The 243,682-nt window shown below is 42.3% G+C and overlaps 8 protein-coding genes and 1 long non-coding RNA gene across 20 annotated transcripts; 4 read left to right on the top strand and 5 right to left on the bottom strand.

Annotated features, from left to right (window-relative positions):
* Nucleotides 1–914: 914 nt before the first annotated feature.
* Nucleotides 915–8,978, bottom strand: slc25a33 (solute carrier family 25 member 33). The gene is made up of 7 exons (XM_044351685.1): nt 8,767–8,978; nt 6,709–6,882; nt 5,224–5,301; nt 3,920–4,020; nt 3,511–3,577; nt 2,482–2,762; nt 915–2,377 (listed from the first exon to the last, which is right to left on the bottom strand). Exons 1-7 carry the CDS (start codon nt 8,805–8,807, stop codon nt 2,178–2,180), a joined length of 942 nt encoding a protein of 313 aa, XP_044207620.1. The 5' UTR covers nt 8,808–8,978; the 3' UTR covers nt 915–2,177.
* Nucleotides 8,979–15,743: 6,765 nt separating this feature from the next.
* spsb1 (splA/ryanodine receptor domain and SOCS box containing 1) lies at nt 15,744–24,654 on the bottom strand. Of its 2 annotated transcripts, none has more exons than XM_044352897.1 (3): nt 24,435–24,654; nt 19,289–20,208; nt 15,744–17,310 (listed from the first exon to the last, which is right to left on the bottom strand). In XM_044352897.1, the coding sequence occupies exons 2-3, from the start codon at nt 19,980–19,982 to the stop codon at nt 17,183–17,185; spliced, it is 822 nt and encodes a 273-aa protein (XP_044208832.1). In that variant the 5' UTR covers nt 19,983–20,208; nt 24,435–24,654; the 3' UTR covers nt 15,744–17,182. The 2 variants fall into 2 exon arrangements, with proteins under 2 accessions (XP_044208832.1, XP_044208833.1); XM_044352898.1 differs by having other exon boundaries at nt 19,289–20,204.
* Nucleotides 24,655–27,065: 2,411 nt separating this feature from the next.
* LOC122982269 (glycine N-acyltransferase-like protein 2) lies at nt 27,066–31,962 on the bottom strand. The gene is made up of 2 exons (XM_044351456.1): nt 31,913–31,962; nt 27,066–29,057 (listed from the first exon to the last, which is right to left on the bottom strand). The coding sequence occupies exons 1-2, from the start codon at nt 31,960–31,962 to the stop codon at nt 28,643–28,645; spliced, it is 465 nt and encodes a 154-aa protein (XP_044207391.1). The 3' UTR covers nt 27,066–28,642.
* A 6,041-nt stretch (nt 31,963–38,003) lies between these two features.
* On the top strand, nt 38,004–53,368 carry gpr157 (G protein-coupled receptor 157). Its single transcript, XM_044352896.1, has 5 exons — nt 38,004–38,196; nt 41,978–45,440; nt 50,289–50,502; nt 51,534–51,728; nt 52,223–53,368. Exons 2-5 carry the CDS (start codon nt 45,064–45,066, stop codon nt 52,430–52,432), a joined length of 996 nt encoding a protein of 331 aa, XP_044208831.1. The 5' UTR covers nt 38,004–38,196; nt 41,978–45,063; the 3' UTR covers nt 52,433–53,368.
* A 4,340-nt stretch (nt 53,369–57,708) lies between these two features.
* slc2a1a (solute carrier family 2 member 1a) lies at nt 57,709–63,884 on the top strand. Its single transcript, XM_044352895.1, has 12 exons — nt 57,709–57,979; nt 58,120–58,218; nt 58,326–58,486; nt 58,601–58,725; nt 58,811–58,963; nt 59,081–59,206; nt 59,329–59,516; nt 59,705–59,815; nt 59,956–60,057; nt 61,655–61,730; nt 61,933–62,060; nt 63,377–63,884. Exons 1-12 carry the CDS (start codon nt 57,941–57,943, stop codon nt 63,599–63,601), a joined length of 1,533 nt encoding a protein of 510 aa, XP_044208830.1. The 5' UTR covers nt 57,709–57,940; the 3' UTR covers nt 63,602–63,884.
* ca6 (carbonic anhydrase VI) lies at nt 63,821–71,518 on the bottom strand. The gene is made up of 11 exons (XM_044352893.1): nt 71,451–71,518; nt 69,834–69,971; nt 69,092–69,271; nt 68,308–68,456; nt 67,543–67,638; nt 65,682–65,748; nt 65,444–65,601; nt 65,118–65,244; nt 64,904–64,987; nt 64,780–64,809; nt 63,821–64,677 (listed from the first exon to the last, which is right to left on the bottom strand). The coding sequence occupies exons 1-11, from the start codon at nt 71,467–71,469 to the stop codon at nt 64,043–64,045; spliced, it is 1,683 nt and encodes a 560-aa protein (XP_044208828.1). The 5' UTR covers nt 71,470–71,518; the 3' UTR covers nt 63,821–64,042.
* A 6,548-nt stretch (nt 71,519–78,066) lies between these two features.
* Nucleotides 78,067–87,192, top strand: eno1a (enolase 1a, (alpha)). 4 transcript variants are annotated; one of them, XM_044351890.1, is made up of 12 exons: nt 78,067–78,190; nt 80,440–80,534; nt 82,908–83,003; nt 83,534–83,592; nt 83,984–84,053; nt 84,414–84,547; nt 84,703–84,925; nt 85,369–85,566; nt 85,927–86,128; nt 86,237–86,345; nt 86,497–86,555; nt 86,679–87,192. In XM_044351890.1, the coding sequence occupies exons 2-12, from the start codon at nt 80,450–80,452 to the stop codon at nt 86,740–86,742; spliced, it is 1,299 nt and encodes a 432-aa protein (XP_044207825.1). In that variant the 5' UTR covers nt 78,067–78,190; nt 80,440–80,449; the 3' UTR covers nt 86,743–87,192. The 4 variants fall into 4 exon arrangements, with proteins under 4 accessions (XP_044207825.1, XP_044207826.1, XP_044207827.1 ...); XM_044351891.1 differs by lacking the exon at nt 83,534–83,592 and adding an exon at nt 83,154–83,212; XM_044351892.1 differs by lacking the exon at nt 78,067–78,190 and adding an exon at nt 80,195–80,354.
* On the bottom strand, nt 82,923–90,761 carry LOC122982536. Its single transcript, XR_006403486.1, has 2 exons — nt 90,676–90,761; nt 82,923–83,146 (listed from the first exon to the last, which is right to left on the bottom strand). It is a non-coding gene; the product is annotated as an uncharacterized LOC122982536 (long non-coding RNA).
* rerea (arginine-glutamic acid dipeptide (RE) repeats a) lies at nt 90,724–223,314 on the top strand. 8 transcript variants are annotated; one of them, XM_044351887.1, is made up of 24 exons: nt 90,724–90,983; nt 109,581–109,670; nt 120,242–120,314; nt 147,198–147,702; nt 155,736–155,806; nt 181,234–181,339; nt 183,340–183,436; nt 187,976–188,080; nt 193,477–193,525; nt 194,225–194,349; nt 195,395–195,494; nt 196,256–196,354; nt 204,080–204,160; nt 214,253–214,415; nt 214,531–214,623; nt 215,187–215,386; nt 215,661–215,822; nt 215,915–216,028; nt 216,130–217,508; nt 218,192–218,414; nt 218,516–219,236; nt 220,584–220,727; nt 220,838–221,018; nt 221,122–223,314. In XM_044351887.1, the coding sequence occupies exons 4-24, from the start codon at nt 147,342–147,344 to the stop codon at nt 221,153–221,155; spliced, it is 4,608 nt and encodes a 1,535-aa protein (XP_044207822.1). In that variant the 5' UTR covers nt 90,724–90,983; nt 109,581–109,670; nt 120,242–120,314; nt 147,198–147,341; the 3' UTR covers nt 221,156–223,314. The 8 variants fall into 8 exon arrangements, with proteins under 8 accessions (XP_044207822.1, XP_044207816.1, XP_044207817.1 ...); XM_044351881.1 differs by having other exon boundaries at nt 220,554–220,727; XM_044351882.1 differs by lacking the exon at nt 109,581–109,670 and having other exon boundaries at nt 220,554–220,727.
* The last annotated feature ends 20,368 nt before the right edge of the window (nt 223,315–243,682 follow it).

Below are 243,682 nucleotides of genomic sequence, written 5' to 3'. Positions count from 1 at the left end.
AACCTTTTGTTGAGTCTGTTTTTCCCAGTTAGAGAGCACAATGCGGATAAGTCAACCCAAACCACAACAGGAAGGAAACATTTTTTGATGATTCATGTCTTGAGCTGTACAACAGTTTCATACTGGTCTGAGTGACTTACCCAATGGATGGCCCCGGGGTATTTTTTCCATTTCGTTATTTTCCTGTCATGGATGACTGGGCTCTTTTGTGACCCTGGGTGGCTTTTTTCTTTTTATAACCAAATGTCTGCATAGAAACTCACAATAGTGCCTCATTTGTGTTCAAGGTAGACGACTACTCATCATGAAGAGAGAAGCTTCCCTGAAGCAGGCCCAGGTCCTGAAGGCTCGTGATGGCAGTGAGTAAGATAAATTCAGTAAAATACAGAACAATCCTGAAAACCTGCTTCGGTTTGAAAGAGAACTGTGACTGGGAAGACTTTTCTTTTTCCATACAAAACTCTTAAACATAAAGCCAAAGCCACACAGGAATGTCTCCCAAGCAACAACGTTAGAGACCTGAAAAAGGCCGAATCAGAGTCTAGACCTCACTCCAGAATGCAAATCCACAATTTGTGGTAGGATTGAGGTCCCCATGCAGTGTGACAGGCAGTTTTGCAAAGACAAATGGGGAGATACTGCTGTGTCCAGAAAGGTTTTTGTAGATAACACTTCTGTATCAGTTTTACACAGACATATTACCCACAAAAACCCACGGCTATGATGGTTCCTCTACTAAATACTGATTTCATTGTGCTCAATGACTTTGCATTTTGTATTTGCATTCAAGTGAGGTTCACGTGTGCAGCTTTTTTTCCTTTTGGTATTATTCATGTTTATCATCAGGGTCATAAAATCCTGATTACCTCAACTGTAATTAAACGTTGTAAAACAAAGCATAAAAAAAAACTCTGTAGGGTTGAATACTTTTTATAGCCATGATATACGGAGACAGTGGAAGACTCGTTTCCAGATCTGTGACTATAGGTGAAGCAGACATTACTGAAAAAAAACAAACGAACAGCAACTTACAGTACATGGAAAAATAACGGTAAGACAACACATCTCAACGTTCAGTCATAACATGAACTTCACTACCTTATCTTCTACTTTCCTTATGTAGAGAGTTAAGGAGAGCGATTACTGTGCATTTCAGGCACTGAGCTTACACCTTTCCATGGTGAAATTGAGAATAGTCCCAAAAGAAGAATGAGTTTGAGTTCCTTTAAAAAAAAAAAAAAAAAAAGGCTGTCCATTTTCAGCCACATCTATAGGGGATCATCAGGTACAAAGTCTTAATGAAACAAATTCATCAGAATATTTGGACTTAATAGAACCAGTCAACTAGTCACTGACATATTCTGATGTGATTTCTCAACTATTTAGCCATGTTTGTACAGTGCAACATCCCTTATCTAATCTCAAGCTTCCTATAACATTAAAGGCAGATTTTCTGTATTAACAGAATCATCACGTCAGTGTCAACCACCAACTGATGTCTTTTCTTGATGCATTTTTGTTGAGCCACTGGTCAAATAAGCATCAAAGTTCTTATCTTAATGTAAAAGGTGACTATCTTTTCCACAAAGAAAACATACAGATAAGCCTGTGCATATATATTTATATTTATGTATATATTAATGAAAAATATGATAAATTTCTCTGTAATTCAAACTTCAAAACCAGCACATGGTATTTGTGAAAGTATACCAGAAATCTCAAAATGGTCTGTGTGGTCATTACGATGCAACAGCACTATCACTAGCACTTGACCTGAATGACTTCCCTTCATTAACTAAATGAGTCACGTGTCTTGGTACATTTACCACTGATAAAAAGGAAACAAACACTGTCATAAAATAACAAAACATAAAATAATTTAGTTAACTTAACACTAGTCCTCTAAGAAGATGACCTTTTTTCACAGGTTTGGAGTTTTAATAAGAACCACGACTTCTTGCGTTATTTTTTATAAACTCCTAACGACAAGCTTTCAGTAAAATAATGTGTTTAGCTCTTTGGATAACAGTAAAACTTGTATCAGTTCCACCATAAAAGTCTCTTTAGCACCACACTGAAAAATGTATGCGTTGCATTTTCAAAAGTCTCTTGCCCATCGTGCCTCAGGCTTCATGTGGCGTCCATCTGTCAGGAAAACCCAACTTTCGAACACGTCTTCACTTGGAGTCTCCCAGCAGATGGACAATGAGTTCATACGTAGAGAGGACGATGGCTGTGTTAGGGATTTGTCTAATTAGCTGTGGAATGAGTCCTCTATAAAAAGCTGCGTAGCCTTCCTCCACTGCTATTAACCTCCCTGTCTGGAAGAAATACTTGTACTTGCTGCCTTCCTCGCGCAGCCTTGTCCGAATGACCTCTGTGGAGACAAGACAATGTTGAAGTTAGTTTTTAATTTATTTCTCCTCAACATTCGGTTATTGTGTTGCAAGGAAAAAAACAACATCTGGTGCAAGTGTTTACCATGTGGGTAGGCTATGCAGGATGCACAACCCTTTGAAAAAGCAGCTGCCATCATCAGACGCAGGAAGTCCGATGCTCCTTTCTCCTTTTCACTGTTCGGAGAGGTGAACTGGCTCTTGGCGAGGTTTTTCTTCAATGTCTCGTAGATGAGGAAGCAGATCATGGTCTCCGAGATGCCGGCGTAGGATGCGGTAAGGCCTCGGTAGAAGCCCCTGATCCCTTCCGTTCTGTAAACATAGCGGGCGCACTGCAGTGCGTTCATCTTCTTTTCTCCTCTGGCTCTGAAAAGTTAAACAAGTGATGTTCATTAGTGTCAAAATCACAGTATGAGAAGGACTGCAACTAACAACGATGTTACTTGATGATTCTCTATTAAAAAAAAAAATCCATTAGTCATACAAACTACAAAATGCCAAAATGATGAATGCCCCACACCAGTTACCATAGCTCCAAAAAACAGTCTGACAGTAAATAATTAATTCATAATATTTATCTTTCAAGTGATTAGTCAACTTTTAACCATTTATGGAAGTTTGGGACATCCTAAGATTTCCTTGTTGGGTCGAGTGAGTGACTAGAATAACCTTAACTGAACTTTGTTTAATGTTATTTGATCCTTTTCCTTCCTCAATCATGAGGCCACCATTTTGTGCTGCAGGACAGGTGTTTTTTTGAAGACAGGGTGAACAGACTTGTTCCTGTGAACTCTTATGATACTACTGCCCCGTACTTGGTAATGTAAATATAGACTCTTCTTCTGCACGCAGTTCACTACGTCAGCACTGTGTATTTATGGAGCGAAGTCACAAGCTCAGTCTCACACACTGCATAACCCAAGGACAGTGCCATGAAGGCAGGCTCTGTTAAAATTTCTGTTAAAAGGTCACATTATATGCGCTGCCTTCCCACCTGCAAAGACCCTAAAATAAGTCAGATTGTTTTACACAGAACTAAAACAGAGCATTAGAGTCAGACCAGAGCTGAGACTTTACATGCACACAGGGAAAATTAAATTAAGAGTATACACACTTTCTCTCCAGCTGCATCCTGGTCTTGACCATCCAGATGGGGTTCATCAGAGAATTAGTGACGAAAGCTGAGGACAATAGACAAAACACATTCAGTTTTATCCTGTGGAGCGACATCATAATAAAGTTTGTTGCACTCATACTCATTGAAGGGAATTAAAGTGGGAGACCATAGCAACAGCATTAGCATCTGCAAAATCTCATGTAGTCAGGCAATAAATATGACCTTTTTAAAGCTTATGATGGTCATTTCACAGGCTAAGAGTTTCATATTGGCTTTGTGTTATTTATCCACAGAGTAGACAAAAATATAGAAGGTCTAAAAAAAACTGGATTGCATATTTTACAGCTGTTCATGTAGTTATGTCAATTACATGTATGTAACAAAGGCCAACATGCAGACTGCTCACCTGCAACACCAGCAGAGGACATGTGCACCACTCCACTATTAGGAACGAACAGCCCATTGAATATCTCTTTAGATTTCGAGTAGGCAGCAAAGTAAATGGCTCTGAAACACAGAGAACAAACTGGTGAGAACTCTACACACACGCAGCTGTAAAGATTAACACACACTGCTTAAATATGAATGCATTTTCAATATGTGAATGTGGTTTTTATGACTGCTGTGCAATTATGTAAATGATTCCATTTGGGCCAGTGTGGGTCTTTCACAGAGAGTATGTATCCAGAGCAGTCTGTTCTCCAGTGCCTGCGCTCTCTGCTCGGCTTCTGGAACAGACCGTCACTGCACCAGAATGGGCTGAATAAGCACTGGGCACCACAGATGCCCACAGCGCTGCTCTGAATGTGAGCCTGTCCAAGTTGGCCATTGGAATTACTGAGCAAAGGATCATGCTGCGGCTATTCATTAACCATGGGGAGAGTATATGTAACCAATGGCCCTTTTCAGCTTAACAGAGACTCAAAGTCCAGTTAATGTTTTTTTGGCAAATTTGATAGGATTATACATTTTACAGTTATATTACCATGTTATATTACCATGAGCAAAGTACTGAACATTTGTTGACACTAAAAATAGAACAAAGGGTGTAACTGAAACTTAACACAGTGTACCATTTAAGACTGAACTTTTGTCAGTGTTGAAGTCACATGTCCCTCAAAAACTTAAACAAGAGCAAATATTACTCAGCTATTATCAGTATCTTTAAACCATTAAGCACATCTATTAAACTCTGTGTCATAGTTTTTTTGTTCCTGGTCTTATTTGTCTCGAGTTAAGAAAAGTTTAAATGTCATGTAGACAGATGCTGTGCCTTACACAAACAGAACAGCTAACTCACGAAACTCTCTGTGGCTGGGAGGACTCGGAAGTTGTTGCCGTGACAACAGCTTCCTGTTTATATGGCCAGTTAATGCTTCTAACCATTAAAGTGCAAAATATAAACACAGCCCTTTTCCTTTTTGTTTTCCTTGGTTAGTGGCCACGGTATAATAAACTCTGAGGTCTCCTGATACACGAAAACAACAGACTGCTGAGAGATCGCCATTCTGCTTCTTTGCCTCTGCTTTGTTTATTGTTTTTGAATACAAGGACACCACATTGTGTTTCATCACTAACTTGTAAACCAACAGGCAAGTATGATTAACACTGAGATGACCTCATAGTTTCAGGACATCGTTAAAGAAAACGTGATGAGGAAATACATTTTAACATAAACAATGTGAAATGTAGACATAGATTTCACTGTACCTTGAGGGAGCCACACCAACAAGGTTTGGCCCCAGACCACGGAAGAGTGATCTTGGTCCCTCTTTTTCTAGAATTGATCTGAAACAAAAGCAAAGAGCCATCAAGCACCCTAAAATATATGATAGAGTGTTAATCATACACATCAATGTTCATATTAAACTGTCTCTACGCCTGTGTAGGATTAACATCAGCTCTGTTTAGGGAAGTGAATATCAAAGCTCACTCCTGAAATCATTCCAAGTGTTACACCAGTCCTGTTCACTTGAGCTGGTTTCCCAGTTACTATACTGAACTCAGTCCCCTCTGCAGGGCTCGGCTTGTCACGTCGGCCACATCCCCACTCAGTTTTTTTAACTGTTTGTTGGCAGTGACCTTCAGACCTTCATTCTCTACATGACGGTCAGCTCTGTCCCTCTGGGGGAAGAGTACAACTGCAATTTGTGTTGGTTTCTGTAATGCACACCTCCTCTCTCAAGCAGTGTTCACACATTAAATCGCTCTTTCACTGATACCCAACACCTCTTCTCAAACAATGATGAGTTTAGAAACACAAGAACGACCTCTTTTCAGGTCAAAGTAGTGTCCAATCAGTAATTGAAGGTTTCAATGGTTGGAGGACGGGTTTAAGGTTGATAATGGTTTTGTTTTTGTTTTTTTCCTTGAACACAATGTAGAGAATGAAAACATTCGCCTGTAAATGCAAAAGACAACACTCTACCAGCTCTGAAAATTCATTTGAATGATCAGTGAAGGTAAACTGAAAAACCTAAAATCTGAACTGAAAGTATTTGTTCTCTCAAGGAAATAAAACTGTAATCGTCACTTTTACAGCTCCAGTTGACACCAGTTCAGACCTTGGTCCTCTGACTATAATATAACACAGATGCAGCGCCCTGGTTAAAACCTCTCCTCGTCAGCCCTCTGGGGATGTTTCTACTCTGCCCAACCCAAGCTGTCTCATAAATAGGACTACTTCATAGAAACCACAAAAACTTGTTATATACCTATCTCGAGGCCTGGTGGAAAAGCAGGTTTTGTGTCATCCCAAATGGCTGTTTAAGGACACTAGATACGAGCAGGAAACTGCGTACTTAATCCTCCCTTTATGTAGGACAGGATTAGTGGCCTTCGTTTTAAGACTATGAAGGCAGAAAACAAATGACAGGCTTTCTAAACTATTTTACTTCATACAACTATTTCAAACATAACCAGTTATTTTGAAAAACGCATTTCATCAACACATCAGACATAACTAAACAACGGTATTCCCAGGGACGCCACCATGTAACTAAAAAAGTCAGCAGCTAACAATTATGCCCGTCCTTATATGGCAGCTTTGATAAACAGTAGTGTGCACCGGCTGTGAAGAGGGAACACTTTGTCCTGATGTTTGCGAGTAAAAAAATACAAACCCCTCAGGGGACAGTCCCACCCAGTATTTCTGCAGCACTGTTTGCCTAACAACGAGATAAACAAACACCTTACCTCAGGACCTGCAGCAGCCCAGGTGTAACAGTCCCCGGTCGGATGACACCGGTGCCGCTCAGGGTGCCTAGCTGGACCTGGAAGACGGGCCGGAGGGTGAGGCCAGAGGACTGCAACCGTGTCTTCAACACCTCCAGGGGGCAGGTCATGATGGCTCCCACCGTACCACTACATCTGCAAATTGACATTGGCATGAAAATTAGGGTAACAGATCTTGAGATGTTTCAAATCCTGCAAACAAAGTAGACAATCCCCCACTGCTTAATTCGTGTACATTCAGATTATTGTAATACAATGGATAACCTGCTTAGAGTAATGTGGTCCAATTATTTGCAAGGTTAATCATATCAGCTTTGACAAAAGATTGTTTTTCCCCCCATCATAACACAGCTGAAGAGCTGCTTACCAAGTGCAATGAACAATTATGGTCAAAGACCAAACTCTTGCTCTGCAGTGGAAATACTCAGTTATCCAACCACATGTGGTGCACAGGGTTTTCTGTCTCAGACGCTCTAATTGTACTTGGGAAGAGTGGTTTGCTTGAGTTAAAACTTTTTAGACATCACTTTTGCAATTTCAGCATGAATAATACCCTCATTTAATTCTTCACAACTCTCACTGGTACATCGTTTATTACCCATGTCTATGACCTTGTCGGGGACAAGCTTTAAAAGTCTGGAACAGATTAGACTAAGCCTGTCTCATGTCTGGAGGACAGAGTCAAAAACCTTAGCAGCAGTAACACCTGACCTAACTGTCCATTCACTGATCAGTAGTCAACTATCCAACCCTATACAATTGTTAGAAATCATGCAAAAAAGAAATTACGCTCTGGATTAAATTTTCCATATTACATAACCTAATGTGACAAACACATGTAGCCATGTTGAGATAATGTGGCGTGGATGAGCTGTTCTAGCCATGAATACTGATCCCAAAGATAAGAAATCTATGGAAAATGACAAGCAGGTCTGTTGCTCTGAAAATGAGAAGAATGTCTGTTAAATTACATATTGTTCATTGAGAATTGGTTGTTAAACATGTTCTGTCAGTGTGTCATACAAGCTCAGCTGGCTTGTAATGTTATAATTAACCCTGCTACATTTACTTAAAACAAAGTGGCCAACATCACCACCCTCATATTATCATTCGACACTACATTTTAAAATCGTGGTCGCACATGAGGAGCTAAAAATGTCTTAGTTACCTAAATGGTCGTCAGAACGTTTCAAGGGTAAAATGGCGTCATTTTTTACTAAGCCAATGTTGTTAAAATGTGACCTTAACATCAGGTGAGTGCACTCCAGCTCTCTATTATATCACAGCCCTGCTTATTTTTACCAAAAACATTCCTCCATGCCGATCAGTGGTTAGCATGGAGCTATGGTTGTTGGCAAACTACAGCTTCCGTTACGCAACAGTAACTAAAGGACATCATAATTATAGCAAAAGGCTAACTTAACGACTCTCGGGACTGCGACACGTCCGACCACTAACTTATTGTTTTGAGATACAATTTACAGCTTCAGTTTTAACACAGTGTATCGTCTAAAACATCACGTTGTCAGCCGCAATAAGAATACAACCTTCCAGGGACAAATTACTAACCGTGACTATCGTTAGCTGGCTAACACAAATTAGCAAACTTCCGCACAGATACGAAAGATGTTGCCGGTGGTGGTTCATTGTCCACGACATCGTTAGCTTGAGTATTAGTCTGAGAACTATACAGTTAAAACTGACGCTAGTTATTATTTTCAGTTAGCTATTCAACATAATAAATGAGTAAGCTAACTTAGTGAAGAAAGCAGCGAAACGTTATATTGGAAATAGTCGTGCTAATACGAGCTAAGTTAGCTTGCGTTTATGGATCCGTTAGCAAGTTGGCTAGCGGCTCTGTCCTGCTTAAATGCGTTGGATTAGCGACTAAATGTTATTTACAGGCTTATGCTGCAAAGAACATGTACCTAAGCTCAAGTAAAATCTTCATGTAACGTTAACAGTTTGAGAGTTATTAATAAGTTACTCCGGTTGGAAGCAGCAGCTTTAATGTCTTACCCTCCAGCGAAGAGATGTAGCAGCGTATCTTTCTGTGCCATCTTTGTTCCTTTTTCAAACAGCCACCATACTCTTCTTATGTGTGCCTGATAAAATCGGGTTTGAATCAAAGAGAAGGGACAGAGAGACGGTTTATGTGTCTGTGCACCGGCTTGTCGGAGCTGTCAGCAGGGCCGAGCGGCGGGCGGACCTGAAGAGCTGCTCACATTTACGTCAGAGGGCCGGACGGGGGTGTTGTCCATGACGTAGGCACACGTGCTCAGCACCTCGTGCCTTTTGGCCTTTCTACGAGGTTACATAATCATTTGCCTGCAACAAAGCTCCAAAAACAACAGCAGGACAACACTTTGAACACTTTGAACTTTCCTTCCTGACCTTCATTTGTTTCATTATTTAAAATAAATTTTACTTCTGTATAATTTACAGAACCAACAGACTTCTGAAAATGCAGTGAAAATATGATTCCTATAATATTCTTGCACAGGAGTGGATTTAGTGATTTGTGGGCCCCAGGCAAACTGTCTTGCTTTATTTTCACCGTTTCTCTAAATGGGAATGTTGGTAAAAGAAGTACTCAAAACCTTTTTCTTAAGTAAAACTACCACCTAGAAAATATACGGTAAAGTCCTGGATTCAAGAGTGAAAGAGAGGCATTATTTGCACAATGTACTTAAATTTACTTAACTTGTGTTGAATGTGGAGCTTCTAATTCACTTATAATTCTGGATAGTTTAATCAATTATAATGCATCATATTTTATTTGTTATATCTTGTGAGTAAAATCTGAATCTGCAACATAACCAGTAATATTTATCTGGCAGGTAAATGTGGTGCAATGTTTTCCTCTGAGGTAGAAGTATAAAGTTGCTTTTTTTTTTTTTAATCATTGCCTTTATTGGACAGTCAGCAGTGAAGTGGCAGACATGGAAACATGCAGAGAGAGATGGGCATGACATGGAACAAACGTCCCTGGCTGGAGTCAAACCCGTGATGCTGCTGTTATGTAGCATGCGCAGCAACCAGTTGCATATTTTATATGTAGTCATACTGAGTTATATATTGTATCAAGGGTGGACGGGAGTTCTAATTGAAATAATGTGTTCTTGCTTTCTATCAAACTTTCAGAGTATGCTGAATCAAAACGTTTACTGTTAAATGAGCCATTTTCTGGCTTTTTCAGGTTTCACAGTCAAGGTCTGGTATGAGAGGAGTGTAAGTGCAAACTGTGCTCACACACTGACGAGCTTGTTTTTCATGTCTGAAAATGTTCAGAACGTAAAATGTTCTGCAGAGACCCTCACATGTCACCATGACACATTTTGATCTGTATGCATATCTCAACCCAGTTACCTAATCTTTATGATCTCTTCCTGCTATGGAAGTTTCTGCAAACTTTCCATCAAATTATATGTTTACCTGTAATTAGTCTGGTCCTACTCTGATAAGAAATGGAAATAGAGAGATAAAACATCAAGCAAAACATCTTCCTCATCAGCAACAACTAAAGACCTTGATTTTAATTGGAGCTGAAATATGACACCGTGCCCATTCAGTGTGGCCATAATGAGCATGTGATGTTATGGTATGTGCCATCCACCAATCAGCGGTGTGCAATAAATGTTGGAATGTAACTCCAGCTGCCACCCTGAACATATTATCTAAGCTGTAAACCTATGGAAATCTACAAGGTTATTCCAGCAACTTGATAACACCTTGTTTTTGTGTACATTGTGCAATAACATCTGTGCTGTTGAGTCTCAGTCTCCTCAACTGCACTTGCTTTTTGCCCTTTTGGGAATCATAACAATATTGTTGTCATTTTGTATTGTCAGTGTAATTTTTTTCAGTGAATGACATGTAAACAGGTCTCACCTTATTTTGATCTTTGACACAGATGTGGGTATAAGCTGTCCCTGTGGATTTGAAGCTTTTTTTTTTTTTATCCAACTCACCAACAGTTTAATAGATAAACTGAGCATTGTCTGCATGTTTTACATTTAATCACACAAGTCCTTTATATTGAAATATCCTTATATTTGACATATATACTGACATGTACAGTATGCACTAATTCAAAGTTTCTAAATGTCAAATATTGTATAATAAGGTTTGTGTCTCCTTTGTATCAGTCTCGTCAACATGAGTTGTCTAATTTATCTTTTTTTAAATGAACAGACCTCTGAGGTGTTTCAATTAAAACACTGTTATTTGCAATATTTTACTATTGTCATGACCAGTTTGTCATGACCAGTCTTTGTGGTTATATAGAGGTTGGAAATGCTGACACCAAGTGACTGAATGTGAAACAAGCAGCGTCATGTACTGAGATGCGACAGTTCCTCCCAGCTTAGCCTGTGGTCTAGGGAGAAGTGAAATACAGAAATCATATGATTTATTCTCTACATCAGCTGTATCTTCTCACTTCTTTTAGCTTCCATGTGTTGTCTTGTTTTTAATTGTAACAGTATTGATGTCAGTAAGTTGCAGGTGCAGTTTGGCTCCCATTAGGGTTGTTTGGTTCTTTCAAACATCTCTCGGGGTTTCTTTGAATCAGCTCCAGTACACAGTGTGTGTGTGTGTGTGTGTGTACGTGCACATAAACTTTGCTGAACTTAATCCTGTGCCTTATGTAAAAAGCTAAACCATCACAGGGATTAAAGTGTCCCAGTGTCTGTATCAGTGACAGTGTTAAAGTAATTGGAGGCTGATGCAACAGTGAGAGAGGCTCAAATTCTCCCTCCCTCCCTCCCTGCTGCCACTCCCAACACTCCCTACTCGCTTCAATATTGGTTTCCCTCAGTACTTGGCCTACATGCATTTAATGAACTTTATTTCAAGTGCACATATCAGTAACTTGTTTACCTTACGTTTTATAGTATTTCAGTGCAAACCTGCTTGTTTAACATTCAGCTTGCACCAAAATCTACTTTTTAAGTAGCATCATTCACTGATATTAAATTTTTGCATCTTTGAATACACAAATGAGATCATCTTAAATTCTTCATTCGTGAGACCAAGTTCTTTCCTTACAATTCAGCATGTGCCATAATATCCCCGATTAATTATTATTGACCTAAAACTGTCAGCTGTAGTTTGGTAACATTTTCCACCCTACATTTCCTTCCTTCATGCAATAGACATGATAAATGGTTAAAAATAAATTGAATATATGCACAAAAATTCCACTACAAATAAAATAGATTCTGCAAGTAAGAAGGAAACATTTTGCAAGGAAACATAAGTAATTTACACAATTCAGAAGACTAAACAGGTCTAAACATGGACTATATTACTACAGTTACTATACTGTGTGTGTCACATCACTCACTTCCATATTTTACTTCCCAGGAGATGTTATAGGGAACAGGACATTTCCCAGCAGTCTGAAAATGTCCAAAGGGAAGGAGTCGCCTTCTGGAAACAACATTTAAAAGAAGATTCAGTACTATTTATGGACAGGAAGTTCGGGGTCAAAGGATTCAGTTTCCTAGAACTAATGTTCCATATAATCTAGTGTGATGTGGATAAAATCTGCTTGCTTGGTTTTGTTAAATAGTCTCATTCTGCTCAGATAACTGGCCTGAAATGCAAAGTTTCAGAGTGGCTGAAGACTTTTACATGGTAAATACTGTGTATGTAGCCTGTCTGGGTGTTTATGTGCAAATTCGCTACCTATCCTAATGTTTTGTCTCAGTTTCTGTGTGCAGTGAAACCTACCACTGCTGGTAGATTCCTGTTTACCATTCAGAAGTTAAAGGTCCTGCACATTCACACCAGTGTTTTCAGGTATCTTGCCTCATTAGACCTTTGATCAGGCTGAAACAAAACATCATGTACTGAACGTTAGAGTCACACACAGGTGTTTTCATTTATTTTTCTTGATTAGACTTCTTCTCAGGACTCTGCATGCAAGTACATGTTGTGATTTATTGACATCTCATTCACTCTGCTCTTAGTTTTGACACACCCATGAACCTTTTTCATGAAAGTCATTTTGATATGTCACAGTAAGAAAATCACAGGTGTACATGATAATAAATAACGACAGCTGAATGCCATCGTGAATGCCGGCTCACTGTCACACTATCATGACTCACTAGGACCCTTGAATAGAACAGAGACAGCATTAATGTTATTAGTAACACCTTTGCTTTCCCTGCTATGACAAGTCATAGCTGTGAAAAGGTCTATTAAGGGAGAACAATTTTAAATACATTATATTATATATTAAATACATTAAATTACTTCTAGTGCACAGGACACACTTGATATTATATTTCAGTGTTAAACTGTTGTTTCATATTCAGCCCTTGTAAGAATATTGTTAAATATTTAGACAATTCTAACTTATTTCTGAACTGTGAGCATGTTTGTTTTCATAGACATGACTTTAAAATCACTGGAATGAAATATTTGCATCTCAGAATAGCAACAAGGGACCATGAATCACAACATCCCTGGTTTGTGTCCAGCTGGAAATCTTTCTTACTTGTCATTATATAAATTTATATACAAGTGGGGTCCAAAAATCTGAGAGCACTAGTTAAGATTCTTCTATTTTGCATGTTTCTAGAGTTTTTTTTTTTTTCATTACAAATAATACCTTAGTATTTGGTTTGTCCCCCTTTTGCTTTAATGGCAGCATGCACTTGAGCTGGCAGGAACTGCACAAGTTTGTGCAAAACCTGATGAGCCCTGTTATCCCAGCATGACTTGACAATGTTCCAAAGAGCTTCTTGTGATGTCTTGTGCAAGTGTCCCCATAAATGTTCACTGGGGTTGAGGTCAGGTGACTGTGGAGGAAAGCCCATGGCAGTCAGGACTCCTTGGTCTTCTTTGGTCTTAAAGTAGTTCTTGCAATGGTTTGAGGTGTATTTGGGGTCATTATCCTCCTGCGGTATGTATCCTTCTAACCCGCACGTGCGTCTCATGCGGTCTGTGCGCGCATCATCTAGAGATTTGGGGTCTTGTCTAGTTTTTTCCGCGTCACGCGCGCGGTTCTCAGCAAAAATAGACAGTGAAAATGATCTGTTGATATTCATATTGACAAAATACCAGCAACGTTACACCTTTTCCACAATAGTTTCAGTGACTACTGCACTACAAAAAGCAGGAGTGACAGAAATTATTAAAAAAAACAAAAACAAAACGTGATTGTATTGAGAAAATTTTCCTGCAGGTGCATGCTACAAATAATCACAGTGACATTATCCTTTCGTTAAAATTTCTGCTGACTATATCTGTAGAGTATGTCATAAACATGAAAAAAATATAGAGTCACAACTGCGGGTCAGCCTGCGCGGTGCACGCCGGGGCAGGGATCCCCTCTGGCGGGGAACTCCAGCGCGGAGAGTCGGTGACACATTGAGCTTATTTCCTGCAAACCTGGACTCCTGCTTGTTGTTTTACCTGCTTCCAGACGGAGATTTGGCGTTGTTATGCCCCTTATTTGTTGTCAGTTTCCCTCCTGACAGTTAGCCTATAGTTTGGAGGTTTGTTTGTCGGAGTGTGTTTGGCTCGTTTGCTGTCGTCTGGAGGGATTTCCTTCACTTGGAGCGGTGACCGCGGAGGTTTAACTGGCAGAATAATCAATATAATCAATAAAAAAAAAACCCCGTCTTGTGTGAGGAGTATATGTGGCTGACACAAAAGTAGCCCCAACCAGATCCCATCATGCCCATCAGAAAAGAAATCCACTTTCACCCCACATATTATTATTTTTCACAATTGAGCACACGCTTCTTAACCTTTTACTGTCTAAATATAAATAAAATTTATGACAAAATGTTATGAAACATCCTATTATCGATGGCCATTATTAAAGTCAGACTCTATGTAGAGAGACAGGGTTGTAGCAGCATGTCTGCGTGGACACCGCGCACGCGCGAGCCGCAGCAGTTTAGCGACGCACGCGCGCTGCTCAGGTAGAGGTAGACTGTGTCCCAGATGTTAGACCACCCCAAGCGTTTGGCCTCGTTTCCCCTCCTGAGAAGTGGTTTAGAAACTGCTGCTCGTCCTCTGAGACTCTACAACACAGCCCTCTTCTGCTGATTGGAGTCTTGTGTTCTTGATCTAGCAAATTATGCATCTGTGATTAAGTTGCTTTTCTATCTGTCAGGGAACTAAGCTCGATGTATTGATCTTCTGATGGTGTGATCACTTTTGGTCTGCCTGATCGTGCTTTGGATGCAACTGATCCAGTTTCTGCAAAGTGTTTTAGACTTCCATGCATGCCCACTTTGAAACCTTTAGTCTACCCATGATTTGATGCTGAGAAAGCCCGTCTTTGTTTAGAATAACAATTTGACTTCACTTAGTTTTGATGCCATGTTTCCCACTACTACAATGGTACTTAGTAAGCGATGATCTGCTGCAAACTGGAGTCACAGCTATATTTATAACAGGTGAACACTGGCTGCAAGTTGAGTGACTTAAATCCTCTGATGAGTCGATCAAATCCGCCTGAGTGTCATCTGAACGCTTCAATGGAAGAGATACAACACAAGGAAACCTGACCTGATTGCCAACCTAGAAATAGTGCAGAATCTTAAATAGTCCTTCATATTACATATTATAACTGTGTTTTTAAACATTTCTGAATCCTCAAACTATGATTATTTCCAGGTTTACGTGAAATTAGAGATTTTCAATGTGGTCTCAAACTTTTGGACCCTACTGTGTGTGTGTGTGTGTGTGTATATATATATATATATATATATAAATATAAATACACATATACTGTAACAGACTTAAGTAGTAGCTTAACAAAATACATATACAGAGTTGATTTACAGGGGACGGATGAGGTAACAATCACCTTATACTGTATTAACTCCACCTAATGTTTATGTATATACAGTTTACAGCATTTAATTGGATGCCTTAAGCAGCAATGACTACTTTGTTAATTTCCTGCAGCTTGATGTTTCACAACAGTTTCATAATAGTTTCCCATGCAATGCACAATACACAATAGATACTTTGAAATAAACTTTAATATATACTTACAAACAAATCTACAACAAGGAATACAAATAAAATGGAAGCTGCAAGCATGGAAAAGTAAGGTGTGGCACAGTGTGTCCACATCCAGCTGAGTGCTGAATAAGGACCACATCAGCACATTTAAAAATCCTAGTACAGGTCTGTGATATGGCATCTGACAATATGTTGGCAGTCTGACTTTCTTCTATCACATTTGTACAGCACTTTGTGGATTGTCTTTTTTTTGTCATTATGGTGCCTTAAATATGTAGTTAACCAACATAGTCTGGTTCCCAAACCCCTTTTCCCCCTTTACATGTCATAAAACACAAACACAACATCAATGGTTCCCAGCTATGTGCCAGTGAGACCAAAGAGTGGCGAGTTTTCAATCCAACCAACTGCCACATTACAGCAGCTGTTTCACTGGCTGGTTTCCACTTTCTGGTGCAAACCAGTGAAATCAGCTGATGAAGCAATTGGTTGAATTTAAGAGACAAACACTCTTGGGCCTCGACAGTATGTGGTTGAAAACTACTGCACTACAAAAAGCAGGAGTGACAGAAATTATTTAAAAAAAAAAAACAAAAACGTGATTGTATTGAGAAAATTTTCCTGCAGATGCATGCTACAAATAATCACAGTGACATTATCCTTTCGTTAAAATTTCTGCTGATTATGTTCCTGTCGGATGCCTCAATGGTAAGCAAGAGAAACCTGATAGTGCTGCCTGCGAGTGGTCAGAGCTGATCATCAGCTGCTTCACACTGCAGTGCAGACTCACTGGAGTGGTCAGCATCTTCTGCCTGTGTTGTGAAAACCGTATTTTTTATTCATTATCCATTTAAACATCATAATTTCTAATAATAAAAAAAAAAACAAAAAAAAAAACACAGTAAGATTTCATTTTATAATTCTCAATTTGAGAGGACGTATTGGTCGATATGTGTATATGCTGCCACCTTGTGGTCAGATAGTGGAACTGCACCTATGCTTAAAGTCCAATCTCCACAGTTTTGTTTTAGTACGACCAACCTTTAAATTTAAAAGCCTAAGAGATAGAAATTCATAATCACAGCAGAGATACCGACCACTTATGCCACATCATCTTACAAACTGGAGGAGGTACACCAAAATGGTGACTGTCAGGGCATCGTCCGGATCAGCATGTGCATAGTGCTCAGTGATTCCTGATTTTTTTTTTTTAAAGTTAGAGAATACATTTGCAAAGAGTCATTAAAACAGGATAAGAAACTCAAAAAAAAAGAGTCCAGCCACTGACAAAGAAGTATACTTGTTGAATCATCCATAAGGCTGAGTCAGTCTTAGAGGCTTGAGCAATGTTGTCAAACGGGTTCAACCCCAAGACGGATCCCAGAGAAACATGAGAAAGACGGGGAGTGTGTACGGTGTGTTGTGACTGTCAGCGCCGTCATTGGTAGAGCAGGTAGTTCTTGAGAGAAGCCGGCAGGGGCAGTCTATGGATTTCACTCAGACGGTCTCTTCCTAACGCCACTCTCACCGAACGCCTACACAGGTCCATCAGAGAGAGGGGTTCAGCTGGAGGGAGACAAGAGGGGGGAGAGGAGTGAGTGAGGGGTTTACAATAGCTGAATTTCATTACAAGAGACTGTAAACTTATAAACTTCCACCCTTGACTCCTCTCAGAGATGTGATGATTTGACATAAAGTGACCACATAGAGGGAGTCCCTTTTGTGTATAATAACTAAGCAAAATATTCACTCACAAAACAAAATTTGCCTCCAGTCCTGCTGCCATTAGTTAATATAATATTCATAATATGAGCTGTTCTATCATTTTAAATATGGGAATATAGGAAATGGAAAATCTAAATCAGGATGTCAGCCTAAAGAAGTCTACGCAGGCTCCATCAGAGGGAAGATATTCAACGAGGAGGTTCAAACTGATACCTTATCTGCTCTGAGGTAATGAAATGGACGAACATTCCCAGAGGTGGTATTAACACATCTGGGTGCTGCAGTGGATCTCTCCCCCATTCTGAGAGTGGACAAGGAAGAACTTCATATTCAACCAATGTCTGTACTGCAACATATTATCGCGTTGCAAAAGATCCCCAGTGTGCAAAAGATAAAAAATATCTTTTGGGACTTTGGAGGCTCTGTAATAATCTATTAATCATTTATTAAGTAAAATATCTTAGGTTGTTTTTTTGGACTGCTTGTCAGAAAAAAGCGCAGTTTTGAGGCATTAGTTTGAACTCTCTTAATGTGAAAAGACATTTTGGGTTGAGTATCTTTTTATCCAGAGTTTCTGTATTTTTGGGACCTTACTTTTACATTTTTTTCTACACTCCTTTGTTGGTAAATGTAACAAACTAAGACAAACTTTGTCCAAATAAATTGCAGCCTAAAATTCTTTAAATTGGGTATTAAGTAAGTTTAATATCTGGCCAAAGAATAAATATACAAGACAAAGAATCTGACCATACATTAAATGCCAGATTTCCTTATTTGAAAATGTTCCAAACACAATCTGATGGGCCATCAAGCAGTACTGAAGTTCAATATGTAACCATGAAGGCATTTGCCAATAGGTTTGACTTTTTATAGCCATAGAAACTGTTCCAAAAAGATAATAAAACACTGTATTCTGGATCCAAATCAGTCTGAACATTAGCCATTGCATACTGTGAGACTAACTGCCTTCAACATCAGCGTATAAGATCAGTGATTTCCCTTCTCTACATCGCACAGTAAGAGGAATGTCATTAAACTGAAACTGGCTTTTATGCATATCACTGCATCTGCAGCGCTACTTTTCCACAGACCTAAAGTAGGCCGAGTGATCTGAACTGAACATAAAAATCTAATGAGCACAGAGCACTTGGGACATGTGGGGAGTACAAACACGTTTTGATAAGCACCTGTTTTTCCTCATTGAAAGCTCATGACCCTTTCACCATGGAATAATTGAGATTAATCCAATTGGCATAATTTTACATTTGTCTGGGGGGAAAAACAAGCAGCTTGTTTCTTTTCTGTACACGAACATTAAGGACCACCGGATGTTTTAGACCAATATACAATAACATCTATAATGGAGGCCTAGTTTCAAAACATAAAAGGCTAAGTACAGTTTATAAAAGGTTATAATGACATCATATTTTTACTCTGTTACATCCTCACTAAGATCGGGACACAAAGACATTCTCATGAGAGAAGATGATTCAGGGATACAGTTAAGTTAATTTATATGTAATCTGGACTTCACGACAAGGATACAAATAACGTCACGTTATCACATGTGCAGCTTTACATAAGAGCTCAGTCAGACAATACCTCTGCCCTGCAGTAACCCCATCTGTGGTAATGTGAGTGTCCTGCCTACAGTGTGACCAACCCTTCACTGTCACACCTATGTTTATTGCATCAATAAATTCTGCCACTGCCTTTTTAAGAGCTGTACTCATGACATCATCACAGATGGCGAAACAATGTCGCTCATGAGAGAAAAGAATAACAGATGTATTTTTTAAAATTCAAACCTTATACTTACGATCGAGTCCATTTATGTACCGGATTCGTATTTCACAGTGTCCCCACACGGCGCTCACCACCGGGTATAGCTTCCTGCCCTTAAGTCCTCTAAACGCCACTCCTAGATAATGTCCATCCACTATGTAACCCAGAGTCCCCTCGTCCATGTCCAAGACTACTAAGAGGGAGTCTGGGATTATGAAGGTGTCATCTGGCTCGAGGAAGGCCGGGTAGGTTTTTCCTGTGTGGTTCTTGCCGTCGTGGTAGAGTTTACTCCTGCACAGGTCCCAACCCCAGGACTCGGCGTTGCTTCCTACCAATGCTGTGTAGCCCACTGAATGTAGCGGGGCATCGCTTGTGGCCACTCCGACCACAGCGTGCGTACCCCTCTGACGCATGGCCCAGCTGATTTCCCACACATGCAGTCCCCGTGTGTAGCCAACACGGCCCCGGATGGCGTCCGTGCTCTGCGCCACGGGGTGCCTGTGAAACACCAGCTTGTTGTCGTCCTTGACGAAGATGTTGAGGGAGCGGTCGTCGTTGTTCCACGAGTGCTGGACCTGCACGTCCAGGCTGGCGGGTGGCATGTCCAGCAGCAGATCCAGCCGAGACGGCTTGGTGTGACTCAGGGCCTGTAGCTCCAGCTTCAGGGGGCTGAACGCCGGATCCCGCATATCAATGGTTTTAATGCCACCTGGGACCTTTTGCCCCATGCTCTGGTCGGTTATAGAGCAGCTCCTTCTTCCTCCCCCTCCTCCTCCTCCTCCTCCCCCTCTCCTCCTCCTCCTCCTCCTCCTCCTCCTCCCCCCTCCTCAAAGTCTAATGGGGGGAGTAATCAGCCTCGGACCCTGTCCTCCACTGTGCTCATGCAATCCAAGACGCAGGTTTGAGCTCCTGTGTCACTAGCTGCACACAGTCAAGGTTTTGTTTGAAGCCTACCTGTAGAGATTAAATGAGATGGAAGCAGAAAAGACAAACAAGTTAACGATTAACTAATCTTATTAGCTACCTTTCTGTTTGGATCAGGAAACATTAGCATCAAATACTACAAAACAGAAAGCTAAACATAAGGCACATTGTTAGCAGTGCGAATAAGCGAAGTCCATGCTTATCATGCCATCATGCCTTTTACTGATGACAAAAATGGTACATCAGCTGTAATACAATATTCATTGAAAATGCAGAGAAACCCAAGAAATCTGAGATGTAAAACTACTTATTACTGATAACGTTATCATTACACAACAGCAGGAAACATGTGTCTGCTGATCGTGGCCTTATTTCCTAGAGCCTTAGTAAAGATAGTAAAGATTTACTATCATTGTGACGTGTTTGCCCACAACCATTTGAACCTAATCTAAAGTCTGGAGCAGTCACAGTAGATCAGGAGTGAATGGCCTTGTTCTCTCCAAACCAGTTCACTTTAAGTTGAGCCGACCAAGAAAGACAAGACCAACAAGTTTCTGCCACATAACAGTCATCAACAGTGTTTACTAGATTGAAAAGAATATGTATGACTGATTGGACTATTTACAAAGAATAGACTGACCTAGTTACATGTCAGATTGAAGAGCTGCAGTTCAACAGTTTAATAACCGACAGGCTCAAGTTGCTGTGAACCGTCTTTGCCTGTGTATGTTAAAAAAATGTCTTATTAATTTGTCAATCGTCAGAGATTTTGCCATACTGCTACCACGGTAGCTATCACTTTAATATCTGTGGCTGTATTGTACCATTGTAGGTAATATTATATCAATGAACAGGACTGATTTCAGCGATATTGGATTACATATACATTTTTGGATCAATGTGGTGAAGCACTATGATTTGTAAGGTATTGAATTTGGTAGATTAGCCAGAAAATAAGAAAATAGAAGGTCATGTCTCGGTATTTTACTCATTAAGAGGTTCTCAACTAATTTTCCTGAAAATGTAGCATGTAACAAAACTGCAATATCAAGTTACATATACACTGATAGAGGCCTAAAAATATCAGAAAACACAATTTGAGACAACATCCAATGTGCAACTGATGAGATTTGACTCTTAATTTATACTTTAAAGCATTACATGTGGACTAATTCTGTTTTTGAGACACCCAACTCTTTACCCTGAAAATGATCAAAATGTCATATCTGATTTTTTAGCTGTGACTTGCACATTCAAATTCAATTTGCATGACTAGAAATTCTAACATGCACTTGCACAGACACAAGACGTGAAGTTATCAACTAAAAATAGTTGTGACCACTTTTTCCTGTGTAGCCTAATCTCAAGAGAACTGTAGACTACAAAAGATCATAAAACATGCCAGCGATACACTGAAGAACAGCCTGCATCATCTTGATCCTAATATTCTTATCATTTCCTCCACAGCTGATAAAACACTGTGTGTTTAGAGCTTTATGTGCATATCTGGTAAACACCTATTTTATTATGTGCTCCTTCTGACTCATTTGTAATTATGGCACACAACATGAAAAGACATTCAAAATTTGATTCGACTAGTTGTCCTCAATTTTACGCACTACTCCTCCAACTTTTCTTGATAAAGTGGAGTCAATCCGAGAATTTGTGATAACATTTACCAATTTCTTCCACTTATCAGGCAAATGCAGGACAAAGCGCTCGACAGCCTTACAGAGAGGACAACTTTGGACTTTTCGCTGCCTCAGAGTCTTCAGCAAAAAACACTGAATCATGTAATTTTTCTGATATGCTGCCACACAACCATTATTAAAACATATTGGGTCAAGTGCCTCAAATACTGAATTACAATAAAATAAAAACAGGAAACTTGAGTTCTGTGACATTATGATATTTAAAACAAGAGTTTTGGTTCTGCAAAAGCAACACCAAGGCAGCAGAAAAAGCGGATCAGGCCTGTGGGCTGACATGTTACTCAGCTACTCTGAAAGTGAAATATTCCCACAATCTCCAAAAATAGGGAAAAAAAAAAAAAAAAAAAGAGGGGGGAAAAACTCCAGCCATTTCCTATTATATGGTTGTCTAGTCAGAGGGCAACAGGAAAAGCAGTAATAAAACGTCTGGCTTAAAAAAATAAAAAGCCTTTCTGTCGTGTTTGAGGGAGACGCTGCTAGACCACAGCTCTTCTGCAGCAGGAACAGCTTTTAGGAATGTAGAAACTTGACAATAAAAGCCTGATGAATACCTGCTGTGCTTCACCAACTCCATTACAACAGACCACAGCTGTGATGGGCACTTATACACTTATATTACAGAGGAGCCCTGATTTTTACATTTGAAACTTTAAACACATCTGAATACCAACTTAAGCCTACTTCTGATTAATAATCAAGCCATTAATTAAGTATCAATATCTAAAAGACATAATGTGACATTTTTGGGCGCAGGTGTGCCCTCTTTGGTCTTCGTATTTCTGCCTGTGTTGCAGCGAGGCCGCAGAGAGCATTGTGTAATGTAGGAAACTGCGCTGCTGGGAAGGCCACTCTAATTGAATTGTAGACAAGAGTTCATTGAGAAGTGCCTTGGCTCTTCTTCTAATGCAAGTAAACAACCATTTAAATGGGTCATGTCTCTTCAGTGATTGGAAAACAGGAGGGATGAAAAAGCAAGCAGCGGGTGGCCCGCATCCGAATGTAAACAATCTCTTTTTCAATGCCTGTCCAGCATTCAGGCAGAGCGAAACATGTTAATTTGCACACTCTTTGAGCCAGGACTTTACCGTTCCCTCCCCCCATGGCAAAGGGCCACTGTACAACGCACACAACATGCACAAGCAAAATCAAAACTAAAAGAACAATAAAAAGGTCTTCCCACATTTACCTTGGACTTCTAAACAAACATACCCCATTAGTAGAATAAAAGGTGGCTTGTGGAGGGATGTATTCGGGCTGGGATCCTGGCCTGGGCTGGTTGGGGGTTCCTGGGCCCCTGGACTGGTTTGAAGCTGATTAAAATGCAAGAGGACGGGCTCGCTGGATTTGCTGAGCCAAGGAAACACTTGTCTCAATTGTAAGGCCTAATTTAGACCAGGCCCACCTAAACTTAAGCGCTAGCTTGTTTGTTGACCTGTTGAGTACATAAAGCTCAAGGTTTACCAAAGACAAAGTCACCCATTGTGTGTGGATACAAAGCTTGAATAGCCTATACTATGTAGAAACATGTCACTGAATAGTCTATGACGTGTAAAAACTGAAGCGAATGTAAAGACTGAAGCAGTGTTGTAGCCTTGAACAAGGATTTAGTATACATTTCTTGTAGTTTTATCTGTCCAGTTGCTTTTTTGTTGGTAAATTTCAGTAGGTTACACTTACTGTAGATACAACTATAGCTAAAAAATAATGCAGTTTAATACAACAGCCCTGCATTAAATTCTATAAGGATAATGTGGAGTTCTAGTTGATTAAACTTTGTCATTTAGGGGGCTGTTTTGGTTTGTTCTCCATTATATAAATGGGGAGGATAAAATATTAGAACCACACCTCAGTATAACGTAATACAAGTAAATAGTACCTTTAACTACATCCCCCAGAATGCCCACAAAGTTAAATCAACACCCCTTTATAACAGTTTAAACAAAAACTGAACTTATTGTAATGTTTATGGAAGTAAAACGTTGTGCTGTTGTATTGGAGTACATTAGTTCAGGGGAGTTGAACCTAACAAACTGGCTAAAGAAGTGTAGGCCTTACTGGACAGTTAACCCACAATAGCCTGTCATGCTAGCTAATGTAAAAGCAGCCTAATCTCCACATAAGCTGTGGCGGGCCGGGCGGCCGTGTGCTCCCGGGCTCGATGACCCGTCCGCGCGCTGCCTCACACACAGAGAGGGAGGCAGCGCGTGAAACAAGCTGCAAGAACCCGACAGTTTGTTTGTATTCACGTGAAGCTCGATCGCGTTCGAAACGTTTGTTACACAACGAGCTGCTCAAAACCGTGTTAGCACCCAGCAGCAGCAGCAGCAGCGACACACGGCTAATGTCGGTTAATGAGGGGCGAAGACAGACACACAACAACAACAACTCTCTGCTCCTGTTGAGCCGGACGTTTGGGAAGCGACAACCTTTAAAATAAGTGTTGTTTTAGATAACAGATGTGTAAACGTGACACCGAAACAAGCGCTTCGGCAGCAAACATATGAACAGTAAAACAAGGGGGGATGAAAAACATATCAAACACACCTGGGTGAAGTTGTGAGGCGGTGAAGCAGCTGAGCGGATGTGACCGGGTTTAGGCTCCCAAGTCTTCGCCTACTTCATCGCTGTTTTCAGTTTCCGTGTCGGCTTACCTTTTACCATTTCGGGCTGAACATGAATTAGGTGAAAATGATGATGGCTGCTCTCTAACATCTCTCGCGTCACGTGGTAAAATGCTCCCAGCTGCTGTGTTAGATTAGGACCTCCCTACTGACGAGCTGCAGCCCGAGTGAAGCAAGCCTCACGTTGGTTTCAAGCGCCTGTGGTTGTAAATGTGTTCATTAAATATGTACACGTGCAGTCACGCAAACAAATTTTTAAAAAACTTTTTACAATTTCCTTTTGAAAATGATTTTTACTATAAATATAGCTTCAACATTTCTTGTGCTTCCCTTACAAACAAACTTTACTATGATTACACATTCATTTATTTTATATTTTAGCCACTTCTGATTAGAGTGTTTTTTCTTTTCATTGTATGTTTCAATATTTTATTCATTATGCTAAACCCCGTATAGTGGCAACGAGAGTTGATAATTGTAATGAATTATTAATCATTGAATTACTAAAAAAAATTGCAATATACATTTTAATATGTACTTCCCTGAATAAGGCCATTTTATAGATATTCTATCAATCAGAGGGAGAGAGATAAATTTGGTTTCACAGCTCTAATTCATTGTGGAAAAGATCCTATTACTTTCTGAAGATGTAGTTATAGTAACATAAAAATATCAAATTAAATACTGAAATATCAAGTAGGCTATTAGATTAATATAGATTGACTTAATTATTAACAATATTAAAGTTGAATACAAATATGCTAACGCTTACAGTCAATTAAAATGGTCGAGAATAAAAATAAAAAATAGAGCTAAAATCATATGTCCATTGTGGTTCTATTGTCGTATTGAAATAAACACTCATCAGCTCATCCATGACTGAGATTTTAACATGTTTACATGGTTATTGAGGAGGAAGAACCAATATGAAGCTAACTTCTGTCCAGGGTATCACCACCAGGATCCTAATGTGGAGCCTAAACTGCAGGCTACACTAGCCTGACCCTCATATGCTGTTCAAGTGAGGTAAGACATCGCACAACCGCCTTTCACTTCCTTGTTAGTTTGACATAAAGACAAGAAGTTAATTCATAGTGGACATATGAAACTCTGCTTTGAGCTTATATCTCTGTAATGCTTGTTATGTAATGGCTAAAAAAATAAGCATTATTCTTGGTTATGTACTTGTGTCCTGCCAAAATGTATGTCAGGATGGGATTATGCCATTGTGGTCTGTCCTAAGGGCATGCATGTGATGTGTGATGATGAAAGTCACTATAATTGATCGTTCATGCTCCAGCCTGTTAAGCACACATTCACCCCATATGACCAGCTCCAGCAGGAGCACAGTGTTACCAAGAGGACCGGTGAACCGTGAACGCTCACACACTGAAACACTGGCACACTTTGTTGTTCGTCTTGACCCTCAGGCCACCCAGTCCCCTGGCTGACACGCTTTAAGAGGCAGCGAATGACGTTAAGACAGGTGGAGATCCTCAACATCATTCAGTGATGCTCAGTAAATCAGAATCATAGTCCACTGACTGACACCCTGACCCCAGGGGAACGTCAAGTATGGACACTGACAGGAGATTTGGACTGACAAGGATGATGCACCCCACACATGACCTTCATGTGCAGGACATCTAAGGTGGTCACTTCCAATCTTTCAGACAAATTTCTTCAAAACCAGAGCTCCTTTACAGTAACATCTATTCATAAAAAGAATGGGGGGGGAAAGCACAGTTTTTCCCACAATTTGACCCCCGTAAATGACTATTAACCCCTATTTTGTTAAAATCCTGTTCAGACTTTCCTCCAAATCTGCAGCTCTGCCTGAGTCAGAGCATACACATGCACCAAATTTCACTAGTTTGTGAAATACTAGGACACTGTTGCCATCTAGTGGCTCCTCTGGTGTAGACACCCGCTGCTCCAGGTTCAAGCTTCACATTAGGTCAGGTCTGCATTAAACTCTACTTCATTAATTTATCACTCCTTCAGAAAACCATGTAATCCCTTGAAAAATCACGCAACATCTGTGGCGCATGTGCTCACACAGAACAAGAGCTAAAAGCCGCAACAAACATCCTCCTCCTCTTTACTTGCTTCTTAACTTCAGCACTTGAGCATATTTTCACATTTGGCATTTGGTTTCTCTGTGATTAGGACAGGAATTAATAGGACATTTGAAATGACCTTATTTGTCCACTGTGTGAGGCGTCTGAAGGTAATACAGCTCATTTTACATCCTTGGTGGGGAACATAGCTCGGCGACTTGAATTACCTTCCCCTCAGCTCGTCTCCCAGTGAAAATCCCATTTTCCCATGCGCTGATGGTGCAATGTGCTGAGCTTGGTGATATCTCAGGGCCCCTCCACGATGGAGGAGGGGAGAGCAGACATGCTTACTGCCTCCCTTTTAGAAACCATCATTTCAGCAGGATCGATAGTACGTCCCACTCCATGGCTGGCAGAGTGCACTGCCTCTATGGATGGGGGATGGTGGGGTGGGGTGGGGGAGATGGGGGTGAAGGGGGGCATGTGTGGACAGCTGCACCAAGGCAAGTCCAAGCAGCACGCGCAGCCAAGGTGAATGATCGCATGCTGCGTCAGACACCCGGCTCTTCGCTTGCTCCGAGATGCAGTTTCTGGGGAGGACTGGTGGGTGGATGCTGTCCTCAAGTGGCGGTTGCAGTTGCAGGCAACACACTGATAAAATCCACTGAACTAGTTCAGCCGTGAGGTACTTCATGTTCTGAGTTTTCACATCTCTCAGCTGACTCACAAACATGCCTGCAGATGAGTAAAGATCTGCAACCGATGCAGCTTCCATAAAACTCTCCTCCCTGCCTTTTTTTGAATCGTCCTACACCTCTTTGTATCGGAGGTTGAGCACTCAAATAGATTCACGCTGTAGGTGAGAAGACAGCTCATATTTCAGTAGATGGCTTGCAATATAAGACCCATACAGCCCAGCTTTGTACAGCAGTAATCCTTCAGAGTGATAACAATACCAGTTATTAGAGTAGAGAGCATGGACACTGGTTTTGAAAATCATTGACTCTGGGACCTCTGGCTAGTTATTTATAATAAAACAGCACTGCACAGTGTTGGCAGGGCCCAGTGAGAAAATATTTTACACCATGTTTTCAATTTCTGTTTCATTTTTGTAATGTTTCTGGGGGTTTTTGCCAGGATGCTATTTTTTAAGAAACCATTACCGCTAAGTTTATGGGAATGCAGTTGTGATAACTTATAATATCCCTAAATGAAACCCCATAAAATCAGATATTATTTTAAGCCTTAAAATGCCACAATTCTGTAATTTGTACAACTTGGTCTAAAGTTACAATAAAGATCATCGTTTCTGTAAAAGAAGCTGCACTAGAATTGTACAGGCTTGTGTTGAGTTCACTTACTCTTTTGTCTTTGTATGTACATGTGTCAGCAGGTGTGTATTTAGCGTGTACTGTACTCGTGTGACCTTGGGAAGAGCTCTCGCTGGTTTAGAGTGAGGAAAGGGCATCAGTTAAGAGAGGTGCACCACTGCGGGACAGGGGATGTGGATGGGACAGGATGTGTGGTGCAGCATCCCCTCCGCTCAGATCGCTGCTCATTTGTCAAGTTGCCTGCAGACTTGAATGGTGCATTGCTGCTAAAACACAGAGAGGCAATCAGCAGTGGAACAGCACACCTCCAGGGAGGGGTCCCAGGTGGATGAGAGCCTATTTGGGTGATCCGCAGATTAAGGGGTCTTTTCCTCAAGAAAGAGGACATGCCAGAGGGTTGAACTGAAGACAGATTTGTGTTGTCTTTACATAATTATTTCACATCGAGGGACATTTGTACAATTTTCACTGTGAATAAAACAAAGCAGCCCAACTAGCATATTCATCAAATCCACCCTGAAGCCAAAGAAAATGTTATTTTTAAGTTTGTTCTACTTGCAGTTTGCTGTCAGAAATGGACTAAACCGTCTAAAGCGCTGCATCCTCTGAGTTATGTAAGGTAACAGAAATGATAGAAAGAGGAGACGAATTGTTATATTTTCCACTTTTACAATAAAACTTAATTTTTCCAGTGTGGTTTCAATCATCCAACATACTTTATTGTCATTAGTTTCGCTTACTCAGACTTTGTCCTTGCATATGAGCAGCACTGACATCTTCTCCATACTGGGACAAGCAAGGAAGCCGAGTGCGGTCACAGAGTTGATGGTGGCCTGGTTCTGACGGTTGACGTGACAGTAGACGGGCAGACCCGCGGAGCTCATCCTGCGCATCAGAGCCAGCGATAGAGCCAGGAGGTGACCGGTCCGTCTGTACTCCGGGAGGGTGTAAGCCATCCTCAGCTCACACAGCTCATCAGACAGCATCCAGGACACGGGCCGGCCCTTCTCATCCGTCACACAGTGGTTTGGCAGATGGCGGATACAGGCTCTCACGTGGTTGAGGCTCTCCTGGCTTCCTCCGTAAGCCAAGTGTCTGTCCACGAGCTCAGCATGGGACTCATCCAGAGTGGAAATTGGCAGCTGTAACAGCTTCCTGGTCAGCAGAGAAAATGTGAACAGCAATTATGAACATAAATCAATGAAATATAAATTATATTTTCTAATCAGACTAATACGTTGCAAAAAAAAAAACAATGTAACTGCTTCGGTTTGAAGTTGTGAATATATTTCAGAAACTCACTGATGCCAGTCCACATTTTTGGGCTGTGGTGGATGAAGGTATTATAACCCCCATATTCCTTGATATTGAGTCCACTGAGAGAGGCGAGTTCTTTAATGACATGACAGTGTGAGCCTGGTACACCTTGCAGAGACACAAAAGCAACATTTCATTAGCAAACAAAATGACATATTACAGAACTGCCTGAATAGCAAAAATGACATCCTGTAGTTGCTTAAAAGTGCAAGTGCAAGACTTATAGTAGACAATAATTGCTTAGAATATATCATTGTATTGGCACTGATATTAAAACTATGCCTAATGTGTTACATTCACTTGACGCATACAGTAAATTAAGCCATTATTGGAGAGACAGACTAGAAAAAATGTCTGCACGTGGACGTTTTTTATAAGTGACGATACATCTATCATTAGCAAGCTCAAATATGTCTGGAAAATGCATGATTAAATATAAGAATTCAGTATTTTCCACATTTTAGTTCAAGTATTTTGCTCATCACTTCAGTGAATGAAAGATGTTAAATTTCCAAATACTTATAATCAGGCACTAATAATAAATGATACTTGGCAGTTACATTCATAGAAATGGACATATAACTAGACATGCACTGTAAAAAAAAAAAAAAAAAAAAAAAAAAAGAAAAAGAAAAAAATATGAGAAAATCAGAAATTATAGGCAACACATTACTGGTAAAATATCTGCATGGTGCATCTGAACAAATACTCTAATACATCTGTTAAGAAAAGGAAGTCACCTCTGAATATGAGTCCCTTCCTCCAGTTTACGACTCTCTCATCAACCTGCAGACGTCTCAGAGTTTCCGGGTTCCTGGTAAAGACAGTGCACATGTCAGGAATCACCCCCGAGCTGCTGCTGCTGCTGCTGCTGCTGCTGCTGCTGAAATGCTTCACAGGCAGATACAGACATCAACAGGACACGCTGGAGAGAAGCCTATAAGTTATCCATGCCCCTGTGTGCTATACCTGGTTTTGACGGTAACAAATGGCAGTGCTGAATGTAGGCCAGGAGTCAACACACATCTCCAGATGACACCAGTTGTTGTGGAGGATATGCAACACTCCTCCAAGAACCTGGAATGCAGAACACAATGCAACAGGGAAAAAGACCAAAATAACAAGCAGCTTGCCGTCTCTGCAGATGAAAATGGCACACAAACAACACCGGAGACTATATTCACTGGACTAGAATCCCTTTTAAACAGATATTCTATTCAACCTGCCCTTCTACCACACAAATATTAATATTTGATTAGTTAGTTTTCATAAAAAAACAGAGCAGCATTACAGTGATGGACTGTGGTAGCTCTCTGTAAAGCATATTTTTCATCAAAGTGAGGTCTTTGAGTGTTTTCAAGATGATCATTTTGTTTTTTCTCAGTGTAAACTGCCCGCTGCCTTCAATTTGTTCTGAGTAAAGAAGTGCAATTTAACTGTGAAGCCTACTATTTTCATCTGGCTGGTTTACAGTTTAATGGACATCTACATACACTACAGCCACAGATAAGATAAAACATATAGTCTAAAGTCGTTTTTTCTTTATACAAGGAAATATGTACTTTACTGGCTATAGACTATACACATTTAATGCAGATATTTTAAATACACAAAATGCTGAAGAGAAATCCAGACCAAAACATAATGTATAGATCTATATTTTACTGTTTATATTCGTATATTACATACAAATGCTTGAAACTGATATTACAGGTTTGTGAAGGCCTAATTAAGGCTGCAGTCTCCTCACGTTCAGGCTGATGTGTGCATTACGTTATGCTTTGCTACAACACCGCCGCTGCTGACACTGACAGCTGACAGAGCTGCTGCTCATTCACCACAACCGAGCAGCCAGGTGTCAGAAGTTCAGCCATTCACCGTAATGGCAATGCATCATAATCCATTTACTATGATCTCTCTCCTACTGAGGGAGAAACTGATGACTGCTCGCGCTTCATATGTTTCACATATCGAGCCCTGCCTTTCAAAGCAGCATCTTTAATATCACGGTTAATAATGTCATAAAAGATTCTTAAATAAAATGGAAAACAGTGTTTCTGTGTTCTCCAGCACAGCCACATTTGACCTGTTTTGTCATTGACAGTGGGTCTTTTTCACTCCACTTGGCCTTAGGAGAAATCTGCTTAGCTTTACAAAAATGAGGTCAGCAAGGAAGCACTGGTGCAGTGAAATACACCACGCACCTTCTTCTTCAAAGTCAGGATCCCATCACTCAGTCTATCTCTTTGCCATACTGACTGAACTGAGGAGGGGAAGACAGATTTTTGTGAAGTTAATTTATTGCTGGCTAGCCTCAATTATCTCCCTTCTGACTCTATTTTTCACATGAAATGTCAGGTTATGCTCGCTGAAAACTGTTTTTGTTTTACATCTGTCAGATTCTCAAAAAATAAATGGTGCTATGTTCGCCCAAAAGAGACAGAAAATCTTCACAGCATGGCTTTTAAATCTACAGTTTCAAAGACCCAGGAGTCAGTCGTCAGTCAAGGCAATTCTCCTCCTTGACTGAGGACTATTGAGAATTAGTCTGAATTGATGTGTAAACCAAGCAAGCTGCTGAGCTTGTGAATCAATGTGTCTATTATCTTTTCCAGACAAATCGATGTAGGAGAGGAATGGGCTGTGAATGGCAAAAAGTAAAAGAAAAAAAAAAAAGACACACGCAAACTCACCAGCTGATGGTTAGACTGGACTCCATTATCTGCGTGTCAAGACTGTCCATACTTGACAGATAACCCCCCACCCTCAGATGAACATTGCCTTAGTTTTGTTACATCTCATGCTTGATAAGAAATAAGTCAATGACGATGGCCTGCTGTGACACCAGGCCCAAAAAACAAACTCCTACTTGGTTAAACATTTCCTGTCAACAGCAAAAACGCAAATAGTGACGCAGTCCTTCCAGACATTAATGCGAATCATAAACATGAGCGAGAGCCACGTATGCACACATTCACTGAACTGCAGAGATGACTCAATTCCAAATCTTTACGCTCATATGATCTACGAGCCTTTACACACATTTACACATTCTGCCCTTGACTGGGCTAACAAGAGAGAATATTAAGGAGTGTGGAGAGCCAGAGTCGACAAGATGACAGTAGCCAGGTAAAGCAGAGCGAGGTAATCTAATAGGACATGTAAAAGGGCCCCTCTTCATGGCTTATTCATCACTGGGGATGCCATTACTGAGAATGGCATGGGCTATGTGAGGGATATGCTGGCGGGGGCATTTTCCCTGGTGTCACAGAGTACAGAGGAGAGGACAGATGCTGCGAGGAGGCTCGGCAGACTGATGCAGTAGCAGCACTGCATGCAGGGAAGGATGCTTCGCTCTCAGCTGATGAGAGGCACAGTTTTTTGCATGATGCGTACCTATGATTCATGCTGACACTGATTGATATGGACAACCTCACATAGCTGATCCCCAAATAGTCCGAGATGCTCCATTATGCAGGTTTCGCTGATTCAGCAATCTGTACCAGCAGCGTCGTATCTTATAAGGGCAGCGGTATGAGCTTATTAGAGAGAAAAGCCTTCATATCATAATAAAATACCAATGCAGGTGAGTGTAGACCTTGACTTGATGGATGCAGGGTTAATATGAGATGCATGCAGCTCCTAGTTTTGCTACAAGGGATGGAGGTTCACAGGGTTCAACTGGGGGCCAGGGCAGAACAAAGTCATGTAAAAAAAAAAAAAAAAAAAAACAGAAAAACAAACGCCTTGCTCCTGCAGTGAGAAGCAGAGAGCGCTGCACTGCTGCAGATAGCAGCCAAGACGCTGATGCCTGAAACACACAGAATTTATAATGGAGGCACCATTATCCATGCAAAGCCCATGCAGCGCACTGCGAACGTCAACAAAGAACGCTGGGACCACCAAGTGCGTTCTTGTAAAGATATTGCAGAGTTCAACCTTATTGGCTGACTAAATGATGGATGATCTCACTCTTACAGAGTTGTGCAACGCGTAAAAGACAAATTTGGTTGGTCAAGATATTTCTATCTTTTAGCGCACTGCAGAATAGCACCAGTACAGCAATGCATCTTGGGTAATGAAAGGCAGGTAACAGGGTTTGCAGATTAAGGACATCCTACTTTACTGAAGGGGATTTTGCACCTACAGGAACTGTTGAACTTTGAGGGAGTTTTGAAGCTGGCAGCTCTTTGACAGTGACATTCACTTCCTGATTGCATGATTATTGCTCATTTGTCACGCTATGTGGTGACACTGTGTGCAATAATCCTGTGGTGTGCCTTGTGTTTTGTGCTTTATTGATGTACTTGGTTGAAATCTTCTAACAATTGCTTAACGGTATAATAAATCAACCACTTTTTTACTGTATCACCAGGTGACAAATGATCACTTTGATTTTAAAGTGGTGACAAATTTTGTGATTTTCTTAATTTAGCTCGACACGGTGTTACAATTCCTGGTCTTGCGTGTAAATTTTTTTATTTAAATTGTCTTAAATATGTCTTTCTGCGCCTCCTCATACCTGGAGACTTCCTATGAAGCACTATCAGATGAAAATTACTATTATGACGAGTTTCAAAGCACTCCAGAGGTGATGGCCTCTCAGTGGAGCAAACTGTTCCTCATTGAGGTTTGAGCACACTCATATCTCAAAGCAGCTTTTGCTGTAGTGTGAAAATGAATAAAAAAGGGGGGGATGGAGAGTCGTGTGCGTGGTGGGGGTCTCTCTTGTGAGGAGTCCTTTACACTGATGATTCTCGGGGGTGTTAGCAGAGCAAGGGGGGGGGGGGGGGGAGGTGCTGAGGAGGACAGGGAGGAGAGGAGGGCGGACTGAGGATGTGCACACACACTGACCCTGGAGGTTGCGTTCCCCTTTAAAAGTCCCATCCCACTCAGATACGCAGAGCTCATGCAGGATCTGCTGCGGCAGTGGGGGAACACTGCTGAGCTGTGCAGTTTGTGCTGCCAGCAAGCGTGCAAAGAAGAGGAGGGGGAGCGAGCGCGTACAGGAGGAGGAGGAGGAGTGAGGGAGAGAGAGAGTGCAAACAATGTCATTCTGTTCAGGAGGCAATGCTGCAGTCAACTTTGCCGCGCCATGAAAGCACATCACCAGCAAGCAAGAGGCTCAGAGTGAGTGCAGAGAAGTTTTCCTCCTCACCTCCCTGCGTGTGATGCGGTCCAAGACTCGTCTGTAGGTATACCTTTCTTTCCTCTCTTGTCTTCTTTACCTTTTAATATTGTCTACTTACATGTCTTCTTCTTTGCAAAGACTAGTATAGTTCTTTAAATCAGCCTTTCAGTAGTTGATATATGTATGTCGGTGTGCATGCCTGCAGTGCTGAAGCTCCTGGCTGCTTCTGTCTCATCAGTTTCAGCCTCCTCTGCACCAGTAATAACCAGGCAGCAGCCAGCCAGACAGTCAGTCAGTTAACAGTCAGGCTCCACTGCTCCCTCATCCATGTTTAACAAATGGTACAGGCTGGAAATAGCAGCCGGCGTGTCAGATAGCGGCCGGTTGAGAGGACTCGCCATTTGACACAAGGACAAAAAAGCTAAGAAGGATGCACAGAGTTCCCTCCACCGGAGGAGACTTTTATCTTTGCTGACTTTGCTTTTTAGGAGAGTATATATAGTCCCAGCTCTCTACTTTTCTGTTAGTTGTGGCTTTATATTTAACAGCATGTGTTAGTTGCAGAGGATGCAGGACAAGGTAAGGAGAATCTATTGTATCGGTGGTTTTGGGTTGTCAGTGTCTGAGTGCTGAAACTGGGAAATGAGAATGAGGCTACAGTGGCCTGCATGGGACAGGGGAGCTTTGGTGCAGTCATGAAGTTGTGCACTAGCTTCTGGGACTTTTCTGCCCTCTTTAAAGAGGATACCAGGACAGAGTGCAGCTTGCAAGATTCTTTTTTGGAGACTTTGGCACAAACTGTGTGAGAGAAAGATGTAGAAAAAGAAGTCTGTGCATGCATTTAGATATGTTTTCATTTGTCTCAAGAAAGAAGAAAAGGTCTCTCAGAGCAGAATCGCTTTTACATTTGGTAATATCCCTGCGGCAGCACTATCTCAGCAACTCTCTTGCTCTAAAAGTCAATGTTGCTACTTTTGTTCCATATTGCATTGTCTATGTTCAACTCCAAGCCTTTTCAAAGGCCATGTAAAAATAGTTTATGGGGGTGGGGGGCTGGGAGCTTCATATGAAGGTGAGTCAGTATTCAAAATTTACTCTGAAACTTCTCTGGGAGGTCTGGATGATGAATCCAGCTGGGTCAGTTCGCCTGTGTGAGGTCAGCTCTGAGTTCACCTCAGGTAACTGTGCTAAGACCTTGAAAAAGCCAGCCCTGCGTCGTCAGCTGGCGCTTTGTGAGGCAGACATCCAGAGTGTCGCTCTGGCCTTTGGATTTCTCCCTACCGCAGGAAGGCGAAGCGAGAGGGAACAGAGTGATAGCAAACTGTACTAAAGGTCCGCGCCACATCCGGAGCCTGACATCATCTTGGAACATCTGCAGTTCTGCTCACACTTTCCCTGAGGGTGGGTGCTGCACTGCCAGCAAAGGAAATTGCCGCACTCACCTGATGTTCCTTGCACCTCACTTCTGCCCTCCCCCCCGCCTCCCATCTCTCCCCTCCTCCTCCTCCTCCTTCCTCGTCTCCAATTTCTCTACTGTAGTCTCTCTCAGAGGTACAGTTGCCCAGCACAGCGCCTCACCGGCATGCTTTGCACCTCTATGATTCCCCCCCCCCCCTCCTCCTCCTCCTCCTTTCTCTCCTCCACCCCCCCTCCCCCCCTTCCCCTGCTGAAAAAGTATGCAGCACATGCTCTTACCATCCTCCTTGAGCAATTTGCCTGAGTGAATAGAGAGAGGAGAGAGAGAGAGAGAGAAAGCAAGAGCCAGTGAGCCAGCAGCAGAGCAGCAATCCTGCAGTGTCCTGCAGCAGCTGAGTTCCTGCAGTGCTGGCCTCTCACAGCACACACACACACACACACACACACACACACACAGAAACACAGCGATGCACATCAAGACTATCATTCTCCCTCAGACACAGACAGTCCTTCAGTCACGTGACACAGCAGTGGTGAATGTGAGGGAGAGCAGGCCGTCTTGCTGTGGACTGGACTAAGCTGAGTTTAGAGACAGAAGAGAAAGAGAAAGAGAAAGAGACACACACACACACACACACACACACACACACACACACACACACACAGCTCATGGAGCTCCACAGGGAAGCAATGGTGAGATTAGCCGGTTGTCCCCCCCCACCCTCCCCCTCCCCCCACCTCTGATGGTGCATTGTCCCATTCCAGCACTCCAGTTTCGATGATGTAATCAATGCAGCAAGCTTTGAACTTGCTGGGCTAGGGGTTCCTCCCCCCCCCCCCCTCCTCCGCTCCCCCCAGATTGACACAGATGCAAGTGTGAGGCCTCAGCTGCAATTTGTGTCCAAGGTAGGAAGACGAATAAATTAACAGTTTTTCTGTGGTGATTTAACTGAGGTGCAAAGGAGAATTTCCTGTGAGCGGGCCGGCTCAATGGTTGTCCATATTTCACTCTTGTGCAAACAGATAGCTCATGCTTCCATAAATTAAGAAGCTACTCAGTTGGTGAAACTACTCCTGGCACTTTGTCAAAACGCTGCTGTGCAGTGCAGTGCCGCATCACTACTTCCAATAAATTAAATCTGCAGGCAAATACGTCTGTTCTGCTCTTTTACAAAGTTGCTCTGCTTGTCTGTTTTCTGTCAGCGGGGGGAAAGACAAACCTCCAAGCAGAGCTAAGAGTGCTTTGAGTTCTTTCTAGGCGTAACATCATAGTGACTTTGCTCTTTCACTGATAAGGTCATCAGTGTGTTGACTGATGCAGTGGAGAGCGGCACCAGTGATGTACAGTACAGTACGGCGTTTTAGAGATAGATGCTCAGGCAGCCAGACAGAAACCATATTGTAGCAGGTGAGTTTTGCTGAGCTGGTTCCTGCCGCTGCACCCAGAATCTGCCTAGTGATCAACTTCCACTACAGCAGTGATGAACTGGCGTCACCCCTCCTCTAGTAAAAAAAAAAAAAAAAAAAAAAATCCCAGCTAGCATCAGAGCAGCTCTGCATAATTAGCAGCTCACGGATGGTGATGAATCTGCACATTTAATGCGGTTTAATGTGTTAGTAGCTAAATAGCGTGCAAGGCACATTTGTATATGAGCATCTCTCTGATCTGAAAAAAAAGATTCTTTCTTTGCTGTATGAATAAATAGCTTTTAAATTCATATTCGACATTAAACATCACTGCTCCAGGAAAATGTTAATATTTCAGTGTTTCATATCTTTGCACATGCATTCCCTCAGGTTTCCTCAGTCTTATAATTCATACTAAAGCTACTGTGGGTCGCCGCCTGCAGGCAAACTGGACTCCAGTTTTATGATCTGACATGTCAGTCCAATTCAAAAAAATCTTCTCTTTAACACTGCTTCAGTCAGTTTGCCGTCATCCATCACATCATCTCTGCTTTAGTGAGGAAATCGATGTAGCCTTTTCATACAGATAAATCGATCTTAATGTACCTTTAAACAATAACTCACTCATGTGTAAAAGTGCTACAACTGAAGGCTGTGTATGCTAACCGATTGAAGCAGCAGGCTGAGTCATGCTGGGTCCTTTCTGGGTTTCCCCCCCTCTCTGATCCTCTGCTCCTCCCCCTCTGGTCTAGGAGCAGGCTCATACACCCGTCCGGCTGTTGGTGGTGTGTTGGAACATGCCTTGACTTGTTGTGCTGCCTGACTGAAGCAGAGAGAGACAGCCAGTGAAAGCGAGAGGGAGAGAGAGAGAGAGAGAGAGAGAGAGAGAAGAGGCTTGTGGTCAACAGTTTGCCAGTGTGAAGTGACCCACACAATGGACAAGATCCTGTTGATGTCAACACCAGTGTGCACTCGCTGGAGACGAGCATGGATGGAGGAGCTCCACTACTGCCACATTGCCTGGTGAGTGTCAAAACTGTGTGTGTGTGTGTGTGTGAATAAAAGCCTCTGACATATAATATTATAGCTGAGCCCTCCTGTGAATGACGGTTCATTTTTATTGCAAAGAGGAACTCAGCACACATCTACTTTGAATAAAACTTCAGAGTAATTAGTGTGTGGGGGGGAATTGAAACACGTCACATCGAGGCCCTCATATCTGCTTAACCGGGCCTGTAAGTTGATTGATGTAGAAATGAGAGAAGCTCTGAGTGTTGTGAAAGCATCCGAGCCGAGTCCTGATGCTAAGATGACGCCATGGTAACTATACAAAAGGTTACTGAATGCAGATAACTGTGATACACCCAGACGCACGACCACACAGCGGCACAGTAACCTCCACACACACAGAGAGAGCACCGCCACCCTTTCACAAGTCCACAAGGACTCGACTGGTCATCGTCTAACCAGATTTTGGGTCCAGCTGTTTGTTTGTTGTTGTTTTCTCCTCCGTTCAGAATGACAGCCGGTTTCCATCAGGAGACCCAGCAGGCCACCTCTCATTCCTGAAAAGCCAAGAACAATGAGATAAAGAGTTCAGAGTTCCTCGTTTTTCTCGTTAGCTGCTCACAAAATGACAATCACGTTCTGATTCGAATAGGCTTCTTATTTCAGAGGAGAAGCAGGATCAGTGTGTGAGTCAGGAAGCGTCACAAGAGTAAATATACCGCACACAGAAAAGCAGGAAAAGACACCCAGACTGTCCATGTTGTCAAGATATAATCGGAATATGTTACTGATTAGCTCCACAGTAAAAAAAAAAAACTTGTGGTCACATGGGTCTGTCAAAACTCAAATACACTAATCACTCAAGTGACTCAAATGATAATCATTTAGTGTCGTGTGTACTATGATCTGTGTATTTTACCTGTGTGTGTGTGGTCCGGCACACAGATAGTAACTGGGGCAACTCTTGTTTTCTGGTAACCAGGGGTGGTGCGCGCTGTGAGAAAGACTCAAAACCATTGAATTATTAACACACTGCAGTTTGACATACAAGGCTGATAGGAGAGAATACTGATGAAACCAATTCACACCCATTAAAAAAAGATTTCAGCTCATAGAAAAGTTCAAAAACTAATAAGAAAGGTCGAGACTAAATTTTACGATCAGGCTTTTATCACCTCTGATCATTTTTATATCGACTTGCTTCAAATGGTGGGTTTGAATTGTTAATTTGAACATTATATCTTCAATATAAGCTGAATCAATCTACCTGCTTGTGCCACAAAAACCCTCACGAGAGGCTAAGCTCGCCAGGCATGCCGTCAGTACGCGTGTCATGTGTAGCATTGTTCAGAAACATGGCTCTACAGTAAAATACTAATGTCATTGTTAGCCATAAGGTGATTAGGTTTGTGGAATGGGACCAGAGCAGGGAAGCATGACTGTTAAAGCGTGGTTAGCTGACACCGGAGCAACCGAGAAATGCACAGCACAGAGAAGCGAGCAGAGAGCAGAGATGTGAAGTGAAGTGCGCAGGGTTGGAGGTGATTCGTTAGCTGAGTGTGTGAGTTTTTAGAAGCCGAGGCCTTGACAGCAAAGGGATCCTGCAGATCCAGAAAGCGTAGGTGGGCCCGAGGTTGGATTGTGTATGTGTGCGTGTGTTTGGGGAGATGTGATGGGAAATCTTACAGTGCTGCTAAGGAGAATTGTTGCCTGTAGGTTGAACATGTCATGAACTGCAGACTTATTAAGGGCGCATGGTTACTCAGAGACAAACATTGTGTGCACATTTGACACTGTACACTTATGATACTCCAATACATGAAAAAATACTGATTTTTCTATTTTTTTCAATTAAGATTTGGACACTTAATACCTGATTTGACAAGGCATAAAGTTCGGTTCAATGTTTAATACTGATACCAATAAGATACTTAAGATGATCGGTACAAATACTAAAATCATACCTTTTTCATCTATAATCTGGAAATATAAGCAAAACTTACTTAAATAAACATCTGAATAACTTATTATGAATAAAATATTTGGTACCACTTTTGACAAAGTAAACAAGGTTTATCACCGTCTATTATTCATTCAGAATCTTTAAAACGTAACTCCAAAAAATCAAATATAGCTCTGATAATGTTGCGTGACAAAATGTTCCTGAGCTTTTTGATGATGTAGCTTCATCTGGACATCTCTCTAGCTCTCATTCATCTTTGTTCCATCCTGCTCCTGCGTCAGCACCCTTTATATGACCTATAGGACGTATAAATAATAGAAGGCGAGCTACTTTTACATTAATATTTATAAGTTAAGCCTATATCCATGTCATATCAGTATAGCTGGTCAAAAATATTCTAAATTAAGAAGTGTTTAACATGAACCTGAAAATCATTTAACTTCGAGTCAATCTAAATATTCTTGTCAGTCACCTACTACGATAATCACAGTAATATTTGAAGAACAGTTTCCCACAACCTTTGTTTGTTTGTCCAACAGCAGAGAAACAGGAAGACAAAAAATCTGTCAGGGAAGCTAAAACCCAGCCTGAGGCCTGACACATATTTGCGGACAGGTTTATGAGTCGAGGCTCGTTACTGCTCCTGCTGCCGCTGCTGTTTGCAGTGTGAAGCAGCGAGGCAGCCAGTCATTCATTTAGCGAGCAGGGTGTTGTTTTCACTGGCATTCCTCAATCCTGTATTAGGGATTACATCAAGCCATGGGCAGGAAGGAATTCCTGTCATCATGTGCTCGGTGAAGGCAGCGTCTGGCTCGCCACAATGAGACACGGATGCAGCCGTTTTGGCAACTGACAGTAGGTCACAAAGTGTCTCTATGTTTGTCTGCGGACATCACTTGTATCTGTGTGTAAGATGAGGACGGGTCAGACAAATAAATAGGAAGTGTTAGTATCAGCGGGCATGTTGTGACAAAAGTTGCATCAGAGCATCACAAACATCTTTCTTAGAAGAATCTAAATTCTTTCTTTGACATCAGATAAGGTCAAAATGCCCTAACCACCAATCAGCAAGGAATTTCCAGTTATACAACCAGAAATGCGTCATAAAATACACCAAAAGCAGACATGAAGAGCTACAAATAGCCTTGCGGATTTCAACAGAGGACATTCATCCAACTGTATATTTTCCATCCCACCGAGACCTCTCTTTCTCCTTCATAATTCCCTCCGTCTTCGCTCATTTGCTCGCGAGTGCAGATCGCTCACTAGTATCCATGTTGTCCTGTCAGCAAGGCAGAGTCCACGGGGAGAGGACAGTATGGAATGGTCAGCTGGCCCAAAATAGCACTGCAGCGAGCAAACGCGACTGATAGCAAGGGGATTTTACTTGATCTCCCCTAGGTAAACACACGCACACACAGGCATTTGCATTATATGGCACTCATGTGAACAGATAGACACACACACACATAGAAGTAGATGAGAGGTAAATCAAACTGAGCTTTTTGTTGCAAAATCATGAGTCATGGCAAGTCTATTCTTAGTTCGGGGGTGTTTGTGTTTGCCCAAGTTGTGTGCACTTAAAGTGATGCTGCACAAAAGGCTAGGAGAGTATCAAGAATGTGTTCGGGAGCAAGCTTTGGGTCACTTTTGGACTCATCAATAGATCGCAGTTATATAAAAGCGAGGTGGGCAGAGGAGGATGTGTCTTTTATTATTAATTCAAGATTTCTAAAAAGAAAGTGAATCCATCCAGATATTCATTTTTAATTCTAAGAGGAAATTTAGGCCAAATACAGTTTATTCAACCATTATTTCCTGCTTCTCTTATAGAGCTTCCGGCTGCTGGCGCAGGACCACACCAACCCCCCCCCCCCCCCCCGAGGGGCTTTTAGTGTGAGGCCGTCTGCTTCCAAGCAACCACCACCGCAAACCTGGCTGTGAGAAGTGAGAGCATCCGTAGTGCCAGACTCACAGGTGGAGGTGCCCGGCAAAGACCCGGTCGGGATCCTGTCAGGGACGGGCGGATACATACGGCTGCTGTGGGTGTTTCTCTGGCAGTGTCTTAGCTGGTTGTTGTGAGGAGTGAGAACGAAGCAATCAGCAAGTATACTGCCGCAGAAATTCTTCGCAATAAGAGGCCCCACGGGATCACAGCCGTCACAGGGAGAAAAACGAGATGAGGAGGAGAAAACGCTTATCAGCATTGTAGCAAACATGGATCCTGCTGCTTCTGTAAGTTTTTTTTTTTTTTTAACACGTGTGCTGACACAATAGAAATTAATGTCAGGTTAACAAGAGCTGAGGACTTGATACACAATTAATTGGAGATAGATCAACTGAGAGCATTGCCTGTGTGTTGACAGCCTCTATAATGTTGTAGTTGGATCAAAGCATCAAACTTAAGCAGTGTGTTTTGTACTTTTATGATCCTCTGCTGCCATCTTGTGACTGAAAACAACCTCCCAGGATGCTTTTTGTTCATCAAACATTGCAGCAATTTGCAACTTACATTGTAATTTTTTTTTTCATTAAGACAGCCGAGAATCCTTTTCCATTTCATTAACAGTGAATATGGTAATTTTTTGCAGTTTAATAATTTCTTCATGTCATAAATTATAATTATAAATAAAAAAAAAAAGAAGTAACTAAAAGTTAATGGAAGACTGATTCATTCATTTGCCTTCTTTGTTTTCACATTACTTGTGTTGTATGAACCACTTTGCAGTGTGTAAAAGCAGTTTGAGACCATTGAAAAAGTGACGATGCCGTGCGAACGCAGCAGACCTAATGAGTGCAGATGAGCCACAATATCCTGGATGGCAGCTGCACACTAATTTAGGTTTTCACAGACACAAACAAACACGATGCAGCTGCATGTATGGTGAGCTCCTGATTTAAGAGCTTAAAAAAAAAAAACGGCTTTTGTTTGACAGAATAACAGAATCTTTAGCTGATTTATTGTGATGACTGAGTGGAAAATATTGTGTGTCGTAAAACTGATCGCTGGTCATCTGTGATTGCGATGCAGATGTGTTTTTACTGCGGACTGCAGGAAAAAGCAACGTGCCACTGCATTGCTGCAAACACAAAAAAGAGGTTGCAGATTTTCTTGGCTGCAGCAATGCAGGAGCAGTAAAATCCTGCTCTCACACAAGGTCACTGCTTTATGGCTTCATATCTTCCTGCTCTTAAAACTCTCTGGTGAACCGCAATTACAAGACCAGCAAAGAATTAATGGGATTTTATTTCTTACTCCAAATTGTCACAAACGTTTACGTTATTAATGGCAGCCTGTGAGCCCAATAAGGGAATATACTTTGTGGTAAAAGCTGGCCATCAGAAGCCAATTTTAATTAAATTTATATTTTCATTTGCTGCAGAATACCGAGACGCTGCCGGCTCACTGAAGGTGTCTCAGGTTTTCCAACATGGGAAAGCTTCAATGCATGTTCGATGTGTAAAATTTAAACGTGTGTGAACTGTGTTTTAAAAATTAAACATATATACTCTTGATCTGCAGTGTTTCCCCCGACTATTTAAATCAGATGTCTCACCAGTATGTTCACTGGGTAGCAATACAACGCACGGCTGGAGAATATTTACACAGTGTTTGCTTGAAGACTTTGATATAGCGTTGGAACAATTTATCAATCAACAAAACAATTAATCTACAAAGATTTTGATCATTATCATCTGATAAATCATTTGATGTGAGTATCAAAATCACATCTCAAATGTGACAATTTGCTGATTTTTAAAAATGCTTTTGAGGTTTTAGGAGTATCTGACAAAGAAATTTAAAGACTTTACCTCGGGAGCAGTTGTGATGGACATTTTCACTATTTTTACACAATGATAATATTTTGGGGATGCCCTGTTCACTGACATTAGTAAACATTTTCTTTCTCCTCCTTCTAAATTCTGCAGCTAGGATTTTAACTGGAACATCACATCGTTTCACTGGTCCTTGCATCCCTGCACTGTGTTCCACTTGTCTTTATGAATTATTTCTAAAGCTTTATTGATAATTTCAAGCTCTAATGGGCTCTAATGGGGCAAATGTGCATTGCTGCTATCATTCAGCTGATTTTACCTCATCTGGCGAGGTTTTTATGTACCCCTTTATTCTCCTATTATTCATTTATTATTATTATTATTACCTTCTTATTATTTTTGGCCTGTTATTACATTGTGTTTTGTAAAGCACTTGGTAAATTTGTTTTTAAAAAGTGCTACATACAGTTCAAACGTTTGGATACACCTTCCCATTCACTTGAATGAGAAAGTGTGTTTGACTGGTACTGTTAAGCTTATTATTATGATCACTATAATGATGATAATTTTTTTTTTAAAGAAAGCATCTTAAACACAATATTGATATTGAGCTAATATTGATATATTACCAAACTTTTAACAAGGAGTGGGAAAGCTATTATAATGGTTTACATTTTTTACGTGAGAATCAAATTAAATTGAAATCAGATGTAATATTTTCTCACAGGAAAACAGTAATAAAAGATTGTTTGTTCTTGTGTGACAATCTCTGGGGACATAGCGAGGGTCACAGCACCAGTTAAGACCATTAGAGCCAAAAATAGAGTCTGCCCGTAGCAGCAGCTGACTCTGACTGCAGCTTTAGGTTCCGGTTGGTGCAACGACAGAGAGAAGTGAGGAGGCGGGGAGGGAGGGGTTAAACACTGGAGGAAAAGTTTTCAGAGGCTTCATAGGACGCAGTTTGTTAGGTCAAACTTCTCCAGACGACTCTGCGCTAAATGTCGCTCGACTAGAGAAGAAAATAACGCGGAGAGACTTCAATTATGTCTAAAATTTGGCGGACAAGCCCGCTCGAAGTGTTTGAAACATAGTCGTATCTCTGGAGTGATACTGTAGTGTCTCGTGTGCAGTCACAGTGAACGATGGCGATTGGAAATGAGACAGTTGTGTACCTGTCGGAGCAGGTGATCGTTTTGTGCTCGTGCGCGCTGTCGTTCGTGGGCTCCTCGCTCATCATCCTCACCTACATTTGTTGGTCAGATCTGAGGACAACTCCGCGGAAACTGCTGGTGTTCCTCTCGATGTCTGACTGGCTCTCCGCCGTCTCCTACGCTTTCGGAGTCTGGAGAGTTTTTCACACAAATTCAGTGGACTGCGTCGTTCAAGGAGCGATATCCACTTTCGCCAACACCAGCTCTTTCTTCTGGACTGTGGCCATCGCTGTTTACCTGTACGTCTTCATAGTGAGGTCCAGCCAGAGAGTCGCTGACAGCTTAGTGTTGTTTTTCCACCTCGTCAGGTGAGTTGTACTCTGTGGTTGCACTTCTGTTTTTGGATGCTGACTGTAATGTTAAAGGTACAGTGTGTAGGATTGTGATAGGACCGCATCTAGCGGTGAGGTTGCAGATTGCAACAACTGAATACTTCCCACCCTACGGTGGCCGCGAAACTCGCGAAAAACGCGAAAGTCCTTCTCTGGAGTTTTTGGTTTGTCTGTAGAAACATGGCGACCTCCATGGAAGAGGACCGGCTCCCTGTGTAGATGTAAAGTGCTCATTCTAAGATAATCAAACACAATCATTCTTATTTTCAGGTGATTATACACTAATTAAAACATAATTATATATATTATATATATATTATATTCCATTTCTGCCAATATTTGGATCCCCCTAACTCTAACACACTGGTCCTTTAAAAGTTCAATGTGTAAATATTGGCCACCTGATGTGCTGATATGCTACGTTGCCACTACGTTGCTACATTGCCATATGGCCAGTTTACACATAGCTGGTTCAACCCAGTGCAGTTCATCAGATCAGCTGACATGACCAGCTGATGTCTCCCCCGGCCAGCATCTGCAGCAACCGGCTGCTCTGACGGCATCAGTGAAACTTTCCAAATAGACATTATTTTGATAAACTGCCCACATATTGGGAATCTACATGTTTACTTTCTCGCCTGAGAAAATATTAAACCTCAATAAAGTGACATATTAATAGTCCTACAGAAAAAAATTCAGCAGCATTCAGCCCGGCTCCACCATTACTGGGGGGGGGGGGGGGTGCTACTTCTTCCTCTGATATTGGACTGAGGGCAGACTGGATGCTACAGTGACTCACTATCGCCCCTCAGGTACAAAGTGGTATAATGAGACAGGGTGGACCAGAGCTAGCTGGTTTAGCATGATAATTTCAGTACATATCTCTGCAATACAATACAAATACGTCTTTGACATAACGTCAAAACTGTTAATTCTTCACATTCTTTTAATAATTTTAGTTAATTTTGGAATGTTTTAAACTAAAATCCAATTCTTACATGTTGAACCTTTAAACCTATTGGTGTGAATTCTGCACCAGCAGTTAAACAAATCAAGTTTATGTAGATTAGCTTTTAAGTACCGCCAAAAGTATCTTGGGATCAGAGGTGGAAAGTAACTACGTACATTTACTCAAGTACTGTACTTAAGTACAATTTTGAGATACTTATACTTTACTTGAGTATTTCCATTTTATGCTACTTTATACTTACACTCCACTACATTTCAGAGGGAAATATTGTACTTTCTACTCCACTACATTCAGGGTGGGAACTTAACTCTTTGAAATGTGAACATCTACCAGCCACTGACAGTTAATGTTAAAATTCACCAGCTACTCAATAGTAAATCATTATTTTATGTATGAAATCTAGCAGCTACTGTAATATTTTATCAACATGTGGCTGGTGCTAATTTCCCGCCCTGACTATGTTTATTTGACAGCTTTAGTTACTTTTCAGATGCAGATTTGACACAATGGACAATATAACAAGCTTTTAAAATACAGCACATTGTTAGAGGTTCAATGTGTAAGAATTGGTCACATGATCCAAACAAATAGGGGGCAGCATATCTACCCCCCCCCCCCCCGACATGTATCACCCCACCATCATTATCACTCACCGAATATAGCAGAAAGCTTACTGTTTACAGTGAATTAGGACTATGGTGTTATCAAAATGCTACAGACATTAGAGCCAGTGGTATACAAAAGAGCAAAAGAGCTTCACAGATCAGAAAGCAATTGCACCACAGAGATAAATTACAACATAACTAAGTAACAACTAAATAGTTACACACATGCCCCGAGGGTAGGTTTAAGTCATGAAATGACTGAATGATTTCTGCCACACAGCATAATTTTTTCATTTATTGCTGCCATTTTGCAACACAGTAATCCAGTAGAGACCTAATTTATAGATATGATATTTCAATGTCAATCCAGCTTACTACCATGTACTATGATGCCAAATGGCTCATGCCAGCTTTCACATAGCTGGTTCAACCCAGTGCAGTTCATCAGATCAGCTGACATGACCAGCTGATGTCTCCCCAGCAGCATCTGCAGCAGCCGGCTGCTCCGACAACGTTGGTGCAACTTTCCAAATAGGTGTTATTTGGATAAACTGCCCACATATTGGGAATCTACATGCTCACTTTCTCACCTGAGAGAATATTAAAACTCAACAAAGTGACGTATTAATAGTTCTACAGAAAAAAATTCAGCAGCATTCAGCCCGGCTCCACCATTACTGCCGGGGCTACTTCTTCTTCCTCTGATGTTGGACTGAGGGCAGACTGGATGCTACAGTGACTCACTATCGCCCCTCAGGTACAAAGTGGTATTATGAGACAGGGTGGGCCAGACGGGGCCGGAGCTAGCTGGTTAGCATGCTAACTTCAGTAGATATCTCTGCAATACAATACATATACGTTTTTGACCTAACTTCAAAACTGTTATTTCTTCACATTCTGTTGATAATTTAAGTTAATTTTTGAATGTTTTAAACTAAAATTCTGGCCAATTCTTACACGTTGAACCTTTAAAGATGAAACCAGTGGTTTCCAACCTTTTTGGCTTTTGCCGTCTTACAAAAAGCAGTGTGTAGTCAGGGTCACATTTCAGATGTCCATGACTTATTAACAGCTTCACCGAATAGTGATTTTTCCATCTAAACTTCTAACATGGTTTCATCTCAATAAATGTTCAAATGATCCAATATTTCACAAACTGAAAACACCTTTGTGTATCAGAACTTTGTTTGCCTGGCACAGGACTGCCTGCTCTGCTGCCAACTGTTGAAGAAAAAACTGAATTTAAATTGTGTTGTTATCATCTGCCACCTGCCTCAAACTGTAAAACAGGTTATTTTCCGCTTATGTTATGTTGGTCTAGTTTGCTTCATAGAAAAACACAAAGACTAATCTTAAGTCTTAAGTTAGCCTCACTAGCTACTCCAGGGCAGGCTATCAACAGCGCTAACAGCTGTGTTTCCATGGCAACAAGTCATCAGGGATTTTTCCAGATAAGCCAGTTATTGGTCTATCCAACTGATATTCAGGGAAATCCTGGCATTTATTTATTTACAGAAAAGAAACTCCTGAGCCTCAGTATGTTTTTATAAAGCAACTGATGCCTCAGATTTCTTTTTAATTTTTTTTTATTTCATTTTATTTATTTTATTTTATTTGCACACATAAGACTGCATAAAATCCAGGTCAAGAAGCCACAAGCTTATACAACAGACCTCTCCTCAATTTAAGGAGAAAAACAAACAATAATAAAAAAGGAAGAAAAAAAAACCTCCATTATGGCAGGTGACCTTATAACCTCTGGTCCCAGACCAGCTTCTGGACTACAACTCTCAGAGGGTCAACTGATGTTCATTGGTCCACAGAGTTTAGTTTGAGACACTATATTCATCCTAATGAGTCATATTTGATTGTATAGCTGTGAATCACATCATATTACCACATCAATCACTCAGCACTGGGCTGCTGTCAGTGTCCTCTGAGCTGTTCCAGTCTGGAGGGGAACCTCCATCTACAGGATTTGTGTCTAGAAAACATAATCATCACTCGTCTGTTCTTCTGATGTTCATCTTGGGGGGACTGGAGATGAGCACACATTACCCAACTCATGCAGAGAGAACATGTAACATTTATTTTTGGCATCACATATTCAAACATGTTTGTTCCGCAGCAGGTGGATTCTTGAAAGCATCTCTGTAAGATGCCGACTGTGACACTGTTGGCTTCAGAGAAGGTTTTTAACATCAAAATGGGGTAGATCAATTCCCCTCAGTTATCACAAATGTTTTTCAATGTGCAGACATTTAAACTGTAACAATATCAACTCAATTTTAGTTTAGATTATCCAAAAATCATCCAAAAAGTTTTAGATTTGATCATTGAAATTATGCCTAATGTAGAGCAGAATTTTGATACTAGTCTCGAAACAATTACGTAATATATTATTTTTTTAGTATTTATCATTCAATACTGATGAGCTGAACAATTATATCACATATGTCTTTGAGCTACAATTTTGTTAAGGTAGCCCAACTACAAAAAGCTGTTAAAAATCACAACTACAAAACCATTTTGGAGTTCATTAAATGCGGTAACATTATAGTTTAATGAGTATCTGAGCATCTTGTTTTATTAACTCTAGACTTTACCTTGAAAGCTCTGAATCGACACACGTTTCACCCTTTGTGTCAGTTTTCCTTCATTACATTAATGAGCTGTGCGTGTTGATTGTGAAGATGTAAAGAGGGAGTCAGTTCCCTCTGGTGTAGCACTGTATAATTGAGCTATTTTTGGACACAAGAACATTCTCACCCCTGGGTGCGCCTCACTGCAGTGTCTGCGGTTGTCCTTCTAATTTCACTTCTCTGAATTCTTAAATAGCTCCATTGAGTTGAAGATGGCACAACAGAGCCATTCATCGAAGCTTGTATACATAACATACACACAACTAGGCCTTAAGCTTAGTGTTATTTATAATGACCAGCCATGAATTGAGAGGTGATGCTTCAGGGGGGAAACATGGTGAACGTTGTTGCTCAAAGTGCTGAAACCGTTTTGTGGTTTTATGATTTGCAGAGCTAAAGCAACACAAGTGTGACTCTGCAGTGTGTACTACGTAACCCTCACAAGCCCTAAGCACAAGATAATCACGAATCACATGGTGTCACATGTCTTTGCAATAGTTGTGAGTGTTGAACCCACCAAACATACACAGTTGGTGGAGATATTTTAAAGATAAGATGTTGACCTTTTGAGGAAGTTATGTTAATTCCTCTAAACCCTCTGTTCTAGCTGGGGTGTTCCTCTGGCTATCACTATTGCAGCCGTGTGCCTCAACAAGATTGGCTACGATGCATCAGAGGTGTCGGTGGGCTGGTGCTGGGTCAGCATCAATGCTAAAGACCGTGTCCTGTGGATGCTCCTGACAGGAAAGATCTGGGAGTTCCTGGCTTACCTCACCCTCCCCATCCTCTACATCCTGATTAAGAGGCACATCCACACAGCGGTGAGGACCGAACCAGGTTTTTTAGCAGCCACATGCTGCCTCCTCTGACACCACTGGCAAAGGCATCAATAGGGGAAACATGTATAATAAAGATTTCCTCTCCCCAAAAACATTATTCACAACATTATTTAACACATAGATAATACATTAATATATTAAACACAGTTTGAACTAGAAAACACTCAGACAACTCTCCACATTTGTTGTTCTAAGAGACAGAAATATAAAATGTTAAGAATTTTTAAATCCCCATCTGGGTTTGGATCTCCATCAAAATACACAAACTGATAGATAATATTGGGATACGCACGTGTGTATGCATATGTTCATTCAAGTAGTTATTGCCCTTCACAAAAAAAAAAAATCTCATATTAAAAAATCCTCTAAAAAAAAAAAGTCCTGAATCTCCATCAAAAAGTTGTTTGTTGGCCCACAGCCTCTAAATCTGATCAAATTCATATAGAAGTTTCTGAACATTTTTAAGGCATCCAGCTAACAAATAGAGCATTAAAACAAAAGGGACCCTAAAAACAACCTTTTTGGCAGGGGCAATTATTTATTTTTATGGCATTTGTCATCCTCCAGTATCATGTCTGGTTTAGGAATGCAACTAACGATTATTTGCATTACTGATTCATCTGCAGATTATTTTCTCAATTGATAAATTGTTTTGTCTATAAAATGACAGAAAAGTGCCTGTTATAATGTGTTAGAGCTCAAGATGATGTATTCAAACGTCTTGTTTTGTTTGATCAATAGTCTAAAATCCAAAGATATTCAGTCTACTATCATGAATGACTCATAATGACTCTAATCCTCACGTTTGAGAAGCTGCAGCCAGTAAATATTTGGCATTTTTCCTTAAAAAAAAGACAAAAACAATTATTTGATTATCATGAATTGACTAAGCATTGCAGCTCTAGTCCGGTCTGCTATCATAGCTGACACACCTCATTCTCTTTATTCAGAGATTTTGCTTTAGTGCTTCATGTTTTGATGAATAAAATATTTATGTCCTCTGCCTGACGCAGCATGCTGCCCTGTCGGAGTACCGTCCCATCTTGGCCAACAGGCCTCCAACACACTCCTTCTCCTCCATGGCTGATATAAAGATGACACTCATCCCTGTTATCTTCATCACTCTGCGCATTTGGAGCACAGTGCGCTTCATATTGCTGCTAGTCAACTCTCCAGCCAGACTGAACCCGGTGCTGATGACTCTACATGTGAGTGTAGATTAAGTTTATTTTATTTAGGATGTCCATCCACTGTAATCCACAATTTACCTCTTTTTATAAACACAGCCTTTATCCTTTAGATTTTGCATGTGTGTGCATGTGTGACAGCACATAGGTTTGGTTGTATATGTGTGCTATCATTAGTTCATGTCAAACTTGTGATGCATGCTGTTAAGTATGTGAAACAACACTCATTCATCATGGAAAGTTCCTGTATTAAACTGTATTTTGGAGAGTATTCTCCATTTTTACTGAGAGTGTGTTTATTTTTCTATTTGATGATAGAATAATGCAACAATTCATAAAAAAGTAAAATTTTAAATAAAAATATTAAGTGTCAGCTGGTTCCTATCACTACTTCCTACATTCTGAACACACTAAGAGGCATTTTAATCCAGCATAATAATCTGTTTCATTATCTGTTACTTATTACTGTATCCGTCGCTACTTTTCCCTTAAAGGCTTTTGTTTTGGTCCAACAGGGAATTGGCAACACGTCGCAGGGAGCTGCCAACTGCATCATGTTTGTATTGTTTACTCAGCCAATCCGCACACGCCTCTGCACCACGCTCTGCTGCTGCTCCAAGTGTCGAGAAGAGGCGCAGCGCTCACCTGACGCCCCTCATGGGCTGCTGCCGGGACACGACGCCTCCACCCTGAGAGAGGAAATCAGCACCCGGACTGATAGATGACGATGCTCGATTCTGTGGATAAGAAAACAGAGGTTGACAGGAGGGGAGTGGTGGTTGGCCTCCGCTTCACATTGAACCTCATCACAGCAAGTGCCTGCGGAGAGGGTCGGAGATTCTGCAGGTGGGGGCACATCTGTGTCACACGCCTGCACTCTGGGTGATAAGGATGATGCTGCCTGATCACACACCAGCATTAAGTGAAGCATTTTGTGGATTCCCTGATATGCTATATATCAAACTTCAAATGCCAAATGACTTTATACTTTAAATATGTCCTCTGGTACACTCCGCTAATTGCAGATAAGCAGCTTTATTTATCATGTACTGTGTGCACTTATTCACATTCTGAGTTCATCGCTTTGAAATGAGTATTCAGTATTCATATTGTTCCACTATGCAAGTATTGTGTTTATGGGGAAAAATACCTCCATGTACATATTAGTTCTTTATGCGTTCTAGAAAGTTAAAAACCCACTTTGGGTAATAAATGTACTGTAAATCTGTTTGAGCTTTTTTTAGTCATTGTTCCGTTCAGACTCACGATCTGAAGGATTGAAAGGTGGTAAAATGTCTGCTCTTTGTCTCACATAAAACAGTTGTGGTCACTGTGAGTTGTGATGTTACAGTGAAACTTGTCAAGCTTCAAACTTCTCCTTCACAATGATCTTTAACACTGTACTTGCACTCTGCAGCCCATCTGCGTGCTCATTGTTCTGCTAAAATACCGCTGCATACACCGCTGCTGACAGAGACACAGCACCCCGAGGAGGGTTGTAGCACAACAGTGAATTTAAACATGTTTGTTGTTTGAAATATACTGAACATACTATATCCAGTATGAGTTTGGATGTATTCAAAACCTTTTGTGTGAAAGAAACTTGTTTACATGGGACCATCTATTTTAAATATGGTAAATAAAATGACAGTCTTGACACAGTTTTCTGTCAGTGCTCGATTCACTTGAATACTTACACCACCATATAATCCTCATATCAGGTGTTCATTCTCCTTGATATCTTTGTCTTGTATTTCTCAAAGCCTTCTAGTTCTTGCCTAACCTCACAGTTGCAACATTTTTCAGTTAGTATTGTTAGTCACTCTAATTTACTCGACATCATCTCTGTCATCGTGGTCAGGATGCATGAAGCATCATCACATGTCATCCTTCCTCCTTGAAACCCGAGCCTCACTTCTCCTTTGACCCCTGCTGTTTTTGGCTCCCGTTTGCCCGACTTAGCTACCGGCTGAATGCATACCAACAAAGGGTATGAACCCACTGAACCCCGTGAGGCTCCTGGGACAAGCTGCCTTACATTGCCACTACTTAGGTCATTTAGTTGTTTACAATATTGTTGCAAGATCCATTGAGTCTTAATGCGCTTGCCTCAGAATGATGAGCTATGTCCAAATAAGATTAATTACTGTGGTTGTGGTGGGAAAGGTGAGGAAGGAGAAATTTCACTACGCTGACAGTCAATTTTCTCTTATCCATAAGTGATTATTGTTAGTTTGACTCTCACAGAGGGCAAGTGCTTATTTAGGAAGTCTTGTTCAGGTGGTATTATGTTGAATTTATGGATCTTGAATGGTCTCTGTTGGTCTGGGTGATGAATTAGGCAATGCAAAAGTGTAAAATGTTGTAATATCAGGTCAGACAGGCTTTTTGTTACACTGCAACAACACTGTACTCTTATGAGAGGAGTTAGTTCTCATACATTATTTACAGAACATGAGGGACTTTATACTGTTTAGACTGAAAATATTAAACACATAAATACACAGTTTTATGAGGTAAAGAGTTTTCCTTAAATCTAATTTTATCTGCAGCCTAAAGTAATGGGACACAGTGTAGAGGTTGTTCTCCCAGGACCATCAGTAACACTGGAAACCATGTCTGGGAAAATAGAGGAAGTGACGACTGTTTATGCTGATGAAATCCAAAACGGCCAGTTAACAGTTTTTTGTCCTTGAGGACCAGCACACAGATGACCGACACTGTATTTCCTGCAGGAATTAATTCATTGTATTAGTTTTGAGATTTGGCTGACATTGATGCGACTCGAGCGTGTGGAAACACTTAAGGAAGGGGGTTTCTGCTCTCTCCTCTGCTGGCTCCCTGCCCACTTAATTCATTAAGTTGAAGAGCAGCGCAGGGCCGCACTACGCAGCATGATCTGACCATTCACCAGTCAAGTTAATGGAGGCCATTATTTCACAACACGGGCTGTTCATTTGGCTGTGTCAGTAGTTCTCGGAGCCAATTCTCAAACACATTGTCCACCAAAGGTAATGGGCAGTAGGTCAAAGCTGCAGCGGGATGTTGAAATTAGAGGTGACAGAACCATTTTTATGCCTCCACGCCAGCGACAGCCGTGGCCAGAGGCATTATGTTTTCAGGTTGTCTGTCCGTCCTATTCTCATGAACGTGATATCTCAGGAATGCCTTGAGGGAATTTCTTCAAATTTGGCACAAACGTCCACTTGGACTCAAGGATAAACTGATTAGAATTTGGTGGTCAAAGGTCAAAGGTCACTGTGACCTCACAAAACACAATTTTGGCCGTAACTCAAGAATTCATATTCTAATTATGACAAAGTTTCACATAAATGTCTAATAGGATAAAATGATGAAATGATGACATTTTATATCCAAAAGGTCAAAGGTCGACTTCACTGTGACATCATAATGTTCTGCAAAAACACTTTTCTGGCCATTATTTAACACCATAACTCTCGCCATATTTCACATTTGGTCAGATACTTGGTAATACTAATCTCAGTGCTCACTTTAAAACTGCAGTGGTTTTATTAAATTCCTTCAAAGTCCTTCACTACAGATATTATATAAGTCTGGACAGACATTAATGTAAACTGCAAGTTGACTGAGCGGTGGAGAAATAAAATAAAATTTCTAGTTTACATGTGTATTAGAAGACATCAGAGACACTACATTAAGAGAGTGGTTACTTGTTGGTTCCAGAGTTGTTTAGTATGTGAATAATTAGACATTAAAACTGTTAAAGTCGCACTGAAAATACACTTTGTTTTCGCACTTTACATGTGACATTTTTCTTCTTCTTTTCTCGGTATGGTGACACATTACCAAGCAAAACGTCAGCTCTTCTAACTGTTTACTTCCTTAGATTTTTTATCATTAGCTAAAAAAAAGGATGAGAGCGTTTTCTTTTTTTTCTTCTTTCATTTCCTTAATTTAACCTGGTAAATGAATTTTTAGCAATGTTATTGATATAGATCTCGATATGGCGATGTAGGTCGGACAGTCAGACCATCACTTTGGTCCAGACTGAAATATCTCAACAACTGTTGCTCTGAAATATGGTGCAGATCTCCATGATGGCCAGAGGATGAATCCTCATGACTTGGTGATCCCTGACCTTTCATCTAGCGTCACCAGCAGGTCAAATTTTTCACTTCCCTTAAATATTTCAAAATCTAAAAGATGGATTGGCCCAACATTTTGTACAGACATTTATGGCTTCATGATGACTAATGCTAATGACCTTTGCGATCCTCTGACTTTTCCTCTGGCACCACCATGAGGTTCACATTTGAAGTTTTTGATCTTTCAAAAACTATTGGATGGATTTCCACGATCCCTTATTTTTCCTCTAGCGCCATCATCAAGTAAAACTTTTAATTGACCACATACCTTCACAATTAATGACTTTCCCATTAGTCTCAGTTGTACTCCGTGTATAGTGCCAAACTAAGATGGTGAACATGATCAACATTGTACCTCCATGCATTAGCATGCAAATGAGAGCATTTAGCTCTCATCAGCATGCAAGTTCAGCCTCACAGAGGCGCTAGCGTGGCTGTAGACTCTTGGTCTTGTTGAATAATTCAGCAGTAACAGTAAGTAGTGAACCACAGTTTACATGTAACATCTTTTTTTCTTATTCTTGGAATGGTGAGATGCCACTGTCAACAACATCAGCTTTATCGACTGTTACTTCCTCAAATTTTATTTAAAGATCCCATTATGTAGGATAAAAAAACGTCATCTTTTGCTGTAATTAAGAAGATTTAAAACACTGTAATGATGTCTGTTTCTGAATTAATGTCATCCTATTGATGGTTAAAGTCTGAGATCATTTTTTGATGCTTTCCTATGAGATGTAATGTTATTATATATATGCATAATGTTTTATGGCCCAGTCTTATTAAACCAATCACTCTTATTTTTTCTTATTTTCTAGGCACACATTTCCAAAACAAATTGTGGGTGTGACAGGATGTGCAAAAAGGGAAAAAATATCTCTCTATGTTAATGTGACCTTAGGTGCATTGTCCTAATGAGGGATCCTGCAAACTGGCTCCCTCATTTGGACCAAATGTCACAAAGTTTCACTCCTCTGAGCAGTTGAGGTTCATTTCAGCCAAATCCAGCCTGAGCCAACACTGCCAGCTGTGACTTTACTATCACCCCGCTCTGTGTATTCAACTGGATTAAAGACGTCTTTTTTTGCATATTTCAGATGTCACTGCATATTTTTTTTGTCGATGGAGATATTTATTTGTAGCAAGCTTATATAAGCACAAGCTATACACAGAAAACATCTATAGGGTCTTAACTTTAAAAAAACAAATCAAAACTTGTGTTAAGTTCACTCAATGTAACAAAACTTTAAAAACAAACAAAACAAAAACTTTAGTTTTGATGAAATTCTTACAGCTTACCCTGCTTTACTTAATGCTATATCTCATGATATTTTAATCCGAGTTTAGTTCTGAATACTAACTAGGCTATTCATTTTTCCCTTCAGCATTTTCTGTTCTCAGATATACTGTATATATATAGCCTTGTTTTTGCGGTGAAGTATCCCTGAAGCAAATAACATCCAGCTTTAAGAGCAATCAGTGCCGTCATATTGACAAAGCTTTAGTCAAGATTAGCGGCATTGCAGCACATGACAAATTGAAGACAAAGCAAACATTAAAAAAAGATTTGTATCTGTGGTGTTGAAGCAGACAATGAGCCTGTTCAGTAATCAGCGTGAGATTAATTGTCTTCAATGTGAAAACAGATAAATCCTTGAAATTGTACAAGGATCAGCACTGAGCTCTCTGCTGACTTTGGCATCATTCTGTCGTCATTCTGTCATAAAACCTTTATGTAATCCAGCCTGCAGGTTGATAAGCAATACACACTCACACCTGGCTTCATTATTTGATGATAAGTTAACTTTACAACATTTATTGACAGCTGTACATCTCATCAATTGAGTCAATTTAGGTGCAGTGCAATAAAAGAACCAGATATCCACAATCAGCCCAGGGCCACATTTAATATCTCTTGTGCATTGCATACAAAACTTCCTGAATCCAAGAGCACAGTCAGCAACATGAAAAAGATAAACAAAGCCGAGCCGTAAACTACCGCTACGTTCTCTGCTCTCATGTCCAAAGGGCAAGAAGAATCCACTGGTGCAGTAATAACAAAGTGCACGATTATCATTGCTGAAAGTGACAGGTCCAAACACAGCAATGGCGGAGTATAAGGAAAAGCTTGTGGAGAGGAGAGGGGTGAGTTGTACACCAGGTGTAATTATCACCACAGTCACATTTCAAGTCTTGTTTCATCTGTGTACAAATAGTGTAATCATTATGGATGGTCTTTGAGTTATAAAAGGAGGATTCACACAGTGCGCTGTTGTTCCCGGCAGAGACTAACTGCGGTCCTGGCATTGGCAACACTCATATCTGCATTTGGTTCATCCTTCCAGTATGGATATAATGTGGCTGTGGTCAACTCTCCATCAACGGTAACACAAGCAAACAAACAAAAGCTTTACAGTAACACACAGTGACACTAAGGCTGGTTCATTGATATGATGATGTGTTTCTATCAGTATTGTCCTGCTCTCTTCAGTTCATGCAGCAGTTTTATAATGCCACCTACCTGGAGCGTTACGGAAGACCGATGGAGGAGAACTTCCAGACTCTGCTGTGGTCTCTGTCTGTGTCCATGTATCCTCTGGGAGGCTTCTTCGGCTCTCTGATGGTGGCCCCGCTGGTCAACAAACTCGGGAGGTAATACTGCCTGTTATGCCCCTTCTATGAATGGATATGTCACATTTACCATGCTCCGTAAAAACTGTGTACTTTGTGTTTGTTTGCTTTTAAATGTGTCAACACCTACAACAGGAAGGGCACCCTCCTCTTCAACAACATCTTCTCCATCGTCCCAGCTGTCATGATGGGAGTCAGTGAGATTGCCAAGTCCTATGAGATTATTATAGTGGCCAGGTTTATAGTGGGAATCTGTGCAGGTCAGATACGTTCAACTATTCAAGTAATCAAGATTGATAAGATGTGATTTAAATGTATCTTAAGTTTTCTGTCCTTTTCCCGCAGGGCTCTCATCCAACGTGGTGCCCATGTATCTGGGCGAACTCTCTCCTAAGAACCTGAGAGGAGCGATTGGCATCGTACCTCAGCTCTTCATCACCATTGGCATCCTCAGCGCTCAAGTGCTGGGTATCAGACACATACTGGGGAACAGCACAGGTTCTGATTGACATACTGGATTCTGGCAAATGTTTGACACACTTTATTGGTTAGATGAGAGAGTTTTTCATTTGATCAATTGATTTTAAGAGGTGTCTCTGTTCCCTGTATGTTCAGGCTGGACCCTCATGCTGGGTTTAACTGGTATCCCTGCCGTGATAGAGCTCCTGCTGCTGCCCTTCTTCCCAGAGAGTCCCAGGTACACGCTCATCCAGAAGGGAGATGAGAAGACAGCAAAGAAAGGTAAGAAAACACAAAAATGGCCTTACATTGCCAAGAGACAAAGGGAAAGGCTAGTTACAGTTACAGTGGCAAGATAAATTGCATATTATGGTATGTAAGACTTTATGTTCTGCCTCCCGTAGCGCTACAGCGTCTGCGTGGCTGGGACGATGTGGATGGAGAGATATCAGAGATGCATCTGGAGGACCAGTCGGAGAAGGCCGAGGGCCGCCTGTCTGTGCTCTCCCTGCTGTCCCAGCGCTCCCTTCGCTGGCAGCTGATCTCCATCATCATCATGAACATGGGCCAACAGCTGTCGGGGGTCAACGCGGTGAGTCGTGCCCGTCCAGTTGTCCTTGTCTCTGACCCACCAAAAGACTGTTTCACATATAACAGCAGATCAGATTTCGTCATTTAAACAGTAACTTGTCCTGTTCAAACAGCAGATCCTGTATTCCTTTTACTTCATTCCTCCAACTTGTGTCTAATTCTTAACAGTAATGTATTTCTCTCTTCTAGATTTACTACTATGCAGACAGCATTTATGCCAGTGCAGGAGTCAAGGAGAATGACATCCAGTATGTGACTGTGGGAACAGGTGCAGTGAATGTCTTCATGACCATAGCTGCTGTAGGTGCCCTCATTAAAAATATTTTTAAAAAAACCTCTGTGAGTGAAACATTTGAGGAGAGGAGCTGAAGTCTGAAGGATATTGTTTGATCACATCTCAAGGAAAGAACAGTTATTATCAGGGATTTTTTTAACTCCAGGTCTTCATTGTGGAGGCCTCAGGACGACGGCTGCTCCTCCTCTGTGGTTTTGGGATCTGCTGTGGAGCCTGTGTGCTGCTCACCGTTGCTCTCACCTTCCAGGTACAGTATGAAAGCTTCAGTGTAACTCAAACTCTCAGCATGTTGTTCTGCTGCCCTCTAGTGGTTCATCATGCAAAAATAGTTTGCTGCTGTATGTCAAAGTTTCTCAATGTTGAGGTCATGAGATTTTTTTGTGAAGACTGAATCACAGGGGATTTGAGAGACAGATTTATCACCTGTTTCTTTATTTTTAATAATAGAATTTTGTTCAATACAGTAAATAGGTTGGAAATTAAACTATGACTATGAGGTCAAAGCGCTGACTTTTATCTCTAATGTGTTTGAGGATAATTACATCCACATCTGGTGAACAGTGTTGGAGTAATCATATTTAATCAGCAGTCCAGTTATATTTTCTCTGGTGATGCTCTTCAACGCCTAGACTGCAGCCATCTTGCTGCTTTCTGCTGATTTTTGCCTTCAGTCTGGTTTTCAAACCAACCTGTTCAGCTGACTGATTCAGCCAGTTAACAACTTTTTACTATTAGACCATAAATATCCTTGACTGCTTTCTCTGTTTTGGATAATTGTCCAGCTACAAGACCCACATGAGTCCTAAAGTGTTCACCCAATATGGACATGAATCATCTCAAGCACCATTAAAGGTTCGGTCCGCCCAAACTACAAAAACATTCTCTCATTTGCCCCCAGTGTTTTCAAGCCATGCTGATAGTTTTAGTTTGATTTGGCCAGGGCCTGAGATGTCAAATCACATTTTATAACTGGTATTCTTCTATGATCTGATTACTTTTTACATGTTTTGGGTGTGTAAAAGCTCAGTAACACATAGTATGGACTGAAAAGCACGACTCAGAGGCAGAAAAATCAAACCAAAGTTTGTTGTATTGAGGCAGAAGTCTGCACCAGGCAGGAAGGCACAACAGGCCAAAAAGGCAGAAAAGAGGGGGAAAAAAAGGTGGAGATCAGGTGATGGTGAAAGGCGGGAACATACTGAGGACTGCTACTGGGCAAGGAGGGAATAGCACGCTGTGAAATGTCACTGAGATCAGCAACTGGCAGGAAAAAAAATGCTGGAAAAAATGTTTTAAATTTGCCATGAAAGAACCAACCCTTTAAAGCTGCACTTTAACATTGTGGTCACTGTTTCATTCACTTTCAGTAGACTGGACAACAAAACCAAAAACATCACAAAAAGCATCACTGTGCTGCAATTTCCTACTAAAACTGTCAGTTTACTGTACATTTGGAGTTCCTATCATGGTCTGGAAGATAAAATGATGACTTGACATTTCTGTTTGTCAAGTTCATGAGAACTTTGAGACTTAGAAACAGAGTCATCCACTATGAGAAACACTGACTATTAGAGAAACACTACTATAGACAGGACCACAAAGCACTCCTGCAACCCTGTAATCTCACCTGGATTTTCAGACAGACATCACTTTAAACAGCACAGTGGCTTTCAGTGGTTGCAAATTTAAGGAGCAAAGGCACAATTTAAAGACAAGAATAGAGAATAGACACATAAATAATCCACAAGGCCACAAGGCAGCCATTACGGAGTGGTTTTTACATGTTTATTCTTGTTTCAAAACATCAGCTAATCATAACAGCAGCTGCTGGTTTGTGTCGACAGGAGAGCGTGACGTGGATGCCCTACGTCAGCATCACCTGTGTCATCATCTACGTCATCGGACATGCAATAGGACCAAGTGAGTCTGACATCCACTGATTACAACAGGGTGCTCCATTAACTGAAGTGTTGTTTGGATGTGGCCAGACATGTAATGGTATATGTTGTAAACTGCACTTAGTTGTTTGAGACATGAGCAGCTTCATTGTGACCATGAAGAATGATGATACGTCTCACATGTTTTGGTTGCGGTTGAGGTTGACCACATGTGTGCTCTGCAGGTCCCATTCCGTACGTGGTGACCACTGAGATGTTCAGGCAGTCAGCCAGACCCGCTGCTTTCATGGTCGCAGGCTCCGTGCACTGGCTGTCCAACTTCACTGTTGGCCTGGTCTTCCCTTTTCTAGAGGTCAGTTGCAAGATTTCCAAGTAATCCTACAATGGGGAAGCGAAAGTTTATTAGTTTTGTAATTGATTACAGATTTTTTTTTTTAGATTAAACAGGAAGGCAAATCACTCCACATCTTGACTTTAATCATTTTATTTCAATATGTGCTGTGTGTCTTTCTTTGCAAAATGCAGCATCTTTGTCATCTTTGCCAGGCGTCAAACTCACAATATGATACAACTTCTTCATACCAGAGTGCTACAGCTGGAACAACCAATAAAAAATCAAATCACAATCACCTAAGACAACTAAACCATCAATAACTGATAAAATTTTTTTTTTAAAAAACATGTTAAAAACAATGTATCTTAAGACTCATAGAACACAATAGAAAATGGAAATGGAAAATACTAATTAGGCAATGCAAACTGGCCAGCAACCAGTCCAAGTTTCATATCTGAACTGGAAATAATCTTCATAACCAAACTTCACTGTTTTGGGTCCGTCTCTCATCTCCAGGTTGTTTCCAGCTGAAGCAGGTGGCTGTTTTCAGCCCACTGTACACTACCTGTTCAGTACCAAACACTAGACAGACCATTTAGCAGCTATTATAGCCAGATGTTTTCCTCTGGAGTTGGTGGAGACCAAAACAGAGCTAAAATAAGAATGAATATTGGACTTACATACACCAGAAACTCCAAATTAATGCTAATGTTGGTCTGTGTGTGCCAAATGTATATATAAGCAATTGTTTTCTGACTCCTCATATCAATTTATGTCAGATTGTGTTTACAGCTCATCACGCTGCCCCCAAGTGGTTAAAAAACATCATTTAATGCAGGTTGCATGCTGTGACAACACTTAACATACAATAATATTTTTTGATTCCACATTTTCAGTGTTATTATCTTTGTAAACACGTCATAAAGATTGGGATTTACTCTCCAGTTTTCTGATGTGAGAATCTTATATTCTTTCATTTTAACTTTTTCTCTTATAGCAGAAGTGGTGTTAGTCCCTGTTAGTTAGGAGCCCTGTTTTGTCATTTTGTCTATTCCAATGGACAAAGTGACATCATCTTATTGATAAACATAAACATGATGCACTTCTCATGTTTACTTCCTCTCTCGTGCATTTTTTATCTTTGAACCAAAAAGCAAACAAGGGAGGAATGTGTTTGTGTAACAGAAACCAAAAAAGAGCATCCGACTCAAAGGACATTTCAACTCACCTTTGCTGCTGTTTATGTCCCCAGTCTGTTTTTGTGTAACTATATTCACAACATGTCATCTTGAGGACATGTTGATCGCATTTCTTTCCTCTTCATCTCCCCCCAGAGAGGCCTGGGCTCCTACAGTTTTATCATTTTTTCCTTCATCTGCCTGGCAACGCTGTTGTACATCTGGCTGGTGGTCCCCGAGACCAAGAGCAAGACATTCCTGGAGATCAGCCAGATGTTCGCCAAGAGGAACAAAGTGGAAATCAAGCTGGGTGATGGGGATCAGCCACTGAAAGAGAGCAAAGAAAGCCTGGAGGATGCAGTGAGGGTCACGGCCTTCTGAAGACAAGTGAGAGCATTCAGAGAGGAAGTCTTCACTCCGGGGGTAGTTTTAATGGACTGGAATTTATTTGAATTTGCCTCTATCTTTTATTTTACAATGAATCTTTGTGCAATCACTTTTTTATAGTTTGTTTGTGCCTGCAAGAAAAAAAATCTAATATCTTACTGTGAACATACAGCTTTATAGAGGTGTGAATGAGTCATCAAACAAACCAACAAGTCACTTGTAAGCCTTTATTGATGATGCAAAGATATGAATACAATATATGGCTTAAGCTTTGAGATATAGTTTGCCTTTGATATTGATTTACAGGTGCCTGATAGACATTTTTATCCTTCATTACATAGCAATACACTTTTCACATCCCCACAATCAGGCATTGATATTTTTGGTTTGTTGTAGCATATTAAAGCTCATACAAACAGAAGCAGCTGTGCCTTTTCAGGAGCATCTGTACTGACTGTCCAGCTGCACCCCTCCATACAGGCTGAGTTTGGTGGATCCCCAGCTGAGCACATTTCCCACTGTGGTGCCGTTCCTCTCACATGACATCTGGTCTCGGATATCTGCCGTGCTCAGGACGTAGTCCCACAAGTTGACATCAGTCATCTTACCCACGAAGGCGTCTGCGTTGGAGATGCCCAGTAATCCGTCCTGGTCTTTGCCCAGGATGAACACACCACTGGGGCTGATTGTGTAGCCACTTTTCAGGTACCGCTGCTCGCCCACCATGCCGTTGATCCACAGCTCCGCGCCGCCGGTGTGGGATGACCAGGTGATGCAGTAGTTGGCCCAGTCCATGGACCTGAAGTTGTGCGGCAAGTTGACGAACTCGTTGCCAATCCAGAGCCCCACTTCTCTGCCCTCTCTGTCCTCACCGATGGTGATCATCAGCTCGTTGTCGTTGCCACTGCTGGAGTAGGAGACGACGGTGTGGACCCCCTCTGCCTGAGGCAGGACATGCATGCAGACGGTGAAGGAGTCGAGGTCCATAGGGTGGCTGAGGCGGGCCAAGGCATAGCTACCAGAATTCTTCTCCTGGAAGTCGAGCACCAGAGGAAACAAACCACGAGGCTCTGAGGATGACAGAAAAGCAGAACAATAAATATCCATCTACTTTTATCATCATCCACAGTCACAAATCACAGATTCAATCAGATTGGAAATAAAGCACTCACCATATCTGGGCCTTGCGTTGAGAAGTCCACCTTAAGAGAGTGAGACATAGACAAACATAGCAGAGTAAATATGAGCACATTCTCGCCATCCACAGCAGTTTTTTATGACTAAGAGCTCACTCACCTGAATGCATGTTCTTTCCAAGAGAAGTTATCAGACCCTCGATCTTCAAGAGTTTGGATTCAATTTCATCTTGCCGACAAAATGCTGGAAAAACAAAAGGTGAAAGAAAACAACATGAATTAAGACTCAGGCCTTTTTTCTGTCCCTACGTCAATTCAAGAAATAAATGATGTTGCTATGTTGTGTAATCATAAAGTCACAGAAAGCCACACACTTCCTTTCCCAAGGCGCGGCAGGAAAGAAGATTCCACCACACGGTCATTGAGAGGCTGGGCGATGCGGTAGTCATTCCACAGTGTCTTGTTGTAAATGTCCATCAGAGTACTCTCCAGTTTCCTGATCTGAACACGACAGAGACGAGGAGAAAGTAATGACACATCGCCACATAAATTCAAAATTAGCCTGTTTCCCATCTGATTGTCTGTATATTAATAAAAAAGTTTAAGGTTTCCCCTTTTAATTGTTGTAATTTGACAAACAAATGCTTTTTTATTTCAAATGTTCTTCATTTTGGAGTAAAGGCCTTCCTGTCTGCTGTACCTGGTTATGTGAGAGAGTGATGGGCGTATCAAACACAGTCCAGAGGATGCTCTCGTAGCAGGGTGGGGTGGTGAGGGAGCCCTGGTACCTGAAGAAATGGTTGAGGTTCTCGGGGAGCATGGAACGCACGTCGAGGTTCGATACGTTCATGGACTGACCTGTCGGGGTCAAAATCACAAGAGACTCAAACAATCAATTCAAGGACAGTTATTTCCACCGTTGTCCAGCAGTAACTCACCCGCATACTTGATTTTGTCCAGGTTGGAGATGAAATCACTGTAGTAGGTGTTCTCAAAATGCCCGTCCTGAAAATACACCAAAACTGTGTCAAACCTGATCGAGTAAATAACTTTATTTATGTAGCACCTTTTGAGAGCAGAGACGTCACAAAGTGCTTCACAGAGGAAATAAAGCATAGACATACATACAGACATGAAACACAATAAAGAACAGAAATAAACAGAAAATAGAAAAATTACACAAAGGCAAGTCTGAACAAATGGGTCTTGAGCTGCTTTTTAAAGGCGTCCACAGAGTCCACAGATCTTAAATCCAAAGGGATAAAGTTCCAAAGTTTAGGAGCCACAACCTCAAAAGCACCATCTTCTTTTGTTTTGAGCCTAAATCGAGGAACAACCAGCAAACCCTGATCAGAAGACTTATAGAGACCTGCTGGTGACATACAGTAGGACTGCAGCAGATCTCTAATGCAGCAGGTATCTGATCATGAACTTTGAACTTTGACTTGGATTCTGAATTTTATGGGGGGCCAGTCTCACGAGACCTTTTGGAGGATCTGGTCAAGAGTTTAGTTGCAGCATTTGGGACCACTTGTAAATGATCCAGGGATGTTTTGCTGAAAAGAGAGTTACAATATTCAAGAGGTTTAAATGTTTAGCCAAAACAGAGAAGCTCAGCTTTTAACTTTAAATAATTAATTCTGTTTTTTACAACTTGGGTTTTAAGTTTGTTTTATCAGTTACCATAACACACTCATGATCTGGGAACATGTTGACATGTTGACCAAACAGGTTATAAATCGGCCAAAAGTTTAGCCAGATTGTCTAAACGACTTTGTTTGGAAGTGAAACCAAAAGTGAGCATGCACGGGAAAACGTAATAATTCCTCATTTCAAAAGAAATGACAGTTGACATGTTTATTTTCTCTTCCAAATAAATTGGGCTAACCTGGAGGTTTATTTAAAACCTGTACGATCCTGTATCTGACTGCTCGTGTTTCGTGCCCCGTCTGACTCCCGGATCTCAGAGCTTAGCTTAATGAATACTATGTTTTTTTTTCACCTTTATTTATTCAGGGGGAAGTTTCACTGAGAGCAATGCTCTCTTTTTCAGGAACGCCCTGATCACATCCACACAGTTACACATTCACACCTGGAAGCTGCCCAGTACAACCACAGTCTGCTCCACTGGAGCAGCTGGGGTTAAGGGCTTTGCTCAAGAGCACCTCAGTGGTGGTAATGAGGGAGGGGCCAGATTTACCCTGATGGTCTGGGGGATTGAACCGACCACTGTCGGGTCATAAGCTTGCTTCTCTAACCTTTAAGGCCACCACTGCCCCCAAATGTTAATTTTACCACCAGGACTGATAACCAAAACCATGAAATGTTGTAATAACCAGAATTATCCTTCAAACTACGTCAAGGAATTCTTTGTTTTTTAATGAGTTTGTCTGAATCACCACTGACTCTCAGCCTGAGCCACTCTGAGTTGTTATCACGGCGGATGCCAGCCGTGGCGTTGCTGCAGCGATGACCTCTCACAGCTGAGAGCCGCTGACTGTCTGAGGTCCAGAGCATTCCTCTGGAAACAAGCACTCATTCAACATGTCAGCAGGCAGTTCAACACTCAATAGAGACTTTTACTCCCCAGGATGACCGAAACAAAGTATCATGCACTTCAAAGGGCATTTGGCCGTTCTGCAGTTTTTCACATCAAAGATTTTTGTTTTACATTGTAAACTTCCTACAGCAGAACTGAGGGTCATATATTTGAAATAGTGCTGCCGTCTTGTTATGAATAACTTGGACAAAGCACAGCATAGAGGACAGGGAACAAAAGTGTTAGTGTGGCTTACTTACATCATAGAAAAAGGCAAGTACTGCCAGCCCGTCTGGCTTATCTCTGGCTTCAGTGAAACTCTCGTACTTGTCAGAATTGTAGTGGACAACATGGAGCTGAAAGACAGAGTAGAAATACAGAACAGGTTATTCCAAAATTTACCTAAAGACCTGCTTTTCAAATGGAAAAGTCTTTATTAAGAGGCAGATCATTTAGCATCAAAACAAATGTAGATTGAATTTAAATTCTGTTCACATCTTAACTCAAAGAACAAGAAAATTAAGGCCGGTTCAACAGTAGCAAAGACATTTATGAGCAGGAAAACATACAGAAGAAAACAAACACTTCTGGCATATTCATTTGCATTTATGTGTTTTAAGTCACAGAGGGGGATGCGGAGTGGTTTTCAAATTAGAAACATAGTTCTGGTATCCCTATTAACATAGCAACCCAAGCAATACATATTTTCATGATCTGTTATGATAATTTGTTGTGCTACATCGTGAGAGGGAACTGAATTAGTGTGATCACTTCAATAATTGCAGAGTTTTCTTGCAAGTCATGTTCACTGTAGTATCTGATAGCTGCACAGATCTGTATATAGAAACTGTGTGAATGTGGTTTTCAATGTAAAGAGGATGTTTGCATTTCATATTAAAGGCGTGTCATCACAACAGTGATGCGTCTGCGTGTGTAACCTAGTTGTTTTCTATCCTTTCTTTCGTTCTCAAGGCAAACTTTTGTTTCAAATTGATCAAATTCAGTCTTTTCTTTTTTAAGTCAACCTCTGCCATGTAGCGGATGCCATCAATGGTGTGTTCTGCTCCGCTGGTCTCCAGGTCCCAGCCGCCCCAGTGTAGGTGCATCTGGACAGCTGTGTATTTTCCTGGGAGTCCCTTGCTGATGATCATAGTAGGAGGCAGGTCGATTTGAACTGATGAAAACATAAAAACATAAAAAGATTAATATATTTTATGTTCAAAAATAACACATTAAGAGGTTATTTTGCTGCTTTAGCCCATTTCCCACAAATTTCAAACACTATGCAGAACTAGTGTAGTGTTTCAGATTTTTTTAAATACATTTTCCTATCTTCCAAACGGCTGCTAGCTTCCATTTATTTCCATATAACATTAACATCAAATATCAGAGTCTGGAAACTTGTTTTAATTTGTGTATTACCACAGTAAACATAAAGTCTGCATTAATTTTGGTCAGATTTGTATCATCTGTTGTGAAATGATGTAGTTCAGACTTTTCAAAGCAGATCATTATCATGCAGCAGTAATGAACTTTAAAGAAAAACTGAGCTGACCAGATGTTCACTGTGATGAATTACACAACTCAAGAAAGTTCAAGGAATCTGCTAATTGAATTTTACACCAAACAGAAATCAATATAAACTAATGGCTGCATGAAAACCAGAAGCAGAACTTTCAAAGATTCTTCACTTGGAATCAGCAGTAACAAAATCTGGCAAAACTTTGTCATAGTCCTTTAATTCAATGGTAACTTTACGCTGTTGTTGAGTAATTTATAAATTTTCATCATCTTGCTGGCTTTTCTCACCGGAGTGCCCGTTGTTGGACATGAGGAAATTCCCTTTCTGAGCATCATATCCGTTGAGCTCCAGCTGCAGTATGTCGGGATTGTGTCTCACACTGCGCCGCTGGATGTCGATTGGAGACTGCTTCTTACCGCCACATGAAGGGTACTTGGTTGGCCAGTGCATCTGGTCCAAAGCTCCCTCTGTATTAAGAGAATCAAGGAACAAAGCGATCATCATACGGTAAATTCAACCAGTGAGTCAGATCTCAACCTCTTAAATCCAATTAAAATGCCACTGAACTGAGATGTTTAGTGGAGGATTAGGTCACAGGTACGCGCAGGACTCACCCAGCTGTAGCTATATTGTCGCTGCTGTTCATTATTTCCCCCAAAGTACTCACGTTTTAGTTATTTACTACATATATACACATCTTATTTACTGCACTGTATACATCCAATATTTTGTGTCATCCGAAGTGTTTGGTCAAGGCAGAAAAAAACCCAGCAGCCAATTGACTCGACTGAATTATAATTATAATAGCCTGATAATATTTTAAACAACTCGGAAAAAGAGCAGTTTTATTTAATGCTTATTTGTCTTATACCAAAACAAATACGCATTGGATAAGTTGCCGCGCAAGTTTTACGCACCAAACACCTTTCGCTTCAATTCAATTTGGTCATTTTTGGCACAACAATTTTCATCACTAGAAAAAAGGTTTTTTTTAAACATTACATGAACTTCTGAAATCAGAAGGCCTACCTGTGTATGTCCAGTGTATTCCGTCATGAGGGATCCCGGCACTGACAACACAAACCAGAACAGCGGAGACAAACACTGAGAGAAACTCCATCGTTGCGTCTCTGTTGCTTCGCTGCAGGACACTGAGGATTTCTGTCCCTGGAGTTGAAGTGAGAGTGAAAGGGAGGCGCTGAAACTTCTGCTGACAACGCCCACAGCTCTTCTTAGAAACCCCAGAGTGACAGGACAGCAGCTCATACCGACTTTCCCACTGTCTGAAGTGTGTTTTTAAATCAGGCTTGTGTTGAAATTGAATCTCAGGAAGAAGAAAAAAAAGATTATTGTGTGCAGGTTATTGTATTCTTATTTCCAAATTAAGACTACAGGTAAACATGTCAGGTAATAACCCAAAAGAAATCATTTGTTTCCTCTTTGAGGATAAAAGTTAGAATCTAATTTTTGACACTAGACGACTAAAACTTCTAGGTTTCGTTGTAGGTTTATCTTTAAGTTGCCCTTCATCACAGTTACTCTTCTTTATCTCACATCTTCTAATTCTTCTGCTTTACTTGTGGTAACCTGTACTCAAGCACTTCCTCACAGCCTTAAAAGGAATTGCTGACTAACTTGTCATTTGGGAATTTCAAGTAAATCAGTGTTCACAGAAAACCGGTGCAAGCACAATCATGCCACTGTCACTTTATTGGTAAAGCTGTCAGTCATTCTGAAAAAAATGAAGATGGAATAAAAACATGAGAGTCAGTGGTGATAAATAATAGGACGACGTGTATCACCTGTTGGTGCTCACTAGTCGCAACATGTCCAACATCTCAACTTGAAATGCTGGAGCTGTCAACCTCTGGGGTGTGTGAGTGTGAGTGTGCCTGAGAGGAACAAATGTCCTCACAAGGACGTAACAATGAAAGACAGTGACGACATTTTGTTGGTCATCAGGAGGTTATTTTAGGGTCAGGACAAAATCTTGGTTCATATTTTAAAGGGATAATTCGACATTTTGGTCAATGTGCTCATTTGTTTTCTTGCAGAGATCTAGATGAGAAGATTGACACCACTCTCATGTGTGTAACGTGGCCTAAATATGAAGCAGCTAGCAGCCAGTTAGCTTAGCTTAGCATGAAGACTGAAAAAGAGCTTACTAATTAGCACATTATACGTATTTTCTTTTATCTTTAGCTGCCTACACTGGAGTGTAAAAATGACACAGTTACAGTTTTACTATTGGTTATGTTCTTGGTGTGACTTCCTGGACTTGTGAAACTCCAGGAAGTTTCTGCACCCAGCCAAGAAATAGTCTGGCACATAGCCCCCCTGAAAACTACAACTTTTTTTGTTTTACTTACACAGATTACTTAGCTACGCTAATCAGCTGCTGGCTCCAGCTTCATATTTAACGTACAGACATGAGAGTGGTATCAATCTTTTTTATCTAACTCTCAGCAATAAGGTGAAGATTAAGTATTAAGGAGGAGTAAATGTGGAATTAGAGAATACATTAAGTCAAAGAGAGTCCTCAAAAATATCGTAATACAAACCTCTGTGTGAGTTTTTGTGTGTCTCTGTGTGCAAAGAACTGATTCAATTACAAAGTGATCAAAGGACTTGATTTAAGACACTTACCTTGATTTAAGACTTTCATTGTTCCACTAACATCCTTCCTCTCTGGACTGAAGTTTACGGCCTTTCTATGGCCTGCATTTGATTGATACCAGTTGTTTTCCTGTTTGGCGATCAACACTTACAAGCTGATAAAAACACTTTTAAACAAGCACAGGTGGAGAAAACAGTATTTACCTTAATGGGTGAAGTGACAGGCAAGTGTTTTCTACAGTTGAGATCATTAAGAGGCCACAGATTTGATGCCTCTCGGCGCTCATCTTGCATACACCAGCACTTAGAAATGTCTTCTTCCTCAGTAAATCACTAGGTTTGTCTTTGCCTCGAGGACAATCATAGTTTTTAAGGTCTTGGGGACTTTAATGGTGTAACTGTGCCAGACAAGAGCAAGCCTGGTAATTTAAAGCCTGCATATTGTGAGCATGACATATATGATTCAGCTGCAGACTGTATGTACAGAGTCCTGTGAAGATGAGACAGTTTAACAAATAAACCAAACAAAAGCTGGATTCTGTGATTGTAAGTTATTAAAACCTGATGTTTCATGGGTGCCACCATCATCACAGGGATGCTGGATTTGACCTTTAACTGGCTTCTTCCTTGTTTTAATGAGACAGATGAGGATATATTTCACTGAGGATCTCTTTTTCCAGTTTCCATAAGTGCACCATTAGGATAAAAGCACAAGAATCTGCTTAACTTAGTTGAGATGATGTATGACGGCAGAACAGTTAACAGGCCAACTTAAACCACATAACTGCTGTAACCTTGACTTTTCATCTTTGACTGCCGGTTGTGGTAATAAAATCAGGAAGTCTGTTTTTCTGTGTAGAAAATAACAGAAAACATCAAATCAAGAGAAGCAAAAAACACATGTTACAATATTAAAAAAACAAGAAAAGTGTTCAAACTTACATGCATGCACATATAAATGTTTGCATGCACACAACACATGTAGATACTCATAGTGTAGATATTCATGTAGACATCAGACATTTCTTTCAATTGCAACACATCATTATCTTTCACAATCAGCTGTGAATTCGGTTTTGTTATTTTTTAGTTACCAGCTGCCATGACACTTTATCTCATGACACTCTTTTGTGTGAGCTGTTTGTGTTTACTATGTGTATATAGTATAAATATATTAAGTATAAAGGATTAATGTTACCTCTGTCTACTGCTTCACTTTGTATATGTTTTTTACTTTACTATTCAACCTCTTGCCAACTTTTTTAAATTTCTCTTTTATTTCAAAATTTGATTAATAAATCTTATCCAAATGTGATCAAAATGTAAAGAACTGAACCAGGTTCTTTAACTCACATTAAAGAGATAATAGTAATAAACATCAATGAACTGATAGAGTATTTGTTAATCTTTTTAAATTACTTTTGATGTGTCTGTGCATGTCAGTGTCTCTTTCTGTATTCTGCATTCAAAATGTGAGAAAACAAACCACAAACTTATGTGTGTGACAGTCAAATGGCTTTAATCTTACAATTGAAACTGTGAGTAGAATAGTTTGATATATTAGTCAGTGTGAAAAACAATAAACGCTGTAAGTCCATACAATTTCCTCTTCTTTGTGGCGATAATTTCCTGCAGACTGCCACACATCCTTTTAGGCATTAACCTGACTATCGTACAAATCATGCAAACTCATAATTGGAGAAGTTACTTTGAACCATTTAAATGTGTCTGGTTATTCACAATGACCCACGTTATTCTATATGCATGAAAGCATCCTGGTTGGTGGTCGAGCCGGTTGGATGCAGGAAAGACCGCGGTATAGAAAGAATCGATGGGTTTTAAGTCTTTATTTACCTTTTTTTTTAACCAGGGTCCACTGCGTATGAATACTCTTTTCCCGGAATGCCTTCCTCACACAGCTGCACACGTTCACACCTGGAAGCTGCCCAGTATAACCACAGTCTGAGTCACTGAGCAGCTCCACTGGTGCAAATTAATCTCACATTTTAGGCAGTGTGGCAGACATTTTTTATAAGGGCATACTGCATGAAAAAGGCTTTCACTGAAGGATTAAGATTGTCAGCTGATGTGTATGGTCTGAATACTGTACATGGAGAGGATTTATATGCTTGACTTGCACTTTCTGAAATCATCGCTGCAGGTGTAGACTGCTGGAGCCAGAGGGCATAGAGGGAGGAGCTCATATTTAGCCAATTCCTCAAAAATCAGCAAACCAGCTTTCACTGTGACGAAGAAGAATCTCTGAGGTCACATTAAAACTGCGTCAGAGAAGGTTGGCTCCTTGGTTATGGGAAAATAGTTTTAATTGTCAGACAACAACAACGTGATACATATCACCTCTCTTGTCACGATTCTTCACGTTCTGGTGCAGCTTTCTAATGGTGACCCACGGATCAGCAGAGTGCCAGTGGAGCTGCCAACAACCGTTTCACAGGTGGATGACAGGAGTTTAGGCCCAGACACACAGGTGGTGGACACTTCAGCTGCCACCAGGCTGATTCAGAAAAGTTAACGTGTGACTTAAAATCTGATTAGAAGACGTAAACTGACTAATGACCACAATTAAATAAAACAATACCGTAATAAGTTGTATCTAATAGCTTTATTCATGATTAATAAAACATTTATTGAGTGCTTGCTGCTGACTTTCCTTCTCACTGATAAAGGTCAATGGGTTTAAAACTTTCCGTAACAAATCCCCAACAAAGTCATTAATAAAGGGTCACGTTATAATAAGTCTTCACGTTTACAGTTATGGTCTAAATGTTAGATATTAATAAAGTCTGAGTCAAGTCAAGTCAGTTTTATTTGTACAGCCCAGTACCACAAATAACAAACCCAGGTGCATCACATTAATTTCAATCAACAGATCTCAACCTGTCCAAAACTGTTAATTAATAAACATTGTATGTTTATTCTTAGCTATTTCCATTATAAATTTTCAATATGAGTACATTTAGATCATGTCAGCTATATCTTTGGTTACCTTAAAGATCAAACCAGAAGACCTCAGAGATGAGCACAAGTTAGGAACTTTGGTTGAAGTGTATAAAAATACAGACCAATTTTATTTGGTTTTTACAAAAATGAGTATTACAAAATGAAAAAAGTAACATACAAAAATTTGAATACAAAAGTTGAAAAGGAGAAAAACCCTCTCTAGGATTTAAAGGAATCAAAAAGCCAAAAAGGACCGTAGACCAGAGCTCACAAGGCCATCCTGGCCTTCACTTTTATGTCGATCCATTTCTGACTTATTACATTTCAATACCTATATATGGTCATCTGCCAGAACATCAACAAGCTATTGGCTAACATTTGCTTTCGTTACACAATACAATGATACTTGTTTGTCAGTCACAACACAATACATAGAACTCTAGTATGTACGATACTTCTACATTTTCCAAACCCTTAACAGTTGAGGTTAAGCGTATAGAGGTGCCAGCGAGGTGCAGGAAACCACAGCTTCTTCTTGGGCCACAGACTCTCTACCAGTTCGTCTGTTTCCATGGTGACGGTTTGCATGAAAGTTGAACTTTAGTTCAGCACAAACAATATGAGACATGTTTTCATGTATTCATTTATCACCAATTATAATTAAATCATTTTAGATAATGTTAGAAGTAGGTTTGAGTGGAGTTTGTCTCGGCCACTTATAGTGGAGCTTTCAACATATTAATTGCTTAAACTGATCAATAAAGCGTTAATAGATGATTTATCAATCATTACAACCATTATTATAGAGTGGTGGGACCAGAGCTTGATCTGGGTATCAGATGCATGTTAGATTTCTGTCCATTTTCATATTACTCAGTACTGCCACTTCCTGATGGATGTAGGTACTCACTGTGTAGTTGTAAATGTTCCACAGAAGCCTGTTTCCTGCTCCAAGAGGCAAAAATATGCAGCTATGAGAGGTTCAATTTATGGTCTGGAAAGCTGCTGAATAAGGGCTGAGCCTTCAAAATCTTCACTCCATCGAAGGTTTGTACAGAGCGCAGCAGGTACTGGAGGTAATTTTTGAAAAGAAATTTGTACACATGAATTACTGTCAGTATTTCATGTTATCAATTAGTAATTGTTCCCTCAGACTAATGATTATAGCCCGCAATTGTTGCCCTCAAGTGCTGCATGTACATGACTGCTGGCTTTCCATTCAAGCATTTAGGCCTTTTTCACAGGAGATATTTTGACTTGTCACATATGAAAACCACAAGTGCAAATAATAAAACTAATTACGGCTGAATTCCATTTAGCTGCTTCAGTTTCAGTGTACTGGTATTATACATGTTGGCTCACTGTCACACTGTCACACTTACTGGGACACTTGAATATAACCGAGGCGTTGTTAATGTTATGAGTAACACCTGTAAAAAAAGGCCTATTGTCTAGGACTGACAGTTAACTAACAGTTCTGACAGTTAACTAATTGTTTAATTGTTGTTTAATTGTTTAATTAAAAAGTAATTAGTACATTTGCTCAAGTACTGTACTGAGCTATACTTGTACTTTGTTTGACTATTTCCATCTTGTGTTACTTTATACTTCAATTCCACCAGCAGCTTTAGTTACTGGTTATTTAACAGATTTTGATTTTACAAACAAAATATAAAAACAGTTTACAAAACATGATGCGTTGCTATAGATTAAACTACAGTATATGAAGTAGTTAAGATTAGCTCCACCTCAACCAACAACAGCATTAAAGTATTGCTTACATGTGATACGTCAACAATAAGGGAGATTGTGTTTGTTTACAGCTTCAGAGACCTTGGTGTCAATTTACACGGCAAAATACTTTGAGTTTTCACTTATTAAGTCTCAAATTACCACCACTGAAGTACACATTCTATGTATTGTATTTTCACTTTATCTTTTTATTAATGTTATCAAGTGTGTTTTATTTTCCATCTTATGTTACATTGTTTGTTTGTTTGTTTTTTACATGCTTTTATATCATTTTCATGTGAAGCACTTGGTGCTTGTAATTTCTTTTGTTGTAAAGTATTTTCAGCTGTATTTCTTGTATGAAAGGTGCTATACAAATAAAGTTGTTATTATTATTAATGATGATTCAAATGTATAGTGAAATACCGCTGACAGGGAGTATTCTACATGAGTACTTTTATTTTTGATACTTTATGTGCATTTCGTTGTAAATACTACAGTAATGTGAACTTTTACTGGTAAAAGAATATTTTTATAGTGTGGCATTTCTACTTTTACGTAAGTAAATGATTTGAATACTTTGTCCTAAATCTTCTGAGCTCAGAATAGACCACTTGATGTTTATTTTCTGCCTGTATACAGTATCTGTGCTTTAATTAACCAGCTCATTCAGAAAATATATTTACTGTTGAGTACTGCAGGATTAATCATGTGTGTCATCACCTCAGCAAAATACTAGAGATGAGTCTTTGAGGATATTTCTTGTGTTTGAGAATTTGGATAATTTGGAGCCAATAAATTCCTTTATCCATACACTAATGAACTCCCTCCACACATGGAAATGTCTGCTTGTTGCTGAGACAGTTTGTAGAGTATCTGAGCAGCAGATGGCGCAGTTGGATCTACGTGAGCCCAACACTGAGAGAGTCAAGGTCACTGCAGCAGGCTGTCATCTCAGCTCTGATCCGTCGTGGATGCTGCACTCACTGCAGCGCGCAGCTGCACGAGATCCATGTCCTGTCATGATGAAACGTCAAATGTCTGAGGGGAAATCCACTATTCACTCACGCCGTGATTCATCACCGCACTCTTCACATGTATAACCGTGGCAGTATCCATTTTGAATGCATGTGTGTGCACCAATTCATTAAAACACAAGTTGTTCGACATTTTCTTACTCCGACAGGAAAAAACAAATATGGAGGATAAAACACTAATAATGCAAAACATCTGGATCATAGCATTTTTAAACAGAAGCTTCCCATTAAGCACTGACATCGCTTGTCAAAAGACTTCCAGATTTAAGATAAACTGGTTGAAAACTGTAAGGTCTCCATACATATAATCATAGTTTCAGATGGCTATATGTTTCCTGAAGCAGGTCCTAACTACATATTTAAATATAAGTATATAAATGCTGAGAAACAGTTATGCACCCAGACGTCTAAAACAAATTCCTCTGCCAGTTTTCAGACGTCTAGCCTGCAAATAACCGCATTAATGCTTTTACTGGGGTTGATCCTGTAAGACATCACACTCTAGTCCACAGCCATTATTTAATTCATGATGGGAAAAGAAATGTCAGTGCCAGAAAACGTGACCACAGGAGCCATGTGACCACAACGCACCACTGCGACGGATTTTCCTGCCTGCTTCTCTGCACGTACACATTCTGCGTCATCTTTCCGCATACTGAGTCTCTTTTCCTCCTCATACCAATTAAAAAAAAGAGAAGACCACATTTCCCATAATTCAGCTGAAACACAACATTTCTGCTCTCTTTAGACTTTTAAAGTGTCTTTAAACACAGCGGTGCTCCTGCTGAGAGATAAACCCCTGCATCCTCCTCCTCCTCATCATATAAGATGTAAAGTCTGTTTCGACTCATGGTGATGGTGTGAACGTGCGTCCCTCCTCGCACTCGCTCGTCTGCCTCGTGAGACGGTCCCAGCCAATAGCGTTGCACCTTCCTGGTTGCGTCCACTTTATCATCGAGCCCGGAGCGTCACGAGCGCCTTCTCTGCCTGCCCGCACGAGAGAGAGACAGCACCGTCCTTGCACACAGTTAGGCCGGAAAGGTAACTTCAACTCCTGTTTTCTGCTTTTTATCTTCAGTTTCTGGATTGAATAAGAAGTATTAATATTAGAAGAGGTGATTATAAGACAGTGTGCTTGCATTCAAACTACTTTTCTTCTTTTTATAAATGTGTACATGGTGTTCTTCATCCTCGACCACAACCTCAAAGTCTTGTCCTTGTGTTGGCACAGACTTTGATTGTTCATTTCCTGATTTTTTTTTTTACACACGTCAGCTAATCCCTCCGTTGATGGTTTTGAGGCTTGCAGGATGGAGTAGTTTGTAGCCCTCCGTCTATTTTTAAACCAGGCCGTCAGCTGGCGAGAAGTCACTCCATTTAAGAACTGCAGTGTGTGTGTGAGAGAGAGAAAAGGGCGTCAAGTTGCAAACCCAACTTCCAGCGGTCTCTTCAATTTGTTAAAGAACCACTATCAGTGTCCATTTTGTTCATTCAAAGTCTTGAAGGGTGTGACAAGTCCAGCACTGTCACACGCTGGTTCAGACTGGGAGTGAGCTACCAGTTGCTTGCAGCAGACATGGGGGTGTGTCGACGAACCATAGGAAAATTACTGTAGGTAGTAAAGCCACACAGGCTTCAATGTGGCTCTTTCATTGATTGTCTGTCATTTCTCTGCCATAAAGACATCCAGAAGACACCTGTACTTCAAATAAGTCATTCAAATGTTAGATTTTCAGTATATTACTGCAGTTTTAAAGGTATTGTTTTCATGAATAATGAATGAACTAATTAGCAACACAGATGTGGCTTACTGGTAAACTCTTGTGCAGAAGATTAGTTCAAATGTACAAGCATGCTGCATAAAAACATATCAGGTATCCATCCTTATTTATTTATTTATATGTGGGTGCCATTTTGTGCTGCCATCTTAACTTCCTGCTCTCCAGTGGTAGTGCAGTAACCTGTCAGGAAAAGCAAAAAAGGATTAGAAATTGAATGGAGTGTGCGTAAATTCATGACAGAAAACAGAAAATATAGTTTATTGTAAGCTTATGTTTTGTCTGCCACCATTTTTTATGACTGTACTGAACTGAAAACAGTAGGATTGAACATTGTTTGGATTTTTTTTTTTTGATACTCACACAAGACCAAACATGATACCTTACTCAGAGAAATTTAAACATGTTTTTCTGCAAAACCCTTTTTTTCTTTTAACAAAAGAAGCCATCTTAACTGTTCTCTAAACACTTGCAGCCTTACAAGAGCTTTGCCTAAAAATAGTCTGAAAACTAAACAAGATAACCGCTCTGAGCAGACATTCAGTGTCAGCTTTGCCAACTTCACATTTTTCAATATTCCACAGACACATATTAGTAATTAAAAGAAAGGTATTGAGGTTCGATACCAGCCTCAGTAAACAGTGAAAGATTGTTGAGAGCTAAAAACCAGTGTATATGAGTGTTTTGGTGTAACCGGTGCCAAGTTTCCACATTGTTTTAAGGACAGAGCATTTTCCATTGGTTCTGTAGGGGTTGCTGTAGTCACACTCTAGCATAGCACTCAGAGTTCACTCATGCATTCAGAGTGGGTAGATGAGCAAGTTAGTGCATGTATTCGGGGCAGGTTAGATAAAATGAATGAAAATCAATACAGCAGCAGGCGTCAGGGCCAGACAGTCTGCTCTAAAACCTTGTCTGACCTCTGCTGATGGAATTTGGAGAGATAACGAAGGATTCGTGAGATTAGACCACTACTCAGGCCTTTAACGTATCAGTAAAGTGATACTTTGACAAAAAAGTAGCCAAACATGTATTGTGTGAAGCCACTCCCTCATTTTTTCTTATGGTGACTTTTCACTGTTGTTATCAAGAGTTCTTACTTCACTGTTTGACCGTAGCAGCTCCGTTTTGCAAGCATTTTGAAATGCTGTTTTGTAATCTGATATATTAAGTAAACTCAGTGGACCTGCAGAGATTTTTTTTTTTGCTGCAGAAGCCACGCCTTACTGTGACTAATACCTCTGCCTTCCTGACCAGCCTTCAACAGTTGGTTCAGTCGGTTGGTGTGCACAGCTAGTATATGTTTAATTAGAGAAGAGGCGGTTTATTGCTCTCTAACTCCATCTATAAATCACATTTTATTGCTTTTTTCCTGAGTGTGTCATTGGACATTGCAGTTTTTGCCAACTCATTGCTGCTTTAATTCAGTAAGTGACAGTGCAGGAGGACCGGCGTCTGTGTGCTCGGCCTGTGGGACAACACCGTACTGACGTCTCGTCTGTGTCGTTTCAGATCTAGAACCATGTCCATCCTGAAGATCCACGCTCGTGAGATTTTTGACTCCCGTGGCAACCCCACCGTGGAGGTCGACCTGTACACCAAGAAAGGTACAGTATGGATGAGATCAATTATTTCATATTTAGAAGTTTAGAAATGACGGTCAAGAATTTAGGAGGAATTTAGGAATTTGGGAAGAACATTTCACTCAACTTATGCTAACCAACTACATACTATTACTTAGTTACAAATAGGAGTGTAACTAATGATTATTTTGATTATTATTATTATTCTGTTGCATTGGTAACATATCACACAAGACAAATAAAAAGCAAATCCTTACAATTTCGAAGCTGGAATAAAGACCTTTTTGGCAATTTTTGCTTGAAAAATAACTTAAATGATGAATAAAAAAAATCAAATTATTAATTTTACAAACTCACATATAGCAATGGACAATTATATAAACAAAGCATTACTAATAAAAAAACACAGCACAGACAGATGGAGAAACAAGATAATCAATTATCAAAATAATTACCGGTTAGTTTTCTAGTCGATTGACTAATTGATCAACTAATTATTTCAGCTCTAGTTACAAATCAAACTTCACTGCTTACAAAACCTGTACAACTTAAAACATGTAGTTATATTACCAGCATGTGTAATGCTGCTGTATTACATTGAAAGCAAAGTTTCATACTTTTTCTTGGGTCTTGCCCAGTTAATCAACTTGTGAAAACCAGCTAAGTTGTGGATCAGGATGGTGAAGCCAGTGTGGCTGCACCGCTGCCAGCTGCAGGCTGGATCAGGTCAGATGATGAATGAGAGAAAATAGCTCCTGTAATATCACACGGCCTCTACAGCACTGTGTTACTGTAATGATTCCTGTAAGAGAGCACAGATACCAAGTACAGTACTTCTAGCAAACATATGAGTTGAATCTTTGCTGTTCCATGCAAGGCAGAGGTGTCAGGTAAATTTAATCTATGTCTACCTAATTGCATGCAACATTACAAAATAAAGCTGCTGGACATAAAACATCTAAACGCTTCACTGTTTGACACTTTTGCCAAAGCTTGAGATCAAGTTATTCAATTAACTAATGGCCAGACTTTGAAAGTTTTTGTTGGCTTGTTCAGTTCTGAGAGCTAAAACAAAGGACTAGTTCAACCCGATGAAATGTCCTGAGAATGTTAATGAAGCAACCTGAATGACCAATGACATGGAAGTGAGTCGAATAGGCTACATGGCCTTGAATACATTGGCTGGAAATCGACTGCTCTGTTCTGCAGCCCTGCTGTCTCTTCATTAATTTGGGATGGTTGCTTAGTGCTCCACTTTACTGTAAATAGCACCTTTATTCTTTTTTTTGACAAGATTCCCTTTTAAGTCAGTCAGGCTTATTTTGGCATCATTACAGCAAAGACCAGAGCCAGAGTGCTGCACCCAGAGCGCGTCTGTCATAGTTACTGTAACGTGTTTTGCTCTGTTACATAACCAGCTTGCCTCTCAGTCACAGATATACTAGAAAACCTTTCAGTACCTCTGGTAATGTAGTGAGACATTTATAGTCACTGATACTGTTATATCCTCATGGTGGGGTTATTAGCACAAAATAAAAACTGAACTATATACTCATAAATCTCTCTGTAAAGACCATCACAGTAAAGCTAGTGAATTCAGACTACTTTGGATTGTATTTGGGCTCTAGATTTCTTGTCAAGTATGTATAAATAAGGCTGATATGATGTGATAGCTCGACATCTCAGTTTATAGCCTGATGGATTGTTGCCAGCATCCCCCAGCTGCAGCCAGATGATGTCTTGATGCAGATGATTTGCTAAGCTTGAAAGCACGTCCCAGACAGCGGCTGTGTCCTCCTGTCCTAAGCCCTAAATCCCCTCAGACTCTTCCCCATCACTGCCGGTCCACTGAGCAAACCTAATAGATTTTTGCTCATCCCCAATTTCTCTTCCCTTGGGTGAATCCAAAATGGCCATTCTCTTATTTATGGGTGTGGCTTGGCATCTTTCCACAGATACACTGCACATGCTCAGTTGGCAGACTGTTACATCACAACCTTCTGCAGCACAGCCAGTACAACTTCCTCCCACATGCTTTATTTCTCTCTGTGGACAGAAAACCGATGGACAACAGTCCTGTGACGAGGGAGGCTTTAACTGATTGGATGGCATCTCATAGTGCCTTTTTATTGGCTGTTGCTCCTTTAATACTAAACAGTTCCTCCTGCACACATACAGATTAGATATATATATGCAGATTCTGTGCTGGAAAAAATATCACTTCATAATCATATATGACATGATCCAAATGATGACATTTGAAGTCAGAAAAGTCGGTTGATGACATATAATTACATTAAAACATTACTCAAACTGCATTCAGTCCTTGCAGTCTTTCTTGGACATGACACAGCACTTTAGGAAATGACATTCACAATCCTCCTCTCTGTCTTCAAGGTCTTTTCAGAGCTGCAGTGCCCAGCGGTGCTTCCACAGGTATCTATGAGGCTCTTGAGCTCCGTGACAATGACAAGACACGCTACATGGGCAAAGGTAAGACATGTTAATTGATTCTCTCTCTAAACTCCCTGGTTGTCACTTTTCTGCTGTTATTCTCATGTCAACACAACTTTACATTCAGCTGTCTGTCTTCATCTCTTACTTCTTCTTTTCCGTTTCCTCCGTCTGTCTTCCTCCTGTTAGGAGTCAAAAGAGCAGTTAAATATATAAATGAATTCTTGGCCCCTGCATTGTGTAACCAGGTAAATAAAGTGTGGAATAACAGGATGACTCTCTGACATATTGCTGTGCACAGCAGCATGAAGAATGGGTTTGCCTTTGGAAACTAACCTTGGCAGGCACTAACAGATGTTCACAGATCTCAGAAGAAAAACCCAATAAAGGGCGCAATAATAGATCGGACCAGATCCCCTCATTTAACACAGTCTTCGTCATGATTGTTGAATGATATTTTACTTTACTTCCACATAAGATTGGATAAGTTACTCTGTGGTCATCTGTCTCGCCTGCTCTGCATGGTCTTCCTCTGCCTGGGTCAGTTATAGTCTGCTTGTCCTTTGCAGGTGTCTCAAAAGCTGTTGAGCATATCAATAAAACAATTGCACCTGCACTGGTTAGCAAGGTAGGACCATTTACTGTTTGACTAATATGTGACTAATAAAAGTGTCAGAAGCCTCAAAAATGAGCCCATATTTGCATTGACAAATTAACTTGTCAATTTCTTGTATTTATTCTGTATGCAGTTTTAAGAGGAGTAAGATAAAACATTGACACGAGCTGTTGTTGTTCCTCTCTGAGTATTGTATGTTAATATTGCATTTATAAAAAATATATATATTACAGTATCCATAAACTGTTGCATTACCAGGGCTTTGATGGTATAATTCTGGGATGCTTTGATTACTTTAACATCATTGGAGTGTGTTTTTCTGAACTAACTAGTAAGAATTAAACCAAGTTAATCTTTTATTTTCAAATGTACAGTATAAATGATCTTGTTCTGTCAAATCCAGGACGTGACTGTCATCGAGCAGGAGAAGATCGACAAGCTGATGCTGGACATGGATGGCACAGAAAACAAGTGTAAGATGCTACTTTATGTACTAAAACTCGCTCGGCAGTATCAGTGCAGTTTGTATTTCAAAATTAATTGAATTAGATAAAGATGAGGCTTGTTATTTTATTTAAGATAATGACAAAAACTATTCTTTAGAAAAATAATATCACACATACAATATCAGTGAACACTCATGCAGTGTGCAGGTGACAAAAAGTCAGGTAGAAACTTTAAGTTTCAAGGACATGCATTATTGATTTTGGCCTAATTAGCCTGGAAAATACAGAATACAGAGCAAAATGTTTCAAAAATGTTTCTTAAATGTAGTCTTGAAGGAATTAGATGCAATATACACAATATATTGACATATTTGTATCTGTCCTCAGCTAAGTTTGGTGCTAATGCCATCCTGGGCGTCTCCCTGGCTGTGTGCAAGGCTGGTGCAGCAGAGAAGGGCGTACCCCTCTACCGCCACATTGCTGACCTCGCTGGCAACCCTGAAGTCATCCTCCCTGTGCCTGTAAGCATAATAGTGCTATTATCTAAGCCATGTACCAAAGGCCTTTGCCAAAAATAGACCTTTAATGCAACAGACATGTACCATTAATGTTTGATCCAAACAATCATTATATTCAGTCATGATTCCATTAATGGATCCTCTCTGCTTCCCTTCAGGCTTTCAATGTCATCAACGGTGGCTCACATGCAGGCAACAAGCTGGCCATGCAGGAGTTCATGATCCTGCCTGTGGGAGCCAGCAGCTTCAAGGACGCCATGCGTATTGGTGCTGAGGTTTACCACAACCTGAAGAATGTCATCAAGGAGAAATATGGCAAGGATGCCACCAACGTCGGAGATGAGGGAGGCTTCGCACCCAACATCCTGGAGAACAAGGAAGGTGAGAGGAAACAGTCGGAAAAACCATAACCACTATATACTCATATGACTGTTTATGAGTTTCATTACAAGTCAACAGAGCTGGGATCTAGCTGAATATATTACTTGTTATTCTAGGAAACGTTAAGGGAGTGAAAGTTGTTAATGTGCCTTGACCATTTAAAAGAGAGTGTGTTGAAAGCATTCGTTCTTAGACCTCCCAGGGAAGGACCTCACTTATCATGTCACTCTCAGGCTGACATATGGTTTCTAAATTAGGGCCTCATCTCAGTACCGAATGCTTTGACTGCCAGCCACTGATACCATTGTCAGGTGCTGATATGGATGGTGCCCCAGTGGAGTAGAGTACTAAGTGGTGCCTCATTCTTGAAAAGTGAATGTTTTGTTTTTATTAACAACATCTTTGGTCACGATTCTTACTGTAGCGTTTTGTTTTTGTCTCAGCTCTGGAGCTGCTGAAGAATGCCATTGGCAAGGCCGGCTACACCGACAAGATTGTCATCGGCATGGATGTGGCCGCCTCTGAGTTCTACAAGGGTGGAAAGTACGACCTGGACTTCAAATCACCCGACGACCCTAGCCGCTACATCTCCTCTGACAAGCTGGCTGACCTCTACAAGGGCTTTGTCAAAGATTACCCAGGTGTGTTTTTTAACACTCACTATCCCTGTTTTTAACTGCACGATACTCTCTTTTAGTCCAATGCTTACTGATCCCCAATAAGTTTTTAAGACATTATAGAGATTAATTTCGTACAACAGGAAAAAGGCAAATAATTGAGAATCTGTAAGTTATTGAATCTTACTTACATCTTACTGTTTCCAATGAGTTTTCTTTCAGCAGCTTGTTTCCACTGCCCTCAAGTGGTTAAAAAAATCAGTTATTGTATGTTTTCTGTAGAAATGGACAAATAGTAATGTCTTATAAATGTGCTTCTTAACAGTACTGATGTGTTGGTTTTATGAATGGCCCTAACATTCTCTCTTATCTTTTTATCCACAGTGGTGTCCATTGAGGATCCCTTTGACCAGGATGACTGGGAGGCGTGGAGCAAATTCACAGCCAGCACCAGCATCCAGGTGGTCGGCGATGACCTCACTGTCACCAACCCCAAACGTATTGCCAAGGGTGTGGCCGAGAAGTCCTGCAACTGCCTGCTGCTCAAAGTCAACCAGATCGGCTCCGTTACAGAGTCCCTGCAGGCGTGAGTGTCCACAACACAGCAGTGTGATCACATGTGTTGCCAAAATCTAAAGTAGTAAACAAAGTATTGCCTGACTAACGGGGCTTTCATGCGTCTTTCCTTTTTTAGCTGCAAGATGGCCCAGAGCAGCGGCTGGGGTGTGATGGTCAGCCATCGCTCTGGAGAGACAGAGGACACCTTCATCGCTGACCTTGTGGTCGGTCTCTGCACTGGACAGGTAAAGCTTTTCAGATGAATAAAGAGCACATTTTCATTCTTATGTCATCAGCTTGGTGTCAGTTAGTTTGTTGAGACTTTGAAACTGTACCTCAAGTGTCGCCTTCGGATTACAGATTTGGTCTTTTAATGTCATTTAATTTGTTTTCCAGATCAAGACAGGTGCACCTTGCCGATCTGAGCGCTTGGCCAAGTACAACCAGCTGCTCAGGTAAGTCCAGTCCTAAAATATATGCATACTTTTAATGGTTAAATACATTTTTTTCAGGTGCACTAAGAGTTTAAGGCTATAGATCCACCCATCTTAACAAACTGTCATCGCTCTCTCACTCAGGATTGAAGAGGAGCTCGGCGACAAGGCCCGTTTTGCCGGCCAGAACTTCAGGCACCCCATCTGAGCTGGCCTTACTCCCTGGGCCTCTGTGTGTTCATTGCTCATAAATAATCCCCACACATATACGCCACGCTAGGTCGCCTGCTGTGTCTGGAGAGAAGATGGAGAGAACAAGACAACGCTGAAATCCAAGGTCCAAGTCTGTGGTCTGTGGCGTGGAGAAGCTACAGTACGTCCTAGAACGACCACAGTTCAGCTCATCCTCAATCTATGCTTTAGATCCTGAATAGTGTTGGTCCCTATGTCTGTGTCCGTGTAACTGTGTGAGAGATTTACGTTTTGCTTCTTGTGAGTTGTAGTGATTCTTGGTCCTCAACAGAGCTACTGTAACTTTAGTACGACTCTGCCTCGAGCAGTGGTAAGAGTACTGTATGTGCAATGTGTCGCATCTGACAAGGTCTTTTGTTGCTGTAAGCGTTGGCAAAAAATATGAAATAAACAATATAGTTTGAAATGTTTGTGACTTCTTCTTTTTATCCACATGTACAGATGCTGACTAGAATTGTGGGATTACTGTAGAATTTATAATACAATTTACATATAAATTCAAAACTTTATAATTAAATCGTTAACAGATCCCCAGGGGAGGAAATTTTGAAGAAGTTCAAAGAGAGAGAAGTTATTTTTAAATCTCTAAATTAATCATTTGTTGCTTATTGCAGCTCATAATGATTACCTGCAAGTTCAACCTGGTTATTATCACAAATCATTCAGAGTTCATAGATTTCCTGCAGATAAAGTGAGTGTCCACAGTGAAGAGTCTCCTCTTCAGTAAATGCTCCTGTCTGTGTGAGCTGTGTGATGTAATCTGAGTGTCACTGAGAGGCGGAAACATGAGCTCTGTGCTCTGGGACGCCATTTCTGTCCCCCTGGGTAAAAGAATCCGGAGGCTCTGTGTGAGCTCTTTTTGTACGGAGCCTTGCCAAGATAAATGGAGGTCTATTCACCAGTGGTATGGTACCACACAGGGGGATTGCCAGCTGGGGCTGTGCCACACCAATTCACTTAGTGAGAGACCTGCCTCCATTGTTCAGCCGTCACCAAGGAGATGTAGTACAAATCACAGGTACAAAGACACCACCAATCAAAAATGATAGAATCCATAAATGTCCTGCAGATTTCATTAGGCAACAAAAAGTGAACTAAATCCTCTTTCCAATGTTTTTTTTTGGGTTTGTTTTACAGAAAGTTAATACAGTGAGAGGTGGGGGAGGTGATTTGTAATGGATTACAGTCTGATATACATGGGTTTTTATAACATTTACAGTACTTCATTTCTTGTCTTTGAGACCGGCGCCATCTAGTGGTCAAATTTATGCAGTACATTTCACTGACGTTATAGAAAAGGGCTCTGCTCTGTAAACAGTGTTTTCCCTCCAACCACAATGGACATAGTTTGCTTTATTGGGCTTCATCTAAACGTTTAGGAATGTTTTGTAAATTTAATGTAGATATAACAAAAGAAACATGCAGCACATTAAACTGACACGAATTTGCCACTTAAAAGTCAGGCATCAGAACAGCTCCTGGTGCTGAAATAAGCTCTAATAAATGTACCAGATAAATAAAAAGTGACAAATTAAACAATTTCATCTCAACTACACTGTCTGTATTTAATTCTAACACAAAAATAAAAACGTAACGTACCTCAGTATTTTCCCTCCCTATTTTTAACCAAAAGAGATTTGCCAGCCTCACAATAATGATGATGAGATTACCCAACATTTACTAATAGCAATGATTTAAGATGCAGATAGAAAAAAACCCACTATATGACAAGATGTTATTCAAACATGAACACTTTTATATAAACAAACCATTCAAAACATACACACCAGTGTTTTCACTACACCAGTATGGCCCTTCCCTGTCAACAGCACTGAAAAACACAGCTGAAGTCAAACCGCCGACCTTTCTGATTCCCCTAAATACATAATTCACATGTCATCAAACAGCAAACAGCAGTTTCTACTGCTATAAAACATGTTTGTAGCCTATGATCAGTCATGAAAGGAGGCTGCTGCTGCTTTCTCATAAAAACACTATTCTGTTATATTCTTTCTGTGACTGTATCTTTTTTTGTGGAGCCTATTATGTAACAGTGTTTTTCTTTTATTTACTGTATATTCAATGCTGCAATTTACTGAAATGTGATGAAACTGTGTCACACGTTGTCATATTGTTTTCTTCTAATTCTGTTATTCTTTTACGGTGTGGCCTTAATTTCTATTCCATTAAATTCAGCTGTGCTCTGTTTCTTCAGATGATAAAATCTTTCTCTTGCATTCGTACACAAACCTGTTTAATTAGCCATTAAGAAATGACATTATATTTCATTTTATTCTATTGTATTCTGTGATGAAATGGTTTTGTCACATGGGATGGGAACCATGTGAGGCTTGTTGGGAGATATGTCTAACTCAGTTATGGAATCAGTTACTTAATATGGAAGATAACAGGTTGACAAGACAGATATTCATCTGGGATAAACAAATGATTGGTTCTTGGTCAAAAGACATGTGCACATTATTCTGCTACTCTGGGTTTTGTGAGGTTTTTTTTTTATAAACGAAAAGCTCAACATTTGTTTGTTCAGAGAGTTTGTGTTTGCTCAGAAGGACAGTGGTCTGATGATATATGGAGGACTAAACCAAAACTACATATATTTACGATGATAAAACTAAATATGGTACTAAGAATTATGTTGTATATAATTGGTCTAAAAAGCAAAGATCTCTATGTGCCCAGCTGAGATCTGGTATTTTACTTCTGACTGTAGAAACTGGACGGTTTGTTAATCTAGAAGAAGAAAAGCGGATTTGGTCAATGTGTCTAAATGATCTAGAAGATGAGTTTCATTTCCTTTTTATTTGGAGACGCAAAATGCTTTGTTTAGTAAGATGAAAATAGATATTGACTGTGAACAGTTCATCTGGGATTTTTGTTTCGTATTGTTTCACTTTTATTTTTGTTTGTGTTTCTTTTCTTTTTCCCACATGCTTCTGTATATCCTTTGTATACAGTGTATTACTGGGAGATGCATGTTTTGTAAAATAGTGGTGTCTTTTAATGCCATGTGGGATGAGCCAAATGTTTGGCATGATGACAGAAATAAAAACAACAACAACAACAAAAACATATTGCTCTCATCCAATTCTGTTAACTATTATCGAGTAGTTAGCCTACTGTTCTGTATATTCAATGCTGCAGTTCACTGAAATTACTGAGGGTTTCTATTCTCTTCTATTTTTCTGAGCTCTCTGACAGTCCAAATATTGACTGACAGTGTCACAGATTTATAAGGATAAAGATAAAGTGTTACTACAGAATAATACACCTTGAGGACTCTCACACCACCACCTCTCTCTCGCTTTGTCAAATTCAAATTCAAATTCAAATTTGCTCGACTGGCGTGAATGTCACAACAACAATATAGCCAAAGCACCAAGAGTCAATGAAACAAAATAACATTAACATAAGATTAAGATTGACATATATTAATTATATATAGTATATCTATGTATACATATACAGTATATCCTATGTATATATTTGTGTGTGTGTGTGTGTGTGTGTGTGTGTGTGTGTGTGTGTGTGTGTGTGTGTGTGTGTGTGTGTGTCCCTCGGGTTGTGGCATGTTAAGATATACTCAGTCTCCGTCTCCTAGGAGTATTTTTAATATTGAGAGATCATTAAGCTCTTTGAAATCTGAAATTTTAAAGTTGAACCTGTTAAATGCTCCTTAATTCATTGAATATTTTACATTGTAAAACATTTTGTATGTGTGTGTGTGTGTGTGTGTGTGTGTGTGTGTGTGTGTGTGTGTGTGTGTGTGTGTGTGTGTGTGTGTGTATGTATGTGTGGATATTCCCAGTTTCGGCCAGTGGGTGACGATATTTTACCGGTTGAACTTTGAGAGCCCCCCAACTGTTCTCACCCCAAGATGAAGAAGGATGCTGTCATGCTGAGTGCCTCTCACACACACTAGTCTGAGCATCCCGGCAACGATTACTCCCTCTTTATCCTCAAGTCCATCATTTATGACAGCATTATATCCAACGTGGTCCGCTCCGTTATACGTTAGCTACACCAGAAAAGATACACAGGTGGCACTGCAGCTACTCTCTGTGGTGGCGACACTTGGCTAACTAACGTTGGCTAATTGGCCCTACTGCTGCTGCTATTGTTTGTTGTTGCAGTCTCTCATCAAACAAATCACAGATGTTGTAGATCAAGCTCTTTAAGGTAAGTGCTGTGAGCTGCAACCAGCTGTCTTCTTTGCATTTGACGTTCACCAGCAAACGAGGAGGAAAATTGCAAAAAAATAATAATGAGGGAATAGTTTGTAAACGTTGGACTGTTAACGTCAACCAGTGCTTGCTAGCCATTTGGCTAATTTGCCTATTAGCATCAGCTAGCTGGTTAGCCGGTAGACTTGTTTGCCCCTTGCTGTCGCTGGTTAAAACATGAACTAACGTTAGCTGCTAGCGCCAGTGACTAGCACTGATTGGGAATGCCAGTTAGGAGCAGTGTAATGTCTGGATACGAGCAGCTCGTTGACACCGGTTAGCACGGAGCACATGCAACACAAACAACATGACTTCATTTTTATTAAAAGGTTTTGTCATTTTTAACGTGCACGTAACGTTGCAATACCTCATAGTGAGCGTGTTTCCATTATGAATAACCCAGTGTGGTGCACCTGGTCCAGGGAGTAGTCTGAGCCCACTCGGCTATTGTCATTAGCTCATGGAAACGTTAGCTGCCAAAGCTAACTTGCTGCCTTTGTGTGCTTGACTTCTGCTCTGTTATTATTATCTAGCTTACAGTTTGGGACTATTTGCGAGGCTGGTTTTAAACAAAGCAAACATTAGATAATGGCACACTCATGTTGACTCTTGAAAGCGATGCAGGGCTTGTAAAAGGTTAATTGGAGAAATTTGTCAACAAATAGTAGTAGCAGAATTGGCATGAACACTTTTCCTCCTCTGGAAAGCTGAGTAGTTCAAAACATCTGAGCAGTAGTGACTACATAACGTGCAAGGATAGTAACATTTGCTTTCATCGGGGAAGTGGTTAGACCTTATTGTGAAGAAGTTATTGTGAGTTGTAAGTTTTTTTTAAATAGTAAAAGAGAAGTTACTGGCATACTTGAGCAGAGGAATTGTACATAATCTGTCCTTTAGATCAGATTCCAAAGATGTTTTCTGTCCATTTTAATATCTGCAATTTGAAAAGGCATTTCAAAGGTCATTAAAAGTTAGTGATTCATTCTGATTGAGAGTCTGTGACTCACTCCTGACATGTACACTTTCTTGTGCCTTACAGGCTACATAGACACGCACAATTGTGGACTTCACCATAACTAATGAATAAACACTATGCTCAGTGATCAAAGGACTGAGAAACATTTTTTTTGCTCCATAAATGCCAACCTATTTTCAGTGCACTGAAAGAATGTAATGTAATGTAATGGACAACAACAAAGCCTGCATTTTCTTACTTGTCAAAGTGCTGCAATATTAGACTGTGTATAAAGAAGTCTTTAATGAATTATCTGAGATCTTTGCTGCGTTGCATTGTAAAACATGGATATGCTCAACACCACATTATGTTAAACGATTGTAAAGAACCTAATATGGACATGTTTTGGCACATTAAAGTTTACACTCAGCTACACCAATACTCTTTCTATCTATCCAGCCATTGCCACCTGTTCAGGCCTCCTGATAATGATATGTGGAGAGAGAGGTCACTGAACTGAAAAACAAAGTTCATGTACACATGACTTCCTTCTTTAATGTCTGTTACACACTATGGTTTAGTAACAGAGGGTTAGGGAAGAAAACGCACACATACACCCATATGGTCATAGAATATTTTGTGAGGAATACTGCAAAAAATATTTTAGTCAGTGAGTTTATTAATACAATTAAAAGATTAACTCTGGTAATGTATATTTCTGTCTGTAAAATACACTTGTTAAACCAAAACCTGCAGTTTTTCTGTGCCTCTGATCAAACCTTTTAGCTCCATACATCTAATGTTTGTGTGGCTTTTCCTGCTGCCAGTTGCTTAGCTGTCGTGATTTTGATTTTCGTTAACCACCACTTAGACTGAAGCCTTGCTAGGTTAGGTCTGCCATTACAGGCTATATGTTGATTACTACTGTAGCACAGCTCTTGACAGAAAAGCACCTTAATGTTTGGTGTATGGTTTTTGTAGAAGTACACTTGGCTTAAAACAGACTGAACTGTAGTGATCATTTTTTTCATTTTTTAATAGCGCCCATCTTTCTTTTCTGTATAAATGTGCAGAGTCCTTTTTAATCCACATTATGTGGTTAGTGCAGGGGTCAGAGTAGGTCAGTGTGTTTTATAGTGTTTCAATTTGAATGGGATCTCCAGAGCAGCAGTGGATAAAATTACTTTGAGTCACATATCAAATGGCACACCCCGTCCATTGAGTGTTAATCTAGCTGGGTGTCTGTAGTAGCAGCAGAGTAATGATAAGAGAAGTGTAATAACCCTGCCATTTTCCTTAAATGACTAATGTGTTTTTGACTAACGGCAGCTCCCTGTGAGTAATATGTAGCAAAAGGAGAGCCAGACAATGTTAAAGGGGGGAAAAAAATCCCTTCTCACTGCATTCTGACACCTCTTTGTTGGATGATTTGTCAATACACATGCTCGGGAATTCAATGTTGACATGCTGCGCTCGAATGGCATCTTGCTGTTTTTCACCTAGACGCCTTCGCTAGATCTTTCCCTCACCATGAATTGTCATGAAAGATGATTCCCCTGTATAATGCCCGGGTCTAGTCTCAGAGCTACTTCAGGTTGTAGACTGAGGCGGTGTGTAGCAGTGCGAGGTAGTGCTATAACCTGTTATTGGTGTGGCTGGCTTGTATTTTAAAAGAGGCATTTTACTTTCAGCAAGGCTATTGTGTTTCAAAGAAAGGTGATAAGGCTGATTTAATGTTTTTGTGCGAGACTGCTCTGCTCAGGGATTTCATATACAGTATGAAATTCTGTTGGCAGCCTGGCAGGACAGCTAGGTAAACAGTGAAATGTCCGCTTGCCAGAACCTGCACAGGAAATGATGTGTAATCAGGCATCTTTTAGACATCAAGTTTGTAATCAAAAAGTGTGTTTTGCCTTGTATTTATATTCAAATCACTATGCATAGTGGACAATAAGGAAGCAAGTGGATAAACGGATTTGGCTTTTTCCTTTTACAGTGCTTGATATCAATTTTGTTGCAAGGTATCTGGCTGTTACATAGAAAATTAATGCTCTGAACAAAGGAGCAGTGTTTGCTCAAAGACCTCTTGATGGGCCATTCAAGTGCTGTATATTCATTAAAAATAACAATCTGTCAGCACTTACTGACAGCACGCACAACAAGCCAAGCTCTCTTTATTGTTCTCCGAAGATGTTTTTCAGTTCCCGTGCCAAGAGCTGGGTAATTGGCTGTAGCAAAGCCTTGCATGTGTTGTTTTAAGATATTGGACTGACACGCACAGGGCACACTGGCAGAAATGAGGCTAGCACCCCCACCCTCCACCCCTTCTACCCCTTCCCCACCGTCCCCACCTTTCTCCTCCTCTTCCTCCTCCTGGCTTATACCAGAAAAAAAGTCAGAGGAGGCAAGATGCTGGATATGTTTTGTGTTCTTTGACAGCCTCCCTTCACCTCTCATAAGAGGAGATCTAAGCATGCTGCATCATATCCCATCTTTGTTTGATTTAGGCCTAGCTCTGCAGCTCCGCAATTGTGCCAAGGAGATGGTATCGGCAAACGCCATCCGTGTTAACAATTGTGAGCTGTCTCGCTACATACTGCTGGTGGCATTTTATGTACTAGATGTGATCAAATCTGCTTTCTCTGTGAGCTCAGCTTCTCGGTGAAGTCTGTCTCACTCCATCCTGCAAATGCCGTCTGTGTCTTATTGGGTCGGCTTGGCATGGATTCACATCTTAACTAATCAGACACATTGTGTTCTGTGTTGTTGCCAGCCTCTCGGCAGGTCCTAGGTACAACCCAAAAAAAAAAAAAGTTTTTTTCATATTTGCCTTGTTCAGTTTTGTATGCGGCTTTGAGACTGCAAAGTGTTGCAACTCACCAAATCTGTGTCTTCTGTGGTTTATGTACATTAGCGATTGTACAACCGAGTGTGTGGAAACTGGAAATGACGGCCAGGGGAACATTTGTAAGAATTGTGAAGCAACAGTAAATATTGGTCAATGAATGCATGAATTAGTCACAGTAGTAGTAGGTCTTACACGTGGTTACATTTCTGATGCGTCTCATAATTATTAGTTAAAACACATCATAGCATGCAGATGATAGCTTATTTTTTCAGTATTTGGGCAAGATACGCTAATAATAGCACTTGGTCAATTACAGTGCCAATAGCATGATTTGAAAGTCTTCAAAAATAACAGTCAGCCATTTGCCATCTCAGTGAAAGAGGAAAATGAAATGGTGTAGGATCAGCTGGCTGGCCCCTGAGGAGAGGGAAAGAAAGGGGGGAGAGGGATGAGGAGGAGGAGGAAGAGGAGTGCTTTGCCGCTGTGTGTGTCAGTGCTGATTAGGTAAGAGATTGCCTCATGTAATGACACGGCATGGCGCTAGTGGTGCAGAAACACAAACAATGCATACCAGTGTTTTACCGCGCACACCCCCTGCAGCTGTCTGCCTGAGGATGTTTATATAGACATATACACTACTCCCTAGAACATTTCAACGTCTTTTAGATGATGCCCTTTCTCAGCGATACACACATTTACTCCGTCCGGAAGCCAATAGCCTTTTTCTCCATGTGCTCTTTTTCTTCTGTAGCGCAGATGAAAGATGGAGGTGATTAAAGGAAAGGAGCACAATAGAGTCTGTGCAGTTTTCTGTCAGCGCTCATTGTTACTATTGACAGCAGTATTTTTTTTTTAGCACAAATGTATATTGTTAAATAGGCTACATAACCTGCCAAACACTGCTCTGTTAGCTGAACAGAAGCGTGAGGGAACTTGTCATTCTGTTCTGCTTTTTTATGACAGTTCAGGTTTTTCCATCGACGTATTGGACCCATGATAAACGGTAATGTTAGCAGAGTTCTCACTTGGCTAATAATAGACCCGCTTCAGGCTGAGCTCCATAGTGTTGTATGTTGGACAAGATGTTAGGAAAGTGTAAAATACTGTGTTTTCCTGGCGCAGTGATTAAGATAAACAGTCAGTTTGTTATAATTATCAGGGAACCACCTTGATTAGCGAGTCTGAATGATGCAGTTGATTTAATTGATTGTTTCATAGAGAGATTTGTCAATAACAGCTGTCTATTGTCCAGACAAACAAATGTCTTTGTCATTCATTAAAGGGGCTATAATGGCTCGTTGTTTTCTTCCTGTACAATATTGAGTTTGCAGAACATTTTGATTTTCAACGCTGTGGACGAGACAAATCATACATGCGTCTTTTTTTACAAAGCGCTGGTCGTGCTCTGTGTCCTCTGTGACTAATGTGTGTATTGCACCGATGTTGTGACTGTGCACATGAGGCACAGTTTGTTTGCAGAGCTGCTGAGCCCAGACCTGTGACTGATGTTTTAATGGAGACGGCACGCAAGCCAGCGGTGAGCTCAGGGTTCATGCATCCGTAAGGAAATGACCCCAGTGACATTGTGGCACTCTCCGCTCTCCTGTTCACGAGGTGCCTCCGGTTTACTGTGTCCTTGCTCGCCCTTGCACCTATTGAGCCTGCTGAGCCTTCAGTTTAGGTGCCGGGACTTACGGCTGGATCGACTAGGTTTAAGGATGGACATCTTGTCTCTGTACCCCCAGTTCTAGCAGCCGGCACTGAGAAAATGACTTCTGAGGATTGGATTTAGATTTGCCACTGTAGCACTTCCACTCTGATACACTCTAGCTACCATCAGGGGAAGGCTGTCAGAGAGAGGGAGAGAGAGAGAGAAAGAGAGTCAGAGAGAGAGAGAGAAAACATCGAAGCACAGCAGTGCTATCTAATAGATCAATTTGTAATAAATCTGTTGCCTCAAGCTGTTGTTGTTCGCCTCTACTCAGTAAAAGGTGTCTGCGTTTCTCAGGCAAGAAAATGCTTGTCAGGCTGGGCATACAGAGCTATCAGTGAATGAGACGCGCCTAAAGCACAGTAAATCATTTTCTCTGTGCTCAGTTTACATAGGTCGAACACATTGCTCTCTTATCAGCACATTCCATTGGTCAAAAAGGGGGGTTATAACCGATCGATAAGGCTGAGCGCTGAAATGAGGAAGTAACGCTCCCCTCACATTAAATTTCCCCCATTATCCAATATGAGCCATTAATCATGATGAAGTAGCTATTGATTAGGCTATCAGCCAAGGTTGGTCAATTTATTTGCCAAGAGTCAGTTCCACAATGTAAGGATCTGTTGAAGTAGCCGCTTTAGGAAAACCGAGCGGCAGAGTCTGAACGGGCCCATTATTATGACAACAGTTTGATCTTTTAAGGTAACAAAAGAAACGGGCCTCTGTAGGGACCACACGGGGACCTCGCCGCTCCTCCTCCACTAGCAGCCATATGGACCGTACTAATTGTGTTTTACGCCAACCATTTTCACCGACCCATTGGGGACTTGTGGAAAGTGCTGTAGCTATAATGTCACCAGCAGTGGGCTGTTCTCATGAAAGAAACATTAGCAAGCAAGATGAGAAGACAGGAAGGCAATACACTGCAAGTCAACACAATTATTGATTTTATTCAAATGAAATCTGGTTCTCTGCTCTGAATCTGTTGTCGGTTGCCTTTGATTTCTGTTTTTTTTGCCCCAGTCATTGGTATTGTCTGAGACCAGCGTTCAGTTCGGTCTCACAAATGCTCTTTGTCAGCTGATAAAATCTAATTCCAGGCATGGTGCCAGTCTGTAAAGATATAGCTAATAAGAGGGGCTGTTCTTGTAATCCCATATATCTCCAAAGATTTTTTTTATCCTATTAACTCACGTGATGATTTTTCAGGGTGATAACTGTTCGCTCTGATTCTGACCAGTACTACATTTAGCCGGCTGTAATTGCTCCACAGAGAAAACATCTCTCATCCGTTTTGTTTTGTGACAACACAAATGCTGAGGTCTGAGTGTTGAATGTAAATGTGACATTCACAGTATTTGCGGTGCCCTTCAGGGCAGGGATTTCTTGTTAAAGTGTTTGAATTGCTAAGTGTGACTGAGGCAAATCCGTGTACGTTTTAACATGTTTATAATATGCAATCATGAAAAGGGCACATCTATGGAAATTAGATCCTGTGAAGGAGGAGCGTTGGAGTGCTGACGATAGAGGGGGGGAGAAAAAAAAGTGTGTGTGCGTGTGTTTCATTGTGTCCCCGCTAACAGTTTTCTTGTAATTATTGAAATTGATGTTTGCCGCGGAGCTGTAAATCTGCAAGATCTCCCGTTAATAAAGCGGCAGAGGCAGCCGAGCCGTTAGGCTGGGAAATAAAAGGCAATCAAGCCTCCAACATCCTGTCCCTCGCCCCAAAATGAAGCAGCAGAAATCCTAATTAACTGAGAGGATGAGCAGCTCTTACTACAGTGCTTGGCTATTCGGTGCCAGAGCTAGCTGCTATACTCTAATGAAGACGCTCTGCTAGCCGCCTGCAACCTTTTTCTCTCTCTCTTCCTTCCTTCCAGCCCTCTCTATCTGGCTTTGGCTTGCCTGAGGTATTTTCTCCCCCTCAGCTCCTCTCCTTCTCTACCTCCTCCTATTCCTTCCCTGTGTGTGAAGTAGTGGATGTGACCGTTGCACTGATGGAGTGAGAGAAGCTTTGTTGCCTGGAGGTGTCTGGGAGTCCTGCACAGGAAATCGGTGAGCTAGATGATGGCCTCTCTGATGGTTATTGCTGCTTATGTAAAGTGCTGTGTGAGAGAGAGAGAGAGAGAGAAAGAGAGAGAGGGAGAGACAGCATTGATCTCCTCCCATTGATTTCATAGATCCTCTTTAAGATGACAATAAAGTTGTCTGTGTCATCTTCAAGTGCTCCTTTTCAAATCGGCGATGTGGCAAATTACTCCTGTCATCAGCCGCCCATATTCGCAGAGCATTGTGTGATCATTTGTGGAGTTGAAAGTCAGGTTAAGTCTTGATTTGCACACTTGATATTTGTTTGTGCTTGTGACATCGCAAGTCTTTGAACTTGACATTCAGCAGCACATTGGTTATATATTACTGCCTAGCTCTTAGAAAGCTCTTAGAATTTATAGGCCTGCAAAGTAGCTCTAATAGAAAATAAGATGCTTTGTGAGGTGAACGCTGTGCTATAAGCCACGTCTTTGTTGTTGTGGAGGAGTGAGTGATGATTGCTTGTTTGAAACCTGAGCTCGCCTCAGCTCCCAGCCAGCTGCTTCTCTCTATTTACCTGTAAACTTGTCCTCTCTGCTTTTGCTTTGTCTGTGGATGGCCACAGAGTTCTTTCTCTGTCACCCCCCCCAATTGTTGTACCAAGCAGCCCGAAAGCCTCCAGGGACCAACAGACAAATAGAAGACAGCGAGAGGTGAGGCTCGCCCCCCCCCCCTCCTTCCACCACCCCCCATTCTCCCATCTATCTTTCTCCCTTGCGAGCACTCTGCCAGACAAGTTTCCAGGCACTCAAAAGCAGCAAATCGACTCACTGTAGGATTCACTGTCACTTAGCCGAGCTGGGGCATAGCAGCACACTAGGAGGCCGAATCCTCCTCCTCCTCCTCTTCCCGTTCCACCGCCTTCTCAGATGAAGAAAATGCTATTTGGCATGACATTGCTGAGGCCTGGTTCTCTGTATAGAAGAGCTTATTCCAGTCAAGCCTGCCCCCCCCCCAAAAAACCTCTTTTTTTCCCCTCTTCAGTTATACATTAGTGGGGTCCTACTGATGACGACTTGATTAAGTGCTTGTCACATTTCAAATAATTCCAACTAGATGAGTCTAGTCAGCGGCGTTCCATCTTGATTTGCCGTGGTTAATTTTAAACAACGCGACTGGCAGGCAAGATTGGCCGACGCTATTGCATGAATCTCTCATCAAGGTTGGGGATGTTTTTATTTGCGCACAGATTTAACGATTGTGATTGAGCTCTCAGAGTTTTCAGTCTCTTCCTTTTTTTTTTATTCTTGGCACAAAGCAAACGATCTGCTCGGCACAAAGCCAGCGCTCACCGCAAAAACACCAAATGTAAGTAGGGAAAAGGCGGCGTCTGGCTTCGTATCGCGCTCGAGCACATGCACAAGCGCGTAGACACATGAGCTCGGTGTAATGAAAGCCAAAGAATTCTTGTGACAGCAGGAGTTTAGATTTCACTCCTCCAGTGCGACAGCTTTGTCACAGGGAACAGATTCACCACCACCTCTGGCAGCCCTTGGAGGACACCCCTCTTTGGAGATCCAGCAGTCCTGCTTTTTATTCTCCTCGTTTCCCTCTGTATTTAGCACTCAGCCTTTTCCTCTAATCAACGACAGGCTTATGAAAATCTGTATAAAACAATGTACAATGCTGCTTTATTTCTTTTTTTTCCCTCTTCCCCTTTGCCTGACTCTTCCCCAGAGTTTTTTGTCTTGCCTGTGCAGCTGCTGCTGTGAAGAGGATGACAACAGGCAGAGAAAACTAAAAGGACACGTCGTCTTTACCCCCCCCACTCACACACCCACCCACCCACCCCTCTTTTCTTTTTTCCCTTCTCTCTCTCTCTATCACTCCACCTTGCTAACGCAGCTGCTTACATTACACAGGGCTCGTCCACCTTGTATTTGCTGTCGCAGAGAGATAAAGACGATGAAAGTGAGAAATATGTGCGGCGTTCTCTGGGAATTTAGCTTAGGAAATATGGATGTATGTGGGTGTGTGAGGGGTGGAGATCATGATTTTTCTTTTTTTCTTAAATTTCAGTGCATTTTGTTAGTAAACTAATTGAGAGTAAGGGAGCTCATGGGGGATAGGAATCGACAGGCGTGTTTTAATTGCGTGTGACACGTGAAATGAGAAACAATAATGTGTGAATAGTGGGCCCAGGAGATTACAATTTGGTCGGCCGCTTATAGGAGTGTCAGAGAGATGCTTTACCACATCTCTGTCTCCCTCTCTGTCCCTCTGAGCCATAAACCACTCACAAGCATTTAGCCAGCAGTGATTTCGCCTCTGTTCACCTCCTTGCCCTGTTCGTGATCCTGTGGAGCTGCCGGTGGAAAACCTCCCAGGCTTCTTGAATGAACCCTCTAACGTGTGTGTGTGTGTGTGAGTGCGTGCGTTTGCAGACCTGGTTCATGGCAAATTTCTGCAGCACCACCTGATTTGACTTGGTAATGGGGCACTGATGAGTCTTGGGGGAAATCGGAAAAGGAGCAGAAAACCGTACAGCAACCTGCTACGGTGAGACGGCAGTAAAGACAGCGTCAGGTTTCTCAATGGCAGAGAGGATGAGGAGGATGCCTATGGCTTGCCTGCTATTTCTACACAGGGGGAGAGAGAAGCCAAGAGGTTGAGATTGGCTTCAACACCCAGGCTTCACCTCCATTTGTATTTTTACTCCACTGCACTGAAAAAGCTGCTTCTCTCCCCAGGACAGCAGATTATTTACATCTGTAGCAGAGCTCATTGCTCACAGAATATTGAGTTCAGTGTAGAGGACATAAAAGGTAGCCAAGCCAGGGGTAGTAGGGGAGATAAAAGCAGGATCACTTAAGCACTCTGTGTTATTTGAAGCACTTTTCTACTGCTGTTGATGTAGCCAGTAGACTAATAATTCATCTTGCCTAGTTTTTTTTATCACTCATAGCCAGAATACACCTGATGTGGCACGTCTTTCACAGCATGGCCACAGCAGAGCGTGTGCATTATAATCAACTGAAGCTGCTACACTGACTGCGGAAGCCGCATGGCTCATCTGTACTTTTGCGCAACTGGACTATTTGTTTTTTTTTTTCTCTACGTGCGGCTATGCAGCCCTCCAACAAGTCAAAACTACATAGAATGGTGTTAAAACGAGTACAAACTGTTTAAAAATGATTAAGATAAATATCTCATTGTACTAATGTGATGCAGCAGTGCAACCCTGTGAGTTTTTTTTTTTTTTAATTGCACATTAAAATCAATCAATCAATCAAATCAACGTGTATCCATGATCCTAGTTAAAACAATCTAGGTAATTAATTCAGTACCAGTTAATATAGCTTATGCTTTCAAACCCTGAATAACCAGCTGCACTATCACCTGGCAAAACTTAATATGCACACAATGACTGAGACAGAGACGGAAAACCCCACTCTGACCTGCCTACGTGACGCGTCTCAACTGTGCCTGGTGTATGTCAGCGCAAGCCCACGCTCACGCTCATGCACATACAGGGTCTGATATTAACACCTGCCAAGCGCCAAATGCGGGTAGATTTTCAGTTTGGCGAGTAAATCTTGGAAGGCTCATTGCCACACTGGCGAATAAAAGTTTGCACCAAAATAGTCATATATCTGGCACGATGGCTCGGAGGAATTTACTCATGTTTGTCACTATACAGTGAAGACACACACTCCATGTTTTTTACGCAGGTCTAAACTGTGCCGCGAAACTGTAGGAGCGCTTGAGATGGTTTGAGGTGAAGGAGCGGCAGACACAGACTGTCTCGAATGCTCCCTCTTTCACGGCACTGTTTACCATACTGAATATCAGCTACTTGACATCGCAGCTCTCTGCTAAACTGTATATGTAACACAAAAAAGCAATTTATTATTTTGGCCGGTAAAAAATATGCTTGACTGGTGGATTTTTTCATCTACCAGTCCCTTTGGCAAAAATTAAATTTGGACTCTGTGCTGTCAATCTTCCTCTATAATCCAATTCAAATTTCATTCCTCATTATTTTTCAAATTATCTTTGAATTTTTAATGCTCAAATTTAGCCTATTATTAATATTTACTATGTACCTACACACTGTATACACAGGCGTATGCATTGCCAATCAGCATGTGGTTCTGTTCACTAGAGGGCATGACAGCATTACCAATAAAGAGGTGATAGCTTTCTTGCTAAGTAATAATTAAGCTTAAACACAAAATGAAGAATGTTAAGTAAAATATAAATATTAAATAAGCTTTCATCGTACTGGATCGTAGTAATTAAACTGTACATTTAACTGAAATATAAATAAATCCACGTCAGTATGCATTTGTTTACATCAGTACGTTATTTGGGTCATACTGCAGGCTGCAGCACTGGTCACACAGCCTCAAGTCTTTTACTGTGGGCCTGTTTTCTTTCATTTTTCCATTTGTTGACAGAAATCCAAAAACTTTATACACATCGCTTCTTAAATGGTCAGGAGTGATGATCTCTGTGGGTGCTTCACTTTCTGCCATTTCTGATATTGTAACGTTAGCAGTTAATGTTTGCACATTGAACGTGAGATTGTGATTCAGTCAGACTCAGAAAATTTATTGTTCATCACACAAAAGCATTTTGTTTTCGCATGCGAGTAGGCCAAGGCCAGACGGTCGAGATTTGCTAACGTAAGCCAACGCATTTATAAAAGAGAAAAAAAAAATACACATTTGAACACTAATTTCAGCAATCAATTGGTATAATTTTTTTTTTTTTACTATTCGCATAATATTTGACTCCCGAAATTCGTTCCAACAACCCTAGTGCACACACGCACACACACACACACACACACACAGTAACTACTCACAAACACAATTTCCCCTGAACGGCGAGGGTAGGCCCCTGCTGATATAAAACAAGCGATTCAAAGATGAAATACTCATCATTCTGCCGTCTCACCACGCCATCCAACAGATGAGTGTTGCTGCTAACAAAAAGCAGGGGCTGCCTGCGCCCAGCTCCCTCACAGGGGCATCTTGTCTGTGTTATCACTCCAGCTAGTGCCGCAATTAATATTAATGTGCTTTAAAGCACGCTCCAGCAGCCCTCCTTCCCTCTCTCTCTCTCTTTTGCTTTGTGTGTGTGTGTGTGTGTGTGTGTCTGCGTGTTTGTGTGTTTGTGACTCAGGAGGAAGAGAGCAATAAACCCAGCGGGGGATAAGAATCTAGGCAGGATATGACAGTCCTCATGTCAGCTGTCTTAGAGCCGGAGGGATATGTGGATAAAGACAAGGGATGAAGCCTGAAATCCCAACCAGCCAGACAGGAAGGTAGTACGGCGTGTAGGTAGAGACTTGAAGCATCCACGGCGGCTGGGCTGGAGGCTGTGCGCAGCCTGTTTATTTAGTCATGTTGTAATAATGCTTGACCTTTTCTTTCAAGTCCACGGCCTGACCTTTAGCACCTTATTCCTCTGCAAATCAGTGTGTGTGTATGTGTCTCACACAAACGCACACATGCACATGCAGGGAGAGAAACAAGCACCTCCTTTGCAGGGAGCTTCATGGTCTGCCAACTCCAGGAGTGGATTGTTCCAAATTAGTATGCATTAGGTGGTTAGTGCAAAGCATTTAATTATGCGAGATGGCACTAAACTGTCTATGTTATGATTAGCCCAACACGTTACAACCTTAATCTCTTCATTTTTCCCCCTCTGTCTTTTCCATGGGTGAGGAGGAGGTACAGAGTGAGGGGGGGGGGGTGATAGGCTGGTGAAGGGGGGACGACGGGGGTCGGCTTAAGATATGCTCCCTATTAGATGTTACAAGTATCCCCAGTATCTCTGCAGCCAATGTTTTCTCTCTAGAAGGATTTTGATATTTTCTTGTCTCTCCTCCTTCACTCCCCCCCCCCCCCCCCCCCGCATGCCCCCAGACACTTTGTCAGACGATATTGAATCAAGTCGCTTCCTTTTATGTGTATGTGCACGTCCCCGCTCTCTGTTTTCACTGAGCCGCTTTTCATGGTAGGCAAGGCTTTTTAATCTTGGGCAGCAGCCAGCGGTGGCAGAAGCAGCCTGGGCAGAGCCAGAGCGAGCCAGGCAGTCATCCAGCCAGGCAGTCATTCGCTGCAGTGGAGCCCCAGCAGCTCCCCGGAGAAGCCCATTATACAGGAGAGATATCAAACCATGAATCATTTACGCCAGTCCTCCCCTCCCTTCTCCTACCCTCGCACGCAGCCCTGACGCCCGGCCGGCCGCCTGCTTGCTGCTGTCTGCATCTTTAATGAATGATTATTGCATTTCATAAACATGGGCTACAGTAATTAAAGTAATATTGATCCTTTCCATGTTGGCTCCAAGGTGGACAAAAATGGGTGTTTTTTTTTTTTTGTTTTATTTTTTGCCCTCCACTTCACACAACATCTTTTTTTGTCAGTGTGCTGGGTAGAAAAAGTCCCTCTAGGAAGAGCAGACAGTGATTTATAAAGCCTGACGGTGTGATTTTTTTCCCCCCCTCCTCCTGTTTAGGCATTTTAAGAATAGCTTTCATTCAGGGAGGAGGGTGATAATACACCAGGGTGGGGTTTGTGGGTTGTTCTCATTGTGCAGTCAGGTTTGTGTTGGAGTGTTTCCCTATGTTGTTGTGTTGTGTTTTTGCGTAAAAGGTGTAGGGACACGGGGGTTAATGTGCTGGAAAAGAGTGATGTAGGTCAGCGGTCGTGTCTGCATCTGTCACTCTGACAAGCCGGGCGCTTTAGGAGGCTGTGCGGCGTTGAATAAAGGAGAGAGTGAGAGACACGTGAGGGGAGAGCTGGCTCTTTCAAATGGAAAACAAGGAAAACCTGACTTGACTGTGATTTGTGCTCTCAGCGACAGGCACAGTGTTACAAGCAGCCGTTTGATATAAACCTAATCAGTTTCACCTCTTTATTGAGGATCAAGACAGTTAACGCCTCTGCAAATAAGTGAACGTCTCCCTGCCTTCCTCCATCTGGTTTTTCCTTCTCTCCCACCCTCCTCGGCTCTGCCTGCTGTCATTTCTCGTTGTCATTTCTCCTTCTCTCTCCTCTCTTCTCACTTTCACTACACTTCTCTCTCTCTCTCTCTCTTTCTCTCTCGACATCTCTCCTGTGTTTCCTCATCCGCCCTCTCCCCTCGTTTCAATCAGGAGTGCACTTGAGTTTCTGTGTAAATATCACAATCACTGATGAGGAAAAAGTGCTGCCATCTCCGCAAGGGGATTAGAGAAGCCATTTTGTGTATCACTTATTAATGTGTCTATCTGGTCTTTGCGCTGTCTTCCCATGAGCTATATGGATCATTTCCTGTCACACAGGCAAACATGCACATTTTTACAACCGCAATTCGGTTTCACAATTTTCAGTGTTCAGCAGAAAAAATAGTCATGTAGTGATAAATGTCTGCACACAATTAATTTCTCTCCTGCAATGATTTTTTTTTTCAAAGGGTTCTGTTTTGACAGTAAATTATTGGTGAAATTGGATTATTTTTATTCACAGCTGTCATTTTTCCTCGCATGATAAAGCTAAATAACATCACCACAGACACAATGTTTATAAACATGTGAAAATCAGATTGATCCAGCCGTTTAAAGTCTGGGATAGCATCTTTCAGCTAGTCTTTCTCTGTTGCTTGTCCCTTTTGTTAGCGAGCCACATGGCTCTTTGCAGGGCTTAGTCTAATCAGTGCTAAATATTCAGTGGTAGCCCATAGCCTAATCAGCCAGAGCATAATCATTGTCAACCAATTGCATTCCTCTTGACCTCCCAGATGGAGGTAAACTGCATAGCCTCTCCACAGCGCCGCCTCAATTACTGCAGCAGTAATAGTGATAAAGAAGACCACAGGCTCAAATGAAAATGGCTGATTGATGTGGACACACATGGCTCATAATTGGATTATAAGGAAGGACGTTAATGGTGTTAGGGTGCCATGGCGGAGCGGGATTCTAAACACTGACCAGGTATTTAGTGATTTACACTTCCTGCATCTTTATCTAATGCAGTTGTGCATCTCAACAGAATCCTCAGGGGCACTGAAAGCACAACCCTGTTGTTCCACCCCTGCTGCAGTGTCAGCGGGTGTGTGTGTAAAAAATGCTCATGTGAGCTGCCAGTGACTGGCTCTCTTTTGCTAGTGACAGCTGTGGGGTCAGAACAAAAAGCTGTCTATAAGCAGCAGCCCTAACACACACACACACACACGCACACACACACACACACTGAATGAGTCAGTGGTAGACTTTAAGGAGATGGGACCTGTCTGTTTTTGCTACATCAGGGCAGCAAATAAAGCTTATTTTCAGTATTAATTCAATTATGTTTTATAATTTCTCATCTAGTCTTCCCTTCACAACGTATCACAGTTAAAAATAATGTTTTGAAAAATCTTATTTTATCAGATTGACAGTAAAAGCAAACAAATGTGATTTAAATTTATATGAAATGGAGAAAAGCAGCAAATGCTCACGTTTGAGACGCTGTAACTGAAATGTTCAGTATTTTTATTTGATTAGTGAATTATCGTCCTCAACACATTGTTTCAGCAGCTGCCTAGTCAGCGAGAGGCAGAAGGAGGAGTCTCAGTCATGTTGCTGGGGGGCAGTTCAGAACTCCCCTTGTTGTCAGACCGCTCTTCATTTATTTCTGTTCATCCTAATGGAGAGCGTTAAGAGAGGGATGTAATTAATTGACCCTGGCAGCTCAAAGGAGCTGGTCGAGTCAGAGAGCAGGTGCTGACTGGGCTGCCCACCATCTCTTACACTTGTCCTCATCTCAGTCTGCATATATCTGCCAAGGATCCAACTAGAGCTGCAACGATTTGTCGATAAATCGATTAGTTGTCAACTATTAAAATAATTGCCAATTATTTTGATAATTGATTAATCATTTGGAGTCATTCTTTAAGAAAAAAATGTCCAAATTCTCTGATTTCAGCTTCTCAAATGTGAATATTTTCTGGTTTCAGTAAACTGAATATCTTGTCACTTTGGACTTTGGGAAACAGTGATTGCCATTTTTCATCATTTTCTGACATTTTATTGACCAAACAACTAATTGATTAATTGAGAAAACACTCAACAGATTAATCGATAATGAAAATAATCATTAATTGCAGCCCTAGATTCAACACTCCCCATCGGCCAATCAGACAGCTCTTGGTAGGCACAATGATGCCGGATGCCTGAGCCTGCGTGAGCAGCATAATACCAGCTAATGCCTGAAGGAGCGCTCTCCCCTCAGCTGCTGCTTAGCCAAGCTCGGCCAGTGCACAGCAGAGCTGAGTGCCTCCTTTTCTACTCTCACTCTGCTCTCCCTGGCAGTTTATTAAAGGGAATACTAGCTTTTTCCTCGCGCCCAGGCGTTTGATTTCGACAGCAGCAGAAGCTGTCACGGCAGATAAAAGGCAGCAGGCCCCAGAATTACGGTGCACACAGCATCTGTATTTACTGCGTCATTCTCCCTGCCTCTGACAAGGGAGGAGGAGGAGAGGAGGAGAAAATGGAGGACAGGCTGCTGCATTCATGTGTCTTTACATTGACATGTCTCATCAGGGAGAGAGATGGACAGACAGTCTACAGTGAAGCCATCAATCAGCCCTTTTCAATACGCTTGTCCAGCACACTGTAATACTCACACATAAAGACTGACAAAGGACGGCATTATTGCTGCTGTTGACATATTTTTATAAACCCCTTTTTCAGTTGGCTGTGTCAGACAGAGTAAAGTAGTGGGGTGATTGTGGTTGTGTGGGCCAAAAATGTCAAGAAAGTAGTTTTATTATTTTTTATGAGACAAAATGGATTGGTTTAAATGTTGCTTTGACTTAATGTATACACAATACATGCATTAATAACACAATTATCACCTGCTTTGTTCTCATTATGGGTGTAATTGATTCCTCAGATGTTTGTCTCTTTTAATCCAATAATTGGTTAGAATTATTTTCTCTCTTTTCCAAAAAAAAAAAAAAAAAAAAAAGCGTCTCCACTCTTAAGCCTCGCTGTGAAAACAACTTAAGAGAGAGATCCATTTTCTTGGCAGTGTCCCCTCACTGAGGCTGTGGGTCATGCTAATTTTTCATCGGCATCATTTCATTGAGCTTTAATTAACACAAGGATTCAGTGTCCTCCAGTGTCATCCACTCAGACAGCTAATACAACCTCATTAGCCTAACTCCCAGTAACTTTAAAACAAAATTATATTACACTGTTTACTGTTTTGGTGTTAGAATTAGGGCTGCACAATACATTGTTTCAGCATCGACATCACGATGTGAGCACGTGCAATATTCACATTTCAGGACGTGCTACAACTTTTTTGCTGCTTGATACAAAAGGAAAACTTGCAAGGTTCTCATTTTCCATGACTAATCTACATGAAAGTACAGCTGATATTACATAATTTACTGATTTAATGGTTCTTGGTTACACAGAGTTTGATCAGTTCCTAGTGTGCTCTGGTGAAGGGGTGCACTTCATCAATGTATCAAACAACCAAAGCAGACTGCACTAGTCGCCTACCACAACCTGAAAATAAGCACTGCCTGTTGTGGTTGTTTGATAAACTGATCAAGTGCAACCCGTCACCAGAGTCCCGGTGCTGGTTAAAAGTTAAACAGCTACTGTCAGGGGGTTGGCCTGTGCCCTAAAGTAAGAAACGCTTAACACACACACACACACACACACACACACACACACACACACACACACAAAACTTGCAGTATCCAGATCTATCTGTACTTGCATCTTGCCGGCATATAGATAAATCTGTTTGTTGCTTGAGTTTGAGAGTTTTACCATCCTCCGCCGCGCCTGTTTATCTTCCACCACACAGATTTAGCAAACATTTGAACATCGTTAGAAATGGTAGATTAAATGTAAATAACACAACTGTGACACAGAGGTCCATCTGTAAAGTTTATTAAGAAACGTGTTGTTTATCCCAAATCCCTCTCCACCTGTTCTCTCTCCACTTGTCCATGTCAGTGTCAAGAGTCGCATACGTGAAACCGAAGGTGGAGGAGTCCAAGCTGATGTCTGGAGGGGTGGCAGAGGGCTGAACCAAGTGTGGTGGAAGTAGGAGGCTAGGTTTTGTTTTGTTAGGAGACAATAGACTTTTAAAGTAGCCAAATGATGAATATTATGGTTGTTAATTGTATATCTGTACATGAATAACACATTGCATGTAAAATTTCCTGTATTGTTCATATAGCAATATATATGTCACAGATTTGCAATGTCAGTTTTTTCCAGTATCGTGCAGCTCTAATTAGAATTGATTATATTGATGTATTCATCCACATAAATTAAGGTTTTCAGTTCGTAGCCGATTTCATCTGCTTAGTGTAAGAGGTGAAACAAGCCTTTTTTTTAACACCATACAATCCTTATGCTGGTTTGCTTAACCTGCTTCAGCGGCGTTTGAAGCAACCAGCTGTCTGTCTTCTTCGTGTCTCGATGCTGTAGCCCATGGTGACAGCAAGACTAATGTATTCACGGCGCCGCCACAGTGAGAGGCATTACTTTACCTTTGCTTAATTGAGGGGAAACTCCCCTGACACCTGCTTAGCACAGCACTAGCCTAGCTGAGCGTCCAAACTCAACCCTAGGAGCCGAGGCCACTGAACCCTGACTGAGAAATAACACAACCCAAGACCACCCAGGGACTGCCGAGGGGAGAAATGATTTAATAATGTTGATGAGATATTACACCAAACCCTTCCTCCACTGTCTACCTCTTTCTCTCTCTCTCTCTCTCTGTCTCGTTACCTCTTACCTGAGTAGGGAGACAGCTCTGACTCGGTGCCTGAAGGTGTATTTAGATGGAGCTGCTAAATATTTCAGACCCTAAAGACGGAGACTCTGAGTAAAAAGAAGAAGAAGCAAAAAAAAAAAGGGGAGCAAGAGAGGCAAAAAAAAAAAAAAAAATCAGTGCAGAGGGTTTTGACATGGATTGTGGAGGGAGGTTAGGGAGTGTAGTCAAGGGCAGTCCGGGCAGGCTTGTAATTGGCTGACACCAGAATGTAGTGGTGGAGTTGTGTGTGTGTGTGTGTGTGTCTGAATTCTGTAAGGCCAAATATATCGCTCCAGCCAGATTGCATTGCTTTCAGGGTGTTGATATGCTGCCATCACATTGCACTAGAGTGAACGTTGATCTCAAGCACAACAGACATGGTATATTATTTTCTTTGGGCATCAATACCAAACTCACCCACCCCACCACTACCTCTGCAGCGATACAGACAAGGTCCCATCTGACACTCAGCATGACCACTCGACTGAGCTCCTGCCTCGTTTTTAATTGTCCCGTGCCCCAGGGGCTAGCTGGGAGCTAGCTGGGCGGGGCTGAACATTTACTCCAAGGGGGATGAGGAGAGGTGGGTGACAAAACGCTCGCAGTGTCAGGTGCAGGTGCGGAGAAAAGAGATTTGAGAGGGGGGGGCGGGCGGCTGACAAGCTAACCGTGGGGAGCCAAGTAGTGGGAAGCCATTCACTCAGATGGGGAGAGGAGAGAGCTTTATGTAAGTGGAGAGCACACACAGGAGGCGTCCATCTCCCTGCTCCAGCACCAATGCACTTACTGATACATATTACCCAGCCGTTATCAGTTGGTCTATTACACTGACACCACCGCTAGAAATTTATGTAAAGAGCACAGTGTGCCCTTACAACGGCAATAGATTTTTGGCACTATGGCTGACAGTCTGTGCCTATTTTTTTGTCATTCCAAGACTCTGAGACTTCCTAGTGTGTTGCTTCCCTTTAGTCCAGTTAATTCATGTCCCAACACTTTCCTAAAGGTAACATCTGCTGGTCAAAACATCATCCTCACACATTTAAAAGTCTAATCCCCTCTGGGTCTCCAGCTTTCTGTCTGTTGCAGCTTGATTGATTGAGTGATGGTGTTATTGACATTTACATAGACTGCAACAATCTCACAGTTTACCTTATTATGCCTTATTCTGCATACGTTTTTTTAGAGTTGATCAACAGAAAATTAATCTGTAACTATTTTGATAATGTATTCATTGTTTTGATTCTTTTTTTAAAGAAAAATAATGCTAAATTTGTTGATTCCAGCTTCTCAAATGTACATTTATAGTTTCTTTAGTCTTCTATGATAGTAAACGGAATATTGTTGGGCTGCGGTATTTGTGTTACTGACATTTTATAGACCCAACAATTAATCGAGAAAATAATCATCAGCTTAATCGATAACGAAAATAATTGTGAATTGCAGCTGTAGTATTTTTATTAGCTGTTTCTGTGGGTTACTTGTTGAATGGATTCCCATTTATATTCTTCACCACAGAGCTCAATTCATATCCGTAGACGCCTCCACATTATGTGACAACATTGGTTTCCTTCCAGTATTCAACCTCATATACCATCATATCTCTGTTGCTACTGTGTTATACCCTTTGTACAGATTCTGCAATCACACTGCTTTGTGCTGTTCATCTTGCAGCGACATGAAAGCTGAGTCAGATGGTGGAGCCTGTTTTTATCAAGCTGTTTGATACAGTAGCTACAAAAAACTGTCACTCCGCTCGTGATTCATCATTCCATTAAGATGCACATAGATCTGAATTCTGTTCAATAAGGCAATCAGGATACATGTCTTAATGTGATTACACTATGACTATATACGGGTTATGGTAATTGGAATATTCTGTTTGGCAATGGCAATGGGAAATATGGCAATTTATTTATTATTATTTAATAGGATTGTCTCAATTGGACAAATTATCAATAAATTGCAGTCCTTGTAAACATATCATTGAGCAGCCAAACTATGTCAGCTAGAAGTGTCTTCTTTTTTTTTCTTTTGTAGTGAAACATCAGAACAATAGCAGAGCTGTTCAAGCTGCTGGAATGAGATGTGCAGACGAGAGGAAGCAGCGGCGTGGTTTTTGTGTTTTTGCTTTTCCTGTGTTGCTGGCACAGAGACGTCACCCAGCCAGTCACGCTGGGGTCAGAGGCTCTGAAAATAGCCCTAAGGGGATTGGGGCTGCACTGATAGCATACCTGCTGTTACCCTGAGATGTTATCTAACTGCAAGCCAGCCCATGCTCCCTCCCAGCTGCGGTGCTCTGCTTTGGATTGTTCTGCAATACCTCACACAAAGATGGAGTGAGGCCATTATACCTCTGGCTCTGTAACACTCCCTGTAGACACGCACTAATATACCAATGCATGCTTACTTACACCTGCACAAACACGCATGCACATACCTGCAGCCGTGCACACCGTCACCGGATCTAAGTCTGTATATTGTTTGTCTTTTCAAGTACAGATCATCACACACACCCACATGCGACCACACACACACACACACACACACACACACACACACACATCAAACCAGATTGCGCTGTCACCGCAAAAAGCTTCGTAGCAGAGAGCACAGGCAGGCCGGGCTTTTCACAAAGGGGTCAGAGTTGACGGCAAATTACAGCTGGTGGCCGACCAAGGCCGGTGATGGATCTCAATGCACTCTGTGTTTACCCACACACCTGCACCCCCCACGGATGGGAGAGATGGCAGCACAGCCGAGAGCGCACAGCCATTTTGTAACACCTCAAGGAACTCTCCCTCTCTCTTTCTCTCTCCTCCTCCTCCTCCTCCTCCTCTCCCTGTATGAGGAATAGATGAGGTGGTGCCATTAAGTGAATTTGCTGTTATTTCCCCAGGCTCTTAGCTGAAGGTGTCAAACCTCAGCCAGCGAGGCAGCCAAGGATGACTGCCGACTCAGGCAGAGACACACACACACACACACACATGCACCACACTCTTCTGCCATGCACATGATCAGCTTTCATGCTTCTGTGTAATTTATCAAATTGCTTGGGCATGTGATGAATGGGCCCAGATCTCAAAAGGAAAAAAAAAAAGCATTAGGGTTGCATTAGGTCGCTGTTATGCCCATGTAACAGCTTACAATTTAATTACAGTAAATGGTAAACATCGTATTCACATTTTCTGAAACAAGTATTCAGTAGGTCTAATTGCTTTGTAGTTTCACAGACTACACTTGAGCGATTATACAAGCGGAATCGGCTTGTTGAACAAAAAAATGTTCAATCCCATTACTTATACCACCGACTACTATATTCTTTTAGAGTGTGGAATGAGCAAGTAGGCTTAATGTTCTCTACATTTTCTCACAAATGCCCGCACTCACACATCTTTACTGTAGAAGAGGCTGGTTCTCTCCTGGTGATTTGTCACAGTTCCCCATTGTATTACACACCGCCTCTCCTTCACACTCCAAATCCCCCCACCCCCTTTCCTTTCCTTTCTCTCTCTCTCTCTCCCTCCTTTTCTCCCTCTCTCCCTAAATCATTTCTTTACATGTGTGTGGGTGCCCCCTCTCGCTGTGATTCTGATACTTCATAACGGCAGGAGGAAATTGAGCTGACCTTGAGGCTGCCGAGCTCCTTTATAATGCTGATGTATGGGACTGTGGGCGCAGGCAGCCAGTAAGTGAGAGGCATGTTTTTATTTGCTGGGGAGCAGGGCCCAGTGTCAGGACACATAACAAGGTTCATTTCTCGCCCACTCGAGCTAGCTAGTGTGCCGGGAAGCTTAGTGTCAAGCATTCAAGTTCAATAGGTTTGATTTACCTGCATTAGCCTTTGTATACTGGAATAAGTTGCATGATGGCGCCTAAAGGATGCTGATAGGGGAAAGCGACAGATAGAGTTAACCCTGTAGATAGATTGGCCTCACTAAAGTGTGATTTAGATGCTGCTGCTGCGTTGCTAAAGTGTTACTGTTGGCGACGTTATTAGTTAAAGGCTGCAGTAGAGATAAAGTCATACAGGATTGTTTTTTGGCCAGTTGGCATCTCGCAGGGTGGCTGACAGGGCAATCATTTAAACACGAGTACAGTCTCTCTGACAACCTTACATCACCCCGGCTGTTATTGATGTCATTATTTGTTCAGTCTGTATGGCCCAATTTCTTCTCTTCAGCAGCGCTCTGCTCATCAGCGCAATCAGCTACCTCCTAACACAATCAGGCTGCTCTCAAATTACAGTCATGATTGAGACCAAGTCAGTGGAAGGAATAGACGAGAGGAGGCTTATTATTCAAGCATGAACGCCGTACAGGAGGTGGATGCGATAAATTGATATCCATAAAATGTAATGCAGTCCAATGTAATAGCTCTGCAATAAATGGTACCTTTTGTGATGATAGGAAGATGCATTTTTGGTGAGACTTTAAGAGAGATGCTGATTCAACGCTGTGGTCATTTTGAGGCTGTTTTCTCTTGTTTTGCTACATTGATTTGTATTATGTTGTCGTCTGTTTCTGTTGTTTTGTCCACAACCAATAAACATCCGTGATACAGCCAAAATTGAACATTAGGCTTTACAGTTAATTAATTTATTGGATTGTATTCATTCTTAGTGATCCAAATGCCAAGAACCGAGTACCCGATAACGCTTTATTATTGCAAACAAAGGCTACACATCTGCAAGGACATGGTTATCTGCCAGGATTGTCTATGTCATTCATCAACGCAACAGCTTGTCGATTTGTTTAGATATGAGCATGCATGGCTAATGTCACTACAGTAATGAAAGATGGATCGCGGTAAACACTCAAAAGTGTGGCTTCACTTTATTAAAGAAAGCAACAAGGCAAAGTTCAACGCATGTAGGAATCTAATTAGCTGTAAGTCAGGTTGCGCATCAAATTTTATGTGCTTTTACCACTTTTTTCAATTTTATGTGCTTTTACCACTTTAATTTAATGATCCTGATCAAGCCTACTCTTTAGAGCACCAGTCAAAAGTTTGGACACACCTTCCCATTCCCTTGAATGAGAACGTGCATCCAAACTTCTGACTGATACTGGTCACTGATAGCATAAATCAGAACACATAGTTCAAAATCAAATCTCAACCTTTGCTACTGAAGACAAGAAGAAAGGGAAATGCCCCACCACCTCAGGAGACAGAAACTTTGTCACAACATCTACTTGTTCACTTTGGTCTTTATGTCTGTCCACAACCTGGTCGCATGCTTCAACATTAGTGTCAAAAAATGTATATCATTCTACTTTATATTGTCCTACAATCTTAATGCTATATTGATGCAATGCCACTGGAAGAGTCTAATGTACCATGATATGATATTCTTCCAACCTCTGGTGTTTTGTAGTCAAATGTTCAATCATGCATATTTAACAAAACCGCTCTGGCTTTGCACAGTGTGTAAGTGAAAACACTCGCTGCTTGTTAGGTGGTTTTTCAAATAAAACCACTTAGACATGATGGTGGCGTGACTATTCACAGTGACAAAGGGACAACAGAAATATTGTACACATTTTCATTTGTTTTGACTTAGTCAGGAATGTTAAAATATAGTTTTAGCCCTTAATTTGAAGCTTGCTGTGTGGTAGTGGTTGTGGTTGACGTGAAGATGAGAGATGGAGGCTCATCAGCCCTGCCAGTTTAGCTCACTTCTCATATGGCGCAAATCCGCTTGCCTTACCCAACGTGTGAATGCTGCACTCTGAAAACAGGCATAACCCAGTTCATTCACAGCCCATCCCATTGACTGTGTGCAAAATATGTTTTAGCAGCTTAACAGCGGCAGTCTAATCAATTGATCCAGATTTTGCTGTCCATTGATCTTGGCACACCCTGTGTCCAAACAATCACAGTGCATGTATGATAATGATATCATTAGCAGCCCATGGGCCGGTCTATTAGTGCAGGGGAAATGCTTGTAAAAACCACCCGAACCATGCACAGAAACATTCGCACTGCCAAATGCTGGGGAGAGTGGTCCAAATCTGCTTTGCAAATGCCTCCCTGTCACTCTCCCACCCTCCCCATCTCACTACTAACAGTAGTGCGGGAGAGAGGTGGGCTAGCCTGCTGGTGCTGCTGACTGGCATTCTGTGCGTTGATGAATGTGCCGGCCTGATGGCTCAATGTGCTTACCTAATAGGAGCTGCTCTACTGTCACACTGAGTTTCTCCCTTTCTCTCTCTCTCTCTCTCACTCACCTCACTCATGTCTTTTTTCGGAGGCAGTAAGGAGAGCGTTCCACTTGGCTAGACACTGCAGCCTCCACACTCTGTTTCTCAAAGGTTAATGGAGCTGCCTCACAACGCAGACTAATCACCAGGTAATCGCTTTCAATTGGCTTGATAGGTGGCTAAGGTCAGCCGTGATGACCAACACACAGCCATTTTGGACAGAAGAGTCAGATTTCTGCTGGTTGCCAAATGTGGTTGCCAAGCTGACTCGAGATTGTGCATATCGTTCTGTGATCTTATAGGTTTTACCGAGTTGTTTCCTTTAGGCGCATTTTCCATAAAGAGGTGAAATTATTAATACTGGAATAAATTTCTTGTAGCACTTTGTTTTCTACTATTTGGAGGCCCCCTTTTGGAATCATTGCTCACATCCTAACACTCTTGACACCCGCCTCTGATTATGGAAATAGTGAAAATGCAGAACAGGCTATCTTTGGGTTCTTTATGTTGGGCTGTGGAGGTGTTTGAAGTGGTTAGCATGAGCCTGGTGTTAAAATAGTGGCTCTTCTGAAGAGCATGGGTTGGACAGCCAGAGACGCTGACAGACTGAGAGGCGGACTAAAGTCATGAAAGCGAAGCGCTTGTCTTTGATGTCAGCCAGCTTCCGAAGGACTATGGTGGTCGAAGGGGATTGGGGTCTCAGCACGGGATTTTGGGATTGTCGTGTCAAAAAGGTCTCATTGGGGCTGAGTGAATTTTTGTGTGGGTGAGAGAGAGAGAGTGAGAGAGGGCACATGCATATTCAGATACTAAAAAACGAGACCAGGCAGCAAAGAGGGAAAGGCCAGTTTGTCTTTGTCATCGTCCAAATCACCCCGTGGTGCTCACATACAATAACCCTCAACTCGCAGAGCACGGAAGAGATCCTGCTCCCATGTGAACACACAGACTAGATTATAGGAACGGACATTTCTAGGCCTGTTGAGCTTGTTTTAGTTGCCGTGTTGTGACTAGTGGGAGAGACTGGATGGAAGGGTAGTTTGCTAAAGGAACGACGTTGCATGCTTTGTGCTATTTGGATACAACCTCTAGGCCGAGATATGAGCAGATTAAAATGGAAGATAGGTTAGTCACAGACAGATTTTTAAAGGGTTTTTAAAAAACTGTGAAACAGATGAGTCTCTGCGTGTGTGTGCACGCTTGATGGTCACATTGTCTGTCACTGTGGAAATCCCAGAGTTACTGGAGGGATTGCAAAATCAATGTGAGCTATTCATACATGGTTCTAATCCAGAGATTTACTGCCATTTAATCTGTGGTTATGGCAGCGCTCTGATGGCTCTAATGCCGTCAAACAGATGTCCCTGCTCAGCCACCCAGGTTAGGCTGCACCTGGTGACACCATTGAACCCTGGCACTAGGTGGCCCACTGCACATTTCATCTTGTCCTCAGGTGGTAACTATTGTATGAAAACATGGTGCGTCTAAAAGGAAAATGAAGCCGAATGTTTAAGTCAAACCTCCATGAACCCAAAATCTTCTTTGGCAAGTTTGATCATAGAGTGAATAGAAATATTATCTCAGTGGTGGTTGTGTGTATTTGTGTTTTTTACTGTTTCTCCATCAAGTATAAGACAACAGTAAACCCTGCTTGCTGGGCTACTGAACAGTGCTGAGACTGTGTGGATAGAAATCAAGTTTGGTTTTAACTTTTGTAGTGACATTTTTTGTCAGACGGCCAAAGTAATTGTGTACGTGCACTTGCTTTCTATCACTCTCTTCTCTTTCATAGGCACATGTGTGCACACAAAGGACCTGATGTCTTAATTTGCTTTTGGGAGGAATTTTCGCCAACAGTAATAAAGTTGTTTAATTAAACAGAATGTCTGAGCAACAATCACAAATTGGCTAACGACAACTAACGTCTGAAATTAAATACAATATCAAGTGATCCTAGTTTTGTCCAGTGAAGTTGTTTTCAATTCTGTGACGTTTGGAACGTTTAAACTATAAATACTAATCGCTTCAGATTCTCGGCCTCACCGACTCCACTACTGCTGCTGCTACCAGTCAACAATACGTACAGCTTGAAGTTGAGGGTTGAGTGTTCCTCATATCCTGCTCTTTCACTCTTTATCATAATAGCACACTTTTTCGCAGAAAAAACACAAACCTGGCAACGCTGCAGAGATCTTACTGTTAACGTTACGTGGAGTTAAAGCGGTTAGATTGTATGAGATCGGTAAAAATATTGGTAGGGACATGTCCCTACCGTCCATACCCAAACCTACACCCATGATAGAAATACTTTGATTTTATTCCCTGCACACCCGGTGGTATTTTCAAATTCAAAACCAAACACACCATTTCACTTCAAAATGCAGGCTGAATTCAGGAGGCGTGTTGTGTTGAAGCAGGGCATGAATAATAACAAACAGTACCATTTTGTACATCTGGTAAATATCTAGGGATGTTGCCTTGTTTTGTACAAGCTTTTCCGTCAATAAATAATTGGTTAAGAAAGCAGCCACGCCCTCCTTTTTAAAGAAAAAAAAATCTGACATATATTCTCATCCCACAGTGCCTTACATATTCATCGGTTACTCATCATCTTATGTTGTTTGTGAGATGCCCTTAATGTTCTCATCCTCATAATGAGCTACAGATAACAAACACAGGCTGTACTGTACATTATTGTAAACCATATTGACACATTTTCTTTAATTATCCTCATCATTCAGTTGGTTCTGCAACACTTTTAGCAACCAGCAAAGTCACATGGATAGACTTGAGTAATTGATCATTGACTACAAAGAACGGTTTTCATGAGGAGAATGACACAATTGTGTAAGAATTACCATATTTTAATGAGCGAGTTGTTGGGGGAAAAAAAAGAAGCTAAAATCAAGATGATTACCTAACAATTAATTTGGATCGTGACACCCAATGCATGACTGCAGAACAGAAGTACACACGTACACGTTCCCAGTCTGTGCAGTATTCAAATGCGTACATTATAAGTAGCAGATTGATTGTGTGTGTGTGTGTGTGTCGTGTTTCTGGGTGTTAAAGAGAGTAAATGCAGGGAATCTCTCAATGTGCGGATGCTGAATGTGAAATGTCAATGTTATTGAACAGGTGCTGCGAGGCAGAGCTGTGATGTTTTTATTTCCAAGCTCTTGTCGAGCGAGGCAGAGAAGAGAGGGCTCATGGGATAATGGGGGAGGTTCAGGGTTGGGGGACTGTGTGTGTGTGTGCGTGTGTGTGTGAGTTTTACATTGTGTGTAGCAGGTATGAGTGCCTAGATCTTTGTGTATCCAGAGAGGTTTATTGAGTAGAGGGAAATGAATACTGGCTCAGAATAAATGCTCACAATCTCCTCATAGAAAATGTTAACTGCACTGTGAATGGTATTTTTTTGTGCACCTTCATGTCTTTCAGTGGCTACATTCACCATGTGTTCAACATGATGCCAAATATGGCAGCCTTCCTCACCCATGCATACACCTCTACCGTCAAGCTGTTATCACCTCGTTTGTTCCATTTACACATCATTCATGTTTTTTTTTTCTCCCCTGTCCTCTGTGTGTGTGTGTGTGTGTGTGTCTGTGTGTGTATGTGCGTGTGTGTGTGTGTCTGTTTCCCTTCAGTTTTTCTCTTGCAGACTGTCGTTGTGTCAATACTTGTTGAGAGGCAGTGAGCTAGGAGGTGAATGCAGTCGAGGTTAGTCAACAACGCTTCGTGACACTGGAGCGCTGACTAACGCAGCGTTTTCCTCTGCCCTAACCCCGTCCCCTCTCCCCCCTCCAAATGTTTCCGCTCTTGCTTCACTCAGTGGACCTTGATCATTTTCTTTACCTGTCCGCAGTGCTCTCAGCCATATTCCTCTCCGTCGTCATCCTCACTCCTCATTGTGCTTCGTCTTCTTCACTGTCTTGCCCCCCCCCCCCCCCCCCCCTCTCCCCCCCCTCCCTGCCACCACTCCTGCTGCTTTCAGTGCCACTGGAAATAAACACTGAAGCTTGTCAGCACTCATTCATCCCTCCACTGCTAACCTGTGCTTACCCACTCTTGTCTGGATGCATTATTTCCTGTTTTGTTTAGCATTACCTACAGTGCTGTACAGGTCTCCCTTAATTTGCAGCCTTTGCAATGCTGTCGTTGGCAACATCATGCCTTCAAGCCACCAGTCTACCAACCACGTTCATTATGGCTTCACTTGTGATTCTACTTTGCGCTAATGCATGTGAACATTTGATTACCATTTTGCCATTTCCGCTCCCCTCTCCAGCCATTTCTTTTTTTAAAAAAAAAATAAAAAAAGAGGTGTGAGAGTGAATGTAGTGCCTATCCGAATGTCCACAGCAGCAGCGGAGAATCCAGTCACGATATGGAGGGGGCTGCAGTTCAAAGCCGACTAGCAGGTTACTTAATGAGTTTGGTAATTGGCTTGCTGTGGCCTCCGCGCATCCCTGCCCTCCTGCTGCTGATGTGTGCAGGAACAGAGAGAGCTACAGCTTGCACTCCCTTCCTCCCCTCCCTCCCTCTTTCCTCTCCTCACTCACCCCATCCATCTTTTCCCTCAATCCATCCCTCTTCCGAGCTGACTTCAGGAGCTCATGCCGCACCAAGCCTCTTCTGTCTATTCCCCGCTGCTCCTATTATATAGACAGTTAGCATGCTGCCTGTTCGCTTTCCACTCTGCTCAATATCGAATATCAACACTGTTACTCTATCTCTCATTCCCCGCGTCTCTCCCACTTGGTCGCTATCTCTTACACGCACACTCACTTCCTACCACACACACACACACACACACACACATATCTATTATATGTTAGATGCTTCATGCATTATGCAGAATACGTGCATCCAAACAAGCAATTTGCAGAATTTCCAGTTCACCACTTCTGAGTAGTAATTCTGTGTGTGTCCAGAACAACATAATGAGAAACACACTTCCATGCTCACTTGATTCATAAGTCCAAACAATAAAGACAAAGGTAGCAGGCTTACCATGTAATCATAAATGACACTTAACGTATTATTCTCAGATTTCAACACATTTTCTCTTCACCAGAGATGACAAAGAGACAGCTTTCTTATGTCGTTGCTGTTGTAATAATGTGTGGTGGGGGGAAAAAAAGCAGCATCGCATCTGGTGTAAATCTCATTAACTCACATATTACATTATTCTGCTAATAGTTGGAGGAAAAAAAATCTAAAATGACCTTCATGGTTTAGTTGTAATTGAGAGAGAGGTATGTTTTTTAGTCTGGATTATTTATTGCTTTGTTTGTTTATAGCAAACCCCTAGATTTAATGCCTTTAGGGATCTGCAGTAGCGAGGCTATCCTAATATATATTCTGGCTAATGAGCGAGCTTCCCACCTATTCCCATTAATTTCCATTTTGTACCTTTAAAAAGCTGTAAATAAAGCCTGCGTGCATTAGTAAATACAGTCGTCTTCAGTTGCAAGGCTGCTGCCAAGCTTTTTATCTACTCCCACAGTGGAACGGTTGATTCTGAACGCTGTAGGGGTTGGAAGGCCAAAGCACAGCTAAGTGGCTCCTCTTGACCTCAGCACTGATCTCCAAACTGTCTGCTCCGACTGCATACAGACATATTTTTACCCATTCGCTCCCACAAAAACAGTCTAATCTCATAACACAGCCTCAACACCCTGTCTGTGTGCTGTCTCTTTGAATAACACATCCTTTTCTCACCGCACCCAGCGCTGACATGCTGACCTTACATTTGCCTTTGAGATTACTTCTCTCTGCTATTATTCATGCCAAATGAAAAAAAAAGAAAAAGAAAAAGAAATATGAAGAAAGTGAGGTGGAAAAATCCAAGATGTGAAAAATTAGCTTGAATGATTTGAGAATGTTGTTCCTCTGACCTGTAATGGATGTGCTTATTCTAGTTATCACTATCTATCTGTAAACTAGATGGCTGAATCATTAGCTTACATACTGAGAGCAGTCGAGTGTGACCAGAGGAGAATAATTGATTTCTGAATAAGCATCGGTACTGGAGGAAAGAGAAAAAAAGGAAAAAAAAGAAAGAGATACAGCTTTGTGGGCCATTGCAGCATATTGAGCATATTAATATGCATGTCATTAATTATAGTGTGTGGAGTTAATTTTTAGGTTTACACATTATGAGCCTCTTTTTTCCCTCCCCCACCCCCCACCTCCCTTTTTTTTCCCCTCTTTTCTCAGCACAGCAACAGCATGAAGCTGCACCTCTACTCACTGTCCATAGGGTGGCAGTGTATGGAGGTGAGACAGCCATGTGCTCTGTGTGAAATGGAGCAGTCACTGGCTATCTGAGCAGATTAGCTCGGAGACAGTAGCCACACAGGAATCACACACCCCAACCGCCACTCTCTCTCTCTCTCTCTCTCTTTCTCTGTTGCTTTCATGATCACGGCCCCCCATTCGCTTTAAAGATCACTTTTAAAATACAGTTAGTGGAATAGGACTTTCCAGAGCTAAGCATCAGGCACACGTACTGTTTGTTTATCTTGCCGTCTTTGTTCAGAAAAGGATTTGCCTGAAATGTAAACTTCCTCGTTTGTGCCACAGCCTGCACTCTGTTTCTCTGTGGCCCTTTTGGAAATACAGTCTCATTCCTCAGAGTCTGTTCTCTGTGCAGCCACGGCAGGCTGAACTGCTCTTTTATTCAGATGAATGAGGCCCTGTGTTGCCTGGAGAATCAGACAGACACAGACGGTCCATGTGAGAGCTTGAAGAATGTCTGTGGAAAATCAGGGGCTTAGTGAAATAGCATCTAAGGTATCACACGTGTGCATTTGTTTGTGTTCACAGTCTATATATGTGAGTTTGCGGCCATGCACAGTTGGTTGATTAATTGTTGATTCATGGGTATTTCACTCCCTGATTTTCTTTTAGCCCTGTTTCTGTCTTCTCTGTGTGAATTCACACGTAGAGTTAGCGTCTATTAAAAGCTGTTTGTTTTTTTTGTTCACATTTATCAAAGTCTGGAAATGAACAGTCAGGTTTTGCTGCATTTTACAAAGAGAAAACGCTTGTTTCCTCTCGCTAACATTTGATCAATTGGTTTGCCAGGTGGCAGCTACCTCCATCTGGAATAAGGTTTACTTACATTCATTTTCTTAATATGCAATACTTTTACCAAATGGCTGCTGTGTGCAAGTTTCACTCTCTTGAGTAGCTTGTGTAGCTTGGCAAAGAGATTAGACATATGTAGCCTACAAGTGTCTTGGTTTTCAGAGTGTTGCAAGGCTGCCAAATGTGACTGTGAATAGCTATGTAAACAAGATAGCTATGTGAGGCTAGACCTTGCACTGATTGCCTAAAGTGAAATACCATTCCTTGGCTTTCCTCACTTTTTTACAACAGTGTTAATGATCACAAATAAAAGCTTGCAAGGTAGCAGCTTAATTACTAGTTATCTGTCTGGATTGTCTCCAAAGGACATCTTGATTTCCAGTTAGTCTTGTGTCTCCTTGATAGTGCTGTTTGCTTGTATAGAGAAGGAGTGTAACTGCTGTTGTTACAAAGGCTTTTTTTTTTTTTCTTTTAGGAATTTTACTCTGTCGAGTCTTTTTGAAAGCAGTACTTTTGTAAAACCTTGAATCCTCATATCCACAAGCGTGTAGTTAACCATAGTTAGTCGAGTAATTTCCTTGAGTTACTTTGTTGGGAGATCGGAGAGGATTGTTTTATTGCTTCCCCTTTTCTCAACCCCCTCCAGGCAGAGTCTGTGTTTTAATTAGTCGTGTAAGACCCTATTTTCCCTTCGGATTCCCCCAACTTGTAAAGTACTCTCTTAAGAATCCATGAAGGCTAAAAGGGGCAATGAATGATTTGAAGTCAGCTTTTTTTTTTTTTTTTTTTTTGCTCGCCTGCCAGCAGAGAACGAGGGAGGAGGGGAGGAGGGGGGGGGGGGGCTATCAGCACTTGCCGTCAGTGTGAAGAACAGTAACTTCAAGCAGCAGTCACACAGTTTTTGTTCTTTATGGATGTAGTACGTGTGGCGGAGATAGAGTCAATGCTTTTAAAACCCCATCTGGAAAAAGCACTGTTCAAGTTTCTAATGTGAGAAAAACAGCATCTGTAGATAATACCTGCCTACGACTGGTAAAATGGTCTCAAGGTTCAATCTAGCACATCCGTTTTTGTTTTTTTTGTTTTTTTTTCCTCCTCGTATTATGTTTTGGCAGCAAGGAAGTTAGCCTGTTACACTGTAGAGATTTAGTCATGTGTTAAAGTCGAGCTTCTGAAGCGCACCACCACCACCACCACCACAACCTAACCCTCCTCTTGGTTTACAAGTCTGTTTTCTTCTCTCAATCCCTTTTTCCTTCAACTTGTCTGCTCATCCCTGGTGAATGTATTAAATGAAGTTACTAGATATGAGTGCTTAAGAGGCCAGGTCCTCTGAGGCTTGCCAAGTCTCTCACAGGCTTGGCTCAGTCATCCATGTCATTTTTTTTTTTTTTTCTGTTGTTTCAGCTACTGGCTGACTTATTTGTATTGCTGAGCTCTTTCTCTCTCTCTTATTCTTCCTGCTCTCTGTTTGCTGCCTCTGAGTGGCTTGTTTTTCTCCAGCGTGGAGAAATCAGGCTAAAGCAAACAGTGTGTGTCAGCCACAGCTTTTGTTAAGTATTCATTTTTAATGAGCGTAAGTGGCTACAGAATCCTATAAACCATAAATGGAGTAGTCAGACAGGGGAGGAAGGGAGGGAGAGGAGGAGGAGGAGGAGGAGGAGGAGGAGGAGGGGGCATGTTGGCCTTTGATTCAGTGGCAGTCTTGCAATCTCTTTTGTTTAGTAACACTTGTACTAATTATGTTTGATGTGGATGAGGAAAACATGTTTCAAAATGATAGTTTGTGTTTCTTTATTATGCCGTTTTTTTTTTCTTCTTCTCATACACACCCCCTCTGGTTTTGTTAGCTTTTACATGAAATTGTTCTCCTTTAATAATCTTTAGGAAAAAGAGTGTCGCAGGAAAGTGCAATTTTTCTCTTTTGAGCGGCGCGCAGCTCTGTTAGATTTCATTTCCTCTGAATTCAGAAAGAAGCACCAAGTAACCAGTTTTTGTTCTGTTGGGATTGAAGGCACTGTAGCTGTAGAAGAAGTGTGGGGGGGGGGGGGTTGGGATGGGGGGGTGGGGAGGGGGGGGGGTGGTTGCTCAGGGGAAAAAGTATTGTGATGGGCCGTTTGAATGCTGAACAGAATTGAATAGACACAGTCAGCTTCCCAGATACATGCTTAGGCCTGTAGAATGTGGAGTGCTTTGCTTGTAACTGCACCGGTTGTCTCCTTTCATTATCGGTTAATGGTGCCCAACTTGACAGAGCCATGTGATAAACAGAGGAGCTGTGAAATCCTGGAGGTGGAGTTCTCGTCTGCCTGATAATGGGATCTCATCTGCCGGGGAGGGGGAGCCTGCCCCGCCAGCCAATCCAGCTTTGCTCTGCACTGCCTTCAGAGAGGATTCGCTTTGCTGCCTTTGGCCAACTTAAGTCTCACAAATGTACTGAAAATGTTGACTAGTTTCCATTTGTAACACACTGAGTCTCTTGTGGAGTGATTTTTTTTTTTTTTTTTTTTTTTGGAACCTGAAACATCATTACGTGTCTTTTAGGCTTTGATTGTGTGTCAGAATTATTGGTGCATTTCCGCCTCCTTATCAATCTTTAGATCTTTTGAATGTTGTGTAAATCAGGAAAGGAAGCAGACTGTATATGTGTGTGTGTGTGTTTGTGTAAATATCACAAACATTGACCTTGTGAAATGTATATACTACTGTGATAAGGGAGGAGCTGTTGCTGCTGTGGTGTTGGGTTACTATGTGGATGGGGGGGGGTAAGACTTCTCAGGACAGTTGCCTCAGGAGCTGGAAGAGGTTTGCTAGCACTTTGTTGCACAGCAGATCCCCCCCCCTCCACACACACACACACACACACACACACACACACACACACTCTCTCTCTCTCTGCTATTGAAAAAAAGATGGCCAACATGGTTTGTAGGACAATGAAGGACCCCCTGCACACCACCCTCAATTCAATTTCTATTGATCCTTACTGCCTGTCTCTCCTGCCCGTGTTCGGCTTTAGTGCAAAAAGAGCCCAATGCGGACACTATTTGCTTTGGTTAATTGGATTTTGACAGTGATCCGATATCATGTTTAAGACAATGAAAATGTGTCAAGCTACTTGCTCAGTGAAATGGAAATCATCCTATTAATTTATAACTTAATGCAGTTTATCTTTCATTGTCCCGCTGCGCTTACACTGGTAGGGAAAATGTCAGATTTTTTTTTAAGACTGGTAGATAAAAACAAACTGAATCATCTGTTTTCAAGCATAAAACGACACCAAAATGAGACCTTGAAAATAACCAGTATCACATTTGATATGAAGCTCAAGCTTAACCATTTAAAATCAACCCCCCCTCCCCAAATGTTGCTAATGGACTATTCACATTATCATCCCTGCTTGTTTCTGCCTTTTTAATGGGTGGGGTGACTAATTAATTCATTATCCAAAAATGCAAATGAGCTGCACGAGCCTGAGCAGCATTCAGTCGCCTCCCTCTTGTGTATTTTTTCTTTTTTTTTTCCAGCAGATGTAATGTTTTCAGATATAAATCAGCGACATGCGTTTAAAAACCCTCATCTTTTTTTTTTCTTTTTTTTTTTGCACCACTCAAACGTGTCATTGCTCTGTGGGCAATGCGCAGAGGAAAACAAAGTAAAGTAGTATTAAGCCATTATTTACAAAAGGCACTACTAGGCTGTAGCTGTAGCTTTCATTGTCTCGCTGTAGTGTTTCAGTCACATTCCCATAAGCGTTACCATTGATCGGCTGATGATGGTCGGTCGGGCCACTTTGGCTGCCGTGCATCTCGCTTCCTGGTGCAGTTGCAAACACACACACACACACACAATCACATACACAACGGCGTTTCCCCACGGAGCTGCCATCAATCAACAGCCCCATTGGCGTCCCCTCCACCCCCCCTCTCCAACCACCCACCACCACCCTTTTGTCCCTGACGATTATTTGAATCCAGTCCATGTTTTTGTTTCGCTCGGGATTTTTTTTTTTCTTTCTTTTTTTTGAGTGTGGTCGGGGTAATTCTCCTTCACTAGTGTCTGGATAAAGAAAGACTAGGTCAGCCATGTGGATGCGTCTGTTGAACAGCTGAAGAGGAGGAGGGGAGGAGGAGGAGGAGGAGGAGGGGTGGGTTTACAGAGACGGAGGGAGCGATAGAGAGAGCGTGGAGTGGTGTGTGAGTGTGTGTGTGCATAGGAAAGAGAGAGAGAGAGAGAAGAGGGGGGGAGAGTGTTTGTGTGTGTGTGTGCGCGTGTGTGTGTGTGTGGAAAAAGGAAGCGGAGCCTGTAAACGGCGAACTCACTGGTTTCCTACCCCTCGAAACAACTAACAGCGCTGTGTTACTTTTCATGTGGACACTATCATCGACAGCAACAACAACACGGCCAAAGGGAATAGGAGCAGTTTGCGAGGGGGGGGTGCTAGCTGTCGTTACAGTGCCTTTGCTCCGGCGATTTCTGGACGTGAACAGTCTATCAGTAAAGTGAAACCGTCTTTTGTTGAAGCAAGTGCTCGCCTCAGCCCCTCCGTGCGGGCAGCAGGTTTAAAAAAGAACCGGAGGGGGGGGGGCGTTGGATAAAAAAGTGTCCGTGTTCGCCTCGTGTTGTCCCGGTTCTTGGATTTGGCCCAGCTGGCTCGCCCTCCTTGTTTTAAGTTCGGTGGGTCATCTCGGGCAAGGATCGCGTTTTGAACTTGTTTGCAGCAGTCTCTGGGACTCCCAAGAATCACCAGACTGGCGGGTGAGTAGTTGAATACAAAAAAAGATTGCAGGATGGTTGTGGTTGGAGGAGGAGGAGGAGGTGAGGGAGGGGGGGGGGCGCAGACAGGGGGAGCAATGTGTGTGTGATAAAAGAGGGAATTTGTGCAATAGTGATGACTAAAGCCGGGTGGCACTTATAGTTTGAGCTAAAAGTGTCCTGATTTTGTTTATACCCGGAGTAGGAAGCGTGCGTGACCTCGAGTCAAATGTTTTTGAGTGCTTCAGCAAGCTGAAAGTTGGCTGCATTGTTGTAAAACTTGGCTCTCTGTGGACTGTGTAGCAGAACCCTCAGGCAACCTCTATGACCTGTAACAGCAGCTAATGCTTTTAAAGTGAGAATAATGAAGTAAACAAAAGAAGAGCTTCATTGGCAACGTTGCTGCCCAGGAAACACACATCAAAGATGTAAAAACTATTTGTGCGTATGTATTCTAGCAATCAGTCAACTTCGAGAGGGGGAAAAAAGTTGCATTTTGACAGGGAAAAATGTTGAAATGAATTTAAATGACTCAGTGGCACATAAATTTGACGATTGGGATTTCCCCAAGTTTCACATAAAGGATTGGCTGTTGGATTTACAGCCTTGCTCGTGTCATAAATTGATTATTGGACTGTAATAATGGAAATAGTTGAGTGTTTCTGGAAGAAGGGTAGAGGACTGTGTGCGGGAGACCGGCTGAACCAGTTGCAAACTGTTGAAGGACCACCAAATTAACTTGACTTCCCCCCCTTCAGCACCCCAGAGGCTATGAACTCTGGCCCAAGCACATGCAGCTCTCACTGTGGGGGGGTTGGGGGGGTCTGTGCCTGTTGTTGAAAAGCGTAGGGGGGGCAGGCTGGCTGGTGGGATGTGTGTGTGTGTGTTTAGGAGGGGGCAGCTAAGGGATTTGAAAGCAGACTACAGTTATTTGTCTGAAAGGCAGCTTATCTAATGTTTTCCAGTTATAGTAGAAAGAGGAGGAGGGCTTGTTTATTTGAATCACTGTAAAATTGGTCATAGTAAGTCTTCATGTGACTTCAGTCAGAAGCTGACTCCACAGGGTATGTGGCCACATAAGCACAAAGAAAGCTTCAGCCCTGAAACAAGATTCAAATCAGGGAAGGGGGGAAGCAGTGATTGGCTTCAATCTCTGCCATATAAAAACAATCCCTTCCTGAAATCCTCCCCCTGCTGCTGCATTTTTCACTGAGCTATTACACAGACTCAGATGTTGCATCGCTAATTGTGAGGAGCTAATCTCCACCATGCCCAGCTTCCTGTGGCATTTTTTTTGTCCCCCAGCTAACTGAGAAGTGACCTCTAGCTTAATGATTCAGATGTGATTAATCCACTTGAGTGGGACGACACTGCACGGGCTAATATATGGCGCAGGGCACTGCAGATAATGGATGATTGTTGGAATATAAAGGGCATTTACTGCCTCAAAATTGTGTGAATGTTTAAGACTCACACAGTCTTAAACTCACACAGGAATGCGAACATGTGGCATCGTATAAATCATGAGGTGCAATTATGGTTGAAAAAAATTAAACAGTGGTTGTCTGTCTTACTGTTACTGTAACTCTCAACTCAATATAAACTCTTAAAGGGAAACTTAGGGATTTTTCAACCTGGACCCTATTTTCCCATGTTTTTGTGTCTAAGTGACTAATGGGGACAACAGTTTTTGATATCGGTCCAGTATTGAGTGAAAGCACTTCAGCAGGCAGCCGCGAAACAGACTGTAATGTATTCCTCTGGGGCAATAGCGCTCCGTTAATGTACATCCACTAAAAGTGCTTGTTTTTGCTACTGACAGGCTCAGATTGTTATTATAAGTGTCTGACAAGATTATGGAAAGGACCACACAGACAAATAAAATGTTTTTCTTTACCTTTCGCTTCATCCGGTCTGTTTGTTGTTATGTCTAACAAAGTCTTGCTCAAGGAGAAGTCTCGCAACAGAAATCTCATGAGAGTCGTTGAAAGCTTAGATATTCAGCCATCGCTGCATCCGAAATTGCATACTATGCACTACATGTGTACTATCGTTCAACATATACTGGTGTTGAATAAACAGTATTTTGTATCTTTTCAGACGCACTGAGCTGTAATTATCACGTCACTTACTGTAAATAGTGGAATTCACATAGTATTGGTTTCACACTAAGGGTTTGGACATATTAAAAAATCTCACATACTGTTTTAGCATGCTAAATAGCATGTTAGTATGGAATTTCAGACGCAGGCCACAACTTTTAGATAACACTAAGCGATGTTTTCTATACTCCCAACACAACCATCTCCTCCCGGCACTCCTCTCTTCAACTCTCACTCACGTTTCCACCGTTGTCTCCCTGCAACAACTCAACTCTCGTGAGATTTCAGAACAAGACTTCTCCTTGAGCAAGACTCTGTTAGACACAAAAACAAACAGACCGGATCAAGTGAAACGTAAAGAAAAACACTTTATTTCTGTGTATGGTCCTTTCCATAATGTTGTCAGACACTGACAATAACAATCTGAGCCTGTCAGTGGAAAAAACAAGCACTTTTATTGGACGTACGCTGGCCGGGCGCAATTGCCCTGTTGGATTACATTGTAGCCCGTTTTGTGGCTGCTAGCTGTACTGCTCTCGCTCAATATTGGACCAATTTCAAAAATCGTTGTCCCCATTAGTCACTTAGACACATAATGATGGGGAAATAGGGTCTAGGTTGAAAAATCCTGAAGTTTCCCTTTAACTGCCAGTTTGTGTTCTCTAATCTTAAAATGGAGTGATCTTTGATTTAGATATCATTAACAGATGGAGTGTGAAAATTTTACAGACGACAAGCCAAACTTCCTTTTTTACAGATGGTATTCAGGTATTGTCGCATATTATGAGTTTATCTGAGCCGCCAGATTGGTTTGACAATATGGCAGCGTAAACAAGACAGTGTTTGAGAACTACTGATTCATAGATCTGTAGAAACTCTGACTGTGTCACTGCTGGAGCTTTTTTTCCTGAATGTTTTTTTTACTGTTTGACAGTTACTGAACCGGGAGAGGGTTTGTCCTTTTTTTTAAAAGAGTGACAGGCCTGTTTTTGAAATGGTAACCAGTAATGTGACAGGAATCATGTTGGATATGTGGGTTAACGTACCGTCTCAATCTCACATACAGCCCGCATTGTCATGTGGGGGGGGAAAGCTCGCATAGCTTGTCTATCTGAACACTTTTTGAAATCTTCCTCACTTCCCCTGAGGTTAGGGTATCCATTTGTTTCACTACTTGTGGATTGAATGAAAGGGGAAGTGGTCAGCACTCTTAATGGAGTTGTACACAAGAAGCCGGAGTTGTTCTGCAGTCTGGGATTTGTATGGAGAGAGAGAGAGCACTCAGGGTAAGAGCTGCTGTCCGATGAAAATATAGCAGCCTTAATTATGTACACACTATCGCACCGCTGTCGGTATCATTTCACATCATCTCTATTTGTAGTTTGTCATACCAATGTTTGTGGGGAAATTAGAACTGATGTGCAATTTGATCTGAGTCCACTGTCTGTGTCATCGATTCATGTAAACCAAGAGAAGCATAGTAGCGGTGTGAGCCACCACCCACCCCCCCCACCCCCCTTTCACAAACACAAGTCTCACCGCTGACAAGGTACAGAGAGCTAGTAAACATTCAGCTCACATACAGGCGCGTGTATGAGTGTCACCTCTGAGGAATCTGAGGGGTGATATCTGGATCAAAGAGGCTGTTTCTGACCATGGAGAGAAAGAGAGAGAGAAAGAGAGAGAGAGCTGCTTCATAGAGTGAGGCTGTAACGGCTGTCTAGCTGCTCAGAGGCAGCTGAATGTTTGACAGGGCATTGGAAAAACGTTATTTAATCTGCTCTCATGATGGCCCTCACTGGGATTGCACCACGCTGCGTCCCTGCCCCCCCCTTTTTTTTCCTCCTTGTGTCAGGTGATGGCAGTTTCTGGCTGGTTGAGAAAAACACGCAGCGGTTGTCTGTGTGTTGTTTTTTAACCGTATGATGTAACGCATAAAGAATCAGAGAAAGGCGAGTTGTAATTGATGCAATGTTGGCGGGCCTCTCATTTTCTTTCTAATGAGAAAGTCTGCTGGGGTCTGGATATCTTTCCATTTGGGTAATAGCCTGAATGACTCAACTGTATTCCATTGTAATTACAAAGAAATGATCCAGTTGTTATTATAATAAGCTACATGAATGAAAACAGATGTGATGTTTGACCCATTAAAAACTGTTTGTAAGATGCTGATCAGATAAACGAGGGTAAATTACAACCCCGGCTTTTTCACCGTCTGAATGTGGCCTATTTCTCAACTGCATCAACGGTGACGCTCGCAGTTACCCTCCCACTTTTGACCCCAACAATGCAGAAATGCGAGAGCTGCCTTGTCGTAAAACAAGGCGGAAAATCATTGAGAGATCATGGCTTCCATTACCATTGTTGTTGGTGCCGTTTCCATCCCCCTACACAGAAGCAGACTCATGGTTTTCAGGAACGATGACGAAACTCTCTCTCTTGTTGATTCTGTAGACGGGGGTTCGTTTTCTAAATGGTTCGCACCAGCCCTGCGCTTCCTGACCTATTGTCCTTGCAGATAGTGGTGTACCAGTGACTCATTTAGAATACATTAGCCACAGATTGACATAGTACACATGAAACAGTGGTAGCACTGCTAAGGAGGCAGTACCCTCTGGTGGGTGACTACTGAAATAGAGAACGATGAAGAGAAGAGGTGCTTTGATTGTTCGTAGGAAATTCCATCTAATTTGTTGTGTGCGCAGAGGAAGGGGCCGATATCTTTAATTAACATAAACCTCAGGAGCCGACGATGAGTGAGAAATTGGGATAATTGAAAATAGGCCCTATCTCCTTTCTCCCCCTTCTCTGTCTGTACATCCTTAAAGCAGCTGAGCCCGTCGGAGGGCACTTTCACACATGTTAAGTGGGGGGACATCTGGCCTCGTTAATTCAGTGCATGGTCATAAAGTGGAATGGCGGTCCCCACAGGGCCGCCCGCTCTGAACACCGTCAGATGGAGGCTGCGTGTCCTCACTGCCTCCTTGTCCTCCCTGTTGACTGTCCCTCTGACACCAGCTCTGACACCTCAACGAATCGCAATCCAGCCATGATGATTGAAACACAGATGTTGATGTCCGAGGGAGATAAAGCGACTACATAAATCTCCAATGTGCCACAAAAATAAATGCCTGTGCTGTAATGGCTGTAATGTGTGGTTGTATTGACCCATTCTTAATTTTCATTTATTTAATCCAACAAAGAAGCAAGACACCCTATGGGATTTTAGCAATCAACTACACTAACAGCTTTTTTTTTTTTCTTTCTATCAGTCGTAGGAAATCAGTAGTCTGTGTCCATTAAGTGAATGTGTTATGATGAGTGGGCTGCCACAGTCTATATTCCTGTATCCACCTTCCAGCCCCGCAACCTCACGAATGGTAGCAAAAAAATCGAGTGACAGCAGCGGGGAAGCGGGCATGCTGTGCATTCATATCCTATTTTAGCGAGTAAACATTTAATGTGTTTAAATGTATCACAGCTTTATTTATGCATAGAATCTGCTGTTAAGTCTGAATTATACATTAGCCAATGAATAATGCATCAGTGCCATTCCTTAATGATTACTTGCCAGGCAGCGAACGGTAATATTTGCTGATAAATTTACCCATTGATCTTGCTTGTGTTTAACCAGGCTTGTAGAGATGATGTTTGCTCCATTTTGTGTTTAGGGAGCATGTTTTTTTGTCAAGGATATAATCAAAAGCATGCTAATTGACAGGGTTTTTTTAATAAGATGTCTTTTTAAAAATGACAAGTGAGCCCGTAGGAATTAAAACAAAAATGGTGCAATCTGAATTCTCTGAGCAAAAACTACTAACTACTTAAAGATCTCAATTCTGCTATTTTTACTAAGATCTCAGTAAGGTTGGTGTGTTTACATACTGTTCTCCTCCTGGCTGCTCTTAGGATGAATTATTTATCCTTAGACCTCAACAGATCAATGTCCAATTACAGTTTTGTCTTTGTTGGCTTGTAGCCATTACACGACAGAGTATGTTTGTTTGAAGTACAGAGTCTAGACAATGTCTGGCGAGTTGGTAATTTAGCCCATACTTGGTAAAGGTTGTCTTTTGATGCTACGTCTTTATTGGCACTGGTCTTAACAGCCGCACGAGCCAGATTATTGGCACATTATCCGTATAATGCTGTGAGTGTAGCATTGCCTAAGCCTTGAAGCACAGCCCGTTACTGTGCAGATATATTGCTTGTCCACACAATGAGAAAATATTGACTTGTTGTCACTCACTCATTTGATTACTTGTGCGAGTGATTCTGCTTTTCATTTGTCACCCTGGCAACGTAAATGGGGAAAACACAGCAACAGCCTCTCTCTATCCAGTAATGAAGCACTAGAGCATTGCAAACTATCACATCTGGAAAACCTCTAAGCAGGAGTGAATGTCTTTGTCACTCACGGTGTATCATTGGCACTTGTCAGCTCAGCTAGTATCCACAAACAGCAAACATTTGACAGCTTTCCTCACTGTAGAATGTGCAGCTGCGTGGGAGTGATGTACTTCAACAGTTCCACTTTGATTTTACAGCTTAGTTGAGTGAGATTTATCTGTATATTTACAGTGTTTGGTAAGTCGCTCCATTTTCTTTTGTCTGTAAGAAGAGCGGCTTAAAGCAGTTTGCTGCTGTGTGTAAGCCAGGTCATAACGAGAGCACCTTACATTTAATCCAACAGGATTCATCAGTGGCCTTGTTCTTCCAAAAATAATGAGGTAGATAGTGAGGGCAGCCCCAGGCTGCATGTAGGGAGATGATCTCTCTGAACCGGCAAATCATTCCTGGTTTTTATGCTAAAAAGACAGGCTAATGACTATTCTTGATGTGTGTCAGTGCTTTAAGTTAACTAGCGTTAATTCACAGAAAGATCTAATGGGCTTGATTGTCAAGCTGAGTCGAGGCAGTCAGTGAGAGGCTTGTACACGGGTGGGGGTAGGAGGAGGGGGGGTAATTGTTTTTGCTGGCGGTGATTCTCTCTGGAAGGGATGACTGCACAATCCAGATATGTAAACAGGAAGAAACTGAAAGGCAGTATGCTGATACCTTGTCTGTTTCCTCTTGATCAACCTAGCTTTTGAAATGAAATTTCTAAGCGCTGCCCAAACATTCTTTGGATTCAGCTTGGCAGTAATGGCTGCTTTACAAACCTGTGTCTGCTCGACTGAGCAGTTTCAAACATGTAAATCATATGTGGGAAATGGAGATCTTGAGGAAATCATTAACTGTGACGGCGCACTATGTAACAAAGACAGAGAGAGTTAAAGACAACAGATGCTCAAAGGGTTTGATTCTGCTTATTGGAGCATGAACCTTATTTAGTGCGGCGGAGAATCTCAGCGCATTTATGGTAGACAATGATGCTGTGTCTTGCCAGTCATCTGTTCTCCAGAGGTGTTTGCAATATTCATATAATGTTTATGCATATATCCAAAACCTCACATTTCTTTGTTTGCCCACGCCTGGTGTCATTTTAGCACTCTCTGAATCAGGTTTGCCTACACGAGACAGCTTGTAATGTTTATCAGGCTGTAGCAGAGTAGATTTCCACCTCTTATGTTTCATAAATAACAAAGCTGCTCATCCCTGCGCTAGGAAAAAGGGAAGGTTGCTGTGATGAAGTGAGCTGACTCTATTGGTCTGATAAAGATCAACTTAAGACCCACCAGGAAGCAGTCCAGTTTGCAAACACATGGTTTTTGGGGTTAGTGTTTGAGTCAGCGTCAGGGCAAGACTGGACAGCTGTCTCCTAGTGATCTATAACACCCACAATCCCTCCCACAGACTGCCGGCTTTGGCACTCAAGCAGTACACCGGTTGCTGTAGTACACCCAGCCACCCACAACAATGGCTTATCTTGCTAGCATAACAAACAACAGGCTAACAAAGAGGATAGAAACCAGTAGGACACACAGCAACAGAGGACCTTAAGAGCCCTGTGCCATCATAACTCCACTTCAAAATGGAGGCCTTTGTTCTGAGATTGTTGGAGAGGACATCATAGCAAGGTAGCAGCACATCTTTTCATCCTCAAACACACTCACTCAGTCTGCTGTCAGTGAAGGAGATCCTCTGCCTGATAAGGCTTCAGAGAAAGGTATTCCTCTGGGACCGTTGTTGAGGGATTTCTACAGTTCTGCCATGCGCTGATTAAAGGAACACTTGTAGATAATCCTTTTAAAAAAAGGTCTTTGTTGTGGCAGAGGTGGAGTGAGGTGGGGTGTTGAGGGGAAGGAAAAGCCAGAGATTTGGATTTTGAAATGGTTATCACCTTGGTATGATCCGCCACTCTGCTAAGATAAATATTTAATGACAGGGTGGCTGAAATAGAGCTGTTATAGACTGCTGGTGAGAAATGGACCTTCTATTTACAGCCCATACTGCTCCATAAAGTCATGGCATTGGTAGACAGCCCAAGGTTATTAGTGTGGCATGAGAGTAGTGTGTGTTTGCGGTGTGGGCTGCTGAAGAGTTCTCACTCTTTTCTTGCTGCAGTAATATGAAGGGAGAGAAACGCACTCAGTCTGTTACCTAGCATTCCCTCATGAATCCTTGATGGATCACGGGTGCGTGTATGTGTGTGAAGAAGAAGAAGAGCACCGTTGTGGCAGCGCTATAGTTAATGCACGACAGCGATACTATTAAGGCACACTTCACTTGAACTATTTCCACAAGCGAAACAGCTGTATGTTTTTTTTCCTCCCTTTACTACCTTAGCTTTGCTCTGTTTCATTTCATATGCTCCCTGCCCTCTGGGTTCTTGTTTGATGTCATTCACGTCATGCAAAATTGATTGCGAAGGCTTGCATCAATGCTTGCTGCAATGAAGTTATCACAGTGTAAAAGACAGATTTCTCCACATTGATTCTCCTAACCTTACGCTTTCACACTCAAGTGAATAGAGCCTTAAAATTGATATCAGCCCTGCTTTTAGATTTTTGGCTACGATTATGAAGTGAAGCCTGTATCAGGATTTGAATGTTACCACTCAGCTCATTTAAACACCGATCTAGACTCGGCTTGATTCATCTTGTTTACTCATTACAAGATAGCTGTGGAGAAAGCAGTTACTTTCAGCTTTCAAGTACCTCGCTTTTGGTCACACTGCGGCTCTTATTCATTTCACTGGATCAGTCCAGTGAGTGGCGTGCACTAACATCTTGCCTCTCTGTGTAGGAAATAGGTGGGTAAACACAGCAGAGTCCTTGAAGCACTTCCCATCCCTGCTATTGGATTACCAGCTGCCTTTCCGGGCCTCATCTGCGCAGATGAGTGCCAAGATCAATGGAGCTCTTAGTGCAAAGCTAATTCGATCAGGACTGGCTTTGCTACTGCTGATCAGAGATTATTTTTTTTTTGACGTGAAACAAAAACTTAATCAAGTCAAGCCCATGTCCAATAGCCCGTATTTTCAGCCGCTCCAACTCCCATAGACATCAATTAGGAGGCATTTCATATTCATTATTGAATTGGGTTGGCCTGCTGAGTAGAGGTGTGGAGATGGAAGTAGTGAACTGCTGTGTAAAGTGATCCGGCCAGTTTTGCTGACTGTGGCAAGAATGCTGCCTTTTCTCCAGCAGAGCAACTGGCATCATAAATAAGCTAAGAGCGTGTTTTTAGAAGGATGAGGTGTCTCCTGCTCTGACGGTGAGCAGAAACGAAGGGTTGAAGGGCATATTGACCCTCTTGTTCTGGAAAGCGAAAAGCAGACTCTTCAGTGCCCCTTGTTCCCCATTAATTATTGTTTGATGCTAATAAAGGAAGGGGGGTGGGGGGTGGGGCATGTTATGAAACATAATTATTCATTGCAGCATTTTCCCCCCACAAAGAGCCTCATCCCTCCCCTCCCTTCATGCTTAGCGAGGAAGCCGCCAGGGCTGTCAATTGAGTACAGGAGGCAAAGATGTCCCCTTAGCCTTTTAAAGAGGGGACAGGAGGGAGCAGGGTGAAGGGCGCCATTTGCCCGAGTGATATATGAGGAGAGACAGCAATATATGTAAGGTGCTGCTGAAAGAAAGATAGAAGGTCAAGGCACATTACACTCCAGCCATTTATTGGCTGAGCACATAGTCTGACCTGCACAGCAAATACAGTTGCTCAGCAGCAGCTTTCTTTTTTTTTTTTTTTGGTTTATATATGTATGTGTGTGCGCGTAAATGTGTGTGTGTGTGTGTGTCAATGGCCTACACATTTTAGATTGACACATGTGTATACACAAAGATGAATGCACTACTGTAGTGAATATGCTCTCAGTGGCTTTTTATAAGCTTGCAGATGCAGTGGGAAGCTATTTTAACAAGACTGTAGTTCTACAAACCTGCCCTCCTAGATTTCCACTAAGAGACTGCGACGTGCAGAAGCACTAGAGGCTGATTTCCTATGCATGAGCACGGCATATGGTGTGCTTAAACTCAATGCGAGCATGGGATTAGTTAACAATCGTGTTTCACAACATTGTGCTAATTGCTAGGGTTACTCCAGCGCTATGAATATGTTTCTTGTCCTACTATAACTAAATATCAAGAGAGCAGGAAGGTGAGGTTTGTCAAAATTTTTGTGTTTTTGGCATAGGCACGGCTAAGTAGTATTTTCATTGTCATTAATGGCCCAGTGACGAGAGGAGAAGAAGTCTGTGAGACGGCCATGGTCAAAGCCTAACATTAACATTCCAAGAATATCTGAGGCTTATTCACAGCAACTCAGGCGCGCAGCCCTCTCTGTTCACCTTTTGGTTTAAAAGAGACAACAGGGCCTATAGTCAGCCTGAGCCGTGTTGTGTCAGGGAGTATTTTTTAATGTGCCGTTGTTGTTGCACAGTGAAGGATGTGTTGTGTAATCCAATATTTTGCAGTTGTTAGGTGTTTGGGAAGATGAAAAATATGCAGCCTGTGTTTGCTGGAGGCATAGCACACTATCAGTTAGGGATCAAGTCTCCATTTCACACATGAACAGGCAGAGTTAATCTGCGGATCACTACTGTACACTGCGTTAGAATCCAGCCTCTTCTTATATTTTCCCAAAAGCCGATTATTCTAGGCCCCTGCTGCTAATGTTTTTGGAAAATAGCTGCCCTTTTATAGCTTATGTGTATTTTTAAGTGAAGACCTGGTAGTCCTGGTAGTAAACCATGTAGGTCTAACTCCTTCAAACTCTTTAAAATTAATTGTGTGTATTTGTAGCCTACCTGTGTGTGTGTGTGTGTGTGTGGCCTCTGTGTTTGTGGCAGGGTGCACTAAAATGCCACTGCTGTAAGAGGCCCAGTCCCAGGCGCTGCATGTTTTATGAGCTGTCCACAGAGGATATGGGAGCTCTGAGCTCAGATCCTGCTTGTTCCAGCAGTGTTTTCATCACTCCTGGCCACTTCCTTCTAGCTTTTTTTTTTTGACGAGGGAGAGAAAACGCATCCAGAAGCAGGCAATATTTACAACACACCCTTGTCAACGGCTATAGTTTAAAAAGCGTGGAAAGCAGCACGGAGGCCTCACACTCATGATTCATTTTATTCTCCTCATGCGCATTACAGAGGGTGCTTTCCCTTCTGCCTAGGATCGCTGGCCCACACGACTGAGATGGTGGATGTCAAGGCTGAACGCTACACTGAATATTCCACTCTCCCAGTCACCTCCCCCGCTGACTGCTTTCTAAAGCCGTCCTTTTCCTTGAACAAACACATCTTCAACTGGAGAACGTTCGCTGACTGTCTGTTTGCAGTTCTTACACACTGACTTGTAAGTTATAGCTGCGGTTGCAACACTGCTGAAATTACCACAGAGGGTAACAAACAAAAAAGGATGTTATGCTTAGAAGATGAGTCTTGTGTTTTATTTATTTTGAAAAGGCAATCAGTCGTGATGGTTGGTTGGTTGGTTGGCAGTTATACGAGAGGCGTTTGCATATGAAATAATAGCCCTTCCTAATTAGAGGTAATACCATCCTGTGGTATCTAGAGGTGGAGGTGTTTTTTGGCTTGGATCATTATAAGACGTTGAATGGAGGGATTGTCCCCCCCCTCCCCGACCATCTGCTCGAGAATAGAGCCGAATTTGCCACCACATAGCTAAATAATTTAGGCGGAAAAATGGTTTTGTGTAGTGACCTAATGGCTTTGTTTTTTGGGAGCTGTTCTTGAAGACATCCTTCAGTGCCCCCGCTGGCCTGTGCCTGTCAGTCTGAAACCTCAGAGCTGTCTTATCTGTCACTCTAATCTATTTATGTTAGTTTTTCCTCTGTGTTGGCACGTCACTCTGTGTGGCATAGTGATTAGAGTAGCTGGAGGATGTAGGGCAGCCGTATGAATAAATTTCCTCCTCTCCCACACTCATTTAGACTACCAGTCAGAGTCGAACTGACGGAGAGGATTGTTAAGCTGATAGGCAGATCTGGGAAGAAGTGGGGATATTTGATTGCAGAATATCAGTGGAAGTGGTACATGATTGAATGCTCAAATATTAATATCTCAAGAGTCCTTTCATTCTAACAGACAGCAAAATCAAGCTTTGTGTTCTTTTCTTTTGCAGTAAATCTTTTTATGACATACATCTGATTGAGAAAATGTCATGTAACTCATTTCCTCCTCCCCCTGCTGTAGCTCTCTTCCGTTTTATAAAGATAAATATTTGAAGATACATGTATGATAGAGATGTTTTTTTTTTTTGTACAAATCAGACTTGAATGTGTCCCCAGTGTGTACTTATACCTCTTTTGACCCCAGTTTTACCTTTGGATACATTTCCTTTGCAACAGCATAATTCACCAAAAAAATTGAATTGTCAATGCCTCTTCAGAGGAGAAAAACACTAGAAATCCTTTAGAATTGTGCACTTTATTCACATTGCAAAAAAGCCCCCATAGATCTACAGGAAAACTCAATTAAGAGCCACATTCATGACAGTGCTGTCTGCCACCACATACCTCACATTCTCTTGCCTTCCTTATCAATGACACGTTGGGAGAGGTCCTTTACTGGCCTGCTCACGATTACATTTCTCAAGAGTGCCTCATTTAGAGGAAAGGGGAAGGGTGACAATGGACAACCTTGGCATTTCCCTCAGGAGCCGTGTCAAAACATGATGCCTCGTGAAGCCGTCAGAGCTGCTCAAATGGCCTTCAGCTTTCCTCTAGCCAGACAAACGTGGCAGACTGAGAGGTACTGTGATCCTGAAGTAGCTGGTATTAGGCTGTGAAATGAAGTCCAGCTCACAGACCCTGTAGTTAATGGACATCTCGGGTTGTGTAGCGGCCCCCTCAGGGCCATTTGGAGCTCTCATGGAGAGCACACAAACAGGGACTAGAGGAGGATTTAGCCTTCTTTTAGAGATGGAGTAGAGGCTTAAACCCTGTGGTGCTCACAGTCTGATCCTCATGTCTGTGTGCATGAAAGTACCTGTGGACCGCTGGACGTCGAATATGTTTGACTCAGTTGGTATTGGTTTATTTTACAAAAAGAGTATCGGATGCCATTGTTAGCCCAGGGAGATTTTGTAAATTGCCTCGGTTAATCTTTCTAGACAGTGATATTTCATTGTTGCACACAGTGTCATTGTGCATAAGAGTCTGTTCTTGTGCAGCAGTACTTTGCTTTTTTACCGTGTGAATCTCAAGGCAGGTTTAAATGTTGATGTTGGAAAGCCCCAAGCTATCTTTTCGCGAGCATGGCTTTTACCTACTCAACTAACCCCGGATGCCGGCTAAAAATAGAGGCTTTGTGAGCGCAGCTTTAGCAGAGGGAAAAAAGATGTGGTTACTCATCAGTGAATTGAAAAATAAGTGGAGCAGACAAGTGTCTTTGCCCTGCCAATGTGAACTAAAACAGAGGGCCTCGGAGAATAAAGCAAACTATGATTGCACCAGGTAAGACAAAGCAGGCAGGGTGCAGAGACCACAGAGAATCCCTTATGAAATGGCCTACCCCTCGCCTCCAGCTGAGCCTTTCATTGTGCTGTTGTTTCTAGAGGGCTTGGATGGCAGCTTAGATTAGATCGCACTGAGTAATGGATTGGAGCTGACGAAAACCTGCTGCAGCTCGACATCACCACAGCTAGCATCCGTGCACTGCTGAGGATCTGGCTGGTTTATTCGGATCAATTTGAGTTGCCCTCATTGTTAATAACCCTGTGTATATTCATGCTAACATTGTTCTCCTCTAATCTGTATTCATGCGAGTATTTCATTCAATCCCTTTGCAAAGCCGGCCCTAAATCCTTGCCAATCACATTTTGCTACTTCATAATTCTCCAATTGAATATGCCATGAATGACTTTTCAGTCTCACTTCCCCAAAACTGAGTGGATCACTGTGCTGGTTATATTGTTGGTAGATTCTATTTTGCATTTAAATGTACAAATTTCTGGTTTCTCCATTATTTGTTCTATAAAATACTGTTTGAATAAATGTCCAGCTTTTGCAAATTCATAATCCAAGAAAATCAATTACCAAAATTTGGCGGGATAAAAAAAGAAACCCTCCCAGCTGTATCAGTCTGTATACGTGTTCAAGCAAAGCATGATAATTTGGATGTTTATCCTTAGACAGGTTTTGATTAAAACCACAGAGATGAGCATGGATTTGGGTAAATGTGAGAGTGATTGGAATGAATAAAACATGGCTTTTTAAAAGGCTGTTCGAGAGAGAGAGAGAGAGGAAAAAAAGCTGTGTTTAGTAACAGAAACCTGCTGTGTGGCCATTGTGGGGGATAATGTGTTAATCGAGCCACAAACTGTGTGGTTTTTCAGGCCAGAGGTCTCATTTAAACAGGCTCGGGAAAGAGAAATGTATTTGAGCGGGGCCCCGCTGGCTGCTAGCCCTTGACTCCATTGCAGTAATGTAAATGGTGGATTAGGTGCAGTTTGCTGGGACCCCCCCGCTCCAACTCCTCTCTAGCCGCTGCCCCCTCCTTCTCTTTTCCATTAAGACAGCTGGTATCTTTCAAAGGGTCCTGGCCCAGTGATTGATGTGTAATAGCTCCAAGCCTCACCTGCCCCCTCACAGCGTTATTCATCGGCCAGGCAACCAGCGCTGCTTTCTACTGAGCACTTTGTTTCCCGGGTTGTGGGTGGAGAGCCTTCTCCCTCACTTTCTCTCTCCGTCTCACTTTCTCTTTCTCCTTCTCTTCCCTCTCAGCCGTCAATACATTATGACTTTTCATTGCCACAGTGCCACTACTTCACACTGACTCACTTCTTGTGACTCACTCAATTTGTTCAACTTCAAATTGCTCTTTTATCTGCATCAAACTACAGCTACTGATGTGCAACACATTAACCACAGACACTTGAACATATTGCTAATTGACTACTAAGAGTTTTAACACAATTACACATGTAGATTTTTTTTTTGTTGCTCTAGGACTTAATGCATACAATTCTGTTAACATCAGCAAGGTAATTCGAGATACAGGATTTGGAAGGCAGTTGTGTAAAGCGTATCCAGATGCAAACTAATAGCACCTTGATTGTAAAGATACTTATAGGGGCTTAAAGCAGCCCACAACATCAAAGGAGAATGGGCCAGCCCTCCATTTGCAACAGTTCAGAGCCCTCGTTGGTTTCAGTGGAAGAGGCTTATGTTACTGATTAGAGGAGAGAAGAGGTGCTTAGCTCATACACAGATTCTGGCAGCCCCCAGGATTAGAGCGGCGGTGCTATCAAATGCTACCTTCATCAATGTTTTCATTTTCCTCACACCTCGAAGACATGCTGTTGGATGTGGACACAAGGGATGCTGCAATTAACCGATTTCACTATTAACCGCGCTTTAAAACGCCACAACTGTAAAGGCTCAGCTACACTGAGTGTTTCTGTTCTCACTCAAAAAAGGGACATTATGAAACATTATTTTTCTGTGAACAATGGATGTACTGTGAGGAAAATTAAACAAAACTAGACAATTGTGTTTAAAAAAAAAAAAAAAAAAAAATGTCCATAAGCGCGACCGGCAGGCTGCAGGCAGAACCAAAACAAACCTGGTGCACCAGCTTAAAATGCCGTGCTGTAACAAGTTCAGGTACGCAAAGTTGCACATGCTGTCACAAGAGTGACTCCCCTTATTTATGTTTGAGGTGGGCAAGATTAGCTAAAGGAGACGAGAAGTGTTCTGGCAACGGCTGAGGGACCCAACATTGAAGCGTTTTATTCACTAAAATGCCTGAAATCCTCAGTGTGGGAGTATTTTGGATACATAAAGAATGACCAGGGGGTTGTTCAAGAAGAGAGATCTCCATTTATTCAGCTATACATGCTCAAGTAAAGGTAATACACTTAGTTAAAAAACCATTACTTTAGTGGTAAGTTACTTAACAAAACATTGAGTTGGAAGGGAATGAAATATAAAAGTGTCACTTTTCTACGTTTCCACGTTTCTAAAGTAACGCTCACATAAATGGTATGTAATCCCCTCAAGGGATTCAGTGCAATCATTTACATCTGTTGCTGCCTCCCATCTGTGTTGAGTAAACACAGGTAGGTATGGTAGGTAAATATGCCAGGTGTAAAAGACTAACTTAACATAAGGATATTGTAGACTTCCAGCACTTTACCATGGGATCTAATTAATTGCATTTCAGTGATTAATAACAGCTGCATAAGAGATGTTCTCAATTTATTTCAGTTTTTCTAAAACTGCAACAGCAAAAACAACAATAGACAGGATATCAATTTAAAAAAATAGGCATAGATGACAGTTTATGATAAGAACACTTCTGTTTATTACCTACATTGGTAATATTTTCCCCTGGACTAGTGCAATGTCCACTTGAAGTTCCATCTTGGCATGGATTATTTCATTATTCACTTTATTCTAAGACTGCCTCTAGTACCGTGGAAGAATCTTTGGCAAAGTGTGTATTATGCTCCCTCTTCAAAACAAAACATGCTCATGTGATTTTACCCATCTTCAGTATTGTGAAATAGATTAATAATAATCGTGAAACTGTGATTTTTCCTCAGACTATAATCGTACCATCAAAATCTATAATCGTTGCATCCCTAATGGATACAAGAGGGGGGCACAGTATGTATTTTGGAGGTGTGTATCCACAGCGGGTGTGTGTCCTTGCATGCACATGCGCGTTAGAACTCTCCTGAGCCCTCGCGTTTTTGTGTGTGCACTAATGTGTTCCTGTGTGTATATGCTGGCAACCCAGTGGTCGCCGTGGTAACTCATCATTAGGTGATTAATGGGGCTGTGACGAGGCTGCGGTTTAATCAGGCCCGGTGTTTGTGTTGAAGCCGACGACAAGAGCAGCTGCCCTGTCAGTTGGTGTCTGCTCACGAGATGACAGCACCCGCTGCTGAGGAGCGCCGTTGTCAAACGCGCTTCTTTGTATGTGTGTGTTTGTGTGTGTGTGTGTGTATGTGCCTGCCAAACGTCTTTCTTCTACTTTCCTCTTTCCTTCTATTCTTCACCTCACATTCTTTGTAGCTCTCTCAATAAACGCAGGTCCACTTGCAGACATTCTGTGTAATTTTCACTCGAAGCCAGTTTTGCTTTACCTGGCTCGATCTCCATCCCTCCCTCCTTTTTCACTCTCCCGCCCTGCTATCACGACCATGGTAACGCGGGTGCTGATTGCCTGGTCTTATCCCTCTGGGTGCTGTAATAACTATTTCTAGTTAATTTGTTGCGGTGGGGGTGGAGGGGGCAAACACTGGCAGTAAATGAGAAGCCTCCTTTGTAGGCGCAGTGTGTAGGGGCAGTGTAGTGCACACAGCGTGCTGCTTCAGCTTTGCCCACTTCACTGTTTATGGAGGATTTCATTATGGCATGAGAAAGTGGTAGCTGGGCTCTTTTGAGTGAATGACGATAGCTGAAAATGGCAGTGGACTGGGCACGGCAAATGACTGGCTCAGCCTCTCTCCTCTCCCTTTCCTTACCCAGTGGATTGCTGTGTTCTTCCCTCCAGGGCTGTCACTTCACATTAACACAGTGGTGACTGTCAGCCAGGGCAGAGGGCTGGGGTGGGGTGGAGTCCACTAAGCCAGAGTACACACGCACACACACACAAACACACATACACACACACAGATGAGCCTGGTGTCATCGCAGATGGTCTGCAGAGAAGCTAGCCAGTTAACTCTGTCATTGAGCTTTATGCTGTGTCCCTACAAACATTGGCATGGTATTACAAACGACAAGCAGCGTCTTGTGCTGAAAAACCCCTGGACACATTATCTCTGAGGAATTCTATTGGCTGCAGGCCTCATCCTCAAATGCAGCACCACCTTTTTGTGCTTATTCAGTTATGACTTCCCTTTAGCTTATTGTGTTACAAATTCTCTACATGATTCATGGCTTTCTACTTTTCTCACTTTCTTTTTTCCACCCTTTTACCCTTTATAACTCTCTTTTACTGCCTCTCTGAAAGAAGGGAAATATGTTTGAGCAGGAAACTAGAAGGTTCTGTTCTTTTGATAAAGCTGCTCAGTGCTCTCCAGAGTCCTCATGGTTGTGGAGGGGAGTTCCAACAATTACTGTGATGCTGAGAAGAGTCAGCACAGCTGCCTGTTCTCTAGGAACCAATTTTGTATTTCTCACCCACAAAAAATCTCCTCCAGTTAAACTTAGAAATTGTAGCTTCTGTACAGTAAGGATAACGATTAGTGACATAGGGTTATGCTAATTGTTTTTCTCCTCTTGTCCACAGCTTTTCTGAAACACTGGGGTTGTTGGTGTGGCCAAATTTTCCCTGGATTTGACTGGTAAATTCAGAAGACTGAAGCCCAGGCTCACAGTCTACCTTTCACGGAGGCCCAGCCGTGAGAGGACTGAGGAAGGCACGTGGCGGATCATGACGGCCGACAAAGAGAAGGAGAGGGAGAAAGAGCGGGACAGGGACAGAGATAGGGACCGGGACAAGAGAGAAGCCGGTAAGTCCCGTCGGCAGGACGGGGACCGGGGTGAGAGTGAGAGCTCCAGGCCCAGGCGCAGCTGCACGCTGGAGGGCGGGGCCAAGAACTATGCAGAGAGCGAGCACAGCGAGGACGAGGACAACGATAACGGCAGCACAGGCGGAGGCAGCGGCACGGCTGAGGAGGCCGGAAAGAAGGGCAAGAAGAAGACGCCTAAGAAGAAGTCACGCTACGAGCGCACAGAGAACGGAGAAATCACCTCCTTCATCACAGAGGACGATGTTGTTTACAGACCCGGAGGTAAGTCCTAGTCATGGCTAATCTAACTGTCAGCAGGAGGGCCACACGCTGGCACGGTCTCTTAATACAGTAAAAAAAAAAAAAAAGTCAAAAACTATCTCTTTTCATCAACTTCTCCAGTTTAAAAATAATCTTAAACCCACCTCATTAACACCACATTCACTCATTTACTTTTATCTTACTTTGCTCTTAATAGGCTGGTTTTTTAGGAATTAAGACAAAAGTTTTAATTAATCAATGATTCATTTCTGGGTTGTTAAAGAAACCGTTATCTCTGTTGCAATAAGCTGCTGAGGGATTGCAGATTTTCCAAAGTAGCAACTCTCCAACAGCAGAAGTACTCCCTCAGGCTAGAGGCCAATGCATCACATAATCAATTCCAAGTTGACCCACTCTGTGCTTTGTCTTGGGCTAAGTCAATAAAGCAAAGTGGTGCTCGACTAGATGATGTGATAGTGACGACAGCCATGATAATGATTTCATCCCAACACCATCTGACTCACTGAAAGTATGCTATCTCCTCTGGGGCCAAAAGGTACTCTAGTTTCCTGGAGAGACGTTTGAGCTGCGGTACAGTGTCTTTATTATGTCAGATGAATGAGGCTAAAAAGAGAACCAACCTTTCCCGCAGCTGTAAACATGGCCTCTTTTTCACCTACTGTTTATAAATTGGTTGTACTAGAGGGGGGAATGTCAACATTCACTGTCGGAAGGAAGCCAGGCTAGCTTGTCGTGCGTGTGTGTGTGCAGTCTTCTCTCTCTCTGCCACTGCTCAGTGCTATCCCCATTGCACCTAAATCATTGCCGCCATGTCTTTTCATTTATCTAGCAGCTAGCAAAAGGTCAAGTAGTGGGGGGGGAGGGGAGGCAGCCCACATTGCTTGGATATTTAATGGGAAGATGTAGAAAATTACAGCCAGTGTGTTAGGTAATCTTCTCCAACAAACCACCCCTACACACACCCACACAAACACTCAGCCTTCCCTTTTTCCCTCTTCAGCTGCTTCAAGTAGGTGCAGTGAAAAAGCCAGACCTCCCCACCTTGCACTCTCCGTCCGGGCCATCTATCTCTGGTATCAGTGGTGGTCCTCAGGCAAGCAGTCGCACTGAACCAAAGCCTTGTTGTTGCTCAATCTCTATTTCTGTTTTTCTAACACTCCACTACGGACTCCATTGAAGCCTTTTTTGCTCTGCATTTCATGTTTAATAGAGAGAGCACCGGCGCTTTGTCTCACAGTCAACCATGCAGAGAGGGGGGGAGAGGGAGTGGGGGGAGAGGGAGGGTAAAAAAAAAAAACGGAAGCAGTCAGTCACATCAATGAAACATTCAAAAGGCATATAAACAAAGTCAAGCGTCTCAGTGGATTAGCCCTGCCGAATATTTATATTTCCACATCCGAGTGAACAGCAGAGCCAGTGTCTGGTTGATGGGGAATATTTATGTTTCCTGTCTTCTCCTTCAATTAGTTTGACAGGTCTAGAGCGGCCCGAGTGTCACAATGTGCTCCTACCACGCAGATTGTGGCTGTTAGACTGGTTTAGATTAGGGATGAGCCAGGATTGGGTAGTGGTGGCCCAGGTGTCGGTACACTAGTTTGTAATTTACCTCCTATTGTCAACACGGAAGATCCTCCACCTCAGCAACTGACCTCCTGCTGTCTCCTCTGCTTATTGTTCAAGTGATAAGCCCTCTGTGTGTGTGTGTGTGTGTGTGTGTGTGTGTGTGTGTGTGTGTGTGTGTGTGTGTGTGTGTGTGTCTGTGTGTCTGTGTGTGTGTGTGTGTGTGTGTGTGTGTTTTCCTCCTCCTGCTTGGTCATTGGTAGCAGCCTTCTTGCAATCAGATTTGATGTGTGCAGCTTAGGCAGGCACAAAGCCTGCCATGGATTATGCTTTACTAAATGTTAAATCCCTTTATAGCCGTCTAGTGACACACAATATGTAAAACTGACCACCCTGGGTGAGGGATTTGCACAGCCGCAGACATGGGGAGAGGGGAGAAGACTGTGATGGAGAGCAGCACAGAAACCGAAATACTGTTTTGATTGCTTTTGTCATAGGGAGCTTTACAAGCACCCAGACTCATGTCATCACATGAGAAATAACAGGTAAGCTAGTATTGAAACAGTCTGCACACTCCCAATCTCCAGCCACCCTCCAATCTCTCTGCTTAGCCCTTCTATCCCTTGAAGATGGGTTCAGGCGGCTTAGTGCTCATCGATTGGATGGGGAAGGGTGGAAGGAGAAGTGCAATCGGCCAATAGGTGGGCCCGCAGCTAACTCTAGCTCTGCTGCCGCTGTTTTAAAAGGGATGGAGGAGCGGTTCTGTGGTGGTGGCCAGGGTACTGTGTCCCGGGCCATTTTTATGGTCGGCTGCTGGGGGTGAACAGCCCGATGCAGCGCAAGCAGACATGCCGAATCGATCGGTGCCCTGTGGCTGAGCTCTCACCACTTCCTGAGGCCCAGTCAGACACCTCCAGAGCCTGTTCTCTACACTCGTCCCCCCACCACCACCCCATATTATAGATCCTCTCTCTGGAGATTATACACACTGCCATGGGGGGGATCAATAGGAGACACCCTAGGAGCACGGAGACACACGAAAAAACTTTTCAGTACACACACATACACACTACACTGATAACCTGTATTTGTGCACACTCACAAGCTTACTGTAACACCTATACATGCACACACTAACACTTACTGTATACAAAGCATGTTTTTAACAGTCATAGACATGGTCCCTATCTCTGACAAGCACACTCCCGCTGCACACTACACACAAGCTCGGTCTAACACACACACACACACAGCACCATCCACATAGCTCATCCCCTCTCTCCACCGCAGTAGAGCTCTGCTTGGCGCTGCAGGTGGCTGGCTGCCATAGTATGTCTCCTTCCTTCCTAACTGACTGGCTGGCTGGTCTGTTTAAAATGGAGAGAGCTAATGGAAACCACCGCCCCCCCCCCCCTCCCCACCCACCCACTCCTTCTGCCCTTCTTCTTCGGTGTATGTCACACAACATGGCCGCCACAGTTTCAGTGGGTTGGCTGTGGCAGCAGATAAAGACAAGACTTGTTTTAATTTAGGAATTTCCTCTTAAGAGAGCGATAGATTCGTGTAGCGAGCACAGTGTATAATACAGAGAGATTGCAGGCTCGCCTTAGAAAAACACCTTGTGTGTATGAGTGTTGGGGGAGTTGTTGATGTGGACAGCTGGCACTCCTTGCCGCAACCACCACAGAACCCTGGGGAGCATGTGTGTATGTATGTGTGTGTGTGTGTCACTGTATGTGTTGTGCAGCAGGAGTATGTCTGATGCACACATGTAGCACTGGATAACCAGCCCCCCCCCCATCCTCCTTTCTTCAAACTCTGGACCAACTGTTGGCAGTCGCACAAACCTGCTATGTTCCTTTTGTTTCCAAGGGCTTCAGTTTTTTTTGTCAAATATATATCAGCTTTAATTTTCCTTATGTTGGCAGGGTTAGAAATGTATGTTGTCATTGCTAAAAATGTAGAGAATCTGAATTGGTGCAGATGCTGACACCGATTAACCACATCAGCCACATTAAAACACTATATTCTAAGATTTTAACTTAACAATACAAGTGGATTTTGCACAAGCATAAAATAGCATTTCACCAACTGTTTAGCTGATTCACTGAGCACTCTTTTGCAGTTTTTCTCAAACCTTTAGATATTGTTCAGTTCTGTCATTTGGAGTCAAACAAAATGATGCATACTTTATTCAGTATCTTCTGAATTAAACAGTTAGTCGTTTAAATCTAAGGTACCTGCCATATAATTCCATCATCTATCAAATTTTCACCGCCAAGATATTTGATTCAGAGCAAAGTAAATCATACTTGGTAAGAACACAACACATCTGTATTCTGCTGTCAGTGTGGATCCCCATGGGAAGCCGGCATAACGTGCTTCAGTAAAACGCTGGAATAGTTATTCTAGAGCCAAGACACCGTAGGCTAGAGCTCGATTAGCATAGCACATCCCCTCTGCTGCAAAGTCTAGTTGTCGATCAGTTTGCTGTTTCCAGTCAAGTTAACATGAGGGACAAGCCCTGGGAGTCATCTCATATTGAAACATAGCAGTGTGAATCTGTAGCCTGTCGCTAACTGAACGGATCTATTTTTAAAAAGCCCTCTCTGCTCTCCCATCTCTCCCCACGCTAGAGACTCTGGGAAAAGGGCTTTTTAGTGAAATCCAACCACCTGCCGACTGCTAAATGAGAAAGCGTGGGCTAGCCGAGAGGGATAGGAGAGGAGGAGGGGGGGGTGTTGTCAAAGAGCCTCTGTTCTCCCCTAGGAGCTCAGTCAGCTGTAGGCCTGCCCTATTGTAGAGAGCTGATGGTATCGCTTGCCAGGTATTTCCCACTGCTTTTCCAGTGTGAAGAAGGGAGAGCTGTTGGGCTGGTGTTAGAGGAGAGAGGAAGGAAAGTTGAGGAAGAATCAAGAGTCCGTGTGCCCCAGGGGCCTTGATTGCCTGTTACACCACCCCACTGGGACCGACCCAGCAGGAAACGGCACAAGGCAGCTCTGGTCATCAGCTGGTCTCCCTCGCAGAGGCTCTGTGGTCGGTGGTGGATCAGTAATAACACCAGTTTCCCTCTTTCTCCCGAGCTCTCTCTGTCTTTCTTGGCCCTCAAGTCCCCTCACACCCCTGTGGTTCCATTATTGCATTCCTTGTGCTATTTAATTTTGGGATCAGTACACTCAAGGGGGGTAGCTTTCCTAAAGCCTTGCACAACTCTGCTATGTGTATGTGTGTGTGTGTGTGTTTTCCTGTGCGCTCGTGCATGTGCACGCTGCCAGTTTGAGCCAAGCACCACTTTTAACAATGCAGGTGCTCCCACCCCCCCCCCATCACTGTTTACAAAACATTGGCATATATGACTGTGTTCACAATGTGACTTTTCCATTGTTGCTGGCTGGCTCGTAAAAGAAAGCCAAGCAGATATTATCTAAGAACTCCCCCCCTCCTCCTCCTCCTCCTCCCCTCTGCTGGAATGCTGCAGCAAATTAAACAGCATCTTATTTGCTTGGTACAGAGAGTCGGACACGGCTCTTTTGCTGAGGCTAGGTGTGTTTTAGATTAGACATGCTTGGCAGCCATAAGAGAATGGCTGGCTGAACAATGAGCTACAGCTGAGAAAATTGCTGTGTGTATATATATATATATGTGTGTGTGTGTGTGTGTGTGTGTGTGTGTGTCGCAAGGCAATAACAATGACTATTCCATTGCTTGAACTCAGCAGTGACAATGTAATTGGAGAAACGATGACCGTCAGGATCAGGTTTCAGTGTAGTACTCGGGTCTGAGGAGCTGCGCTCAGTAGCTTCATGATTATCTCCCTGTGTCGAAGTATCGAGCTTTCTCTCGCTCTCTATCTGCTTGAGTGGCGTGGCTGTCGGCTGTGGATTGCAGGGTGGAGGCGAGTAGGAGAAGAAGTTAAACTTATGGCTGCTGAGGGAGTGAGAGCACTCTACTACAAAGGCTCTGCTGTGGTTCTCCCTCCTACAGCGCAGGCTTCATCCATCCAACCAGCACACACTTCATCCCTTAAAAAAAAAAAAAAAAAAAACTGCCCATCCCCCCACACAGACCCCCACCACAGCTAAACCCTTCGTCCCTCCCCTTTCCACTTCTCCACTTGAGTGAGGAGACCCATTTCCAAATGCACAAAATGGCAGGAATGTTTAACAAGCCAGGCAGACCCTGGAGGGAACCGTGTGGCCCCCTCCTCTACCCCACAGAGCCTCCCAGAGCTCTGTTGCCTCCTTTTCGTTCAAACGGCGGAGTCTGAAGCATTAACTTGGTTTTAACTTTCACATTCATTGAGATTCGTGTTATAGTCGCTTTCAGAGAAATGCCCTTGAGGTAGTAGTCTTCCAGCGCCAGGATGAATTCAAAATGTGCTTTTGACGTTCGAAGAATAGACTCGCTTGCTGTCTGTGAATGATTAAACTAGATCCCTGTCTTTTTTTTTCTTTTTTTTTTCTCACCACCTATCTTTTTCACTCTCACTGTCTGTTCTTTATGCCTGTTGATGTGCTCTGGGGTGCAGACAAGGAGATCCGGCCTCTCTAAATGAATGTGCCAACGAGGTGAAGGGACACTAAACCCTAATTCCCTCGATTTGACTCCTCCGAAACATGTCATCTCATTCAGATTAGTCTCTTTTGTTCTCAGCCCTCCCCCCACTCCCTCCCTCCCTCCTCTGCTACCCGCTTCTCTCTGTCTCTCTCTCAACACACACACACACACACACACACACACACTGTGTCGCTCACAGATCACACAATAGCACTGATGGATATTTTCATTCATGTTATCTTGTAAATGACTTCCAGGGATGGTGTAGAGGAGAGAGAAAAAGAAGGAGAGGGGAAAAGCGAGAAGAGGGCAGTACTGAGAGAGATATAATGCGTCACTCAGCCAGCGAGGGCGATAAACCCCCCCACCCTCCCCTCTCTCTCTCCTCCTCCCTTTAGAACAGCTCATTCAGCCCACAGCAGATAACAAGCCCACCCTGGGGTTACACACACACACACAGCCTCTCAAAAAACAAAGCCCATGATGTCACAGGCACACTCATACACACCAGCCCCTCTACAAATGGTATCTCGGATGTCAGAGCCATTTAATATCTTTGCCACCCCTCTTTTCCTTTGCAAGCGGTAAGATAAACTACAGCCAGATCGATAACTCTGTTGACACAAACAAATAAATAACAGATGATGGCAGTGTCAGTCACTGAAAAAAAAAAAAAAAGCTAGCCGCACATCTTTTGTGAGGGAAAGTGTGGCTTAGTCCTTCTGCACTGAACAGCTCAGCATGTGTAGAAACGAGCACCAGCAGAATTTGTGTGTTGTGTATCCTTCACAAATCCTACCTACAGTGGCTTCTTCTTTTAACCAAACCGTCTTTTAACCGAAACAGCTGCTAGATATTGTAGCGTCGTAACTTTTCCTCTTCGTGGATGTGTTAATGTGCCAAACGGTAGGCAGAACCAGCCCTCAGATCAGTCGAACAGCCTGTTACATTGCTTCCATTTGAATAGAAGGTCAATTTTCAGTGTGTGTGATCTATTTTTTTAATCAATTAAGCATCAGTGCCTTTTGATTGCTTTGCCTGTTGAGCTAGCAAGAAATCTCTTTCACAGGTTATTATTTAAACCAAAATTTATTTATTTATTGCTCAGTTTAAGAGCCAAACGTGAATGAGACAAATGCTAATATGACTTTTGTAAATTCAAATCTCTTTTTAGATTAAAAAAAAATCCAACCCATGGCTGTTTTTTTTTTTTTTTTTGTGCAACGTACTGTGCCAGGCTTAGCAGTAACCATTAGCCGTGTCCCCCACCTACTCCTCCTTTCTTCTCGACAGAAGTGGCTGTGTGTTTTTTGTCCGCTGCAGCGTGAATGTTTTTGTTAAGGAGATGAGGGTTCACGACCCGGCCATACCACCAGTCACATTCAATTTAACAGCACAGCCGGTCAGGGCCACCTCCTCTCACACAATGCTTTTAACACTTATGAGGGTTATGTAATTTGGCGACATTTTAAAACATGAATGAGAGCAGAGAGGGTGGATTTTTTTCTTTTTGTTTCACCGCTAAGCAAAGCTAACAGGCCATATGGTGCAATGACAAAACTTGTATTTTGTCGGAACGGGTTACAGTGATGGCAAGGGAGGGTGTTGGGGGGGTTAAAGCCAGTATTGCTCACTGGTGTATAAATGGAGTGGAACAATAACATAATTCCCCTTGGGCGTAATGTTTGCTTTGGAAAGGCAACCTTGTAGCGCTCCAAAAGTCCTTAATCCTATTACTCGCATTCCAATTGAATTTGACTCAAGGAGAAAAATGTCTTTTCAGCAGAGGTAACAGCACACAAAATAATATATTACTGAGTCTGGCTGCAAAAAAAAAAAAAAAAACATGAAAGCTTTGAGAACTGTGAACATCTTCTTTCTAACTCAGTGTTTTTCTTTATTTTTCTTATGTGCAGATTGTGTGTACATTGAGAGTCGGCGGCCCAACACTCCCTACTTCATTTGTAGCATTCAGGATTTCAAGCTGGTGAGTAGTTTTTCCATCTTCTCTCTGTCCTGTTTATGTCCCTGCACCATCCAACCCGCCAATCCCATGTCACAAGCTGGAAAACAAACCACACTTGTTCTAGAGAGCAAAGATGTCAGAAGAAATCAGAGCCATGATCACCTGTGCAAAACAATTAGGAGATAGAAATGCAGTGTTTTTGGCACACTTTAGATGTCGGATGAGATTTGAATACAACTCGCAGTGAATATCCTTTTTAAAGGGTCACGGGAAAAATAAAAATCCCTCTGAGAATCTGTCTTGAATATTAACCACCTTTGCAATCCAGTGGCAGTGTAATAATGCTTGTAATGGAAATAAAGATGTTTGTCGATGCACTTAATTGATTTAATGAAGGAGACCTTCACCAGTTTTCAATTGATTTTTTTTTTTTTCTTTTACAAGCTAATGTTGCCAAATTGCCTCTTTTGCTGAATAAAGGAAGAAATTAGTTTTTAATTTGCTACTGAGAACAGCTGATTCATCAAGGCTCGGTCAGTTTAGCTAAAGTACTTGTTTTTCTCAGCAGTAGGACACCTAAAATGTATCACAGACAACACACACACATGAAATTGATTTACCCACTCTGCATCGCCTATGTTGCTAAAGGGGAAGTCACATTTCATTTCACCCAACAGATTTGGCTTTGTTCATGTTGATGAAAAGAGATGTAACATTGTTTTAAGATATGTGGTTAGATAGTTTGCTACACTGGCAAGCTGCCTCACAGCTACCTGCAAACTGTACAGAATCTCTCTCTCTCTTTTTTTTAAATTAATATACAATCTGTAAGAGCTGCATTGAACTTCTTGTTTTTACATTTCCATTAATAATAGTTGGCTCCAGCTCTGAGATTTTTGTCGGAGGTCATTGCACCAAAACAAGTGTTTCTATTGGCTGAGGAAATTTGCTGGCCAAGGTTCACCGAATGTGAACTTACAGGGGAATCCTGAAATGGATTATGTAACTGAAAGTGATTGTTTTTTAATTGGTCCTTTGTATTGTTTCCAACTGCCATGAACGCAGAGCAGAACACACTTCAGTGTAGGTTTGTGGTAACATGACTGCCATTTATTGGGTGAAGACTACTGGAATATATAATCGATGGGTCTGTGTGTTGCCAAATGAAGCAGCATCTAAGCCTGCTGAAGCGAGCTTCGGCTGTCTTTTAACAGATTGGTTGTCTAAGCAGAGCGCAGAGGGCCCGGTTAGGGGCGGCCAGGCCCCAGGGGGCCAAAGTAATGGCTGCCAACAGCCAGGGTGATGATGGGAGGTCAGCTCAGAGGCCACAAACACCACGTTTTGAAAAGGTGGAATACTGTGTGTGTGTGTGTGTGTGTAAATGTATGTGTGTGTGTGTGTTTGTGTGTAAATGTATGTATATATGCGTGTGTGTGTATGCATTTTGAGTTAAGCATGTTGGCAGTTTTGTTCCACGTGTGAATACTTTCGGGTGTGAAGGGCAGTTGTTGTGTTTAGACAAGGCTTTAAGGTGAGCTGCAGGCCATGCAGAGGGGAGGACAGCCAGGCCCCGCAGCAGCAGGGTTTTAATCGGATTGCTGCTAGAGAGTGCTGAGGACGGCAAGAACCCCTCCTCATGCATGCACATGGGCATACGCACACTCGCACAAAAACCCACGCACCTGCACCTTGATTAAGAGCGCCAGAAGAGGTCTGGGGCAGACAGAGGTAATTGTCCAGGGAGAGAGAGAGAATACTGGCTCCATTAGTTGACCCCACTCTCTCTTTTTCTCTCTCTCTCTTTCTCTCTTTCTCTTCCTCCCTCCCTCCCTCCCCCTCTCTCTCTCTCTCTCTCTCTCTCTCTCTCTCTGTCTCTCTCTCTCGCTCTCTGTTACTCCCTCCCCCCATCCATCTGTAATTAATGAACAGCCATCTGCATGCCTGTATGTGTTACCCTTGTCCTCCTATGTTAAAACAACAAGCCCCGCTGGCTCTCTAAACAAGTACAACGTTTTTCAATGAGCTCACTTTGTCGCCAGGCTACAAATCACAAAAGGTTGGCACTATGCTGGCTACATTGAAAACTCATAATCTCTATTTACTAGACCACACAAAATCCTCTTTTAGGATAATATCTGATGATAGCTGATTTAGGTTGTAATTGCACATGCTGGTATAAACTACCATCTAGCTGGCAAATCTCAAATCTACCCGTCACCCTGCGCTCAAAACTGGGGCACACAATTGTGCCTCTGGGAGGGGAGAAAAAAATAATCATCCAGTCATTTCTTTCTCTTGCCACAATATATTGAAAAGGAGAGAGAACAGGCAGTTTGAGATCTATGTAAGTGAACCACGCATGAGACGTCAACTCATTCTCTAGATTTCCCATCTTCTCATCCCTCTGTGCCTCCAACTCCGACCCCCACTTTTTCTTGCTGCACAAATTATCGATCGACCCCCCTCTGTGTGGGGGGAACAGGGCTTTGGAAGCACAGCAGAGGGGGAGGAAATTTCATTGGTCCTGAACCAAACAACCTCATCAATATTGCCCCTCTCGCACCCTTCTCCTTTTTCCTGTCACTCTCTCCTCCCTCAGTCTTTAGGCTGTAACAGTCTCACTCGTGTACTTTATCTAATGACCTGTGAATCCAATTAGTGGTGTGTAGAAATCCTGAATGCAGCCATCAATCTCTCCTGCGTGGGGAAGAACAAGGATTGAAACCCGCCTCTCTGTCTCTTTTTATCTTTCTCTCACTGTGTGTCTTTTCTGCGTTGCGATGATTCTGAGACCAGTCTCGTTACATGTCTGTGTGCTTCCTTGTTGCTTCTGTGAGCACACACACACACACACACACACACACACACACAGCACAGTCATCCGGCAGTAACGCATGCAAAAGTAAATCCATTCTGCAGCATTATTGGGGTCATTCTGGACATAGAGGACAATCATTTTCCCTAGTTTGTTTACTCAACGGCGGCAGCTGCGGTGCCCACTGTAACCTCTGTGACATATTGATCCAGCCATATAGATTTCAGTCTCCTGCTTTCCTCCTAAAATGTCTGCCCAGATACAAAGGTGACCAGTAGGAGGCCATTTTAACCGTTAGCAGTGTTAAACAAAATTGGCAGCGGAAGCAAGACATCAGAACGCGGCTCCTTTATTATTAATTGTTTGCCAGATCCACGTATAGATCATTAGAGAAAAAATAGGGAAAATATTATTTATAATTTTCTGAAAATAAGTTTACAAAATAATGAAATAAAATTTTAAAGCAATAGTAAACAGAACAAATCAACAAACAATGTGAGTTAAAGGAAATGTGTGGTAACTGCAAATGCAAAAACAGACTATAAAATTCTGTATTAAGATGTATCTTTAAAAAAATCTGTCTTTGATTACCTTCTCATGTGATCAATTAGGTCAATTAAGGGCCAACAATCCTCAAATGCGTTTTCCCAAAAGGACTAGTTTCAGTTTACAGCTGGTGCCATGACCTTGTAATGTGTTTACAATCTATATTTGATGAGAGTAACGCAGTGAGCCTGCCGTTGTAGACTTTGTGTGTGTGTGTGCGTCATTATGTTTATATTCTGGTCATGTAATTTATATCATGCGGTTTGTGTACGTATTTATCTGCTTCAACAATGCACATACACACAAACAGATCTACGTGAGTTGCCTGTCGGTGTGAGAGGAGAACCTGAGACAAAAAGCCACCTGACAACGACGACTGAGCGCTGAACAATCTGCAGCCATAACTGCCCGCTGACCGTGGCTTCAACAATCCATCCTGCTTTCTCACCTCGATTGTCTCCTCTGTCTCCATTTCTCTCTCCTTCTCACTCTCTCATCCGTCTGTTTCTACACTTCATTCCCCGCTCATCCCCTCTCCTCTTTATCTGCTGTCACTCACCTCCCTCCCTCCGCCCATCCCATGTTCTAGTCATTGTGTCCATGTCCTCGACGCTCATTGACCCCCTACCTCCCTCTCTGCTTGTATCTAACCTCATTTGCTGTTATTGGCCAAGTCAGCTGTGTTCCGTCCTCCCTCCCTTCCTTCCCCACATCCCTTTCTCTCTGCTCTCTCCCAGCATCCTTGTCTCCCTCCCTCTTTTCGCTAATGGAGTGATTGCAGCGTTTCTCCCTCCGGGAACGGGGGATTGAGGAGCCCAGTACGTCAACACACACACCCACACACAGTCTTTCTCTCTCACTGTTAGCCACATACACACACATTCATCTCTACTCCTGGATCTCCCTGCTTATGGACATTTAATTAGATGCCATGTACAATACAATTATCTTGCCAGGAGTCCAGCTCATATGTTTCAGACCTGATCAGCTTAAAAGGATGAGGGATTTTCTTTGTCATAAAAACAGTATACTGACATGTGCGTGTGTACTTGTGTCTTGGCATCAGTTTAAAAACACAGCGTAAGGTTAAAGCCATCTCAAGGTTGAGTGTGCTGTTTGCGCTGTGAGATGTGCAACGTACTGGTGTGTTTAAATGGTTGTCCAGTGAAAAACACACTGATACAATATGTTTGTCCAGACCTCCAGCACCGTCCACACATGCACATTACACATGTAGGTGTTTGGAGGTTATTGATGTGTATCAATCTAATTGATGGGATCTGTCGAAAGAAAAGGTGTGTCCGGAAAGGAAAACCTCAGCTCTTATTCATTAGTGTTTGTTCTTGTATCTTACAGGCAAATGTGGCTTCTGCAGTTATGATTTAATGACGCACAAAATACCATCAAAATTTTTATGCGAAATGAAAATTTTCCCTGCAGTAATTTACCTGGCAACATACTCTCCAGTAAAGTGTTTTAAGCAAAATTTAAACTTAAAAGGATGTACATGTGCACATTTTAAATCCGATACAGTTCAAATGATAGAATAAACATGTTAAGCATTGATTATTTTTGAGCATCTGTAGTTCTCAGTGTGTTACCAGCCATATGCACTGTCCGTGTGTGGTTACATGTGTATTCAGATGCATGTTTGTATTGGATGGATATAACAGCATAGCGTTCCCAGTTGTCATGTAAATAACATGTGCACACCTCTGCTGCACACACAAACGTTACATACACCGAATTGTATCTGACAGAACTGTTTCCTGATGGTCTTAGCCAATCATACAGCCTTGGAAAATGCCACCTATTCAAAGCCCATAATTAAAAATGTTTGATAAAGATGCAAATATATGTGCATAAATACGCATGCTTAACACGAGCAGTTATTAGGTTTTCTGCGGACCCTGAGTGCAGCCCTAATGGAATCCAAAGTGCTGGGAATTAGCTTAACAATGAGATCCGCTGGCTAATTAGGTTGCAGCTAGCTTGTCTACGCATATTCAAATCCATGCAAAGGTATCACTTGATGTACAATGTGGCATTGGCGAGTGGAGTCCCCTGCCATCGCTCTGATCCTTCCGCAGATTTCTTCCTTTATGTAAAGCTGCAGTGCGTGTCAAAGTGCCCTGTGATGCATGCAGCAGTAAGTCAATGAAAGACACAACATCAGACAGTAATGAACAACCTGTGCGTTTCATTCGCCGGGGGGGTTGTTCAAGAAGACGGATCTCCCAATTTGTAAAACTTGCCAAACAAAAGACACTGCTAAAGGATTCAACACCTCAAACTTAATGCAACATCTTTGAGATCACCATCCAGTTACATATACTCAAGTGAAGTTGATACACTAAGTAATAACTAAATTTAAAAAACATTACTTTAGTGGCAAGTTACTTAATGAAACATTGAGTTGGTAGGGATTGAAATCCCCTCAAGGGCTTCAGTGCGATCATTTACATCCTGTTGCTTCCTCCCATCTGTGTTGAATAAACGCTGGTGTGGTAGGTAAATATGCCAGGTGTAAAAGACTAACTTAACATTAGGAACTTGTAAACTTCCAGCACTATACCATGGGATCTAATTAAGTGCATTTCAGTGATTAATAACACCTGCATAAGAGATATTCTCAATTTATTTATTTCAGTTTTTCTAAAACTGCAACAAAAACAACAATAATAGACAGGATTTTCTCTGGCTACATGTAAGATTAGATTCATTATTAAAATAGGTGATTAAAAATTAATTTAAAAAATAGGCATGGATGACAGTTGAGGTTAAAACACTTCTGTTTATTACCTACATTAGTAATATTTTCCCCTGGACTAATGCAATGTCCACTTGAAGTTCATCTTGGATGGATTATTTCATTTGTCTTATTCACTTTTAGCCTAAAACTACCTCTAGTACTGTTGCAGAATCTTTTGTGTCTTATGCTCCGTCTTCAAAACAAAACATGCTCATGGGGTCTTATCCATCTCTAGTGCTGTGAAATAAATTAATACATAATAATTGTGAAACCCTGATTTTTTTTTTCTTTAGACTAATCGCACCATCAAAATCTATAATCATTGCATCCCTATTCCCTCTTTTTATCTTCCAATTCGACCACCCTCTACCCCACCCCCATCGAACATTTTGAAATGCAATTATGGATCAGTGAGCACCGCCATCAGTCGCACTTCTTGTTAATATTTATCGAGTGGAGCGGCAGCCGCTGCCATCTCTTGAGAGAGGGGCACTACAGTCATTAGGGGCAATTTTCTGTGTGTGTGTGTGAGTGAGTGCCGCTCAGCTCTTCCTTTCATTCCACGGTCCACTCAGCCTGCTGTAAGCGAGCTGGTACATTTCACAGGCACGAACATGTGGAGGTGCAGCCTTTTCGCAATTGTGTGTGTGTGTGTGTGTGGGGCTATCTTAAGTGTCTGCTTGTCTCTGTGCTCTCTGTGAGCAAGCAGCTTTGACAAGAGCATCTAGCCGTCTATAGACATGGCCGACCAGCTGAGCCTGCTGCAAGCCGTTTGATTGAAGCATTCTGCCTGTATTGTTCCCCATTGAGTAGCAGCCTTAAAGCAATAGAACCGCGGCACAACAGCTACTAAACACTGAATGGCCATTCATTGTCACTTACCTACAAAAGGAAAACAGCCCAGAAATAGTTGCTGACATTATACTTAACTGTGGTAGGCCGGAGCAGGTTAACACATGAAGTGGAATTTTTTTTTTTTCTCAATTTGAACAAATTAATCTGCTCAGATGACTTGCCTTTATTTGACAAATAGCTCCCTCCCTCTCCTCCCCTCACAGTTGGCTGTGACTAGACCCTGTGAGCAAAGGATTTTTTACTGCTGCTTAGGCAGTATCAGGTGACTTTCCCCATTATGACCGTTTTGATTAATGCTCCTCTGTGAGGTAAGCTTCCCCCACCAATCCTGCCTTCCCTTCTCATTTCCCTCCCTCCTCCTTCTTTGTCTTTGCACACTTGAAATTTCATTGAGGTGAAGCCATTAATGCCATTCTTTGTAATAACATTAGGTCATTTAGCTGAGGTGTTGGGGTCACTAGCTGCTGCAGCTGCTGTTTCTACGCAAGCATGTTCTTAAGCAAGACACAGTCAGCTAGACTGACGAGCGCTGGTTCTACCCCGGTGTCAGTTTGCAAGCTTGATGCATTTCTCAAATCAGATGGAGACAGGCACGCATCTCTCAGACAGCTACAGAGCTCTGCCTCTTTGAGGAGGCAGGTTAGATTGATTGTCCACATGAGCGCAGTGATGAATAAATAAAGAAACACAAACGGCAAGGTTGTGATAACAATACAGTTCAGACCCAGCGAGCGGAGGAGGCTGTATTCAGCTCTCCTTTTGAGTATAAAACCAAAACCTACCCAACCCTCTCCTTGGCCACTCTCTTCTTCTCTCCCTCGTAGTCCCATCTTTTCATCTTTTTGGACAGATAACACTTTCTTTTCTCACCCTCACTGCCCTCCCTGTGCATTAGCTAAATGCTGCTATGGAAACTAGTTGTGCAGCCAATAGGATTATCTCTTTCTCTTGGATAGAAGACGGGAGGGGAGAGGAGGGAAGTAGAAACGGAATGAAATCAAAATGGGGTTTTGTGTGTGTTTTTATGAGTGGTGATTACCTTCCCAGATGGAGAGGGTACAGCCTCTGGACACTGGGGGGGGGGGTTGGGGGTGGTTGAGCTGAAGGGCCCGGCCAGCAGCCATAGCATTTTCATAAGGCTCTAAGCTCAATCAATACCCACCTCTTTGACCCGCCACTGCTAAATTATTCAGCAAAGAAGCCTTTTGCCCATTCTCCCCCTTTGAGTTTCATTAGTTGAGTTTACTTTCGCCAGGCTAGAATGCAAATTTGTCATGTCATTTTTTTTTTTCACTGACAGATGTCATTTGGGCTTAGCATATATATACAAGTGCTAATTTCACCCCTGGTTGCTGAGTCGTTGAAATATTCAGCAGTGCCTCAGACACTTTCTTATTTTATTTTTTTTTTTCTCTTTTTCTTGGCACATCACAAGTGAAAATGTCTCCTCTGATGTCTTCACTAACATCTGAAGCAAATTCACTGCACTCCGATGTGGAGCACTACATTTTATCTTTAAAGCAGAAGAGCAAACAGACAGCACAATCTTCTTTTTTGATGAGAAAGTGGGAAAACAAATGTAGCAAAGATGCCAAGAAAGGCAGGTAGATTTGACACTCTCAATACCTACAGGACTCCCAAACCCGGTCGTTGTATATGAAAATAATGACAGGGCCTTTTTTAATTACCTGACCAGGTCTTCCTGTTAAAATGAGAACAGTCAACTCCTCTATAGAGGATTGCACGCTAAATTAGAGGGTGAAGAATCCTTTGAAGTCGGCTAGTGGTCATAGTGTCTCATAATCACTGGGGCTTGAGGGTTTTAACAGTAGGTACCATAGAATAAGTCCCCTTATTTTTGCTGTACTCACTATTTTTCAGCTGTAAGTATCTCCAGTAATATCTATTAGTAGCTCTAGTGAGTATTGTATTCAAAGGAGAATCTCTTGTTGTCTTTGACTGGCCACCCAGTGCTGAGTGTAGTAACCAGACACTAAACACATTTGCGTGGATTGGTCAAGCTTTAATTGGATTGGCCTCTGCTCTGAAATGGACGGCTAATTTTACCCCACCTCCTCGTCCTCTCCCACTTTACATTTCCTCTTCCCTCCTGTTCTCTGTTTTTCTCTTTCCCACCTTCCACTCCCCCCCCCCTCCCTTCTCTCTCTCTCTCAGCATAAGTGGGTATCTGGCGTGCTTCACCGCTGGTTCTCAGCTCAGCTCAGTGTAATTTCCAGCTTGTCCAATGTGTGACATGCCAATAAAAAAAGAATGAGAGAGAATAGAAGAGGAGGAGGAGGAGGAGGGTAACGCTGTGGAAGTGGAGATTTACAGTGGTATCGGGTTCACACGCTTCCACTAGGGCCCTATTTCCCCCCACTCCTCCGTCCCCCAGTCCTCCCTCTCTCTCCTTTTAAGAACACATGGTGCAAATTAACTCTCACCAGTGGAGAGAGCAGAGAGAGGAAGGAAAGAAAGAGGAAGGGCAAGGGCATCGGTCAGAGAGAGGAGCAGACACGAGAAGAGGAAATTTCAGGGATTGCTGTGAGGTCTGAGGAATGTCTACACTTTGTACCTTGGAACCCGCTGCCTCACACGGCCCTTAAAACAACAGCAACACCACCACAGGCTGCCATCTCCGGCGGCTCCCCTGCAGCCGCACTGCAATCTCATACAGACCCTCTGACATTCTGTACATGTGCTACAGCTTGACTCACTTCTAGCTTTATCTATTCTCCATCTCTCAATGCTTGTTGATCTAATGCAACGCAACTGGCTCACACATGTTTGTGCTTTGATCATGAAAGGGGGGGGATATCATTGTGTTCAAGAACTCTTTTATAGGCTGTTTCTCTAGCCTAACACGGTCCAGTCGGTATATGTGAACTTAGAAACAAAAGAACCACAAGAGTTATCAGTCATGTCATCAAGATTTAGACAACTGGAGCTGCTCTATAACCAACGAACAGGAGGCTTCAAGGGCTCACTGCTCAAGCTTTTACAGTCAAATGAGGACTTTTAGTAGATTCAATAATATCCTCTGAACCATAAAATGCACCAATATCCTCAATGTCTCGCCTTCTGTAACACAAAAAGATGTTTGTTTTATAGTGTATACAGTAAAAACTATAGGCTTAAAATGCTAAAGAGATTATAAAAGCAGGGCAAACATGATACTCATTTATTGGATTCAACAAATTTAGCCTGTTCCTTCCTCGCATACAGAAGAAGGATTGTGTATTTCTCGTTCAGTGCGTCACATTTCCGCCCACAGAGGTTGTGGACTGGTGTTGCATGTGCTTTGATGGGCGAGTCTAAATTGTGTTTGCCTGTCTGTCACCGCCGATGGATCACATGGAATGAGGGAACCACAGCTGCGAGAGGCTTTGGAGACGCTTCACCACACATGCACACACACTTCATTTACTCAGCGCATAGATGTTTGTGCATTTTTGAGACCTGTACACAAAGCATTGCACACTTTATTATTCCTGGGTTGTATAACCTTCAGCTCTCTGTTGTGCTTACTAAAAAACATCCAGTCCAAACCCCTAAGTTCTCTACCATCTTTAGCACTCGTCTGCCCCCCCCTCCGCCCCCATCTCCCTCCCTCTCAGCCCCGTTCTCTCCCAAACATCATCTCTACTGAGATGTCACACAACTACCAGTTGATTTTATTGTTGCCTCGATCTTTAACAGTACGCTATGAGGCAGCATAAACACCATCCAACGATGGTAAAGACATTTCCTGGCATCAAAGGGCTGAGCGGTGCTATCCCCTCAGTAGCTGTATTCATTTCTGCTCCCGCCACGCTCAAGCGCTCTTTGTTCTTCTCTTTATAGGAATGTACTTAACAGTTTGGCAGTGTTGTGTTTGTGAACAGAGCCACCTTTGTTCCAGCAGGCAGTTAACACTTGTGTACAGAGCAGAGGGAGAAAAGTCTGTGTTATTAAGCCTACTGTTAAATTAGCCTAAGCACTATCATAATGAAATGATTAAGAAAATACAGACCACCCTTAAGTCCCTTCTTTGTACAGTGGTAAAATCCCCATGTTTTTTTTATCCAATGGCTTCTCCTCTACCCTCATACAGTTGTTAAAGCAAACTGCTACCCTGCATAGCAACTGTGTCAGGGGTGCTGTTTAATTCCTTCTCTTACTTGCTCTGCAGCTAATTGAAATAATCAGAGCATTTATATATATATTTTTAATCCAGATGGGGCTGGCTGTGTGTTTATGGTTGGACTAATACAGTCAGTTATATAGACTTTCACTGCAGCATCATGACAAGCTAACCTTGGGCTATTGAGCTTAACAGCCCATTTATAGAAAGCCATAATACCCTCCCCATTTGAGGGTGAATAACTCTTTATAGGCTCCCATCATTTTCATATCTTATGCCATTCCTCACCTTATTCCACATTATTTCTTCCAACTTCTCCTTTCTTCCTCTCCTCTACTGTCTGGTCCTTGTGATGAATCTTGTGCCTCAAGGCATTGTGGGATCAGGGAGGGGGGGATGGGCTGATTTGAGACATTACTGATCGTGGCCTAGCACGTGGGCATGTCCGAATCAGTTCAAAAACTCTCCCGTCTTCCTCCCACCTCTTCCTCCTACCTTCACCCTCCTCTCCAGGTGAAATGGAATGATTTAATGTGCGGCCCTGTCGGAGTGGGTAATGGAGTTGGTGGATGAGTGTGAGAGGCTCTCTCCATCAGCAACTAGAGGGTGAGTGTGTGTGTGTGTGTGTGTGTCGAGAGAGGGTTATTGTTGGAGGTGATTGAGACCCCCGTCTGTCTAGGTGTGCTCCTTGTATAGACAGTGTGACCTCTCGTCCTCTCCTCCCTGCAGAGCCAAGATATACACACTTTAACACAAAACACACACCTCATTTCTTCAGCGTGTGCGCCGCAGTGGAACTTGTGCTTACACTCCTCTAGCTGTAGACTTGTGACAGGACCTGTAGGGGACTGATGGAGCTTGCTGTTAACAGATGGCTGACTGTCTCTAAGATTACTTTTTTGGCCCAAAATGCCGTCTCTAAAGATGCTTCCCTGGATCATTAGAGGGTTGTTAGATTGGCACCACTTTGAGTGATGATGAGACATAATGTTATTTATTTGTTAAAGCTCTGCGGTAGCTTTTTTTTTTTTTTTTTTGAAGCTGTTGATTGAGCGTTTCATGTAGGTGAATGTAAGTTTTTTGTTTATCCGATTACACAATTGAAATATAGTCACTTGCCTGTCTAATGTGGTGCGCGGACGCATCTGGATGCCCCGGACCACTAAACGCTCCGGCTGGTGGGTAAAGTACTGCGAGTTGGACAGTGTTTGGTTTTGGCTCGTCTGTTTTCAAGCAGGAAAAAATGGTCTGGTTAAAAACTTTCTCATATTACAGCTAAACAGTACACTAAAATATGTTTCTGCAAACATTTAAGGTGTGAAATAGTCGATGTAGTAACAGAATCCTGATTTGATCAGCACTGCCTGGTTTGACAGTCTGATCTGAGTTTTGTGAGCCAGGTGCGTTGCGCTGGACGGATTTATTTGCATAAAGTTGAGGTTGAGTTGTGTTTATGCAAAAACAGATATGGTGTACGGTCCGTCAACTCGCTGCACTGTATCCATCATGCACCCCGCGGCCGGATCTCCTGCTCTCCATAGAAAATGAATAAAATCCGTCGACTTGACGTATGTCATCGCATCCAGTCTGCACGCTGCATAAGGGGTTATATTGCAGTGCAGTGTTAATTCAACAGCGCAAGCTACACAGGCAGAATATTGATTATTCCTATTGATCACACTCACACCGTCCTTGCTCTCCCCCCTTGCCTTTGTCTTTGTTTGGACTGTCCTTACCTCTTAACATTTTATGTTATAAAGCCCCTTTTCAGCTTGAACACTCACATCCAGTCCACCTCAGCATTAAGCCTAAAGGCAAAGGTATCGGTTATCCTTAAGAGAGACGAGTTAATAGCCCTGCTCTTGTGTGGATGACTATTTGAGACTCCCGTTCAGCTCAGGACACAGCAGCAACTGGCCATAATTAGGTGCAAACTGTTTGCTGCCATGCTAAAATGCCATTTAAATGCCAAATGGCAGCGAGGGTGTGTATAATATGTGGGATCTCTGGCCTGTTACTGTAGACTCTCTGCTGGATTGTTGCTGCTGCCAGAGAGAGGTTACAAAGAGATAAGTGGTTGTTCTTGCGGCATCAGCCCACGCTGCCCTTGTTAGCTCATCAGCTACAACTCCCCATCCAAAACCTTTCTCACTCCACCAGCTATTGTTAGCAGAGATGCTATCTGGTAAACGGGAAGAGGGTGGGTATTTAACTAATTAATGTGCAAGTGTGTATAGATGAGCCAATGGCCTTGCTGCTGGCACAGTTTAGGCAAGCTGAGCTTTTGGTGTGGAAATTCACAGAGGCAGTGTAGCTTTCCACTCAGCTAGGAGTGTTTGTTTTTATATTCTCCACCTCAAATCTTCTTCAATTGTAAACAGCTGATTGTGGCTCTTTGATAAAGTCTTTTGTCTATGTATCTCTGACACCCACTCTTTGCTGTTTCATTTAACTGCCTTGACTTTAGCGTGCTAGCTGCTAGACTTCTGCTGGAGAGTGCAGCGCTGCAGGCCCATATAAGGAGTGTGTATCAGCTCTCTGTGGTTCTGCACAGAATCACAAGGTGTCTGGAGCCCACCTGTCAAACCCTACCAAAGCAATCTTTAGCACCAGCCTGACAAAAACCAACAGAGCACAGCCGGCTTTACGCCAGCCTGTTGATGTGCTATGCTAACATGCTATAACATTGATATTTATTATGGTAATATGTCATGCTAAGTTTGCAGTCATTGGTTGCCTTTGAATGAAAAGAAGCAGTGTTTTCACAGGGCTGGTGCAGCAGCCGCTGAGCTTTATAGCCTTTAAAGTAAAGCAAGGCTACACATCCCCACATCCCTACCAAAGACTCTAATGTGTGTGTGTGTGTGTGTGTGCGTGTGTGCTTGCATCACTGTGTGTGAGCAGCGTGTGTAATCACTCCTAGCTGGCGGGCTCAGAGGGAGAGGTGGAATCAATGCAGTGGGCTATGAAGAGAGGAGAGAGAAAGGAGGAGAGGGAGGGAGGAGGCTGATCAATATCATAGCAGCAGGGTGGGGTAATATCCACTTCATGCAGGGCTGCCACAAGCAGGGAGGATTGTAGGAGCGAAGAGGGGTGGGGGGGGGACACAGAGGAGAAGAACAGAAATGAGAGAGAAGAGAGGGAGGGGCAACGGTAAAAAGATGCAAATCTCTGTGGCGCTGGTAAACAAGAGGCTTTGTGTCAATCACCAGATGAAGTGGCACATTTAGCATTCTCCTCTCTCCCTCTACCATTCCAACACTACTGGGGATTGTTTGCTTGGCAGCGCCTGCCCATTGGTCCGGGCCGGTGATGGGGGCGTGGCTGCACGGCGATAATGTATGGGCTGCCATGGCAATGATACCCGCTGTTTAAGAGAGTCATCAATAACCCCGCCCTGTTGTATTCCACAGACTGTTAGTCAATGTCTGCTGGATCATTCCATCATCAGCCTATCATATCTCCCTCTACACACAATCTATTACAAGCATCCACTCTGTTACAGAGAGCCAGCTGTAAGAACACCTAATCACCCTCCACCCAAGGACAGGTGGATGTCAATCACACTATCACAATAGACGGGGAGGGGGGAAATGGCGAGAATGTGCCAACGAAACAGGCTGAAAGCGGACTAGCTTCACACACAGGCGACAGTACATAAAGCTCTCTTCATGCCGCTACAGTGTTTTGTCGTTGGAGGTTGCGTGCACCCTACCAGATCTCATGCTAACGCTGATTGCATGGTATGGTGAACTGTGTCTCCTTTCTGCTTGATTTAACTTCAAAGGCTGAACTGAGCAGACTTTGCATGGCCGTTTAGAGCTGGGAGACAGGATGTGATGGCGGACAACTGAAGTGAACACTGTAAACGGACACTTCCTCTGCGGTGGTTAGGAAGTCCCTGCCAAACCATATGGTCACACTGAGATGCACAGATCATCCATGTGTGCGTGTGTGTGTGTGTGTGCATTCTTTGGTTTTCCTCTCTGTGGGTTTCTGAACGTGTTTTTGTGCATTTGCTCACTCTTCTGTTCTCTGTGTATCTTGCCCTCAACATGCTGTCACAACTAATTACATTGACCCGGCCTCTTATCTAACACACCTTACAGACTTTTTTTTTTTTTTTTTTTTTAAGACACAAGAAGATGTGTGTGTGTGTGTCACCTTTCAATGATGGTGGCAGGGGCAAGTGAGGGGTGAAAGTGAAGCGATGGGCGACTTGCAGAGAAGAAAGCACCGTCTCAGACACAGCACTGACCTCTCTGTCTTTTCTTTCCTTTCTCTCCTTCTCTCTCTCACTGCGGGTAAACAGTCATCCCCCTCTCCTCCCTCACAGAGTGAGCTGAGGCGAGTAATTCCCCCGTCTACAGCAAAAATCCTTTACCTCCCCTACCCAGCCCTGGACGCTGCTGCACAAAGCAAATGCAGTGTGAGCCTGTGTGTGTGTGTGTATGTGTGTGTGTGCATGTTCAAAGTATGCCTTTTGATTTACAGGCACACACACAGATAAATGGGCGGAGAGGGCTTTGATGTGCCTCGGTTGCAGAGAGTAGAGATGTTGGTGTGTTGTTCAACCTCTTTGTCTCGTACTCTCTCTCTCGGTGGGTGCTCTGTTTTTCCGTGCGTGTTTGTGTGAAACGATAACCACAGTGTTTGACACACTATGCTCATCATGACTTCCATTTTTTTTCTCATGTTCTGCATTAGCGAACAATTGTTTGCTTAACCATGTTTATTTTATTGTTACAGTTTGGGAAGTCAGCAGCAGAGACATTGAAAGGGGCATTTTAAACATGTGTAATCCTTGCAGAACAGTCACCTTTTGATTCAAAACTTTCCATTTCCCACATTTCCATGCTGTGAACAAGATATACTGTTTTCTTAAATACATTTTACATTCCCAGCTTCACTCTACTGCCTTACTCTTGTATAGAGTTAATGACGTACAAAAATATAACACATCTTATCAATAATGCAGATCAGTGTGTGCATGTTTTCATTGTTTCTGCCATGCTAATTTCAATAATTTACACTTTTCTTCTTGCTTTTACACCACCTGTTTTTTTAGTCAGTTAAAAACATTATGATTTTTCTTGTATTGTAACTCTAATTATTTTCTTAATTTACATTTTTTTTGCCTCATTAGCTCATTCTGTCTCCCATAACATACACCCATTTTGGCGATTTAAGATAAACAGAAGGTGAAACATCCCGTCATTTCTTATGATCTAGAAAATGTGAAATCTTTGTGGTGAGTTAAACGCGTAGGAGGAATACATAAAAATTTCAATCAATATTATTACAGTCCAAATGCCTTTGGACTCCTTTAGTAATGATTTTTCAGTTTTATGTCCAACCCCCAGTTTCCCATTTTTAATGTGAAATTTGATTTATGGAAGAAAAATGCTGTTTCATTGTGAATTGTGAAATTAGTTTTCAGGTCGAATTAAACATGTTTCAGATGGGCTGAAAATGTGTCTGTCTGTCACTTGCAGAAATTCCATCTATAATGGTGTTACAATATGGCGGCTTTTATTGCCAGTCTAGACTGAGAATCATGCAGTACAGCTCCTTCTAGCACTGGGCCAGCCCTGTTATTGCAGCTGTGTTGTCTATAATACATCTCTTGTTGCAGCTCAGCAGGAGACTGCTCAAAGCTTCTGGTGTGTGTGTGTGTGTGTGTGTGTGTGTGTGTGTGTGTGTGTGTATATGTGTGTGCGTGCATGTGTTATAACCACATTCTTCCCCAGCATTCAGACTACAGTTGCTGCAAGTAGCCTTTTGATTTTTTGAGGTCTAACTGTATTCAGTGAAAGGCTTGTAACTTTTGCTATTATACACACACACACACACATCTGATAGTCTACTGAATTTGCATCCACACCGATATATCGTTACACACATGGATAGGTAATTTGCATGCGATTATTTGCATATTGTACAAAGCAAGCGTGTTTGACAGACCACCCACTGCTCAGCTAGTGTGGCGTCCGGCTGATACACCGCTTACATGATGTATTACTGATAGGGCCAATGTCATCACTGGAGACGTGACAGACAGCCAAGGTCACCTTCAGACGCAGAGATAGAGAGGGAGAGAGACAGAGCGATAGATATCTTCAGAGGCAGTGGCCAGATAAAACAATACAATCACAACTGTTTGGGATGGGAATTGATAAGATTTTATTGATACTAATGCCATTATTGATTCTGCTTATCATTCCTTATTGATTCCTGATCATTTTTCTGTGTGGGAAAAAAAAAGTGAGCCTACGTAGGTTTTCAGCAACAACGGAACTGTTTTATTATCTCTGAGTCTGAACACAGTGTAGAAACAGAGTAGAAAAAAGGCACACAGGCTGGAGCAAGTGATTCTACTCAGAGAAGTGATTGCTCACCCCCAAGTTCCCTTAGTATTACTGTACTGCACTACAGCTGACAGTCTGCTGTCAGTTAGTTAGCTCTGTTAGCTCCAGCAGCAGACCGACAGAACAGCGGCTCTCCCTGCAGCCCGGCCCCGTCACAGTACCGGGTCAGCACTGGGTCTTCTCGGTTATTCTGTGTGTGCTTTATTTGCTGTCTTGGTCTTAGGGCTATTACTCTTTTTGGTTATAAGTTTCCAGCAGTGTAGATGCATGATTTTGACATCATTGTTTTGCAATGCGCAACTGTCAGAAAAACATGCCAACTTCAATAAAAGGCTCAGAGGTATACGATTCCAACGGATCAAACAGTTTGGAACTGGTTCTGAACTAGAACCAGTTCTCGATTCCCATCGATGAGCTCATGGTGATATGAGCTCTTGGAGGCAGTCTGTGATGCTGTCTGTCCGGTTTCATGCACAGTGTTAAGATCTGTTTTGCATGCTTGTGCTCTTATTCTCTGCTTCCCTCTCTCTTGCTTATTTGCCTTCACTCACCAGCTATGTATCGCCACTCCTCTCTCTCATGGGCGTGTATGTGTTTGTGTTCTTACACAGTAGCGGTTGTATGTTTGTGTATGCATACGGAAATTAACTTCAGAGTGTATTAGCAGGATCATAAATGTTCCTATTAGCTGTGTGTATCGACGTGTGCCGACTATACAGAGCAACACACACACACACACAAGAAACCTCTCGGCCTCTCAGTATCTATGTCACTCTCACACACATACTCCCTGCAGACACTCTTCTGATGGCCTGACAGCTGCTCTTACATACACACACTCAATTCCTTTTTTACCAACTCTCCATCATCCATCTCAAAGCAGACACCCCATCAGTCTTTAAACTGACACAACTAACACACACAGACACACCTTTATGACTCCCCAGCAAGTTGTTGACGAGATATACCACACAGACGCACACACACACAATCTGTCCGACACACAAATATGCTACCCTTGGCCGAATTTTATTTACTTTGCACTTTTATTACTACTTCATTCACCTACACTTGAGCCTGAAACCTAATTTTTTGTATGTGTGTGCGCGCGAATTAAACCAAGGGGGAGATCGATTAGCATTGGCTTAAGCAAGCCTTCTCATTTCCTGTCTTCCATTATAGCACTCATTCAGCCCACAGCTCCTTCTATGCCATGCCCACTGGTAGTCATACACACACACACACACATGCGCGCGCGCACACACACACACACAGAGTCCGGATTAGCCGGCTGGGCAGACGTCCAATATGACAAGTCCACACATACACAAAGCCTGATATTCATATCCTTTCTGCACGCCCCTCTCTGTGAGTAGTCCCCCTCTCTCCCTCCTCAGCAGTAGTCCAGTCAGTATTAGTAAGACGTCTCATTAGCTCTCCAGGCTATGCTAACAAGGCAAAAAACGGCCTTCCAAACAAAACACCACGCCATTTAAACACTCTGCGCAACACAAAGAAAGCCTGCGTCTTCCAAAAACGTCAGCATTCCTCAGTCTTTTGTGTGTGTGCGCGTGTGTGTGTCTGTGTCTCATTCCGAATCCTGACTCATGGGTCTTACCTTGAGACCAGACAAGTCTCTGCTCTCAAAAGAACATCCCGGGCTATATGTTCACACACTCACTGGAAAACACACTAACAAGCACAGGAAGCCAGGTATCAAAGCGAGGTGGCTTTGAAGCTGCTAAATGAAAGGCTGAAGGCAGGAATGACAATGTTTTCTGGCAGGCTCTAACTGTATATCTGTCTGAGAGGGAGAGCTTGGGCAAGAAAGTCAGTATTATGATCTGAACACCCACATATGAGCTCTCCTAAACGCCTCCATCTGTCCTCGCACAGCCCTCGTATGAAGTCTCACTTGGATCTGCATTCTAGTCTATAGCCTACTAGTGCTGCAAGGATCTTTTTTGCCTGTGTTCTCAAAAAAATAAGACGTGCTCTCTGTATTTGTGTGTAGGCTAAAATCACTGAGCACGAGTTGTCAGGTCCTCTGTGCTCTGTGTCTGTGTTCTGCGGATAATGATCATCATTAGTGAGTGTATTCTTTAAATCCTCTCTCCTTAGCCTTTTCACTGCACTGCACTCTGTACCATCACTTAACTCGTCTTAAATTTCTTGGCTAAAACCACCGTGCAGCAGAAGTGTTTAGGAGGCAAAGACAAATATTTAAGTTGGACACTGGCTGGCTATTTTATGGAGCAAGCAGCCAAGGCTAGTGTGCTCGATTCTCACCGCCCCTCTCTGTCTAGAAGGAGGTCAATGTGGTCAACATCATCCATTTGCTTATTATTTCTGCCTTTAATTTGCTTATTCCCACAGGGGACACGTTTGAAATAAAGGAAAGACGAAACAAAGACTTGTGCAATTAGCCCTGTTTGTTATCAACATGGAGTGAAGCCAAGTGCCGGACAAGCTCAGATGTGGCAGTCATGTGCGGTGCTTGTGACTCTCCAGTGTGTAAAGTGTGCCTGTGGTTGGCAGTATGATCCGCCAGTAGTTGCCCTGAGCCCTCGCGTCTTAATTAGTATCATCTGTGAGTTCCGCGTGACTCAACCCCTCTCCTTCTTCTTCTTTCGTCTCACAATCTCTGCCACCATCCCTCCTACTTTTGCCTGGATGACAAGAGGACCTGTTAACATCCTCAGATGTGTTGCTGTACGCTGTCAATTTGTACAATGACACGACTAGTGAGTCTGTCATAAAGTGATTTATGCGTGTCTGCCCAATTCCTTGAAAGGGGGTTTTAAATTTAAGACAGGCATGGGACTTCATGTTCAAAGGCACCCATACACACACACACAGACACACACACACACACACACACCAGAGCAACAAGAGCAAATCTGCCCACTTTGAAACGGCTAATGCTCATCCAATCCAATATGGAGCCGGGCTGACAGATGGGCCCAGTGTGTTCAAAGCAGAGGGCGCCGATTTAATATCCAAACAGGTCAAGCCAAAGAGAGGCAGAGAGAGAGACACCCCTGTGTAGGCACGGCGCAAAGGTCCTGCCAGCACCGCCACCACAGCTGGGACTCACCTCACCCCCCTCACCCACCCCCTCACCCCCCCTCCTCCCACACTCGCTCCATTTGTTCTTGTTGCCAGGCGGGGAGGCAGGCTGCGCACAGTTCCTCCTCACAAACGTTGTAATCAGCATTTGTTTACGTGTTATCATATGTGCCTAAGAAGAAGGCTTGAGGGGCCGGTTATCCTTCCGTCCTTCCAAGTAGCCAAGTGCACCATGTGAAGCCCATAAGGAGAGGAGGATTGCAGAGTCGAATCCTTCTGCTGCTGGCTCTGACAGCCTGATTTAGAGGTGCTTTCTCTTACCTCTGACACAGAGTCCCAGCCTGCCCCGCTCTACTGCAGGGTTGGGAGAAGAATAGTGGTGCTTATCCTGAAAGCCTGTTATTTGTGTGTGTGTGTGTGTGTGTGTGTGAGAGAGAGAGAGAGAAAGCATTTGCTTGTATATGTGTGTTTGCTCACACAGCATGCTGGCTTTTCTTTTTAACAACCTCCTTTGTCAGTCACTGAGATGTCGAAGATTGCATGAGCACAGCAGATCTCTTGTACCTCGCCAGTGTACGTTCACACACACACACACACACACACACAGTTTTTGAGTATGTGTGTGTGTGTTCTGTCGTCCAGATGGAAGTGCTTATTGAGTGCTGGTGTGCTGGCAGATCTCTCTGTCTCAGAGAGTGAGAGAAAATAAGGGAGAGAAAGAAGGAAAATGAGGAAGACAGAAAGCCGAGTGGAAAACCCTTCCAATCAGATCCATCATCTTTGTGTGTGTGTTTATGCGAGTGTATGTGTGATCTTCCCAGCCAGCTCTTCCTGCCTCCCCTCTCTAATCTTATCATGTCGGAGTAGCAGATTAGTCCTCCCAGATCCCATCTCTGCCTCCAAATGCCACAATCAGCCTTTTGTTCTTTGGTTGTGCTTACTCTCCCCTTGCGGCAGGCGAGGTGAACACTCCCCCAATCCGCCCTCTGTGCCACTTTGAGCCTCCGCCTGTCAATGTCACACCGCTACCAGCCCTGATCTGCTATACCCGAGACTCTCCTGCCCCAGGGGCGTTAGCTAACTAAGCTGTTAGCTCAGCAGCCTGCTAGCCTAGCTGAACTGCTTGACATTCCCTACTAACACTGAGCTGCTGCTGCTGCTGCTGCTCTTGTCTGTTTGACCCCCCCACCACCCCCCCTCCCTCCCTCCCTCCCCTCGCTCTCTGCCGTCTCCTTTGTCTGTGTGTTTGGGATCTGTCTTTCCTTCCTTACTCTTGGCCGCCACCTCCTGAAGGAAGTCATAGATCCTGCATGCTGATGTCACTGGCGAGGGAAGAGGGGGGTGGGGGGTTGTCACTAACAGGGTTAGCAGAGGAAGAAGAGAGTGTTTGAAAAGCAGAGAAAATAAACAGAGGTTTCCTGTTAACGAGGTGCACTGGGGGCCTGTCGTGTGGGAGCGGGAGGGTCTGGTTTTGTTTAAAGCAGAGCTCTAGTGTTACAGTGTGGGGAGGAGGAGGGATAGGGCATTAGGTTTGAGGGTTACAGGTTGTAACAACGTTCCCTTACTGTTGTCACAGCTCAGCTCGGCGTAGCTGAAAGGCAACGACCATATTATAAAGGCCACTGTGAACAGATGTGGGAGAAAGTTAGGCCTCTGCTGCAGTGTAACCATCGAAAGACTTACAGAAATAGATATTAGCCTTGTCATTAGTTTTGTATTGAAAAACAGTGTGTTGATTTCACACTCTCTTAGTTGAAAACATTGAATTAATCCCACAGTCAGTCCATCTTATTAGTTTAACTCTACAGATTTCCAGAGCTGGTTTCCTTTCAATTTTAAAGCCTTTCCTTGTTTAAAAAAAAAAAAAAAGAAAAAAGTCTGCCCTCTGTATTTCCCTCTTTCCCCTCTCTTTGTAGTGGTGTGTTCGTACACAGGGGCCCCAGCTCCAGAGTTGACTGCACACACATGCAGCCACACAAAGAAAACTGCACAGCCATTATGGATCCAAGGGGCCAGCCACCTTTTTAGTGAGTCAGAGGGAGAATTAACCGACTCGCATAATGCCGGGATTGTCTTGGCCACTTTTAGAGCAGTGACAAATGCATTGATTTGTTTTCTATTAATAGAGATAAAATGTTGATTCTTTCTACAAGGAATATACTTGTACATTTCCTAACATATAGCCTGCCCCCCTATAATCCCGTCCATGTCTGACGAGTGTGCCCCAGAATGCCACAAGCCAGGCCAGAGCCAATGAAGGGAGGGGAGGTGCGTGCCATTGTGTTCAGCCCCAAAGCATGACTCTCAGATTTATATCTCCTCAATGAATAAAGGGGTAGCCTTGTACCCTTGGGGGTTTCAGTAAAGCAGCAGGAGGAGGATAGTTGTAATTTTAAGTCTGAGGAAATGAGAAGGTCTTGCTCCTCCCATCTTAATCCCCCCCCCCCCCCCCCCCCCCCCCCACCCTCTCTCTCCCCCTCTATCTGCTTTGCTCTGCTTCCTTGCGCTTTCTGTTCTCTTTCCTCCCTATTTCATTTCTTTCTCTCAGTAGTGGGTTAGTAAGTCTTTTGGCCTCTCCACAGAGAGCAGCATTCCCAGGGTTTAGGGCCCAGGAGGAGGGAGGGCAGGGCCATGTTTAGCCTCTGGCAGGACAGACAAAGATGGCTGACATTGTGCGGGGCTCAGCTCCGCTCGGCTCTCTACAGGCAGCGAGGAATGTCTCTAATCAATTCAGCATTGTGGTTCCCTGTTATATGTTCTCTCTCTGTTATTTTCTATGGCAGGCTTAGCAAAAACCCAGACAATACAACTAGTAGTTGGTGTGGCGAGTCTGAGCTGTCTATCATCCCCCTTCATTTTCTCCTTGCGTTATCTACTCATTTTTCCACCCCGCATGTTTATAGAATTATAATTGAAAGCTATGCTTCACTCCCACTACGTGCTCCATATGTTGCACTCTCAGTCTTTCTCTCCCATCTCCCTCCCTCTTTTGCCTGAGAGGACTTAATGCCGCTGTGAGCTTCTAAACAGCAATCTGCTCTGGAGAGCGGCAGCTACTCTGTAGTGACGAGGACACTGATGATTGCTGAAGTGACATTCACTCTTTTCTTTGGCCTGTTTGATCGGTTTAAAATAATGAAGGCTTGTGAAATAAGGTGTAAAACCTGTTTGTGTGTGTGTGCACTTCTTTCCGCCTGCTTGTGCTTTTCTGTTTGCATCAGGCTCTGTGTTCCAGCTCTCTGAAATCCCTTTGATTTTGTGTTTTTACAGGCAGAAAATGAAATGTTCAGGTAACACACTGGCAGCATTTAGTCTCCTTGAAGTATTAATTATGTATAAGCGCTGGATAACTACTCGTTCTGCTGTTGCAGGCAGCCTGTTTGTCTAGAAGGCAACACTGTCTGTACACTGGATAGACAAGAGGTTGGGATGGGTGGGCTAACTGCTGGGAGGGAGAGGGGAGGGACATGACGTCATTGCTCACATTTCTTCACACACAGTATGTCTACGTGCTCAAGGGGTCTGTGTCTAGTCCATCAGTGTGGCTCTCTGTTGAATCACAAGGAAAATGTGTGTGTGTGTGTGTGTGTGTGTGGTTGTGCGTGAATACTGACACAATCATCCAGGGCAGTTAATGCAGCTGACTGACTGCGTGCCAGCTGCTGTTTAACACGTCCAAGCTCACTTACTCACTCACAACTCCTCCATGCTCAAGGTAGGAGAGAGGGAGGAATGAGGGAAGGAAAATGGAGAGGTGGTGGAGTGGAGGATTGGAATGAGGAGGAGGGAGCAAGGAATGGAGAGAATGGGAAAACCAGAGGTAGGCTTGAGGGTTTTAGGGAGGTAATTTGCTTGGCTGTGTGTGCTAAACCTCCTCCCCAGTGACATAACAGAACAATGTACTCTAAAGGCTTTAAATATCTTTACTCTGACCTCATGTTCCTGTACACACGCACAGATACAGTTAAGAGCCTGGATGTTTAAACTGCCTGTCTTAGATTACCATAGACTTTTTTTTTTTCTCCCTCCTCCTTCCATTTTTTTTCCATACACTCATCTCTCTTTTACTCCCTGGGTGGTGTAAGTAATGGTGCAGGTGTCTCTGCCGTGTAGTGCAACTCAGTGCAGTGCAACCGAGTCCTTAATAAAGATGGCTGGGGCCAAAAGGATTGCGTTGCAGTCCAGCGCCCAGCCCAGCAGCTTCTCTAATGTTCTTTCAAACCACTGTGACGGTCAGTTGGGCTTATGTGAAGGCACAATAAATATTTTATAACATGAAATGAAAACAGTATTTTGCCCTTTTCATCCCTCACCTCTGCGCTGGCCTCAGTTTCTACCATTTTCTTCCCACCCCCCACCCCTCTATTTTCCCCTTCCCTCTCTGTTTTTTCATGGACTGGCCCTGGAAAGGCTCTCTCTTCCCGCCTCAGTGCTTCCACTTGCTGGTTATTTAAGGAATTACAGGCCTTTGCTGACTTGCACTCTATCAGGAGGCCAGTGGGTGGCAGCACTTAGAGTGTTAAGTTCAAAGCATAGTAAAATGATACTGTATCTGTGCATGAGGCAACTTAAAAAGCCTAATATATGTTAAAATCATTTAATAGCTTATTTGAGTATTGTCATTAAGTGAAGAGAAACCAAGGCAGATATTGGATACTCATCCATCCCCCTCATGGTGCCTCTCTCTCCACACTTCCACCAGCAGCGGCCATCCCACTGTTTACTTTATTAAGGCTCTAAATGCTCTGTAATCCCTTTTTAATTGACTTGGTCTCTCTGCATGCTTTCTGGCATCAGCCTGCGTGAGTCATAAACAATGCGCAGCATCACTGTCTGCCAGGGGGGCGGTTTGTGACGTCGTAATCAAACAAAATGATGTCTGTCTCCTGCTCACTCGCTCTGTGTCTCTCTGTGTTGCAGAGTAAACGGGACCATCTGCTGATGAATGTGAAATGGTACTACCGCCAGTCAGAGGTGCCCGACTCCGTCTACCAGCACCTGGTGCAGGATCGCAACAATGAGAACGGTGAGACCGCCTCGTGTGCATTAAAACGCATCCTCGCATGTGCATATACTGTATACACAATGCACACCTCCACACGCAGAAAGAAAATACACTCACTTGTTCCCTAATACAACACTCAGTATCTCTCCTTCACAAACACACCTGCCTCTGCTGTCCAGACTGTTGAGGGATATAAGAGCGGAGCTGTGAGAATTGCATTTACAACACAAAGCAGAAGACTGTGTCCCAGGCAGCCGAGCCAATCCCGTGGCTCTGTGCTGTTCCCCGGGTAACACTCCTTCAGGCCAGACAGCAGCACTGTCAAGTGTTAATAACCCACAGTGCCATGTGGCCCTTGAGCACACACACGCACACACATTCGACACCATTAATGCCAATGGACTCATCACTCTCTAACACATACACATCTACAGGAACATAAGCACAGTCACTGCTTTTTGGCAACTGAATTTGAAATCCTGATGACAAAAAGAAAATGTCATGGAGGAAACTCATCTCTCCTTGACTTGTAATAGTTTGAATAATCAGCTGATTAAAAAGTATTTACGAAACAGCTTATATATAATGAGCCACATACCACTACACCATACTGTATTATTTTTTTGTTTTTATTCATATTAAAATGAACAAATATCTTTTTTAATTCTTGATAAAAGAAGCCATCACATAAACCACCACATAGTGTAAAGCTCGTGAGAAAAGGAAAAGTGAGTAAACATGCATTCAACAAGTAATTAATTGATTTGCTACTTGTTCCCATCTTCAATATTTACTCATCTTTGAGTATTTAATACAATACTGTAAGTACAGTTTTGACCTTTTGTAACTTTTGTTTGTGAGTGTTCAGATACTTGCCATTTGATTTTAGTTTTTAAATGTACAGATTCTGGAGGATGTTGCTCTTAAGAATGCTTCTGTTCAAACTCAGTCGTGAGAGAAAGTGGCAGTGTGTCCACATTCTCACAACACACATACTTTGTGAGGCAGCTGGATTCACGAGATCATGAGATCACATGAGAATCCATCTTGTCAGGCTTCAAGTTGTGCACCAGTCAGCGTGCTATGAGGATTCTCATGTGATCTGGTGAATCCAGCTGCCTCGCAAGGTAAGACGGTGATAGACAGATGGTTCATCCAATCACCTGCCAAGTATTTTTTGAAAGTGCCTGCCCTTTTCCAAACAGTTTCCAAGGACGACTTCTCAGATGGTTCTGTGTGACAAACCATCTGGCGCGTCAGGTTACACACACTCACCAGCAGTTGGCATTTCTTGTTAGCTAACGTGTCCCTAATGGCTGAGCTCATCTCAGTTGGCCTCACAGAGTACAGTCCACTCTAAATATATGCTATGTAAAATCAGCCTTGTAACCAGAGAACAAATGCGTGTGCAGTCACAGTTACAACCACACAGGGTGTTAGGCTGTTTTCCCTTTCTGTAATAATCCAAGTATCACTTGGTGTCAGAGGGAAGGCTTTAGTTCAGGTATGTCATCGGGGTTATCAACAAAACACCAGACATGCTGTTCATTCCAGAAACCGATTCAGTGCAGTGCGGCGCTCCGCTCACTATCTGCAGTCTGTCCTTGCAGCAGGGACTCTGGATTATTAGAATTGATGTCACAAGGCCGGACTGCAGTGGCCACAGCACGCAACAACTCAAGTCATTTGTCAACGACGGGTCCTGGCTCATTCTTGGTGCTGCTGATGCGTCTTAACCCCCACAAGGGTCAGTTCACTTGAGAACTGCACATTATGTCCTTTCCTCAGGGGACCACACTTTATTGGCTTTATTGAATTATGTGGCACAATATTGACCTCCGCAGATGTACTTGTTAGTTTGGGTGTATGCAGAACCGTGCTCATGATTTTATTAGTGACTTCAAATACCTGAGTTACTTAATCTCTGTTCCCTCTTTGTCATGTCAAGAGTTTGGTTGTTTTTGGCAGCTTATACATCATGTAGATATTTACTCAGTTGAACTGTGTTTTTCTTTCTGCAGACTCTGGCCGGGAGCTGGTTATCACAGACCCAGTGGTCAGGAGTCGAGAACTCTTCATCTCTGACTATGTGGACACGTATCATGCTGCTGCTCTCAGGTAAACAAACACTCATAAATCTCTGTACATCCACACACACAAAGATAAGTGGTAAGATAAGATAGAAGCTGCAGTTTGAAGGGACAGTGCGAGTTTCTCTTTCACTCAGTGTTCACCCTTTAAGGTCCAGTAACATCACGGCTGGCCATGGATATTTTTTGTCAGTCATCTAATTTTTATGACCATATGAAAGATTCAGGTACTTGGCAGTTTTTGTGGTGCTTTGTACCTGTAATGAGGTTTGGAAAATTGCTGTCAGGTTAGCCTGAAGCTAAAGAAATCCATAGGGATAATTGTTGTACAAAAATGTCATTCTGTTTCATTAAAAGCATATTTTTACTGTTAACCCTGTGCTATCAAACCAACTATTCATGCTTCAACATACAGTGACTAACACATCCTGTGTTTTAATGGACACCCTTCTATCATAAAATGCTTTCCTGCTGCAATCCAGATTCAGGAAACAGAAGAATGACTTTAATGTATTACATTTATCCTGATGTATCCGTGTTTTCCTGAACAGTGGCAACATGATAATTGTAGTACATTCCTCCTGTGTTTCTATCAGCTCTTGTTGCACTAACTTTTAATGGCATTTATATAACATTCAAAAGCTTAAAATGTGACGTACAATGCTTTATTGCTGCGAGCAGGCATTGCAGAATGTGTCAAGATGCAAAGCCATGAATGAGGCACACGACTCACGCTGCCTTACATTAACACACTGATTAAAATGACTCTGCATTGACTCCCTCATACACACACCTGTCAGAACATGAGCCTCTAGAGCAAAGGTTCCCAAACTTTTCAAAACATGTACGACCCAACCAAATTTCCCAAGTACCACTTACCACTGCAGATACCAACAATGTAACAATGAAATAGCCACCTCTCCTATAAGCCCACCCTGACTACTACTACTAATAATAATAATAATAATAATAGTAATAATAATAATAATAATACACATACCATAACTTGTAGGGTTCGCTCTGCATCCATTTGGTTGCAGTACTTGGTCTTCATGGCAGACCAAGTCAAGTCTCTGTTAAAACTGTTTTAACAGAGACTCAAGTACAGGGAGAGATGATTTTACATATATTGCCACACCACCTCCTCTGTACCTGAGCTGACTTCAGTCTCAGTTCCTAAATATTTTGAATTTATTTCCTTGATAATTGATCTGGGACATAATAATTCAGTAAAAGTAGTTGGTGTCTACAGACCTCAGAAGCCTTAGAAAAATGGGATGAAATAATTGCACTATTGATTGATCATGAGGTGATTATACTTGGTGATCTCAATTTAGACCAGCTTACCTCGGCACCTATTAATCATAAAGGACTTTTTTACAATCTTAATTTTACACATCTTATTTCACGTCCCACTCGCCCCGAACAGAAGGATTCCTCTAAGTCAAGCCTAATTGACTTAATATTAACAAACAGACCAGAGAAATATTCTGCCTGTGTTGTTTTTGACCTTGGTGTTAGTGCCCGCTGCCCGATTGTTTGCATTAGAAATGAGAAACAGAGGAAAACTAATTCACACATAGTGGATACATTTATGGGCAGGCAGCCAGTTCCGCTCTCAAGCCTTTTAGATGCAGTATATCACTCCACATTAAGATTCATCACTAGAGATAGTTATGGGACACACCATTGCCTACTATATCAAAAAAACTGGAGTGCCTGCTCTGTCAACAAGGAGGGATCAGCATTTGTTTTTATTTATTTATAAAGCTATCTTACAAAAGCCCCCCATCTCTCAACCCTGCTTTCTCGAGATGTTGTACCCGCTCACAGACACGACTCACCCTGCAGGTGCCAAAAATTCATACAGAGTTAAGAGGATCTGCTTTCTGTTACCCCACATACTTGGAACATGCTCAAAAAATTTTAAAGTTGACTTCATTAACACCTTTGAGTCAATTCAAAGGTTTAATTGCTAATTTTATTGATTGTAACTGCCATTGCTTTTATTTTTTTAATTTGTTCTTATTCTTATTTTTTATTTATTTGTCTCATCAACAATTCCTACACTTACTTTTTAGCATTGTGAATTTTTACCTTGTTATTAATTGATATAGCCACATATTCTTCTTTTACTGCTATTTGATCTTAGTTGTGTCTGCATTTATTGTATGTCTGTACCCCGGCACCATCGAAAAATCTCCCTCAATGCGTTTTCTGAGGTTTTAAATAAATAAAATGAATGAATGAGAGCAGAAAAGCCTTTCTCACAAAGATAGGTTGTGACAAACGGCATCAAAAACGGTACAGCCTTCAATGAGAGCGCTGGGTGCTCATGCTTTCATGGGATCCGAAAGTTAAGAAGTGATGTTTTTTTCAGTTCCAACACGGACGATAATTCAAGCAGCTTCTCCTGCTCAGCACCTGTCAGATCATCTGGCATTTCTGCCACGTCAACAGAAAAGGGGTCTCTGATCTAGTCGGGCCTGGCCTCGACTGGGAAGTACTCTGTGAACTGGTCTGCCATAGATAAGAGGTGCTGAGCTATTGCATATTGAAGTGAAGTGTCAGATGCACAGAGTTCCAGACAGATCTCCAAAGTTGGAAAAGCGGAGACATCTCCAGCCTTGACCTTGATGGCGAGCAGCTGCAGCTTTTTCTTCATTGCAGTGACTTTTTCATGCACGTCAAAAACTGTCAGACAGACTCCCTGTGGTCCCATGTTAAGCTCATTTAGACGTGAAAATATGTCTGCTAGATAGGTTAATTTTTCCAGCCACTGTGGGTCATAGAACAGGTTAGCCAGAGTAGACTGTTGCTCTTGTTAAAAAAAAAAAAAAAAATCCTCCCTTCAGAATACAGTTCGAAGAGCCTTGTGAGTGCTTTTCCTTTCGATAGCCATCTAACTTCTGTATGCAACAGAAGTTGGACGTGTTCAACGCCCATTTCATCGCAGAGCACACTGAACAGACGTGAGTTCATAGGTCGAGGTTTGATGTAATTGACAACTTCGACAGCAGCGTCTAGCACAGACTTAAGTTCCTCAGGCATCTTCCTCACGGCCAAGGCTTCGTGATGTATGCTGCAATGGCTCCATTTGACTTTTATCTGTTATATCTGGGCCATTACACCGCTGTTTCGCCCAGTTATGGCTCTTACTCCATCAGTACAAACTCCAACACCTTTGGTCCAGTCAATGCCATTCTCCTCAATAAATGTGTTTAAGAGCAGAAAACTTTTCCCTCTAGTTGTCCTGGTCAGTAAGGGCTGACAGAATAAAAAATCTTTGTGTGATGTTTCCTCAAACTCATAAGTTTGCTATATGGGCCACATCTGTCGTCTCATCCAACTAGATGGAAAAGCTCTACTTGTTTTGATTCGCTCTACTAAGCTACATCTGACATCTTCTGCCATATCCGAAACTCTGCAAGATACTTTATTGTTGGACAGGGGGACTAGATCAAGTGGTTTACTAGCCTTCTCGCCTCACACAATACGAGACTCCTTTGCTAGGGGTAAACAATGTGTTTCCCTGATAGTGTGAGGTCATCTTTCACTGTAATTTGTTTATTTTCTCTTAAAATAATCAGATGATTGGTCCTTCAGGTGAGCATGTTTTGTGAGCAAATGGCATCGCAAATGAGATGGCTTCATGCTGTCGTTGCTCAGAACTTCCCAGAAAACAGCACATTGTGGCCTTTGCTGTTGCTCTGGCCCTGTGAGGGTAAATCCCAGACTGAGGTCGCATGGTAACATCTTTTCACTCTCTTGCTAAAAGTGGCACTCTGCTCTAGAGTAATCAGATATTCTGTGTTCATTCTGCAATCCTGCCACTGTCTCTTCATCCACTCCTGGCTGACCACCCCTCCCTCTTCTCCTGCTTCCCCTTTTCCCTTAACCAGAACCATCTGTGGGCAGCACAGCGGCGAGCAGTCAAAGCCATGTCTCCCAGAAACCACTGATTTCAGGGCAAATTAGCTGCAACTTCTCCTACACAGAGCACCCTTTGATTTGACTTATTCTCCAGGCTTTAGATAAACGGGAGGGAATTCCAGTGGGATGCTGTAATGCCGCAGCTCTCCAAAGAACAGCCCTCCTTAGCACCCTTTAATCTTTTCAGGGGGAGGAAGATACTGTTTCTCAGGCAGCCTAGCTTCACAGGCCTGTGATGTCTGTTATTTTGATAGAGCCAGACATCAGGGTGCTGGAAACAGGAAATGGTATCAAGATGTGGTCAGAGCCTCTGCCTTCTCAGCTCAATGGGGGGTGGTAATAGTGTCGGGAGGGAGACACACAGGTTGAACTTCTGTTCAGATCTCTGCAGCGTCTGTCTCCCAACACTCAGCTGCAGCAGATGAGGAAGGGTTGACATGTTCAGCTGGTGTTTACGGGTTCACTAGCCGGAGTTAGCAAAGTCAGCAGGCACTGACAGGCACAAGATACCTGCTGTTGTATTTGTCACCTCCAATAGAGGAGCTTCTAATTAGGACTACTACCTCTCCTGCTAGGGTTTCACTTTGTCATGCTCTTGTTTTGTCTAATAATACCTGTCTTCTCTCTCACACAGGGGGAAATGCAACATTTCCCATTTCTCCGACATTTTTGCTGCCAGGGAGTTCAAAGCCCGCATTGACTCCTTTTTCTACATCCTCGGATATAACCCAGAGACCAGGTGAGGAGCTTTCTGTTCAGTCAATTCCACTAATTAACTTCCCTTCTCAATCACCCCCCCCCCCCCCCTCGAGCCCAGAAATATATATTTGAACAGCTCTCCACAACATTGACATACTTTTGATTTATGGTAATAAAAATTATACCCATAGGATAGAGCTGTGGGTAATATATTGATATAATAGAGGTAGCATAATAAGTTGAAGTTTTGAATAATCTCACAGTAATTACCATATGATACATCTCTAGTGATATTAACATGTGTATGATGACACCAAAAGGCAGAAAATATGTATTATTTTTGCTTTTTTGCATTTTTAGTATCACCTAGCTGTAGCATGAATGCTGAACATTTTTAAGCGCAGGAGATAAGAGGGAAATATTTTTCTCTGTTTCATTACACATGAGCTTTGCCCTTTTTTGGCGTTGGTTACACAGTGGTATGTCTTACTGAAGATGATACTATCAATGTTATCAGTGTACAAAGAGCAGTCTTAATGTGGTGTAATTATAGGGAAAGAGCCAGGAAACCCCTGTGGCTTCAGAACTGTCAGGACGTTTGTTGATGTTTGTCAAATTACACGTCAAGTTTTAATTACTGTTCTTTCATGTTGAACTTTAGATTAGAATGGAAAATCTACAAGGAGCTCATTAATTCTATTTTAAGTCACTTGTTTGATTGAAATGATGTTTGTTATGTCACAGTAGGAAAAGCACAGGTGTAAATAATAAAGTTAATGATGGTTGAATTCCATTTAGCTGTTTTAGTTTCAGGGTCTCGGAAGTGCTATTTTTTTCCCACCTGCATTATACAAAGACCCACTCTGCCTCTGATTGGCTCTGACCCTTGAAAAAAAAGATAAGGCGTCCTGGTATTATTGTGCATGCTGGCTCACTGTCACACTGTCATGACTTACTAGGACACTTCATTAATGTTATGAGTAACAATTGTGCATTTCCTGCTATGACAAGTTATATTATCTGCTGTGAAAAACTGGTATCCTTTCATACCAATAATGACATACTGTATTTGTTTCATCACGTATAGTGGGATTATTGATTATTGGTCATTTTTGTAAAAAATTATGATTGTTATGCCACTACTACTTATAATAATAATATATCAGCGTAGTATCAGTGCATTGCATCTTGATTGTAGTACTAGAGTTCAGTGTTTTAGTTTGATACTGTCAGCTCTCCAATAGGTTTTAATTAGTTTTTAAGACATAAACCACATTCACTGGTAAAAACTTCTCCACACAGTTGTGATGATGATGGTTGTAGTGTTGTGCTTAAAAACTGAGTGATTTTAAAATTGTTTTAAATATGTTATCTTTTCTATACCTGCTCAGCTGACTGCATTATAAAGTGGTTGAATAGCCTTTGTAATAAGTGTCATGAACTCCCCACATAGTTGGACAGACAGGGATTGTACATTGATAGGTCATATTAGTTGTGTGCAAATGCAAAGTAGCACTAGATAACATTTTAGTGTGTTGTTATTGTGCTATAATGGTAAATATCAGGGCATGCATGTTTTCCAGTATGTCAATATTTACCCTTGTATCACTGATGTTCTGTGTATATTTTATATAGTTGTCCTTTGACTTTGACCCAAATATTGCCACATGCCAAAAAATGGGCACGTGGGGCATGTTGGTTGGTTATTGCACATGATTAACTAAGCACAAGTTAACTAAATTGATGAACCCCCATTGTTATTATCCACTGGTGGTGTTTGGTGTGTCTCACGTGTTGCAGTGACAGCTGTCCTTGTTATTGCCACTGAGGGGTTGCCAGTTGGGAACCCCCTCCTTCAGGGCCCCGCTCAGTCTCAGTCTTCCGCTCCCTCCCCTCCCCTCCCTCTGCTCCGCTCGTTTGGTATTCTGAGCGGGGTGTCTGCAGCCTTGCAATTTCACTCTTGTTTATTATGGCGCAGACATACGAGGAGAGATGAATTCCGTATCCTGCATGCGTGTCTGCCTGCCTCCGTGTGTGTCTGTACGTGTGTGCGCTTGTGTGAGGTCGCAGCACATGCTCAGTAGTGTCTATATAAAAGCGAGCCGAGCTTGCGACGCTGTACGTGCAGGCTGAGGTCACAGCACAAGCTCAGTGAATACCTCTCCGGAGCGAGTGCGTGGTTCTCCATTTTGAGCACCTAGACATAGGTGGGAGAGGGGAGTTAATACCATCGAGCATTATACACACAGTGTCACCACCAACCCTTTAGGTCTCGATGTCAGAAATGGACGATTTGTTCAGTCCCCGGAGGTAGGTCTGCGATCATATTCTCGTGCTTTCTCGTGCCGTTATTAGTTGCTGCGCGAGTGTCGGCTCGTCTTTATTTTCATGAGTCGCATTACAGCTGTCTGACAAAACTGTGCGATGTTTGCGAGCTGTCCGCATCACTGTCACGGTGTGTAAAAGCTTGTGTTTGTGTCGGAGAGAGCACGAAAAGCGAGTGTGCACATTGTGGCAGTAACAGGAGAATTGAATGCTGTTGAACATGCAGGCTGTCACTGCAGATCCACATACCGTTATGCGTTTGCAATTCCGTCAGCATCACAGCTTAAATAACATGCTACCATTAAAGCCCTAATATATGCACAGTGTTTGCGATGCATCCGTGAGTATTCTGTTGACAAATGTGCGCCCCCAGCATGGTTATATGACGGCTATAAGAGCCGGAGAGGCTTGCCCTGGCTCCATTTTGCAGCTCCTGTTTACAATCGAGATGACATGGCGCATGGAGCGGTGCTGGGCTTGCAACACAAAGCTCGAGCCCGGCTCTGCCACCTCTGTTTCCAGCTGTGATGTGTACACGCTGCCTGTCATGGTATTTAAACACGACCAAGTTGGGGTCTGTTTTCGCTGTGCTGCAATTATGTCAGTGTGCCACAGACTCGCGCTGTGATTGGCTGAAATTGATGGAGGGGGGCGGGGTTATCCTTGATTGCGCACACACACACAGACACACAAAGTTGACCAGACTGTCACGTTGTTGTTTGGGTTTAATAAATAAGCCTGTAATTACTTGAGAAGATTGAGTGCTAATGCTGAGTTACATCTGAAGTTGTTGTGGTTAATGTTGTTTATAATGCTAGGCAACAGGCTTTGTGCAGCTTATTAGAGGAAATAATGAAACTTTACCACAAGAAGTCAATATTATGACTAATTCTATTGGCTAACACATTGGCTAAGATAGATCTAAGCTTATTTATGACTTTCTTGTTTACATTTACTGTCATAACATTTAAATACAGTCATCTGAGTAATTTATTTCCCCAGATTTGTACACAGTAAGTAACACTAAACTATGAATATGGGTGTTGTTGCAATATAAATAAGCCTAATTTTACTATATGCTCGTAAGTGCTTCGCTTGTTCAGTAAGGCTGCTTCTGTTCAACTATACCTGCAGTCTTTATGGAAACTCCTGAGAGCTCCCCGCTGCGATACATCTGTACGCTGCCTCGTCTCTCAGGACCCGTGCAGCATTCCATCTGAATGTCGACCGTCTGCTCTCAGGATTTTGCCTGAGTAAAACACGGCTGTCTTCAGACGCTGTTCTCATTCTGGTGCACAGGTCCTCATTTGTCATCCTTACAGCCTCCTGCCAAACGTACCACTGACCTGGCCGACTGCACATTGTCAGGAACACGTTTGTAGAAGTTTCTCCCAGCAGTAACACAGACCAGATCCTCACTCACTCTGTATATTCAACATTTCTGTGTGTTAGAAGACTACCTGCAGACATTTGTTTGTTATAACCATTCAGCAGTGTAGTTATATGAAGTATATCTGTATGTATAGTGGATAATATATGGCTGTATGTGAGTGTATGCCTGTTTAGTAAAAGGCAGGATCATGTTTTTCATTCATCTCTAATGAATCCAAAGAGTTAACAGCTAGTTCTACGCTACTCATTTATAATAACAATGTCAAAAGTTTGAGCCAAACAACGTCTCAAGAAACACAGCCTTAAGTAGGATTCAAATGTTATGAAATCATTATGAAACCTTTAAAACCTTTTTTTTTTTTCGAGATTACTTGTTTCAGGTTATTTGCATTTGTCTGACAGACAGTGTAGAGACAGGAAACTGGAGAGAGAGAGAGAGAGACGGGGGTATGACATGCACCACAGGTCCCCCGGCCAGGAGTTGAACCGTGGATGTTGCGGTAACGTGGTATGCTCCTCAACCATTAGGCCACCAGGGCGCCCTGAAACCTTTAAATTCTAATCTGAAGTGCTGATGACGCAGGAAACTTACCATATTTTACTTTTATCAGCACTATTCATCACTTTGGGTTCTCGTTGTCTGCCAAACTGTGATTGCTTTACATTTTTAGTTTGTCTTGTGCGCCGAGAATGTTTGTAATAAAGTGAAATGAAGTATTTCAACATGCACTGGAGCAGCAGACTGTCCTGGCAGGCTCAGGGTCATTTACTGCAGCTGAAACCCAGTTTTTTTGGCCTGTGCTGATATCGTCCGTGCCAATGCTTCTGTCAGCCATAGTTCATAACAGTATGGATTACTGCTCTAATCAGTCTGTCCTGTGTGGACGAGGGAGGTCTGTTAAGAAGGGGAAAGAGGAGTTGGGTCAAATATGTACCCTTCGTTGGGTTTTGTGGTTGGACGACTGTAAAGAGACCAGAGGGCTGTGGCCTCTCAGGTTTCCGCCAGGTCTCCATGATGGAGTGTGAGCTTCTCCGGGTGCAAATCACGCTGACAGATTCTGGGCCGCCCCGCACTCGGCTGTATGAAAATCGGCGCTGTTACCTAGGCAACAGAGGGGAAAGGCTTTTCAAAAGGAACATCTTGTCATTTTCTTTAATCCACTGCAGCTGGAGATTCGGAACACTATTATTAAATTGCAGTTGCTATGGCTACCAACATTTGTACCAGCAGCCGTTTCAGAGGCTCTCGTCCTACTCCCTGCATATCCAGAGCCAGCCCCCCCCCCCCCCTTCCTCATCCCTCCTCCTCCTCCTCCTTTTAGGGGATTCTGTTTTATTGCTGCATCCACAATTTCAGGCCTGCAAATGTGCTCTGCTCAGCTCGCCGTGCAGGAGCAGTCAACCAGGAATATTCTCCTGAAATCTTTATTTGTTTTTCAGAATATAACATACTTTTCTCACATGTGACTTGCCTGTAAAGATTTTTCACAATAGAAAACACAGGCCTAGTCCCCTCTGTGTATATATGATCTTATCCTGGTCATGAATTTTTAGTTTCTTCCCCGCTTTGAAGCTTCAGTCAGTTACGATACCCAGTTGTGACTTTGTAGTTGTTTAGCTGATTCAACAGGCACGACGCAGACAGATTTCTTTCAGCTAACTTTGAAACACTGCCAAGTAAATATTTTGTTTCAATCTGCTCTCTTTGTCTCTTCTCAGGCGACTAAACAGCACACAAGGGGAAATCCGAGTGGGCCCCAGTCACCAAGTAAGTCATCGTAGAACACGCACATCACCCTGCAGATGACTTGAAAGATTCCTACAGAGTTGGTGAAAGTTCTTTTCCTCGTTGGAAACACGATGTAGATTCTTTCTTTCACAATTGCTTTGGATATGTCATCACATAATTAGCTTAAAATTTGACTACTCTTCACTTAGCTCAAAGATGCTGTTCAGTCCAACTCATGGTATCACTTGTCATTTAAGATAATCAAACCCAGACCAGATGTGTAGTAGCATAATAATGAGTTGCCATTCAGCTTTACCATCATTTCTCCCACAAAATAAATAGTTTTGGCTGCAATGCTGTTTTTACAAGGCAGATAATTGTTTAAAATGCAGTACATCCAACATTAAAACATGTTTTAAGTTATGTTTCTTTGAAATGTAGGGAGTGCTGTTTCTCTACATGCTCTACCTTAAAAAAGAACACCCAAACAAAACACTGAACATCTTGGTCATCTGACCTGCAGCAAAGACAGAAAGTCATCTGAGGAGCAGAGTTCTGTGTTGTGTTAACATATTGAATCATTGTGACTTTAACGTGTCCTCATTCCCTGCTGCCACCACTCAGCCGCACAGTGAAAAGTTCATGACAGGGGGTTGAAAGCTGATATTTTCTTCAAGCTTGCATGCTATTTGTAGTGTGACACCATCTGTCCCTTTCCTTCTCCCTGGACCTAATTAGGCCAAGCTCCCAGAGCTGCAGCCTTTCCCCTCTCCTGGTGGCCAGGCCGTGACCGAGAATGAGGAGCTGGTCTGGATGCCAGGGGTCAATGACTGTGACCTTCTCATGTACCTCAGAGCCGCAAGGTGAGCTGAGAGAAATACAGAAATCATGACCCGGCAGGTCTGTGACGTCTAACCATCTAGTGCAGGAGAGAACTAACACCAATCAAGTTAAAGATAGATAAATAAATATGTAACTCCAGTTATTCCCCTGCCCTCACTGGACTTCTTAGTATAGCTACATGATTTCAGCACTTAAAAGTGGTATTTTAATGCGACTTATTAATGTGACACTTCATCAGGTGTGGTGTCATGGGATAAAATCATTCACCAGAGTTCAGTGAGATGTTGTTGCAGTGAAAGCGATACGTGTTAACAGGCTTCTCCAGTATGTTGTAGGCAGCGGCCGCAGTGTAATTAATCACAATCTGTCAATGTGACAGACAGCGTTATAGAGGTCTGTTTTTATCCCTCATATTTGTTTACATGCTTACCCGAATTACACAGACACATATCGTGCTGCATTTGTATATATGTGCATGAAAACATGCTTGAAGTCTGCCTCCACTCACAAATTTGTTTAACCTTCACTGTGCAGAATGATATATATGTGTGTAGAGTTTGACACTAGAAGGATGTTTTTAAAATTAGTCTGCTGAAGGTGGAAAGTTTCTCTGTGTTCTCCCAAAATCTGAGTTTAAGACGTGCCCCTACGAGCATGATTTGTGACATCACAACTAGTTTGAAGCCAATCGTAGTCCAGTATGCAACTTAGACAAGTGTTATAGTTGTGATGGAAACTTGAAGCCTCCGGTGCTCAAACACTGAGCATGAACTGTTAAATGAAGTCATTAAACTTTTGAAACTGAAAATATTTGCATATTTATGGATTATGTTGTTTTTTTTAATGAGAAAGAAGTAGATGTTATTTTAAGAAAAAAAAAACATATAAGAAACAACTTACTTTTCCAAGCAGAGTGTTCTTATATATCTTAAAACATGACTTATTGTCAAAGTCCTGCTCAGCCTACACAGACACACTAAAGTCAGTCAAGTGATAACGAAACAGTTCTGTAGCTAGATATCAGTGACATTTTTAATGTTGACCATATCCGTGTTGTGTCTACAGGAGCATGGCTGCCTTTGCAGGGATGTGTGACGGAGGCTCAACAGAAGACGGGTGTCTAGCAGCCTCTCGAGATGACACTACATTAAACGCACTTAACACTGTAAGTAGCCGTGCAACAAGTCTAACACAGAAACTCAGGTGCACATCGTAGAAAAACACTCACATGAAATATTGAATCACAGCGATTTGTACTGTAAGCTGAGCCGTGATGCAGCTCAGCAGTGATGGGCAATGATAAGGCTCCTGAGGCAGTAGAGTAGCCCCCTGTAGTAAACCCAGGCTCAGCTTACAATACATTAGGTATAATGAGAGATTTGTCCGTCACTTTGACAATGAATACCGAGGAATCAAGCACAAGATGGAGATTAGAATCATCATAAACAGGGCATTTATATTCCGACTCTATAAACTGGAAAATTAACATAGCGGGCAGGTCATTGTCTCTCGACCTTCCTCTGTATTTGCAATTCCAATGAGTAATGCCTGTTTATTCTCAGAGGGAGAGCTCCGGCAATGCCTGTTTCACCCAATTGAATGTGACACCAGGTTTAAAGCTGCGCAGCGATTGCCTTTGTCACTTTGTAGTTTATATCCAGGCTGGTTCTTGTATCTTTGCTTTCTTACTGATGCTGCGGCTCAAGCTGAGATTTTCAGTAAATGCTTCAGTCACTCCTGGATGTGTAATCTATCTGTATTGACATATCAATAAAAAGCTCAATAAAATGTGTCAATACAGCTCAAAATGCCCCTTTTGTGTCACTGTGAAGACAGCTGGCACCTCAGTAAATGTTCCTTTGAATACATCCATCTGTTTTATAATTTGTGTAGCTTATTTTTTTATGTGTGTGTGGTTGTCCTCAGCTTCACGAGAGCAGCTATGATGCAGGCAAAGCTCTCCAGCGCCTGGTGAAGAAGCCTGTACCCAAACTGATAGAGAAGTGCTGGTCCGAGGATGAAGTGGTAAGAGAACAGTGCATGAACACAGATATTGTGCTTTGAAAATAATTATTTAAAGGATATAAGTTCACATCGGTTGGTGTTGTTATTCTAGCGTATTCTTTACATTGCTTGGTTTGTATTGTATGGATACCTGCTGTCTGTCAGGTTTGGTTTGTGTCTTTAGAGGGAGCTGTTGAGAGAGAGTTAAAACAGGGCTCCAGGCCTGGTCTCACAAGACATCAGTAAAAACACTCGTCAGTTTCCAGCTCCTCCAAGGCTCAAGAGCAGCTGCATCCTGTTTATCACCCACAGAATAAATCTTTAGCGAGGAAGTCTGGAAAGGGAAAAGATTGAGGGCTGGTAATGTTAGCCTCCATTTGAATTTAGATGTGAATTTTCACCACAGCTGTTGAAGGGCTGGAATCAGAAAATGGCAGCCCTTCTCCCTGATCAAACACTACATCATGAACGGGTAGGAGGGGAATGAAAGCGCTGGATAACACCGTGTCAAAACGGCTGAGAGCTGCGGCTTTGGCCTTGATGCTTTATGACACACTGCACTACATGTTTGTATACCCACTCCCTTTTAAAGATAACACTACTGACTGATCTGAATGTAGATGTTAGAGAAAGGCTCCACCACTCACTCTCTTTTGTGTGTGTTTTTCCTCCTCCTGGGTGAATCATCCTTTCTGCACTTTGATATTGTTTAGTATTGCTAAAGCTTGGCAGCTTTTGTTGCGCTTTGAATCCAAGTAGCTCGGATCCAGTGGAAGTGAAGGGGTGTATTTGTCTTGTAATTGAACATGATGGGCACATTTGAATAAAGCCAAAGCCCACGGCAGGACCACAGCGAATCACAACAAATTAAGGCAGCCATCCTTTTGTGGACTAGTTATGAGTTCCCTTTATTTATGCATGCTTGCTGGCGCCAGGCTAAAATGCTGCGCGAAGATGATCAGAGCGGGGGACAGGCATGCTGATGGGAGGCTTTATTGCCATACTCCACCACAGCAGGTCTACCACAAAACACTTGTCAAAGAAACACAGAGGGGACTCGACAGTAGAAGCTGTAAATAACCTGATTCAGACAATAAAATGATCTCTACAGTAATTCCATTTTTTGCTTTTTTGAATAACACAAGAATCTGCATTACAGTGTTATTTATCTATAAAGAAAATAACAGTGACACAGTGCAAGTAATGAAGAGACTATTTATTATTTGTCTTTTTCTGAGACATGACTGAAATAAGTATCACAGTATTATGAGGATGTTTTTTACCACAATATATCAAATGAATGGAAAAAAAAAAAAAACATCCACAGTTAAATATTACATCAAACGTAAAACAAAAAATAACGTGGCACAATCATATTATTACAATAAATATACAACTCCACTGAAAGACTTTCAAACTGAACTGCAGCCCAGCCCTTTATTTATATATATATATATATATTATATATTTTAAGCCGTATTTAATTCATTCTGTAACCTGGTCAGTGCAACTTCTTGTTCATTTGGAGAGTTGTTTCGTCATGTTCAGACAGCATTATGTAACTGAAGGAGAGGAGCTGTCAGGGAATCTAGTACACGGTGTAAACTATGCTCAGTGCCGAGTGTGTTTTCTGTCTGCGTGTGTGGAGGCGGTCAGCGGGTTGTCTGTGCTACACCTGCCCCACAGTGTCCACAGCCTGGAGAAGCAGTAGTTTGACTCCGGCCGGGCCAAGGACACAGCTCCCAGTGATCTGATCACCACTTGTGCCTTTTCAGCCCTGCAGCCTTGAGGGACAGGTGTAAATGTAGCCCCAACCTTGACGCGCTCACAGACACCATCCCTGCTGCTCTTCATTTATTTCTTACTCTGCCTCTCCTTCTTCCTTCTCCTCTCCTTCCTCTCCCATCTCCTCCCCCCCCCCCCCAGGACTAGCTTCATTATTCCTGCCTGCTCTTTTTTTCACCCACCCCTCCGATCTTTTAAAGATGTGAATAAAAGTGACAGCGGGGGCCGCTGAAATGACAGAATCAGCCTGTCTGCAGGGTCACTTGTCACCCTCCCCTCCCCCCTTTGACTTCACTTGCCCCCCCTCAACCCCAACCCCACCTCTCCTCTTTCCGCCTGCAGCTGCTGCCACATAATCCTAACCCTCCTCTCAACTCTCCAACTCTGGAAAAATATTTATAATTTCTCCCCACACTCATCCCACAGAAAGATAAGACGGCCACCGTGATCATTGGAAAGCAGTTTCATTACAGCTGTGGAGGAAGTGACAACGTTGCAAAGCAGAGTGTTGTTTCATTTTTATTGTCCTCTCACAGGCACAGAAAATTATTTCACTCCGGAAAGATTTGACAGCCTGACGCTCATTCAACCCCCGAACAATCTTTCACCCCGAGATTATTAGTACAACTTTCAAAAATTGAAAATCCATCAGCTTGATGTGAGCACCACTCAGTTTCATGCATCAGTGAGGTGTCAACTATAGATTACACCAAAGAAGAATCTCAAACATTGTGAAATAAATATAATATAAAACTATAAATATTTCACCAGAAACCTCCACAGCGCAGTCTAACCTTCTTGTAGCTGTTGTGTACTCAGCGGGCTGGTGAGTGTAGAAGAGTGGTGCAACCGGAGTGGATTTAAACCACCAAGAAAAGGGAAAAATGTGATCTGTTATTATGGGAGGGTGAAGCTGTTGCAGACAGTCAGACATGGAACAGTCTTCTGCTTTTTCTGAACTTAACTGAGAGAGGCAATCCCGCTACACCCCTGTTTTATGTGCGTGTTTTATCAGATGCCAAATCAATACTTACTGCCGACACAGAACTCTCTTCTTCATCCTTTTGATTCTGCGACAGTCTCGACGGCAAAAAAAAAAAAAAAAAACTCTTTTAAACTAAGAGCAGAAAGCACTTCAAGTTAGAAGCACACATGTTGTTTCTTTTCGTTGCTGTGGAAGTTTTCTCCATGGGTGCTTGATTGCGAAACAGAAATAACGTTGCAACACTGAATACTCCTTTGTATAAATTTACCACTTGTTGTAAAGCATGAAACCACAATTAGTTTACAGGATGTGATTATTGACAGTGGGGGGAAAATCCTGTTACAGATTGTTCCTAAATGACTAGTTTCTGATGACTGAATCCTGAGTTGTATCTGTCCACTGCTGACGCTTTCTGGGCAAGTACAGATACATGGTTTTGATTAAAACGTTTGCAAACACTCCCAGTTATTAAAAAAAAAAGTTGTGGCTAGTAAGATTGTGGAATTTTTAAAGTGGTAAATCCCCTTTTTAGTAGTTAATATTCATGATTTGTGGTTGACAGATAACTAGACAGCATTACAAACAACTAGAAGCTATACAGGCATTGCTTTTGCTGCAGTAATAGAAAGTCATGTAAAAGTACTTTGTTGGTCAAAGGCTTTTTATGAAAACTATTATTTATTTTTATTTTTAGTTTATTTTTAGTTTTGAATTTTGTCATGAAACTGATTCCTTCGTACCTGCCCGGCCTTCGGCCTTGGTGAAGGTCATCAAGGTTCTTGCACTTTGCAAACCTGACATAATAAAAGTCTCTTCACCTGAAGCAGCTGTGGTGCCTGATTGTAGATAAGGGGTGCTAATAATGCATCGGCCAACAGGAGGTGCCATATAAACAATCAGAAACAGCAGCAGCAGCAGCAGTCACGCTGCGTGTCGCCATGTCAGAGACAGAGAGGCTGATCTATGACTGCTGTGGGGCGGGAGGTCTATTCCTCAGCCAGCTGCACTGTGCCGCGGCTTATCTCCGACTGTGTCTTCAGCTGATGGATGACTGAAGCAGGCCGCCGACTGCACCGAGGTGGGAGGGAGGAAGAAGACGAGGGGAGAGGAGAGAGTAGCGGCCCCCCAGTGGTTGAACACAAGCCTACAGACCTGAGACACGCTGCCCGACCAAAAACACCACAGGCAGATAAAACACAACATGCTGCTCTGCATCCCCCGCTGGAGGCTGTAGATTATTTTAAAGTTAGATGAGACGCTTTTCGTCTGCAGAGGGAGCTCTGTGTGCTACAATGAAGGTTATTTTAGTACCATTATGGTACAGTGCCAGCAATGCTTTTTAGGGTTGTTTAGTAACTAAATAGCAGGCAGGATGGGTGTGTGCTGGAATTTCCTGTCACCTTTTGTATCAGTACAAGCCAAAGGAAGCACAGGATGTTACTTTGCCTGCTTGAGGTTGGCAGAATATCGTCATGTATATTTTGGGAAAATATAAAAACAGGTCTTCAGATTTGTCAAAGCAATTTTTTTTTAGCTACTGAAATGCTTTTTCTGGATTTGACGTAAAACTCCTCTAACATCTTCACATCTAAACATAGATTTGTATCTTTAAGTATGGTTTCAGTGTGAAGAGGATGTGGGTACTCTACTGTCTGTCACTGCCATCTCCCCCTTCTTCTTCTACCATGTCGTGATTTCCTCTCTGCACACCATGGCCAATCTTATTACTAGCTGATATTTCATAACCCAACAGCAGTGTTTTTTCCCCTCTTCGGTTTTGGATAGCTGACTGATTATCCTCGGGCCCTTTGGGTTTGTACACAGCAGGCTCAGAAAGGTCAGCTTTTAACAACAAGTCAAGTATAATGACTCCATATTCAGTGAAAGTGGCTTTGTTTTGCTGTTGGACACTCTGAAGGTTCGACTTGCGTCAGTGTTCTCAAGGAATGACATTTAGCAAAAATTATGTTCCGTGTAGGGAGCCTGCGCTCTGTTTGTCATCGTGATACCATCTTTGTGCATATGTCCGCATTATCTTAACCAGTTTAACAACTTCCAACAATCAGCTCTCAAGCAGGAAGTGCGCACACACAACAATGGCCTATTGAATCATTTTTTCTCATTCTCCTCCTCCTTTTATTTGTCTCCTCTCCAGCCTCACAATAGTGCACTGTTAGGCTCTGAGGGAAGGAGAGGGGAAACTTGGGGCGGGTGAAAAGCGCCAGCTCTCTGGAACACACTCAGAGAGAGAAGCCTGTTGTTTCTGCACAGCGGATGGCCATTTGGTAGCGCTCCACCATCCCTCTCCTCTCTCTCCCTCTCCCTCTCCCTCTCCCTCTCCCTCTCTCGCTCGCTCTCTGGCTCTTTCAGCCCCTCCTCTGCCGCTGTGTTGCCTAGCAACGGAGGGCTGGAGCAATCGGAGCAGGGGCAGAGCGATTCAGGGAGCAGATTGGCGGATGATTTATTAGCTGGGCTGGAGAGCAGTGAGCCTAGGCAGCTGAAATAGAGCCTTAAACTGGAGCCGACATGCCGAGAGGGAGGAGGGAGCCAGCGAGAGAAAGAAAACGGAAGGGAGGAGGGAGGGAGGGAGCACGCACATAGCTCTCTTTGGAGCCGGATGGACAGACTGTGTAAATAGTACAGTTGGGGGAACATAATTAAGGTGACATAATTAGGGCAGACACACAGGCTGCATGGGCAGGTCTAATTGATTTTTCGTCATAGCAGGTTCACAGTCTCAGGTAATGAAACAGCTCTCTCACCTCACCGCTGCTAAACAGACATTAAATAATCATGGAAATGTATCCAAACTCATCCTTTTAGACTAACTCTACTTCAAGATTATTCAAATATTTGTGCAACTTCAGGCATTTCTGCTCATTTTCCTCCCCACCATGCATTTTTGAAGCTCATATTTCAGTCGAATATTTACCCGGTTTTGTCATCGCCTGTCAAACAAGCCGTGTAATGTTGATCATCTGAATCTCTGCAGTGGCGTTCCACTGGTTTTATGTAGCTCTGTGAAAGTTTGACTGACAGTCCAAATGGTAATCCGCTCTTAACCCCTGGAGTGGCTGGTGATGGGTGTCACATGTGGGGGAGCACTTGTGTTGGAGACGGCTCCATCTACTGGCTAATCAAGCGCTACACCTTCACACTGATTAATGCAAATGAACTGCTGTCTCCTGCCGCTCTTACAACAGGCCTTTTTGTTCAGCTGTCAGCACAACACAACTTTTTTTTTTCTTTTTTTTTTGCATCTGGCCTTTAATCGGGCCTCTTATGTTTGATTATTTAGTCTGGTTTAACTTATACTTTTACATTTTGTTCCTCACAATTATACAGTTAAACTCTAAAACTTGAGACTTTTGAGTTTGTTTGCGTAATGGAGTTAAACACAGTCATTCGTCCCTGTTGTTGAGATAGGTCTCGCTTTCTGGCCTGTAATTTTTTCTCCTAAAAGACAGTTGTGTTTTGCAGCTGGCTGTGTTACTTTGTAAATTTGGCCTTTGTTCCCCACCAAAGCTGGGTATGTAAACAATCTGTGGTTACGTAACGCACTGTACATGGCATGGAAAATGAACTCCTGACACACAGGAGAGACTCCATGTCTGGTTTTCCTTCTCACTTGTCTCCCTTCTACCATGTCCAAGACCTTTCTCCACACAAATTGTATCAGCCTGCCTCCCTTCTCAGCTGGCAGCTAGTTGAGTTTGTGCCTCTTGTGTGCGTGTTCACCCACAAGCTCTGAATGCAGAGATTGCTGTAGTCTCCTCTGAAGGAAACAGGCAGCTTTGGTTTAGTTCTCAATAACAAGCGGTGGCCTGGGTTTTCCTGTGTGGGGGTAGTGACATGAAGCCTGCACGTAGCGGATCGAGGCTGAAATGAGAGCAAACATGAAGCGCAGGACTCCACTCCGGGTTTTCCAGCCTGCTGCGAACCAGAGGCTCCCTTGCAGAAAGATCACATGTAAAGCCTTCCCCTTTGTAGTGGAAGAGCAGAGAGTGACAAGCTATTTCTTGCTTGTAAAAAAAAAGAAGAAAAAAAAAGCGATGTACCGTTGGAGACACTGTGGATTTGCCCCCTAATTTTTCCTTTACCTGTGGCTGGACTTAGAGATTTGTGCCGTGCTCCCTGAGGACTTTTCCCTGCTTTTTGCTGGAGTTACTTGGTGGAAACGGTTGGCTGAGATCACTGAGGAACGGGGCTCGCCTCTGGAACAAGAAAGTAAATCTGTTGGTTGTCTGCTTCGCTGGTTATGAATGTTTTCAGCCTCAGCTTTTTATGGCTCGCAGTCTGTGGCTCTTAAAGGAGAAGAAATATATGTAGGTTGTTGAGCTTTTTTTAGTATTTATTCGTGTCTGTGCTCATTGAGGTGAGATGTTTCCATGTCATGATTAAATCCGATGAAGTAGCAATTTCTGTCACTGTGCTGTCGATCTCGTTTCACTCTTGTCAGGGTGTATTTGTCGATTTTACGTTTTGACACGTTGTATGCTTTTGTAAATGCCAAATTGTGCAGACAAAAAAGGAAACTGTCAGCGGTGCACAGTGAGGCATTTTCTTGGTTTTCAACTCTCAAGTTTAGGTTTTGACTTTGAACTTTTCCACTTGTGTGATTAATAAGACGTTCACCTGTGGGTTTGTGGTGTTTGTTTTTTTTATTATTTTAGATTTGTTGTTTGTCTGACTGTGTTTTCCCTCCACATGAAAAGACCAGCTTAATCTCAGCGTCTCTCCGTACCTTACTTGTCATTTCCTCTCTCGTTTTTTGCCCTGACATGGCTGTGTTTGCTCCGGAGTTTTGGGTTCTAGATACACATCAAACCTCACCAACCACAGACTAGTGAAATGAAAACAATGTTTTTTGTCATGGTGCTAGCCAGTTACTTTATGCGGTCGCAGTTTAGCTGACTTCAGAGATACTAACTGGTCTTTTTTTTTCTCTCTCTCTCTTCCTCTGTGAAAAATTGCAGAAGCGCTTCATTAAAGGGTTGAGACAGTTTGGCAAAAACTTCTTCAGGATCCGGAAAGAGCTGCTGCCCAACAAAGAAACGGTAAGATGGTTTATTTTTCTCTATACTGTTGAACTTTTTTCTGTGTGTGTGCGTGCGTGTGTGCGTGTCATTTGTTTTGCAGTACCGAAACGTATATAAAATCATGAGCATGTGGTTTGCTTGTAACTAACGGAAAGCTCGAGCAGTACGGTTTCAGTGTGATATTTTGAGCATGGCTGGTTTTTAACCAGAGGCCTTATTGATAAGAAGTAAGTGCTGCCGGCCAACAACTGTGCTGCAGTATTATCAGATCTCCCTTCAGGCTTGCTGAAAAAACACTTGTTATACCTGAGAAGAGAAAAGACTAAATGCACTTTACAGGCAGCCACATAAACCTTCAAAGTGACACACTGAACATGAATTAGCACCCACTGTTAGCAAGTAGTAAACAAGTTGTGCAGATGTGATGTTGAGCCACTGTGGTTATAGCATATCTCAGGTCTGAGAGGCAGGCATGCTGATATCTGCTGATGTTTGTGTTTTATAGCAGCACTTGAGATGTTTTTTTTTTTTTTTTTTGTTACACCAACTTTCAGAGTAGTTAACTCCAAAGTGTAGCATAACAGCTTCTACAAGGATTAAAAGGCACAATAACATATCAAATCAGTTGTGTTTTTAAAGGAAAACAAAATAGTGTGAAGTATGTAATAGAGGCATATTTAAGTTGAATTCTCGAGTTATAAAGCACAGCTGAGATCACAATAACTTGTACTTAATTTAAAGGCCCAATAAATAATTTTTGATCATATAAATTAGAGATATATTCACAAATAAAGAGTCAGAGTTAAAGATGTAAAATCATCTTTTTTATGTTTCTTTCTCAACTGATCATAGCTGAAAATAAAAGCATTTTTTTTACTCCAATGTTGACAAACGTTAGTGATGCAAACAAACCATTAACAGCATCAAAAATATGAATTTAACTTTGATTTAGTTGCTCTAAGTTTCAGACTTTCTATTGAAAGATGAAACCTGTGCTTTGAATATGACAGACACCCTTTTTGTTTACATCTGGAACACAGATTATTTAGCTTTTAAGTATTTTGAGGACTACCTCGGCGTTTTGTCGTTCTTGCATCATAATTGTTATTTCTTGACGGTTTAATGGTTTTCCAGTCACTGACAAAGATTGATTGATGGAGACAAAGTGAGTCAACATCTGTCGAGCTTTAAGGAACTCTTGTTATTGTGTTATTTATGTGCGCTGGCAGAAGGTGTGGGTGATTGTGTGCACGCTTCGATGTGTTAATCATCACTGAATAACTGTGTGACCTGTTTTACGGTACAAATGGGTCAAATCCAGACCTAGCAATGATTAACAACGGTTAACTTATGAAATGTCATCATTATATTGAAAACAAAACGGCCAACACGCAGACTTTTCACTGTTCCTCTTTTACATTTTACTACAGTCTCTTCCTCAACTGAATCTAAGAGTTTGAGGAATAGTAGATTTTTTTTTTCGTGGCTGTAACTGGCAATAAATGGAACATGTTGTACATTTACATGTTGCTTCAAAGTCCTCCACACCTTTGACTTGGCTGTTAAATTATTCTTAGATATGCATTTTGATTCATAAAGCAGTGCAGACCTTGCTGTTTCTGCGAGGCTGCTCCTGCTGACACAGACATCAAAGGGAAATCAAAGGTGTTTGTCATACTTCTCGCTGCTTCATTTCCTTGTCTGCCGTGAGCCGAAGATGTGTCAGCCCTGCGTCTGTAACACACCTACATATCATGTAATGTTTTTACTCAACAACTCTTGAGTGTCACCTCCTTTGTGCTACATTTTTCAGTCCTCAAAACCAATTTGAACCTCTTGAATAAGAGATTAAAGTGTATGAATACAGTTTCCTCACAGAGGTTTCTTCAATTATTTTTACTGGTTTTTGAAATATATGACTGGTCCAGTTGATTGGCTATAAAGGAGGTATTAATGCAGTTCAACCTGGAGGGGGAGTCTACTTGGCAGGAGAGGTAATAGACCTCCTCCAGGATCTAGGCCTGCCGCCACCACAGAGCAGAGAAAGATTAATTTTCCCCCTGCAAATGGAAAATAAACTGCCCTTTAAACATATGAAAAGAGGAGAAAATGAATGGGAGCTCGAGGGGAGGGTTAACAGCGACTGGAGGAGAAGGGTAAGAAGGTGGGGCGTTAGCTCAATATAGACACTGAAAAGCCTGGGTTGTCGCATGGGGAAAAAAAACTCTTTGCTTATGATTGAACTTGCTTTTGTGCTGTAAGACTGAGCGAGTGCCAGTCAATACCCCGAGGAAGGCTCTATTTATTTTCTACCTGCTCATTCCCAAATCCTATCTCTGGAACATGAGCACAACAATATCTGGAGATATATTTTAGGTCTGGGAAACGACTGATTTTCCCACCATATCAAAATCGCATTACATATATTTCTGTTATTCCACTTGCATGCCTTGCCATCAAAAAAGAAACATGTGGCACAACTACGGGTGTTCCCTGCAACATGTCCTGCCCTGAGCTCTGGTCGGACCACTGTTGCTGAGCCATACTGCAGAGCATAAAGCCCTTGGGCTGATATCCAGGGCTCTAGAGGTCCAGTACAGTGTGTCTGCCTCTCACTGTTCCTCCCGCTAGCCCCTATTAGCAGCGCTGCCCCTGAAGCGCCAGCACGGCTCGAACAGCCAGTGCCAAGGGTAAGCACCCAGCGCTGTGTAAACACACCAGGCCTGACTAGCACTCAGGAATGCTTTATATAAAGTCACATAAAGGCCCAGAGGGGGAAGTGGGTGTGTCGTCTGACCGTCTGCAACTGGCTTTGCTGCCACCATTTCCTTCACTCCAGAGAGGACGTCATGGAACATGAGCTCGCTGCTTCCAATGTTTAAACAACTAAATATGCTGAAATGGCAGATCACAGATAACTCCACGCCTAATATTTTCTCTGGAGGGGTTTTCATAAAAATCTGGTTTTAGAGGATATCAACAGACAGTATTTACTGAACAGATTTGGATCAGCTACAGCTCTGTTTGCTGTACAGCTGAACTGAGAAATTGACAGTTGAAAATTAGATCAAATTAGGACGTTTAAGCTTTGACTTATTTCCATACAGAACTGTGTCCAAACAGTTAACCTAAGATACTAATGTGCAAATAAGAACATATCAACACATCTGGTGTTTTAGGGAGAAGGCTCGTTCCTTTCACTGTGCTGTAGCACAAAGTAAAATATGCATCATTAACTCATGTCTGAAACTGTACGCAGTACAATTCCTGTCTCTGTGTTTTATGAGAGCGATTATAAATTGCATGAAAATACAAGAAATGTATTTATTTAACGCTCAGACATAAGTAATTTATATACTTTATATTCACATATCTGCGTATTATATATTTATAGATCATAAAAATGTTTCACAATACGACTCAGCAGCCATAATCTAATAAAATCAATGAAGCAATGTTCAACAATTTACAAGCATTGAACAAAAACCTTGTGTGTGTGTGTGTGTGTGTGTGTGTGTGTGTGTGTGTGTGTGTTCATCAGTTTTTCCCTCCTTAAGGCTCCATTTCTGCTTCCTGTTGTTTATTTTCTGGTGACTGCTCTGCTTTGCTCCACTTTTAAATATTTAAGTACATATATTGGCACAGAACTAACATTATCAGTGACATAGCTGACTAACTGGATTTTAGTGTTACTTTGGAACAAATCGTGGAGAAAATGTAGATATAAAAAATTTAAAAGCAAGTTTATTTATATTTTAGTAACACAGTCAGCACAGCAAAACATGAGCTACAAGGCGTGTAAACTTACTGGACAGCAAAAACAAGAGTAAAATGTTAAACTGATTCGTTGAGGCGTTTTTATGCTGCTGTGTCCTCCTTTATTTTGGCATGAAGGTGAAAAAGACAGAAAGGTGCAGTGGCACTCTGTTAGAAAAGCTAACACAGGTGAAGCTACAAGTCAAACAAGTGTCCTCAGATGGCAAATAGCTGTGCAGGTAGCAGCGATAATTTGAAAAATATAATTTAATACTGAAGTCAGTGAGTTTGTTGATATTACAGACTCAGTTATACTTCCGTCTTGCCTGAACAGCCTCTAATATTTTTGTGTCCATTGTTGTCATGTGATCGTGGCAGGTGACATTTACAGTGCAGAGCATGTCATAATCTTCAGAACATGAGGGCATAGGTGACATGAGCGGTACGTCTTGTTTTTGCCGGCACTCAGATCAACCAGGAGGTGATATTCTGAGCCGTTCTCACAGCATCCTCGTTCTCTCGGAGAAAAGAGAGCACTCTGCCCCCCCAGGCCCTGTCATTTACAACAGGAGAACAGTGTTCTCAACACAACCTCACAGCAGATGTTTGCCCCGGTACAATCTGTACAAACGTCAAATTGAATTCATTGCCATGTCCTTAGCTCAGCAGCCAGAACCTTGGGGATGAGTGATTATAAATACTTTGGTTGAAACACTAATTAAACCAGCTACAAACTACGGAGGCCTGGTCCAGTTGGCAGCAGCTGTCAGTGTGTGACAGAACAGCTACCGTGTTTGGTAAATGATATAACTTGTTTAGGCAGTGGAATCGCTGTCGGGTGATGGAAGCTCAACCAGTATGTATTGATGTTCTTTTAGCAGACCACAGGCAATTTAGCGGGGCTGAGTGTAGGCAAAATCTTTCTTTCAGCCTAATAGATGGAGCACAGAGAGCCAGAGCTCCCTGTGTAATTGAGTTCTTTGGTAGGCTTCATGTTGTGGTTTTTGGGGGGGACTAGCTTATCAGCAGAACACGCAGGATCGACCCTCCAGCAAAAAGGCACTGTTGCCATCCTATCTGCTTTCACTGGCAAAAGCGCTTACAGCAGGAAAAACACAAGTGCTGATTCTTCAGCATGTGCATCCCTGACCTGTGAAAGCAGAGCTTATTCAGTCATTCTCCGGCAGAAAGGCTCTGCGCAGCAGGGAACGGCTGTCTATTTAACCGCCTTTCACATGCACCCTGCTCCACCAGCCAAGGTCCTTTGACTATTCAGATGCTGTCGTCTGCCGATGGGCTTCGAGGCATCAATGCTGTAGGTCTATTTTGGAATCAACTACATGCGGTACATGTGGCTGATACCTTGAATATTTGACCTCTGGATTTTATTTAACAAAAACTTCACAAGGTTGAATTGTGTAGCTTCTCCAATACAAGATTAATTAAAAAGCTAAATTCATTTTTATGTCAAACTACCACTTTTCAGAAGTAAGGAGAAAAAGCTTTAGACCTTAAAACAATTTTATAAAACTCAGTCTTAAGAGAACACCGCCATAATATTTAAAAATTTAAAATTTATTTTAACTTGGATCCACTTGGCAGGTTGTCGATTGCAGGCATATTTTCATATATTATTGTAGTATGTTAATTTATTAGGAATTCTTTTATTAATCCAAAATCAGCTCCTAGCAGCAAACTTAACTTATCTACATGTTAGTTGACAAATGCCTTGGGAACTGAAATATTAGAACATAGTAACCTCAGAACATATTAAATGGCCCTGTAGGCACCACAGATACACATCTGACCTGCTGTTAACCACATAAGCTTTTACAAAAGTTACTCCATACAGTTAAGAGTCAGCGTGAGTATGATAGGATATACTGTACAACCTGTCACAGGCAATGAAGAATATGAAGTCCAGGGGTCAAGCACATACATAATTAAACCCTGGTTTGATTTAGCTCAGAGAAATACGTCCCCCTTCACCTCACCTAAATGAATCAGGAAGCAATCCTCCCTCCTCCGGCTGCAGATTGTGGTAGAAACAGGAGGAGCACAGGTTCAGGCTGCACTAATGGATGTTTACACAGCTCACTATCAGCCACCAGAACCCAGAAATCACTTGCTCTCTGCGCTCTCAGCTGTGGCTAAACTGCCTTAAGTTTTTAGCAGAGATTTTTATTTACCAAGAGATTTTTTTTTTTTTTTTTTTTTTTTTTTTAGGAAGGGCTGTGGTTGGATTCAACACTGATTGTCCATTGTTATCCTCTGCTGGCTCTTTATTCCTCCCTCTCAGCTCTCCTCCACACTTGGCCCTCCCCCTCCTCAGCTCTCCCCTGTTCTCTCCTCCTTCCCCTGCTCTTGCCAGTAACGGCCTTAACCGTTTGGCTTCATGTCAAAGCAGGGGCCTTTTGTGGCTCTGTCACAAATCTGCCAGGAAAAACAGAAACCATCTGTTCAGGCCTGGGCCTGAGAGGGGATGAGGGTGTAAATACATGAGTTTAGCCCTCGCCCTCAGCCCTGCCCGCGCACACAGGACCACCGAGCCCAGTGGAGGATCCTGTACTCCCACTCAGCCTCAACCTGCACTCTCAGACGGCAGTTATACTGTAGTGTACTGTGGCTTCATGGTAAACCTCATCGAATCTAATACTTGCAAACAGGAACATGAGATGGAATTAAACTATTTAACACCATGACCAAATCAGAAATTATGTTGTGGAAATTAAATACTTTATTTTCTAGTATTCAGAGATTGACCGTGCACTTTTAGCACTTGTTGTCTTATACTTTAAAACAAAGTTTTAGGAAATGTGTTAACTGTACTTGACCTCAAAGAACACCAAGATAAAATTGCAAATAAAATGTTATTTGAATGAATTGATATAAATACCCCAAATACTTAACTTAATACAAATTATTTTACTTAGTCATGTCAATTACAATATATTTACTGTCAAAAATGCATCACCACAGAAGTGTAATTTCACTTCTTAGCCATGGTTCAATGTAAAGGAAACGTTGTTGTACATAATCTTGAGCTCCACATCCATTTCACACATATATTTGTATGTAGAAGACCATTTTAAGTGGCAATAACTGAAATGGAAGTCCCTAGTGTCGTGATAGGAGGGTAAGCCCTTTCCTTGTCGGATAATCCACCGGCCAGAAAGCTCCTGCAGATGGAAGCATTCTAAAAGGCCTCATAATACCGAGCTTATGTTGTCACTATCTCATGTTCTGCGGAGCGGCAGCACACTCTGTACCGCTCTGCAGTGATTTAGTGGACTGGGGAAAATTATGGTGCGGAGGCCAGGGCCAATCTAGAATTCTATTTCAAGTATTTCCATTTTTTTAAGTACCCATATCCCAGCGAACTGTCTTAGATGCAGGTTTTTTGCAAATTATTTCCGTAATGCTGGCGTCTTCATTTTATGAAGAAATGGCAACTTTACTCAGAAGCCTCAATGAGTGCACGCAAATTTTTCTGGCTAAACATCCAGTCGTGGAGAAGAAACAGAAGGTAATGGAAGTTGAAGCGATGCCGTGGGTATATGGCAGCATGACAAAGTGACTTTGATAGAGAAAAGTACACAGTCAGTGCGAGAGATCGGACGTATGCGGCTTCAGAGGAACCAAATTTGACGTGCAGGCGGGTCAGGAAAGGTAATCTGTCAGTCTCCCTTTGATGCTAATTCAGAGCACGAAGCGCCTCTCAACCACAGGAATGCCATGTTCATCTACGACTTCACTGCTCTCACAGACATCATATATAACTCTTCTCCTCTTTGAAAGTCTTACAGACATCTATCTTTCCTTTTGTCAACATGACTATTCAAAAATGGTGTTTGTAAAGGCATAATCTTTACCAAACATTACAAAAAGGATTTTGTGTTTTACAGTATTTATTTTTCATGGAGGCTCATAGCACTTTTTTTTCTTGTAGTCTTTATCAGAAATAACTTCTCAACTTAATAAATTTACTCTAAATTTGCTCTTCTTTTGTTGCAGCTGCACCAGCTCATCAGTGCACCTGTTAATTCCCGTTCAAAAGCCCAAGTTAATGTTTTCATTAGCCCCTGCCTAATGCAATGGTACTTGACACAGTGTAAGTGATGGAGAGGCAGGGTGACCTTTCCCTGTGTCTGCCAAGCTGTTGTTGAAGCCGTGTAGTTGTCAGCCTGCAGCGAGGAGGCAGAGAGGCACTGCTGAGAACAGTCATTAAGCACAGAGCAAAGCCAGCGCTCGGCACCACTCGACACTTTTGATCTGCACATTTCAATTAGATTTCACATCAGGACGCCTGCCTTCCCTCAGTCAGCACCTGCGCCCTCGCCTTCCCAACTGGCTGGCCAGACTGAAGAGGGAGGCGCACAGGAAAAGACTAGAAAGTTCAGTTACCTGAAGTAGACATACAAACACATGGCAACATGCCAGAGCTTTTAACTGATATGATGATATAAAAATCATTGGCTGCTCTGTTCTTGTCATGAGCAGAGACAGAAAAAAGGTTTTCAGGGTTATTTAAAGGATTGTAAATGGTCCATAAGTAAAAGTGAAATCTTTCCTTCTTTGCCCAACTGTTTTTTGTATTTTAAAGAGTCTTACTGATTTGTCCTTGCTGAGCTCCAGCACGTGGAATCCATTCCACTACTCCAGATGTGCTCATCTGCAAAACTATTGAGGTCTGAAAAAGTTAGCCCAAGCTCTGGAGCTTGGGACAGTTTTACGCTGCAGCAATGGCTTTGCCATAACACAGCACAGCACCTTAATTTACCCTGAAATGTGAGAAGGTTTCATTGAGCTCAGACACTCTCAGTAAGTGTTCCCAGCACTGCTTTGCCTGATAAGATGGAGTCCTACAGGCATTGGTAGACATGAATTTCCCCTAAGAGCCACATGAAGGGAGATCTTATTAAACTAGCCTAAGCCCACTGAGTCGAGCGTTTTCTGCCAATCAAAGCAGCGATTGAGAAAGTTATTTTATGCCAAATACTCTCACAACTTCTTGAAGCGATAAGGAGCAACCGCTGCCCTATCCCTGACCTGCGTTTTCTCACAGCAAACAACAAGAAATCAACTAGCCTCAAGTAGTCTTGCATTTCATAAGATAAGAAATAAGAAATTAAAGCTGCAGTTACCTTTATGTTTTGATTAATACCAGTCTATTATACTTTGAAATGGCCAGCTTTGCTAAGATGTTATTTTTCTCTTGAGGCTGAAATAGAGTTGAGTGAGAAGCTTTTTATAGCCGTTTAAAAATGTCCGCTATTTTCATCAAATCACTTCCTGCCATTGTTTGTTTTGGTACGTTTTGATTAAAAAAATGCTAAGCTGTTGCTGAAAAGCTGTTAATGCATTTTAGAGAGCAATGCGCTGACTAATTGTCAAGTTTCTCAGCTGAAGTGGAGAAAGAAAACAATCAATAGCCATTAAACTCTGGGAGCTTTGTTGAACAGCAGTTTAACAGACCTTAGACAGTAGATGGGTGCCCTCTGGGCTTTAAAGATTACAGGTGACTTACTGCTCACCCAACAATCACACCACACCTTCATGAATTTCTTATAGAGCTGGTGGAGGACCACTAACAAGTGAGTGTTCATGGCGAGGGAGAAAAGGCAAAGCTCCACAGGAAACTACATAATTGTCCCTGACTCCTGTCGCCAATTTTCAAGGCTTGTGTATTATGAGTGTGGCCGGAAAGCTGCAGTTAATATGCACAGGCTGCCTCAGCAAAGTGCTTTCTGATCCATGATTGCATGTGTTAATGTTTCAGTTGGGTATTGATTTCCTGGCGGCCTTTTGTACACTGGATTTATCCGCCTCGTCGCTGGCAAGCACGCCCCTCCGAATGTTTGATTAAAGTTCAATTGACTCTTCCAGTGAAGGGGCGAGGAGCCATTTCACTCCCTATTTGTAGCGCCAAAGCTCTGCCTGACATGTTCTTTTGTTCCCATTCAAGCTCCTGCCACCCAGGCAGCCACCAATGCACTGATCCTAATATCCCTGCATTCAGTCAGCCTCCTCGCCTAATCCTGGGACAGACAGGGCCGCAGCACAAACATGCCCAGCCAGCTACAAATCCTGGCATGGAGTGACCCACTCCATGGCCTTTCACTGTGAAATACTGTGCTCACTGCTAATGTATTTTATTCAGCCTAACTGCAGATATTTCACTCTGACCATTTTCCTAATTTTTCAATAACTTTTGCAAATAAACCTTAATTCCTTTTAATTCAGTCACCTCTCTGCAGTCGATAATGACGCCGCCTCCTCATTGCAAATGGATTGTTTGTATTCTTTTGATATATTTGCTTGTTTTAACAGCATTCATTTTGTGTTTCCTTTCAGGGAGAGTTAATTACCTTCTACTACTATTGGAAGAAGACCCCCGAGGCAGCCAGTTGTCGAGCCCACCGCAGACACCGCCGCCAACCCGTCTTCCGCCGCATCAAGACACGAACTGCTTCGACTCCTGTCAACACTCCCTCACGTCCCCCCTCCAGCGAGTTCTGTACGTATATTTGACCCCTTCAAAGGCAGTCAGAGAGGAAAGAGGGAACCTGATATATTCTGGTGTTAGAGCGATGATGTGAAGTGTTTTTTTTTTTTTTCTTCCTCTCTTCCAGTGGACCTCAGCTCAGCCAGTGAAGATGACTTTGACAGTGAAGACAGCGAACAGGAGTTGAAGGGCTACGCTTGCCGCCACTGTTTCACTACCAGTAAGATGCTGTGTTTCATATACAGACACTCATTCTCGTCATATGGACTTGCTTGGCTATTCCTGTCCTGATTGGGATCAGTGTGAGCCCGCACAACACAGCGTTGTGTGACAGATGGGCATCAGAGGATGTCAGGACTAATTTGATCAAATCAGACATGAGCCCACAGCTCGTTCACTCTCTCCACCTCATTATCCTTCCCCTCTTTCCCCCCCAGCTGGCTCCCAGTGCCAGCCTACCATCTGATCACACTTACATTACCACCATCACAACAAGGGTGGCTAATAACTTTGGCTTTTAGTGTTAACCCATACAGACCTTATTACTGCATTACTGAGAATTTAATACAGAATGTAGAGGAGGACAGAGTGACATGCTATCTTTGATTCAGCTCCTGCATGAAAGAATAACATTTATCCCCATTAGATATTGACCTACAAAGTTAGTTAAGGACGTTTTCGATATTCTGCAGTATTGCTGTAGTTGTGATATCATTTCTGTGTTTGTACTTCATACTACCTGTGAAAGTGTGTTATTTCACAACTGTAAATGGCTTTCCTCAGCCTCCAAGGACTGGCACCACGGGGGCCGCGAGAACATCTTGCTGTGCACAGACTGCCGCATTCACTTCAAGAAGTACGGTGAGCTGCCCCCCATTGAGAAGCCTGTGGACCCACCGCCATTTATGTTCAAACCTGTCAAAGAGGAAGAGGATGGACTCAGCGGGAAGCATAGCATGAGGACCCGACGGAACCGAGGCTCGGTGTGTACACACTCGTCTCCCTATCTATCCCTCTATTTTCACCTTCAGGAACCATAGCCTCAGAGATATCCCTGGAGCAATGCAGAGCCAGACTACAAATGCGATAAGCTTATCATCTCTAGACAAGTAGCACAGTGCCAGCTTTCACATGCATTGTTTTATACATTTCGTATTATAAAAGTATTTGAAGAAGTTAGATTCAGAATTTCCTCTATCCCAATAATATGAAGCCCTGATATTGGTCGTGATTCATATTGACGTTTGCTGTTAACAGATGTCGACGCTACGTAGTGGTCGTAAGAAGCAGACAGCCAGTCCCGATGGCCGAGCCTCGCCTACCAACGAGGATTTGCGCTCCAGCGGACGTACCTCACCCAGTGCGGCAAGTACTGACAGCACTGACAGCAAGACGGACTCCATGAAGAAGCCCAGCAAGGTAAATACAGCTTTAACTTCTTGAAAGTTGTTTTTCTACACACGTATCTCTGTGAAATGTAAACTAATGGGTCTGCTACTTTGGCTCTACAGAAGATTAAAGAGGAGGCTCCTTCACCTATGAAGAGTGCCAAACGGCAGCGAGAGAAAGGAGCTTCAGACACAGAAGAGCCCGAGAGGGCCAGCGCCAAAAAGTCCAAGACACAAGTGAGTCTGTGGTCTTTGTTTTGCTTATCCGTATGTGTTACAATGGAATGCATAGACTTGGTGTTTATCATGCTCATGCTTCTCTCTTTTCTGTCCCTCAGGAGCTGAGTCGGCCAGACTCGCCCTCAGAATGCGAGGGCGAAGGGGAGGGAGAGGGCGAGAGCTCTGATGGGCGCAGCATCAACGAGGAGCTCAGTAGCGATCCTAAAGACATTGACCAGGACAACCGGAGCTCCTCCCCAAGCATCCCCAGCCCCCGTGACAATGAGAGCGACTCAGACTCCTCTGCCCAGCAGCAGCAGCTGCTGCAGAGCCAGCACCCTCCAGTCATCCAGTGTCAGCCAGGCACCTCAGCCGCCTCCTCAGCACCTCCTCCGCCTACAACCTCAGCCCCCTCACTGCCCCCACAGGTCTCCCCCACAGCGGCCTCCACCTCTCTACCTCCCCAGCCTCTGCCCCAGGCAAGCCCGATGGCTCTTATCCAGTCAGGAGCAGCCCTCCACCCTCAAAGGCTTCCCTCTCCTCATTCACCTCTGACTCAGGCACCACCTCCTGGTCCTCCAGTCCCACCTCAGTCATTACCCAGCTCACATCACGGGCCCATGCCTCCCATGCCACATCCACTGCAGCCGGGCCCCTCACACATGCCTCATCCTCACTCCATGCCCCCTCAGGGCTTCCCTGTGGGTCAGTCTCAGGTCCCGCCACCGCCAATCTCTGGCCAATCACAGCAGAGGCCACATACGCCTCCTTCTCAGTCTCAGTCATCTTCTCAGAGTGGAGGCCAGCCTCCCAGAGAGCAGCCCCTGCCCCCAGCCCCGATGTCCATGCCTCACATCAAGCCCCCACCAACCACACCTATCCCTCAGATACCGAACCCACAGTCCCACAAACACCCACCCCACGTGTCAGCACCTCCATTCCCTCAGATGCCTTCAAACCTGCCTCCACCTCCTGCCCTCAAGCCCCTCAGCTCTTTATCAAACCACCATCCTCCATCAGCGCACCCACCTCCCCTCCAGCTCATGCCTCAAGGGCAGCAGCTTCAGCCTCCCCCAGCCCAGCCTCCAGTTCTCACCCAGTCCCAAAGCCTCCCAACATCAGCCAGCCACCAGCCTCCTCCAGCTCCACCTCTGCCACCCTCGGCAGCAGCATCACACCCCAACGGGCCACCACAGCCACCTTTCTCATCTCATCCTTTCAACACAGTTCTACCTCCAACTGGCCCTCCCCCATCTTCATCAAACTCTATGCCAGGCTTACAGCCTCCATCTTCCTCCGCTCCATCCTCCTCCATCTCCATGCCACTCCCTGCCTCAGTCACGTGTGCCGGCCCGGGCCCGGTGCTCCCGCCTGTCCACATCAAAGAGGAGCCTCTGGACGAGACAGAAGAGCCAGAGAGCCCCCCACCTCCACAGAGAAGTCCCTCCCCCGAGCCTACTGTCGTCAACACGCCCAGCCATGCCAGCCAGTCAGCACGGTATGTCTACTAACAATGATTTCTACCCAAAAACTATCTGTAAAAGACAAAATCATATATAAGCATAGACCTGCACAAGCTGTTATCAGTAGTATATTGAGCTGCTTACTGTCTTGTGTTGGGATGCTGATCAGCTCTCAAACACATTCAACAACAAAGAGTCTCTGCTTTCAGGTTTTAAGGCTTTCATGTACGCAACAAATCAAATGTCCTCAGCAAAACTGGCATCCAAGGCCACAATTAGCCTTGAGCTCTGACTGGCTGATGGCTAGGAATTATCGTGGATGGAGAGCAGGGAGATTAATTACAGTGAGATGCGAGTGAACTGAGGCATCTGAATATGAGTATGTGTAGTTGCCTTGTGCTTAAGTGGCTCTCAGACTGCCAATGAATAGCAATGAGGATTTTAATACATACTCATACGCACAGCAGCAAAAATTAGTGCCAAGGGAGTTTGTTTCCTTTTGAATAATAGAGTAGTGTAAGCTAATACAAGCCATCTTTCATCTAATGGGACATTATCTTGCCATTCAACATGAAATATCAAGAAGGAATATCATGGCTCTATTCCATACTGTCTGTAACAAGTGTTCATTAATGAATTAAACATTCAGCTTTTCTGTGTAAATGTGGAATATGTTAACTAAATGTGTTATGGTTTTTCTTCTCTACCGTGACCACAGGTTCTACAAGCACCTGGACCGGGGTTACAACTCATGTGCTAGGACAGATTTCTACTTCACGCCTCTGGCTTCGTCTAAGCTGGCCAAGAAACGAGAAGAAGCTGTGGAGAAAGCCAAGAGAGAAGCAGAACAGAAAGTGAGGGAAGAGAAGGAGAGAGAGAGGGAGAGGGAAAAAGAGCGAGAACGAGAGCGGGAACGAGAAAAGGAAGCAGAGCGAGCTGCGGTGAGTGTTTTGTCTTCTTTTGCCTCCCTTTTGTTTTGCAGTTAATAAATGTTTTCTTTTAAATCGTACTAAATGTGGTATTTCTCCCCCCCCCCCCCCAGAAAGCCTCCAGTTCCTCTCACGAGAGCAGAATGGGCGAACCTCAGATGGCCGGTCCCGCTCACATGCGTCCACCCTTTGACGGCCCTCCCACCACGATTGCAGCTGTGCCTCCATACATCGGGCCCGACACCCCTGCCCTGCGCACCCTCAGCGAGTACGCCCGGCCCCATGTCATGTCCCCCACCAATCGAAACCACCCCTTCTTTGTGTCCCTCAATCCTGCAGACCCGCTGCTGGCCTATCATATGCCCGGCCTGTACAATGCTGACCCGGCAATACGGGAGCGCGAGCTGCGAGAGCGGGAGATGCGTGAGAGGGAGATTCGTGAGAGGGAGCTGAGAGAAAGAATGAAACCCGGTTTTGAGGTTAAGCCTCCAGAGATGGACACACTCCACCCTTCCACAAACCCCATGGAGCACTTTGCCCGGCATGGGGCCATCACGTTGCCCCCCATGGCCGGCCCTCACCCTTTTGCCTCCTTCCATCCAGGCCTGAACCCATTAGAGCGCGAGCGGCTGGCACTTGCTGGGCCCCAGCTGAGGCCAGAAATGAGCTACCCAGAGCGGTTGGCTGCAGAGAGACTCCATGCTGAGAGGATGGCCACAGTAGCCAATGACCCCATCGCCCGTCTACAGATGTTCAATGTTACGCCGCACCACCACCAGCACTCACATATTCACTCCCATCTCCACCTCCACCAGCAAGATCCTCTTCACCAAGGTAAAAGAAAGCCCTGCTTGTATTCACACTACTGTCACCACTGTTACACATTACACATGATAAACTTTTACATTATGGTACATTTGAATGGCTGCATTGGCATAATTAAATTATATCAATTTTGTGGAAACTTAATGCTGTTAATAATTCATAATTTGACAAACACAGTGAAATGAACCAAAATGTACCAGTGTCTCATTTTATGAGAGTAGTTTTTCTATATTTCTAATAATTGATATATTGTGATTATTTAATTTTTAATTTATAAATGGGAAAAAGGATGAATCTAACTCAAATTTATCAATACTTACATATTTTACATAGACTTTTACAGACATATTCTGCATGTTTATAATTGTACATTGATGTTTTGTACGTAAATATTCTTATAAAATGTGTAAATAGATGCATGCATATTTTAGCTTAATTTGATTTCATTCAATTTCTGAGTGTTTTATTGTGTTTTATTGGTGTTATTGTGAAATGTTATATAATTATACATTATGAGATGGAAAGGGAGATCTGTCATCAGCACAGAAGATTTTAATTTAAATCATGGCTTTAATCATTAAAATATTTTTAAAAAACAGGAGAGGACCAAGATTAGAACCCTGGGGCACTCCCCAGATTAATTGTTACCTATTCAAGATGCAGCAATTTTTGGATACAAATTGATCTGTTAATTTTAACTGATAGCAAGTGATAAGAACATCCTGAAGTCCAGATCTAAAATGTTTCTAATAACAATATTGTGATTTACCCTATTAAAGACTTTGGATACAACTAAAACTAATACAAGGGCCACATTTTTAATAGAAGGTAGTTGAAATAATGTTGCCTATCAGAAACAATGTATCTGCACTTACAGGATGTAGTTTTCAAACCTGCTGTTATATGTAGCTGAAAAGCAGGGATAGTAGAATGGAAAGTAGACATTCATGAACAAGTATTACAGTCAAATAATTTGTGAAGAGTGAGCAAAAGAGACTTTGAATTCATGACTTCCATCTTTTCTAGATTAAAATTATTTACCATACGTAGACTGAAACTCTACCTCGTATCCTACACTTTCTGCAGTAGTCTACAGCACTGAAATATGAGCTTGGATAAAAGCATGTTTTATCCTCATTAAGTTTGTGATAGAGCTAGCAGATGCTGCACTGAGGATAAATGCAGTAAAGTAGTCCCTGCACTCTTTTAGTCAACCTTGAGATGTTGTATTGAACCATGTACCACTAATGCCTGTAGCATGCACTTTCTGTGATACACAATCTTGAAATGAGTGTACCCTGAACCTAAGACTCTGACGCCCAGAAGGTGGTGGTGAATGTCTTGTGTGTCCTCCAGGGTCTGGGGCCCATCCACTGGCAGTAGATCCCCTGGCAGCTGGACCTCACCTGGCCCGCTTCCCCTACCCGCCCGGCGCCATCCCCAACCCTCTCCTTGGCCAGCCACCGCATGAACACGAGATGCTGCGCCACCCAGTCTTCGGTAGGCTCTCGGCCAATGTCAACTCTCATTAAGAGTAATATCACATCCAATCTATCAATCTGAGCTCTACCAGAGTGCCTGATCAAATCTTTGGTTTGTGCCCCATCCAGGTACTCCATACCCTCGGGACCTACCAGGAGGCCTGCCACCGCCCATGTCCGCAGCCCACCAGCTGCAGGCCATGCATGCCCAGTCAGCTGAGCTCCAGAGGCTGGCCATGGAGCAGCAGTGGCTCCACGGGCACCATCACGTGCACGGAGGACCACTGCCTGGCCAGGAGGACTACTATAGGTCAGACAAGCAACAGAAAGTAGACTAAGGAAATCAATTAGATACACAGTGCATCTGTCTTGGATTTGCCAAATATTAATATATGATGTTGTTTGTGTTTCAGCCGGCTGAAGAAAGAGAGTGACAAGCAGCTGTAACCAGCCAAGGGAGGCAGTGACTAACAGGTGCAGGACATGGGAAGTTGTTACAGAGCGATCTTGCAGAGGCTCTCCTGGGTCCTCTGAACACATTCAGTTTTGAAGAACGGAAAAGGCCAAGTGGATCGTCTGAGAAGAATTCTTCAATATTGGGGTTTTTTTTCCTGTCAAGGACTTTTTTTTATTATTATTATTATTTTTCAAGACATTGACTTTCTTTGGTATATAGCCAGTAGTGACAACGTCCTCAAGACTCCTGCATGACAAGCTTCCCTGACGTTTTTTTGTAGGTGCTAGAACAAGACACTGTGCTTATCAACAACAACAAAAAAAAAGACAAGACCGGTCAGGCCATTTATGGAAAAATAACAAGTGCTATCTTAAATTCAACATTTATTTTAATACATTGTTGGAGGTTTTTCATAATTTTAAGAAAAGCTACAGCATGGCGTTTTTGAGTCTGTAAATAGTATATATAAACATATAATTATTATTATAATTATTATTATTACTAGGTGTGGACTCCAAACCAAGTCGTTTCAACCTCCAATTGTTTTTGAAGCATTATCCCTTGTTTCAGAGGGGAGCACCATGGCATTATATGAGCAGTTTCTGAGAGAGTTGCGGTTCAGTTGTGACGTTCCTCTGACATCACTGTGTTAGATTTAGTCCCACATACACTATGTAAACCATAAACCTGTCACACCCACATCCATTCATCACACACCATTGACACGCATCAGGTTGTCAGAATGTGTAAACTCAACATGTTGAGTTAATGTTGAAGAGGCGACACAGTAGTCACTGAGGCTTTTGTTGAGTGCACACTGAAGCCATGGATTAAAAAGAAAAAGAAAAAGTTTGCACTGAAAGAGAGTCCTTGAGCTCCAATTGATTGGTTTTATCCTTTTACTTAAAATCAGTATTTAAGTTGACAAAATGCAGTAACAAACACTTTATTACTTTTTTTTGTTTTTTAAAGGGAATGGTTTTTATTCTGATTTTTTAAAAAATTGACACCTGAAGCATATTTGGCTGAACTGAGTAAAATCTTTGCTTCGGGTTCTTTTAAACGCTCATTATTGGGACCTAAATTTTAACATTGTTCACCGTAACTGAAACCTAACAGGACTTTAGGATTGTTTTAATGTGTGAAAGGTTGTGAGTCGGTGTCAGATGATTTGAGGTGTCCCCTTTCTTCACCTGGTCCAGTCATCCGTGTTTGTCGCAGGGCTCATATCCGACTGAGTCATCCTCCAACTAGGCTGTAATAATGTTCACTGTGACACTAGAGGGGGCCTGCCGACACGTGACGACCAGGAGGTGGAGGGTCCATGATTGCGTGTGGATGTTTATGTGTTTTCCTCACAATTTTGCGTATGCCTCGGTTCCTTAAGGATACACGCGTCCTCCTGGGCCTCAGGAGTGGTGTGTCTGTGTGTGCCACTGACTGTTACAAGTATTGTTGACCTGTCTTACCAGTGCACATGAGCCCAAGTTTGTTTGTTTGTTTTTTTTTTTGCTGTAGCCATGACACAAGTTCTGCATTTGTTCCATGCACTAAGACTGTTTGACCATCATGGACATTTAGAAAACTGTGGCTATTATTTTTCTTTTCTTTCAACCAAATGAAGAAACTGTACTTGCATTTAAAAGTGACCATATCGTCCCTCAGAGCACTATAATTTACATTTTAATGCTTGCAAACGTCATCAAACTCATGCCCCCTTTTTAAAAATCCAAAAAGTCTTTCAAGCCCTGACAAGAACCTGTCACTCTGTCTTGCCATCTTCACCGATTCCTGTTTCTCTTCTGACATACTCCTCATCATCCTTTGCCTCGTTTCCTGACGATTCCCTTGCCTTTTACTCCCTCTTTTTGTGTCTCCAAAACCTTTGATGTTAAGTGTTGTCAATGGTTTAGCTTCTTGTTTCAAAGCGGCAATAGCAGAATGTAAATTCTGACTGCTAAGATTTATATATATACTGGTATCTTGAAGCTTATTGTATATATGAGTAGTCGCCATGGGATGACACAATGTAAACAAAAAGTAGAAATAATAAGAAAAATTGTGAGTCCTGTGTTCTCTCCATTTGAGTATTTTGTAATTTTTTTGAAAAATTTGTGGAATTAAAATAAACGACTAAGTTACACCACAAGACATGACTTGGATCTTTTTTTTTTTTCATGCCTTCTGATACATCAATGCATTATATTTCCTTCTTGGTAAACAGTTATTTGTACGCCGAGGTAGAACAGGCTGCAAAATCCCAGCAGCCGCGAGACAATAATCCTATTTTAAGGGTAAACAATTTTGATTACTCACTGCTCGAAACAGCAGAGAAAGACGGCAGAAAACACTCTTAATTCCCTCTGTTTCTTTACATTAGTGAAATGTAATTCTCCAGCTGAGAAGAAGAGGGACCGTCTCTGGCTCTGTTTTGATAATACTCATGTCCTACATTTGCTCTTGAATAATTGAATTTTTGCTTGACGGGAGAAATGTGTTGCAGAATAGATCAAACATTCCTTTTTCTTATTTTTTCCAGCCTTCCATTTTCTCAGCTTCACAAATACTGAGCTTTAAGAGATCACACCAGCAGCAGGTAGTGAATCTCAGAGCTGAATATTGCTCTGCTATGGTATAATAACATCAAAGCCGGGCTAAGCCAGAAGGAACACCTACTCAGGCTGAGATGCCTCGCTATCAGCGGGGCAGGGCTGTCATTTCATCCTGTGTGTGGGGAGTGGTAGACCAGCAATCTGTGATGGTTTGCCGCAGCGATGGCTGTCATTTTGAGAGGGAGCTATTATTCTACTGCTGCTCTCTGAAATGATGCCCTGTCCTCGGGAAAATCGAGGTTCCTTGGATGCTCTATCCTGGGGCTGTCATGTGACGGCCGCCTTGTGAGGAGGTGCTGCTTGTTGTTGCTGGCTTGCCTCATATCACCTCCACATAAGACACAACAAGATGTCAGAGCCGAGCAGCGGTGGCTGGTTGAATAATTCATCTCCCCTCCTCCTCCCCTTCCTCCTCCACACCGGCGATGGAGCGACTGTGACTTGTGTCAACTCAAATTCTTCTCATAATACTGTATGTACCCCTCCGGCAGGCACACGGGGATACGTACTCTCAGAAAATCTGCTCTTTCTGTCTGAATAGCAATATGATTTGTGCTGTACTCGCTGTGTTATTGTGTCTGTTGCAGCAGGTCTCGGACATAGAGCCTCCTCATCTTCCTCATCCTCCTGTCTTTCCTTTCGCTCCACTGGGCCTGCCTGCTGCAGAGTTTGATGCTCAGTGGCAGAGAGGAGCCTACATGCTATTAGTGCGTTCAGGCGGAAGGTAGCTGTGTTCTTTCAGCGGGTCTTCAGCTCTGTGGCTGCAATGTAGCTGAGCAGGCCCCTGTTTATCTAGAAATGAGCTGTGTTGACACAGGGAGCGAATCTGCTGTTGTAGTCTTCCTCATCCACTGTCTGGATTAGACATACAAGAGACATGATAGGGTGAATTAGAGTAATGTGGGACAATTTCTGCAATTGGCACTTCAGCAATATATTATGATATGAAGCCAATACATTATATCGAAACCCAATACCTTTCTGAAATCCCCCAAGGTGTTTTCTAATCATATCAGAGAAGAGAATGCAAATATCACACTCGGAGAAGAAATGGCAAATATAAAAGTGTTCCTTGTGCCAAATAGTCCCTGATTATATGCCTTTCCTAATGTGGGACAGCTCAGGCTGAAATCTGGGACACTCAATGGGAGGCTGAAAGGTCTAAATCACCTTAATTCACGCAATAAAAACTTTTCTGGTCAGTAACACTCAAGGTCAAAGTGCATGTCCATGTTTGGTCATTTCAGTAATAATGTTTTTGTAGTTACAGATAGTATAGTAATGTATTATAGTATGTATTAATATTAGTAATAATAGAATTTGCAACCTGCCTATAAGTTAAAATTACTTAAGCATTACAAGACTTAAGGCCCCTGAATAACTGTTGATATTACACATTTAATGTACTAAAATGCATATTTCACCACTTTAACAACCACTTTTACATATATGACTGTCCCACATTAGTAAAACCAGCTGTCCCAAATTTCAAATCACATTTTCTAAAGTGGGACAAAGAAAATTTGACTAAAATAAAAAATATAAAGCATGTTGTCACCATATTGTAGCATATTTTTAGGCATGAATAAGTCATAAACACAATCTGATAACAACATTGCTTCATTCATGACAGATTTAAATCCTTAATATTAAATTACTCAAAGTCCTTTGTCACTGACCTTTAACTGGACTTCACAGCAAGTACTACCTTTGGAAGATTGCATTGCCCCAATATATGGCATCACATGTGTGAAGTCATGTGATTTCAATTACACTCCAGGTTTAATTTAACAGCGGTCCTAATCATTAACATTTGGTAGAAAAAGAGAAAGATGCATTTGAGTTTAGTGTCCCACATTTGGCAGTGTCCCACATTACACTAATTCATCCTACTAGATATTTCATATGTCTGGTACTCTCCCGAGCAGGTGTTTGGTGTAGAAATAAAATCACTGGCTCTATGTTTTCTCTTGATAATATTTTTTTGGATTTCATCCTTTTAAGCAGAGTCTCGTTCAGATCTGGATCGGTCATTTACAGAACAAGGAACATGTGTTTATGTAAAAACTCCACTCAATAAATTGAGCACAGCTGTAGGAATTTGATGCATGCAAATACAGGTAATTAAACACATCTAAAATGCAAATATGCAAACATGCATTTTATTTAAAACAAGGTTAGTCCCTGCATTTCAGCAATTTGAATATGTATATCAATAAAACAACCTTCATTTTCCAAGGAAAGGTTAAAGCAAGGTTTTCCTGCAAAACACTGGAATGATAACTACACCTGGGAGGGTTAAACTTTTAGAGGCTGCTAGATGGTAAAATACTTAGATTGTCATGTTCCAGTCTGCTATCGAGCACTTTCCCTGTAAAGTCAGAGTAAAATCCCGACAGAAAACACTGCATCTGTTGCAAAGCAGTCTTCGAAATAAACCTGCTGCTTCATGAAAGACAAAACATCCTTCAGATCTCCAGATAATTGACTCCAGAGTGTGTCCAGTGTCACCATCCTCCTCCTGCAGTTCCTGTAATCACTTCTCTCTCACCAAACACAGCTCATGGCTTTATCTGAAACTGAGGTTTCTCCTTCAAGTCTGTGCAGTGAGAAGAGTGTTACTCAAGTCTGTGGTTTGGAAGTTCAGAAGTGATTTTAAGAACAAAAGGAAACAGGAGAAGATGCTGGGGAAAGAGATGGAGGGATCTGGCAGGAAGTCATGCATGGTCTGGGGATCTCTTTTGGCATACTTTTAGATTTTTCATACCATATGAGAAGATTCATTTACTCAAGACTCTGCAAGAAACAACTTTTCTGTTCCTGTCGATTTGTTTCTCATACACGAATTAGTCTCATTCTACTCTGCTACATTTCAAAGGGAAATATTGTACCTTTTTCACTCCACTACATTTATTTATCATCTATAGTTACTAGTCACTTTTCAGATGAAGATTTTACATACACAACATGTGATCAGTTTATAAAATATGATGCATTGTTTCAGATTAAACTTCCCTACAGTTAATTAAAACTGTTCAAACTGGTTCCACCGTGACCGACTACCACATAATCCAACAATATAATAATGTAACACTGACCATTCTGCATAACAAGTACTTTTACTTTTGATACTTGAAGTACATTTTGTTGTTAATACTTCTATACTTTTACTGAAGTAAAATTTTGAATGCAGAACTTGTACTTGTATTGCAGTATTTTTAAAGAGTGGTATTGCAGCTATTACTTGAGTACTAAATGATCTGAATATTTCTTCCACCACTGCTTTATACTTTCACAGTGAAATATGGTACTTTTGTAGCTTTACTGTAGTTATGTTAGCCAAAACATACAATCCTCATATAACAAGCATATAATGCATTTTTATGTCCACTTAGACCAACTACAACATTATATTATTATATTACCGCCTTGAGACCAGACCTGGTACTCTGGTCCAAGTCTATGCACACTGTCTACTTTGTAGAACTAACAGTACCCTAGAAGGACGCTGTTGATGAAGCAAATAAGAGGAAGAGGCTGCGGTATGCTGAGATGGCAACTGATGCAGAACAGCAAGGCTGCAGAGCAATTGTCCGTCCAGTGGAGGTTGGTTGTCAGGGCTTTGTGGCAATATCCACTACTAGGCTGCTGGAGGAACTGGGAATCCAGGGCCAAGCCCTGCATCCAACTATCAAGGAAACATCAGGGACTGCATAACGCTGTAGCCAGTGGATATGGCTGAGGAGGAAAGACCCCAGCTGAGCCCCAAGAGGATTGCGACACACACCTGGGTCTGATCAGTCTGCGGTGGGCATGCCCCAGCAGAGGGTGCAATGTGAGTAAAAGGCCAAAACACCCGATGATGCTGAGGTACACAACTAATGATGTCTCCCAAATAACATCCGCTGGTGGGGGGCAAATCGACAAAATGTTTATGATGGAAGATGCCTACTTGAAAACCCCAATGACAGACTGACTCAGTCCCTATCACCATTTGTACACAACAAGTTTCATTAGTTTAGTGCAGAGGGCCTTCTACAGGCACAAGCATTACATAACATCACGTCCTATGTATTCAAATGATTCTATCTGGATGTATCTGGTGACTGCTATGAACAGGATAGCTGACAACAAGGGAAAGACCTTCTGACGGCAGGGAGAGACAGCTGACTGGAGGGGATAGACCCCACTTTGCGCTGGCATGGCTTAGCTAGCCATGTAGGCAGGATCCAATATGATGTGTTTTTTTGGAGACACCCACTAATAGCTACGAACAGAATCAAAGGATCACTGGAGGCAAGCACTTCTCAAGCAACTAGCACAAGAGAATCTGACAAGAAGCTCCAGGTATGTTCCTGTGGCTGAAGGAAAATAACATCTGCAAAGGGCCTGGAAATACACCAAGGAAAGAAAAGGTGCTTGAGGGAACGAGAACAGGGGCCTCACATTGATCATTACTTTTTAAGAAGTCAATCAAGTCAGTTGAGTGAAGTCCAGCAACTGGAGCCAAACCAAAGTTCGCAGAATATCAGCCCCCTTGTATCTGAGACAGTAAACTCAATCACGGAGGTAGTAGCTGAGGAGGGTATAGAGTCCATACAGCCAAGAAAACCTGCAAGGGAGAAGAAAACCTTCAAAAGCAAGCCAAAGGTGAAATGTCCTGGAGCTTCAGAAAAGGCAGAGTGGGACGCCATCAATACAGACTTGAGCAGTACCCTCAAAAGGATGTGGGGCGCAGTTGAGTGAAAGCTTGAGAAGATGGGGGACATCCTCTATGACCACAGAGCAGGAAAATATGGAGTAAGAGAGAGCGAGCAGAAGGCACCAACAACAGAGAGCAAGTCCAGAAGGCAGCTGGAGATAGAACGTCTGATACGACAGCGGAGGAAGGCTTTGGAACATCAGAAGGAGGAAATCCAGGAGAACATCAAAAGCCAGTCGACATCTTTGAGGTGAGCAGAGAACCTACGGAAGGCTCGGAAAAGGACAGAACAGGCAAGAACACATTTCTTTAAGGACCCCTTCAAATTTGTGAAATCTCTTTTCACCAAGAAGAAGGAAGGGACTCTGAAAACTTCAAAGCAGGCCCTTAAGGAGCTGGAAAAAACACACTCCAAACCAAAGAGGCATGAACAGATAGTGATTCCACCTGATATTCCACCCATTGAGCAGCCGGAGCACTAGATGGATATGAGCCCAGAATGCACCTGATGTTGGATGCTTTCTGTGGAAGTTAATGATAGTGGCATGGGAGACCAAGTCATACCTAAAGCTTGGCGCAGAGCAGGAGGAGTATTGGTTCCAAAAGAGGAGGAGTCCTCCAGTATCAGCTAATTCCGGCCTATCAGCCTCTTCAATGTTGAAGGAAAGATTTTCTTCAGCATCATAGCCCGAAGGTTGACCAGCTATCTGGAGAGAAACAGACATGTGGACACAATGGTTCAAAAAGCTGGTATTCCTGGGTTCTGAGGATGTCTGGAGCACACCATCATGATCTGGCACCAAATCCAGTTGGCCAAAAGAGAGAAGAGAGACCTCCATGTCATTTTCCTCAATCTTGCCAGTGCATTCGTCTCAGTTCCTCATAGCCTCCTCTGGGCTGCCTTCAACTTTTTCAGAGTCCCATCACAAACTTGATCAAGGCTGACTTTCAAGACCTGCAATTCTGCTTCACCACATCAGATTTTAACACCATGTGGCAGCGCCTTGAGATAGGCATTATAGCAGGATGCACCATGGATGCCTAGCTTTCACTATGGCAAACCTCTCAAAAGCCTTCGAAGGTGGTATGACACAAGTCTCAAGGACTGTTAAGAGGTCCAGGAATTGAAGCAGGATGTCAGGGCCTTGAAAAATATCAATCAGTCCATGCTCCCTGGCAAGCTGAAGCTGTGGTGTCTGCAGATTGGCCTGCTACCCTACTTGATGTGGCCACTAACTATATATGACATCCCCCTCACAAGAGTTGAGAAGATGGAGAGAATAAACAGCTCCTACATGAGGAAATGGTTAGGAGTTCCAAGGTGCCTGAGTGACAAAGGCCTGTATGGACAAGGAGTACTCGAGCTGCCTCTCTCAGGTTTTGCGGAGGAGTTAAATGCACCAAGACAGGGCTGGAGATGACCCTCTCAGAGTCTCCGGACACAGCCATAACAGATGTTGGACGATCCCAGGCAACAGGACAGAGATGGAAACTAAAGGAGGCAGTGCAACAGGCAAAGTCAGCCCTCCAGCATGGTGACACTGTGGGTCATGTTCATCAGGGAACAGGAGGCTTGGGTTTCTGTCAGGGCAGACCTTTGTGGAACAAGGCAACCTTGTATGAATAGCGGACGTTGGTAGTGTTGGAAGTCCGCCATCAGGAGGAGGCAGCAAGATGTCTCACAAGCCAAGCAGAGACAGTGGATGAGATGTGAGTATGTTGAGAAAAGGAGGCTCAGCTGGAAGGACTTGTGGGAGATGGAGGTGAGCAGAATCAGCTTCCTGCTTAGAGCAACATATGACGTCCTTCCTTCACCTAAGAATCTCAACCAGTGCAGGGTGAAGATTCGTCATGTCCCCTGTGTTCAGCTCCAGCTACCTCACTGGGTGCAAAGTGAGCCTCTCCCAAGGCAGGTACATTTGGAGACACAACCAAGTGCTGAAGAGCCTGGCAGCAGTTCTGAAAACATAATTTGTCCGAGAAAGGGAACGGGAAAAGTGAAGGCTCCCTCCACCAACCAGGATCGGACACTGGAAGCAGCCCAGGACTGCGAAATGTTGGCTGATATAGGCCAACTTCTTATAGTCCTGTCAGAAATAGCCACTACCACCTTGAGACCAGACTTGGTACTCTGGTCCAACTTTCTGCTCATTGTCTACTTTGTAGAACTGACAGTATCCTGGAAGGATGCTGTTGATGAAGCAAATGAGAGTAAGAGGCTGTGGTATTCTGAGATGGCAGCTGATGCAGAACAGCAAGGCTGGAGAGCAATTTATCTGTGCAGTGGAGGTCGGTTGTCGGGGCTTTGTAGTTATATCCACTACTAAGCTGCTGGAGGAGCTGGAATCTGTGGCCAAGCCCTGTGCCAGACTATCAAGGAGCACTAGGGACTGCAGAATGCTGTAGCCAGGGTGTATTGTGAGAAAAAGGCCAAAACACCTGATGATGCTGAGGTACACAACTGATGATGTGTCCCAAATAACATTCACTGGTGGAGGGATATTGACAAAATGTTTAAGATGGAAGATGCCTACTTGAAAACCACAATGACAGACCGACTCAGTCCCTATCACTGTTTGTACACAACAGCAAGTTTCATTAGTTTAGTGTGGAGGGCCTTCTACAGGCACATCATAAAATCATGTCCTATGTACTCAAATATAATATGGGTTAACATATAAGACTGAAATGATAGTTGCTTTTACGTTTGATAATTTTTACTTGCTGCTAGTATATTTACTAGTAAAACATTTAATGCCTGACTTGAGTATCTTTGTGATATTGCTACTTTGTACTTCAGTAAAAGATCTGAATACTTCCTCCACCACTGCCAGTTTGTTTGGGAGTTGAGTGTGAACTTGTAGTTTCTCAGTGTGTTTTCAAGAAACTATCATCATAATGGCACCCTACATTACATCTTGGTTGGACAGCAATAAAAAGATTTTTGAGAGGGGAGCATACAGCAGCCCTGTTTTCCACAGCGTGATGTATTTCATGTCTTATATCCAAGAGTCGGCGGCCATTTTGACCCACTGTAATGTTCAGTCCCTGCATGTGTGTTATAATGACTTTCCCTGTGTGTGTCTGTATCAGTTTGTCTCCGTGTATCTGTTTGCATTGCTGCCTGCTGTGTGTTTGGGGCCTGGGCTGCAGCTCTAATGCTTCTAATGATATCCTGCTCTCACATTCCTGTCATAGCCGATCTGGATTCCCCCTTGTCTGCACCAATGGATCAGCCCAGTGCGGCCACTGGCCCGGCCCGTGCATTCCTCATCCACTCCCAACACACACACACACACACACACGCGCGCCCTCAAGAGGCCTCTTGCTGACGCCTACTGCAAACCTCACACACTCTCCTTCTCCCACACTCCCTCTCCCTTCTGTTTCTATTGTCTTGAGTTAAATTTCAAGGGAACAGCCTGTAGCCAGAGTCCTAGGAACTCTTTGTTCAATAAAGCGTGCCAGGTTCGGTTCCTCACTGGCAGAGGATAGACAATGCAAGGCTCACACGCTAGACTTCCAGGCTCCTCTTTAATGTGTTGTCATAAAACATGCAGCTGGCAGAGACTTAAAGTTCAGTGGGACTCTTGAGCTGCTGCAGCACACTGAGCCCTGGGTACTGCCCTTCCAACTGTCCCCAAACATGTTTCTTATTACAGCGTCTGTGCACTGTCAGAGTCGCATAGACCTGACATTTCAGCTCCTTCACAGGGAAGCATTTCAATTCACCGTTCACCCAGTGGAAAGCTGCAAAAGTAAGGAGGTTGCTGGAGCTACAGTCTACAAAAATGTCCTTTGCTGTCATCTCAAAATATTGGGACAGTGGAGGGATATTGGTTCTTTTGGCAGCACACTCCTTCAAATTTATTTTTCAGATGAAAATAAGGCTTCAGGCTGTCGTCTGATTTACTTCTCCTCTGCTTAAAGAGGAAAGAAACCCAGAATGAATTTAAGAAACAGTCTGCATACTGCAGTGTGGCCAACCCCTAACCCTTTAATGTGTAGTCATGTGTGTTTCATAAAGCTTTGTAACTCAAAAACAGATTTGTTTTAGCCTAGCATTTACAAACAAATGCTATTACTATTTAAACCAGAAACTTTATAATAAATTCCAAACCAACTTGCACTAAAACGGGACTAATGTTACAATTCAGGAGTCTGTTTGACATTATGAACATCATTACAAAAAATTGTTGCATGTAGCTGCACAATCCAGCACTTGTTGAATTCAGTTTGCTCTTATTTTTCATGTGTTTTCAGGCATTTTATCCTTTTTTCTCCATTAGCTTAACACCAAGTAATCTGAGCTGCAAGTTAACAGAGCACTGTCTTTCTCATTTATTGCATCTAGTATTAGTGCATGTCTCTGAGTTACCGCTGTGTCACCACAACTCAACATTATCCATGACTACTCATGGCAAAAAAGTCACGCCTTATGTACTTTTCAGTGGATTTGGGGTTTTAGAGAGAAATGAGGGTGAAAATCAAATCAAAATGTTAAGCCACAATACAATAATTGATCATTGTTAAGGGTATTTTTCAGTTTCAACAAAAAACGTGGGACTTTTGCTACAATTATTTTAGATATTAAAAAAACTGACCCCTTGCATACAGACATATAAATGTGTTACAACAAATTTTCCTCTAAAATCACACACAAGTCAGGTTGAGAAGAGAAACTAAAAATAATTTGTTTGCCCTAAAAGAACATTAATATTGTCCATCAGATTACTCATCTATTCCAGTTTTAAAACCAGGATACATCTCATTTTCAGAAACAGGAAGCTCACAGCATGGTCAAACATGGGTCACAAACAATTTCTATCAGGTTTATTGACTTTGTTCAGCTTCCTGCTACCGGAGCGGACGTAGCCCAGAGAATTAAAGTCAGTTAAACCTGATAAAAAAGCTGGTTAGTGACCCAGTTTTTATGAGCAGAACACATAGACATATCTGACAGTCTCGTGAACTTCCTGGTTTTGAAATTGACATTTATAGACCGCAGCAACTGGAGATATGCTGACGCTGCTGTATTCACACCACACATACATTACTTGCTGTAATACATATCCAACGCTCCCTTTGCAGTAAGGCGGGTTATTTAACTTACAAAAAAAGCCTGCCCACTCTTTGCCACCACTGCTAATGACAGGCTAGCTAAAGCATTTCATGAGCAAGCCAGTTAACACAGACAGTCATCAGACAGATGTTTACAATGACTGTGACTGTGTTTTCAATTTGTCATATCACTAATGGCGTTTCCTGTTCTGCTGTTGGCAGTTTAGTTCTGTTTAACTTCATCAAACTCACCTAAGTATTTGCTGCTTGTGCTAACATTAACATTATGGCTGCTGACAATGCTGGCTCTCCTGCAGATTTGTGTGCAATGTCTTGATGTTTGCTGGCTGCCAACTTGTACTGATGTGTGAAATAATTAATTTATTGTTCTAGCAGAACTAATTTTTCTTTGGTTGGTTTTTGGCACTGTTTGGCTTTCGCATGACAAGGCTAACACATGCTTTTGCACAGTCATGAAACATGGATAAACATCATTTGTGTAGAGTTGCAATGATTAGTGGATTAGTCAATGGACATGACAATGGAATGACAATTAATTGACAACTATTTTGCTAATTATTTCATTTCAGTTATTTTTTAGTCTCTTATGCCAGCTTCTCAAACATGAATGTTTTTTGTTTTATTTAGTCCTCTGTGGTATTAAACCAAGTATCTGTGGGATAAGGACTGTTGGTCAGGACAAAGGGAGACATTTGAAGATGTCACCTTTGGCTTTGGAAAATGGTGATTGACAGTGTTCACCATTTTCTGGCATTTTATATACCAAACAACTAATCGATTTATCGAGAAAATAATCTACAGATTAATCGATAATGAAAATAATCATTAGTTTCAGCTCTATATGACTGTTATGAGCTGAGTTGGGTTGGTGGTTACCTGTTGTCACACTACAAACTCAGCTCAGAGGGTTCATATGTTGTATATTGGCTTTTGTTTTGCAAATGATCCATTCAATTCCATCCAATTGTATCTCAAGTTTCAAAAAACTTAATATGGCTTTTGCCTGACACAAAATTATATATACATTTTCACCCCACAACCCTGCATATTAGAAAAGCATTTCATAATTACACATAAAATCTGAACTCCTGTTCTACATTGCATGCTACAGCTGTGCTATTTGCAAAGCTAAACATATATATAGTACATGTGCTGATGGTAATGTGTTGTTTATCAACGCTACATAACATTACATAAAAGAGACAGACGGCTCCATACTATGGATTCTTGAGGGTGAGTTTAACATTCATAATTATGTCAGTGTCCTAACCTGCTGCTGTATATGAGGTGGATTTCTCATGATTCACTAGACACTGTAGGATGTTCTCTGCAAGGTGGAGGTGCTTATTTGGGGAACTGTCACACAGCTGGTGCTTGTCCCACACACAGAAGGTGCTTACCCGATGGTTTATTCCCCTTCTGGTCTGAAGGGCCCAACAGGAGAATGGCAACATGGTGACCTGTCACCTGTGTCTAAGTTCCCCTGAGAGAAAGTTTATTATTGTCATTATTGTGTATCATTGTCTGAGCCTCTGAGCTGAGTTGGTGTAGACTTACTGGAAGTGATGATGTCAGAGCCTAGATGGCAAATGTTATCTTTATATATACTCCTTATTCTCATTTGGGCTCTAACTAACAATTATTTCTATTATTGATTAATCATTTAGTATAATATTAGCGAAAGAGTAGAGAGAAAAAGAACCCAAGTTGACGTCTTCACATTGCCTATTCTGTTGGACCAACCCAAACCCCAAAGATATTTCATTTAAAGTGATATAAAGAGCAAAGCAGCAAATCTTCATGATTGAGAGGCTGGAACTGGGAAACTAGGAAATTAAAACATTTTTTCTTGATAAATGACTTAAACGATTAACAAAATTGTTGTCAATTAATATTCTGTTTTAGCCCAGTGAGATGCTGTAACACAGTTTTTTCTCTAAATTAGTGAGGTTATTTATGAACAATCATTATTCAAACAATATTTGAATAATATAAGGTCCTAGTGAATATATTCTTTAATCCCTTACTTCAATATTTAATTAGCTTTATGCAAATCAACCCATTTAATTCCATTTCACTGATAATAATGACTGTGTTCGCTGTTTTCTCTTAGATTTAATTAATTTGGTAACTTAATTTCACTGATGAGCACAACAGAAGGCCAATGTCATCAACTGGCTGACCTATCAGGCTGTAGGTCAGCAGTCTCACACAGCCTCCCATCATGCAGATAATGCAGGTCTGACCCTGGCCTGTCACACTTGCTGTGGTAGCTTTATAAAGCCTGCCTGTCACGGGGTAGCAACAGCACCAAAGCTAAATAAATCACAGTCAGTAAATGGCTTCTACTCCTCAGCAATTTCCTCAGCTATCATCAGTCTGTGGGCCAGGACTGATAGCATGCTGTCAGTCGCCTGCTACCTTGATGTAACCCAGCATTCCCTGCAGTGTGGTGACAGGTTAGCCTCACCTCCTGATGTTCTAAGGAACAGGACAACAAAGGGAAAGGTGGTCCAAGGGCCAACCAGGGGCTTAAAGGAGCAACTGGGGCCATTACGCTGTGGCACGGGGGCCAGCAGACACAAGGAGCACCCTGACCTTGTGTTTGTATAATGGCTGTGCCTGTGATAGATGGCATTGCCAGAGCATTCACCCACCGCACCGTGGGGCTGTCCACTTGCTCTGACGCAGATGGATTGGCCTTTGTTTTTTCCCTCACCTCTGCTGTGTAATTAATCTTCAGTGCGAGTCCATGGAAGAGAGTGTTCCTCGACTGTGGGCTGCTGACCGATAAACTCACCGGCGGGCAGGTAGAGGCAGCATTCAAGGCCCCGAGGACAAGCACCACCGAGGAGATGGCAAAAGAAGATGTTTAAATGCATGCTGCTCCAGGCTGCCTCGCTCACCTTGGTTATCAAAAGAAGAGGCGGCAAGCACAATATTTGTTCCTGCTCCGGAGTACAATTTATCTTGGATGAAAATAGCATCTCTCGGAAGATTCAGCAGTAATAGAGCCTCTCCAGCACCACTGCCATCACATATTTCATACTGAGGCCTAGTTTCTCTCTACCTTGCCTCACCTGTACCCCATGTTTTCTGCTCCATTTCACAAAATAATAAGGCTGTGGGCTAAAATAGCTTAAAGAAAATGAATATATCTGCACTACTACTTTTAATATTTGTTTGAATATATCAGTATGAAAACTGCAAATGGACAAAGGCTGCACAGTTAAAACATAATCCAAATAATGCAATTAAACCGTATATTTAAGAATTGGAGTATTATTATAATTTTAGAGAGAAATCTTTAATATGTGTCTAGTCAGTTGTGCTCTATCTGAGCAGTAGTCCAGGTCTTAAGGAGAATTTTTACATCTAAAAGTCATTTTCTACTGAAGCTGCACCATTAAATAGATAGCTACACTTTGAAAGTCATAATTATTTGTATAGAAACCTACAAGACAACTGGACTTGACACTGATGGTGGTGGATACAGACCAATTAGAATGGGCTTGTCTTTTTAAAATGTTAGAGATGTTTGAAGGTTTATGCTGTTTATGCTTTTTCTGAGATATTTAGATTGAAAAGAGGCACTAAACAAGGTTGCCTGCTTATTTATGTTGGCAATTAAACCTTTGGCTCAGAAAATCAGACAGACAGTAGAAGTGAGTGGCATAAATGTAGCTAAAGAAAAACATAAACTTAGCTTATTTGCTGATGATTTGATGTTGTATTTAACTAATATTATTAAAACATCTCTTCCAAAGGCAATGGAGATCATAGAGGATTTCTCCAAAAATATCGAATTATAAGATGAAGATTGAAAAAACTGAATTGATGCAAATTAATAAAGGATGTCGTAGCATAACAGAAGACTTTAAGAATTTTCAATGGAAAACAGATAAGATACCTAGGTTGCAATATAAGTTCTGAAAAAATACAATTATACAAATATAACTTCCTTTCTCTAATTAATGAACTGAAAAGCTACTTTTTAGTTCATTAATTATCAATAAAACAGCTGAGGAACCCTGGATAAATATTGAAAGCAAACAATTAAAGCATCACAACCTATTTACATCTCTGTTTACAAAACACAATATAAAAGTATCTAACTTCATTATAAATAGAATATTAAAATCATGGAAGAAAATTTTAAAAATACTAGGAGTGCACTTTAGTATCCCTAGGAATACACAGATTTGGAATAATCCATCGATAAAAATCCAAAATGTGGAGCTCAACTGGGGCACTTGGAGTACAAGGGGGATTAAACATTTATCAGATATAACGATGCATAATAGGGTTCAATCAGAACTGCAGAATAAATTCACATTGATAAATCAAGAAGTTTTTAGATATTTACAGCTAAAAAACTGGATTACTGAAAATTTCAATTTCCACTTTGGTTTGGCACCAGAAACCTTTGAGGATGTTTTGTTTAAAGAAGGAAAAAAATAAACAATTAATTGGCAGAATATACAACATGCTGCTGAATGAAGAATCTAAACATTACTCACTGCAGAAGTTGTCTGATAAATGGAATAAAGATCTTTATTTTAAAGAAGCCAACACAAAATGGAAGAAATGCTTATATCTCAGTAACAGCATTACCACTTATGAAAATCTACAGTTAATACAATACAAACTGATGACAAGAATATCCTACACTAGAGTTAAAATTCATAAATTTTATCCAGATTCCTCTGATCTGTATGTGAAGTGTTGCTCTCACGACTCCCTTATGAATTCCTTCTGGTTTTGTACTAAAGTGAACAAAATGTGGAATGAAATCCAAGAATGGATATCTATTACTTGTAAAACAAAAACTCAGTTCTCAGCTGAGCTGTGTATTTTTCAGAGTGCTGAAAAATAAGATATCCTGTGGGATGGCAGATTATGTTTTCCTCCCTTGTTTATAACAAGCTCATTTTAAAACACTGGAAAAAATCCTAGAGGCCCCTTCTTTACAGACATGGAAAGAGTTGTTGAGATATTATTTGACCATAGAAAAGTTATTGTCTGAAGATAGCAATAAAACAATTCAATGAGGTATGGGAGAATATTTATGATGACTTAAAGACTTAAAGGACTTGACTCCGGTGGAGAACAGAGAATTAATGTGAGGTGTGAATGTATTAATATTTCATGTTAGTCTGACACTATCAAAACATGTTGGTTAGTAAGAGAGTGTAAGAAAAACTTCATGGTATAAAGCATGAAATTAAATAAAGATAATAATAAGAAAAAAACCCCTACAAGACACAGATAAAAATTCTTTCATTTAAAGGCCTGTACTACACCTACAGTACTGTAAAAGAGAGATTCAGAGCTTCATATCTGACCTGACAATGCTGTGTAAGCACTAGTGGACCAGCATGCCACATTTACACTGCAGCTGTCACTCTAGCTGTATGATAAAACTACATGTAAATACGTATTATAAAGTGTAATGACGGGAAACATTTGATATCTCTATAATAATACAAATGAGTGTGGCATCTTTTAAGCATTGTGATCTGGAGGTTTGGAGGCAGTGTTTGTGATTTTGAGTATAAAACCCTCCTCCGGGTGCAATAGTGGGCTGCTAATCAGAGGCTGTGGTTAATCCCCTGGCTGTGGAGCTTTTCACCAGCTGAGAGAAGTGAGGTTATGGACAAACTGAAGCCCTCTTGAGATTGAGGTGTGAAGCAAATCCAGGCAAATCACTGAGCCTCGAAATGAGCCAAACGGAGACGAAATAGAAGAGGTATATACTGTATTTTTTTTTTTAAAGAAAGGAAAGCCTCCATAAAGCTCTGCTTTAATACTGTGCAGAGGGACAGGTCTGTTTAATGAGGTGATGTGAAGCCTGGAAATGAATAGTGTTGTGATATCCTGCAGCACAGCAAATAGAAGCACTGGGAGCCATTGAGCTCCAGAGCCTGAGGCGCAGAACTGCAGAGCAAACAGCCAGTGTTAGTTCACTAAATGATGCAGAGTGGATGCTGTATAATCACCACACTGCCCGTAAATTCTCCTTTAAAGGCACCTTTTTGAATAGACTGACCAGTCTAGACTACATCACTATATTGAACATCTCATCATATGATCAAAACATATAGACAGAAACTATATTATAAGAATCAGATTTAGATTTAATCTGAACAGACATTTCTTTCAAAAACACTGTTTACTATTGCAAACAGAGCAGACACATTAAGCGGGATGCACACTGCTCACTCTGATTTATCTATGTTCATGTTGAACATTTCTCTGGAGCAGCCCCTGGGGTTATGGTGGAACAGTGCATGGTTTAGTTGAGCCCTCCTCCCTCCCTGTAAGCCCTCCACTCCGGTGGCTGGCTGCAGATTTAATGGGCTTAGCAGCTGTTGAGGAAAAACAGTGAGGGCTTGTGGCATATGCTCTGGTTAGAACAAAGAGCAGCGAGCACACCACACGAGCTACAAACTGCCTGAGCAGAACGCAGCGCTGCCACAGGAGCTGCAGTCAACCATTAAACTGTTTTACAACTTGTGTTCATTCAGTTTATTTGATTGACTTTTTGTTAATGTGCTTTTTTGTGTGCTAAAGTTTTGTGTGCTGCTATTGGTGTTTTTGATCATTTGGCTTACAAAACTATCTTAAGAGTGTTTCATTCTAGGCATATTTGGCTGCAGGCAGCATTTATTTGCTCTTTGCTGTTCAAGGTTGCACAGTCAGTGTGTAAGCTGTTAACTTATGAAATGAGAGCAGCGGATGGTGTGTTGCAAAGGGTTCTTTAAAGGCACTTGACAAGGCCGCCCTCTTCAGGGAGAGCTGTAACCTCTCCAACACATCTGCTTTCAATGTGCTTCATGATGCTGTTTGGATAGAAAGTGGTGCAGTGAGTCCTCTAGTGGACATAATGGAGACAGACATAAATGGATCTATGTGGAAAATTTTATATATTATTTTATGCAAAATGCAGGAACATTTTGGCCTTGGCTGACATGGGAATCAAGTAAGTGACAAATGAAAGTTTCACTCTGATTCATCTTTTTCAAGAGTAAGAAAAAGCTGATTTTTTTTTTTTTTGTCAGGCAGATGAGGAATGAACTCATTGTAATTTTCTGCCTAGAGCATTTTTTATTTGATTTGGCAAAGTGCTCTACTGGTTCCTGCAAATATGACCAAATGATTAGCTGAAAACTAATTAACTCTAGCAAATATGTGATCCTCAACACTCCCAACAGACTCAATACTGTTTTTGCCGAGCAGAATGAGAAGTAAAGGTTCACTCCCATTATTACTCTTCTGTAAGTTACTGCAAACAGTATTTCCTGTGCATGGAACAACCTTACAGATTGTACATATAACTTTTCTAAACATAAATCTGGCTCACACAGTCTGGTTTCTCCTACACTACCAGCTGTTAAGGACACACACACAGGCTGATGTAAGTTTTATTGCAGTTTGCACAGTTGCTCTGTGCATATATGAGCTTCAACAGGGAGTATGTGTAAACAGCGATAAGGTCGTGTTTGTGCAATGTGTGTGTGTGTGTGTTTTCGCTGGGTTTCCTAACTGTTAGCAAACACGCTGCGGTGCCATGTTCTCCCACTCACTGCTGACAGAAACAGCTCAGTGACTGTGTGGGAGTGAAGTGTGGCAGGTTTGCAAACTGTCTGTGCTCGTAACAGTACAATATAAACCATCTAAATCTAAATTAAAGAAGCTGCTCCGTGTGTGTGTCTGTAGGTGTGTATGAATAAAACTAGGTAGTAAAATCTGTCTCTTGCCTGCTTGTCCTCATTAAAGGAAAAAATGTCCTTGCACTTGCTAAACAGCAGGGAGGCAGAGTTGTTTAAACAAACTAAATAGCTTTCAATGTTGAACAAACTAAAATGGTCAAAATCACTTGACATTGTGAAAGAGAGATATGAGCAGGCAGCCTGTGGAGGAGTAGAAGGGGGAAAATGAGACCAGGCGAGAGGCCTCTGGGTGAACAAAGGCTTATCATGTGTAATCTCCACCAGTGTTGCTTGTCAGTCTCATCATGGCTGACCTTGTCTCGAGCTCTGCTATAAGCGTGACCCTCTGTCCCGACTTGGCTGAGCAGACCCGTCACACTCTGTCTGTGAACCTCTCATCCCCATACCAACCAGCTAGCCAACAACACTGCCCCTGTGTGTGCCTCACTTGCTTCACAGTATAACAACATTAAGTGCAGCTGAAGACAAAAAGGTATCTAAAGAGAGGATCACATTTATTATACAATGCTCATTTATTGTGCTGCAGTGTTGTATACCACACTTATCAGGAGGGCTGGGCACAGTGAGAGTGTAATGTCTGGTACTTTCCTGAGTGCGGGTGTGTGTACACGTTTTTCTATCCTTACTGGGACCATTTCTGGTATAAACACTGACCTTATTGTGACTAGTAGTACTCATGGGGTTCAAAGCCTGGTCCTAATGCAGCAAAATGTCATTTCTGAGGTCCTGGTCAAGGTTAGGGTTAGACTGTATGAAATGAACAGAGTCAATGCAATGTCCTAACAAGGATAGCTGTACAAACTTGTGTGTGTGTGTGTGTGTGTGTGTGTGTGTGTGTGTGAGAGAGAGAGAGAGAGAGAGAGAGAGAGAGAGAGAGAGAGAGAGACGGGATTTGGTAAGAGAAGGTTGAATAGCAGGGATAAAAATTGAATAAAATGACAAATATTGCAATGGCCTTGTTTTGTTTTCGTAACCCAAAATAGTGCCTAGATTGAAAAAAGTAATTTAAAGGCATTTAAAGTCATTTAAAAGCACAAATTTAACTTAAAGATTAATTGCACTGTATTCCCAAGAGTTAAAGTTTAGCACAATAATCCAGAATAAAGATAAAGATTTGTAAATAAGACAAAATCTTTATTTTTTTTATTCTGAGAGAAACAGTATGAAAGTAGAACCACAACCATCAAGCTGATTATCAGTATCATCAGTTAGTGGTGGTGTATGACCAGGAGTAATACAATATGTGTGTGAAGGTCCTCCAACAAGACTCCAAGACTGTTTCCTGCTGTTGATCACTGGGGGAAATGATACCTGCCAGGCTCCATAGAGGAACTGATGAGTTTTAGAAATGAAATTCAGAAAATAGACTTGGCTGGAGATAAGAGACTGAAAAACTGGATTATATGTAAACATTAATCATGTGTGCTTGGTTTGATTTTGACTGCAATTGAACTGTGTCTATTTTGGAGAGCCATCTTCAAATGGCCATGATATGATTTATGATCACTGAACCTTTGTTTAAGAAAAATAAGTGGTTTTATTCAGGCCTGTCTGGAAAGAAAGCAAAACTATGCAACTATGGAACTTTATGGATGAGGATGATGCCCTGAAGGATTATTCCATCATCAAGCTGAGCCATCGCAGAACAGCTGCTGCAACAACTGTTCTTTTCAAGATGCACACTCACAACTGTCCAGCCGACCTGAAACCACTGCTACCCTCAGCTCACGTCCCAGGTTGAACCACCCGGAGGTTACCAAGGCCAACACCAAATGCCTTGACAGGAGCTTTCACATCAAGTATTGTTCATGCCTTCAAGAAGAGACTGAACAAACACCTCCTCAGCACAAGACTGCAATCCTAAAGCTCAAGGACTTTCAAACATGTATAAATCAGCCTCATATATCTTCCTGAGTAGCTGCAGATCAGTGATAGTCTCTCTGAATAGTATTCATGAAGCTTGTATTTGTAAAAGAATAAAAAAAAACTCAAGATCACAAGCTCTGATACCTATTGCAGTGTTAATTAACATACATCTTGTACTCAAAATGTATTTATAGTTATACACTAGTTATAGACATTTTGCAAACAGAATGGTATATTCATCTGATCGGTTTCAATCAAAAGTGATCGAGAGATGTCAGAGTTACCAAACATGAGGAGACGGACTCTGAAGAAGATGTACACATGATCTGTGATCAAAGTGCTGGATGCCGTCACACAGACCAGTGACTGTTTAGAGGCATAAGAACAGCATGTTCAAAGTTCAACGTTTTCATTTACAAATGATCCAAACATGCACAAGAACAAGGTTCTACTATTTGTACATAGCTGATATTTTTATTTTAGTGTGATTGATATCTCTTCATGTCCAGCTCATGAGTGAAC

This window comes from Thunnus albacares, chromosome 5 (assembly GCF_914725855.1).
Source record: "Thunnus albacares chromosome 5, fThuAlb1.1, whole genome shotgun sequence".
In the NCBI taxonomy this organism is placed as follows: Eukaryota; Metazoa; Chordata; class Actinopteri; order Scombriformes; family Scombridae; genus Thunnus; species Thunnus albacares.
The sequence above is the reverse complement of the archived record's forward strand: the minus strand, read 5'-3'. Positions and strand labels throughout refer to the sequence as shown.

Excerpts from the sequence above, each read along its gene's own strand:
- spsb1 (XM_044352897.1), bottom strand. The coding sequence starts at position 19,982 with ATGGGGCAAAAGGTCCCAGGTGGCATTAAAACCATTGATATGCGGGAT. Across the intron at positions 17,311-19,288 it reads GTACATAAATGGACTCGATC|CTGAACCCCTCTCTCTGATG; the intron begins GTAAGTATAAGG and ends GTCTCCCTCCAG.
- eno1a (XM_044351890.1), top strand. The coding sequence starts at position 80,450 with ATGTCCATCCTGAAGATCCACGCTCGTGAGATTTTTGACTCCCGTGGC. Across the intron at positions 80,535-82,907 it reads CGACCTGTACACCAAGAAAG|GTCTTTTCAGAGCTGCAGTG; the intron begins GTACAGTATGGA and ends TCTGTCTTCAAG. Across the intron at positions 86,346-86,496 it reads TCGGTCTCTGCACTGGACAG|ATCAAGACAGGTGCACCTTG; the intron begins GTAAAGCTTTTC and ends TTTGTTTTCCAG.
- rerea (XM_044351886.1), top strand. The coding sequence starts at position 147,342 with ATGACGGCCGACAAAGAGAAGGAGAGGGAGAAAGAGCGGGACAGGGAC. Across the intron at positions 194,350-195,394 it reads ATGTACCTCAGAGCCGCAAG|GAGCATGGCTGCCTTTGCAG; the intron begins GTGAGCTGAGAG and ends TTGTGTCTACAG. Across the intron at positions 217,509-218,191 it reads CATGCCAGCCAGTCAGCACG|GTTCTACAAGCACCTGGACC; the intron begins GTATGTCTACTA and ends CCGTGACCACAG.
- gpr157 (XM_044352896.1), top strand. The coding sequence starts at position 45,064 with ATGGCGATTGGAAATGAGACAGTTGTGTACCTGTCGGAGCAGGTGATC. Across the intron at positions 50,503-51,533 it reads AGAGGCACATCCACACAGCG|CATGCTGCCCTGTCGGAGTA; the intron begins GTGAGGACCGAA and ends TGCCTGACGCAG. Across the intron at positions 51,729-52,222 it reads CGGTGCTGATGACTCTACAT|GGAATTGGCAACACGTCGCA; the intron begins GTGAGTGTAGAT and ends TTGGTCCAACAG.
- slc2a1a (XM_044352895.1), top strand. The coding sequence starts at position 57,941 with ATGGCGGAGTATAAGGAAAAGCTTGTGGAGAGGAGAGGG. Across the intron at positions 58,726-58,810 it reads TATAGTGGGAATCTGTGCAG|GGCTCTCATCCAACGTGGTG; the intron begins GTCAGATACGTT and ends CTTTTCCCGCAG. Across the intron at positions 59,816-59,955 it reads TCTTCATGACCATAGCTGCT|GTCTTCATTGTGGAGGCCTC; the intron begins GTAGGTGCCCTC and ends TTTTAACTCCAG.
- ca6 (XM_044352893.1), bottom strand. Across the intron at positions 67,639-68,307 it reads GCATCCGCTACATGGCAGAG|CTCCATGTTGTCCACTACAA; the intron begins GTTGACTTAAAA and ends TCTGTCTTTCAG. Across the intron at positions 65,245-65,443 it reads TCACTCTCTCACATAACCAG|ATCAGGAAACTGGAGAGTAC; the intron begins GTACAGCAGACA and ends TGTCGTGTTCAG.
- slc25a33 (XM_044351685.1), bottom strand. The coding sequence starts at position 8,807 with ATGGCACAGAAAGATACGCTGCTACATCTCTTCGCTGGAGG. Across the intron at positions 5,302-6,708 it reads GGGCTGCTGCAGGTCCTGAG|ATCAATTCTAGAAAAAGAGG; the intron begins GTAAGGTGTTTG and ends CTTTTGTTTCAG. Across the intron at positions 2,378-2,481 it reads CTGCATAGCCTACCCACATG|AGGTCATTCGGACAAGGCTG; the intron begins GTAAACACTTGC and ends TTGTCTCCACAG.
- LOC122982269 (XM_044351456.1), bottom strand. The coding sequence starts at position 31,962 with ATGGACAGTCTTGACACGCAGATAATGGAGTCCAGTCTAACCATCAGC. Across the intron at positions 29,058-31,912 it reads TCCAGTCTAACCATCAGCTG|GAAGCTGTTACAGCTGCCAA; the intron begins GTGAGTTTGCGT and ends TCTGCTGACCAG.